Genomic DNA, 288,358 nt, shown 5'->3' on the forward strand with positions numbered 1-288,358 from the left:
ACTGTTTTCCTGACTTCCATGGACCACTCTAGCAAATTATTGAATCTGAGGAAGGGTTTGTGGGAACATCTGATTTTCAGCTTGTCAGTCAGAAGCATGGCGACAATTTGGACTGGGAATTAGCCTCTAAAATGGGGACAGTCTTGTGTGAATGAGTATTTAACTGGTGGGATACGATGCTAACTCCAGGTAGTAGTGTCATAATTGAGTTAAATTATAGGACATTCAGCTATCTTCTGAGAAGAGCTTGGTGAGGGAAAATTCTCCATGCATTTGGTGACCAGAAATGAAGTATTCTGTGAGTAGAATGTTGTAGCAGAGTGTAGAAAAGAGTCAAGAGGAGAAACGGTGAATTTTTTCTTTCGCAAATGAACCATGACTTGTAGTATTTGCCAATTTCCATGGTCTAAATACTTTCACCATGGTCAATTTCAAGGCACCAACAGTTTAACAACTGGCTTGTAAAATTCTTGAATATTTAGCAATTAGCTCTCTGCGGGCTGGTATGGTTGTCCCAGCCACTGGTCCTTGACCTGGAACTTTATCATAGGTGAAAACAAACAGTATGAATTCTGATCTAATGTTGGATATGGCTTGGTTAAGAGGTATTATTAGCCCACCTCTCTCGTATATATTTCTTGTACTTGGTTGGATTAAGAAATTCTTTCTTGATAGCACAATAACCTATGTGGTAATAACCCCATTTCATGGATGATAAAACTGAAATTCAAAAAGAAGTAATTTACCTGAGATCCTGTATAAGACTGTAATTTCCTCATAGGAAAATAGGCCTCCCCCAAAAGGCCAAGGGCACCAATGTCTGGGCATCAGGCTCTTAGAGTTAAATAGGAAAACTTGTAGGAAGACACTTTTGTATAGTAGCTCCATAGTTAAAAGGAAAAGAGTATGAGGTAGGTGTTTCTGCAAACATTTCATTTTTACAACAATTTTAGTATTTCTTAAAACACTGAGTACAAAGTGGTTTGCTCATTGTAAAGTGTTAGACTAATGGTGGTTAATAACCGTTAATACTGACAATAATCTCATAATCCTCAGTCACAGGTAATATTATCTCCAGGTTGGAAATAAAAATGCCAAGTGTCTGAGAGGTTCATTCAATTACAGTTGACCCTTGAAGAACATGGATTTGATTTGTGTTGGTCCACTTACATGTGTATCTTTTTAAATAAAAAGTATTATAGTACTACATCATCTGAGGTTGAATTTGGGGATGCAGAAGAGCAGACATGATGGAACACAACCCAATATTTGGAGGGCTGGCTATAACTTAAACATGGATTTTCCAGTGCAAGGAAGGTTGCCTCCTTCCCTCCCCCATTTTTCTAGGTCAACTATACTTTGGGCTCTATAGTCAATGATAGGTGTTCTGAAGGACAGGTCTGAAACCAGTGAATCCCAAAGCCCAGGATAGTCTATCATGTTGCTCCTTTGCACATGTCCTGTCTCCTCTGCTGGATTACAACCCCTCTGAGTGGGAGATCCTCCACAGTTGCAGATATCTTTGTATCTCACCTTGTCAAAATGGGTTTGATTTCCAGGAGGTTGTTTTTATCCTAACAAACTTAGGTAACAGGGCTAACTAATGCAGTCCACCAACTGATTATCATATCAATTCCTTAGCTCTGTATTGGGAGAAACCCAGACAAATCTTACATCAGAAAAGGCATTTGGAAATAGCAGCCAAGTAAGAGAATGTTGTTTACTTACTTAAGTCTCCCCATCTGTGTTACTGAAAAAACTAAGTTCCTATGAAAAGTGGAGTGGAAGCACCATTTTTATTAAGAGGGGGGTACAGCTGTCAACCCCCTGATTTGGGATGTCTGCTTTGGTTCTGTACTTCAAAGTTGTCAGTATCCCTCACATGGCTCATAGCCTCCATCCTGAACCACTTGCCCGACTTGCTCACATTTTATTTTCCTACCTGGGCACAGTGTCTTGATTTCCTGGCTTCCAATGCCACGGCTTATTTTATGGCTTATGGTCAACCTTTAAAAGCCTGCTGAGCAGAAGGAAGGCCAGAGTGTAGTGAGAGATGGGAAGGGCAGGAGGTGAGTCTGGAGAGATTCGGGGAGGGAGTGTGATATATACAGACTTGTATTTAAAAGATTTTTATAGTATGTACATCTGTTTTTGCAAATATAATTTTAATTTCTCAGAAATGGAACCAGTTCCTGTGCCTCAGATTGAGCAGCACAGAGAAGAATTTAAATATTTATTGAATGAAAATAGCGAGATAAGAGGAAAGAGCTAGTGTGGCTGTTGATACATCACTTCACATATCTGGAAATCAGTTTGATAATCTTCCAAAATAAAGATTGGACTGAAAACTCTCCCAAGCAGCAAAGTCTAAGGCAGGGGAATTTATGTTTTTCCTGTGAAGGTCGTTAAGGTCCTGTAAAAGCTTTGTGGGCCATGTGGTCTCCATGGTTACTGATCAACCCAGCCTTGGCGCACAACAGCAGGCCCAGAATGTGTGTGACTGTTCCAATAAAACTTTATTTACAAAAAAGAGGCAGCAGGCTGACCTTGGTACATGAGGGGGAGCATCTTGAATATTAGGCTTAGTTCCACCTAGATTTGATGCCCAGCTTGGACACCAATTGTTTGGCCTTAGGCAAGTTAATTAATCTTTCCTATCCTGAGGTTGTTCAGCCATAAAAATTAGGATGATACCACTTTTTAAGGATGATCGTGTGAAAATGAGATGACTGTGTATCAGGTACTCACCCCAGGGCCTGGCGTATGTGGCAACTGAAGCTTCTGTTATTACTTTAATTACTCTAGTATTTTTAGTTTAGGCTTTTTAGGGACATGAGCTGAGAGCTGCTAGGAGATATTTCTTCTGAGAAACGATAAACAATTTGAGCAGATTCCTTATTGGGATTTATGTCCTGTGGACAGATAAAAGAGAAGCTCTAGGGACGGTGTTTTAAGTGGTTTGGGAGAAATTTACTTGCTAAAATGCCGAGTCTGGGCCCTGCCCTTTGGCACTTTTTTCCCAGGTAGCCTGCACTACTGAGCACCCTTCCCTCTTGGGCCCTCCCTGTCCTCAGAGGTCCACTTAGTCCTCTCTATGCATCACGCTGGCCAGGGATTCTTACATAGGTAATCTCTGCAGAGGTCTCAATCTGGCTTTTTGGGCTATGGGGAACACAGACTTTGCTGAATGGGTGTAGGGCATGACTATAAGAATTCAGGTAGCATCATATGATTCAAGGCAAGGATAGAAAACTGAACTAGGTCTTTTGGGACCTGGGGAGTGATGAGAAACTGGTGGCCAAGTTGGGAAGCTGTTTCATAGGGGGGTTGTGACCCTGATGTTGAGGTGCCTGGGTGTGAAGAAGGGGGGGCTTCTGGAAGGAAGTGGTACTTAAAATATTTTTTAATAAGTATATGAGAGGTGGGAAAGTTGGAGGGGAACTTTCCAAGCAGAGGGGAAAGCATATACCACAGTTTGAAATACACTTGACCCTTAAATAATGCTACACTCTTGTGCAGTTGAGAATCCACATAAAACTGCAATCAGCTCTCTATAACTGCAGTTCTGTCTTTTCCCCCGAATTTTTCTTTTCTTTCTTTCTTTCTTTCTTTCTTTCTTTTTTCTTTTATGGCCACCCATGCAGCATATTGAAGTTCCCAGGCTAGGGGTTAAATCAGAGCTGCAGCTGCCATCCTATGCCATAGTCACAGCAACTCAGGATCTGAGCTGCATCTGCAACCTGCATTGCAGCCTGTGGGAATGCTGGATCCTTAAACCACTGAGCGAGGCTAGGGATCAAACCCAAGTCCTCATGGAAACAATGTCAGGTCCTTAACCTGCTGAACTACAACAGGAATTCCCATATCTGCAGTTCTGAATCCAGGGCTATCCTTGAATTCAATTAATCGCAGATCGAGCAGTACTGTAATATTTACTGCTAAAAAGACCCTGTGTGTAAGTGGACCTGCTGTAGTTCAAACCTATATCCTTTGAGGGTCAACTGTACTGTGATTTATTCAAAGCCTTACAAGTAATTTGTATGACAAGCAGAGGGTGAGGGGGAGAGGGTCAGCATCCTGGGGTGGGGAGGGAGGTGATCAGATAATGAAAGGCCTCGTGGACTAGCTCAGTGGTTTGAGTTTCATCTTTATTCGGAGGGCAGTGGGAGACCTCGAAGGTTGTAAGCTGGGAGTGGTGAGTCAGATACAAGTGAGGGATGTGAAGGGTAAGGCAGGTGACCCTGCCCTGGGCTGCAGGAAAGCATTTGTTGAGGGACTTCCACACCAAAGCAGCCCTGCTACTCTGCAGTCAAAAGCTCAGAGTGTAGAGTTTGTTTTCTTTTCCTTTCCTTTTTTTGCATTTTTTTTTTTTGGAAAAAACTGGAAGAAAATGTCATTTATACTCTGAAGTGTGTTTTGCCCAGGGCAGAATTGGATGTCAGGCCCAAACTGCTGTACAGTGACAGGTTGCTGTATGAAATGCATACTTGGTGTGAATAGGCAATTAACAGTCCCAACTGTTTTATCGAAAAAACAGAACTTCAGGACTGTACACCTTCAGGATGTGTTTTTCCATTTCCCAAGTTCCATTAATTGCTCCCTGCACTGTGCTCCCTTGGCTTTGTGTTCAGTTCTCTCTTACCACCCCCTGCTTCCGCTGCAGGTTTTGGAAATCTGTCTCCCTTGTCAGAATCCTAACCCCTCTGGTAGCAGGCATGGGGTCTCATGTAGCCTTGTGGCCTCCACTGAATGCTTTAGAGTTGCATGCGTGGTAGATGCTTAATTAAAGTTGTTGTTTCAGATCTGATTAAAAAAAATTCCTCCTTTATTTGGTAGGTGAGGAATTTAAGAAAGAGGAAGCAAGAGAGGGAGAGAGGAAGGAAGGTGACATATATCAGGGCTCCTCTGTGGGTCTCACTGTATTTCCACCTACATTGCTCACTGAATCCTCATGACAGGATATATCACTCTATTTTTACGGATAAGGAAAATAAGGTTTAGAGAGACCAAGGAACCAGCCCACATTTGTGAAGCAAATTATTGATCCAAATGAGTCTAGAAAGAACCTAGAGCATCCCACGGCCTCCTGGGCATGAGGCTGCAGTGAAGGTCCATGTTGTGTTGGGTCATTCAGCCTTGGGGTCCAGAAGCAATTCCTTCAGACTCTGGAGATTTGCTGGGACACAGCTGCTCTCCTCAGGTAGGCCACAGGGTACCTAGGTTGGATGGACTCAGTGCACATAATGTAAACGCTTTCACCAAAGGAGTGTGTTGGGGACATCGTGGATGAGTGAAACGTGGGGCGAGGGGAGGGGCAGCTGCCCTCAGAGACCTGTAGCTACAGGAGGGCCTGACCTCTGCAGCTGTGGCCTTCAGCAGAGAATCCAGACACTGTAGGCTAGCTGCCCAGGAGAAAGAGCTCTGAGAATAAATACCTCACCGTTTCCCCATTTTCCCATTGCCTGCTTGTGGCAGGACCCATCGCTGCACCCAAAACGGTCCTTGAAGTCAGTCTCCTGGTGCACAGAGCAGTATGAGGGGTAGAGAATGGGCCTGAAAGGGCAAAAGGAGGCTTGATAGCACCCTGGGGAAGTGAAGAACTTCTCTCCTGGGACCAGCGTGTGGAGAGGGTCAGGATGCCAGTGTCTTAAGTCCTGTCCTTCCACTTCCACTCTTGGGCCTCTATTGGGAAAGAGATCTTTGTTGTTGTTGATGTTGGACAGTATCTTCCACATTCCTGAATTTGTTTTGCCCTCCCCTTTCCCAAGGGCCATAATGACAGTACGTTGTCAAAAATAGGAAACAGATCTGGAATAGTTTTAGATAGGATGGTCTCCAACTTACAGCGATTCGTCTTAGGGTTTTTTTGAATTTACAGTGGTGCAACAGCAATATGTATTCAAGAGAAACCTTACTTAGGTTTTTGAATTTCGAATACCAAGCTAGATGACACTATCTTGTGATGCTGGGTCAGTCAGGGAGCCATAGGCCCTGGTCAGCCATGCAATCACTAGGGTAAACAACCACTACACTGACAAGCATTCTGTACCTGGACAATCATTATGTTTCTCATTTTCAGTACATTGTTCATTAAATTACCTGTTATATTCTATGCTTTATTATAAAATAGGCTCTGTCTTAGATGCTTTTGCCCAACTGTAGGCTAATATAAGTGTTTTGAGAATGTTTAATTTAGAGCTTGGGCTAAGCTATGATATTTAGTAGGTAGGTTAGTTGTGTTAAATGCATTTTTAACTTACAATATTTTTAGTTTATAATGGGCTTATCAGATATAACTCCATCAGGAAGAATTATAATTTTCTCCAGATATATGTCCAGGAGTGGAATTGCAGGATCATATGGTAGCTCTATTTTTAGTTTTTTAAGGAACTTCCTGTTATCCATAAGGGTTGCACCAATTTACATTTCCACAAACAGTGTGGGAGGGTTCCTTTTTCTCCACACTCTCTCTAGCATTTATTATTTATAGACCTTTTGATGATGGCCATTCTGACTGGAGTGAGATGCATTTTTGATTTGCATTTTTCTAATAGTTAGCAATCTTGAGTATTTTTTCATGTACCTATGTTCATGGTAGCACTGTTTACAATAGCCAAGACATGGAAGCAACTTAAATGTCCATCAAAGGAAGAGTGGATAAAGAAGATATGGTACATACATACAATGGAATGTTACCCAGCCATAGAAAAGAATGAAATAATGCCACTTGCAGCAACATGGATGCACCTAGAGATTACCATACAAATGAAGTGAGCCAGACAAAGACAAATATCATATAATAACACTTATATGTGGAATCTAAAAAAATGATACAAATGAACTTATTTACAAAACAGAAATAGATAGACATAGCAAACAAACTTATGGTTACCCAACAGGAGAGAGAGGCATATTGGGAGTTTTGGATTCACATATACACACTACCATATATAAAATAGATAACCAACAAGGGCCTACTGTATAGGACAGGGAACTACACTCGGTATTTTATAATAACCTATAAGGGAAAAGAATCTGAAAAAGAATGGATATATCTTTATGTATAGCTGAATCCCTGGGCTGTACATCTGAGAATAATACAACATTGTAAATCATGAATACTTCAATAAATAAGTAATTAAAAAGAAAAACGAACACACACACACAAGTTGAGGAAGATCTATAAAATACTTTATGTACTGGTATTCCTGGTAAGTGTATGTGTTCTTGCAGAGACATTTGTTCTCACTGGTGCCCCTCCCAGGGGCAGATATAGGGCTTGGTCAACCTGGTACTGAGTGAGATTTTCATCTCCTATCCAGGAGCCTCAGTTTTCTCCCAGGATCTTCCCCACTTGGACTAAAAACAGAAAAAGCTTCCCCAAAGCAGGGTGGGCCCTGACTAGGCTCATGTCACAGGATATTGAGATGCTGATGTTTCTTAAGCTACAAGTGGAGTGGGCTAGCATGTCCCTGCAGTGCCTTCCAGACTGAGTCGGGAGAATGGCACATGTTTATCAAAGCGTTTCCATGCCACTATTGGTCACACAGGAAGACGGTTTCTGCTTCCCTTACACTTAGAGTGGGGCCATGTGACAGGTGTCTGGTGAGTACAATGTGGGGAAAAATGAAGTATGACACTTCCAGACTGGCCGGACTGAATGAATGGAACCTGGAGTCACTCAGTGCTTGGAGGAGAGCTACCAAGGAACACTGACATTGGCATTGAACAGATAAGCATGAGAGACATAAGTTTTTATTATTATGCAAAGCTCCTTAGATTTGGGGGTTGACTTACGGCAACTAGCTTTAGTTAACCTCACCAATACGCCCTCCTTCTTTTAGTCATTGGTTAGACACATCTCTGTCTACTGATGATGTTCCAAATGTGTGCTTACTATGACCTGAAGTGGATATACTCAGAGGGAAAGTACTTGTGTTTGGAGAGATACTACCTCTCCTCTGGGGTTCCTTTCTTAGGAAAAAATGAAAATGGCATTTCTATAGGCAAAGTTTTTATATGCTAGGCATTTTCACACATTTAATTCACTTAACCCTCTCAAAATGATGAGAGTTGGATATTGCTTAATATTCATTACCCCTGTTTTGCATAAGAAGACACGGGTGGCTCAAAGAAATTAAATGCCTCCTATCATTGTGCCTCTGGGGAGCCATAACCCAGAGGGGGAGAAGTGACACTCAGGTAAAGCAACTTAAGGCTTTGAAAATGACTTATGAAAAAGAACAAGTTTTTGTGAGGAAAGGCATCATCTGCTAATGCAGAGGGGACCAGAGGAAGTGAGCCATGAGTCTTCAGAAAGCTCCACTAACCATGAGTGGAACATAATGTTGTTCTCGGTGAAAAAAAAAAAAAGCTTTTAAAAAGAATAGAATATGCTACTCTACAGTCTTAGATGAGAAAACCGAAGGTAGTAGAGGGGACGTGCCATACCCAGGATATCTGACCAGTAAGATGAAGTGCTGGGCTTTTAACCCATTCTCAAAGTGCTGGGCTTTTAACCCATTCTCTTTTTCTTCTACTTATAATTGATGTTTCCCTAGAAAGTGGCCAGTGTCTAATTAGAACTCCCGGAAACATTCCAGCTTAATTGTCTAAATAGCCCACCATGTAGCCACCCACATTTCAACATTAAGGGCACCAAGTTTGAGGACTGAGTCCATACCTCTGGTAGGTGGAGGACCTGGCACAAAAAGAGCTCCTGGTTCCTTTTTTTTTAATTTTTAATTTTTAAATTAACATATAGTTGATTTATAATGTTGTGCCAATTTCTGCTGTACAGCAAAGAGGAATCTATCCAAATCAAGATTTATCTTTACATTGCTTTTGCTAATATTTTTCATCACAGATTTAAGAATTCTCAATAACGTACTATGATCTTGATTTTTTTCAAAAAGAAAAATTGGAGTTTTTCCAAAAGATTTTATAAAATGTGCCCAAGAAGAGCCCAACTAGCCAAATGCCCTTTTGTTTGTTTGTTCGTTTTGTTTTGTTTTAATCTCAAACATGGGTTGAAATGTGGATTATTTTTATGGGGGGGGAGAGTAGAACTAGTTATTTCTTGAGGTTTCTAGTGCTCAGGGTCACCAGATTTCTCCTCTTTTCCATCAAATTCTGCTGTAATACTATACTTTGCTCTGTGTCATCAATTCTTCTCGGCTCTGGTTTTTCTGGGGAGACCTGGGTTATTTGCCACTTGAGTGAGGGCTAACTGTCTGAGTTCATGGAATTGGGCCAGTTCGCCTGCTTTCTCCTTGGCAGTGACCGGTTTCTTCTGAAAAGATTTATTATCCATGTTTCATCCTCTGCTTCAGCTTGGGTGTTTAACAGATTCTTCGTTATTTCCAACTTTTGGACACTTCAGGAAGGAGTCCGGGTTTTCTCTAATGCTGAGCTTCTGATTGTAATTGGTTTGGGTCTTTATCGCACAAACTTCTGAATAATTCTGTAGCAAGAGTTTTGAAGATGGCCTCAGTGGTTTAACCGTTGTTTTAATTCACTGGAAACAAAGCAATTGCTCTGTGTTCCAGTGGCTTCTGTCCGTCTCTCATTGGGAAAGGAACTTGGAAACAGCATGGCTGAGCTGCCACTCTCTGTTCAAACTGCTCTCCATGATGGATACATTGCTGGTGGGCGAATGAGCTCACTTCTCTTTGCCCAAGGGATGGTAACAAGCTAGGGCTGGGGGGTGGGGGAGATGTTGCTGACTGTCTGCAGTAGCGCCCTCCCCAAGCCCAAAGTAACTCTGAGTGCAGAGGGATTCTGAAACTTCAGAGATGGGGGGAAGATTATGACAGAATGTAATGTTCAGCAGTCTGAGGGACCTGGGTTTGAATCTGGCCCTGCCACTTATTAAGAGTAGGCTATAGGGGCAAGTTTGACCCTCTATTTGGCTCACTGTGCCTGGGGACAATACAAATTTTTATCATGGATAACTGTTGGAGGATTGGATAAGATGATGCTAGTAAAGTGCTTAACACGAGGCCTGCAGCATGGGAGGTATTTGATGGCTAGCAGAGATTATAGTAATGACTGGCAGAGATTGCTATGCATTATATTTTCCCACCAGCCAAGGGATGCCTCAAAGTTGGGTTTAAATAACCTGTAGTGCCCAAGTCAGAGGCTGAATATGTATTCTACACCTCTGTATAATTTGTACTTCTCTATCCAAGCAGGGGCCTCTCTCTCTAACCTTGCCTATCCTGAGATTTCGTAACTTTTTTTTTTCCCCAAATTGAACCGAAATTCACATAACAAAAAGTTAACCATTTTAAAGTGTACAGTTCAGTGGCATTTAGTGTCTTCACAATGTTGTACAACTACCACCTCTATCTAGTTCCACAGCCCCCGAAATACCTTGTATTTGTAAAGCAGTTCCTCCCTATTTCTCCCATCCTCCAGCCCCTACTAACCACCCGTCTGTGCTCTACAGATTTACTTAATCTGGACATTTCAAATAAAGGAACTCATACAATATGCAGCCTCTTGTGTCTAGTGTCTTTCACTTAGCATCATGTTTTTGAAGTTCATCCACATTGTAGTGTATATATATATATGTCAGTACTTTATTCATTTTTATTTTTATTTTTTTATTTATTTTTGGCCTTGCCTGCAGCATGTGGAAGTTCCCAGGCCAGGGATTGAACCCCAGCCATAGTAGTGACCATGCTGGATCTTTAACCACTAGGCCACCAAAGAACTCCATTCCTTTGTATCAATGAGTAATATTCAAATATTCCATTGTATGAATATACCACATTTTCTTTATTCATTTACGCATTCGTGGACAATTGAGCTCTACCCAATTGTTATCGTGAATGGCGCTGCTATGAACACACGTGTATATGTTTAAATTTCTATTTTCAATTCTTTGGGTGTATACTGGTTACTGACTTTAACTCATCTGTGCCATGTTTCTCACCAGTAGGTTTTCTGCAAGGCATGTAACAGAGAGGTCAGGCATGAGAGCTCTGGTGCCAGGCTCTCCCCTCTATTAGTTACTAGTTGAGCAATATTGGGCGACGGGCTTGACCTCTCTGTACCTCTGTTTTCCCCTGTGTAAAATGGAATCTATCACAACAATTTCTGCCTTATAGGGGGATTGTGATGATGTCAACGGGTTGATACACACAGTCTGTGCTTGATGAACATCTGCAATCAGTGTCATGCTCTCCTTTGAGTACTTCCTGGAATTTCCTTTCTTTTTTTCCTTTTCTTTATAGGGCCCCACCCATTTCTGCCTATGCAAATTCCAAGGCTAGGGGTCAAATTGGAGCCACGGCTGCTAGTCTATTCCACAGCCACAGCAACTCGGGATCAGAGACATGTCTATGACCTATACCACAGCTCATGGCAATGCTGGATCCTCGACCCACTGAAGGCCAGTGACTGCACCTGCATCCTCATGGATACTAGTCAGATTCGTTTCTGCTAAGCCACAATGGGAACTCCGTGGAATTCCCTTTTTAATCCTTGTTTGTTTTAGGGTCTCTCATCTGCTTCCTAGAGCAGCCGATAGCTGAAGTTTCTTCTTGGCTAGGGTGGCTGAACTACTGGGTTCTCCCTTTAACATAGGGAGTCTCAGGAACCCACGGGACCAGGGTCTCTGAAACAGAAAGAAGTTTTAGAGGAACTAGGCACTGACCTTATTCTTGCCTGACCAATAGAAATCTAAATCTGATGCTGCCCCCTCCCCTCCACAGATACCCAGATCTCCTGTCTGTTCTCCAGGGGAGGTGCCCTTGCTCAGACCAGCCTATTGACTCATATTTTCCCCCCTTCTTGTCATATTCTTGCTCAAGACTTGCAACAAATCCTTATACCTATTATAGCAGACATAGACTGCCCAACTACAACCTTATGAAGCAGGTAGCTCTTTCCTCATTTTATTTTTGTAAAGGAAGTTTCTCTTATGTTTTATAGATGAGGGATCTTAAAAGCATAAGATCGTTGCTAGTGAGTAAATGGTAGAGCTCAGATTTGAGCATGTTAGCCAGACTCCGGGGTACCTGCTCCTCTGGTTTGCACACTGCCACCACTCTGACCTAATCCCAAATCTAGCTGATATTTCCCTGGTCCATTTTCATTTGATCTGTATGAAGTCGGTGAAGTCTCATTAGGCCTTGAGCACCTGCCAGGCTTGTTCTAGCCCCAGATCTTAGCCCCAGCTGTTCTGCTTATCTGGAATACCATCTTGCCTCCCACTTATTCCAATTCTGCCACCTGGCAGGCCCAATTCAAATCCCTCTTCCTTCAGTAAAGCTCCCCACTGAGCTTTTCAGTCAAACCCTTGGTCTTCATTTTTGAATCTCCTACCATTCTTAAAGTCGCTACCCTCAGGGCCTCAGCTAGCCTAAGCATTGTCTTTGTGAGAGTTACATTCCCTCCAGGCTGATGAATTACAAAAAGATGACCTCACTCTCTCAGCTGGGCACTTTTTTTGCAGTGTGCAGACTCTACAACCACACTCAGCCAACTTGCCTGTCTTCAAAATAATTGCTTCAACAAAACAAAACAAAACAAAAAACCTTGCTTCAAAAATAAGTGTCTCCTGTGTAAAACATTCCTAAGTCACATAGATTGAAAGTGCTCCATGTGCATTTCTTTTCTCCCCCAACTAAATTTTAAGCCTCTTGAGGGCAGGGACTGAAACTGACATTATCAGTGGCCTAAAGCTGCCTAAACTGAGATTGGGACTTGAACCCACAGTTTTAAATTAGAATCACTCACTCGGTGTCTGGACTTACTGAGGTTCAGGTTCCTCATGCCTCAGTGCAGAAGGAATTCAGCAAGAGACAAAGTGATAGGCAAGAAATAGATTTATTAAGATAGGACCGTGAGAGAGATGCAAGCGGGCAGGCAGGAGGCTCTGCCCCCAGGATCCGGTGGGCTACAGTTTTATAATCCAAGGGGAGTGGGAGTTGGAAAAGAAAGCTTCCTCCTCTTTCTTGGGACTTGATGTGTAACTCCTCCTTAGTATGGAGTTGGAAAGGAAAGCTTCCTCCTCTTTCTTGGGACTTGATGTGTAACTCCTCCTTAGTATCCGGTAAGGTGTGTATTCAAATCAGCAGAAGGGTCATCCTCGAACTCCTGTACTTGGTCTGAATCTGAATGCAGGCCTCACCCCATCCCCCACCCAACAACCTGAGGCAATTCTCCTACCTCCACTAGTCAAGCAAGGCTGCCTTGTTCTGATGGCTTTCTTGAGCAGTTTTTAACTTACAACAATCTCCCAATGTCCCCTAAGCTTCCCTCTTTATCTATGGTCCTTTATTGGGACTTCTATGACTACTTGTGCCTACTCCATCCCTATCAGGACCACATCTGATCTTTCAGTTTTCCCCACAATGCTGGGCCCAGAGCCAGCTGTGTAGTTGGGGTTAAGACCTTAGTGTCTAGTGACTTAGAGCAAGTGTTGTTAGCCCTTGGCTCTGAAGGGACCCAGCACAACTCCTGTACATAAGATCTGACTGACATCTGTAGGTAGCCTCAGGGACTCTGTCACGTTCCAGCCACATCGAACACTTGACCCCTAGGAATGCAGCCAGCCTGTTCCTTCAGGCTGCCTTCTCTCTGGACTGCTGACTCCTTCCCTATTCACCCAACCACACTTTGAGTTTTGTCAGCTCAAATGTCATTTCCTCAAGCTCTGTTGGAATCAAGTTCTTCCACCTACAATTCCCTAGGTGGTCTTTCCCTTCTAACCCATCATTCCTGACTCCCAAAAAAATGTTGAAGACGAATCACACATTTTCATATCTATTTGCATCAGGGAGCTGTATCCCTCAAAATATTGTGGCCTAGTCTCCCCTTCTGCACTAGGTTCTCTGAAGACAGGGTGGGCGCTTGGCACACAGTAGGCCCTCACTCAATGGCTGTTGGATCAGTATCCACCAGGGCCTCTCACAACACATGTTTCCCAGTGCTGAATCTTTATCCAGTGCACCAGAAGCATTTGCATATTTTCCTACCTGACACTCATGTGACACTTTCCCCAACCCTTTTCTCACTTTTTCTCTGGTTTGGTTTTCTCAACTTTAGGGATATGAGCAAAGAAATAATTACATCTATTTTACTTATGAAGCACCTTAATCCAGGAGGCACTCATTATTCTTGGAATTCCTACAGAATGTGAGCCCTGAGATCAAGAGACCAATTTAGGTGTGGGAGTTAAGGGTTTAGCTACAAGGGTAAACCTTCAAACCATAAGGTGGCAGCTGGCAGGTGTGGTTCTGAATATAGCTGGTGTGTCCTTGGGGCCCATTCAATTCAAAGGAAGTTCAAGTCCTCATTGCTACAGGGATATGTCTGAGACCAGATCCTCAATGACTTCCTGAGTCCAGTTTTGTCTGCCTGAACTGTGATTACTCCATTACAATTTCAATTTGTCATCACTATAAAATAAAGCTAAGAACTACTTGGCAGAACTGTTATCAGCACCAAATAAAATAAAAAAGATATGAAAAGAACCCATAACTGGACCTGGTATATATTGGGTACAAAGAAGGAGCTTACCAAATGTGAACTAAAAAGAATCAAATACTGCCCTCCCTCCCATAGGAAAATTCTCTATATCAACAAACTTTTTTGTGTACCTGCTATCTGTAAGACTTTTATAATATGATGTCTTTCCCTTTTGATTTCTGTGCATATGAGGAGGAGCTACAGAGATGAATGAAGAAATAGTCTCTGTGTTCAGGCAATTTTCAATTGGCATCTACAGGGGAACGTAAAGAACAGAATGAATTTCTATGAATATTACATGCATCTGTTTTAATATTTATTTAGACCCAAATGAAGTACATGTTAATTGGATATAAAATCAATATGCTGTTTGAGCACAGAGCAAGGAAGAAATGATTTTCTTTGGGAAGACTGGGGGAGCCTGGGATGGCATTTGAGCTGTGTTTCTTTAAAAGTGTTTTGTGTTTTCACAGGTGAGGAAAGAGCACTCCAAGCTGAGGCTGGGAGGCTGAGACATGAGCAAGCAGACCTCTGCTGAGAATCACTCAGGGGTGGCTTTGCCTGCTTTGCCAAGGGATTTCAACCTTTAACCTGAAAACAACCAGGGATCATTGAAAGTTTGTCTTGCATTTGGAGGTTTTGGTTTACTGATTCCAGTGATGGGATGGGAATGGGTTGGAAATGTCTGGGTCAGGACATGACTCTCAGTCTCCTCCTCCCCGCCATGGCCTATGGCCCAGGGGTCAGATACTTTTTGAGGAGCAGCTCAGGAAATATTCCTGGCTTCTGCTTCCCAGTCTCCATTTCAGGTACACTCGCATTGTGTCTGGAATCTGTTTCTCCTCCAATAAATTTGGAGCGATGCCCTTTGGATAATCTGCTTCGCTTTGCATTTTGGTGTCTCTGCTGGCAAATATCTCAGGTCACCCCCGACCCCCTCACTAGTCCAGCCTAAACCTCTACTCAGGGTGGACTCAAAATTCCCCTTACCTGAGAGCAAAGTTTAGGTATCCTTTTGCTCTTGGCTCAGGGTGTTGGAGGCGGGAGGCCCCTTTGAATGTATAGCACTGTAGTCTGCCTGATGTGATGCGGGTGGGCTGGGGCTTCTCCCAGGGCTGCCGATCTGGAAGAGACAGTATGACGGTAGAGCCGACAGGGCTGTAATTTGCCTATGACTTTTAATTACGGACCCAGCTTATCTCTTCAAACGTCTGGTCTCCTGACTCACAGCTTATTTTCATTTGTTCAGAATAGTCTAAAGTCTTGGAAATGTCTGAGTAATCAGGAAGGATGACCTGGGGTGAGGTTTGGAAAGTTGGCATCAAGCCGTTATTTAAAGTACTACTGCTTCTTTTATTTTAGTAAAAAAGAGAAATTTGTTGTTCAAACTCTGGACTTGTTGATTGAAGATTTGGGAAAGGAAAAGGGGTTGGGGAATGTTCAGAGACCATCTAAAAATTTATTATGCACAGCGGTGGGGATGTGATTGTGAAAAGGGAAGACTTGCTGGGTAATCCTGGCCCCTGGGTGCCCACGGAACCACCTTACAGGAGAGCCCTCCTCTGAGACAGTCCTTCAGACAAGAATGTGTTTCCCAACTTTGCTGCACATGGGAATCGTCTGGGGATTTGTACAAATCCCTACCTCCAGATAGTCTGACTTCAGTGGTGGTCAGGACAGCCTGGGCACTACTGGAGATTCTAACATGTAGTCAAGATCGGGAGGAGCTGGATTTACAGTGGTTCTCACGTGTGAGCATTTGTCGGAATCACCTGGATAGTTGTTCAAACACAGATGGCTGGGTCCCACCCTAGAGTGTCAGTAGGTCTGCATTGTCATCTAAGTATTTGTGTTTCAAACCAGTTTCCCAGTGATGGTCAGGGCCACACTTTGAGAACCACTGGCTTAGAAGAGCTGAGTCTGACTTTACCACTTAATGTCTGTGTGAACCTGAGCATGTCCCCAATCTTTAAGAAGTACAGTTTTTGCATTTATAACATAACAGTGGCGATCACCTTTACAGGTTGCTGTGTGGGTGAAATGAGATGATATTTGTAAGTTCCTTAGTACAGAGCTTGGCCCACAGGCAATGTGTAGTCCATGGTGTATTTTATTAATACGTTTCCTTGGCTGGGGTTGTGGCAGATCTTTCCTTCTGTTCAATTGTGCTAATTGGTGAATAATGTTAAAGTAAGTTTCTACTCCTGGAGATACTCCTTTTAGGCTTCCTGGAACAGGAAAACTGGGATATTTTTGTGAACGACAAGTGCTCTGGGGACCAAAAGGCTGAGTGAGGACTCCTGGGAAAGGTTGGCATGTGTTAACTGATGGTCCTCTGTCAGACCCTTCAGCCTGGTATGGGTGGTCGAGGGCTGGGGCCATGCTCCTGCCCAAACTCCAAGTGATTCTCATTCCAGACACACGTGGTGCAGTGAGTTGAGGTGGTTCTGACATCACCATGGAAACCCAGCTGCCACTGAGAGGATTGGGAAAAAGGCCCTAAATGGTCTTGGAAACCATGGAGAATGTGTGTCCTTGAGAGGGGAGCTGTGGATCGCCACACTATGCCTTCTCTTTTTTTCACACAATTTGCCTACACCTCTCTTCTGTGTGTATTTACCTCCCTCCCCTATTTTGCTCAGGAGGAAACTGAGGCTCAACATATAGTTTCCTGCAATGTCTAGTTATCCTTTCCAGGGGGAGCAAATGTCCATGTGAGCCTGAGACTCAAATGGGCAAAACCGGCTGGCCTGCACACCCCGCATAGCACAGCAGCACTGTGGCCTGTCCATCCATGGCTCCACCATGGACCCAAAATATCAGAGAGTATTTTTGTTCCTTGATGACTTCAGCAGGCCACCTGTCAGAACTTTGGTGCTTTTAAAGTTACTTCAGGGAGTTCTTGCTGTGGCACAGTGGGTTAAGTACCTGTCTGTAGCAGCTTGGGTTGCTGAAGAGGTTTGGGTTCAATTCCCGGCTTGGTGCAGTGGGTTAAAAGATCCAGGGTCACAGCTGCGGCTGGATTCTATCCCTGGCCTGGATTCCTTTTTCTACTTTGGGAAACTATTGTGGGGACAAAGAACACTTAGGATGGGCCTGGTTGGTGGCTAGTTCATGCCATTTCAAATTCTGTTTTGACCAGAGAGAAATTCTGTCTATGCTCAGGGACCCCCGGAGGTGAGAACCTAGAGTTTTCCTTTGTTCTCCCTGGACTGAGAACTGAATAAGAGATAGAGTGAGGGGAAAATAGAGAGGTTTTGTATCCAAGTCACATATAGATAAAAACCCTGTTCTAGGGAGGGCAGTTCATGAGCCCAAAGTTGCAGAGGATGCTGGTAACAGAACGAAGCCTAGAAACCCAGGCCCTTGTCTTTTCTCACTGGTGTTCTTTCCTCTTTGCCCTGATACACTTTAGGTGTTCACTTACGTGCTGTCAGCTGGGTGTCTATTGCTTTCGTCTGGTATTAATTCGATGCCCCTTTTGTGATAGATACCAGCCTCTCCCTGTAGAGGAAGGGGTAGTCTAGTCCAAAAACCTCCAATAAGTAGGCCACACATGTGCAGTATAGGCACTATTTACAGAGTAAATCTTGCAGGTATTGTGCTAGCTGCTTTATTTTATTTATTTTATTTATTTTTTTGTCTTTTTGCCTTTCCTAGGGCCATGACCTTGGCATATGGAGGTTCCCAGGCTAGGGGTCCAATCGGAGCTACGGCCACCAGCCTACGCCACAGCCACAGCAATGCAGGATCTGAGCTGCGTCTGTGACCTACACCACAGCCCACGGCAAGGCCGGATCCTTAACCCACTGAGCAAGGCCAGGGATCGAACCCACAACCTCATGGTTCCTAGTCGGATTCGTTAACCACTGCGCCACGACGGGAACTCCTGTGCTAGCTGCTTTAAATAGCTATATAGTATTTAAGTCTCGCAGTTCATGGAGGCAGTTATTAGTATCCTCAGTATACAGATCAGAGATGTAAAGAAACTTGCCTGGGATTATACAGCAAGAAAGTGGTAGAGTGACGATGTAAAGCCAGGCCTTGTTGACATACTGTTTTGCTGCCTGTCCTTGGAGCCTAAAGAAGAGTCTGACTCAGCAAGGAAGAAGCGAGCCATATAAAAAAAGACTGCCACCAAATCTTTGCAGACAGATTTGGTTTTCTGGAAAAATATGATTGCTCATATGCCATCATGGCTAAGACCATCATCTAACTAAAATTGGTGCAAAAAGTGAAAAAAAATCCAATTAAGTGTATTATTTTAAATATGAAATATCTGGCTCTTTGATTTTTTTTCATCATCAATATACCTAGCCACTTGGCTGAAGTTTTCAGCATACTTGTGAATGTTTCCATTTGCACAGACCCTGAATGCCTGTACTTTCCCGCTTTCTGGAGGCTGTGACAGAAAGGAGAGATGAAAGTTATTTTTAATTTGGCCACTGAATGAACATCCAAGTCCTCCCTTCCAGCAGCTAAGCCTATATGTTTTCTCAACAGGGTATTAATTACCTGACTCTGGGAATGACCAGACAGGCTGTTCTGGCGGCTCTGGCTGCCCTGCTGGCCGTAATGCAATTGCTTGTGGACACAGCAGGACTCAGAGGCCTCAGCAGGGGAGCATCCTCCTCTTCAATAAACTCAGACGAGGGTACTGGGTAACTTGTTAAACACATTTATTGATTTCTTGACAGTAACCAAACACAGTGAGTGACCATTATAAACAAGAAAAGAAAGGCATTCATTTATACTTTGTGAGATCCAGCTGCACCTGGAGAGAAAAGACACCCCTTTCCCAGGAATTTACAAGGCAAAGTGCATTCCTTCAAGGGAACATCATGGTGGGGGCAGGGGTGGCGTGGGTAGTGGCAGTTTTGAAACGCAAGAAATCTGTCGCCTGCTATCTCAGGCTGAAGCTCACCTTGTATGAATGATCAAGCCATGGAGTGGAATTAAAATTAAGCTTGCTTAGCAAATGCATTCCCAATTACCACAAACTCAGTAAAAACTGGCTGCAAATGAACAAAACATGTAGATCAAGGAACAAGTGAAAGCAAAGAATGTAGTTGCATGGAGCCAGGGCTTAGCCTATAAGGAAGGAGAACAGACCAAAGCCAGAAAAATGAAATTAACTCGTTAAACACATTTATTGAGCTGTTAACAATAATCAAACACAATGTATGACCTTTGGAAAACAAGAAACAGCAAATGGATCAATCTGATCTTGGCAAATCCTACTACAGATATGTGACAAAGAAGGGCAATGATTCCTTTTTTTAATAGTCTGTGGTGATATATATATACAATGTGTATCTCTTTGATGTCTGTCCTTGTTTTCTTTTTAAATTGTTGAGTAAACAGAAGAATCATGATCTAGAAATTAGTGTCCTTGTCCAACTTTGTTCAGCTTCACTCGTCACCAGCACCCTCAAAGGATCTTAGGACACTATCCGAGATTACTTGATGCAAAGAACAGAGTCCTCTTGGTGCTGTCAGAACTGTGTTTTCACCTCGCTCTCTTTTGGAAGAATTTTGTATGTACAAAGGCTGAACAGTCTCAGTGGGTGGATTTATTTGTTCAGGAAGAGAGTATCAAAATTGTAATCAGGCTAACTGGTTATTGTCTTTTAAGACTTCTTATGAATGAGCCTTTTGTTTCTGAAACTTGATTTCCCATCTTGAAGGCTGCGTGAGTGTAGACGTGTTGGCATGTGTGTGTATGTATGTGTGAGTGCTTGTAGTGTGTGTTTGTGAGTGTGTGTAAGAGATGTGTTCCTCTGCCAAGGTTTTTCAGACATTTTTCATGAAGAAAGGGCCAATCCAAAGAGTGAATGAGGCTTGAGGGAGGGAAGGAGAGAGAAGAAAGAAGGGGGACAGTTTAGGTTACGTCAATTCACAGTTGTAGCATTTCACTGAGGTGGGATTCTTCTTGGCTTAGTTCCCTACTTGAGGAGCCATTCATTTACTGGAAAGAGAGAGAAAGAAAAAACAAAACAAAACACACAAACAACACAGAACAAAGCAAAACTGGATTAATTCACACACAATTTGGGGGGCTTACGCCAAAGGGGAAGGAACAGTTTTGAAAGTACATGCTTACTTCCGCGTATCCCAACTAGTCCCTCCACTTTCTTATGAACCTCTAGGCCTGAGCTATCCAGTATGGCTGTAACTAGCTACAGATGGCTGCTATAAGTCTCACTCAAGTAAAACTAAATAAAATTAAAAAGTTAGTGGCATCGTCATACTTGCCACACTTCAGATGTTCAATAAGCCGCATATTGGACAATGCAGATATAGAACATTCCCATCATCTCAGAAAGTTGTCACGGATGGCATTGCTTTAGACCAGGGGTGGGCAATTGACAGCCTGCAGGCCAAATCTAGCTGTGATCTGCTCTTGCAAATGGAGTTTTTTTGGAATACCGCCACACCCATTTATTCACATATTGCCTCTGGCTGCTTTCACACTACAACAGCAGAGTGTGGCAGAGACTGCATGGCTCACAAAGTCTAAAATATAAACCATCTGGCCCTTTGCAGAAAAAGTTTGCTGACCCTATTCTTTGGCTGCAAATTCTGCCTGGACAGGGTCATATCTGTCTTTATCACCACAGTATTCCCATCATCTAGCTAAGTGGCCAGCACGTAGTAGGTGAACAATACAGAGATGTTGGATAAAGAGAAGTCTCAATGAATAAATGAGCTGAATATTTATTTGTCTGGTAGTTCTGGCTGGAAGGGAACAGAAAATTATAGTTTTGGCACTCTGGGTGTGTTTGAGAGAGAAAAATAATGTGGTGGAAGTAGGCGAGATAAAGTGGGGGGTAGTGGTGGCAGCTGCCTGGTAACATCCATAGTCTGCATATTTAGGCAGCACATTATTGCTACAAAGGGCTTTCCCATCCAGGCTCTCATTTGCTTCTCACAACAAGTCATGAAGTAGACAATATAGGGACTATCATGAAAGCAGCCAGGTCCAGAAAGGTGGATGATTTGGCTGGGTTTGCATGGCTTGTTAATGTCAGAACCAGGCTTGGAACCTGGGTGTCCCGACTCCTGGCGGGGGGCATCCCCACAACACTATCCTGCCTCCACCTTCCTTTCCGTGTTGAGGGTTTACTACAACAATCAACAGACACTTAGCATGTAGGAGGAAAGAGAGAGGGATGGGCATGAACCAAAGGGTTATGGGAGGTGGGAGGCATCTTGAGTTCCCCTTTAGTAGGAATTATAGTCACTTCTAGGGAGGTAGCACTGGAAAAAAGATGCATTCATGCACAGACATCATTGGGTCCCGATGCCCTGGAATCCAGAGATATTTGCTCACCTTTAGGGTGAGCTATTGTATATATAACTAAAAGGTCTAATGCTTCTAGCTGTCCTGAATTAACACATAACCTTGGGAAAATCAACCTCTCTGGGCTCCTCTGTAAAATGGCAATAAAAAGCCTGTCTTGCCTGAGCCAGAAGAGATTTAAAGATTCAATCTCTATCTCTGTCTGTGAAATACAAGCTTTTTCAATAGAAAAGCACCAAGCAAATGGAAGATGGTAGTTTTATAATCATAATTCCTATAATGGGTGTTAATGCTAGGCCTTTTCGAGCAGGTATAAGCAGGAAGAACTGGATTCTGGCCTGTGTCCACTGTCCTCAGAGCCACTGAACCCACCTCTATACTGAAGCTTCTGGGCCCGGTTATTTGGACAGTCCTTCCCTTGAAAACTGAAGTTGATGTTGGTGCGGATGCAGCGGTTGTTGAGAGGCTGGACGGGCCTGAAGTTGTCACTCATGCTCAGAAAGATCTGAGATGGTTGATTCTGGCTGAGCAGGCGTAAGGAATGCATCTGAGGAGAGAGAAACAGATGTGAGATCCACCTGTCCTCTTAAATGTTCTAGGGAAAAGGTAAGACCATGCAGACCATGGCCGACCCAGGCAATGCCAGCTGTGTAGGGAAGGGCCCTGAGCCCTTCAAAGACTTGATCCATGGGTTCACTTGTACCCACCGACATGGGGGGACCCTTGGTTCTAACTCACCGGCTCCTGTGCACTGCTGGACAAATCAGGGATTCTCTCTGTCCTCACGCATGCTGTCTATTGAAGATGTCCTCTCTGTCTGTGGAAGGTGTTCTCTCTTCTATCCCTTACACCCTCAGTTCAATAATTCAGGGGATTATTCCCCCACATGGGTATTACCCAAACTATAGTGATTGGCCCAGGGTTCAGAGATAAACTAAGTAGGATTAATTAGGTTCCTTTTCCGCCAATATGGACTAAGAGCTGGACTAAAATATTTGCAGCCCTGTTCCCCCCAAGACTTTAAAGCTAAGGAAGGCTTTCTAGTAGGAAAGGAAAACGAAGCCTGTGTGCAGGAGGGAGCAGGAGAGAGCAGAAAGAAAGGGCTTCTGGGGATCTGATTTCAGTGAATGCCTGACATCATGTTCTGATCTTAAATTCTATAAGATGCCTGGTATCTCTTGAATAAATCCTTTCTCTAAGTTTAAGTTATCTGGAGGGGGTTGCTTGTCACGAAAAGAGCCCCAATCAATACAGATAGAATCAGGCACTTCGAATTGTTCAAATTGTTGTCGGGTGGTGAGTACATATCCAGTAAAAGAGATTGGATTTGCTTCCTTTGCTTATCTTTCCTCTGAGTTTTTATAGACCCTCACAACAATACAATGACAGAGTTAGAATAGACTCGGGTAATTTAGCTCCCTCTTTATATAGAGGAGAATTCACTTCACAGAAGTGGGGTGACAGGCCTAGGAGCACATAATGAGCCATTAGCAAAGCTGGCCTCAGAGGCCAGATCTCCTGGTTCCTCTCCAGTTCTGAGAATACTAGCCAGCCCACCAAGGAATACTGTCAGATACTCTAAAAAATCCCACATTCAAATGTTTGTAAAATGCTACATATCATACTTCCTCCTCTTGGAGACTGACATATATATTATCATTCTAAAGTCCTGAGGATTCTCCCAGAAATGAAATGTACTTAACTCTTTATTTTTAAATTTAATTTTTTTTTTTGCCTTTTTTAGGGCTGTACCCATGGCATATGGAGGTTCTAAGGCTAGGGGTCAAATCAGAGCTACAGCTGCTGGCCTACATCACAGCCATAGCAACGCAGGATCCACACTACAACTCACAGCAATGCTGGATCCTTAACCCACCTGAGCGAGGCCAGGGATCAAACCTGCAACCTCATGGTTACTACTTGGATTCATTTCCATTGCACCACAACGGGAATTCCATATTTAACTCTTTTTAAATACAGCTTCTCCAAACATATTTGACCATTTTGCTCATTTGCCTTTTTTTTTTTTTCTTTTTACGGCCGCAACTGTGGGATATGGAAGTTCCTAGGCTAGGGGTTGAAGGAGACACATCCGGGCAGCTCATGGCAACATCAGATCCTTAACCCACTGAGTGAAGCTAGAGATCAAACCCACATCCTCACATACACCATGTTGTGTTCTTAACCCTCTGAGGCACAATGGGAACTCCTCATTTGCTTTTTGAACACTAGAGTTGTAGAGCACACTTTGGGAAATAACTTTCCTTTCTCAGGATGCATCTATAGTTAGTTCAGTGTTTCTAGATACTCATCCTTTAAACATAGGTGTGATGAGCTGAATTGCATACCTGTCAAATTCAAAAGTTAAAGTACCTAGTACCTAAGAATGTGACCTTATTTGGAAATAGGGTCATTACTGATGTAATTAGCTAAGATGTGGTTATTGGGGTGGGCCCTAATCTAATATGACTGATTGGGGTAGGCCCTAATCCCATATTACTGGTGTCCTTATTAAAAGGGAGACTTGGACAAAGAGACAGAGACATTGGGAGAATGCCATGTAACAATGAAGGTAGAGTGAGGTGATGCTTCTACAAGTCACGAACACCAAAGATAGCCAGAAAACTGCCAGAAACCGGGGAGAGGCACAGAACAGATTCTTCTTCACTCCTTCAAAGCAACTAACCCTGCAGACACCTTGATCTTTGACTTGAAACTCCAGAACTGTGAGACAATATGTTTTTGTTGTTTAAACCACCCAAGCTAATACAACAGGCAAGCCACAAAACCAGGCAGTCTTCACCTCATCTTGCCCATTAGCTGAAAGACCACAGAGAAGCTTACCTGCATCCTGGTTATATAGACAGGTTTGTTCATTATTATCCAGCTTGCTGTCTCATAGCAGGGTGGGATAGTCATAGACCCATCATAAGTAATGAAACTAGAGGTCTCTGGATATAGTTCCTCTATATTAAGTCCCTGTAGTAAATATGCATCATCTAGAGAAAAAAAAATAAGAAAGACTTAAGAATTAGGATTGTGAGGAAATGCTGGTGTTGTGGATAATTTTTTCCTTTTCAGATTCTAGAAGACTAACTATCAGGATGGGATGCAGTAACAAACAACCCCCAAATATCAAACATTTTAAACAAAAATGTTTATTTCTTGCTCATATACATGTGCAACCTAGGTCAGCTGAGAGCTTTCTCCATGTCGTTGTTGTACATTTTCTGGGACCCAGGCTCTGAGGGTGACTGCTGTCTAGACTCTGGTGAGTCACAGTGACAGGAGGAAAAGCAAGAGTGGTGGAACATATTTTGGCTTTTGAAGCTCCCATCCCAGAAGTGGCATGTGTCACTTCTGCTTACATTTTGTGGGCCAAAGAAGTCACATGGCCAAGGATGACATTAGAGATTCAAGGAAGCACATTCCTCCCATAGGATGGAGTAGTGAATATGGATGAACAGAAATGGGCCCCACCACAAAGACACCAGGGAGACCCAACTCTTTGGTTATGGTCCCTGAGAACGGGACCCATAGCCTTACAGTTATAATGAAATGCACCATTAAAGGCTTTATTTATTACCTTTGGAATGGATAAGCAATGAGATCCTGCTGTATAGCACTGGGAGCTATGTATAGTCACTTATGAAGGAGCATGATAAGGTGAGAGAAAAGAATGTATACATGCATGTGTCACCTTGCTATACAATAGAAAATTGACAGAACACTATAAACCAGCTATAATGGAAAAAATAAAAATCATTATAAAATAAAAAAATAAAACTCTAGGACCTGTTAAAATATTGCCTGGTCACTGTTATTATTTATTAACACTGCATAAGTAAAAGAACAATGAAAAAATACTTTTAGACAGAAAAGTAAGTCAGGCCAAATCCTACATGAGATTCAACAATTAAGGTCAACAACTGACTTCATTTTTGTGGATCCCCTCTCTGTCAGGCCCATGCAGATAGCCTTTTGTCTTACACCCATTTGAGGTATTCATGCTCATGTATCTTTTATTATTAAATATACTTTTTCAATTATGAAAGTGACTTAAGTACATATCAGACTATATGGAAAAATGACAGAAAAGAAGAATAATAACTCTGATCACGTAAAACAATTTTCATTAACATTTTGGTGTATTTCGTGCCGATTTTTAAATTCAATGCATTGGTGCTATTTTTATAAATTTAAGGAGTACTTGAGAATTCATATATCAATAAGTTTCAATGAACATCTCTCCTCCTCTCCTCATGACCCACCCCACTTCTTTCTGCACACTCTTACTCTCTTTTCCTGGATTCTACTTTTTTTTTGTCCTTTGTCTTTTTAGGGCATCACCCATGGCATATGGATGTTCCCAGGCTAGGGGTAGAATCAGAGTTGTAGCTGCTGGCCACGCCGCAGCCACAGCCACAGCAATGCAAGATCCGATCCATGTCTTGTACATACACCACAGCTCAGGGCAATGCCAGATCATTAACCCACTGAGCAAGGCCAGGGATCAAACTCACGTCCTCATGGATACTAGCCAGGTTTGTTAACCACTGAGCCATGACTAGAACTCCTCTCCTGGCTTCTAAATCACCTTAGTCAGAATTTCTATTTTTCTGGCCATTCCTTCAAAGGTTCTGTTGCTGGATCCCAATTTTCTACCTGATTTTCTCAGTGTTGACATTTCCTGAGTATCATTCCAAGGCTCCTTTTTCCCCCCTCAGGCTATATACTCTCATAATAAATCACCTACATTTGTGGCTTCTATTGCCCTCTTGTACCCCAGTGATCCCTGATCTGTGTCTTTGGGGGTCTTGCACCTGCCAGCTTGCCATGAGTGTCCACCACTGTTGCTGACCCAGGGGGCCTGGACAACAAATGACAGGGACCAAAGTCTGGCTGGCAAGGGGAATGAGACCAGCTCCTTTGGTCTCTCTAGGTTCACATATGTCGTCTCATCCATGTGTTCAACTGCCAGTGGGAAAGGACTGACTCTTTGATGGTTGTTATAGTCTCTCAAATTCAGTATTGTGCACATATAATGGTTAAAAAAGGATTTTCATGTACAGCTGGAACTTCACAGCGTCCTAATGAGATTGGCCAGGCATATAATAATAGTGTCTTCATTGACAAGAAACTGCAGATCAGAGAGGTGGAGTAACCTGCCCAAGATCATAGTGCTAGATGGTAACTACAGAGTGGGAACTGGAACCCATCTCTCCTGATTTCCATGTCAGAGTCATTCATTCATTCAACAAATATCCACTAAGCACCTTTCTGCGCTGAGCTCAGTGTTAGGCTCTGAGCGTGGACCAGTGAACAAGAATAGATGCCTGCCTTCATTCTAGTTGAAGAGACAGACAACAAATGGCAAAATTAATATGTGTAGACCCTAATAGCAGGTGGTAATAAGTGCCCCCTGGCCCCAGCCCCTGCCTACCTACTGATGCTGAGCATTGCTAATCCATTTTCCCTGGCAGAGGCCCTTTACCACCCCCATCTTGTCCTCCAGAAATTGTTAACGCAAGTTTCTCTGCTAAGAAAGAACCATCTCTGCCAGGAAAATTCCCATCGTGGTGCAGTGGTTAACGAATCTGACTAGGAACCATGAGGTTGCGGGTTCAATCCCTGGCCTTGCTCAGTGGGTTAAGGATCCGGCCTTGCCTTGAGCTGTGGTGTAGGCTGCAGACATGGCTCGGATCCCACATTGCTGTGGCTCTGGCGAAGGCCAGCAGCTACAGCTCTGATTAGACCCCTAGCCGGGGAATCTCCATATGCCGCGAGAGCGGCTCTAGAAAAGGTAAAAAGACAATAAATAAATAAATAAATAAATAAATAAATAAATAAATAAATAAATAAATAAATTTCAGTGCTCCTTTGCTTGTACAGAATTAAGAATAAGTCAACTGGTTGAAATGATGTAAATAAGACCACTATTTGCCTGCTATATCCTCTCCTGGCCTCTGCTTACTCATCTCCAGGGCTCTGCCCACAAGAGAGGCTAGTCAAGCTGGATTTGGAGACCAACCTTAAGAGAAAGATCTTTCTTCCTCTTTCCATTCAAATGTTTCTACCTTTCTATCAAAACACCAGGGAATCAGGAGAAGCTCAAGAGAGTCATAGTGATTGGAATATGGCTGGGCTGGGTCTGTACTCTGCCTTGTGCAGTTGGATGTCTCTAGGACAAAGCTGTGGTGCCCAGAGTACACACTTGTGTGATGGTTCTCAGGAATTAGATCAGGTGCCAACACAGGAAGCTTATGTTCGTCATTTGGCTCTAACCATTTCTTAAACCCCTAGTATGTGTCACACACTCAGCTAGGGTACAGGTGAGCAGCACGTAATTAAGTGAATACAGTAAGAAGCCACAGAGACAGTGATGTATATCTGCACTGGGTATACTGAGAGGTTGTCAGTTCTGCCTGGGGGTGGGACTGCAGAGGATTAATGTAGGAGCTGACCTGAACTGCATCTTGAATGACAGGAGGTAATCAGTGTGTGGCTGGTAGGGGGTGGCTGTCAAGGGCACTGTAGACAGTCATGCTGGAGAAAGCTGAAGACACAGAGAGCAGTGCACACTTGGGATGGCTAACATGTGAGCAAGATGCATGGGGAGGGGTGTTGTTAGAAATAAGGTGGCGGGGGTGGGAGTGGGGGTCAGGACAGGCCACAAGGTTCTTCTCTCAGTTTGGTGAGAGGGCTTCATCCTGTAGGCAATGAAGAACTGCTGAAGGGTTTTAAATGGAGGAGTAGCATGATCAGATTTGCACTTAATGATGCTTCCTCTGATGGTGACTTGGCCTGAAGATTAACATATTGAATGAGAAGAGGAAGCATTTGGCACATCTTTATTAAAGGTCAATGTGATTAGTTTAACCAAGCTTGCACTAGGAGCATATTGGGTACTCTAGCATGCTGCTATTATCGTATTTTATTTTATTAGGGGTGGTGGGGAGGAGGGAAAAAGTAGAATGAGGGACATCCCAGGCATGACTGGAGTAAAGAAATAGAACGATTATGTTTTTCTGAAACTATAACCAGCCTCTGCATTGCATCCACATTTGAGGGGAGAGAGAGAGAGAGAGAGAGAGAGAGAGAGAGAGAGAGAGAGAGAAAAGAGTGTGTGTGTGTGTGTGTGTGTGTGTGTGTGTGTGTGTGTGTTGGGGGGGAGGAGACAGGCCAGGAGCAAGAGGTTATATTCATGGTTTAACCCACATAGCAGGGTAGCAACGTCCTTCCAAAACACCATTGCGCTAATATCCCAGACCCCACTTCTGTGGCCCTGCCAGGAGATTTCTCTTCACCTGTATTGCCTGTGAGATGTACAGTGGTTCTTAGGGAACATGGCAGCTTCTACCTTCCCTCAGTCCTCCTTCACCAGTTTGTTCTTTCCATGAATCTGCTAATATGCATACTTCCCCTTTGCCCTTTTTATTTCCTTGCACTGTAGAACCTGGAAAGACCCAGTGTGAAGGGAGTGCACTTTGACCTCATACAGGAGTTTGAGTGCTGGTTTTGCTGTTCACCATCTCTGTGACCTTCGATAAACAAGTAACAATCCGAGCCTCAGTGTCTACATCTATAGTATGCAGATGGTGGAGCAGGCATGGACTGAAGGGTATATCTCCCCCAAATTCATATGTTGAAATCCTAACCTCCTCAATGTGAGTATTTTATGAGGTGAGACTTTTGGGAGGTGATTAGGTCATGGGGGTGGAGCCCTCATGAGTGGGATTAGTGCCTTTTTAAAAAAATCCCAGTTTGCTCTCTCACCCTCTTTTTGCCGTGTGAGAATTCTTATTGAATTCTACAACCCAGAAGGTTTTCACCAGAACCCAACAATACTATCACCATGATCTGGGATGGTTATCCATCCAGAGCTATGAGAAGTTAATTCTGTTGTTTATAAGCCACCCAGTCTATGCTTCTTTATTATAACAGGCCAAACTGACTAAGAGTACTTGCCTCACAGAGTTGTTTGAGGAACAAATGAGATCATACTTTTCAACTACTTGGCATAGGGCCTTGCCCGTGGTTAGTATTTGCTGATGCTGGTGTTCTTGGTCAGCTTCCCCAGGATAAACACTGCTTGGCCACAAGGAGGCCTCCCGGCTCTCCCCTATTGGGTTGGTGTCTTCCTTTTACACTAAATTTACTGAATTAGCTTGCTGGTAATAACTTACCTATTTGAATGCCCCACTAAACTGTGAGGTCCTTTGGAAGAAGGACTTCCACCTTTTATCTTTGATTTCCTAAGCCTCAGCATGGGGTCCACCACATAGTGGGTGCTCATTAAACATTGGTTGCATGAGTAAATGACATGTTTTTATGCCCAACAGCTTTATCTGCTGGTGGTTCAGGGAAGAAAATAAGGGAGGAGGAGGCAACATCATCTGTCAGGTGATGAGGAAACGTCTCAGAGACTCCACTCCATACCATTTTCTTAAATACATGCTGCCCACCACTACCCCCAATATGTCATATCCAGAGATCTCAGGGTGAGACTGAGACTGTTGCCTATCTCCAAATTGTTTCCATGCCAAACATGCCTGTACCCTTATATTTACATTGCTGAAAACATGTAACACTTGTCCTCATGACTCACCACTCTGCCTCAAAGGCCACCATTATATCACTGTTCTATCTTTTGAAGGATTGAAATTTGAGAACCACAAGCAACCTTTTTATACCTTCTTTACTCCCCATGGAGACTTGCTTGGTATATTTAGCAGGAAAGAGGCAGTGTAATCCAAAAAATGTTTTCAGCCCTGGTGTCAAGACACACTGGGGTGTCTTCCATGGATGACCATGTCAGGATATAATTATTACCCACAGACTATCTTGTCCATGTAGCAGCCAGCAGAAAACCAATGGTTTGTGCAAGTCAACATTATCCTCTGGGCATTGTAGACAGAAAGGAGCCCAAGAACTAATGTTCTGGAGGGTGGATTCTGCTCTCCAAACTCTCAAGTCTCTCTTCATTAGTAAAGATGCCAGAGCTCTAGAGATCAGTTGTTTATAAACAGAGAGATAAAAATTTGGGGTGAAGCTTAGAGGCCAGTGGGGTGATCATGATGCCTCTACTTGCTTTAATGATATTTATTGAAAAGGAGTGATGGCATGAAATAAATTTTCATGGATAGTTATATAGAGAGATTATCTATCTATCAGCTATCAGCTATCTATCTATCTATTTATCTATCATCTATTGTCATCATCATTTAGAGGTCAAAGCCCTGGACTTCACACAGGAGTCTTAATTTAAGTCTAAATTTGAATTGTGGCTTTGCTAGTAACTTACAATTTTTCATAGATAAGTGTCTTACTTGTGGAACCAGAACATTCTGGATAATTGATAAAGTCATCTTCAGATTAAAAAATAATCTATAAACCCTCAAATATCCTTCAGAAGAAACCAGCTTACATAGACAAATTTATCTTTAGTAGGTCAAATTTTTGGCATGACAGGGTTGTAATTTTTTTAGGTGTGGACTATATCTTTACACTACAGGAAGACCCCTTTGATAATGAATAGGTATAGAATGTTTATACACAGTTTATAGCCCCATTTTATTCTTCCAAATGACTGGAGAAGTTAATAGCTGTGCTTATGATTTTATGACATGCTCTTGCAGACTCTATGATTTATCTTATATGGAGTTCTTAGTTACACACTGTCAAGCTGACTTTTTCTTTCTTTCCTTCTTCTTTTTTAATTTTTTAATTTAATTTAATTTTTTTTTAGAGAAACACACTGTGATGAAATGCCTAGGATCACATAGTGGGGGAATCTTTCTCTTAGTCTGAGCTTCAGTAGCATCCTCGGGTAAATACATTGTGTTTGCTTATATAATGCTGATGAGATTTAACACCACCTGGGTTCCTGCTTATGAAGTTCCCATTCAAAGGGAATGATGCCAGTGAGAAAAAGACACGGCAGTTCCAGAGATCAATACTGGACTTGTTTCTGGTCAATATGAAACTCTTTGGCAATTTTCTTATATGGAATGACATTTCCTCTTGTAATCTGAGGCTAATTCAACTGAAATGAAAAAGGCAATTACTAAAGAATAAAGTAATATGATTTTTCATTTTACACAAACAAAAAATGAAAAAGAGGGCCTCTGAGAATCGGGTTCATGGAGGTAAGCTGCTCCTTTTCCTTGCTCACTCTTGTTACTCCTTCTACTGCAACATGGGAAGTGGTGTGCTGCATTTGGCACTCTGTGAAAACATTTCCAAAGCCATTCATTCGAAATGAAAGTACAAGTTCAATTAAGCATAGAGAAAGGCACCAAGAACAATATGCTTAAACTCCCCGGTGATATTTCATCACATTTAACACTGTGTTCCTCTGAGAAGCGGGCACACAGAACACTTCCCAAGGAACTGAGACATATAAGGCAGTTAAAGTTGCTGTCCTTGCCTACACATTCTTCTTTAGCCAGGGTTGCACTGGGGGGTTTAAGCAAAGTTATAAACAGGCAAGACTGAAAAAAGATGTTTTAAAGGGTTCACACTGTTATAAAACACCATGTTTAAAAGTTCTCCTCTAAACCTTATTTCCTTACTAGAATATATTAAGAAAATAATCAGACCCTTTTAAATTTGGAATTTATATGTCAGGTTCTTATTGGACTGAAGCTCACCATTTTATTTACTATCTAATGTAATGAACAAAACGTGAAATCAAAAAAGAATGAAGCTGCTAAAATACTCCACTGTCCCAGGACTCTGGAAGAAGGTGTTTACTTAACATGTAATGTCCTAATAATGACTCGCTCTTACCCATCTAAGAAGGCTCTTTGCTTTCTGTTAGTCACTGGTTTACCACTTGAAAATATCTTAAAATCTCTTTGAAAAAATAATGCCATCTCCATGAAATCAGGTGAATATGCAAATGATAAGAAAGTTACCTTTTATATAATTGGGGCTCTGTGTCTGCTTATTAATTAACACAAGCAAAATGGAAGGATATTGGCATTGTTCCAACACACTACATTAAAAAATTAAAATACTTCAAGTAAATTACTAGTATCTCCTCAAGAAAACCCATTCAGAAAATCCATTTTTCAATGTCACGATTTCAGTCTTGACCCTTAATCTGTTGAAGGGAAATTTAACTTTAATAAAATGGATTTTCTCTAGAAAAATTCCTAAATTCAGCTTGCAATTAATTCAGGCTAGTCTTTTTCATTGTTGGTCTGGGTTAGTGAGAGTGTTTTATAAGATTTTCCCAGTCATATGAAATGCAAGCTTTCAAGGAAAGTAGAACCTCACTAGGCTATTACTACCCACTTCCTGGGTTCACACAGAGGAACTGTGCTCCATTAGCATAAAAAAGCTCTGTTTCTTTTGTGTCCTGTGTTGTACTGTGTTCACCTCGAAGATAACATTTATTTAGTTATTATAGTGATCTGCCTTTACCCACACACTTTAGGATAGTTTAGGAGCACATATTTATTATGTCCTTAGTTTATGCCAGTCATTGTCCATGCAAGTGACTGATTGCCTTGTTTAATCCTCTTCCCAATCCTCTCAATATAAGTATTAATATCTTCATTTTTATTTATGAGGAAATTATCTCAGAGAGGTTAAGAAACTTGCTTGAAGTCACACAGCAAAGAAGTGGCAGAAGTCCAGGCTTTAGTTTTATCTCTTTTCACTAGAATACATTGCGTCCCGTAAGTATAGTGGCTTTTACCAGCATGCTGCTTCCAAAATTCTCAGTCCTTTTGGCAAGATTCGTCCTCTTTCCTACTTTCATGGATTCCCTGGCACTGATTTTTCTCAACTGGCTCACTAGAATGAATTTGCATCATTCCTTTTATTCTCCCTAGTCATCTAATGTACGTTCAAATCAAGCAAATGTATTGCATGCCCACTGGCTGCCATTTTGTGGTGATTTCACCCTGTGCTTCCATGCTTACTCCTGCCTCCTTGCACCTCCTCAGCTGGTTGATGAGACGGACACGGAAGAGACTCTTCTAGGATATGATTTAAAAATATCTTTAGAAATAATTTACAACCCTAAGTCATGGGGATCTGAGCTGCTCTTTCGAAAGTGAGATTATGTCCGCCTCTCTTCTCTATTTATTCTCAGTCCCATGATTTCACCCTGGTTTAAATGCCATCTGGATCCCAATGTCTTCCACATTTATAACTGTAGTTCGCTCTCCTGAAATCAGACTCATATATCCAACTGCCTACTCCACACCTCTTCTTTGATGCCCATCTCAAGCTTAGCATATTTGAAACTTCTGATTCCCTTCCCACTCATGAATATGCTTCATCCATAATCTTCCCCATCTGTTGATGGAAAAATATTCCTTCCAGTTGCTCAGGCTAAAAGCCTTACAGTTACCCTTCATTCCTCTTTCTCATATCACACACCTGATCTATCAAGAAAGCTCTTGGCTCTTCCTTCGAAATATATCCACTCATTTCTCATCACTTCCTACACATTGGCCTGGTCATGATCAACATTGCTTCATCATTTGGATTGCTGCAGTCATCTCCCAGCTTTATCCATGCCACTCTATAGTTCATCCAAGCAAACAGTGATTCTTTTGTTAGCAGATCATGTATTTTTCTGCTCAGAGTCTTAGATTGACTTCTCATTACAGTGGCCCCCAAGGGAAAAACTGATGGGAAAATTGACCCCATCTAGGAGTTCCCCTAGTGGCTCAGTGGAAATGAATCTGACTAGGATCCATGAGGACACAGATTTGATCCCTGGCCTTGCTCAGTGGGTTAAGGATCTGACATTGCTGTAAACTGTGGTATAGGTCACAGACATGGCTCAGATCTGGTGTTGCTGTGGCTGTGGTGTAGGCCAGTGGCTGTAGCTCTGATTAGACCCTAGCCTGGAAACCTTCATATGCCATGGGTGCAGCCCTAAAAAGCAAAAAAAAAAAAAAAAAAAATTGACCCCATCTAGAACCGGTCTCTATGCATTCTCTGGCTCCTATGTGTGCCCAAGAACATCAGTGCCATTGTGTCCCTTCGAATGACACTGATTTCCACTGGTAGATCCAGGCCAAAGGACAGACGGGAGTTGCAAGGGCCTTAGGATTGTATAAACTTGAACTTTCATAGTGCCCACTAGTTTTGTGGTTAGTATGTCCAAAGTGGAAAAAATGCAAAAAGCAAAGAGATGGGTCTTCAAACTGAACTAAAGTTAAGAGAAGAATATGCTGACGAGTTTCATGTAGTGTGAAAGTATTAACAGTACAACTAGTTTTAAGACCTCAGAGCTCAGCTTTCCTTGCTCCTTAGGAAAGAATAGGAAAGTAAGAGCATAAAACATTCTCTGGGAGGACCTATACTGCAATCCTTGCTCTTCCACTGTGTATGAATAAATTACTATTCAGGAAATGTTCACTTCCTCCCAGCCCCAACTCCATGGGAAGATTTTGATATTGAGTATGGCCATGTGACTTTCTTTGGTCAGTGGAAAGTGGATAGAAGTGACAGTTTGTTACAAGCCTAGAACTTAAGCAACATCACACATCTCTGCCGCTGCCATGAAAAGTGTCTGATCCCAGAAAAATGAGAGCCATATGGAGTCAAACTGACCTGAAGACCTATAGGCCACTCCAACCAACCCATATGTGAAATAGTGAGAAATCAATGCCTATCATTGATTATGTGTCTTTACTATGTACAAGTTGTTGACAAATGTAGCCCCTTACCAGATGTATGTTCTTGACAAATGGCTTCACTTCTTAGGACCTTGGTTTCTTTATCTGTATCCTGGGATAACACTTGTACCTATCTTGAGGATGGAGACTTTGTGAGCACCAGGTAGCATAAAGTTGGAGTGGAAAGTGCTTGGTTCATATAACTTCTATATTCCTGATGCTGATCACCCTGCAGAGTGGGTACCACATCTGAGTAAGTGTGGCAAACTGAAGCTCTGCTGGGGTGTAGCTCTGGGCAGTAGCACAAGAATGGGCTGGATGGGAGAGAAGGTGGGGTGGAGGTCAGGTGTCCCTGGGCAGTGTGGCTGGGTAGCAGTTGAGGGGAATCCATTTCTTTCTTTCCCTCTTAGAGGTGAGAGAGCAGAGTACAATAATAGGTACCCCTGAGCAGGTGATTTTGTCTCTGTCTCCATCAGAATTCATGGGCCAATGCCAGCATAACCTGTTACCTCCTGCAGAGCCTCTGGAGAGATTTCCAGGTTCATGTTTCCCACCCACTGGCTGTGTCTTCCTGAGTGTCTCCCTTTTCAGAAACTCCCCAGCTTGCCCCCTGGCCAACCTTTCACAGGCTGGCTGCCTAAGGGAGTTTGGCTGGAGGGAAGAGTGCTGGCACTTTCCTGCTGAGAAAATCAATCCCTTTCAGCCACAGTGTCCCAGCCATCGCATGTCTAGGCCATTCCCATGTGTAGGGGCCAATCATTATCCCTGCAGTGTTACTTCCTTCAGGTGTGTGATAGAGGTGCTCCTGGGAATTCCTTCTGTATTCCCCAACAGTGTGAGAGCACAAAATGCCTATGATTAGGGGCCTCAAGCAGTTACCTTTCCTCATGAGGGGTCCCTTTATCTTGCTTTAGATCCCCTTGGCCCTGACAGATAGATGAGGGGACAGGGGAAGTGGGTGCCCCTTGTTCTCTCCTGTTCCTGCTTCTGGGAGTATCTCTAGAGGCCCGAAGGCATTTCTTTTAACAGGTCTTCTGACTAAACTCCTCACCCTGTTTTCAAGACCCTTTAAGATCTGACTCCAAACCTTCTTCCCTACCACTCCCTCTGCCCCTCTCATGGCTACCACAGGGGACCATTCATTCCTCCATTAAGTCAGGCCATCACCAGTGTTTACTGGGTATGCTGGGGGGCATGGAGATGAAGAGATGATGAAAGCCAAGTTCTTGCCTTTGAACTCTTCATAGTCCTATTAATGCTCTCCTTGCTTTTGTATGCACTGCTTCTGTACCTGGGATGTCCTCTCTCTCTCTCCCTCCCTCCCTTCTCCCTCTTTTTGCCTGCCTGCCTGACTTCCTTCCTTCCTTCTCTCCCCTCCTCCTTCCCCTCCCTCCCCTCCCTTCTTCCCTTCCTTTCCTCACCAAATGTTTATTCATCTATTCAGTGCTTATTTGAATGGCAATTGATATGTACAATCTTGTCATGATTTTAAGATTTCCTATGCTGCCTAACAATTATGTTCATATTTTTAATACATTGTTAAAAATTAACACAGATCTTTATGATACACTTTTGTATGTCTGTCTCCCCACCTAGAGTGAGGGCCTCATGGAGGGGAAACGTGTTCTATTGATCTATTCTCTGACATGCAGGAGCCTCTCAGTAAATATGCGCAGTGTGAGTGAGCGAACAAATGAATAAGAGTCTTTGGTTTTAACACTGCTGTCCATTTCAGCTACGGCCAAAGTCTGTCCTCGGTTCCCATGGACATGATGGGGGTGAATCAACAGGGACACCTCATCGAAGTAGATGAAGCTCCCTTTAGCCACAAACTGCTGTTCATCATTGGTCCCAACAAGGTTCTCCAGTCCCTATTTGCACTAGAATTGATACCTCCTCCTAAGAAATGCCACTTTCCCATAGCACAAACCCACATGGATGCTTTCAGCTTTGGCAGCAGTCACATCCCTTAGTATTAATCAGACCAGATCTGGGGTGCAGTGGGGAGGAAAGTCCCACTAATGACTGACTCTGCAGCTTGCAATCTGTTAGACTGCGTGCTGGGGCTTAATGTGTGATTTCATGGCTTTTCATGGTCTCTAAGTGGCAAATTCAAGATTATTTGAAAACATTTAATTTTATGCTCTTTTAATCAAAAAAGTTAAAAGACTAATCATCTTTTATGGGCAGCTATGAAAAATATTTGCACACAAGACAGAAATGCTCTTTGCTGAGCAATCTAAGTTTGAACTTAGGACTCCACAGGGGTATTGATAAGGAAGGTGGAGTGGTTTTGAAGGTAACTTAATTCTTCTAGGTGATTCTTTAGGCCCATCCATCACCTCCAGTACTCCCACCCCAACCTCTTCATAGGGGAGTGGCTTCATATGGGCACACTGTGTGGGGAGGGCTGGTGACTGGCCCGTTTGTGTATTCTAGGAGCCTCACTTGGTATCTGCCATGAGGCAGGTGTGCAGGGAATGTTTGCTAAATGAATGAATAAATGACTGAGGGAAGGGGTCTCCATACTGTCTCTTTAGTTGTTTGAGGTGAGATCTGTAGGAATTCACATTGTCTTTCCACATCACCAATGGAGGCAGAAGCAGCAGTGTTCTCCACCCCATTTGGGGATGTGGGCTGTTGGAATGTTTGTATGTCACTTTTTACCTTTGTGAAAATCAGATTCAGAATCCTAGACTTAGTACCTCAGTCAAAGTCCAACTTCTCTGCTTTACAAATAAGGAAACAGAGTCAAAGTGTGGAAACTTGATTAAGGATAAAATCAGGACTTGAATTCCACATTCCTATTCACTCCTAATTAGTTAATTTTTTTTTCTGCACTGTTTTATTTCATCCTTTGGTGTGTGCTATTGCCCATAACTTTCCCCAAATTCTGCAGCCTCTGGGATAGCTGTAGAAGACTGTAGCACCCTTTCCCATCTTCTCCCTTCAACTTTTTACTGTTATCTCTCTTCTGCTTAAGGTTTCTGGGGATAAAACACTCTCGAAACTCAAGGAAACTGGACAGAGTTCTCTAGGTCAGTGGATCACACATGGAAATGAAGAAAAATGCCACCCTGCCTCTCCTGGAAGGGAGTCCTAGCAGCACAGAGAGGTAGATGTGGTCCAGCTGAGGGCCTCTGGGTGTGTTGAAGTTGGATCCAAACCACCTGGAATGCTTTTGCAATCATATAATTGACAAAGCCCTAAATGTGCCCAGCTGACATGGCAGCATTTGTCAGCTAGTAGAGTCCCCCAGCTCATTACCAATCCACGGGTTAATGATGACCATCATAATAATAACCATTATTGCTTCGGACATGCGTGGATGAAAAAGGCACTCTGGGGACTTCTGCTTGAAATGAGCTGCGTCTTAGCCAATCCTGACTCTCCAGAGTGACGTTCTATAGAATTAAAGGATCATGAAGCTGAAAGGGGCCCTCAGAGACCGTCAGTTCTGGCTTTCTGCCTTCAGACAGGACTAATCTTTATAGAGTAGCTGTTGTATAGGAAATTGAATGAAACTTACTTTTATATGTTATTCTTGTGATAGTATCTCTGTTCAGCATTCGATTAAGAAATGGGTTGGATGAGTCAGAAACCTAGGGGAGAAAAAAATATTAATAACGGGGCAGTACTATCCCAGGATAAACATCACCCCCATGCATTTACTTACTCATTCATATTTATTGAGTGACTACCATGCTCCAAACATTACGATGGCTGGAAATTCAGAGATCAAATATCTAGAATCTACTTTCCAGAAATGCCGGTCGAGAGAAAGAAGACAGATAAGTAAACAAATGGTTATAATTTAGTGTGATGAGTGCTATGATAGAGTTATAGATGAGATGGTATTGGAGGAAGACCACCCACTTGTGGAATCTGAGGCACTAAGGCCTGAGCTGAGTCTTGAAGGATGAGTGGAAGTTAACAAAGTGCTTTGATGACAGAGTGTGGAAAAGGAGGACAGGTGAGGAAAAACGTGACATACTGAGGATTGTGCATATAGGGGCATGGGAGAACGAGTCATGCTCAGGGAAGTATTTCAGAGTAGGCGAAGGGAAGAGGTAGGCTAGAATTAGGTCATGTCAGGCTTTGAATGTCATGTAGGGCATGCATACTTTATTCTGTAGGAATGGGGAACCAACAGAAGGTTTTCAGCAGCGAGCAGGGGATGGCATATTAGGAAGGGGATAATTGTCTCAGTAGAGTATGAAAGAAAACGAGTACCCAGAACAGTGGTATCAGGAGTTTAAAAAGATCTCTAAGAAATAATATAGAATCTTATATCACTGCTGATTATTACACGGATCAATTATATCATAAGTCATGTCATTCAGTCAATCAATCATCTGCCCATCCATCCATCCATCCACTCACCCATCCATCCAATAAATATTTACTGAGCGCCTATTATCGGTGACACATTTTACTAGATGTTCAGGAATCGCTTCCATGCCTTTAGGTGGCCAAATTCCATCTTTGGGAGAATGAGCCAAGCTTCAAGGGACTTAAGCCAGGGAACCACCATTTGGAGACTGTGATGTGCCCCGTATAACTATGTATACTGTTTTCTAACAACCTCCTTTTTACCCAGGCTTTTCCAAGGTACTATTGTTCATTCTAGTTGTTTTTCTCCTACCTCGCTCAGCTCTGCTCTGTAATTTACACCTCAGCTGCTAATCGGATGTTGTGACACATCAACATTTTAAATCTGATTTATTCTGAGAGCTGGAAAAATTGCAGCAGATGATTATTATTATTAGATAAGCAACAGGTAATTTTTAGTTTGAAGAGAGCACAGACTGTTTATTTTCCCTCCATCTGTCTTTCCTTTCCCACACAGTTTCCTGGGTGTGTTGTTGTGGTAAGACACACACCAAGGGGAGCTTGGCAAGTGACAATGCTCAATGGAGGTGAAATCCCACCCCCAAAATGGAGAAAAGTTTCAAATAAAACTCTGCTGCTCCCTGGAAGCTTTGGTGTCAAATCCGATTTCTACTTCGTCATCCTCTTCAGCTATTTAGAAGACAGCCTGAAGCTGCCTGTTTGTGCTGATGCCCCCCTCCTGAAAGGAGAGACAAAAATACATTGTCACATCAGCTAAGGAATTTGCCATGTCTCTTAATCTGGTTCCTTGGGTTCCTGGTACCTGGTGATTCTGGGCAGAGCTAACATTGGGACTGGACCCTTTTATGCTGATTAAAAATAATTGAAAAAATTTCCAAAGTGCACGCAGATGATTTGTGGGCTCTAGCGTGTTGGCTGCGTGGGTGAGAGGATAAAATATGTACTTGGTATAAGTGAGCTTAAGTGGGAAGTTAATGGTGTGTGATTGAGCAGCAATTACAGCCAAATCTCAGTTCCCTGTGGTCATAGGAAGGGTGGGGGATTAGGGGGCGACAGAGATAAGTAAAACCCACAGATAAACAAAGCTCATATTTTAACAAATAACTCCAGCCCTTTTACGGCTCAGCCTTTGGGCAGGTTGACAGCTTTCAGGCTCAGCTGACCTAGATATGGGGATATCTACCCTGAAGGGATCGGGGGAGGGGAGGCAGAAAGATGAGAAGGAGGGAGGAATACCAGAGGCTGTGTGCCTTAGAGACCAAGGGCTTTGTTCACGTCATTTCTGGCACCAGTACCAGCACAACACTTGCCTGTGTCTCATGCTCAGTCGGTGTTTTGGGATGAGTGAATGACAAGTCACAGCTTGGAAACTCACTGTGGAGCATCTGGGAGTTGATTATTTCGGACAAAGATAGAAACACTGTGGCTCATTTCAAGATCTAGCCAGAAAGCTTCAGTTTGTTCAGGGAAAGGACAGCAGCATCCCTAGGGGCCTAACTGGTGTGAGAAAATGCAGGAGCTAGTCACCATTTCCCTGGCCTCAGGGTCTGGGACATAAGTTCCTCTGGACAATCCACAGGGAGGAAGCCAGGACCTGTGTCGGTAATCTTGGTGGAGTGAGGGTTTCTGTAGGAGCTTGCGGTTGAGGAGTCTGACTTCCTAGTGAATCAGTCACCCTGTCAGCTGTAATGTGGCATGATGACATTCACGGAATTAGGAGCTTGGAGTAAAGTGAGGCAAAGTCAGTGGCTGAGCTGTTGGGCAGCCCTCACAGGTCTTCAGAGGTATTCACAGAGGGCCTGGCATCAGGAAAGCTGTAGAAGGTGTGAGCCCCTGGACACACATGGCACAACACTGTCAAATTTCTGCAGGCTTCACACTAATGTGTGTGGTCCAGGTTGAATGCCTCAGTTGGTTACCCATCTTATGATTGAGGCTGGTTGAGGGATATAGATTTTTGCTCCATATTTGTGGGCCGCACAGGGATGTGGAAGAAAAGTCTTTCAATGTTGTTTTCTCTCTTCTTCCTCATTAGTATTAAAGTCAAGCAAGACCTGGGCTCCTTTTCTGGATGGGCTCTTATGAACACCATGAACCTGGATGGAATGTCAGAGATTCTCGGAACCATTTTTCTCATCTGCAAGATAGGGACACCAATGCCTACCCCATCAGAGTCCCTATTTATTTTATTACTATTATTGTTTATTATTAGGGTTACATATAAACTATATAGTGTGAAATGTATGTAAAGTACATATCTCAGTGCCTGGCATTCAGGATCTACTGTTTATTACAACAGGGTCTGTGATGACGCCAAGAGGTGTAGAGAGGGACTGGCAAGATCTGACTCCAACTGGACCAATTTTCTTTGGGAAGTCATATCAGGTTTTAAGAAGGCATGGTAGGAAGTTCCTATTGTGGTTCAGCAGTAACGAGCCCAACTAGTATCCATGAGGATGCGGGTTCAAGCTCCGGCCTCACTCAGTGGGTTATGGACCCGGTGTTGCTGTGAGCTGTGGTGTAGATCGCAGGTGTGGCTCAAATTGCGCGTTGCTGTGGCTGTGGCTGGCAGCTACAGCTCCTATTCGACCCCTAGCCAGGGAACTTCCACATGCCACAAGGGTGGCCCTAGAAAACCAAAAACCAAAAATCAAAAAACCCAAATAAAAAAACAAAAAAGGCATGATAGCCTAAAAATATGCTTCCCCCATCAAAAGCCCCTCCCTATGCTTGCCAAGGACAAGCTAGAGGAGGTGGGGTTGGTGGTTGATGACTAATATGTCACTAATGCCCATGTCCGACATCCAGCTCTTCTGGGACTGCAAAAAGGACGAACCTGACCCAGCAAGAGAGAGGAGGTCAGGAGGCGGCGTGACCAGGCAGGGCTAAGTGACTGCTGCAGAGGGTGATGCTTTTAAAAGGGAGAGGGAAGCAGTGCCTGGAGTTGTCCTTGCGCCCATTCATCTGTGTGAGGATGATGCCATCATGGAAGCTCTGTTAAAACTCCCTAGTGTCAAATGCTGAATTTCTGTTGATCCTCACTGGATTCCAAGATCTGATTGGAGCGCATCCTCTAGTGGACTGGCTAAAACTTCCCAAGGGGCTTGAACAGTGACTGACAACTTTTGGAACTTCCATACACAAAAAGAACAAACAAACAAAAAAACTGCCCCTGTTTTTTGTTTTTTTTTCCTATTGGAAAGACAATTTTTTTTCCCTTAAATTTGCATACTTGTTTCACTCAACATCTGTCAAAATGTTAAAAGTAATTGTTTTTTTTTTAACAAATTACAATTTGCTTGGTTGGAGATTTTCTGTTGATGATGACTGTGAGGAGAGGTGGAGGCTCCCTAGAATGTCATAAAGTCAGCACTGGTGACCTTTGTTTAATTATCCACAGGGATGCTTATGAGGGAGGAGGACACAGAGGGAAAGATGATTCTCAGAGCAATTGTGGGAAGCTGGAGGGAGCTGTTTAGTGCAGTGCCTGGAGGGAAGGGGCATCTCACATTTTCCTCTTATTTCTTTTTCCAAGGTCAACTAATGGACAGGGCTTTCATCCTGTGGGGTGTCAGCGAGAAGCCCCCTCACTTTCTATTGCTTCCTTCTGACTCTTCTGTGTGAATGGGACCTAAAGCCTACCTCAGGATTCAGCACCATTTTTTTTTCTTTTTCTCTAGGAAGAAGCTACCTGAATCCTCAGGCAGTGGAGCTCCGAAATGAAACTCATTGTTTTTGTATTTCGCTGAAAGGGACTTCATTTTCATAAATCTCATGGATATAAAAGTTATCCCTCTGCAGCTTTTCTTGGGCATAGACATTACCCCTTTTGTTATTTCTAAGATCCAACAGGGCCGTAAACTGATATTCTCTGATTGGGGTGGGGATGGCAAGGAGAGAAGAATGAAGAAATGCAATATACTTACTTTAATAAATATAGAAACTACCACCAATCCATTCGGGCTCTTTGCAGCTTCTGTGACATTTGTATATAACTCATGGTTATAGTGGATGAGCTGCACCTGGCAGGAGGGAAAAAACAATAATAAGAACAACAATCATGCATTAAAAGTCATGAGGTATAGCATCTCCACCCTACATAAGGGTGAACTGTAAAATATATTGCAGACCAATTGGAAAGACAATCTTATAATTGAAGAGATTTCAGCGATATAGTGTGTCATGTATAAAGTGTATGCACACACACACATATTTGCAAACGTTTTCTGGTAACAGTCATGCCTTTAATAAGCTTAGTGCCCATCTGGCACTGGCTGCATCCCAGGACATTTCCTCTAAAGTGTGTGTAAAGTGAATTTCCCTTATTAGGAGCAGAACTGCCCCACAGGGGTGGACATGCTTTCCGGGCTTCACCAACAGCTGCCATTGGCAGCGAGTAAATCATCTTCATGGCCACAGGCAAGGAGGGAATTGCTAGGTCTTGAGTCAGTCCAGTGACTCTGAGAGGAGACTGGCCAATCTTCAAAATGCCATGCTCCTTAGGGAGAGGGAGCTGATGGTTTAGGCTCCCTCTAAGCCATCTCCAGTCATCTGATTGTGTAGGAGTTAACTTGTCCTCGCTGAATGAAGATTAGCAATCTGCTTGTTGAGCCCTTATACATTCATTTCAAGCTATGGTTTTTAAATAGATTTTTTTTTAACAGTATGGAAGTATAATTTTTGTAACAAACTAAAAGACAGAGAAATTTAAAAGACGTTCCCCCTCCTCATTTTTTCTAATCCCAGCCCAAGCAATATGATAATTAACAGTTTAGTATATATACTTCCAATATCTTACTGCTTATAAATCTCTCACACACACAGACACACATAGGGTTTACAAAATAGTAAATGGATAAATTCCTAGAAATTCACCAAGACAGAATCAAGAAGAAATAGAAACCTGAACAGACAAGTACAAATAAGGTGATTGAAGTAGTAATCAAAAACCTCCCTACGAAGAAACTCCTGGACCAGATGGCTTTGTAGGCGAATTTCACCAATCATTCAAAGAAGAATTCATACCAATCCTTCTTAAACTCCTCTCAAAAGAGAAGAGGGAAGACTTCCAAACTCATTTTATGAGGCCAGCATCATCCTGATACCAAAGCCAGACAAAGACACTGAAAAGAAAGAGAACTAAAGGCCAGTATCCCTAATGAACATAGATACAAAAATCTTTAATAAAACACTAGCAAACCAAATTCAACAGCATGTTAAAAGGAATACATGCTGTGGCCAAGTAAGATTTATTCTGGGATGTAGGGATTGTTTAACACATGCAAATCAGTAGCCACATTAACATAATAAAAGATAAAAAACCACATAACCATCTCAAGAAATCCAGAAGAAGCATCTGACAAAATTTACCCTCCATTTATGATAAAAAATCTCAACAAAACAGAAGGAATTTACCTCAGTACAATAAAGGCCACAGCTAACATCATAATTAATGGGGAAACACTGAAAACTTCTCCTCTAGGACCCAGCACAATGCAAGGATGCCCACTTTAGCCTCTTCTATTCAAAATAGCCTAGGCAAAACAAGTAGACAAAAAAGGAAAAAAAGGCCTTCAAATCAGAAAGAAATAAAATTGTCTCTATTTGCAGATGAAATGATCATATATGTAGAACACACTAAAGACTCAACAAAACTTTTGGCATTTATAAATGAATCCAGTAATGTTTCAGGATAAAATTCAGTATAAAAAAGCAGTGACATTTCCATATACTAAAAATGGACTATTCAAAAAGGAAATTAATAATCCCATTTACCATAGCAATGAAAATAATAAAATACTTAGGAATAAGTTCAACCAAAGAAGTGAATGACTTGTGCCCTGAAAACTATAAAACATTGATGAAAAAAATTAAAGAAGATAAATGGAAAGATATCCCCATGTTTGTGGGTTGGAAGAATTAATACTGTTTAAAATGTCCATACTACTGTAAGTGATCTACAAATTCAATGCAATCCCTATCACAATTCCAATGTCATCCTTTTCAGAAATAGAAAAAAAATCCTGAAATTCATATGGAACCACAAATGACCCCGAATAGTCAAAGCAATCTTGAGCAGAAGAATGAAGCTGGAAGAATTACATTTCCTGTCTCCAAAATGTATTTCAAAGCTATAGTAATTAAAACAGTATAAATACATATGTATAGATCACTGGAACAGAACAGAGGGCCCTGAAATAAATCCACACTTTTATGGTCAACTGATCTTGACAAGGGTGACAAAAACACATACTGGGGAAAGGATAGTCTTTTTAATAAATGATGTTGGGAAAACTGGATATCTCATGCAAAAGAAAGAAATTGGATCCTTAGTTCATACCGTATACAAAAATCAACCTCAAAATAGATTAAAGACTTATATGTTAGACCTGAAACTATAAAACTGCTAGAGGAAAACACAAGAAAGAATTTTTTCTGACTTTAGTCTTGACAATGATTTTTTTGGTTATGAAAACAGAAAGCAGAGGCAATAAAAGCAAATATTAGACAAGTGGGATTGTATCAAACTAGAATGCTTCTGCACAGCAAAGGAAACAATTAAGACGATAAAAAGGGAAGAAAATATTTACAAATCATGTATCCAATAAGGGCTAATATCCAAAATATATAAGGTATACATCCAACTCAATAGCTAAAAACCAAATTACCTGATTTAAAAATGGGCAAATAATTTGAAATGACATTTCTCAAAGCATAAAAATGGCCAATAGGTACACTAAGAGGTGTTCAGCATGAATGAGTTCTGGTGCTCATTGGGGGAATACAAATCAAAACCACAAGGAGATATATCTCACACTTATTAGAATGGCTATTATAAAAAGACAAGAGATAACAAATATTGGTGAGGATGTGGACAAAAGGGAAGGCTTGTACACCATTGGTGGGAATGTATACTGGTATAGCCACTATGGAAAACAGGTTCCTCAAAAAACTAAACTACAATATAATCCAATAATTCCATTCCATGTATACATCCAAAAGATGTGAAATATGGGTCTTTTTTTTCCTTTTTTGTCTTTTTAGGGTTTCACCTGTGGCATATTGAAGTTTCCGGGCTAGGGGTTGAATCAGAGCTACAGCTGCCAGCCTACACCTCAGCTCATGGCATATACAAGTTCCTAGGCTAGGCATTGAATTAGAGCTATACCTGCTGGCTGCGCCAAAGCCAAGCTGCCAGATTCACATGCCAGATCCAAGCATGTCTGCGATCTACACCACAGCTCACAGCAAGCCAGGTCCTTAACCAACTGAGCAAGGCCAGGGATCAAACCCATGTCCTCGTGGATACTAGTCAGGTTGGTTACCACTAGCCACAATGGGAACTCTTGAAACATGGGTCATGCAGAGATATGCATTCTCTCATGTTCACTGCAACTTTACTCACAATAGCTAAGATGTGGAAACAACCTAAATGTCCATTGATAGATGAATGGATAAAGAAGATGTCGCACTCTCCCAACACACTGAGGTATTACTCAGCTGTAAAAATGACTGAAATCCTGTCATTTATGACAACTTTGATGAACCAGATGAATCAGAAGGACCTCTGCTAAGTGAAATAAGCCAGACACGGAAACTCAAATACTGTATGATCTCACACATGTAGAATCTAAAAGAGTCAAACTTATAGAAGAAGATAATAGAATGGTGGTTGTTGAGCGTTAAGGGGAGGGAGAGATGAGCTGATAAATGTATAAAGTTTCAGTTATGAAGATGAATGAGTTCTGATGCTCTAATGGTGATGCTACTTAACAATACTCTCTTGTATACTTGAGATTTGCTAAAAGTGTAGGTCCTAAATTAAATCTATCATACACACAGACACAACAGTAACTATGTAGGGGTGATGGGTGTATTATTTAGTTTGTGATAATTTTTTCTCAATGTACACATAGATCAAAACATCATCATATACCTTAAATATACACAATTTTTATATGACAAAGATATCTCAAAAAATTGTTAAAAATAAAAAAAATGAAAAATAAAAACAATGGACATAGAATTATTTTTAAGTGTAATTTTGCACCTGAGATTTTTTAATTTAAAAAGTTTGTGCTATCTTTCTAAGTCAATGTGTAGAGACCTACTTAAATCTTTCTAATAGCTATAGAATTCTCCATTGCATAAAGGCCCTATAAGATATTTAACCATCCTCTCACTGGTTTTCAGGTTGTTTCCATTTTTCTGTCTCTTGTAAACAATGTCACTGCAAGCCCAGCATATATCTTACTATAATGGCATTAGCATTTTCCACAGGCTGATTTGAGAATCTAATAAGATAGTGCATGTAAAAGTGATTTATGACTCTGCAAGTATAAAGAGTATTTATTATAACCAACATCCTGAATTGAATTTAAAAAGGAGGTAAAGTGTTAGAAGCTGAGAAAGTCAATGATCAAAAAAGGATACTTTTCCTTGATCTTTGTTTTCAAAATGTCTTTTTAGACATTTTGGAATTCCCATTGTGGTTCAGCAGTAATGTACCAGACTAGTATCCATTAGGATGCGGGTTTGATACTTGGCCTTGCTTGGTGGGTTAAGGATTCACCACTGCGTGAGCTGAGGTGTAGGCTGTCAGCTATAGCTCTGATTTGACCCCTAGTCTGGAAACTTCCATATGCCACAGGCATGGCCCTAAAAAGACCAAAAAAAAAAAAAAAAAGAAGAGAGAGAGAGAAAGAAAAACATTTCTAACACAGTGAATTGCAGCTTTCACCTGCATCTGGGTCACCTGGGTATTTTATTTTATTTTATTTTTTTGTCTTTTGTCTTTTTAGGGCCGCACCCACAGCATATGGATGTTCCCAGACTAGGGGTTGAATCAGAGCTGTAGCTGCTGGCCTCCACCACAGCTCATGGCAATGCCAGATCCTTAACCCACTGACTGAGGCCAGGGATCAAACCCACATCCTCATGGATGCTAGTTGGGTTCGTTAACCACTGAGCCATGGTGGGAATGCCTCACCTGGGTGATTTTAAAACCCACCCATGCCTGATCCCCAAATTCTGATTTGATTAACTTCAGGTGGGACCAAGGCACTGGTATCAGTTAAAACTCTCCAGTTAGAGGGCAGATGGAATAGAGAATGAATACAACATAATTAATGAGCATCAATATCCCATCAGATTCCACTCGGATGGATGGTACCTTGATTCTGAGAATATCCTGTACATATCAATTCAGTAAAGCTTCTCCTGTAGGGAGCACATATTATTGCTGCTCTTGAAATATCTTATTTGTTTATTGCTTCTTCACTTCTTGTGAGTTTTGCCAATGGTGGCAGATGGTTGTTCAGCAGCTACTCTGCCATCAAAAAGGCAACCATAGGCAAGGACTAGTGAATTTGCTCTGCCTGAGTAGGACTCAGGCCAGGCAGGCTTACGGGCTTGTGCTCATTGATCTTCTCCCTCCCTCCTGCCCACACAGCCAGGACTTTCTGTAGGTGGAGAACCAGGAGCTATGGGGGTACCTGCCACACCTCCTTTCAGTGTTGAGTAAGCTTCTTAATGAGAATAAAAACACATCTTGCCATCTGCTAAGATCTTCCCACCGGTGACTTAGAAAACCAGCTGGGGATGTGCCAGTGCTTCAAGGCATGCCTTGAAATTTCACCGTGTTCTGAGAAGTAGGGCTTGAAGAGCAGGGAAGTAGAAGGGAATCCTGTGGAGTGATACTTCTCTCCAACTTATAAGAAAAAGGCAGGATGATGTCTCTTGGGTGCCTCATAGGATGGGATTCCATAGGGGCCCGGGGCTGTAAGAAAGGGGCTGGCAAGTATAGGGGTGAGGCTGTGCTTAAGTTGGCTAGGATTCTGAGATCAGGTTGAATCACTTGAAATAGACTTTTTGATCTACAAAAATGATGATTTTATGGAGTTAACACAAAGTTAAAACAAAACTATTTTAAATACAGCATTTTCCCCCACTCCCCACACTGATGAGATATTAAAAAAATGACATAGTACTTTGCTACTCAGTGTGTAGTGCAGGGACCAGCAACAGCCAGAGGATCTGGGAACTTGTTAGAAAAATGCAGAATCTTGAGCCCTGCTCTAGACCTCCTGAATCAAGACCTGCATTTTAACAAATTCCCAGTGATTTATTTATTTACTTTTACAATAATGCACAGTCCATATTTAATTTTCACCAAAATTTCATTTCTCATTGTTTTAAAACCCCATTGTTTTAAATTTACATTATTAGTAGTTGAGAAGTACCATTTTGGCAGGAAGATGTCTCTTGGGTGCCCAATAGGATGGGATTCCATAGGGGCCTGGGGCTGTAAGAAAGGGGCTGGCAAGTTAGTAGGGCCCTACTTTGTCTGGCTCTTCACCCCTCCTCTGTTTCACTTTGGTTGAGTGTAGGGGCACATGCATTATGTACGTTGGGAGATAGGCTGAGTCCAGATCATAGGAGATCTGGAATGGGAGCCATGGAAGGGTTTTGAACAGGAGATAAGATAATCAGAATGGACTGTAAGAGGGAGAGAAGAGGGAGGCTATAATTTCAGGTGGTGGTTGTTAAAGCAGAGAATGTTCCATAGGATGAGCCTGTGTGTATGGTGAGGGGGCACCAAGAAAACCCCCAGCTCTCAGACCTGTCAGGACCACCAGAAGACCCTAGGAGACAGCTTGGCAATGGCCGTTACTACCCTTTAGAACACAATTTTGGCATCAGAGGGAAGAGGGGAATTCATGCATCAACAGCAGGGCTTAACTGTGAAAAAGCACCGCTTCCCTTTCACCTGCCTCCCAGGTCCTTGTCAGTGCAATTATATTTCCTGCAGCTGTTGATTTTGTTCTCCCCCAGGCAGGCATAATGGGGCCAATCCAAACACACTGACCACCCACAGTATGGGTGAGGCTGGGGGAAGGGGGTCTGTCACTTGTCTTGCTATTAATATGGGATTGGGGGCGTTCCTGTCATGGCTCAGCAGAAACAAATCTGACTAGCATCCATGAGGATGCAGGTTCGATCCCTGGCCTTGCTCAGTGGGTTAAGGAACCAGCGTTGCTGTGAGCTGCAGTGTAGGTCACAGATGCAGCTTGGATATGGTGTTGCTGTGGGTGTGGTGTAGGACAGTAGCTGCATTTCCAATTGGACTCCTAGCCTGGGAACCTCCATATGCCACAGGTGTGGCCCTAAAAAGCAAAAAAAAAAAAAAAAAAAGGTACTGGGGAGCATCTACATGCAAATCCTGCTAGGAAGAGAGTATAACATTGGGTGGGTTCGGAAAGTGATGCCCATGGCTTACCTCTTGCCATTTATGGGTAATGTTTTCAAATCCAAACCCTATAAATTCAGAATTTTGAATAATTTGATGGTCATTAGGCTGTAGTTTGAGCCCCAACTGTGCGGATTACTCAGAAGTGTCTGACATGAGGTGGGAGATCAAAGAGGAAATGTCTGACCTTCTGAGCAAGTGCACAAGGCAACTAGCACTGCAGGGACAATGATGAAATTGCTTACAAGAGCAGGCTCTTTGGGGGCTAATGATGGCATACTAATTAAACACCAAGTTTAGCTATTCATTAAAGAGATACCCCAAGGGCTTCTGCTAGCTTAGTCGAAATTTCCAAGTGAAAGAGCTAAACATGGATTACTGGAAATTCTTTTATAGTTTTGACTTTTTAATATTTAGACATGTCTTCCTAGAGAAGCTTTCTGGAATGCAAGACTGAGAAATGGCTGTCTTAGAGGAAGAAATAAGATACTGGACTGTTCACAACCCTCAGATGGGCAGACATCATGATCCAGAGAATTCTCTATATCTGAGTTGTCCGAGATCTAATGTGATTCTTCACTGGGTGTCATTAGCTTGAACCTTGTGTCCTCATCCTAGAATATGTTGCTTTACCTCAATCCTTTTCAAAGACATGGCATTTAAAAAATTTTTTTTTCATTGTTATTTCCCCCAACACCCTTTTTTTTTCCCACTGTAGCACATGGGGGCCCAGTTACACATACATGTATACGTAATTTTTTCTCCCACTGTCGTGCTGCATTTTGAGTATCTAGATATAGTTTTCAGTGCTACACAGCAGGATCCCATTCATTGTAAATCCATTCCATGAGCAGTAGTTTGCATCCATTGACCCCAAGCTCGCAATCCCCCCCACTCTCCCCAGGCAACCACAAGTCTATTCTCCAAGTCCATGATTTTCTTTTCTGTGGAAAGTTTCATTTGTGCTATATTAGATACCAGATATGAGAGACATCATATGGTATTTGTCTTTCTCTTTCTGACTTATTTCATTCAATATGAGAGTCTCTAGTTCCATCCATGTTGCTGCAAATGGCATTATTTTGTTCTTTTTCATGGCTGAGTAGTAGTCTATTGTGTATATATACACCACATCTTCCTAATCCAATCATCTGTCAACAGACATTTGGGTTGTTTCCATGTCTTGGCTATTGTGAATAGAGCTGCAATAAACGTGAGGGTGCATGTGTCTTTTTTAAGGAAAATTTGTCCAGATATATGCCCAAGAGTGGGATTGCTGGGTCATATGGTAGTTCTATGTATAGATTTCTAAGGTACCTCCATACTGTTCTCCATAGTGGCTGTACCAGCTTACATTCCCACCAACAGTGCAGGAGAGTTCCCTTTTCTCCACAAGCCCTCCAGCACTTGTTATTTGTGGACTGGAATTTATTTAAAATATCTTTAAGCCAACTAGGTACTGAGGCCAGTTGGAGTGAGACAGATGAAGTCTTTGTTCTCCTAGACATAATTTCAGATGGTGGTAAGAAATTTGAAGGAAAAAAAACAAGGTTTTGACTTGCAAAGTGAATGACAGAATGGAAAAATTGGGAGTGGGGAAAAATGTCAAGTTGTATAGCTGGTGAAGGTCTTTTTATAGAGGTGACACTGGAACTGAGTTCTGATGATGAAGAGGAGCCAGGCATGGAGATATTGGAGGGAGATGCATTTCTGGCAGAGAGTTGCAGCCAAGAGCCTGAGTTAGGGATAGATAGGTGAGTGTGGTTGGGAAGGGTGAAGGTGGCTAAAGAGGGGACTAGCTCATGTAGGGCTCTGTAGGGCATGATGAGGAGCTTTGATTTTATTTAAGTGCAACAGATAGACATTGGTTTTAAGAAAGAAATCAACTGACCTCTTATGCATTGTTTTGTTTGTTTTTTCCAATGTGCATTTTCAAAAGACCCTCTGGTCACTGTTTTAGGGGAAAGTGGAGACAGAGGAGGCTTTGCCCAGGACTACAGAGTTCACATTCACACACTATGAAAATTTGAAACTGTTCTCTTCACATCTGTGTTTGCTTTTGAATAAACATCTCAAGGGCAGGGATATCTCTGGCGCCTATTATTGGACTTGGCTTTGAGGAGATGTTGGCAAGTGTGGTTGAATGACTCCAAATTCTGCATCTCATAGAGTCTTAGTCTTGGAAGGGGACTTAGAGAAAACCCAGGCCAGCCCACTTTTAAAAATGAAGAAACTAAGATCAAAGAAGGGCTCTGTCTTTCCAAGATTATGTGGTCATCTGTACATCCATTTGGTCACCAAGTGTTTATTTAGCAACAACTAAGTGAGATAGAGTGATAGGAGGAGAAGTGGAACAGGGAGGCAGGACCAGACCATGGAGAGACTGGAAGGCCAAACTAAGGGGTCAGAATTACATTTTAAGGGTGAGGGGAAATTATGTTTATGTCCTAGAATTCTCTTAGAATCAAAGGCAATTTTTCTCTCCCCATAACTGAAGTGAGGAGTCTGGCAAACACTGGCATCTGATGACAAGAAATGAAGTTTTCTAGCTAACTGATAAATACTTATTTTTACTAAATGAGCAGACCTGCTGCAAACAGGCTTCCAGGTTGACAGCAAGCTGTCCTTGTCATTGATTAGTCTGGGGGCAGCCTCTGGTGGAAAGGTCTCAAGCTGAGTTTTCACTTTGCAGCAGTAAGCTGACTCACCATTGCATGCCAGGTCATGGTTCACTCATCCCTCATGCCTCAGCAGAGCTACCAGCTGTGTTTTCAGATCCTGATGGTCTTTCTCAGGGTGATACTCCATTAGCAGAAGCCTCTTAGCGAACTCAGGAGAGAGGAGCCTTGTAACAAAGGACCACACACAGCATGGAGTGATAACACCACCGCTATGATTACCCTGCTCAAATACCTCAGTGACTTGTTGTCATTCTTAAGACAAAGACCTAAATCTGAGCACAGGCCTTGTGTGGCTCCTGACTTTTCAAACCATGTCTCCTTGCTTGATGTGCTCTGGCCACAGCGACCTTCTTTCAGTCTCCCTTACACACCACGCTTCCTCCTTCCCTAGCGCCTGTGCACACACTATCCTTCTGCTGAGAACACACTTCCCCTCCCTCCCCTGCCTGATTCCTATTTATGAACAACTTATTTCTCAACTCAAGAATCCTCTCTTGAGAGATGTCCCCATAACCCACTCCCATGGCACCCTCTGCTTTTCTTCTTTGAAATATGTATCACAGTTTCATTTAAACATTTATTGTGAGATTGATTGACACCTATCACTTTCCCTAGAACTTAAGCTTCATCCAAGCAAGGATGATCTTTGTGATGTCCCCAATACCCAGGACAGTAACTGGCACATATGAGTAGTAATAAGGTAGAAATAATTGTTAAATGAATAAATAAAGCCATGCAGGCTGGCAGTAATGCAACAAAATGTGATGTCCCATGCAACAGGGAGAGCAAGGCACTTGGCTGAGTTGGTAAAGAGACCGCCTGGAATCCCAAATGGTTTCTCTAATGGGGACCAAGAAACCAAATTTCACATTGGGCTACATGGTTTGCAAAGCCTCACTTTGCCACTGGGTACACTTGGGCAAGACAGGCCTCTCGTCTAAAAAACAGGGATAATGCTGATGGTCAACAGGCAAATGAAACGATGCTCAACGTTTCACAATTTTCAGAAAATCATCAGGGAGGAGTTCACATCATGGCTCAGCAGAAAAGAATCTGACTCATATTTATGAGGATACAGGTTCGATCCCTGGCATCTCTCAGTGGGTTAAGGATCTGGCATTGCTGTGGCTGTGGCGTAGGCTTGTGGCTACAGCTCCAATTCAAGCCCTAGCCTGGGAACCTCCACATGCCACGGGTGTGGCCCTAGAAAAAGACAGAAAGACAAAAAAACCAAAAAAGAAAAAAGAAAAAACCCCGGGAAATGAAAATCAAAACCACAATGAGATATCACCTCACATCTGTCAGAATGGCTATTACCAAAAAGAAGAAAATAACAAGTGTTGGTGAGGATGTGGAGAGAAGGGAACCCTTCTACAGTTGCCGGTAGGCGTGTAAATTGGTGCAGTCACTGTGGAAAACAGTAGGAAGTTTTCTCAAAAACCTAAAAATAGAACTACCATGTGACCCGGGAATTCTGCCCCTGGGTATACCCTCCCCAAATCAAAAACACCAATTCAAAAAGCTATATGCAGAGTTCCCGTCGTGGTGCAGTGGTTAACGAATCCGACTAGGAACCATGAGGTCGGTTCGGATCCCGCGTTGCTGTGGCTCTGGCGTAGGCCGGTGGCTACAGCTCCGATTCAACCCCTAGCCTGGGAACCTCCATATGCCGCGGGAGCGGCCCAAGAAATAGCAACAACAACAACAACAAGACAAAAGCCAAAAAAAAAAAAAAGCTATATGCCCCCCAATATTCACAGCAGAATTATTTATAATTGCTAAGGTGTGAAAGTAACCTAGTTTCCATCAAAAGATGAATGGGTAAAGAAGATGTAGCACAATGGAACATTACTCAGACATAGAAAAAGAATAAAATTGTGTCATTTGCAACAACATGGATGGACTTGGAGGGCATTATGTTAAGTGAAAGAGGCACGGATGAGGTGAGAGTTTTTAAAGAGAAATGCGTCTCCAGTGGCTTATACTATGATTCAAAAGGTGGGAGACTTTCTCCGTAAAGAGTCAGTTAGTAAATATGGTGATGTTAACTGTGGAGTCTCTATCACCACTATTCAATTCCGCTTATATATGAAAGCAGTCACAGACAAAATATAAAAGAATGAGCATGGCTGGGTTCCAATAAACCTTTCTTTACAAATACAGGCAGCAGGCTAGAATTTGCTAACCTTGCTAGTTTAAATTTGAAAGATGAATAAAAAATCTTAAGGGCATGCATATTTCAGGAAGAGATAAAAAGAAAATATACATTGAGAGAATCTAAGTATTAACCTCTCCATTCCCTTTAAATGATAATAATTATCATTTCATATTCCTATAGCTCTTTAAACCTTTCAAGCCATATTCAACTCAACTGAGTTAAATTCTAGTCAGTGTAAAAGTCCCAAGCATCCATCCTATGCCTAGGAGTCCAGATGTAAATGCTACATAATCCATATTCTTGAGGAGCTCACCCATATTATCCTATTTGTTCCTAAAATAGGCAAAGGATCTAACAAAGGCACAGAGAGCTTAAGCAACTCTTTCAATGTCGCACAGTCAAACAGTGACCCTAGTCCATTTTACACATTAGAGTGTACAACATTCTCTTTCCACAAGAAAGGAAAGGTTTTGTATTTGAGGGGAGATCACATTTTAGCAGCTGCTGCTGGAACAACAATTATAAGCTAGAACTTATTTATAGAAAGTCATTAACAAGTTTGTCTTTCCATATAAGAACACGCAGTCTGCGGGGAAGAACACAGTCTGAGATTTACCAACCGCCATATTCTCATCCTAAGGTTTGGCAGTTATCACTGGTCTGTCTGGTGACTAATGGTTTCCTGCATTTTTAAGACACGGAATGCAATTATGGCTAAAAATAAAAAGAAGTGCCCATAGTTTCATGGCTTGAAATCTTTTCTTAGTGTGGCCCTGCTATCACAGTGACCTATAAAACCATAGTGAAAAATGGTATCTTCCCCCGGAGAAGATAGCAGGACTTGGATTTTGAAGCTTGGTGTTCTTCACAGAGTTGTACAGTTCACAGAGGTGTGGAGTGATATGTTTGGGTGCAGGATGATGCTGGCAAAGGCAATGCTTAGGGCCTCATCAGATACCTCTTCTGTCCAAAGTGAATCAATTTTACATATACATAACCTCGGGCTAGGGGCTTAGTGCCTCTGTGCCTTAGTTTCTTCTTCTGTAATATGCAGATACATCTAAGGATTGTCATGAGCAGGAAATAAGATAATCTACTATTCAGCCTTTCAGGAATTAAGCAAGGTGTAATCAAACAAGCAAATAAATGAGGTGACACATACAGAGTACCCCAGTATAAAAGGCAGCTATCATATGCTCCTTCTTTTTCTTTCCGTGATGCAAAAATTGGACATACTTTCCTTCTTATTGGTTTTTGAACTTGAAATTTCTCCTCACAAAATGAACTATACATCAATAATCTTCTAGAGAGTTCTCACACCCTTATCACACCCTTCTCAAGAATCATTGCGTTAGGATATTTCCCTGAAATATTCTGAAATAACTGTTTTTTTTTTCTCTCTCCTACAATCCATTTTCTGAAGCATCCGTATCCCTTCCACTTCTCTTGTAAGAAGCACTGAAAACCAGAGCAGGGTGCACCTCCTGTAATGAGGACCAGAAGAGACCTACAAGGAGTGGTTGCCTCCTGCCAGAATTTGAAGGTGAGGTTTGCAGGTACTTTCTGAATCTCAGCTGATTTTATTTTAATTTTTTGATTTATTGGAATATAGTTTCATTTACTTATTTTTTTTCCATTATAGCTGGTTTACAGTGTTCTGTCAATTTTCTATTGTACAGCAAGGTGACCCAGTCACACATACACATATACATTCCTTTTTCTCACATTATCATGCTCCATCACAAGTGACAAGTTTCAGTAGACTTTCAATGTTGTGTTAGTTTCAAGTGTACAGCAAAGTGAATTGGTTTTACATATACATATGTCCATTCTTTTTCAGATTTTTTTCCAATATATTACAGAATGTTGAGTAGATTTCCCTGTGCTATACATTAGGTCCTTATTACATGTGTCTTTTATATATAGTAGGGTATATATGTTAACCTCAAACTCCTAATTTACCCCTCCCCCTATTTCCCCTTTTGGTAACTATAATTTTGATTTTGAAATCTGTGAGTCTATTTCTGTTCTGTGAATAAGTTCTTTTGCATCGTTTTTATTAGATTCCACATATCGGTGATATCATCTGATATTTGTCTTTCTCTGTCTGATTTACTTAACTTAGTATGATAATCTCTAGGTCCATCCACGTTGCTGCAAATGGCATTATTTCATTCTCCTTTATGGCTAAGTAGTATTTCACTGTGTATGTATATCACATTTTCTTTATCCATTCCTCTGTGGAGAGACATTTAGTTTGCTTCCATGTCCTGGCTATTGTAAAGGGATGCAATGAACATTGGGTACATGTATCTTTTTGAATTATGGTTTTCTCTGGATATAGCCCAGGAATGGGATTGCTGGATCATATAATAGTTCTATTTTTATTTTCTGAGGAACATCCACACTCTTATCCAGAATGGCTGATTTTATTTATTTTTTTGTCTTTTTAGGGCTACACCCACAGCATATGGAGGTTACAAGGCTAGGGATTGAATCAGAGCTGTAGCTGCTGGCCTACACCACAGCCACAGCAACACAGGCTCTGAGCCATGTCTGTGACCCACACCACAGCTCACGACAACGCCGGATCCTTAACCCACTGAGTGAGGCCAGAGATCGAACCTGCATCCTCTACTGGCTGATGTTAATAAAGGCCCTGCCTCACTGCCTCCTGCACCCCAAACTTCATCGATCCCATCCTTCACTGCAGTCACCCACTTCCTACCTATATTCCTATTACCTTAAATGTGTCCCAGCAAAGGGCATGAGTGAAGATCATTTATTGACTCTGGAATCAGTCATCCTAGGTTCAAGTTCTGGGTTATTTAGTCTTTTTGAGCCTTAATTTCTTCATATGCAAAAATGTGATTATAACATAACCACTTAAGGAGCTGTTGGGATGATAAAATAAGTCAAAATATGTTAATAAGATAAAGCACATAAATGAGATAAAGCAGGCTTCAGACGCAGTGTCTGGCCCAAAGCAAGCACTTGTTAGATGGCAGTTGTGATTACTTCCATTAGAAATGTTTGTCCACTGCGGCTCAAATAAGGGAAATTTTATTTGAGAGCGACCCAAGATCATAAAGTGATTTGATAAGTTCCATAGATAATGGCAGAACCAGGCCATTAACACTTCTAGACCATTTTTCCGTATGTCTCTTATTCAATTTTGCATCTTTATCTTACTGTCATCTGTCAGGAAGATTCTGCTAGTCTTTTCTTTCTGTAGTTAATATTATGAAAATAGTAGATGTTCTGAACACATTATCTCAAATTATCTGTGCCCTGCCTCTTTTGGCCTCGTGATCATCCCTGCTGAAGAGCTTGTCCCCTGGGTGAAAACCACTGTTCTAGTGTGTTCAGGTCATTTTTGTTAAATTGAATAATTCCAGAGTCTACATAAATAGTATCAATGAAGGCTCACTTTGTTCTAAATTATTGTGGAGATATAATGTTATACAATTCCTTTGGTTATGGTAAAAATAATTTTCCTACTTCTGCTACCCACAAAAACTTCTATGTGAAAGAGAGCCTCAACATGAATTTATAAGTGTGCTCCACACACTTTAAGGGGACGAGGAACCAATGTCACTTACAGTCATATATGTAAGAAGCCTAAATGAATATTAGCTAATGGAAAACAATGATATGTTAAAATTTATTTTATATATTATTATATTTCTATTATTCATTGTTATCAAGTAGGGCTCATACTAGGAATCAAGAGTAAGTCAATACTGGAAAAAATCTTCTAATGTAATTTAATTGAATGCAGTTAAAAAAAAAGAACTATGAGCATCTCAATAGGGACTGCTTATATTTAAGTCACAGCTATACCAAGTTAATATTCACTTTAGTGGAATTATTTCTCAAGTCATATTAAGAACTCTTCTGGATTAGCTGAAGTTATAGCTAGTTCTTGCATCTCTTAGACACAATAAAAAGTGCTCATAACTTACTTCTGTGCTATTAAAATGACCAGATTTGAACTGTACTTCAGCAAAAAGGATCCTATGGAGAACAGCATGGAGGTTCCTTAAAAACTAAAAGTAGAGATACATATGATCTGCAAATCTATTCCTGGGCATCGATCCATAGAAAACCATAATCAGAAAAAATACATGCACCCCAATGTTCATAGCAGTACTATTTACAATAGTCAAGACATGGAAGCAACCTAAATGTCCATTGACAGAGGAATAGATAATGATGATGTGTATGTATGTATGTATATATATAAAATGGAATATTACTCATCCATAAAAAGAATTAAATAATGCCATTTATAGCAACATAGATGGACCTAGAGATTATCATACTAAGTAAACCAAAGACAAATATCATATGATATCACTTATATGTGGAATAAAATATATATATATATATACAAATGAACTTATTTCCAAAACAGAAAGAGACTCAAAGACATAGAAAACAAATTTATGGTTACCAAAGAAGATAGGGGGTGGAGGGAGGGATAAATCAGGAGGTTGGGATTAACATATACGCACTACTCTATATATAAAATAGATAACCAACAAGGACCTATTGTACAGCACAAGGAACTATGCTCTATAAGGGAAATATTTATGAAAAAGAATATATACTTAACTGAATCACTGTGTTGTAGCCTGTAACTAACACAATATTGTAAATAAATTATATTGCAATTTAAAAACTATGATCACATTCTCAAAAGGAAAAAAAAAAAAGGGTCCAATGCTTCTACCTGATGCCCAGGGTGTCTTTACCTGAGTCTGATCTCTGGGAACCAGCAAGGAAGGCAGCTTCCAAATGATTATGTGATTTGGGCCAAAGCATGGAGGTGGAGAAAGACTCGGGGAGCCTCCTTCATCATTGCTAGGGCCTGGCACCCACAGCATAACATGAAACCTAGGGCACAATGTGAATGATATTTCAAGCGGCCATGATATAAGGTTTTTATCCTCTTATAGTTATTTGTAAATATTTATGGCCTCACAAATTGAGATAAGCTAAACTCAAGAGGAATGTGATTGTCAAATGTCCTTTACTATGCATGCTGGGGACATGCATACTTGACTGAGAAAGCTTCTTACCTGCACTTTAATTGGTCCTGGAATTAACCAAGTACAAATCACAGAGAAACAGAGTAGAAGCTATGGTGCTGGATTGAATGAGGGTTTAAAATCTCAAGTTCTAGTACCAAGAGTCAAAACCTTGTTCCTTACTTGTGTTGTGAACTCAGGTAATCACCTGACGTCATTCTGTCTCAGTTTCCTGACCTTTAATATGCGGTCAGCCACTTGTACCTTCAAGGCTTTGGGGAAGAAGAATTTGAAAAGAATGGATATACTTTGGTTGCATTTTTAGCATGTAGCCCAATGTTTGGCATAATCTAAGTACTTAAATACTTCACCGAACATATGCTTTGTCCATTGTAATGCAACATATGTATAATGAAATTATATATATTAATAAATAAATACATATACACTTCCTCCCCCCCAAAAAAACTGATGTACTCAATATTCAATTTTTTTAAGACGTCAATAAACAACTCCTACAGGTATCTCAATGGGAGTATAGGGGTGGGAGTGGGAGGCTACTTGGATGACCCCTTTAGAAGAAAAAGAAAACAATTCATCTGAAGAATAGGGAGAGACTCCTCTGGAGGCAAAAACAGAAGTTAAATTAGGCAAATCACAGGAGCAGAACCTGTCAGTCCATGGTATCAGACAAGAACAGAACAATCACCGGACCAAAAGTCACTGCTCTCATTTTTCTTAGTTTCTAACTCTTTAAGCAAGTAACTCTATCAAGACTTTTATAACATGTTGTTCAGTCACATATATTTTCTGAAGAGGTCTTGAATACCCATCATGGAGGAAGAAAAGATTAAATCCTCACAAACCACTTGCTGAAGCCCATGTATTCAGTTGGTGTTAAATCAGAAGAATCGCTGTCAATGAGTACTCTCCCTAACTGTCATATTAATGGAAATAGAAATGTAATGTCTATTAGATAAGAGAGGAGGGTTTCCTTTCCTCTTGGAAATCAAGCTGAAGAGCAATTTGGATAACATGATCATAAAAAGGGGCTTGATTTTGTACACATTAATTTCATAAACTATTATACTTAATAACTTATAACTTAATAACATACTTTCCAAGCCATTAGATATATGTAAACAGCATCAACAATGGATTGACTCTGGGGATGAGGAGCAGAGAGAGCCCCCAGCCAGCAGTCAAGGGGATTGGGTGTTTTAGGACGATTCTGCCACTCAATAGTTGGGGGAGCCCCTGTTTCCTTTTAGACCTCCATTCTTTATCTGGAAAACATGGACATTTCAAAGATAGGGTTTTCTAACTTTTCTAAAAAAACAAATGCACATTGGCAGGTATAGGCTGTTGCCTCCCGAGTTTCCATCAAAGTCAACTAAATGACATTGAATTGAAACCAAATATTTAAATGAAAATTTCAATAGATAGCATATTTAAGCCGAGGGTTATAAATAGGGGGACTACAGAGGCCAGGCAGTTTGCGCAGATAAGAGAAGGGGACTAAGTAGGACTGTGATCAAAGAACATTTGTGTGCAGGTCAGGAACAATATCTGGGCCACCTGACTGCCAGTTTGTGACATCTGGTTTCTCCATTTGATAGTGTTTAGATCACATCAAATCAAACCCAAACAAAAGAAAATAACCCAAACTTTCATTCATGTATTCTTTCAACAAATATTAATTTGTGTGCACTATGCTGGGCATGAGATGATAAAAAGAGGGGGCATTTCAGAGACAGAAGGAAGCACATGTGTAAAGTCCCTGTGGCATAATGCAGGCATGAGGTAGAGGCTGGAGCCTAGAAGGTAAATGGGATGAAGATTAAGATGACCTAGGAGGAAAAGGTAGACCAGACCATGTCTAGTCTTGGAGACCCTGGTAAGAATTTTGCTTTTATCCTAAAAACAATGGAAAGTCATCAAATATTTTAAGATGAAAGAGAGTATGTGTATAGAAGGTTGGGAATGGTGATAGCAACAGACTTGCTTTTGGCACAGATCACTCAACCAAAGACTATAGAGGGAAGCCTGTAACTATAGACTTCACATTTTCTCATTATGGTGTCTGACTCTTCTAGGACTCACACTGCCTATTGCCTGCTAACTTTTACTTATTCTTGCCCTTCTAAAATCTGCCCAGGTTCTCAGTGAGCCATGCATTCCAAATCCTGGAATCAGATCACATAATTTAAATAACATATCTCATGTCGTGATGCTTTACAGGTTAAATGTAATTCAAATATCTGCCTAAATATTTTAACCATAAAAGGCACTGTAAATTCTTTAGCGATTTCTTTTTCTTAAAAATAAAAAAGAGAGAATAAGAAAACATCATATCAATCCAGATTACTGGAAATGGAAGCTTCTCAAACAGGTTTTGAAAAACCAATAAAAAAATATTCAGGACGATTATGAAAGATGAGTAATAAGTACAAAACAACCTTTGGCTTATACAGAAAAGTGTTAGCTTATTCCCAAAATTAAGATACAGGTCATCCAATTATTAGCAAATAACTTGCAAAATTACCAAGAAAGCCCGAATACTTATGTGGAAAAGTACAAAAACAATAATTCAGGACCTAATTTTGTTGTTGTTGTTGTTATTTTTGTCTTTTTGTCTTTTTAGAGCTGCACCCGCGGCATATTCCTAGGCTAGGGGTCGAATCGAAGCTGTAGCTGCCAGCCTACGCCACAGCCACAGCAACACGGGATCCGAGCCGCGTCTGGGACCTACATGACAAGTCACAGCAATGCCGGATCCTTAACCCACCAAGCAAGGTCAGGGATTGAACCTACGACCTCATGGTTCCTAGTTGGATTTGTTTCCACTGTGCCACAACAGGAACTCCCTCAGGACCTAATTTGAACAACCCAGCGATGGCTACAGAGGAGAAGGGATCTGCTTGGGGGATATGCATATACCACATAGGAAAGAGGGAGCCACAAAAATGTACGCTTTGAAGAAAGAGGGGTTGTGATGAATGCTGATGAATGGACTTAGTGCCACCTTAATATTGTCTTGGAATCTAGCCCTCCCTCTGCTATCCAGGCAGTGTTTTATAATCAGGGAACTGTAGGCAGTTGGGTCTGGAGAAGTCTTTTTTTCCCCCTCCTTTTAGGGCTGTACCCACAGCATATGGAAGTTCCTAGGCTAAGGGTCCAATCAGAGCTGTGGCTGCTGGCCACAGCCACAGCAATGTGGGATCCGAGCCACATCTGTGACCTACACCACAGCTCACCACAATGCTGTATCCTTAACCCACTGAGTGAGGCCAGGGATTGAATCTGCCTCCTCATGGATACTTGGGTTCATTAACCACTGAGCCACGATGGGAACTCCTGGAGAAGTCTTTATTGTATGTGACTGTCCCATGCATTGCAGCATCTTTAGAACTTCTGTTCCCCTTAGCTAATTGCTTGTAATAACCCTTCCCCTTATTGTGGTGACAATCCTAAAAGCCTCTCATACATTTTTAAACAACCTCTTCTGTACAGACTGATGTAGGGTGGGTTAGGGGTATGGATGAGTGGCACCACCCAGACTGAGAATTATGGCTGGGAAAATCAGTTTCCCTGTCAAATTTGAGGTAACAGTGAGGTTCTCATGATACATATCTGCGCTGCACATCTTTATGAATGTTGCAGCATCTTGGGGGTTCAAGCAAAAAAGACCTTGGGTTGCAATACTCTTTCTGCTGTACCACATATGGTCTGATTGTCATTCAATACCAGTTCTTTGCAGGATGCAGCTAGTTTATTTCTCTCTCAGTGGACTTTGTTTTATAGAAAAGTCCTTTGATCCTGTTACCGAGGGTAGGTCTGGGCTGATAGTGGGGAAAAGTTGACTTGCCCTCACTGTAAAACAGGGGAGCCCAGATGGTGCCCTTGTCCCAGGCTCCCAAAATATATCCTGGAAGACAGAGACAGCATTTTGCTGACAGCGTTTGGGAATAGGCATGTGGGCAGTCTATATTAAGACTTTAATATCCACTCCAAGCATATCTGTGTTCGTGTGGGAGCACTGGGGCTTTACAAGGAAATGGCTGGGCCTAATCTTTCTGAGGCAGACTGCATTTTCATTCTTTCCCACCTATCCACCAGAAGCCAGCCCAACCATATTGTGTTTATGATATTTGGTTAAGCCCAATATTATGACTCCGTCTGAGAGTCATTTGCCAAGGTAAAGGTTCTTTCCAATAGAACTTGGTCAGCCAGAGGGGAAGTTCTTTGTCGTTTGTACATCCAGAGTCTGGGGTATTCCTAAGAGTGTACGGGGATAGTGTAGTTCACATCAACAGAGAGGTAGCACCCACTCTGCCAGAGGCATTGCTGGGGGTTGGGGGGCAATTCCAGGAGAGAGACCTAGTCTTAGACTTAAGCAGTTCCCAGTCCAGGGAGGGAGAAAGCCAGCTACTACGAGGAGAGCTTTGTAATTTATACCATGTCTTCACATCCATTTCCTCCAATGGATACACACAGTAGCTTTGATGTGAATTAGGCCAGGAAGCCTTTAAACCCAACATGGAACAGAAGAAATTATGCCCCAGAGTCACTCAGCTGGCAATGGGTAGATCCTAAGCCTGAATCCAGGTCTCTTGCTTTCTGAACACAGTCTGTTTCCCATTTCTAGGCTTTTATTCAAGCTGCTACTTTTGTGTGGTGGACTTTCCTACTTTTATCCACCCATCCTATCTTGCTTGGTCTTCAATTAAAAAAATAATAAAGGAACCATCATATACTGAGAGTTCCCATAAGTGAGCAAAGCCCTGAATATCCTACAGTCATGCTCTCATTCAATTCTTGTAACAGATGTATGAGCAGGAATTGTTCCCATTTAACAGATGTGGAAACTGAGGTCAGAGAGGAGGCGCAACTTGCCTGAAACCCCCCACTAGTAAAAGGTGGAGCCACAAATCAAATCTAGTCTGTGGTCTCAGGCACAGCTTCTGCTTCCCCAGGATTAGGTTGATTGTCCCACCTGCTTAGAGCCTACCCGGTCATTCTAGTCCACATTCCTTTTGCTTCCCTAAACCTCTGGGACACCAACTTGTGTGAACCTGGGGAATTCCCCTTCCCTTGCTTGGCTCTGGCTGAGAGACTGAATAATTTCTGAACCCTATTTCAGCTCTGCCTTTCTCTGGCCATATCTGGACTCTCCATGCAATTACCAAGTTTCTATGTGTTTATCTCATATCCACAATGAGTAAGGACCACTCTTGTGAACTTCGTAGAGCCAGGATTGTATTAGTTAGGTCACACTCATTATCTCATGAAATCCTCATAGAAACCTCACACATGTGAAAACTTACCATACCTCCAGTTAGCAGATAAGGAAACCGAAGCATAAAGGTACTAAGTGATGGGTCGAAGTCACACAGTTATTAATGGATAGAACAAGATGCCAAGGATCACGTGTTAATCGCCAAGCTTTGTGGCCCCCAAACAGATGGAAATGCTTTGGGACTTGTGATGGTCACTCAGACTTGAGGGACCATATAAGAAATGACTCCTTATGGAACAAAGGCCTCTTATACTGGAGTGTTACTTAGCATCAGTTGTGGAGGAAAAGGCCCAGAGGTCCATTCTCTCTCTTGTGTGTTCCTTCCTCATCCTTTAGCCTCTAATCCGGCTGCAGGATCCTGTCTCTTAGGTGGGAGGGAGCTGGCTCCCTGGTATGTTGATCAGCTGTGAGTCTCTGGCTCCATCTCTCCCATTTAGGAGGTGCTTCAGACACACTGCTAACACTTCCCCTGCAAGTTCTGATGGGGTGCCAGCCTCTTGGTTTTCACAACTGTTAATGCTATTTATTTCTTCCCACCTCCAGGCCTCCCTGCCCTTGGTTGGCCCTCAGGGCCTCCACAGCCCCATCCTCTCCAGTTTTCTCTCACCCTCTTCTCTACAATTCCCCACCAGCCACTTAGGGGGGGATCCTTGATGATCCTTGTACTGCCTCATGGTTACACACAGCTTGGCTTCTGTGCGTGCTGTTGGTTTCCACCTGGAATGTCCATTTTTTTTAAGCCATCATTTATGCCTAACAAAAGCCCCTCCTAACTGCCATCTTTTCCATGCTGGCTTTCTGGATTTCCTTGACTGAATTTGTTATCTTTCTCCTTCTCCTCTTTTTTCACAGTGCTAAAAAGTAGATTTTACTCTGCTTTAAATGATAACTCTTGTATGCTTGTAGCAATTCCCCCATAGACTCTAAGTAGTGGAAAGAATGAGGAATCTGACCCTAGCCCTGGAACTCTGTGACTTAAACTCTTTGAACTAGAGTTTCTTCATCTTTAAGGTAGGGATGATACTATTTAATTTTTCAGGTGTTCAAGTTATTAGCCAAAGATTACATCTATTAACTCATGTAAAATACCGAGCACATGACAGACATATACTAGGCACTCAAAAATCTTAATTTACCCTCTACCCCACTTTCTTCATTACCTTTCCCCCCCGATACTCACATAAATACAGACTCCCCCATGGATATGGTTCTTGCCTAGTGTACATGGGATAACAGCATGTCTGAGCTGAGCCATAAGGTTCATTAGCAGTCCATTGTTTTAGTCATTGTTTTGCATATGAGTAATTAATACCTGGTTTGGGGTCGATTGCCCTCAAATACCCCAAGTTAGTGCAGGAATATAACTAATATTTATTGGTTTCCTACTATATGCTGGGCATTGTACTTGGTGGTTCACAAGCATTATCTTATTTGTCTTCCCAGGGAATACCCTATGAGGTCAGGTAATAACATTTTCATTGCCCCCATTTTGCAGAGGAGTAGGGAAACTAAGGCTTAAAGAAATTAAGTGGCTTATCCAAAGTCTCACTTAGCCAATCACTGAAGAGCTAGAATTTGAATCTTAGAGTCTAATTCCAGAGCCCAGCTCATAACCAGAAACCAAAATGAAAGTGGATCTCAGATATCCTTCATTCTTTCCAAAATCCTCTAAAGTTCCTCAGGAAAGTTTGCAGGAATTCAGACAAAAGCTTAAGTTCCTATTCCTCTACCAGAGTCATTTTCCCAGCTCTGCCATGAGACTTGGATTAAAGAGAAATAAATTACACTTGCCCTGCCATATCCTCTTCGATAGCTAAAATAAGTTCCCCCAATGGCTGGCTGCTTTCTGGGGAATTCTAGTAAGCTTTGCAAGAGAGGAAGCCTGGAAGGAGAATTCCAGCAATGTAGGGTATTCTGAGCCATGCCCTTGGGCCTGCCCAAGAGACCCAATTCTTAACTCTATTTTGGCTTGACACAAACACACACCTCTCTTGCTGGTCATTCTATGTTGAACAGACTTGGGGCCTCAAGACCTATTTAATGGGATGGTTCCCAAAAAGGGCCATCCTTTACCTTCTAGGTCTGCTCATGTTGTTGGTAGAGTAGGAATGAGCAAACACAGTCTGCCAGTCCCTGCCCTGGAGCCTCTTATGCTCATTCTCATTCTTTGGTATATGGAAAGCAGGATACCAAAAACCCCAGATGGCAGAGATACAAGGCTGACCCAAGGCAATCCCACACAACTGTCCCACTTGGCTGTGGCAGATCATTGCATCTGGAAAGGAAGACTTTTGAGCACTCAGGGAATTCTATGCTCTAAGTCTTAGTTTATACTAAACCACGAGTATCATGATCCTACCACGAGATCTCTCCCGGTCTGCCCTTCTTATATCCCCTTTAACAAGATCACCGTGAACTCAGCACTGCACCAATGAACTGGAGATGCTTAGGAAGACTCTTGTCTTCTTTGTTCCTGGGAGTCCATTAATCACTAAGTCCTGTGGATTTCAGGAATATTTTTACTAGTTCTTGCAACTGTCCTTGTCCTCTTTTTTTTCCCAGTGCCACTACTTCCGTTTGGAGCCTTGCCTAATCTTACCCAGGTTATTTCATAACTTCCTAAAGTAGCCTTTTGCTTCTAATCTTAGTGTCCCTCCAATCAAGTCTCTGCACAGTTGGTGTTGTGAGGACTCTAAAAATTTTATTCCCCTGCTTAGGAAACACTTCTGAGGCACCTCACTCTCCTTAAGGAAATGTCTAAGCTCTTTTGCATGACCTGAAAGGTCTGTTGCAACCTCCAGCTTCACCTTTCACTCTCCCTTAAAACCACGTCTGCCAGTCATGCTAAACTACTATAGCCTCCTGGACAGACCCAACTGTACATCTGGGACTTTGAAGATGACTTTTCTTCCACCCAATATGTTTTTCACCACTATGACCAGGCTTCCCCCTCCATGTGAGAATGCTCATATATGCCTCTGTGCCTGCTTCATTCCTATTACATACCTCTACTAATGCCTTTATTGTTCCAAGTTACAACTGTTGTTCACAGGAGCATGTCCCCAGAATGAAAGCTGCCAGAAGGCAGGGATTTGGCTTATAGAAATGATTTCCCCAGGATCTAGCACAGCCCCTGTTGCATCACAGGCAATGAATACATTTTGTTGATATAGACGATTTTCCTGAATTGATCAAGCCGATTCCTGTCCCAGAGTACGACCACCACAGAGAAGAAAAATCATCCTCTTACTTAGGAGAGATGTCTTAACATATCTTAAAACTGTAAAATCTTTGAACAAATACTTTATTCTTCTTTTGCAGTGGCTTTTTTTTTTTAATTGTGTGACTCTGGTCTGGATAAGTTGCCTGAATTTTATTCATTTTCCAAACTCTGATCATCATCTTGGAGGGCATAATGATTAAAGGGGTGGGATGAGACAACAAATAATAACAGTAGCTTTTTTTTTTTTTTGTTCCCAGAGATATATGTAGAACAGCCTCTAAAGAAGTCTTAATATTGGAAAGATGCTATTATCTGCATTTTATTAATTAATCCATACATTTACCTGTCATTCCTGTTTTTCTATGGCCTTCCTCACAGCAGTGGTACACACTTCTGCTGTTGGTAAATTGGCACAATAAATCTGGTGGGTCCACCTCTATTTCCAGCAGTTAACATTTTATCACACGCTATGGTCTCAGGATTGAAGTCAGTTAAAAAGATTAATACCATTTAATACTACCCAGAAGGAAGATGCCAGAAATCTGTTTAAGGTCTTGTTATTCATGCCTTCATTTCCTTTGTGCGTGTATTGTGATAAGCATAACCATCCCTTTTAGGCCGCTGCTAATAACTACTTAAAATGATTAAGGTAACTAGTTATTTCCTGTAAGAAAATTGCTCTGCTGTCATTAACATGGAATTAACATAGCTCCTGTTTCATCTTCGGCACACAGCCTTTTGCCTGCTAGTTGCCTTAAATAAACAGAGAACCATCTCAAGGAGGCTGCTCCTTCATAAAGATGAGCTCTGAAGAGGCAAGGTGGTAAGAATATACTTTTCAGAGAACCCTCCAACAAAGGCAGCTGCTGGGAGGGAATACCTGGCTTACTTCCCCCTTGTAAGCACATCTCCCCTGTTCCATGAACTGCCATGGAGTTTGCAGAGTGTAATTGACATAATTAGCATAGTTGCCTTTATTCCTGTGTGGCCTGAGCAGTGTGAATGGGATCCCAAGTCCCTGGGCCAGTAGCTCTAAAATTTTCTCTCACCTGAGCGCATGCCTGACAATCCCCTATGATACACACGCTAATGGGAATACCCTGCTTTTGAAAAAGACCCACAGATATCTCGTAGAGACAGAAAGCACTGTCAGCAATGGCTGGTTATTAGAGTTTCAGCACAATTATGATTGGTCAGTGCTACTTGAAGTGGAGTCTATGAGCATATGTGTACCAGTTTTTGTTTGAGTACCTGTTTTCAATTCTTTTGGATGTATACCTAGGAATAGAATTACTGGGTCATGTGATAATTTTGTTTAATCTTTTGAGGAACTGCCAAACTGTTTTCCTGCATTTCAAAACTGAGCATTACCTGTTCCAGGAACTGAGTTAAGAGTTCTCGTGAATGCTCTTGCACAGCAAACATCTCAAGACAGGAGAGGACCAGAAGGCTAAGGTAGGGCAGGCAGATCTCTAGGGTCTTTTTTCATCATCCTTTTCACGTTCTCCCTCTGAACTGTCTGTTTAAAGGATATGTCCAGCATGGGCATCACCTAGGTGCTTGTTAGAAATGCAGAATTGGAAGCCCCACCCAGACTGACTCCTTCAGTGTCTCTGGGAATGAGGCCCAGGGATCTGCTTTCAAGAAGCAGTTCAGGTGATTCTGATGATTTCTCAAATGTGAGAAACTCTGAGATAGATTTTAGGGCATCTGTGCAACCATCTTCTTTCCTCTCACATCAGAAAACACATCAACAGGAAAGTGAGCGAGAGAGATACTGCTTCAAGGATCGCTTTGAGTTTGGACTACTTTATATAACATAAGTTGCTTGCAACACTCCTTACTGGGAGCAAATTGTGTGCACCTTGCTTCACTTCCAGACCATTCTGGCAGTTATGCATGGAGAGTCACCTCCGCCCCACGTCATGTCAGTAGCTCCCAACTGGTCCCTGAAGAATGATCTAGGGCCTTCTTTTCAGATTTATTTTTCATTGAAATATAATTGACACACAATATCCTATTACTTTCAGATGTTCCTCATAGTGATTCAAATTAATATACATTAGGAAATGATCATTAGGATAAGTCTAATTACCATCTGTCATCATACACAATTATTACAACATTATTGACTATATTTCCTATGCTCTACATTTTATCCCAATGACTTATTTTATATCTGGAAGTCTGTACTTCTTAATCTTCTTTACCTCTTTCTCCCACCCTCTCTCTTAACTTATCCCCACTCTGGTGAGCACCAATTTGTTTCCTTTATCTATGAGTCTGTTTCTGTTTTGTTTACTTTTTTTTATTTTTAGATTTCATATATAACTAAAAACAAACAGTATTTGTCTTTCTCTGTGCGATTTATTTTACTTAACATAATACCTTCTAGGTCACCTATGTTGTTGTGAATGGCAAGGTTTCATTCATTTTTATAACTAATATTCCATATATATATACACCACATTTCTATATCTGTTCATTCATTGATGGACACTTAGGTTCCTTCCATATCTTGTCTGTTGTAAATAATGCCACACTAAACATGGTGGTGAAGACATCTATTTGAATTACTGTTTTTATTTCCTTCAGATAAATACCCAGAAGTGGAATTGCTGGTTTGTGTGGTTATTATATTTGAATATCTTCTTAGTAATTCCCAAAACTGTGCATTTCCTCCATACCCAGGCCAAACTGCAAGTATGATGATTGGTCTACAATGGAGTCCATTACTTTGGACTAGTCCTCTATGACTCCCTGATGGCCAAGGGCAGCCTTGACATATGATATTTGATGGTTGTATTGAGCTTTTCTGCTGGCCAAGGAATAGCAATGTGGTAGTACTGTTATCTTGCATTTATGAAAGAAGATGGCTATCTGGTCACAAAAGTTCATATGGGATATGATTCCATTTATGTGAGATATCAAGAAAAATCCACATATAGAAAGCAGATTGGTGATAGCCAGGGGTTTCTGGGATGGAGATGGGGAGTGACTATTAAATAAGCATAGGGTTTTCTTGAGGGGTGATCAAAGTGTTTTGGAACTAAATAAAGGTAGTGTTTGTGCAACATTATCAATGTACTAAGAGACACAGAATTACTCACTTTACAATGATTATTTTAATGTTACTAAAATTGAAAAAATAAATTTAAAATATATATGCATATATATTTAAAGAACAAAAAGAAAGGAAATGTTGAACCTGAATGATTAATTTAGTTATTCCTGAAAAACAAACCATTTATTTATTTACTTAATTTATTTTGCTTTTTTAGGGCCAGACCCATGGCATATGGAAGTTCCCAGGCTTGGGGTCGTATCAGAGTTACAGCCGTCAGTCTACACCACAGCAAAAGCGACATAGAATTCTCAACCCACTAACCAAGGCCAGGGATTGAACCGGCATCCTCATGGATACTAGATGGATTTGTTTCTGCTGCACCACAATGGGAACTCCGAAAACACAACCATTTAAAAAGATCTATTGCTTCTGGCTATAACTAAAAATCCCTTGGTCCACGTGGGAAACTCTGTAAAGGATGAGTGGCTCTCCAGCATGGGTTCATGGTCACAAATTTGGCCTTGCTGGTCCAGGGATTTCATGTAGAAATCAGGAACTCTGAAAGTTGTTAACAACTCAACTGCTTCTAAAACAGGTGAGCATCTAAGACAGGGCCAGAGGAATAGTTTAATGCAGCCAAGAGAAAAATGTGAAGGGAAAGCATGCAGGCAAGCCCTCCTGAGAGACAGATCAGGAGCGTAAAATTGGCAGTTCTTCTCCATTACACAATTTGGGATGATCTGAAGTCTCCTCCAGGTTTCTGCCTCTCTCTTTATCTTAATTAGCAAAGCAAAGCCTTAGTCTCCTTTCCTAATGGATTATCCAGAAAATAGGAAACTAAGCTTTTGGGAGATACTGATAATAAAAGAGTGAAGGGAAAGAGAGAAAAGGATGGCTTGCAGACTGAGGTAGGTATTGCTGGTGAATCAAGCTTTTGCAATCCAGTAATTCATTTATTAATTCATTTACTGTCAAAAATAATTATATTCTTTTTTTTCCTGTATATTGTAAGCAGTCAAAGATAAATATAGACATTTTCTGCCTTCAAAGAATTTACCATCTTTTGAGGGGAGTGCAGGAATGTGGACACAAACAGTTATTAAACAAACCAGAGCGGTGCTTGTCAGACTGTATTATATACATAAATAACTTGGGGAAATTTCTTTAAAATGCAGATTCTGATTCATTATATCTGGGGCAGGGCCTGAGATTCTGAATTTCTCAAAGTACAGAAGTTTAAATCCATGCTGCTGGTCTGAGGAACCAACTTGGCATGGTTAGGAGCTAGAATGTGATAAACACAAAAAGAAAATGATGATATAAAGTAGATTTCAGCAAATGATGGCCTGTGGGACACATATGGCCTGATGCCGGTTTTTGCTGGCCTAAAAACTAAGGATGGTTATACTTTAAAAAAATTTGTTTACTTATTTATTTTTGCTTTTTAGGGCCATACCTGTGGCATATGGAAATTTCCAGGCTTGGGGTTGAATGCATGCTACAGCTGCCAGCCTATACCACAGCCATAGCAACATAGGATCTGAGCCACATCTGTGACCTATACCACAGCTCATGGCAATGCCAGATCCTTAACCCACTGAGAAAGGCCAGGGATCAAACACTTGTCCTCATAGATACTAGTCAGGTTCCTTATCTCTGAGCCACAATGGCAACCCCAATATACATTTTTAAATGGTTGGAAAAAAAAAGAAGCATGCCATATCATGACAGATGAAAAATACATAAAATTCAAATTTTAATGTCATAAGTAGGTGGAACACAGACATATATCTATTCCTTTACATATTGGCCACAATGCTTTCTTTCTACAAAAAAGGGAAATGTTCAAAGGCAATGTTGAACAGTTGCAACTGAAATTATTTATGGCCTGAAAAACCTAAAATATTTACTCTTTGACCCTTTACAGGAAGACTTTGTTTACCCCTGGTATAAAATTTTAAGGGATTTCAGGGGAGGAGAGACCACTTCCTGCTGGATTAATCATGAAAGACTTCAAGGAGGAAGCACATTTGAGTGTCTTGACTAGTGGGTAGGATCCGAACAGCAGTATTTAGGGAAGAAGGAAATCCAGTAGGTACAAAGCCTTGGGAATGAGAAAAGCAGGAGATGTGATTGCAATTCTCAGTGTCAAACGCATGAACAAACCAGACCACTGTCCAGACGGCCAGCGAGGAAGCATCCTTCAAGCTTCCCTTTGAGTGAGAAAAAGAAATGTGAGAGGAGGCAAGATGGCGGAAGAGTAGGGGGACCTGCTTGCTCTCTCCCACAAATACAACAACAACAAAAAAACACATGTACAACTCCCACAGAACAGCAACCAATTTCTGGCAGAAGAACCTAAACTCCAATAACGGCAAGAATTTCGTGGCATTACTAGGTAAAACAAGAGAAAAGAGAGTGAGAAAGGGGAATCTGAGCTGGACGGACACTCCTGAAAGGGAACTGTGGAAGAACTAGGATTGAGGAAACCACAATCAGAGAGCAGTCACTCAAATAAGCCAGCATACAGATTTAATCATCAACATGTTTCAAACAAAAGAAAATTAAAAAGAAAGAAAAAAGAGTCATCAAAATCACAAAATGTGGGCAAGGGATATTAGGAAATAAATAGACCCTTTTTTTGATTGTTTGTTTCTCTTCTTAATTTTAATATAGTAATGAAGTGTTTGAACCTACAGGATCATCAGGCTAAAACACACAATTATAGGAAGGGGTTAGCATACTTAAAAAACAGGGCAACCACAAGCCAAAACCAAACATTGCATTCGCAAAAAATGAACAACAACAAAAAAAAACCACTCAAACAGATAATAACCGGAGACCATCCAACCAAAAAAAGAAAGGAAGAATGGAGAACCATAGAATTAACTGGAACACGAGATTTAAAATGGCAATAAATAACCATCTATCAATTATCACCTTAAATGTCAATGGACTGAATGCTCCAATCAAAAGACACAGAGTGGCTGAGTGGATAAAAAGGCAAAAACATTCAATATGCTGCCGACAAGAAACGCACCTTAGGACAAAAGATACATATAGATTGAAAGTGAAAGGGTGGGGAAAAATATTTCACTCCAATAGACAGGACAGAAAAGCAGGAGTCGCAATGCTCATATCAGACAAAATAGACTTTAAAACAAAAGACATAAAGAAAGACAAAGAAGGACACTATTTAATGATTAAGGGATCCATTCAAGGAGAGGATGTTACTATCATCAACATATGTGCCCCAAATACAGGAGGACCCAGATACATACAACAAATATTAACAGACATAAAGGGAGATATTGATGAGAATACAATCATAGTAGGAGACCTTAATACCCCCCTCACATCAATGGACAGATCCTCTAGACAGAAAACCAATAAAGCAACAGAGATCCTAAAGGAAACAATAGAAAAGTTAGACTTAATTGACATCTTCAGGACACTACATCCAAAAAAAGCAGAATACACTTTCTTCTCAAATGCACATGGAACATTCTCAAGAATCGACCACATATGGGACACAAAGCTAACCTCAACAAATTTAGGAGAATAGAAATTATCTCAAGTATCTTCTCTGACCACAATGCCATGAAATTAGAAATCAACCATGGGAAAAGGAAAGAGAAAAAACCTACTGCATGGAGACTAAACAACATGCTACTAAAAAACCAATGGGTCAATGAGGAACTCAAGAAGGAAATTAAAAACTACCTTGAAACAAATGATAATGAAGACACAACCACTCAAAATCTATGGGATGCTGCGAAAGCAGTGTTCAGAGGGAAATTTATAGCGATACAGGCCTTTCTCAAAAAAGAAGAAAGATCCCAAATTGACAACTTAACCCTCCACCTAAACGAACTAGAAAAAGAAGAACAAAAAAGACCTAAAGTCAGCAGAAGGAAGGAAATTATAAAGATCAAAGAAGAAATCAATAAAATAGAGACTCAAAAAACAATAGAGAAAATTAATAAAACTAAGAGCTGGTTCTTTGAAAAGGTAAACAAAAGTGACAAACCCCTGGCCAGACTCACTAAAAAATGGAGAGAAAGAACTCAAGTAACCAAAATTATAAATGAAAAGGGAGAAATCACAACGGATAGAGCAGAAATACAAAAAAACCATAAGAGAATACTATGAACAACTATATGCCAACAAATTTGACAATCTGGAAGAAATGGACACTTTTCTAGACTCTTACAACCTGCCAAAACTGAATCAAGAAGAAACAGACCAACCAAACAGACCGATCACTAGAAATGAAATTGAAGATGTCATAAAAAACACTCCCTACAAATAAAAGCCCAGGACCAGATGGCTTCACAGGTGAATTCTATCAAACATATAAAGAGGAACTGGTGCCCATCTTCCTTAAACTCTTTCAAAAGGTTAAAGAAGAAGGAATACTCCCAAAGACATTCTATGATGCCACCATCACCCTCATTCCAAAACCAGACAAAGATAACACCAAAAAAGAAAACTATCGCCCAATATCATTGATGAATATAGATGCAAAAATTCTCAACAAAATCTTAGCCAACCAAATCCAGCAACATATCAAAAAAATCATACACCATGACCAGGTAGGGTTCATCACAAGTTCACAAGGATGGTTCAACATACGGAAATCAATCAATGTCATACACCACATTAACAAAAGAAAAGTCAAAAATCATTTGATCCTCTCAATAGACGCAGAAAAAGCATTTGACAAAGTCCAACATCCATGCATGATCAAGACCCTCACCAAAGTGGGTATAGAGGGAACATTCCTGAACATAATCAAAGCCATTTATGATAAACCCACAGCAAATATAATACTCAATGGGGAAAAACTGAAAGCCTTCTCACTCCAATCTGGAACAAGACAGGGATGCCCACGCTCACCACTGCTCTTCAACATAGTTTTGGAAGTCCTAGCCACAGCAATTAGACAAAAAAAAAAAAAAAAAGGCATCCATATAGGAAGAGAAGAGATAAAACTGTCACTGTATGCAGACAACATGATACTATACATAGAAAACACTAAGGACTCAACCCAAAAACTACTTGAACTGATTCATAAATTCAGCAAAGTAGCAGGATAAAAGATTAACATTCAGAAGTCAGTGGCATTTCTGTATACCAGCAATGAAATATTAGAAAAGGAATGCAAAAATACAATACCTTTTAAAATTGCACCTCACAAAATCAAGAACCTCAGAATACACCTGACCTAGGAGGTAAAGGACTTATATGCTGAGAACTATAAAACTTTAATCAAAGAAATCAAAGAAGATGTAAAGAAATGGAAAGATATTCCATGTTTCTGGATTGGAAAAATCAATATTGTAAAAATGGCCATACTACCCAAAGCAATCTACAGATTCAATGCAATCCCTATCAAATTACCCATGGCATTTTTCACAGAAGTAGAACAATCCAAAAATTTATATGGAACAACAAAAGACCCAGAATCGCCAAAGCAATCCTGAGGAACAAAAACCAAGCAGGAGGCATAACTTTCCCAGACTTCAAAAAATATTACAAAGCCACAGTCATCAAAACGGTGTGGTACTGGTATCAAAACAGACAGACAGACCAATGGAACAGAATAGAGAACCCGGAAATAAACCCTGACACCTATGGTCAATTAATCTTTGACAAGGGAGGCAAGAACATAAAATGGGAAAAAGACAGTCTTTTCAGCAAGCATTGCTGGGAAACCTGGACAGCTGCCTGCAAAGCAATGAAACTAGAATGCACCCTCACACCATGCACAAAAATAAACTCCAAATGGCTGAAAGACTTAAATATAAGACCGGACACCATCAAACTCCTAGAAGAAAACATAGGCAAAACATTCTCTGACATCAACCTCATGAATATGTTCTCAGGTCAGTCTCCCAAAGCAATAGAAATAAGAGCAAAAATAAACCCATGGGACCTAATCAAACTGACAAGCTTTTGCGCAGCCAAGGAAACCCAAAAGAAAACAAAAAGACAACTTACAGAATGGGAGAAAATAGTTTCAAATGATGCAACGGACAAGGGCTTAATCTCTAGAATACATAAGCAACTTATACAACTCAACAGCAAAAAAGCCAATCAACCAATGGAAAAATGGGCAAAAGATATGAACAGACATTTGTCCAAGGAAGAGATACAGATGGCCAGCAAACACATGAGAAAATGCTCAACATCACTGATTATACGAGAAATGCAAATCAAAACAACCATGAGATACCACCTCACACCAGTCAGAATGGCCATCATTCATAAATCCACAAATAACAAGTGCTGGAGGGGGTGTGGAGAAAAGGGAACCGTCCTGAACTGTTGGTGGGAATGTAAACTGGTACAGCCACTATGGAGAACAGTTTGGAGATACCTTAGAAATCTATTCATAGAACTTCCATATGACCCCGCAATCCCACTCTTGGGCAGATATCTGGACAAAACTCTCCTTGAAAGAGACACATGCACCTGCATGTTCATTGCAGCACTATTCGCAATAGCCAGGACACGGAAACAACCCAAATGTCCATCAACAGAGGACTGGATTCAGAAGATGTGGTATATATACACAATGGAATACTACTCAGCCATAAAAAAGAATGACATAATGCCATTTGCAGCCACATGGATGGAACTAGAGACTCTCATACTGAGTGAAATGAGTCAGAAAGACAAAGACAAATACCATATATCACTTATAACTGGAATCTAATATCCAGCACAAATGAACATCTCCTCAGAAAAGAAAATCATGGACTTGGAAAATAGACTTGTGGCTGCCTGATGGAAGAGGGAGGGAGTGGGAGGGATCAGGAGCTTGGGGTTATCAGACACAATTTAGAATAGATTTACAAGGAGATCCTGCTGAGTAGCATTGACAACTATGTCTAGATACTCATGTTGCAACAGAACAAAGGGTGGGGAGAAAAAAATGTATACATGTAAGGAAAACTTGATCCCCTTGCTGTACAGTGGGAAAAAAATAAATTAAAAAAAAAAAAGAAAAAGAAATGTCTGACACAATGAAACCCCACTCCCAACTCTGGGAAGGTGAAACCAGTTGGGCAAGTGTGTAATAAACCACATGTGTGTCTGTGCAAAACAGTGAAGCTCACATTGGTGTGAGAACTCGGGACTGGCAGTTCTCAAAGTTGGCTATTGACACTGCCCCCAAGGGAGTGTTTAGACATGTGTCAGGGTGTTTTTAGTTGTCAATAATAATTGGGGAACATCTATTGACATTTACTGCCAGGGGCCGGGGGTGCTAAAAGGACTGTACTTCAGGGCGATGTCAAATGGTTTCTTTGAAATGCCAATAATACCTCCATTAACAAATTCAGTCTGGGACTCTGCTGTGGTGCAGAATGCCTATGGGCTGAGGAATAAAAAAGACTGGATGCAGGGAATACCACCCACTTGGATACTGATGCTAAGCCAACAGGCCAAAAGGCTTTTATATTTTCTCTCAGATTCCAAGGAGAGCCAGAATGCCAGGTAATATACAAATTAAAAGGGGGCATTTATAGTTCCTGCGAAAGGTAAGATTTGGAAGAGATAAAGGTGTATCACTACCATTTACCCACAACCACTCTTTCAACTTCAGTGTGTACACTGACTAGATTGTTGCCTTTGAAATCAGAACGATCTGGGTATGATTTCAGCTTTGTCTTTTCCTAGCTGGGTGGAGCTTAGCATGTTATTTAAATGTTCTTAACTTTAGTTTCCTGACCTGTAAAATGGTTATGGTGAAGGACTGTTGTAAAGATTGATTGAGTCATCTGTAGGGCAGGTTTAGCGCAATATTGAGGCCCATCATGGTGATTGGGAAATATGTTTCCCTCTCTCTTGGCTTTTATGACCACAAATGGATTTTGCTGCCAACAGTGTTGCTCTTATAGGCTGGTTGGCACAATTAAAGAGGAGCCAATTTTAACCAAGCATTGAAATGATTGGTATAAGGCAGGGTTTCTTTACCTCAGTACCACTGATATTTGTGTTGGATAATTCTTTGTTGCAGGGCTCTCCTGTACATTGGAGGGTGTTTAGCGGCATCCCTAGCTGCTAAATGCTAGTAGCATTCCCCAGTCATGACAAACAAAACTGTCTCTAGACCTTGCTAAATGTCCCCTGGGGGACTGATATTGTAAATGGGTGAGAACCGCTGGATTAGATGAGTGGAAAATTAAATTATATCTGTTTCAGATGAAAGGGGAAATGTGGATTGCTTTTTTTTTTTTTTTTTGTCTATGCAAAATTTCTGACCGCAGATCTCAAAATTCTATGGCCTGTAAATACCACAACATACTGCATTTTCGCTCATTGCCAGGTCCTGGGGACAAATAGAAACAAGACACAGCTGCTCTTCTCTAGGTGAGGAAAACCTGCTTTGCAGAGTACCATCTGGGAAAAAAAGTTCTTGAAACTCTACAAGCAGCCATTCATTTTGTAGGTAGGGCCTGTCCTTGGGTCTCGGTAAAAACATTTGGTTGGGCAGTTGAACTGATAAGATGGGAGACTGGGTGGATTTATACTGGTGCTTATTCTGAAACCTGGGCCCAGGCCCAGGCTGAACCTTTTGCCACTGTGAGGCTGGATTTATCTCAGAGGATATGGTTTGGTTGACAAGACTGATTACATGGGGTGTATTGTTTATACTGGTGTAATGTACTCAGAGCTCAATGCAGAAGGTAGGTTTTATAAATCAGCAGATAAGTAAAATAAATGCATTGGCCTAGATAGTCCTGCTCCTTGGAAAAGGGTGAAAAGGAATGGTGAAATATATTTATTCAAGGGAATTATATAAATTTAGTGGATTATCCCTTAAATGATCATTTATTACCACTACCCAAAGGCTTAATCCTTCATTCCCACCCACCCAAGACCGTGTTCTCTAGGGAGAAAATTCTAGAACTTTGGCACTAGAAACAGGAGCTTGTCTTAACACCAATAGTCAGAAGTAAAAAAAAAAAAAAGTGGAAAAACAGAACACCTCCTTGATGAAGGCAGAGAAAAGAAATCCAACATTTAGAAAGGGCTGCTCTGTGCCAAGTGATACATATATATTTAATTCACATATATATTTAATATATATATTTAATTCACACAAAATACATATATTTAATTCACACAAAAATCCTATGGGTCAATTATTTCCAAGCTTGTCTGCTTATAAGAATCATTGAGAATGATTATTACAAATCCAGATTTGATTATTACCCTCAGACCTTCTGAATCTGACTTTCTGGGGATAAAAGAGAATCTGCATTTTTCACCATCACTTCAGGGGGTTCTAATGACCAAGGATTTCTAGTGATCAGGTTAGTTTGGAAAACACTGCAGTAAAAAAAAAATCATTTATCCTGGTTATAGATGTGGAAACTGGAATTTGCCTGACCCCTAATTCTAAACCCTTTTCATAGCTTAATGCTGTTTCCTTAGAAATGACAGGTTCAATTAAGACTCAAAGCGGATGACCTTAAAAATGAGTTTCTGTTTTACATATCAGCTCTTTGGAGTTTGAGAGCCACTGGGGTGGAGAGGGCAGAACCTGTGACTGCAGTCAAGGACTTAAGTTCCAGCCCCTGCAGTTTATTAGCTCTGTGACCTTGGGGGAGTTACTAAAGTTCTCTTGGTCACAGTTTTTTCATCTGTAAAATGGTGATAAAACTGCTTTGATAAAATGATATGACTATTAATGATAAAATGATATGCTATGACTGCCTCCAGATTCATTGTGTGGATAGAATGAGATGATGGATGTGAAAGAGCTTTGCAAGTGGCAGAGCCATCTGTGAGGTCTTCGCATTAAAGTTCTGATTAGATCGATGCTCAATTATGCACGTAACCAGTTCCTATTTTGTGCAAAGCTTTTGTAAAAGTCTGAACTTTCCTTCTCACCTTTGGATCACTTCCCCTTGTGTGGTCTGTATGAAAAAAAAAAAAAAAGAATTCATTATTATTGACAGATTAAATAAGCATGAATGGCACTCCTCACTGAAAGCTGTCTCTCCCAGAAGACACCAGGGTGGGGAGAGGGGAGGAGGGGGATGGAGTGGGAGTTTGCAGTTAGTAGATGCAAACTATTACATTTAGAATGGATAAGCAACAAGGTCCTGATATATAGCACAAGGGACTATAACTGGTCTCCTGGTTTAGACCACGATGGAAAATAATATAAAAACATCTATTTATGTGTATGACTGAGTCACTTTGCTCTACAGCAGAAATTGGCATAACACTGTAAATCAACTATAATAAAAAAGAAAGAAAGAAAGAAACCCCAGGGTAGACTACCCTCCAAAGGCATCTGTGCCTGGTTCTGAAACTCCTGACATGTGACAGCAAATGCCTGGCTAACTGAATATGAACCAGGCCAAGGACAACTGAGTGTTGCCTGTGGCTTCTAGTGCCTGAGGCTGTTAGTGCCCCTTCAGACACCTTAACTTTTGTCCCCTCCCCTGCATTGTTGCAGGAAGAACAATGGTCTCCTAGAGGGACATGTCCATGTCTGATCTCCAGACACTGATCCCTGTGAACATGCATCGAAAAAGGGACTTTGCAGATGTGATTAAGTTAAGGATCTTGAGATGGGGGGATTATCCTGGATTATCCTGGTGAGCTCAATTTAATCACAAGGGTCCTTGTACGTGAAAGAGGGAGGAGAGTAGAGAAGGGGGTGTGATGCTGGGGACACAGACTGCAGTGATCCAGGGTGAGAAAGACTCAACAGACTCCTGCTGGCTTTGCTGATGGTTTCTCCCCTAGAGCCACCAGAGGGAACACAGCCCTACCAATGCCTGAATTTTAGCCCAGTGGACTTCTGACCTCCAGAATGGCAGATAATAAATGTGTGCTGTTTAAAGCCACTGAGTTAGTGCAGCTATATGAAATGAATGCATGCCCTCTTTCATTGTTTTTCAGGGGAGGGCTGCTGCCAGGTTAGTGAAGGCTGGTCCTGAGCGTTGTAGGGCACCCAGCCTCCCTTCCAAGTCATTATGACCTCCCAAAACATACCCATGCCTTCAGATGCCCCACGGCAGGATTGGCATTCCTTGGGCTGAGAACCATAACTTAAATAGCTGAATCATCTGGGGAGGAACGGTGCATGTGCGAGCAAGCTTCAGAAAAGCAGAATTTAAAAAATACATTTAAATCTCAGCAATCCTCATCAGCATCACTGGTTCAGCACTCTGCTGGAAACTCTCCTTCATGGCTACATGCGCCCTGCACGTCAGGGTCCACCACCTGGCTGAGAGGTGTTTGTGAAGAAAATAAATGAGTTATTTGATTAATTATTTCTCAGGCCTCCATGAAGGATGGATTGTGCCTTAAAATATTAAAAAGTGGAAGCCGAAAATAATGAAATACTGTCTCATTTAAAGGGTTAGAAAAAAAGATGTCTAGGCACTTGGGGTGGGGGATATGGGGGTGGGGGATACGGGGGATGGGGGATGGGGGATGGGGGGTGTTGAGGTCCTATTTCTGAGCACTACTTTGGTCCTGAACTCCTGATTGCGAAGTCAGACAGATAACACACACTTGAACTTTTTTTAGGTCCCACCTGCAGGTCAAAGGCCAATCACAGGGAGTGTAGGAGTGACATGTTGTTTACCAGCTTTGGCACATGAAAACTCAAATGCCAGAAATGTAAATATATGTTTGATTTCCAGAAATATTCCTTATAATTAGGTGAGAGATGGTTGGAAAATGCTCCCAGCTTGATAATAGCCATAGGCATGCTGGTGTGAGTGGTTTATTAAATTATTGAATTTTCTGGAGGCTATGGATGTCAGGGAGGAGGGAGTGAAGAGTCTGAGTGGGAGTCTGAAAATCATTGGAGACACTCAGGGTTGGTGAAGAACAGGAGGGGAGCCCTGGATGAGGGGAGGGGGAGAGGGAGCCCTGGGGTGTCACTGTTTTCCAGGCAAAGAAAGCAAACCAACCTGGGTCCAATGTGTTTCTTCCTGCCTCTGCAAATCTGCCAGGTACAGCCCCTCTGTGTTATTGATGCTAATGACCTACGTAATGGCCCTGCAAGAAGGATTTTAAATCTGCAAATGACAGCTTTTGCAGGCACCACAAATCACCAAGCCTTGTAATCAAACACAGAGGGGCCCAGATCATTGAAGGACTTGGGATAATGGGTGATAAAATGCAGTTTAATGTGGACAAATGTGGAATAATATGTCTTGGAACAAACAATCAGAAGGAGGAACAGCTGCTCAATGAATGGTTTGGATTACACTGACCAGGAAATAGAAATGGCCCTGAGCAGCAGCCAAAGAGACGACAGAGGGAAAGGCTGGAGAGGCCAGTTTCCATGGCTGGAAAAGAAACCTAGAGAAGTCAGAGGGAGGAGAACGACCAGGTTAACGCCAGCCTTACAGGCACCTGATGCTTCACAAAGACAAATGAAAATGGGCTTCCATCCATCCTATGAGTTAGGTCCTGGCTGTAGCTTCCCAGATTCCTTTCCAGCTCCTCTGGTCAACCTCCAAACATTGAGGTGCCTCATGATTTGGGGGTAACTCAGGGCTTGGACCTTGGCTTTCTTTTCTCCTATCTCACTGGGTCTCCAGAGAATCCCAGTCAGTTCTTTGGCTTTAAGTATTCGACAAGATATATGCACCTCTATGTTGATAGAAACACTATTCATAATGGACAAGACATGGAAACAACATAAATGTCCATTGATAGATGAATGGATTAAGAAGATGTGGTACATATATACAGTGGAGTACCACCCAGTCATAAAAAGCACAAAATAATGCCATTTGTAGCAACATGGATGGATCTAGAGAGTCTCATACTAAGTGAAGTAAGTCAAAAAGAAAAAGACAAATATTATGTGATATCACTTATACGTGGAATCTAAAATATGACACAAACAAACTCATTGGTGAATGAAACAGAAACAGACTCACAGAGAGAACAGACTTGCATGGAGTCGGAGTCGAGGATTAGCCGATGCAAACTCTTATATATTTACATGTATAACTGAATTGCTTAGTTATACACCAGGAACTAACACAACATTGTAAAGTAACTACACTTCAATAAAATACATTTTTAAAAGAAAGATAATAATTCACAACAATATTGAGTCTAGAAGCTCTAGACTTCTTTATTCAATTCCTGACCTCTCCACTTGGATGTATAGTGGGTGTCTCAAAGTTAACATGACCAAACACACTGAATTATTACACAAGAAAAAAATTGTAACAAACTGTCTCTCTCTCTTTTTTTCTTGCTCCCCCTTTTTATATTTTTATTTTTTTATTTTTTATTTATTTATTTTTTTAATATTTTTTTAAATTTTCCCACTGTACAGCAAGGGGGTCAGGTTATCCTTACATGTATACATTACAATTACATTTTTTCCCCCACCCTTTGTTCTGTTGCAACATGAGTATTTAGACAAAGTTCTCAATGCTATTCAGCAGGATCTCCTTGTAAATCTATTCTAAGTTGTGTCTGATAACCCCAAGCTCCTGATCCCTCCCACTCCCTCCCTCTTCCATCAGGCAGCCACAAGTCTCTTCTCCAAGTCCATGATTTTCTTTTCTGAGGAGATGTTCATTTGTGCTGGATATTAGATTCCAGTTATAAGTGATATCATATGGTATTTGTCTTTGTCTTTCTGGCTCATTTCACTCAGGATGAGATTCTCTAGTTCCATCCATGTGGCTGCAAATGGCATGATGTCATTCTTTTTTATGGCTGAGTAGTATTCCATTGTGTATATATACCACATCTTCTGAATCCAATCATCTGTCGATGGACATTTAGGTAGTTTCCATGTCCTGGCTATTGTGAATAGTGCTGCAGTGAACATGTGGGTGCATGTGTCTCTTTTAACATACGTATCACCTCTACCCTGTTAGCACCCAAAGTTAATTCTTCAATTGACCTTTCTCTAGAACTCTAGGTCAGGGGATCTCAAAGTTTCCTATAAGCAAAAATCACCTTCTCCGAAAATCCTCATATTTTCAAGAATCCCAATATCCAGACCACTCCCTAGACCAACTAGTCAGAATCTTTGGGGGTGTGGGACCAAGGCATCTGCTTTAACTCTATAGGTGATTCCAACCTGCAGCCAAGTTTATGAACCGCTGCTCTAGACTTCTTTACTTAATTGCCCACTTCTCCTTTTGGATGTATAGTGGGTGTCTCAAAGTTAACATGGCCAAACACACTAAATTATTTACCCCCTCCATGCCTAGTCCTCTCCTATCTCCATCCACTGATTCAAAGCTCCAAATCTAAATTTTATTCTAGTTTTTTATCTTTCTCTTTGTGCCTACAATAAGCCACAAGCAAATTCTTCACCATTAACTAACTTGAACACAACAACATACTCCTACCATCTAGTCTACCTGGACCATTGTATGCCTGCTTATTCTTGGTTTCTCTCTAATTTATTCTCACTTCGGTATCCAAAGTGATTGTAAGGTTAAAACCAGGCTATGTTATACTCTGCTAAAAAGACTCTGATAGCTTCCATTCCATGCAGAATAAATTCCAAGCTAATTATCCTGACTCCTGTAGCCTTCCATGACCTGACCTCTTATATCCTATCTCTATAACTTATTTTGCATCCTTCTCTTTTTACCCAGCAGGCCTAGCTGCTTTGATCTCAAGCACATCAAGCTCATTTCCATCTTTGGAATCTTGCACTAACAGTTTCGTCTACATAGAATGTACTTTTTTTGATCTTCACATGGCCCACTGGGTCTCATGGTTTGTAATGGCTGAGCTCTATGGCCTACATGAGTCATTTTCAGATACTTGTCCAGGGTCTATTCTATTTTTATTGGGAGGATTAAATGTGTAAAAAGTTCTACCTGTCTGGACCTCCCATTCCCCTCTGAGCTTCTATTCTATGATATCTTCTCATCGCACACACCTCTTCAGCTGCTTTTACCCCCTGGCTCTTCCTCAAATTCATCAGGTAAGTGCCCACCTCAGGGACTTTGCACCAGCTCTTCCTTTCTCTTAAACATGTCTCCTTCAGATATCTGATGGCTCACCCCTTCAAGTCTTGGCTTGCATGTTTCCTCCTCCATGAGGTCTGTCTTGACTACCCTTGGGGGAGGCTCTGCACACTCCTCCAAGCCACTCCTGAGACCACTTGCTTTGCTCCTTCTCCTTTCCATAGAAAATTCCATAGCCTCTTCTTACATGCAAAGTAATGCATGTATCTATTATCTATCTCTTACTGCTAGAATGTAAGCCACACGAGGGCCAGGATCTTTGTGTTTTACACACTGATGTGTCCCTGGCAACTAGAAGAGAGCCTGGCACATAGTAGCAACACCACAAATATCTCCTGAATGAATTAATGAGTAAATAAATTAATGAATGATACATGAATGAAATCATTCAGTGACTCTAATAAAGTTAGGTATTATTGTTGTAACCTGCATACATCCCAGTCTTCTTCATCCTAGGATTATGAACACTTTTACTACTTACATCCCTGCACACCTGCAGGACCTCACTCCCTCTCCTCTGCACTCCCATGTCATCCTCAGGGGAGCCATGTGACCAGCCTGCTTCTGTTCTACAGCTCCAGACTTGCAATGGTATCAGATACTTGAAGTTAGGTGGAGCCAGAGGGATGCTGTTTCCCTGCCTCCCTCCAGACCCAGCAGGCCCTGCTGCTGCTTTCTCATTGCTATTAGTCCAGCAGATGCTGTTACTGCTGCTCTGTCATTGGCTCTGATTATTATTTCTGTGTTATTACCAGAATTGGAGAAAATATTCCCCTCTGTTGCCAAGGCTCACCTGGACCTTGAAGTAAAATAGCTTGTGCTCCAAGCCTTTCAAGGTTGCAGGACAAAATGGTCACTTTAAGTTGTTATTTAGGACTTAGGATGAGCACCTGACAAAGAGACACTAACCTCTCCTCCATTGCATTGCCCTTCCTCTGGTCTTTGCTCCAAGCTTCCTTTGAACCAAACTTCTCTCTTCAGAGACACACACAGCCCCCAGGCCTCCCAACTCATGTAAATCCCTGTCTGCCAGCAGGTGTCCTCTGACCTCACACCCAATGTTCATTTAGCTTCAGCCAAGATATCGCTTCCGAACATCAAGACCAAAACTAGTCATTGTTAAAAATAAAATTAAAATTAAAATAGCATTACAGAAGAACACAGAGCCTTAAGTTACTACATGATGGTATACTTCTGTTTCCTCCGAAGGTCTGGTTCTGCATGAAAATGCTAGTTTCACATCCCAGCAGATGGCCCATGGTAACAGGGCATGGCTCATCTTTTTACAATGAATTCTATTAAATGAAAAATAATCCCTGGCAGATGTATACACCAGTTTCATCTCCACGTGGGAATCAATCTCTCCATGAAGACATTGTTTTCGTGGTATTTATAGACTGATGGTTGCGGGGTGAACAGGGGTGACTATTATCAGAATTAATTATAATCACTTGCATTTATCTGGTGCTTAATGCTTCCACAGCTGTTCCTTCATTTGATTCTTGCAACATCCTATGAGGTAGACATTTGAGTTGAGGGCAATGAAACCCAGGAAAGCAAGCAAGGTACTTCCCTTCCTTCTTTGCCAGGTCTCAGAGACAGATTGCATCAAGGCTCTGGCTGGAAGCCTGACCTTTGGGTGGAGGGCCTGCAGGCTGGTTGATGCTGAGGAGAGAACCAGACAGGGAAGACCAGCTCTTCCCCCTAACCAGCAGAGTGTCCTTGAGGAAACTGGCAGTCTTAGCACAGGGAGTGCTCTTAGCTAGACTGACATGGTGACCTCCTAACAGGTCCCCTGCTTCTGTCCTTGCCTTGCTTCCATCTGTTCTCAATGTAGCAGTCAAACAGCATTTTCAATACTATTTTAGACAAAGTCACTGCAACACCAAAACCATTCCATAACTCCCTACCCCACTTCGAGTGAAAATAAAACAGCTGAGAGTGGCTGAAAGGCCTCCCCGTAGTCTGACCTTAGTGTCACCCCTGCTTGCTCACACTCCTGCCACATTGACCTCCTTTGGTGTTCCTCCTTGGGGGCACACTCAACCTTAAGGCCTCCACAGCACCTGCTTCCTCTGCCTGTCACACTTGTCTCTCAACTCTGCTTGGCTTACAACATGCCTCCAGGCTTTGCTCACATCTAACCTTCTCCATGATGCCTGCCCCAATTTCTAAAGACCCCCCCTTGCCTGCCCATTGCCTTCTTCCTTTCTTATCCTTCTCGCCCTGCTCTATGTACCCTTTTCTCTATACCACTTCTAATATACTACCTGTATTAGTTTCCTCAGGCTCTATGTACCCTTTTCTCTATACCACTTCTAATATACTACCTGTATTAGTTTCCTCAGGCTGCCCTAACAAATTACCATAAACTGGTAGCTTAAAATAACAACAATTCATTGCAGCAATATTTTGGGGGATCCATCTCACAAAGCAAAGGAAATAAAACAAAAATAAACAAATGGGACCTAATTAAACTTTAAAGCTTTTGCACAGCAAAGTAAACCATCAACAAAATAAGAAGACAACCTATTGAGTGGGAGAAAATATTTGGAAATGATATGACTGATTAAAGGATTAATATCCAACATATATAAACAGGTCATACAACTCAACATCAAAAAGCAAACAACTGGATTAAAAATGGTCAGCAGAACTAAATAGACATTCTTCCAAAGAGAAAATGCACATGACCAACAGGCACATGAAAAGATGCTCAACATCACTAAACAGGGAATGCAAATCAAAACCACAATGAGGGAGTTCCCGTCGTGGCACAGTGGTTAACGAATCCGACTAGGAACCATGAGGTTGCGGGTTCGGTCCCTGCCCTTGCTCAGTGGGTTAACGATCCGGTGTTGCCGTGAGCTGTGGTGTAGGTTGCAGACGCGGCTCGGATCCCGCGTTGCTGTGGCTCTGGCGTAGGCCTGTGGCTACAGCTCCGATTCAACCCCTAGGCTGGGAACCTCCATATGCCGCAGGAGCAGCCCAAGAAGTAGCAACAACAGCAACAAAAAGACAAAAACAAAAACAAAAACAAAAACAAAAAACAAAAAAAAAAACCCCACAATGATACAGGAGTTCTCATTGTGGCTCAATGGGTTAAATACCTGACAATGTTTCTGTGAGGATGTGGGTTTGATCCCTGGCTTCTCTCAGTGGGTTAAAGTTCTGGCATTGCTGCAAGCTGCAGTGTAGGTCATAGATGTGGCTTGGATCCAAGTGTTGCTGTGGCTGTGGGGTGGGCCCCAGCTGCAGCTCCAATTTGATCCCTGGCTCAGGAACTTCCATATGTTGCAGGTGTGACCATAAAAAGAAGAAAATAAAAACGCAATAGTATATGGCCTCACATTGTTCAGAATGGCTATCATCAAAAAAACAGAAATAACAAATGTTGGTGAGGCTGTGGAGATGAGAGAATCTTCATACACTGTTGGTGAGAATGTAAATTTGTGCAACCACTGTGGAAACCAGTATGGAAGTTTTTTAAAAGCTAAAAATATGGCCCAGCAATTCTAGTCCAGGGTACATGTCAAAAAAAAAAAAAAAAAAGCACTAATGTAAAAAGACACATGCACCCCAATGTTCATATCAGCATAATTTACAATTTCCAATATATGGAAGCAATCTAAGTGTTAATCAACAGATGAATTGATAAAGAATATGTGGTACATACACACATACACACACACAATTGGAACACTACGCAGCCATAAAAAATCGCCATTTGCAACAACATGGATGGATGTCAAGGGCATTTATGCTAAGTGAAATAAATCAGATAGAGTAAGATAAATGCTATATGATATCACCTATATGTGGCATATAAAAAAATACAACAATCTAGAAGCAGATTCACAGATATAGAAAACAAACAAGTAGTTTCCAGTGGGAAGAGGGAAGGGGGAGGGGTAATATAGGGGTAGGGAGTTCAGAGGTACAAACTATTAGGTATGAAATAAGCAACCAGGATATATCATGCAAAATGGGCGATGTAGTCAGTATTTTATAATAACTATAAATGGAGTAAATTTTTAAAAATTGTGACACTATCGTACACCTGTAACATATAATATTGTACAGCAACTATACTTCAATTAAAAACAAACAAACAATTATTCCTTCACAGTTCTGGAGGCTGGAAGTCCAAAATCAAGGTATTGGCTAAGCCTTCTGGTGGCTTTGAGGGAGAATCTGTCTCATGCCCCTGTCCTAGCTTCTGGAGGCTGCCAGCAATCTTTGGCATTCCTTGGCTTATTCCATAACTCCAGTTTCTGCCTCTGTCTTCACATGGCTGTCTTCTGTCTGTGTTTCCCCCTTCTCATAAGGTCACTAGTCATTGGATTAAGGCCCACCCTAATGATATCATCTGAACTTAACAGATTCCATTTGCAAATAAGGACATATGCACAGGTACTAGGGGTTAGGACTTGATCATAATTTTTTGGAAGGTGCGATTCAACCTATAATAATTTAATTTCTACTATGTTTCTTGTTTATTATCTTTTTCCCTAAGCTCTGTGAAGTCGGGACCTTTGTTGTATGCATAGTTGAATCCCAAGATACTCAACAAATGTCAGCTTCCTTACCGCAAGTTCTTCATCTTTTAAATATTATTTACATCCACAAATGAAAATTTCATAATAGCTAATTCTCAGTTACCCACCCATATTTTGAAATTAGCAAAGGAAAGTAATTTCACAGTAATTTCTAATGTATTGCCAGAAGAATCCTACTTTCACAAATTGGACATTCTATCAAAGTTTCTAGCTGATATTCAGATTTCACTTGCACAGAGACTGCCATAGCCTGCAGCAGGCTTGTGATGAGAGAGAGGGTTTAAATGTGTTGTCTCCATTTGAAGCCCCTTCTTTCTACAGAGCTTGCAGTCACCGTGCTTACCTCCAACCACCTGTCCTGCTGTGGTCTTGCCCTCTGCCTAGTTCCTTGCTTAGATGTCCTTCTTAAGGACCTGCCAACCAGTCTGGAAGATCAGATTCCTGTCATCTAAGAGCCAGAAAGTACTCTGGAAATCATTCACTCATTCACTCACATCATAATATATTTCATGAGCACCTACTATGTGCCAGCCATTATGATTTCCCCTTTCTAGCCCTTAAAAATCTCACAGCACCCTGCAAAGTGGGCATTACATTCCTTTCATTCCAGATAAGGACACAGAACAGAGAAGGATTAAGGGACTTGCTGTAATGACTCATCCAGAGTTGTATATCCAAGTTCAATCCAGGATGCTCAGGGTCTAAGCCCTGTGAGTGACACTGCCGAAACCCAGCTCCTCATCATTCAGTTTGAAGAGGAGAAAAGCAGATCTCACTCTGCCTCTTAGATCACTCTTACCATGTTCTTGGTGGTACACTAAATAGCCTATAGAGTGCTTGTGACTGTTCTTATTCCCAGGTTAATAAATAAATTTACCAGTTTGGAATTCTCTACTTTACAAGGCACCCTTTCCTCTATGGACTCATTTCATTTCCATGCTGACTGAGCAGGTGCCATGCTCCAGTGGCTTCCACTTGTGCCTCTAGACTCCCTCTCCACACTTCTCCACAGTGCCTGGGGAGACAACTTGTGCACTGCACTAACTTGTGTCTCCCATTCCCTCTGGCTTTCCTGGGCTTCTGTCACTGACATCACTGGAAGGACATCAGAGGGAGGAGATCAGGGAGATCAGGTTCTCATGCCCCTAGTTCCCACCCTGTGAAGTCATCTTGGGCTGGCTCTGTCCCAAAGATCATTGCCTCTCCCAATGCTGCCAGTCTTACCAGAATTTCTCTCCTTCCATCTTCTGGTAACTTACCTCTCCCTCTGTCCCTTTGTGCCTTGGAGAAGTAAAAATAGAGTGTTCTATTCCTGGGTTAGTTATTATTCCAGGAGGCTCCCTCACTCTAATGACTTCATGAATGGTTTTTTGTAATAGACTTTCTTAAAATTATCCAAATTTGACAGTGCCATATATATTTTATTGGGAATTTGTTTTATACAATTTACTGTATCCATTTGGTAAAGGAGAAGACAGAGACTTAGGAAGTTTAAATGTCTTTCTGTAGATCATATGTGGAGAAAGTGTCTGACTAGGGGCTGGAATGAGATCTCCAATTTGTTTATTTATTTATTTATTTATTTATTTATTTATTTATTTATTGTCTTTTTAGGGCTGCACCCATGGCATATGGAGGTTCCCAGGCCAGGGGTGGAACTGGAGCTGTAGCCACTGGCCTACAACATGGCCATAGTAATGTTGGATCCAAGCTGTGTCTGCGACCTATACCACAGCTCTCGGCAACTCCAGATCTTTAACCCATTGAGTGAGGCCAGGGATCAAACCTGCATCCTCATGGATGCTAGTCAGATTCGTTTCCGCTGAGCCATGGTGGGAACTCACAGGTCTCCAGTTTATTGCTTTAAGGGCAAGAGCAGTGTCCAATTGGCCTGAGATAAGCCTCTGGTAGGATGCCCCGAATATAGAATGTGATTAATAAATGTTAGTTTTTCTCTTTCTGACTTACTTCACTCAGTATGAGAGTCTCTAGTTCCATCCATGTTGCTGCAAATGGCATTATTTGCTGCTTTTTATGGCTGCGTAGCATTCCACTGTGTATATATACCACATCTTTCTAATCCAATCATCTGTCGATGGACATTTGGGTTGCTTCCATGTCTTGACTATTGTGAATAGTGCTGCAATGAAGATGTGGGTGTATGTGTCTTTTTTAAGGAAAGTTTTGTTCGGATATACGCCCAAGAGTGAGATTGCTGGGTCATATGGTAGTTCTATGTATAGTTTTCCAAGGTATCTCCATACTGTTCTCCATAGTGGCTATACCAGCTTACATTCCTACCAAGAGTATAGCAGGGTTCCCTTTTCTCTACACCCCCTCCAGCATTTGTTATTTGTGGATTTATTAATGATGACCAAATACCATATGATATAATTTATATCTGGACTCTAATATATAGCACAAATTAACCTATCCTCAGAAAAGAAAATCATGGACTTGGAGAGTAGACTTGTGGTTGCCAAGGGGGAGAGGGAGGGAGTGGGATGTATGGGGAGCTTGGGGTTAATAGATGCAGACTGTTGCCTTTGGAATGCATTAGTAATGAGATCCTGCTGTGTGGCACTGGGATCTATGTCTAGTCACTTATGATGGAGCATGATAATGTGAGAAAAAAGAATGTAGACATGTATGTGTAACTGTGTCACCGTGTTGTACAGTAGAAAATTGACAGAACACTGTAAACCAGCTATAATGGAAAAAAATCATTATAAAAAATTTAGATCCCTTTTTTGTTGTTAAAAAAAATAAATGTTGGTTGATGGCAAATAAGTTTTCTTTGTTTACTAGTTATAGTGATTATATTCTAAACAACTAAATGTAGGAAGTCAGCTCATTTGGAATATCATTATCTTGGGAAGAAAACTGGGCTGTCCCTAGTAGATCTGAGTCGGAATATTAGCCCGTGGTGGGCAAGCCCCTTAGATACTACAGTATCACTCTCCTCATCTATAAAATGGAGACTAGGCTTTATTCTCAATTATGGCTGCAAGGATTAAATGAAAGGATATTTTGGCAATAGCCCTGAGCCATTTTCCAAGCAACCACATGCTTATTGTCATTTGAGATAATAATTTTTCAGCATTTCCTTTGCAGTCCTCCCATGTGTGACAATGTGTGGTCTATAATACGTGATCCTCTCTGAGCTAATGTTCATCCTTATTTTCATCATTGTGTGCAAAGATGTTGGCTATCTTATTTCTTTTTTTTTGTATTTTGTTGAATTCTGAATATAATATGTACTAAAGACACTTTATGTCAAATGACAAATTTAAAAATGGATCAGATCAAAATATCATAATCAATTCACAGGTAATTACCGATACTTAACAGAAGGAATATAAGCTGTTTTAAAAGTGGATTTGGGTTGTGTGGTTTTTTTTTTTTTCTGAGGCTCTCTCCTTTGCTTATATCTTTAAGTGATCAGTTGACTAGGTAATGGGTACTTGAGGCAAAAAAGGGGCAGGATACAAATTTCAGAGTTTAAGGAACTATATCACACCTGTAAAGAGAAAAAGTGGGATGCAGGGTGTAGGTTGAACAGGAGTAGTGGGGTGTCAAAGTATGAGTTCCTGAGTTAATACCTAGGAAACTGGGCTTTCTGCCATAAAAAAGACACAAATCTTTGTGGTCACCTAATTAAAATTCTTTTTTTTTGTCTTTTGTCTTTCTTTTTGTTGTTGTTGTTATTGTTGTTGTTGTTGCTGTTTCTTGGGCCGCTCCCGCGGCATATGGAGGTTCCCAGGCTAGGGGTTGAATCGGAGCTGTAGCCACCGGCCTACACCAGAGCCACAGCGACGTGGGATCCAAGCCGCGTCTGCAACCTACACCACAGCTCACGGCAACGCTGGATCATCAACCCACTGAGCAAGGGCAGGGACCGAACCCGCAACCTCATGGTTCCTAGTCGGATTCGTTAACCACTGCGCCACGACGGGAACTCCTAAAATTCTTAAAATTCAATTTGGACAGTTAGGAAGCTCAGCTCCTTTCCAGGAGGAATAAGGAATCAGTGCAATGACCTAACTGGTCCTGGGCTGCTTGCCATCTCCAATAACTGGAGTGGGTTTATCAGCTTCTCTTGGGGACCCAGGCTTCCTGATCACAGTCTTGAGTAAAGGAGAGTGTCCTGAGGGGTCACACTGGTGTCATGGCCCAACAGTGGTTGCCATGACTAGAGGACATGCTTTTTGAGAAGGAAAACTGATGTTTCTTTCAACTGTTGCTATGAAAGTTTTTGGAGTAAAGAAGAAAGGACATCCTCTCAAAACCATCCATGCATCCTTCTAATCCTTTCACACGTCCATCCATCCATCCATCTCTCTATTCATCCGTACAACATATACTGAGCACTTATTCCTACCAAATATGGGGGACACAACACTAAATATAACACAATTGATACTTTGAAAGCACTCAGTCTTCATGCAAATACATGTAAACTAAAACAATGAAGTGTAAGCTCAAGGCTCCAAGTAAGAAGCCCTGAATCTGAGTGTTTATTCTATAATTTAAATGGCCATGTGGTCTTGGGCAACTCACTTTTCTCTAGGACAATACTGTCATCCATAAAAGAGTACAGCTAGACTAGAACACTCTCTGATGTCTCTTTCAGGTCAGACATGGTAAAATTCTATGTCCAGACAAATTCAGTTTAAAATAAGCTTATCACATAAGTGCAGATACTGTAATGATGTAGTAAGTGGTCTCCTCTGTCTACCTGGGCTCCATAATCTATCTATCTCCTATAATGTAGGCAGAGTGGTCCTTTCTAAAGAAAATCTATCTTGTTTCTCTTTTCATTTGTCCTCTAAGGGTAGATTCCTATTCCTTTTAGGCTAAAGATGAACATTCTTAAAGAGGTCTTTGTGGCCTTGTTTAACTCTTCACCTCATTTTACCTCAAACCTGGAATAGTCTTCTTTGCATTTTAAACTTTGTTCCTCTTGTTACAAGGCCTCTGTCTGGAACACTTCTCTTTCCCTCATCCTCTGCCCAGGGAGAATCACTCATCTTCCAGAGAGCAGCCTACTTGCCATTTCTTCAGGGATACTTTCTCTCACCTCCCAGGCAAGGCCTGGCTCCTTTGTTATATATGCACACAGAGCTGTGTTTCTTCTCTAGAGCACAAATCTTACCCATGACCTAAGCCTTAACAATGGGGTCTTTTTGTTTAATGTTTGACTCCCCTACCAGTCTCCCAGACTCAGGAGAGTCGGAACAGTGGTTGGGAGTGAGTCTGGAAGTCAGACAGGGGTGACTGGAGTCATGGCTCTGGCACTGGGCAAGTCACTTTGCTCTAAACCTCAACTTTCTCATCTATAAAGATAATAGTATGCTTATCATTGGGTTGTTGGGAGAGGAAAATGGAATTACAAAGCCTTAGAGCTTAATGCAGGGCCCAGCATGTATTCAGTGCTCTCTACACAGGAACTGTTATCAATGTGCTCAATTCTTCCTTTGTTGTGTTTCTATGCAGGTCCATCTGGCCTCCATTTGATTCCCAAGGGGACCCATTTGCCAGATGTGGGTGCCTGTGGAAACTGTTCCCCTTCATAGTCCCAATCCTTGAATCCTCTCCTCTCTCCACAGCACACGAAGTCCATCAGATACCAGAGTTGGCTCTCCTTTTGAAAATTTACCCAGAATCCAACTGCTTTTCTACCCTTCTGCAGCTAACACTCTGGTCTAAGCTGCCAGCAGCTCTCACCCAGATGATTGCAATGGCCTCCTAACTGGTCTCCCTGGCTCTGCCTTTATCCCCTAGTCTTTTCCTGGCACAGCAGTCAGAACAAGACTGTTAAAATCTAAATCGGATTATGATACTCCTCTGCTGGAAAACCTCTGATGGCTCCCATCATACTTAGAATGAAACCCAAATCCTGCTCTTCAAAACAGTCATGATTGGCCCTAGGCAACTTTTCTGATCCTATCCATTCCCCTAATACATAGGCTCCTGCTACAGTGGCCTTCATATCACGTGCTGGAAAGCCTCTCCACCTGGAAACTTGCAACCTGGCCTCCCCATCTCCTTTAGGTCTTTGTTCTCAGATCACATTCTCAGTTAGGGCTTACCTAACACCTTATTTAATGTTGCCATCCCTACTCCACATTGGACGCTTTTCCTATACTCCATTTTCCATTTTATTTTCCCCACAGCATTTGACATTATTTGATGTACTATATATTTTACATATTTGCCTATTGCCAGTCTTTTCCATTATGATTTCTATAATGAAGGTGCTTTTGTTCTTTGTTATTGTTGTTGTTGTTCCATGTGTAGCCTCAGTGTATAGGTTATTACAGAAACAACATGCTATATGCTTAATAAATATTTGTTGCATGAATGTATGAATAATTGAATTGTCAACTCAGTTCTCAGGGTATGGTTGCCTTCTATGCCTACTCAGAAACCGTCCTGGATTATATGGTTCCCTGAACCTCTTCTTAACAGGTAGACTCCACCACAATTAAATTTCTGAATTCCATGAATTGCAGTCAGTCCTCAATCTTAGATGTCTCTGATAGCCAGGTCAAACTTCAAGCACTGTGATACATTTTTGGAGAGTGAAGAATGAGTTATATTTTTGATGTAGAAATATTCTAATGCTTTCCTCCTAAAGGCGAATTATTTCTCTTAGGTCACTAGAAATATCTCTTGGTTTCCTAAACTACAGACATACTTACTGATGTGCATAAGTAGCCAAGGTGGTAAGAAACAGTCTGAAGTTTACCATGATGCCTAGCCTTGAGAAAGAAGGTGGATCATATACATATTTGTTTCTCATGTTCCAATCCTTAAACAGAAAAATGGAATCCCTTTTAGAAGACTGGCTGGCCAAATTTGGGGCTGTACCTTCTTTCAATTTTGGAGAATAGTAGCTTAACTTTTAAAGGAAAATTAGAATCAGCTCTGAGGAAGAAAGTGGTCAATGGTGGTGGTGCCCAGGAGAACATATCAGGCTTGTTCATGTTGGAACACATGCTAGTCAAAAATGAGTACTGGAAGGTTTGTGACAAAGACACCTGCTGAGTAACACACTTACAGATACATGTACAACAGGACATCAACCTAGGAAAGATTTGAGAGTGGAGATGAGCAGAAGATGCCACTAAAATCAGATTCTGCTGAGGACCAGCATATTATCCGAATGGGAACCTAAATGGGAGGGGGAGGGGAAGAGAACTCTGACACCTCCTTCTGGTGTGGCAGTGGACTGGGAAGGGCACAGGTGCAGAATGGTTGAGTATTGGCTTGCTGGTCTGATGGCCACATGTGGACATATGGAAGGAGAAGACATTAAAAACCTGTAATTTCACAGAACTTCCAGTACTGACATACAACCAATGATATATTGTGATTATATAATTTTTTTGTCATTGTTCATCAAAATTTTCTGCATCCTCATGTTAAGAGGTTCATAAAACTGAAAATGATGGCTGAAAATGATGGTACCCAGGGGTACCGAATGGGGGCTCCTATTAGGAAACATATGCTATCAAAAATGGTAACTTGGGGAATTCCCATTGTGGCTCAGTGGGTTAAGGACCTGATATTGTCTCCGTGAGAAGGTGGGGGGTTTGATCCCTGGCCTCTCTCAGTGGCTTAAGGATCTGGTATTTCCACAAGCTATGGTGTAGTTTGCAAATGCAGCTTGGATCCGGTGTTTCTGTGGCTATGGCACAGGTCCCAGATGCAGCTCCAATTCGACCCATGGCCTAGAAACTTCCATATGCTACAGGAGCAGCCATAGAAAGAAACAAAAATAGTAACTTGGATTCTAAGGAGAGAAGTCCATTCATTCACTCACTCATCTACTAATTTATTTGCTCATTAATTTACTTATTCACTAACCCAGCAGATATGTTGTAAGCATCTATGATGTATTAGGCATATATTCTGATGGTATTTAAGTCAAGGAGATGAACAAGATCCCTGCTATCTTGGAGTTTGAATGATAGTGAAGAAAGACTATAACTAATAAACAACAAAAATAGAAGGGATAAGCCTAGACAATGATGAATATTATAAAGGTGATAAAGTCAGTGAGTGGTGCAGAGTTCTGGAAGTTAGTGTTCTGGCTACTTTAGATGGGATGCTTAGGGAATGCTTCTTTTCAAAAGGATGTTGGAGCTGAGACCTAAATTATAGGGAGGGACCAGTCACATGCAGCTCAAAGGTGATGGTTCACAGGGAGCTTCTAAAAAATAATGATGGACCCCATCATCAGAGGTTCTTATTTAATTGATCTAGAGTTGAAGGACAAGGTCATTCTAATGTGTAGTCAGGGTTGCAAACCATGTATCTAGATTAGAAGAAAAAAGTAGTAAAGTAGTTTGTGCAAAGATCCTGAGGTAGGAAAAAGTTTGCAGGGTTCCTAAAGCAGAAAGATGGTGGGTGTGGCTGGAAGGAAGTGGCTAAATTAAAGGGAAATAAGGGACAGAAGGGAAAAAGGAAGCAGGCCAAGGTGAGCTGCTTAGCTTGCCACAGCTCTAGAACTGCACCCCTACAGTACATAGGAAAAAGGGGCTCCTGGCTACATGTAGAGGAGAATATTGTCTTGAAGGCAGACAGGGAGGCAGAGTGAATGATAGGGAGAAAACCCCACATGTCTCTCTTCTTCAGCTACATGTTTTCCAGGGGTGATCAATCTATGAAAAGTTTCCAAATTCTTTTAAAACTGCCAGTTTCTCAGCAAGTAGCACAGAGGGTACTTTCCAGAAAGAGAAGTTCAATAATTAAAATGAGTCAGCACTGAAGAACTGGAAGGCGGTTTGATCTAGTTTAGCAGCCGACATTTTCTTAGCAGAGAAATGCAATATCCATAATACATTATTTTGTGCCAAACAGAAGCCAACTAGAACAGAATTGTCTCAGGGGAGACCAAGGGAAGTTTGCCAGAAAATCTTTTTGAAGGCAACAGGAAACCTGGTCTTCAAAAGCTGAAGTTGAGAAGCGGTCTTGGGGCTACATCTCAGGTGGCTGCAGGTTGGAGGTGCTCCCCAGAGCTGTTCTGACACACCTCTCCCCTTTGCTTCCCTGGTAGAATCCTAAAGGGCAGAGAAACACAATTCCTGGGCTGTCTGAACACTTGGAGTTTAGAAGTCTGTCTTCCTTCCTCACCATCAACAGAGAGACCCCCTCACTGGTGAGCAGCTCTTATCCTAGGGGTCAGGTTTGCATTTGCCTTGGGTGTTAACTATAGGAAGTGAGAGATTGGGGTAATTTTTTTGTTTATTTTTCTGAGAAAAGAAGAGTTGTTAAAAGAGAAATTCACTTTCTCTGGTTGGCAAGTGTCCCTGCAAAACATTCCCCCACTGAGTTTCCATGAAGAGTGGAATCTGCCAAACCTGAAAGTGGCTTGGCTTGAAGTCTCAGTCCCAGTGAGAGGTTGCAAGAGTTTCCTCCCTGTGCCTGCTGCATAGTCTCTCTTCCTGGGGCTGGCTCTCCAACTTCAAAGGAAGCAGAAATTGGCTCCATTCTGTCTTCCCAAGTTTATGCAATCATGGGCCGAACTAAATTTGTGTTAGATTATGCCAAAGACTAAACAACATTTTGCTTTCTTTTTTATTTTTTGCTTCACTGACAATAGTCCAAGAGAGGAAGCCTTCAATTAGAGTAGCATAAAATACTGATTAGAATCAATCAACACCTCTAGAAGTTTAAACACTTAAGTTAATTAAATGGTTCAGTAAACTTGAAGCTAAACTTGCAAACAGAAATTGCAATGTATAAAAAGATGCTTAGATTTTTAAAAAACATAATTATCCAACAAGCTCAATATCAACCTTACCAAAGTTTCTGTGGAAATGATCAGGCAATGCATCCATTTTCAGTGCAGCTCACACTACATTAAAACCATCGTTCAAAAGCCAAAACTTGTGACTCCTATCAGCAGATGTGCTATTCTTACAAAGAACTGGTTTAGAAATAGACTTTTGGGAAACTGGCAATGACCATATGGCTTTTAAATAGTCCTGAATACTATGAGACCACTGTTTCCTTAACCTCAATACAAATAAAACCATGCAAATAGATCTTAGTGACTTTGCTAATTTTAGGAGAAAGCCCAATCTAAATGCATGGAAAAAAACATATATGGATTATTTTCAAAGACCTATACTTTTTAACTTTTCTGCTACAAAACAAAGTCAAACTAGCTGTCTTTGCTTAAGTTTCCTTAGACAAAGCCTGAGATGGGGAGTCTAGTTCATGTGATTTATTGGGGAAGTGTTCCCTGGACCAGGGGAAGGAGGAAAGCAGGACAGCAGGAGCAAATATCTAAGCAAGGATGTTGACTCAGCTGGAGATTGTCTCAGTCTGAGCCTTAGGGAAGTGCTGGAATGTGAATTACATAACAGAATTAGTCCCACTGAGACAAGGAAGTCAGCTTATTCTGCCCCTGCCCTATATTCTGCTCAGGGTGGGTGGGAGTGTTGGGGCATGTCCTCCTGGGCAATAGCAGGAGGCAATGCCTCAGGAACAGGGGTAGCTGTCAGGTGTGATCAGACAGTCACAGCCACTGGGGGATGGGCACAGCAGCTACCAGATGGGATCTGGGCAGGGGGTCAACTCTGCTGGACCAAGAAACTTCTGCGTCAGAGAGATTATATTGGCTGGTCTTAGGTATGAGCAGGGCTGAAAGTTACCTTTGATGACAAGTTCATTATAAAGTATGAGCTACTCTAGGTTCTAGACATTGTCTGGTTCACCTCTGAACATATGAGCCAGCCAACAATGTGTGTTAAATTAATGGTGAACAGATCACTTAGAGCGTCAACTGAGATGGAGCGGTTTCCATACCCCTTCCAAACATTTCACAAGTATCTACAGGGGAATAAAACAACAAAATTACAATATACAATATATTGAAGTTCACTCTCATCAGAAGACTTGGGTTGGAGCTCTAGTGTAGCTTCTCATTTAGGCATGTGGCTTTGGACCTCTTTAAAACAGGAAAAATACAATTTCACAGGGCTTTTGTGAGAATTAAGAGAAATGGCACATGGAAATGCTTAGTAATTTGGCTTTTTCTCATAAAAAGCTTTTCTTTGACAGAGGCTAGAGTGAAGGAGTAGAGCCACTCAAAGCTAAAGGATTAGAATGCTTTAATAATAACAATTTATTGTGCAAAGATAAAGCAATAATGGAACTGTGCTATAAATCAGTAGGGACCATGGATTAATAATATTAATCTATAAAACACACTTTCAGGAATGAAGCTACTACATAAGGCTAAGTAGACCTAGGGCAAGTATCTCATTGTTCTATTTCCCCACACACTTTGCAGTTCAGCCCATGAACTCTTTATAACTGGAGAAAGTGTGATTTGCAAGCTAAACATGACCTATGTGTTGACCAACTGTAGGGTCTTTATGCATAACACTTTCTACTCTCTCTCAGACTATCTGATATGACTTCTTTCTTGGGGTTGCCAAAAACACTCATTTATCACCTCCCAGAAAAGCAAATGAAAAGTGAGTGGCTTGTCAAGTTAGGACATAGGCACTCTGTGCCTTGGTGTTCCAGCTGTCCATCTTGGCCTTGACAGAATCTCCTTCTCTGCCCCCGATGGACAGTTGTTCATGGGTACAGAACAGAAGGCCATTACAGAGACCCAGCCAAACACTAAATCAAAAATCAAAGATGTTGGATTTTTAATTATTTGGAAACAAAAAAACTTCAGTAGTCCAACAGGGTGAATTTTATAGAATGTTTTCCTGTTTTAGTGTTCCTGAAGAATTTGGAGCTGTTCCTCACAATTCCCTCTCACACTCATTCAGTGCTCTGAACATTTTTCTTCTTTAGTCATTGGCTAAAGGACAGGACTAATGGCTGGACTTCCAGTATGTTCAGAAGAACAAATAAAAATTCCCTTCCTCCCTCTGGATCTCTCTGGAAGGTGGGTTGGGATCCTCACTATCATGGCTATTTTGCAATGTTAGACCTTCTCAGGGTGCTAGATGAGGCCACACTCAGGTGGTTGGGCAGACTCTTTGTGGTTTTGAACGTAGGGGGTAAGAAAAGGTGATGTCTACATTCATTAAGATAAAGCACTTAAATGGTGATGGGAAAAGCTTAGTTTAGATGTAAGCAAGAGTGTGCAGAGATGGAGAGAGAAAAGGGGTCTAGAGACAGAAGACATCTGCAGAAAGTAGATTTTCACCTGTAACCATGTGAAACAGTTTCAGTTTGCAGCCTGAGAAGAGAGTGGGCAAGTAGGAGTGAGAAATCATGGATCCCTTTCTTCTTTGTGCTCCTGGCTAACTAGGTGCTCATTATTCAGAGAATGAAAAGCAGCATAGCCTATCAGCACAAGAGCCCTTCTCTCAAATTCTCACTATTTTATAAGAGTTCTAGCTTCTCTGCAATCATAGTCCTTGTAACTTCACATCAGCACATTGTAAGTTTATTGCGGAGAAAAGAATGAAGTAATAGGGAGGGTGGGTGAAACAATTTTGGGGGGCAGTTCCTAAGTAACTTAGAATTTTGTGTTTATTTTCCTGAACCAATAAATACTATACAAAACGATGTAACAATGACTATTATTTTCTTTCTCCTACTCCTCACCTGACGATTCCCTGGGCCATCTCACTCACAGGCTCTCCTTCCAGATTTGATTCAGCAGGTGAGATTGAGTGACACCTGGAGAGCTCCGTAAATCATTTTTAGAGAAATTTGGTTGAAGTGAAGAGAGTCCTGGGCCTGGAGGTGATTATATTAAGGAAATAGATTAGTGTATTTTGGGGGAGAAGAAACATACCTGGGGTAAGAAATCGCCCCCAAAAGGGATGTCTAAAATATTCATAGCTCCTTCTTTTGCCTCAAAAAAGTGACATTTATGGAGAAAAAGAAAAAAAAAATGCCACAATGTCCATCCCTTGGGTCCTTTCCCTCTCCCCTCCTCCTCCCCTTCAGCTCCTCCAGGATTGAACCATGAATGTCTCTTTAGGTGAGGTTAGTACCTTGGTTTAAGTAATGCCTCCCCACTTACTAAATGTAGAAAATTGGGAATCATATTTTGTCACTCTTAGCTACAAATATTATTTGTAGAGGAGTTATTGAAGTATATGCCTATATCCCCCACTGAATTGTAGGCCTCAGTATGTGTTGAATTTAGTATAAAATTCTTTCTCTTATACACCCTTCGACCTTAAGTCTTTGTGCTAAAAAATTGGTTTTGGATTTGACAGAAAGCCCTAGTTCTCCAGGTTCATGGTGAGCCCAGCACTTGCTCATCAAGCATGTGGTCTTTCAAGCTTTGACTCTGCAGGCATGAGGCATGCGAAATATTTTTTTTCCAGCCACCCTCATGGCACATGGAAGTTCCTGCTTCACAGATGGAATTCAAGCCACAGCTGAAACCTATAGCATAGCTGTGGCAACACCAGTTTTTAACCCACTGTGCCAGGCCAGGGATTGAACTGGTGCCTCTACAGAGACAAGCCAGATCATTAACCCACTGCATCACAGTGGGAACGCCAGGCATAAGTAGGATGTGGACATCTTAAGTAGGATATGGACATGGAGAAATGAATTAGTGTTGTTAGTAATCTAAGAAATCTAAGCTGCCATTTTTGGAAACTTACTTCCATGAAGACAACCTCTGAACCTCCTTTGATAGCACAGCATTGTAAACTGGAAGGGGTGAGCTTTTCTCAAAAAGGTCACATCTTTGCTTCTGACCTCACACCAGTCCCTTTTTTTTTTCCATCTGAGAGCTCACTGGGTCACACTACACATAATCACGTGTGTAAAACCGCATTTTGTAGAAGAGGGATTTGATGAATCATAAAATCTCACACAGCACTGGAGAAAGTCCAGGATAAATGGATTTGAATAAAATAAATGCCACCCAAACCCCTGCATAAATGATGCATGACATCGCCTGCTAATTGAGGCATGAAGCCATGAAATTTTAAACTCCCAGATGGTTCCCCCTCTGTCTTTTCAGTTTGTCCTCCCCAAACTTATGCAATATCTACATCACTCACTACTGAACTTAGATGACACTTGAACTCAGACTATTTCTGAAAACTAGCCTGGGACATTGATTTAAAGGCAAGGTCTAAGTTGTATTCTTCCGTGTAACCCCAGATCCTAAAATAGAATTGTGACAGAGTAGGTCTCAGTAATTGTTTCTTGCATGTTTCTCAATGGCAAGCAGAGCCTGCCTCTGTTTGAGAGAGGTTAAGATCCATCAGCATACATCTTTGCTTCATGATGTAAGGGGTTATGTATGTGCAGATGGAGATGAATCTGGATTTTCCAGCCTTTTAAGGAGATGGGTGTTGAGATCAGATAAACTGGAGTTTGGTTCTCAGCTTTGGAATATAATAGGCATGTGATCTCTGAGCCCTGATTTTCCACTATGGAAATGAATACAGTAGTAGTAATAATAATTATAATAATTAACCTCCACACATTCAAAGACAGAGTTAATAATAAGGAACCCAGGGCGACCAGAACACAAGACACCACGAAAATGCTTGTCCTTGATCAAGTGGCCCCAATTCCTTCAGTGATTTGGCTGGATTCGACTAGTCCAATTTTTTGGTCCAATACCAAGACCCATTCCAATCTTGTGAGTATGTGACATTTTACCTCTAGCAAGCATCTTTCCAAAGGACAGGTGTGGGTGTCCTTTACTCTAGGTCTATTTTGTATGATTGGAAAGTTTAATTGAAGAAATGAGGAAGAGAGACACATCTTCAGAGTTAGAGTTCCTATAGGCAACTCTGCTAAATCTTTGGCTGTAGGATGGTGTCAGGGCTTTCTCTCTCTCTCCCCACTTACTGAAATTAACAGTGTTCTGTGGTCTTTCATGCATTTTCCTATTTGACTCTCACAATAGGCCTGGGAGGAAGTTTGGACTAGATATTACCAGTATTTTCCAAATGAGAAAATGGAATCTCAGAAATATATATTTATAATAAAAGAATCAAAGCATAATAAACCTAGAGGTTGTCTTGAAGATCATGTGGCACAACCCCTTCATTTTATGATCAGGAAAAGAAGCCTGGACCAGGAAGTGATTTGTCCAGTGCTACATGGTCATTGGTAGATTGAAACTCATCTGTTTGGATCCTGACTTTTATACTTTTCTCATTTGGTTATATCAGTGATGTCTCTTTCTTTATAACAAAGGGCTTATTCCCACCTAAAACCCCCTAATACCATTGTCTTTGTGAAGTCAGTTCTTCTGCTGAGACAAAAAGTTTAGTTGATTGAAAAACATAATTAGACTAACAATAGTACTTCAGCTTTATCAATGAGCCTTTCAAGAGGGTGCTCTGTTCCTACTTATAAATTGGGGACAGATGGGAAAGTTGCCCATCAGATAGGCTGGTGGAAGAAGAATGCCAGGATGAGTCAAACCTGGGCATGTATTTATTCAGTCTAAGCCAGAACATGTCATTGGTGGTAGAGCTTGGATTATGACAAGGAGGATCTGGGTTGTAGCTGAGAAATTAGTGCCAAATATCAAGTCCAAAGAATGAAGATAGGGATAAAATTGGAGGATGAGCCATGAAGCGGATACCAGGAAGTTCAAGAGCAGGATGGATTCAGCATGAAGAACAATGTTCAGAACCAAGGATGTGAATGACCACTAAGAGCTTTTGGTGCCTGAGATGTGGTGTGGGGACAAGCAGGCTGCCTGGAAGTACCATGCAGGACTGACTGGACATGTCTACTGAGTGATTCTGTGGGTATCATATGTAGGAAAGACATCATTTTCGGGAAGTAACTAGTCAAAATTTCAAAGAATTACATTTTTTTAGGTCTCTGGGGAAGTTTTTGAAACTCAGTCAGTTCATCTCCCTTTGATGTGAGAAAAGCAGAATCATATTGAAATCTTTTTTTAACCTACTTGCCATTCATAAGGGGTGCTTGCTGACCCTTTTATCTTTGCTGAAATCAAAATCCTTTATGTCTGATGAGTGTGCTGGTATGATGCTATTTGGGCTTCTGTGTAAGGCTGTTTTTCCCCTCTGTCCCCTTCCCCCATCTGTCTTCACATTTCTGAGTACAGATAAAAAGCTTGGTACTCATTAGCTGAGCAGCACTGCAGCCAGCCGGCCATTGCCCTGGGCACCTGCCTGAGAAGCCGACAGCCCCAACATCCTCTGCCCTGAATCCCAGCCCCAAACAGTGCTGCAGGGCTGTGTGGGCCTAGGGCACAGAAGCAGCAGACTTGCAGGACTGGCAAATAGGAACCAGGTGGCCTGGGAGTTTGGAATTTTGAGGGGGCAGGAAAGGGACAAGGTTTTGATGGATAGAATTCAAAAATGTGAGAGATCTTCTAAACAGTCACTTGAAAGGAGAGAAAGAGCTTCTGGTAACACACTGTACACCACATCGTCCTTGCAGGGCAACAGACACACTCACTCTTATGTATTCTGTAACGGTACAACATGAAAGAACATTGTTGTAATCAAGGACATCCCAAGGTTAGGAGATGTGTTCATATTATCTGAGACTGCCCCCTTATTTTCTACTTAAGGAGCTTGCTTTCTCTATACATGTTTAGAAGGGTATAGTTAGGAGATGCATTGTTAAATACCATGAAGATTCAGAATGAATTTTTCTCAGTAAACACTGGCCATTGCCAACAAAAGTATATGAGAAGTTAGCATCCCCATTTTTTTTGGATGATGCAAAAGAGACCCAACAGTCTAAATAAAATGCCATCCCCTACTTCTGCATATGCCTAGTGAAATTTCATTTACCCTGAACTTGGGAAACCAAAAACAGTGTGATTTGTTGGGATGGAGGGTTGTGAGTAACATTTTCCTTTATTTTCCTTTTTTCTCAGGATATTATGGTGATGTTTGTGTAATGAAGAAAAACAATTACCTGCTCTCTTGAGGAATGAAGGTGTAGAATTGAAAATAAGAGAGAATATTTCCTTCCCTATTTTTTTTTTTGGCCATGCCCACAGCATTTGGAAGATCCTGGGCCAGGAATCAAACCTGCACCACAGCAGTGACCCAAGTCACAGCAGTGACAACACCAGATCCGTAATTCACTGTGCCACAAGGGAACTCCTCCTTTCCTAACTTGAGAATAAAAGTAAGGTGACCCAGATGATCCAGTGAAAATTCCTTGTCCTTCATGAAATTCCTTCCTTAAACATCTCTGTGCCTCCCCATGGCTCAGGACATTGCCGTGAACCTACTGGTTGCTCAGTAAATACTGTTGAAGATGAAGGGCATGGGAATAGCTAGCAATAATAGCAGAAGTTGCCACTGTGGAGTGTCCACCAGGGGGCAACATTGGCAGGAGCAGCTTTATTGTCATGTCTCTAGTCCTTAATGACAAGTCAGCAAGGAAGGAATTCTATCCAATTTTGCCAATGGCCAGGCTAGACTTAAAGAGATGAAATCTCTGTCTAAGGCCACAAAGTTAGTAAATGGCAGGATTGGAACTTGATTCCAGGTTTCCTGGACTCCAAAGGCCCTGCTTCATGTAGAGATTTTGGTAGCTTCTGTGTGGGGCAGGACACAAGTTATGGTGACTGGCCAGTACGCTATTCCCTATTTGCACCTGGTCAGGCCAAATAATCACGAGTATGCCAGAACCCCTTTGAAACCGGCTTTTGAATAACTCACATCAGAAGGGACCAGTAAATCAGCCTACTTTCTTGGGTTTCTTATTCTCTAGCTTGAACTTTAATAGAATGCACTTTCAGGGGAGTTCCCACTGTGGCACAGTGGAAACGAATCCAGTTAGGTACCATGAGGTTTCAGGTTCGATCCCTGGCCTCACTCAGTGGGTTAAGGATCTGGCATTGCCGTGACCTGTGGCATAGGTCACAGATGCGGCTCAGATCCCGTGTTGCTGTGGCTGTGGTGTAGGCCAACAGTACAGCTCCAATTTGAGCTGTAGCCTGGGAACCTCCATATGCTGCAGGTGCGGCCCCAAAAAGACAAAAAAAAAATGCACTTTCACCTTTCTAGTTTCACTGTCAAGTTTTCATCTGCATGAGCCATGCAGATGGTTTACTGCCTCCTAGCACGTCAAAAGCTGAGGGAGTGCTTTCTTCATGACCCTCTCCATTGCAAGGTCAGAAGTGAGCCCCCCTTGGTGTCCTCACACGTCTGCAGCAAGTGGGAGGAGGCAAATGAGAGGTACCCTCGCTGGCTGGTAGGTGAAGGATAATCTTTTGTTTTTCTCTCCTTCCCCAGCATCAAAGAAGGAATATTTGCTCATTGAGAGGGATCTTCTCTTCTCTTCACGTTCTCCGTGTCTTCTCTTTATTCATATGGCTGCCTGTCCTTCAGGTTTGAGCAGAAGGCAGAGGCTGACGGTCAGCCATATCTGGTTCAGACTTGTTCCCACAGTCTTTGTTTATGTATTCATTCATTCATTCATATCTACACAGTGCCTACCCTCCGTTGACATTGTATCTTGTTGGAGATAGAAAGATAAGAAAGACAGGGACCTTAGACAATCTTGAGGGTGAAAAGACCCTCTAGATGTAAAAACCTTTGATGTGTGGAGTTCCTGCCATTGTGTAGTGTGTTAGGAATCTGACTGCGTTTGCTTGGGTCACTGCGGAGGTGTGGGTTGGATCCCCAGCCCAGCTCAGTGGGTTAAAGGATCCGGCATTGGACTGGGAATGATGACCTGTGGTATAGGTCGCAGCTGCGGCTTGGATTTTATCCCTGGCCTGGGAACGTCCATATGCCATGGGTGGGGCCATTAAAAGAAAAAAAATTGTGACATGCAAAAATGACATGCTTACGTATCCTGTGAAATTCCCATGGATTAAGCCTGTCTGGAAGTGGAAGTGCTGATGTTGGTAGGGCAGGGACACAGAGAGGTCTTCCGAGATGAGGTGGACAGCTAAACTGAATCTTGGAGGAGAAGTGGGATTTTACAGGGACAATAAGAACAAGAGAGCTGAGTGTCCTAGACAGAGGAACTGCCTATGTGAGGGCCTGGAGGTGCCGAGGGACATGTTTTTGGAGAAGTGACTGAAAAGCTATTCTTTTGCTCTCTGTTTATGTAACTGTGATGCATCCATTAAAGCCCCACTATAAGTCTCACTTTATGTAAGAAGATGACTTTAGATCACCCTAGAAAACTATCTGCCTCCTTTTAAAATAATTCTATAGAATTATTTGTCTACACTTATTCATCTAATGCCTTGTATTGTTACTCAATTTTCCAATATATGTCTATATTTTTTCCTGAAAGCATGGAGGATATCCTATATGTATTCTGCTGCCCTAAATGACGAGCATAGCACAGAGTACTTAAAAATATTTAATAAGAACGTTGAATGAGCTGGGAAGGACTTTCAGGATTTTCCACAGATCTGCCTTCCTTTGACAGATGAGAAGCCCAGAAGAATGAAATGAATTACCTACATTTATGAAGCCATTCTGAGTTAGTGGTCTGTCTGTTATGTCATCTGCTTCCCTAGTTACTGAATAGCTGGATGAATTGATGGATGGATAGACATCATGGTGCGTGTCAACTGCACCCTTGTTTCAATGTTGCCCACTCTTCAGATGTTTTCTAAATCCCTGCACCCTTCTTCCTGATGTCCCTACACTAGCATGGGGGAGGGGGGCTTGCACTGCCAGAAGCGGAAACTCTTCTTTAATGGACTATCTTCCCCCAGAGGTGTCCAGGGACATCTTTTGTAAAACAGCTAGCATTTAAGGATTGAAAGAGGAGGGAAGAGGACATAATCTCCCTCTTTCACTTATAGGTCTACAAATGTTTTCAGAGTAATAATCAGCTGTGGAGTAGGAGGGGTATACCATACATTCTTAATAAATCCTGATTAATAAGAAGTCACCAAGACGGTGATTTAAAAAAAAAAATCCTAAATGAAGTTTCCTTGTCTTAGAGCCTTTGAGTCGGAGAATACCTATGAACAGAGTTGGCTGCAGGTCTGTGATGCCCAGCAATGGCTTGATTACCTAGAGTGGCCTGTAGTGATTCTGGACTAAGCTGTCACATTAGCACCTTTGCCCCAGGAGATAGGGAGACTTTCCCTCATTTTAAACATCAAATTGAAATACTAATGATATTCCTTTCTATATTTTTATTTTAAGTGATTTTTATTAATGGTAAATAGATTATTTATTTATTTTTATTAGAGTATAGTTAATTTACAGTGTTATGTCAACTTCTGCTATACAGAGTTCCTTATATTTATAAAGAACTAGCTGCAAAACACTTTACACTTGGCAAAACACTGTAATTTCTTCATTTATTTTTTTACTATCGATTCGACTGAGTGTCTATCCTATTTATTTATTGAATATTTATTAAGCTCCTGTTACCATCCTAAACATTAACATCCTAAACTGCCAAGGCAGTGAAAAAGAAGACACTGTCCCTGAAATTGTAGAAATTCCTTAACTTTTTTTATTTAGAAATAATTTTATATTTTCAGAACTAAAGATAGTTCTTGGAGATTGCACATACCTTTCATCTGTCTTCCCTTAATGTTAAATGACTAGCACTTTTCTTTTTCTTTTCTTTTTCTTTTTTAAGGGCTGCGTCCGCAGCATATGGAGATTCCCAGGCTAAGCGATGAATTGGAGGCCACAGTAACATGGGATCCAAGCCTTGTCTGTGACCTACACCGCAGCTCATGGCAACGCCAGATCCTTAACCCACTGAGCAAGGCCAGGGATTGAACCTGTATCCTCATAGATGGTAGTCAGATTCATTTCCACTGAGACGCAATGGACTAGTACTTTTATTAAAATTAAGACTTTAACATTGGCATAACACTACTAATAAAATTAAAGGCTGTATTCAGATTCTACCATGTTTTCTGCTACTGAGTTTTTTTCTGTTCCAGGACCAGTGCAGGATCCCATATTAATTTAGCTTTCAGCTCTCCTCAGTCCTCTCTAATCTGTCATAGTTCTTAGTCTTTCCTTGTTTTTGTGGTGTTTTGTACAACATTGCTCAGTGTGGATTTGTCTGATGTTCTTTCATGATTATAATGGGATTGTGGGTTTTGTGTGTGTATCAGTCACAAAGATAAATTCCCCTCGTGGTCCTTGTCACATCTCAGGGGTACCTGACACCTACATGACTTCCCTGCTGATGTTACTTCGATAACTTGGTCTGAATTTCTCCTCTCTTAAGTGGCTGTTTTCCCCTTTCCATTCTCCATTCTTTGGAAGCAAGTCACTAAGTCCTGCCTATACCTAAGAGAAGGAGCATTTTGGTAGAGTTTGCTTTTTAATGAAGAATGATAGAAAAGTAAATGGATAAATAAGAACTATTAGGAATTGAGTTCCCTGGTGGCCTGGCAATTAAGAATCTGACACTGTCACTGCTAGGGGATGAGTTCGCATTCCTGGGCGTGGGAATTTCACATGCCGCAGGCACAGCAGGGGCAAGGGGAGCGATCAACAGGACTCATAAATGATCTGAGAATTAAAATGAGGTGATGTGACTGTGAGTGACTGGGCAACTGCCATTGAGATCTGAATAACAAGGAGTCAGATGTGAAGAGGCCGGGGAAGGGCCTTCTAGGGAGAGGGAATAGCTTCCAAGGCAGGAACAAGTCTGGCATCATCATATATGTCCTATCCTTCCACTGACTCTCACCATCCAGAGGGAAAGTCCAAGTCCTCCTACCAGTCCGTCCACAAAAACCCTCCACTCCTGCCCTCCCCATGCCTGACTCTCTGACCTCATGCCCCTTCTATTCTGTCCCACTGACTACCTTGATGTTCCTCAAAGGCACAAAGCATGCTCCATATCCAGGCTTTGACACTAACTATTCCCTCTGGGGAAATTCTCTTCTCCCCACCTACCCTCATGGCCAGCACCCTCACTTCCTTTAAGGCTTGGCTCAAATGTCATCTTTTCAGTGATGCCTACCTTGACCTTCTCATCAGAAATAGCAGCATGCCCTCACTGCTGGTGCCTCCAAGCTGCCTCACTGGCTCTTTTTCTGTACCTTTAACTTGCAACACACACACACACACACACACATACACAACCCAGTGAGTGAGTAGGTGTCCCTGTCGTATGGGACAACAGGACCAGGCTTGCAGAAAGTTCCTTGCATACAATAGTATGCACTTTCTTTAGCTAATTGCACTGTGTGACAAGCCAATAGACAACTGTGACTGTTTAATTTCCACCTCCTTATCGCTGCTCTTTTCGACAGTTATCATTGCTAGGTTTACAAGCAATCTACTCTCTTTTCTTGCTTATACACTGCCTATGGTTCAGGCAATAGTGAATTTTGTTGTTATGTCCTCATGTGGTGCTGACTGAAGGGGCATCTGCATCATGTCCCCCAGAAGTCTATGCATGAAAAAGGTATTTTGAGGAGAAAATGACATTTTGAGTGGAAGTTCCCAGAAATTCTAAAGGAGATATTATCCAGGATTTCTAAAGCTTCCTTTACAGGCACCTTTTGGCCCCTCTTGCCCACTCAATAAATACCCAAACCTGCAGCCATCACTGGAAGCTTTCTAGTAGGATAGACAAAGCTGGACTGTTAGCAGCTATGCCGTGATGATAGAGAGAGGATGACAGGAAAGACCAGGAAAGCAGACTTAGAACTGGCATGTGCTGTACTGCACCATTTCCTTTCTGCAAAACCTCACAAATCTGTTTTCTCTAATGATGCAGATATTGAGGTAACATTTATTTTCAGAAAATACAAAAGGCAAGTCAACTCACATGATCAGATAAGGGGAAATAAGTCTTGAAGAGACATCTTTCCCAAATGGCCAATGAATCAGGATGGAAGAGAAATCAGTAAGGCATAAGTTAGTACTATTATTATTATCATTTTATAGATAAGGAGACTAAGGCAGATATTAATAAATAACCCCCCCCCCAAGGCTAGTAGTAGCAGTGGAGCCAAGAGTCAAGTTCCAGCAATCTGGATGTGCTCATAACCCCATGTCAGTGGCTTTTATGCAGAGAGCTTTCCTCTGTATTCCCACTGTGAGCTGTGCCTTTTCCAAGCAGAGAACTCACAAATAAGGACTGAAAATGTCTCCTTACTAGGATGGAAGCACCCTGAGGACATGGATTGTGCATTATTCATAGCTGAACATAGAATCTGGCAAAATAATTCACACAGCAGAAACTCAAATATGCGCCTATGAGGAATAAATATAATTCATTACACAGAGTTTTTGGATTATTCATTAATTTGGATTAGTCATTCTTCTGTTTCCTTGATGAAGTTATTAGACACACTGGTCAGAATTTGTCAAGCCTTATAATGCAAGAATATACGCTCCTGAGTCAGATTCTCTCTCTGAATTTGTCAGCCATTATTTCCTGGTATAAATGTTTTATAAATCTTCCCTTAAAATCAACAGGGATTTAAGCAAGGTTAAAGGGATTAATGTGTATTTGCAGTGAAGCGAATCATACTACAGCTAAATGAGTAATTGGTTTTGCAAATTTAACCCTGATCCCTAGCTCTTATGCAAGCATACTTTCTTTTTCTTTTTGAAAGAGAAATTAAATACATACCAATATGAAAAAAATGCATCTTCAGTATAAAGGTCCACTACAACTGAACTTATCTTTTCATAAAATACTGGATCACTATGGTGCACACCTGAAACTAATACAATGTTGCAAATAAAAATACTTCAATAACTTTTTTTAAAACTACAACTAAGATTATATGTAAAGAGCAATATTTTACATTATACTAAGCCAAAATGAAAATAGGATTAAAAATAAATTCACTGATTCACTCACACCAAAAAAAGAGCACCAAAATTGCATAAGATAACCTGCAATGCTGATCAAATAACCTCTGCCCAACGAAGCTGTGTTTCTAAATGGTTGGCATTTTTCAGAACAATAGTAATGAGAAAACTCCCAATGAGGATATCCTGGACTTTGATATGCAAACAATTTTTGGAAAGCAAGGCAAGGGACAGAATAAGTTCTTGGGTTGTTGCAGTGTCTTAGAAGGGATAGATACTAGATAACAGGCTAGTCATCTGTGCCCCTGACTGAAGTGGGCAGCAGGGAACGAGGAGGTTTGCCCATACAGTATGGCTCATGCCAAAGGCTTAATACTGAGAAAGTGAAAATGGTGCCTAGACAATAAGCAATTTTGAACAATATAAATAATTCTTTCTCTTTCTGCTCTGAGTTCTGACAACTGACAGTGAGACAAGAAGTAAGAAAATGTCGCAAGGCCCATTGATTATGTCAGTATTGTTTCTTTGTGGGGAGTGTCTTATTTCAACTATTTTGTTCCAATTTAGCCACATGTCCAACCCCAATTCTGCATTTTTAAAATTCAACACTGCTCATGAGGCCAAGACAGGAGAAGAAAACAGATGGAGGGGAAAGGGGCTGAAAACAAACATTCTTGAGGTCCACTCTATGCCAGACACAACACTAAGGTTCTTTACATTGCACTTTCTTGTTTACAAAAAACAATAAACCTCTCAGGTTGACATTGTTACCATTTTTTCTCATTTAGGAAGAGCTTACACAACTTGTTAATGGGCACACAATAAGAGGCAGAGCTTCAAATGTGTGTTTGCTTGGCACTGAACTCTAGGCAACTTATTTGAGCCTACCCTGTGGTTCCTGCATTGACAGGAAGGAGAGGGAGAACAATGTTAGAGCCAGGAAGTCAAGTGACATGGTTGTGATGCGCTTCTGCTGTCCCTGTGATCCACGTTGTTGTGACTCTCAATCACAAGATGCAAAATTCATTGAGTGAACATTCTGGTTATTCTTTCCGTTGATAAATGATATTCTCAATTGTCTGGGATGCTTGCTCCTATGTTTACCACTTTTATTATATTCTTTCAAGATCCTGCTTGTGCCAGAAAGCCTTCTCCAACCTCCAGATTTTAGTCAAATGTATCCATAGCACATTACATGTGGATTTTGTTGGGCTAAACAGGAAAAAACCATGTTCACCACCATAGTAGACATTTTGGGAGATGTCTACCTACATACAGTGCCTGCTGTATTCATATAACTGCTCTTCCCATCACAGGGATAGGTTGCCCAAGACTTGTTATCTACATGACCTCACCACTCCCCCCATAGTTGATCGGGTCAGAAAGAACTTCAGGTCTAGGTTGGGAAAAATCAACTCTCTTCTTTGGAGAATTTGGAATTGGGATAAAGAACCAGGCAGCCAGGCAGTCCAGAATAGTCTTGATCTAAAGGGACATAAAATTAAGAGTTTGGGGAGGGGGGCTACTTATGCCTTCCATGTGCATAGAGAATTGGAAAAAGGACAGCTTATGGAGAGAATAAAAATAAAGCAGCCATGCAGAGATAAGAAACGGAGTAGTTGCTGGGGCCATGGTCCTGTATCACTCCTCGATTCCAATCTCTTTGCTGAGTCGGTGGGCCTTGGGTCCTATGACATATCCCAGAAACCTTCTAGTAAATCCCCCTCATACTTTAACCTAGCATGAGTGAGTTTCTGTTATTTGCACCCCCAGGCATCACATCTAAGATGCCCTTGGGAATTTCAACTCTGTGTGGACAGTGGCCAGGTTTGTTCATCTGTGCAGCCTTCGACTGGAACAGTTCTTTTCTTGGCTCCATGAGTTTTTGTTGAATTATACCCTCTGAATACATCTTTTTTTAAAATCTAAGTGATAGAAATAGCCCTACCTGATCATCCCCCAGATTGTCATATGCTCCAGGAAATTAAATGGATTGAAACTAAGGGAGAGTTGATTCCATTGAAAAGCAAGCCTTGCTTTGCTGTCACACTACCTCATTTCTAGTTGGAGGAAGCAGGTTCAGTGAAAGCTGAAAAGTACTCCAAGGAGAGAGAACAGCAAGAGAGAGTGACAAGCAATACAGAGTATGAAAGGGGCTTGTTTTGTTCTATGTGCTTTGGAACCAACTTATTCTTTAATTAAGGGGAAAAATCACCCTCCAGCTAGTAAAGAAACCCCTAAGAAAATTAAAACAAGGTAAATCAAGCTAAATGAATACTGCAGAAGCAGCAGTGGAGCTTGGTGGGATGAAGTGTTTGGATGTCCCTGAGGTTTTAAAAGGAAAGCCTGAAACTACTTTCTGGAGCATAAACACTCTCCCTTTTATTTGATGGCAAAGGAGGCTAAATGCTGACACCAATAGGGATTTACAGAGGAGTTTAAGGTGACAGAATCTTCTTGCTGTTCTGGTTCTCTAAAGACCAGAACGGAAACAAAGCCTAAGTGGATGATGATAACAATTCCTGGGGTTTCTTCCCAGGCGTGCTCAGTGTAGAGACATCACTTAAATTGTAATTAAAATATACAAAGCTGATGGTTCAAGAGGAACTCCCAGTTTCTAGCAAAATATCTTATTAAACCCAGGAACATTTAAGCTGGGAGCAGCTGAATGACTGGTGTGTGTGTGTGTGTGTGTGTGCGCATGTGTGTGTGTGTGTGTCATGTGTGCATCTGTGCTAGTAGCCTGGAGGTGGCAGGAACACAAGTAGGAAGTTCAATATTTCACGCTTCATAACAACTGAAGATGACATATCCAAGTGAGCAGAACAATCTGAGCTTTAATTTTGGTGTCATATCAGATGACAATTTCCCAAGATTCACCTTAAAGAATGTGGATGATGGCTATTTATAAAGTGTATACTTAATCTTTGGGAGAACCTCTCAAATAAAACATAAAGATTTTATTATAGATCAATGTTTACGACTCTCCAGACTTCACAGTGACCCCCTCAATCAATGTTTATATGTGATGATAAAATTATTCAGTAAGATTTTCCTTCCACGGACCTCTTGGTGCTAGAAGGGCCCTGACTGAGCACCTCTAATCCTTTCATTTTCTGGATGAAAGAAAGGAGATTCAGAGAGATTAAGTGGCTTGCCTAGCTAAGGTCATCTGGACAGAGGGTGACCATGTGATCGATGCACAGTGCAAACTGGAGCACTTTTGAGAGTAAAAGGAGGTGCTATTATGATGACACTGGGACCAACTAGTCAACTTGACCGTCCAGCCAAACCAGGGTTTGTGATCATCCTGTCTAAAGATACCTGAAGGCTTTGCCTCAGAGTCACAGAGAATGCAAAAATGTGCTACCTGCTGGTACAGAATATGTTATTATCTGGATGGGAGAGGTGCTCTGAGGAGGCCAGGATGGGGCATTGTACTTTCTTGTATGTGCTCGATCTGATTAATTTTCCCCACAGTTCTAAGCTGGTGTCAGTGGAGGCTTGACTGGCCTGTATAGGGGCTGTGTGAGTATTAGAAAAAGGTGCAAATCTGGGGAGGACAAACACCCTAGCCCGGGGGTAGTGCCTTTTGTAAAGATATAGGAAGTTATAACACTCTAGTATATGTTAATATTTCAAGGACTATCAACGATGACAAGAAAATGGCTATCAGAAAGGGCCTAAGACCATCTTCTTAGAGTAAGGGTTTTTGGAGCCAACTCACAATGGCTGGTGGAATTTTTAGGAATTTTGCCTCCCACACAGATGCCACTCTGGATTCTTGTTGTATGTGGATGGAAGATGGAATGCAGACAGTGAAAGACAGAGTGCAAAGAAGCCCATCATTGCTGATAAAAGCTACCATTTTTGAGTGCTCAAAGTGCTAGATACATTCTGACCACTTTATGCATCTTGATCCTCTTAACCCTCAAAACAGCCTTATACAGTGGAACTGTTTTGAATCCTGATTGTGATGATGGTCATACAGATATACGCATGCGCTAACTTCAGAGAATTTTACGTCAAAAAAAATCAACCTTACCGCATGATAATTTAAAAGGTAAAGTTACTAAAAAGATCTACACTATTGTATCAGTCCACTAATTAAAATTTGATAAAAGGCAAACTATAGTGATAACAGATCAGTGGTTGCCAGGAGGTAGGGTTGGGGAGGATTGATTACTGAGGGACATGAGGGAAATTTTTGGAGGTGCTGGAAATGTTCTGGATCACGGTTGTGGTGGTGGCTACATGACTATATGTTCATGAAAATGCCTCAAGTTATACAGTTAAAATTACTGAATTTTATTGTATGTAAATTGCACATCAGTAAGGCTGGGGGAAAACCGCTCTATAGCATGAGCACCACTGTTAGTCTCATCTCATTAACGAGGAAATTGAGATACAAGGAGGTTGAATAACTTGTCCAAAAACACAGCTGTCACAGTGACAGAGCCAGGATTCAAATATGGGGGTGAACAACTGCAGTAGTCTTAACCTCTGCAATTTACTGCTGCTCACACAGCAGGTCACAGATCCTCCCTTAGGACAGGGAAACACATCAGCCCTAGAGAGGCAGGTTCAACAGGGAGGAAAGGTCTTCCATTGAGGACCTAATGGGAATAGCAGCTGTCCTAGGGCAGCCATTTGGGTCCACCAACAACTTCAGTCTTCCCTGAAGAAGAGAATTATTTGCTTTGAAAAAAATGGTATAGGGACACTGAGTCCTTTTTTTTTTCCTTTTTCATTTTTTACGCTGTATGGGTGGCATATGGAAGTTCCCAGGCTAGGGGTTGAATTGGAGCTGCAGCTGCTGGCCTACGCCACAGCCATGGCAACATTGGATCCAAGCTGCATCGGCTACCTGTGGCACAGCTTGTAGCAACGCCCAGATCCTTAACCCACTCCGTGAGACCAGGGATTGAACCCACATCCTCACAGAGACAACATCAAGTCCTTAATATACTGAGCCCCAACAGGAACTCTATTTTGTGGGGGAGGGGAGAGGACACTGAGTCCTGATGCAGGAATCTAATAGTCCCCAGGCTTCCCCTCTTCTGGCTGGCAACGTGATTTAAAACCTCCTAGCTAAGCTCATTTTGCCCAATAGCTCCTTCAGGATTCATTTTCAAGGCTCAATCCAGAAATTTCCAGCACTACAAATAGATCCAAAGCAAGAAAGTATATTCACCCTAGCTACTTCTGAGACTAAGGGCTATGGTTTCTCATGCTTTGAAGAAGGAAACAGATGTATTTATACACAAACAAATTCAGAGACATACAATATCTCGCTTATTACATTTCAAAGATGTGAAAAACAAATGTAACTGTGCATCTATATGAAACTTCCCAGTTGCTGTCCATCTGAGAGGGGAAAGTGAATGAAGCTATGGTTCTCAGAAGGCACACAAATTCTATGTCATATTTTACACAGCAATTGTGTCACTTGGAGAAATAGGTTCCTGTCTCATTGTAGTCAGAAAAATGCAGGCTATTCTTAAGGCTGATGCTGATCTGGAAGGGGCCAAAAGATTATTTATAGTAACAGACAGGGCACTTGTGATTTGAGATTTACCCATAATCAAGCAGTATGTAGAGGCAGAAACCAGAGAGGTGACCTGACTTGTCTAAGGTCATTCAGTGCATAGGTGAAGTAAGAGACCTGAGTTCAAATCCTAGCTCTTCCCCATACCAATCATACAACTGCAAGCAGGATCTTGGACACTTCCAACTTTGCTTTTGTTTGCTGAAATAGTGCTAATCAATCCTAGCTCACAGGTCTCAGATAAGGATTGGATGCAATAAGGCACTGAGCACAATGCCTGGAACACAGTACATGCTCGATAAATGAGAACTATTAGTGGTAATAACATTAGCATTGTATCTTTAAATGTTTTGTCTGCAAGAATTTGAGACTAGATGGGCTCTAGGTTTAGGCTGCCTAATAACTGACTTGTATAACACTTTTTTTTTCTTTCCTTTTTTGGCTGCTCCTTTGACATATGGAGTTCCAAGGACAGGGGTAAGATCTGAGCCACAGCTGCAGTTTATACTGCAGCTGTGGCAACATGAGATCCTTTAACCCACTGTGCCTGGAAGGATACACAAACATGTGTCCTGATGCTACAGAGATGCCACCAATCCTTTTGCACCACAATGGGAACTCCTTTGTACAGCACTTTTAAAAGCCCTATCTCGGGAGTGTTTTTTCTGCCACTGCACAATCACTCCGTAGTGTGTATAGAACTGGCATGATTAGCCAAAAGCACAGCTTAAAAGATTAAGGAAGGCTAAGTGACTCTATCCTTACTGAGATCACACAGCTAGTAAATGACAGAACGGGGTCTTGAAGCCAGATCTTCTAAGGCAAAATGTGGCCTTCTGTCCAGTGGCCTTAGTGTCTTTCTCCAGGCCAATGTCCTTTCCCCATGGTATGTTTGTCTCTGCTTCCCTGCAGCCCTCTTCCAGGCCAAGGCAACTACTGCTCTTGGAGACAGCTTCTAACAAGCTGATCCAATGAATAATCATGAGAGCAATCCTAGTGTTGCCCTTTTACTGCTGAGATGGGGATAGATTTATAGAGGCTGACTCTGGCTGGTATTTGGGAACAGATAATTACCTTCACTTACTATATCCTAGGCTTCTTTGGCTAAATATTAACTGCCCAGAATTCTGCCCTTTCCAACCAATTCTGAGCATGAGCATGCCACAGGCAACAGTGGCATAATTCATTTGAGGTGACCATAAATCTAAGGCTTCCACCAGAAATGATGCAAAGAATTAATGGAACATGAAATCAAGTAAATGGAATTGAGTACAGTAATTAGTTCATATTTTAATCCTCAAGTCTGTTTATTATTCATCAACTGGTGAGCAATTAAGTTGGCACCATTGAGATGATTAGCTTTGTTTCAGCAAAAGTTTATCGATATGTCAGAGCAAATGAATCCAAGGGGTTTTAAATAGCTTTATTTTGAATTGTATAGCAGAACATCCACGGAGCAGCTAGACATCTAATGATTTAATTTTGCAATATTATTATCTAGATTACTTATATTTAATATTATTGAGCTGTTCTGGATGGTTATTGGGAAGAGCGTGTGGGAGGAGGGATTCAAACTGTAGAAAAGTATGGCTTATATCCTTGGGTTCTTATTGCAATAATATGATTGCTTTTTCATATTGAGACCAAATGAAGAATCTTTAAGGCATTTCAATTTCTATTTTGGTCTCCCAAAATTTAATTTCCACTTTTCTTACAATTAGGCACTGTAATAGTTCTCACACTGGTGATACTTTTATTGGACACTCATCTTTGCTCATGTTTGTAATATAATCTGCCAATGGCTTTGCCTTTTTGAGCCTGGTTTTAGAAATACTTTTGTGATGGGGCTCTGCTCACTAAGTTAGAAAATGTGAATATCAGGCTACCTTTGCTCTACTGGGCAACTAAACAGATGACCTAAAAGGGTCTTTTGAATCTTGAATTTGATATAGTTAAAAATTCTATTTGGAAAATTTTAAATCCCAAAGTAAGTGTCACAAAACTTGGATTCTGGTCCTAATTCTGCTGCTGAATCTTGGTGACTTTGGACAGGCCTCTTGCTCTCTCTGGCATCTGATTTTCCCTTTGTACATAAATGAGTTGGAAGAGATGACCTCAACAGGGCCTCTAATATTGACACTTTAGATGGAGGTTTTGCACAGATTTCTTCCCAGCAGGTCTGTATTTTACAGTGGAGATATGATCTTTGGTGGAAATTCTGCAAATTTTAATGAATGCTGACAGTTGTCAAATTAACAGCAGAGTCATTTTTACTTTGCATCTTCTTTTCCAGTTAATTCCTGTAGCTTGTGAAGTGGATAAAAAATGTACTGCTAGTTCATGGAAGTGTTAGAAGCAGTACTCATCCTCTAGCTGCAGTGTCATCAGTTACTAAATCAAGGAAGATCCTATTCAATACTTGTAGAGCCATAACAGTGATATCTCCATGATGACAAGTTCCAGACTGAACCCTGAAAAAGTCTTAGTTAATGCCTGTCTTTGATATTGTCGTTGTAATATAACACCTCCCTCTCTGCTTTCGATGGAAGACCAAGCAGGGAGATGAAAATCAAGTGAAAGAAGATGATGGCTGTCATAATGCCATCCTGGCAGGACCAGATCGGTTATGATACAGGTTAGAATCAATGGGATAACGTGTTGATCTCAGCAAGCTGACTTCAAATGCAGTGTCTTCTCTCTTAGGCAGCCCCATAGTGTCCACCTAAAATGGGCCATCCAGGACGCTGTTGACTTGACTGTGCTGTCCTTTCCCAGAAGTAATTACAAAAATGTCCAAAGGGAAAACTCCCTATCCTTAGATCAGCATCATCATCTGCTTGCTCTTATCATCATAATCTGCCCTACCACCATCTGGGCTTCTGACATCTGTTTGCTTTGCTTCTTAAAGGCCAGTTTGCCCACTCTGGATGGGACTGGCTCCTGGAATCCAGTGCTTGGCTTCTAACATTGGCAAAGACAAGCTCCCTGGTCTGATCCTGGGAGTAATTCCAGGGCTGAAATGATGAATCTAAATGATTTTGTTCTAGCACACCGGTTATCAGTTTCAGTGATACACTGAAAATTCACTTACTTTATATTTGTAAATAATTTAACATAAAATGCCTAGAACTTCTGCTAATATTGACATTAACCTCATTAGGTTTGCCATTATGACAGCAGAATTTAGGTCATGATATACTGGGCATAATTTAGATGCTTTGAAATCTAGTCTTTTAAATGATGTTCATTTAATATCTCATTCAATTTACCAAGTACCCATCATACATATGGGGAGATATTAAAAAGCACAACCTACTTTGTAGCTGTAGGGAGTTAACAGTCTGTTGGGAAGGCAGGATTTTCCACTGGATTTTAGACTCCTTAAATGGAGGGCCTGTGGCCTACAGGTCTTTGAATTTCCCCACTGGACTAGGGCCTAGAGCAGGTGGGGCTTAGGGATAAACTTGGCCAATGGTAAGCAAAGTTATAAATCAGAAGATATGAACTAAGTCCAACCTCAGTCACTTATTATCAGAGTGGTCTTGAGCCTTAGTTCCCCCAGGCATGAAGGAGATAATACTAAGGGTAACCTCATTGAGCTAGTATTTAGTGGTTAAATTAGAGAATTTATATCAATGTGCTTTGGAATTCATTCAAAGTAAAAGCCAAAGGCCACTCAGAGTCCATGCAAAGAGGATATGGTGTATGGTCTGCTGTACCTGTTGGCCTCACTCTTTCCCCTCTAACTTCTCACACCTGATCACTCTTGTGTATGCTCATGCCCTTCCTAGTCTTTCTAGAACACTCAAGCTCCTTCCCACTTCAAAGCCATAGAACTGACTGCTGACTCTGCCTGGAATGTCCTTCCTCTAGACATCTCCATGGCAACCTCACAAATGTCACGCTCTCAAGGAGGCCTACACTGCCCACCTTACTTACACTTATAACTCACTAACTCCATTCCTTATCCTCTGAACCCCCTTACTCTGCTCATCTATGTCTTTTCCCACAGCATTTATCATATTCTAACTTATCTTATAAATTTACTCATTTATTGTTCATTATTTATTATTTGTCTACCCCCACTAGACTTAATTACCTTAGAGGCAAGATTTTTTTTTAACCTATTTTATTCACTTAGCACACAGTAAACTCTCAGTCAATATTTGCTAACTAAATGAATGAACGAAAGTAAATCACGAAGTGTATAAAGAGCGACTGAGTGTTAACAGTGAGATTCTGCAGCCACTTATGGGTGTAACCCAATAAGTTCTGGATTACTGCACAGTTAATTGATTCAAGTCTGTGTCTTGTCCCTCCAATGGATATAAAATTCCTCCTTCAATCCTCATTCCGGGTAGGGTTAGGTTAGTACCTTATGAATACATTTTGAATTTCTCAAAGCTTACCTCTTTCTCAGAGAAAGCCCCAAACATGTTTTAATGGTTACTGTGAACTAAATTTTTTTTTCCAGTTTCAAATGGAATTTGATGCTTTGGACAGCCTTTGTTAAAATACTTCAATTTAAATGAGGCCATATATTTCCTGTATAGCCAATGAATGCACACACCTAAAATTCCAGGGAAAAAGCTTCAAAGTTTCAGTTTCTAAGATACCAATAGCAGATTGAGTGATTGATTCAGTGATTGAATGATTAATTCCACAAACATCAATTAAGCACCCACTACATTTTAGGCACTGTGCTAGGTGCATGGTGAATAAAGATGACTGGCAAAAAAAATCTCTATCTTTGAGGGAATTACCAGGGTTATTTATCCCTTTACAGGCCACATATGGTCTCTGTTGCATATTCTTCTTCCTCTTCCCCTTCAAAAATGTAAACCATCCTTAGCTCCTCAGCTGAATTTGGCCCACAGACTACAGTTTGCGGACACTTGTAATTGATGAATATATAGGATCCTCTGGCAGTCAAAAAGAGGCAGCAACACTTTACTGTCTGGGAGGAGGGAAGGGGGCTTAGAAAGCAAAATCAGGTAGGCTATGCTGAATGCAAGAAGAAGGAGATGGAGGGAATATTCAGGGGAGACTCAAGCAGTTCTTCTGTGTGTATTACTCATGTATCTGTTATTTTTAAACATCTCAATTCTCATTTCTCCCCAAATCTCCAATTTTATCAACAGAGCGTCTCTACCAGGAAGTCCCAGCCTCCCACAAAGTGCTAATTAGATTTCCGGAGCACTTCCCCTCAGAGCCATTCAATGACTAAGGGGGCCCCGATTCTCAGTTATGTGCTCCTCAGCACTTTCATACCCTAGCACACTTCAGGACAATTTGGTGTTACTTGCTTATTCCTACAAACTTGTATTGCTTTGGTGGAACCAGTCTCTCAAGGATGCAATTAATTGATTCTTTTAAGAGGACAAGGCCTGCATTTTCTGTTGTTTAGTCTCAGTTGTTTGCTCTGAGATAATTGTTTTCCCTATTCTGATTCAGAGCCACTAAAAAATACATGTATTTTACATGGGACTTTTATTCCCCCTTTTAATTAAACAAATATTATCTACACAGCAACAGCTATGGACTCTTTACTCCCTTAAGTGTGTTTGAACAGAATCAAAGATTCAAGAGGCTGAGACTTGAAATGGTGTTTTCCTACCCCAGCTTCATACGGAGCAGCAACTGTGTCAAGCCACACAGCTATTCATCCATCCTCTCCTTAATACAATCGGGAGAGGCTATTTCATAGTTCCCTTTCCAGAGAAATCCTCAAATGTACCCCATATTACATTGCATTATAAATGTATGTAAGCCTCAGTAGACTGCATGCTTACCTGGGCAGGAACTGGGCTGCGGAGCTCTGCACACAGAAGCACAATAGCCCTGTGAAGAGTGGATGAATTGAACAGGAAGATTTGGCCACAAGTATCCCATGAAGTGGCTGGTGAAATTCTCAGTGTACTCCCTTATCCCTTTGAAAAAAGAACTTAAGGAAGGTTTTTTGTTTTTGTTTTTGTTTTGCTTTTTGCTTTTTAGGGTCACACGTGTGGCATATGGAAATTCCCAGGCTAGATATGGAATTGTAGCTGCAGCTGCCAGGCCTATACCATAGCCACAGTAATGCAGGGTCCAAGCTGCATCTGTGACCTACACTGCTGCTCACGGCAACGCCAGATCCTTAACCCACTGAGGGAGGCCAGAGATCAAACCCACATCCTCAAGGATACTAGTATGGTTCATGACTCACTGAGCCACAACTGAAACTCCCTTAAGGAAGGTTTTTAAAATGAATATTTCCAATTTCCCCCAAATAAGAAAGATTCTTTTTATTTAGAATCACTAATGCAACTTAAGCTACAGGCATGATTCTCTTCAAATATTATCTTTTGCTTGGTTAATGTATTTTTTCTTTTCATAAATACCCTCCTTTATACTGGACATTAATCTAACCACTTAGACGTGATTAGCAAGCTAAAGGTCTTACTTATTAAAAACAGTTAATTTTCTCATCTTAAAAAAAATGAGACATTTGAATCTCTGAATGTGCTCATTTATCACCAACCCCCAACAAGGCATCCAGGAGTTCTTGTGTAGGACATGAATAATTTTTATAAAAACACAGTTGCTGACTGTGTCATACATCCATACAGCTTTATAAAACAAAGAAAATGATTACCATCAATTACAATAACCTCACTAGACAAGACTGCAATTAATCTACAGCTCTTCGGATAACGACTGCTGCACTGTGCCAAGGAAAATGCCTGGCATTAATTGACTTATCACGATCAGCAATGATAGATGGGGCAGATGGCAATGTGATTATTCATTGTCAACAAAATAAACACTGCTTTGTTGCAGAAGTGTCTACTTGGGTTCTCTCAGAGGACAGCTGAAAATAGAGACTAAAGGTGGCTCTGAAAATAGTTCAAAATAAAAATAAAGTGTTAATCTACAAGAGACATATTTACTTTAACTGGGGCGGGGCTAGCCCTCGGTAGAATCCTGTCAGAAAACATTTTCTATAAGGGAATAAATTGGATTGGGTAGAATTTCAGCTTTAGAAGGTGCATTAAACCTACAGCTCACTTGGTCATTAGGATGAGTCACTTTTATGAAGTCCTTGAATTCCATTCCATGCTTAATAATTCCAGTGATGGGAGTTCATTATTTTCAGAGGTAGATTCATTCCATAGATGGATAGCTCTCATTGTTAGAACATTCATTTACCCGAATACCATCTTTCTAGAACTTCCAACCATTGACCCTAGGTTTTCCTCTCATCCTACACAAAAGATGTCAAATACTTTTTGTTCACTAAAGCCTTTTAAATATGAGCATAGTTAGTTTTATTGCACTTTATTGCACTGTGCAGATATTGTGGTTTTTATAAATGGAAAGTTTGCAACAACTCTGCATTGAGCATGTCTATTAGTGCTATTTTTCTAATAGCATTTTCTCTCTTGTGTCTGCCATATTTTGGTAATTCTCACAATATTTTAAACTTTTTCATTACCATTATATTTGTTACGGTGATCTGTGATCAGTTATTTGATCTTACTACTATGGTTCACTGAAGGCTCAAATCCTAGCATTTTTTAGTGATAAAATATTTTTTAATTAAGGTATGCACTTTTTTTTAAAGACATACTGCTGTAGCACACTTTTAGAATACAGTATAGTGTAAACATAACTTTTATATGTACTGAGAAAGCAAATAATTGTGTGACTTGCTATAATGCAATATTCATTTTATTGCAGCGCTGGAACCAAACTTGCATTATCCTTGAGGTATGTATACCTGCATCTCAAAAGCCAACACCTTTTCAACTCTTTCCATGTGATGTGTTTTGGTGCTTTTAACATTCTGTTTTTTTGCATTTAAATCTGCACTAATTTATAGACTAGTCATACCCAGGGGCTCGGAAAGAAATGTTTATCTGATGTGGTCTACTCAGGGCAAGATTTGCTGAGACTGATGCTCAGTCTTGCCTTGGAGCAGCAGGTATGTGTGTGGCTACTTTGCTTATGAAGCTGTTCTCCAAATCCCATTCTCAACAACACCCCAGCTTTGCCATTCCCAGGGAGCAGTTACCTCAAGTGACCCCTTTAAGACTTTGGTGTAGTATGACTTTGTTGATTAGGTCCTCCTTGTTTATAAAACTGGGATAATTCAGGCAGAACCTGAGATGAAATTGGCACAGTGATCTCCTGGAGAAATGTTTACAAATGCATATTCTTGGATCCCTCCTCTGGAGACCAATTCACCTGCTTTGGGAGGATTCAAATGTAAATATTTTCACAATGTTTCCCAGTTAATTTTGATTTGAAACTCTGTTTAACTGCTTTCTTCACTGAGAACACTTAGTAATGTAGTACTGAGGGGGTACTTCACAAACCTCATCATCATGCTCTCCTGAGACCTTTAAAAATGGAGATTATGTGGAGCATCTGATATCTGTGGTCTGGGGTAGATCTAGGAAAATTAATACATGGAGATCAAATTGTTATATATTTCCTTTAAGGATTTTGGAAGCCCTCATTTACTCCAAAATTTTAATTTATGTACAAGATACAAAGCACACTTACTCATACTGAAGAAACAAGCAATTTAAAGAAATTCTACAATATAAAGATTTTGGCCTAGTAGCTATCTATATTTTTTCACTCATCTAATTAATAAACACATTCATTAATTCATTTTTATTCTGAGACAATATTATGATAGGCACTGGAATTTAATAGTTCAGTGAGGGAGAAAAACAAAGACATAACAGCAAATAAATAAGTCAGTCAACAAAGGAAATAATTACAAATCCTAAAATAACTTTGAAAAACAAAGAGTTTATCTAATTTTGAATAGTCCCTAATTCACATTGGCAGTCCTCAGTCATTCTCAATTCATGAGTTGTTGCCCAGCTTTCATCTGTTCCCTGCTATACTTTAGGGTCTGCAACTCTTCAGAAATTTCCTATTACATTTCCATGTCCCTTTGGCAGATATCCCTACTCATTCATAACATTCTTTCCTGCAGATACAGGAAGGCGTTCATAGTCCTGCTCAACTCTGTCCTCCACGCAGCCATTACTAATAGATCACAGATGAAATCCATGGGCAGCTTCCCCAATGCACAGAGTCTTTGCTGTCCCTCATTCCCTGCTTTATTTTTGTTGTTTATCAACTATTGAGTACCTCTAGTGTTCCTTTTAGCTTTAATACCATTTAATTTTCTTTTTTTAAAAATAGGAACAAAGTTCATTATTATAAGCACAACACATGTGGGAGATCATGCGGAGAAGTAGTTTAGAAGCAAAACAACACACTCAGAGAGGAGTATAGATGCCCCTGATAAAGGGGAATGTTAATCCCATGTAATTTGCAAAATAACCTGGAGAGTTGTCTAAACTCAGGCTTAGAAGGTCAAGCAACCATTCTGAGGTTACACAATTAGTGTGTATTGAAGTGTTAGAGAACCATTGACTGAAACTGCCCACCTTGTCCAGTCACAATAGTAGCCCCTTGCATGAGTTGTCTCACAATAGGAGGCCCTAATAAGGAGCAAGGTATTGCCCCAAAGACTAACCAGGAAGAGTTTGGGGGGGCCAATAGGAGGGAGAAGAAAACCTTGGCACTGGGATCCGTCTTGGCTGAGAGATGTATATGCCACTAAGAAGGACCTTAAGCCAGACTAAGTATGAACTGAGCAAGAGTATTGTCCAGAGACAATGTGAAAGCTGACACAACTTCCATAAAACCTGAGGCCGTGAGCCATGTGGCAGAGCAGTTCTTCTGATTCTCTCACTCTGCTCTCTGACCAGGAGCCCCTTCCCAATAAATCTTTAGCTTTATCAGAACATGTGTCTCCTTGGACAATAAATTTCCAAAAGTTAGACAAGAACCCACTCTTGGGCCCTGAAAGGGATCCCCTTTTCTTCAACAAAAGCAGGAGGTACAAATGCAGGTTCTGCATTGCCTTTCTTCTCAGCCTAGTTTAAAGGGTACCTCCTCTTGGAAGCTTATCCTGAACACTTCAAGTAAAAATTGTCTCTTCTTCCTTTGAGTTGGCCAGGGCCTTTGCACACTTTGTACAACCCAATTACAGCATGGCACTATATTTTAATGAGCTGATTAGCATTCCTTGAATTCCCCTATGGTAGGAGGGTTTTTTTGTTTGTTTGTTTTTTGTTTTTTTGCCTCTGTATTCCTGGTAACTAGCAGAGTACTTAGGTAGGTTCTCAGTTGACACATTTTGAACAATCATTAATATCTGGATACTGGACTCATTAAGCTTGTGGATCTGTTTCTCAGTATATGGCCTTACTATATTAAAAATAATTCTAGTTTTAAACATGACCTTGATTAAAAATTAAAAAGATCAAATCAATAATGAAATATTTTTGAAGTCTTCTTGACATCAGTAATTGAGGATTTTTAAACAGAAACCAGTTATAAGCTATTTAGCATATAAGAACACCTGACCCCTAGTTGAGAAATACCCTCAAGTATGAGGGAGGTAAAACAGATCAAATTAACTACACCCTGCTTGTCAAGTGTCATAACACAGATGATAACCATTTAACTGCTCTTGTCCTACATTTGAGGCTGTGGTTTGGCTCACTGCTGTGGCCTGAGTTCTGTCTGGGTTGATGGATTGATGGTGGCACACAGTGACATCACCATAAATAGTGGCATATGATGACCTTTCCACTCTGCAGAAACTCAGTTGGACTATTTAGTTGACTGACATTTATTGCACAATAAGTTATAGTTTTGCGTGAATAAGCCCTATTCTACCGGACGAGAGAATTATGGAATCTATGTGATCATATGCAACCTGTAGGAGGTTGATTGCCTAGATAGGTGGAAATGAAGATGTACATTTAAGGTGAGGGTTTAAGGTTGAAATAATACTCTGGTGATATCTTAGGGCACCAGTCACGTGAGAGCTGCACCAATGTCTCAGAAGGAAATAACAAGCTTCATCGTGGTCTTCCCTGGAAAACACTGGAAGCTTATTATAAAATTCCATGTCAATTTGCACAGAAAAGAGGCACAGTCTTTCTTATTTCATAGATCCAAGAGCAATCTTTCCATCTGTCATCCCACCTTGGATATAAATAGACATCAAATCTTATTAATTGGCACTTACCCATAATACCTTAATAACTACACATACCTCCCCAGAGAAGGCTTGTCCATTGAGGAGGTGCTCCGACCCTTGGCTATCCTCACTCCCAAAGTGTAGCCGGATCTCCTCCAGCCGGTGGCTATATGTCATGGGCCCTCCTGATATATTGACCAAGTGCTCTTTGTCCAGGCGCAGGGACACATGTCTTCCAGTGTTGTACATGGTCCCGCTGACCTGCAAGGCAATGGAAAACATGTCAAACAAGGCTTTTCTTCCATTTCTCACAATTTTTCACTCAATTCAGCATGGCGCTTAAACCAATGCATTTTGCTTCCTTTTGATAGCAAGATACTAGGCTAATTCCACCTGCAGAGTAGGGAAGGAAGACTCCCCAGAAGGCATTTCTGCCTTAGCTGGCCTCTATCATACTTTCTGTGAGGTATAAGCCACATTATCATTTAAGAATCTGAGGTAGAAACTCAAAGGATATCTCATCACCTGTGACTAATATTTTGGACAATGTACCTTAAAAAATAACTTGTCCTCTTACCATAAATATTTGCAATGTAAAGATGCTGCAAAAGTTAAAATCTCAGGTCTAAGAAATTGGAGAAAGCAATTAGTAGGGATAAGATGCTACAAAGGCCAAAAGAGATATAAGGAGGCTAAAACAGGTGAATAGGAGCAAACCTTAGTAGGAGGCTTAGGTTTGAAGTCTCAAGCATCCAGTCTTCTGGTTTAGGTCTTGGTTTAGGTCCTTATCTGACACATATAGCCAGACATTACACAGTGAGAGCTCTTATTCCTCCTTGCAGCTCATGACCTCAATGATAAGCTAAAGCCATTCATAAAAGCTTTTCATTTCACAGGTTCCCAGACTTAATCCTCACTCCCTATTCCATCTTGTTTCAGCCCCTGCAAGGTGATAACCTTACTGCTTGGGGTTTTCTTCTTTTCACATTGAACTTGACTATGAATTTAGCACCTCTCAATGCTTGATTCTAGAACACCGATTCCTACCTGTGACTCTAGTTCCTTAGTCTCCTGGGTTGACTTAGTTCTAGAGCAGATTAAAAGACTAAGGGATTCTCTGGAAGGGTTTGATTAGAATGTTTCTGAGCTAGTGGTTGCTGAACTACTTGGACTTTAGACTTGCTTACTCTGACTCCTTTGATCCCAGCCCTAGGGATTGGAGGACGAAAGAAGATAGTCCATGTTAATGGAAATCAAAAGAAAGCTGGAGTAGCAATACTCAAATCATATAAAATAGACTTTAAAACAAAGACAGCTGTAGAGACAAAGAAGGACATTACATAATGATCAAAGGATCAATCCAAGAAGACAGATATAACAATTGTAAATCTATATGCACCAACATGAGAGCACTTTAATATATAAGACATTTGCTAACAGTCATAAAAGGAGAAACTGACATTAATACAATAATATTGGGGGACTTTAACACACCACTTACAGTGAGAGATAGATCATTCAGACAGAAAATTGACAAGAAAACACAGGCCTCGTATGATGCAGTAGACCAGATGGACTTAATGGATATTTATAAAATATTCCATCTGAAAGCAGAAGAATACACATTCTTCTTAAGTGCACACAAAATATTCTCTAGGATAGACCACACTCTGGTTATAAATCAAGACTCAGGAAATTTAAGAAAATTTAAATCATATGAAGCATGTTGTCTGACCTAAATGATATGACTAGAAAGCAACAAGAAAAAAAAAAAAACCTGTCAAAAACACAAACATGTGGAGACTAAACAATATGCTACTAAACAATCAGTGGATCACTGAAGAAATCAAAAAGGAAATAAAAAAAATCTAGAGGTAAATGACAATGAAGACGCAATGATCTAAAACTTATGGTATGCAGCAAGGCAGTTCTAAGAGGGATATTTATAGCAATACGAGCCTACCTCAGGAAACCCCCCAAAAATCTTAAGTAAACAACCTAACATTACACATAAGCAACTAGAGAAAAGAAGAAGAAAGAAGAAGAAGAAGGAGAAGGAGAAGAGGAACAACAAAAAATCCAAAGTGAGTAGAAGGAAAGAAATCATAAAGATAAGTGCAAAAATAAAGGAAATAGAATCAAAACAATAGAAAAGATCAATGAAACAAAAAGTCTGTTCTTTGCAAAGATCAACAAAATGGATAAACCCTTAGAGAGATCAGTAAAAAGGGGGGGGGGAGAGCTCAAATCAATAAATTTAGAAATGAAAAAGGAGAACTTACAACAGACATCACAGAAATACAAAGGATCATGAGACTACTATAAGCAACTAAATGCCAATAAAATGGACAACCCAGAAAAAACGGACCAGTTCTTACAAAGGTAGAGTTTTCCAAGACTGAACCAGGAAGAAATAGAAGAGATGAATGCACCAATCACTGAAGTTGAAACTGTGATTTTAAAACTTCCAGCAACAAAAACTTCTAGGACTAGATGGTTTCACAGGTGAATTATAGGAAAGAGAGGAGTTAATACCTACTCTTTTGAAGCTTTTCCAAAAAATTGCAGAGGAAGGAACACTAGTGATCTCACTCTATGAGGTCACCATAACCCTGATACCAAAACCAGACAAAGATACCACCACCAAAAAAAAAGAAAAAGAAAAAGATAAAGAAAGAAAATTACAGGCCAATATCAGTGATGAACATAGATTCAAAAACCCTCAACAAAATACTAGCAAACTGAATCCAGCAATACATTAAAAGGATAATACACTATGATCAATTGGGATTTATTCCAGGGATGCAAGGGTTTTTTTAATAGTCACAAATCAATAAATATAGTACACCACATTAACAAATTGAAGAATAAAACCCATATAATCATATAACTAGATTCAGATAAAGTTTTTGACAAAATTCAATACTCATTTCTGATAAAAACTCTCCAGAAACTGGAAATAGAGGGAACATATCTCAATATAATAAAGGCCATATATGGCAAATCCACAGCTAACAACATTCTCAGTGGTGAAAACCTGAAAGAATTCCCAGTAAGAGTGGGAATAAACAAAGATGTGCACTCTCACCACTTTCATTAACATAGTTTTGGAAGTTCTAGCCATGACATATCAGAGGGAAAAAAAAGAAATAAAAGGAATCCAAATTGGAAAGGTAAAGGTGAAAAATACCACTATTTGAAGATGACATGATGTAATACATAGAAAATCCTAAAGATAATACCAGAAAATGGTTAGAGTTCATCAATTAATTTGGAACTATCAGCAGAATCTCTGGACAGTCTTTGTTGAGTACTTGAACTAGGAAGTTACATGGGGCTCAGACAGCCTACCTGCTAATGCAGCTGGAGAACAATACCAGGGCTAGAGAAGAGAGAAGCAGATATGCCAACAGTGATGGAGGAAATCAAGAAGAAAGAGAAAGAGAACTGGAGAGAATTACTACTTCACATTCATAAACACTTTGCACCTCTTTGATTCAGTTCCTTCATGAGACCTGTGCTGTACTTTCTCTGATACTTTAAATCTTAAAAGGAATTAATTTTTTTTCTCAAGGTATCTATTCCTTACAACCCAGTGATCTCTGTCAAAGATTCTATTCCTGTTTCTTTAGCATCAAATAAATGTGTAGTCTTCATTTATTACCCCAATTCATGATTTTCTTTATAGTAAAATGGCTAGACATGAGTTTGTGTTTGACAAAGCATTCATCTTGAAGTAAAATTTATATTTTCTATTTATTAAGATAATATATAGGCATTACATATGGTTAGGAAGATATAGAACAACTCAAGGAAATAAAAATCAGCCACAGTTCCACAATTAATCAATAATTACCACTAATATTTTGATATATATATATATAATATATATATATATACCCTTCACATTCATCAATACTTTAATGAGATAGTTGTCAATTCGATTAGTATATGTCTTGGTATATTCCTCCTTGGATTTATTCCATACGGGATATTATGTGCTTCCTGGACTTGGGTGTCTGTTTTCCTTTCCCATGTTAGGGAAGCTTTTGTCTTTTATCACATCAAGTATTTTCCCAGGCCCTTCTGCTTCTGAGACCCCTAAATGCAAATATTGGTGCATTTAATTTTGTCCCAGAGGTCTGTTAGACAGTCCTTCTTTCTTTTTTTCTTTTTTTACTCAATGAATTTATTACATTTATAGTTGAACAATGATCATCAAACAATCCAATTTTATAGGATTTCCATCCCACACCTCCAGTGCATCCTCTACCCCCCAAACTGTCTCCTTTGGAACCCATAAATTTTTCAAAGTCTGTGAGTCATTATCTGTCCTGCAAAATTTCATTGTGTCCTTTTTTCAGATTGCACATGTCAGTGATAGCATTTGATGTTGGCATCTCATTGTATGACTAACTTCACTTAGCATGATAATTTCTAGGTCCATCCATGTTGTTGAAAATGCAGGTATTTCATTCCTTTTAATGGCTGAGCAATATTCCATTGTCTATACGTACCAACTCTTCTTGATCCACTCCTCTGTCAATGGACATTCAGGTTGTTTCCATATCTTGGCTATTGCAAATGGTGCTGCAATGAACATTTGAGTACATGTGTCTTTGCAAGTCATGGTTTTCTCTGGATAGATGCCCAGGAGTGGGATTGCTGGATCAAATGGTAGTTCTATGATTAGTTTTCTGAGGAATCTCCATACTGTTTTCCACAGTGGTTCAACAAATACAATTCCACCAACAGTGTCATAGGGTTCCTTTTTTTCCACACCCTCTCCAGCACTTATTGTTTGTAGACTTTTTGATGATGGCCATTATGACTGATGTAAGGGGGTACCTCATAGTGGTTTTGATTTGCATCTCTCTAATAATGAGTGATGTTGAACATCTTTTCATGTGTTTTTTGGCCATCTGTATGTCTTCTTTGGAGAATTATCTGTTTAGATCTTCTGCCCATTTTTTTATGGGGTTTTTTTTTTTTCGGTACTGAGTAGTAGGAGGTGTTTGTACATTTTGGAGATGAATCCCTTGTCAGTTGATTCATTTGCAAATATTTTCTCCCATTCTGTGGGTTGTCTTTTCGTTTTGTTTAGGGTTTCCTTGGCTGTGCAGAAACTTTTAAGTCTGATGCAGTCCCATTTGTTTTATTTTTGTTTTTACTGACATTACACTAAGAGGTGGATCTGAGAAGATGTTGTGTCATTTATGTCAGAGAGTGTTTGGCCTATGTTTTCCTCTAAGAGTTTTATAGTATCTTGTCTTATATCTAGGTCTCTAATCCATTTTGAGTTTATTTTTGTGTATGATGTTAGGGAGTGTTCTAATTTCATTCTTTTACATGTGGCCATCCAGTTTTCCCAGCACCACTTATTGAACAGGCTGTCTTTTCTCCATTGTTAATTCTTGCCTCCTTTGTCATAGATTAGTTGGATGTAGGTTACGTGGGTTTAATTCCGGATTTTCTATCCTGTTCCACTGATCTATATATCTGTCTTTGTGCCAGTACCACACAGTTTTGATGATTGTTGATTTGTAGTATAGCTTGAAGTCTGGGAGCTTGATTCCTCCAGCTCCATTTTTTATTTTTCAGGATATATTTGCTATTCTGGGTCTTTTGTGGCTCCAAACAAACTTTAAAATATTTTGTTCAAGATCTGTGGAAAATGTCCTTGGTAATTTGATAGGGATTGCATTGACTCTGTAGATTGCCTTGGGTAGTATAGTCCTTTTGATAATATTGACTCTTCCAATCCAAGAACATGGTATATCTTTCCATCTCTTTGTGTCATCTTTGATTTGTTTAATCAGTGTCTTATAGTCTTCGAGTACACATCTTTTGTCTCTTTAGGTAGGTTTACTCTTAGGTATTTTATTCCTTTGGATGCAATGGTAAGTAGGATTGTTTCCCTAATTTCTCTTTCTGATCTTTAATTGTTAATGTATAGAAATGCCATCAATTTCTGTGTATTAATTTTGTATCCTGTGACTTTGCAAAATTCATGGATGAGCTCTAACAGTTTTCTGGCAGAGTATTTATGATTCTCTAGGTATAGTATCATGTCATCTTGAAATAGTGATAGTTTTACTTCTTCCTTTCCAATTTGGATTCCTTTTATTTCTTTTACTTCTCCAACTGCCGTGGCTAGGATTTCCCAAACTATGTTGAATAGTAGTGGCAAGAGTGGACATCTTTGTCTTGTTCTTGATCTCAGTGGGAATTCTTTCAGCTTTTCACCATTGAGAATGATGTTAGCTGTGGGTTTGTCATAGTTGGCCTTGATTATGTTGAGGTAGGTTCCCTCTATGCCCACTTTCTGAAGGGTTTTTATAAGAAATGGGTGTTGGATTTTGTCAAAGGCTTTTTCTGTGTCTATTGAGAGGATCATATGATTTTTATTCTTCAGTTTGTTAATGTGGTGTATCACACTGATTGACTTGCAGATATTGAAGAACTCTTGCATCCCTGGGATAAATCCCACTTGATCATGAAGTACAATCCCTTTAATGTTGGATGTGGTTTGCTTCTATTTTGTTGAGGATTTTTGGGTCTATGTTCATCAGTGAAATTGGCCTGAAATTTTCTTTTTGTTGAGGTATCTTTGTCTGGTTTTGTTATCAGGGTGATGGTGGCCTCAGAGAATGAGTTTGGGAGTATCACTTCCTCTGCAATGTTTTGGAATAGTTTCAGAAGGATGGGTGTTATCTCTTGTCTAAATATTTGATAGATTTCGCCTGTGAAGCCATCTGGTCCTGGACTTTTGTTTGTTGGAAGTTTTTAAATCATGATTTCAATTTCAGTACTTGTGATTGGTCTGTTCATCTTTGCTATTTCATCTTGGTTTAGTCTTGGAAGATTGTAGTCTTCTAAGAATTGGTCCATTTCTTCTAGGTTTTGTTTTATTGGCATACAGTTGCATATAGTAGTCTCTTATGATCCTTTGTATTTCTGTGATGTCCGTTGTTACTTCTCCTTTTTCATTTCTAATTTTATTGATTTGAGTCCTCTCTCTTTTTTTCTTGATAAGTCTGGCTAAGGGTTTACCAGTTTGATTGATTTTTTTCAAAGAACCAGCTTTTTGTTTCATTGATCTTTTCTATGGTTTTCTTCATTTCTATTTCATTGATTTCTGCTCTGATCCTCATGATTTCTTTCCTTCTACTAACTTTAGGTCTTGTCTGTTCTTCTCTCTCGAGCTGCTTTAGATGTAAAGTTAGCTTGTTAATTTGAGCTTTTTCTTGTTTCCTGAGGTGGGCTTGTGTTGCTATAAACTTTCCTCATAGAATGGCTTTTGCTGCATCCCATAGGTTTTGGAGTGTCGTATCTTTGTTGTCATTTGCTTCTAGGTATTTTTAAACTTCCTCTTTGATTTCTTCAGTGATACATTTGTTGTTTAGTAGCATGTTGTTTAGTCTCCACGTGTTCGTTTTTTTGGCAGTTTTATTCTTGTTATTGATTTCTAGTCATATAGCATTGTGGTCGGAAAAGATCCTTGATAGGATTTCAATTTTCTTAAAGTTACCAAGGTTTGCTTTGTAGCCCAGGATGTGATCCATCTTAGAGAATGTTCCATGTGCACTTGAGAAGAATGTGTATTCTGCTGCTTTTGGATGGAATGTCCTATAAATCTCTCTTAAGTCCATCTGGTCTAATGCTTCACTCAGGGCCTGTGTTTCCTTATTGATTTTCTGTCTGGATGATCTGTCCATTGCTGTAAGTGGGGTGTTAAAGTCCCCCACTATTATTGTGTTATGGTTGATTTGTCCTTTTAAGGTCGTTAGCAGTTGCCTTATATATTGTGATCAACCTATGTTGGGTGTGTAGTTATTTAAAATTGGTATATCTTCTTCTTGGATTGATCCTTTGATCATTGGGTAGTGACCTTCCTTGTCCCTTAAAATATTCTTCATTTTATAGTCTATTTTCTCTGATATGAGTATTGCTACTCCAGCTTTCTTTTGAGTCTTGTTTGCATTGAATATTTTCTTCCATCCTCTCACTTTCCATTTGTATGTGTCCCTAGAAGTGAAATGGGTCTCTTGAAGACAGCATATAGATGGGTCTTGTTTTTGTATCCATTCAGCCTATCTATGTCTTTTAGTTGGGGTGTTTAGTCCATTAACTTTTAAGGTAATTATTGATATGTAAGTCCTTATTGCCATTTTATTAATTGCTTTGAAATTGTTTTTGTTGCTCTTTTTTCTTCCCTTCTTCTCTTGTTCTCTCCTCTTGTGGTTTGATGACTATCTGTAGTGTTGTATTTGAGTTGATTTTTCTTATTTGTTTGTGTATCAGTTGTAGATTTTTGGTTTGCAGTTATTCTGAAGTTTTGATATGAGTCTGTATATATACGAGATTGTTTTAAGCTGTTGGTCTCTTAATCACAAATGCATCTCCAGTGTCCTGCATTTGTACCCTCCTCTTCTCATGATTTCTGATTTTGGTGGCATAATTGTGCATGGATGATTTTGTATTTTTACTGTATATATACCTTTACTGGTGAGCCTTTTCATTTGTGGAATTTTTGTTTCCTGTTGCTGTCTTTTCTTTTCTGCCTAGAGAAGTTCCTTTAGTATATGCTGTAAAGCTGGTTTAGTGTTGCTGAATTCTCTGTAATGCTTTTTATTTCTCCTTCAAATCTGAATGAGAGCCTTTCTGTGTAATATAATCTTGGTTGGAGTTTTTTGCTTTCATCCCATTAAGTATATCCTACCACTCCCTTCCAGCCTGCAAAGTTTCTGCTGAAAAATCTGCCAATAACCTTATCGGGTTTCCTTTGTATATTATTTGTTTATTTTCCCCAGCTGCTTTCAATATTTTCTGTTTGGCTTTAATTTTGGTCCATTTGATTAACATGTGTCTTGGGGTATTCCTCCTTGGGTTTACTTTATATGGTACTCGTTGTGCTTCCTGGAATTTAGTGAGTGGTTCCTTTCCCATGTCAGGGAAGTTTTCAGCTATTATCTTTGAATATTTTTTCTGTCTCCTTCTCTCTCTCTTCTTCTATAATATGGATGTTGGTGCGTTTAACTTTTTTCCAGAGTTCTCTGAGACTCTCTTCATTTCTTTTCAATCTTTTTTCTCTTTTCTGTTCTGCATCCGTGATTTCCACAGACTGGCCTCATTTCTTTTCATTTTTTCCTTTATTCTGGTCCATGGCAATGATTTCTGCCACCCTGTCTTCCAGCTCACTTACTCACTTTTCTGCCTCTTTTATTTTGCTATTGGTTCCTTCCAATGTATTTTTCATTTCAGTTATTGTATTGTTAATTTCTGTTTGTTCTTTAAATCTTCTAGTGCTTTGTTAAACATTTATTGTAGCTTCTTGATCTGTGCCTCCACTATTTTTCTGAGATCTTAGGCCATCTTTACTATCAGTATTCTGAATTCTTATTTCAGGTAGATTGCCTATCTCCACTTCACTTAGCTGTTCTTCTGGGATTTTAATCTTGTTCCTTCATCTGGGACATATTTCTCTGCCATCTCACTTTGTCTAAATTTCTGTGTTTGTGATCTCTGTACCTCAGGCTGCAGGAATGTAGATCCTCTTGTTTCTGATGTCTGCCCCCTGGTAAGGTTGGTCTACGAGCTTGTGCATGCTTCCTGGTGCCTGTCCACTGTTGTGGAGCTGGGCCTTATCCCTCTGGTGGGCAGGGCCATGTCAAGATGGCTGTATATAGAGGTGGCTAAGGGGTCAGGAAGACTTTAGGCAGCCTATCTGATGATGACCAGGACTGTGTTCCTGCCCTGTTGATTGTTTGGCCCGAAGCACCCCCAAACTAGAGCCTACAGGCTCCTGGGTAGGGCTATGTCCTTGGCGTCAAAATGGCAGCCCCTAAGAGAGAGCTCATGCCAATGATGACTCCCTGGTTCAGCTGCCCCAAGTGTCTGCATCCCCACAGTGAGCCACAGACACTTCCCTCCTATCCAGGAGACCCTCCAAGACCAGCAGTTATGTCTGGCCCAGGCTCCTATGAAGTCATTGCTTTTGCCCTGTGTCCCAGTTCACACAAGACCTTGTGTGTGCCTTTCAAGTGTGGAGTTTCTGTTTTCCCAAATTCTGTGGAGCTCCTGCAATCAAGCCTCACTGGCCTCCAAAGCCAAATGCTTTGGGGGCTCCTCCTCCCAATGCCAGACCCCCCCCCCAGGACCAGTGTGGGACTCAGAACTCTCACTCTTACTGGAGAACTTCTGTGATGTAATTATCTTCCAGTTTGTGGGTCACCAGGGGGTGGGTATGGGATTTGATTGTATAGCAAATTCACCCCTCCTACTGTTTTATTGTGGTTCTTCTTTGGATGTAGAATTTTTTTGTGTGTATGGTTGCTCAGCATTTAGTTGTGATTTTGGTGTTTTCATGAGAGGGGATGATGATATTTATATGATAATATGATTTGATTTATATATATGATTTTATATAGAGAAATGCATTACTATATATAATTTTATATATTTGTTTAAATCTATATATTTAATATATGCAACATACATTAGTAATATCTAATATATTTAATGTATATTATTACATGATTTATATATTAATATATAAATGTATAAATATATATTAATATATAAATATACATTAATATATAAATATACATTAATATATAATATGTAATAAATATATATTAGTTTTAGTCACACAAATATTTCCAGGTTATTAACTGTTCTCCTTTGAAATGGTTTCATGATATTCCACTGTAAAAATATATTATTTATATATTATTTCATTATTGTCAAAAAATATTGCAATGAAATACAGAGAACAAACTAGTGGATACCACTAGGGGGAGGGACAATATACAGGTAGTGGGAAAAAAGTGTTATTACAAGATTGTATGAAATCATTTGTGTGAAACTTTTGAAAATCATAAAACATTATAGAATTTAAAGAATCTTTCATTCAATAAAAATACTTCAATGAGTGTACTTTACTGAGTATACTTTTCATTGAAAGTACTTCAATGAAATACTTTCATTCAATTCAAATACTCCAAATATTCTTATGGATAAATATTTTTACTAGTCCAGAGATATTTTATTAGACAAATTCTTGGTTAAATGGTATACACATTTGTAATGGTTACTCTATCATGTACACTGTTATGTGCTTACTATCTGTTACCAAATCCATCTGCTGTGGAGAGTAGCTCCCACAGAGCTGGGCTGGGTCTTAGATTATCTCCAACGACCTTAAGAACAATGAGATTCAACATCTCCATGGACACCTACAGCATACAAGGCTACATAACAGGAGCTGCTTCAAATTCTTATAGGATATGTGCTCTGTTCCAATGGGCCAGAATAGTGGGCTTCTGTGTTCTAAAAATCCTCTCAGTTTTCCTAAGAAAATTGTTGCCCATTGAAGTCAAGGAAGGACCATGTCCTATGCATGTCTATATTTTACCAGTACTTAGGAAACATGCTGATACACAATAGATAGAATGATTAGAGACTCTTGAGTCAAGTTTCCCAATCTGCTTCCTGGTGATCTTGGGTAGTTCAGTTAATTTCTTGAAGCCTCAATTTCCTTAACAGTAAAATAAATATAAGAAAATTTCCCACATGAACATGAGGGGTAAAAACTATAAAGCATATAGAAAATAAATACAAAAATTATAGAAGCAGTAAAGGTAAATGGATTCTACTTACATGAGGTGTATTAGTCAAAATCATGGAAATAGAAAGTAGAATGGTAGTTGCCAGGGGTTGGGAGGCAGAGACGAATGGGAGTTCTTGTTTAATGGACATACAGTTATAGTTTTGCAAGATGAAAAGAATTGTGGGAATAGATGGTGGTTGTACAATAATATGAATATCCTTAATACTGCTGAAATGTGCAAGTAAAAATGGTTAAGATGTGCATTTTACACACATAAAAATTGAGAAAAATTTATCTGATGAATTTGTTGTGGTAATTGATATATACATGCTCAAACATTTTCATTCTCCTCCTTCCTTAACTTTGGAAAATATATGGGTGCCTAGCTGATGTTGAGGGACCTGTGTTTATCTTACCCACTTCCCAAGGTTGGGTGTACCTGGGATGAATACCCAACTCAATGCCTGGTTGAATATAGTGTTGCTTTCTAAAAGTCACAAAGACGAATTCTTACTGACTTTTGCATTATGATGATTTACTTGCCTCTCATTTTGGATTTTAAAGCTCCAGATGTGGGAAGCTTCCAAAATCATCTTGAAGGTTACGAAGCAAACATAAAATCAGGGTAATCAGGAATAAGCCAGCATGTCTTCTAATTCTTCTACTCCATTCTTTGACTCCTTCATCTTACATGGCTCCATCTCCATCCATCCACCCACTCATTTGACTTCATGCTAAGAGCTGGGGATAGTGTGGTGAGTAAAACCAGGCATGGTCCCTGCCCTCATGGAGCTCACAATCACCATTATGTAGAGACTAGAGTGAGGGAAGGAGGTTTTGGGGAATCCACCTGAAATTCCACATTTGCTTTTGTGTTTTTACAGTAAGAGCCAATATCCCTATTCCCTCACCCTTCCTCCAGACACTGAAATAACATTAATTTGTATTAATCCAGAAAAGCTATGTAGCCAGGGTACGGTTTGTTGCACTTTAATTTAAAAATAAATGCTTGACAACATTATGTATGATATCTAATGGTACATCTGCACTGTAGTAATTAACATTGCAGCAGCACCATTTTACCTGTAATGCTAATTACAGTGTTTCCAATGAACTGCTTTGGAGCACAGCATGTTGGAAGAAGTTCTATTATGTAGACCAGGAAACAGAGCTGAATAGAGAAGTTGAAGCTGCAGGGGATACCTGGTTTGCTTCTGGCTGCCACGCAGTTCTCCTTTTTGTTTGATTTTAATTTACTACAAAATGAGATGAGCGATGCAATGCCCATTTTGTGAGAGAAGTAAGTATGGTTGATGAATGCTCAGTGACTTGTCTGGAATCATGTAGCTGGCAGTGGTGGCAAACCCAGGTCTTCTGATTCCAAGTCTAATTATCTTGATGTGAGTAAATGCAAGTATCTCAGATGGAAAATATGTTGGGGATTTTCATTTCTTCTCCAGCCTGGAGATGCAGGGCTTTGACAGTTCCACAGGTAGCAGTACTCTTTGTCAGGAAAATGGAGAGCTGGAAAGGACACTAAGCTGTAGGCTGTTGAAGTTCACCCCAGGAAAAGGCCTGGAGAAAACTAAGGGTCAGGGAAGTCCCTTGGTTTCCTCACTTTCAGACATTTACACTGGTTTGAGACTAGGTAGAACATTGAGGGAAGAGGTAACAGATGCTCCAGACAGATATGCCTGTCAAGACTGTATGTCAATCAATATCATCTTGATAACTTGAAAAGGTCTAAAAGCAATATGTACTTTGCTTTTGCAAAGCAAAAAAAAAATTCCCTCAGTTTTATTTATTTTGTAAAATTGGCTGTTCTTGAATAACAGATACTGTGCTTTGTGGCAGCTTGAGATTAGCCAGTGCCTCTTATTAATGGACCCATCTCCTCTTTCATTCTGCTGACACTGCTGCATTAGAGGGAAATAAATTCAGTCAGTGTGCTTTTACGGTAAGGAGAATTTTCATTCTTTGAAAATGAGCAACAATCCTGTTTATAACAGTCAGCATCTTGATGTAAATCCTTAATTGGTGTCAGATATGATGCTAAGTACTGAACCTGAACTTAATTAATCTTCACAGTTTCTCCCTCACCAAACCCAGCATCAAACCCAGTTTGGTACTTAGACCCACGCCATTTGCTTCCTCTTGGATGGGGATATATGGGGCCAACCCTGTATGGAGTAGAGTCCTCCCACTGGAATACTTGTCCTCCTCAGCCTCTGTGGTGCTTTCCCATCTCGAGGCAAACATCCCATCAGCGAGGGAGCCAGACTCTCATGTCTCTGACCCAGCATGTCTCTATCTCTAGAGCCTGTATGTACTTCTAACTACTTGGAATTATTAGATTGCACAACTGATGACCTAACAACGTTTTCTTCAACATTTCCTTCAAATATGTGTTGATAGTATAGGTACCTTCCATGGTTTAGCGTTCAGAGTGTTCAGGGTTCTCCAGAGAAGCAGAATCGATATAATCAGTATATACACGTAGAAAGAGATTTAATTTATGGAATTGGGTCATGTGATTATGGAGGCTGGCAAGTCCAATGTATGTAGGAGTGCTAGTAGGCTGGAGATTCAGGAAAGAGCTGATGTTGTGTTCAGGTCCTAAGGTCAACTACTGCAGAATTGCTTTTTGCTCCAGGGAGGCCAGTCTTTTTGTTCTACACAGGATTTCAACAGTTGGATAAGGCCCACCCACATTATGAAGAGAAATTAACTTTATTCAATGTCCACAGATTTAAATGCTCATCTCATACAAAAATACCCTCACAGAAACATCCAGAACAATGTTTGGCCAAATATCCAGGCACTGTAGCCCAGCAAATTTAGTACATAAAATAAACCATCATACTTACCTTCAAATCCCATTTGCTTTTTTCACTATATTTTGTTCAATCAGCTTTCAATCAGTTATGCTGAAACCATACATAGCAGGTTGGTATATGTAATATATATTATATATTTTCTATGTCACATAATTTAAAAAGTCAGCTATATTAAACCTGTTCTCCAAACATCAGTCATTTGAAAGGAGAGCCAGTTTGTAATAATGTATGTTTGAGTTATTGAACATTTATAAAGAAACAACTTAATGGTTTTTTGTCAAAAACTATATGCACAACAAGGTAGATTTATCCTTGAGTTTGCAGGGGACCTCAGGGATGATTCTGATGTAAGTCCCTCATGTTGCCAAACTTCCTATTACCAGATTGGAAAAAAAGAGGAAGTGTATCTTTTTTTAAAAAGACTCAAAATAAAAATAAACATATTGACAATCTTTTGGTTTAATGGTAATAGCCTTTGTAAAGTTGATGTTTATTGTGGACAGCTAAGCTCGAGTAAAACTTACCTTCAAATATTCAATAAGTAGTGACTTGTTTGGTGTGATGCAAAGCCTATATGAGGTTTCTACTGTATTCTCTCTCAAGGCAGTCTGACTGAAATCTCCTGTAACTACTCAGAAGTAACTCTGCACAGCTTCCATGGAAATGCAACTCTGCAAATGGAGTATCACACAGGAAAAAGAGTTTAGCTGTGTGAAAGAGAGAGCTGGCCATCTGACATGTACCAGGGCCACTTGCATTCTCAATACAGTTGGGAAAGGCTGGCTGGAGGGCATCCACAAACTCTGAGGACCAGCTATGTGTCAGAAGCCACATCACTTCCTAGATCAGAAAACTAGGTGCAGAGAGGCTAAAGACTACTCAAGGTTATAAGAAGATAGAGGAAGGGCACTAGCACTCAAAAAAAGACTTCATGACCCAAAACTCATGGTCTTCCTGCTGTCTCAGAGAACAACTTTAAATCTACCATAAAGAAGCTGCACTCTATTTCTCAGTGACCTTGTAATCTTTAGAATTTTAAAAATCGTCTTTTATTTTTCAACATGGAGATTGCAGAGGACCTGCTCACTCATAGCAGAGGATTGCTGGCACTCTTGCCTCTAGGATACAGTCTTCTTGAGCAAATTGCTTTTCCGTAATTTGAATGAACACATTGGGCTGATGGCTCTAACTCTAACATCCACAACAGCAGTGGTGATTGTGGTGTGTGCCAGACCCTGCACTTGTGTTTTCGTTTAATTTCTGCACTGCTCATGTTAGGAAGGCATTGTCATTCATGTTCCACAGAAGAAGAGATAGAGGCTCACAGGGGTTACATGACTCTACCGAAAGCTCCAAAGTTAGAAATTGGCAGAGCTAGAATCTAGCTCTGGTCTGTTTGATACCAAATTCTACAGCTCTTAAAGAGAAGAGGTCAGAAATGGGCAGAAAGAGTGTTCAGGAAATCGTTTAGCTTATAAGTAGCTTCTGGGATTAGGGATAAACTGTTAAAGCCCAAATATGTGCCGAATTGGGTTTAATTTGCTTAGCCAGAACAGGCCTGAACCAACCCTTGGGGATTTCTAGACCCTGGGCAGCAGAAGAATCCCAGTCCATACTTGGTGGCAATTTAGAAATGGGTCATACCTGACTATCCTTGTGTTGGCTTGGCAGCTGGGTGACTGAGCTCATGTTGGCTCAATGCCTATAGGAATTAGTTAAGAGGTTTCAACAATCATGTCATATAAATTAGGTGTCCTTTCTTTACAACTGAGGTTTCCTATCATTTGTCTCTGACTGCTCTACTGAGGTGTGTAATAGGTCTTCTCTGAATGTAATCAGTGCGTCTAAGAGATTTAAGGACATCATGTAGTCAGGATTCCTGCAGAGTAGCTCAAGACATAGCTCAAAGGGCTGATTTGTAAAGGCTGAATGCAAGAAGCCAGTGGACTGCTTGCTCATATAGGCACTCTGGAGGTAACACTGCAAGAATAAACAATGTGGCAGAAGCAATTGTAGTCAAGTTATTGGTCTCACTGCAGTGTGGCATATACATAGAATGGCAAAATTGGGTAGTGTAGATTTTAAAGTTAAAAGGACATCAGAGATAATCAACCCCAATTGTTTACTCAATAATCCAGGAAACTGGGACACAGAAATGTTGACAGACTTAACTGAAAATTGTACAAGTTAGTAGCAGACCCAAGACCAGAAATCAACCCAGTTAACTATTTCTTGCTCTGTGCAGCACATCTCCCCTCCTATCATTCTTTCGTTTATCCTTTAAATTATTTTACACAGATGGTACACAAGCACACTAATGCAGAGTTAGAAATGCTGGAGAACTAAGGATGTGGATACACAAATACCATAGCCCATAAAAAATAGAAAAAATTCAGCTTGACATCTGGACACACCATTTGACATATCATTTATCTGAATATGGAGCTCCTCTTGGTGCTTGCCCAGATGTTTTATGCTGTATAGATTTTAGTGTACTGAGTAGAAATGGAGGGGACTAGATGTTGAGAGGAGAGATGGCGGTAAAGGATATGGAGTATTAGGAGCAGGCATTTTTGCAATGTAACTTTGAAAGAAAGGGAAGATAAATATTTGGAGCTTATGGGTTGGAGCAGTTATAAAGGAAGTGACTGAGCTATGGGTAAAAAAGAAAATGAAACTGGACCTGAATGACCTGCTTTGAGTTGCCATAGTGGAGTTGCATAGGAGGGTTAAAGAAGTACTTCCAACATCTCACCCACCACTCTTAACCCTGTAAGTAGGATAGAGGTTTCTTCCTTAAGAATGCAAAGTTTGGGAGAGAGGACAAGATGGCGGAGGAGTAGGGGGACACGCTCGCCCTCTCCCACAAACACAACAAAAAAAAGCACATCTACAGAATAAATAACTCGCGCAGAACAGCAACCAATCGCTGGCAGAAGAACCTAAACTCCAATAATGGCAAGAAGTTCGTGACATTATGGGGCAGAACGGGAGAAAAGAGGAAAGTGAGAGAAGGTGAATCCGAGCGGGCCGGGCGCTCCCGAAAGGGAACTGCGGAGGAGAAAGGGATCCCACACCCTGGAAAGTCACCTACACGGGGGAAAGATCAAACGAACCAGAGGAATCTCCAGATGCAGAGAAGAGTGTAGCAGTAAGTTGGAGTACGGAAAAGCCGATCAAGAACCGAACGGACCATCTGAACTATGGGCACAGTCACCAAAAATTGAGATGCCTGGGTGGGGGCTGGGCACCGAGTCCTCGGCTCCAGAGGTTAGTCCCCGGGAAAGGGCCGGGGGACGCCTGGGTGGGGGCTGGGCACTGAGACCTCGCCTCCGAAGGTTAGTCCCCGAGAAAGGGCCTGGGGACACCTGGGTGGGGGCTGGGCACCGAGACCTTGGCTCCAGAGGTTGGTCCCCGAGAAAGGGCCGGGGGACGCCTGGGTGGGGGCTGGGCACCGAGACCTAGGCTCCAGAGGATAGTCCCTGGGCTGGGGGGGCGGGGCGGAGCTGAAACTGCTTGGGAGGTCTAGAAACCATTTGATGGGGGGGCAGAGACTGCCTGGGAGACTAGAAAACAAAGCTGTTGCAGAGGAAGGGAGCAATACTCTAGGGGCGGGGAAGTGGAAAGCCGCATCAGAGGGAACCTGGGAAAAGAGCCTGGTCTGCGCCCGTGCTGGGGAGGGGAGAGAAGAAGGGGTGGGTCCCCATAGAATACCCCCCACACCACAGCAAGCTTACAGGCTGGTTAGCTAGCTGAAAGCTGTGCTTCCCAGTGCATCCCCTCCCCCCACCCCCACCACCCCCTACGCTCTCACCGAACCTGGGGCTACCTGCCATCCAGGAGGGCTGGCCTCAACAATTGCCTGAAGCCTACCACCGCAGGGCTGTCCCTGCACAGGCCTGCTTGCCCTTTGGAGGGGCTACACCTCCGCAGAGTAGCACAAAACACCACCAGCCCCCGAGAAAAGACCTGCAGCCCAGAAAAGCTAGAACAAGCCTAGCCAGGCAGTGAATAGATCTGCCTAATTCCCGGACGGTTTCTCTGAGTCGGGCTGCCCCAGGGAGGAGCCTCTTCGGTTTCCAATGGCTCTGCTACCCGCCCTAGCCCCCAGGGGGTGCCCTAGTGGATCAGCTGCATAGGACTGCCAGCTCCAGGCAGGACCCCCTGCAGCCCAGAAAAGCTGCAACAATCCTGGCTGAGCCAGGAAAAGATCTCAGACGGTCTTTCTGAGTTGGGCTGCCCCCGGGAGGAGCCTCTTTGGTTTCCAGTGGCCCTGCTACCCGCCCAAGCCCCTAGGGGGTGCCCCACTGCCGTGGAATAGCTACTCAGCACCACCAGCCCCCTAGAGGAGCCCCTGCATCCCAGAAAAGCTGCAACAAGCTTGGCCAGACTGTGAAAAGATCTGCCTACATTCTCAGGCCATCCTTCTGAGTTGGGCTGCCCTAGGGAAGAGCCTCTTAGGTTCTCAGTGACCCAGATAGCTGCTCCAGCCCCCAGGGGGTGCTGCACTCCTGAGGAACAGCTGCCCAACACCGCCAACCCCCTGCAAGAACCCCACAGCCTAAAAACACCAGAGCAAGCTCTGCATGACCAAGTGAAATCTGCTACCATCGTGGTGTGGACCTCCCAGTCCTGTCTGCCCTCAGGAAGCCCTCCTTTGCTTCAAAGAAACACTGTTAGCCCCATCAACACTCCAGAAAAGCCACACTGCCTCAAAAAAGATTGACCAACAATGCCAGCCCTCAGGAAATATCCCATGGCAGTGACAAGGCAAACACTGCCCGATAATGGAGAGTACAACTCCCTCAGGAGAAAGAAAACAACAAGCAAGATGAAGAAGCTGAGAAACCACCCCCAGTCAAACCAACAGGAGAACTCACCTAAAACAGTCAACAATGAAACAGATCTCTGCAGTCTGACAGACCTGGAGTTCAAAAGAGAAATAGTGAAAATACTGAAGGAATTAAGAGAAGATATGAACAGCAATGCAGATACCCTCAGAAAGGAACCAGAAAATATAAGGAGGAGCCAAGAAAAACTAGACCATTCATTTGCAGAGATGCAAACTGAACTAAGGGCAGTAAAAACCAGAATGAATAATGTAGAAGAATGAATCAGTGATATGGAAGATAGAATAATGGAAATCACTCAATCCGGTCAACAGACAGAACACCAAATCAAAAAACTGGAAAGCAATATAAGAGACCTATGGGATAATATAAAGCGGGCCAATCTACACATAATAGGAATTCCAGAAGGAGTAGAAAAAGATAAGGGGATGGAAAATATATTTGAAGAAATTATCGCTGGAAACTTCCCAAATCTAAAGGATACTGGGTTCAAGATACAAGAAGCACAGAGGGCCCCAAACAAACTGAACCCAAACAGACCCACAGCAAGACACATCATAATAAAAATGGCAAAAGTTAGTGATAAAGAGAGGATCCTAAAGGCAGCAAGAGAAAAGCAGAATGTTACCTACAAGGGAACCCCCATAAGAATATCAGCTGACTTTCTACAGAAACACTACAGGCCAGGAGGGAATGGCAAGAGATATTTAAAGTGCTAAAAGGAAAAAATATGCAACCTAGAATACTCTATCCAGCAAGAATATCATTTAAAATAGAAGGGGAAATAAAATTTTTTCCAACAAACAAAAACTTAAAGAATACTGCAACACAAAACCCAGGTTAAAGGAAATATTGAAAGGGCTTCTCTAAACCAAAAAGAAAGGAAGGAAAGGGAAGAAAAAAGAAAAAAAAAAAAGAAGAAGAGGAAGAACTAGGACTGAGGAAACCGCAATCAGAGAGCAGTCACTCAAATAAGCCAGCATAAAGATTTAATCATGAACAGGCCTCAAACAAAATAAAATTAAAAAGAAAAAAATAAAAAAGAGTCATCAAAACCATAAAATGTGGGCAAGGGATGTTAGGAAGTAAATAACCCTTTTTGTTTGTTTGTATGTTTCTCTTCTTAATTTTAATATAGTAATGAAGTGTTTGAACTTACAGGACAAACACACAATTATGGGAGGGGGTTAGCATACTTAAAAAACAGGGCAACCACAAGCCAAAACCAAATATTGCATTTTCAAAAAATGAAAAAAAAAATACACTCAAGCAGATAATAACAGGAGACCATCCAACCAAAAAAAAAAAAAAAGAAAGGAAGAATGGAGAACCATAGAATCAACTGGAACATGAGGTTCAAATGGCAATAAATAACCATCTATCAATTATTACCTTAAATGTCAATGGACTGAATGCTCCAATCAAAAGACACAGAGTGGCTGAGTGGATAAAAAGGCAAAAACATTCAATATGCTGCCGACAAGAAACGCACCTTAGGACAAAAGATACATATAGATTGAAAGTGAAAGGGTGGGGAAAAATATTTCACTCCAATAGACAGGACAGAAAAGCAGGAGTCGCAATGCTCATATCAGACAAAATAGACTTTAAAACAAAAGACATAAAGAAAGACAAAGAAGGACACTATTTAATGATTAAGGGATCCATTCAAGGAGAGGATGTTACTATCGTCAACATATGTGCCCCAAATACAGGAGCACCCAGATACATACAACAAATATTAACAGACATAAAGGGAGATATTGATGAGAATACAATCATACTAGGAGACCTTAATACCCCCCTCACATCAATGGACAGATCCTCTAGACAGAAAACCAATAAAGCAACAGAGATCCTAAAGGAAACAATAGAAAAGTTAGACTTAATTGACATCTTCAGGACACTACATCCAAAAAAAGCAGAATACACTTTCTTCTCAAATGCACATGGAACATTCTCAAGAATCGACCACATATGGGACACAAAGCTAATCTCAACAAATTTAGGAGCATAGAAATTATCTCAAGTATCTTCTCTGACCACAAGGCCATGAAATTAGAAATCAACTATGGGAAAAGGAAAGAGAAAAAACCTACTGCATGGAGACTAAGCAACATGCTACTAAAAAACCAATGGGTCAATGAGGAACTCAAGAAGGAAATTAAAAACTACCTTGAAACAAATGATAATGAAGACACAACCACTCAAAATCTATGGGATGCTGCGAAAGCAGTGTTCAGAGGGAAATTTATAGCAATACAGGCCTTTCTCAAAAAAGAAGAAAGATCCCAAATGGACAACTTAACCCTCCACCTAAACGAACTAGAAAAAGAAGAACAAAAAAGACGTAAAGTCAGCAGAAGGAAGGAAATTATAAAGATCAAAGAAGAAATCAATAAAATAGAGACTCAAAAAACAATAGAGAAAATTAATAAAACCAAGAGCTGGTTCTTTGAAAAGGTGAACAAAAGTGACCAACCCCTGGCCAGACTCACTAAAAAATGGAGAGAAAGAACCCAAGTAACCAAAATTAGAAATGAAAAAGGAGAAATCACAACAGATACTGCAGAAATACAAAAAAACCATAAGAGAATACTATGAACAACTATATGCCAACAAATTTGACAATCTGGAAGAAATGGACACTTTTCTAGAATCTTACAGCCTGCCAAAACTAAGTCAAGTAGAAACAGACCAACCGAACAGACCGATCACTAGAAATGAAATTGAAGATGTCATAAAAACACTCCCTACAAATAAAAGCCCAGGACCAGATGGCTTCACAGGTGAATTTTATCAAACATATAAAGAGGAATTGGTGCCCATCCTCCTTAAACTCTTTCAAAATGTTGAAGAAGAAGGAATACTCCCAAAGACATTCTATGATGCCACCATCACCCTCATTCCAAAACCAGACAAAGATACCACCAAAAAAGAAAACTATCGCCCAATATCATTGATGAATATAGATGCAAAAATTCTCAACAAAATCTTAGCCAACTGAATCCAACAACATATCAAAAAAATTATACACCATGACCAGGTAGGGTTCATCCCAGGTTCACAAGGATGGTTCAACATATGCAAATCAATCAGCATCATACACCACATTAACCAAAAAAAAGTCAAAAATCATTTGATCCTCTCAATAGACGCAGAAAAAGCATTTGACAAAGTCCAACATCCATTCATGATCAAGACCCTCACCAAAGTGGGTATAGAGGGAACATTCCTGAATATAATCAAAGCCATTTGTGATAAACCCACAGCAAATATAATCCTCAATGGGGAAAAACTGAAAGCCTTCTCACTCCAATATGGAACAAGACAGGGATGCCCACACTCACCACTGCTCTTCAACATAGTTTTGGAAGTCCTAGCCACAGCAATTAGACAAACAAAAGAAATAAAAGGCATCCATATAGGAAGAGAAGAGATAAAATTGTCACTGTATGCAGATGACATGATACTATACAGAGAAAACCCTAAGGACTCAACCCCAAAACTACTTGAACTGATTAATAAATTCAGCAAAGTAGCAGGATATAAGATTAACATTCAGAAGTCAGTTATATTTCTGTATACCAGCAATGAACTATTAGAAAAGGAATACAAAAATATGATACCTTTTAAAATTGCACCTCACAAAATCAAATACCTCGGAATACACCTGACCAAGGAGGTCAAGGACCTATATGCCGAGAACTATAAAACTTTAATCAAAGAAATCAAAGAAGATGTAAAGAAATGGAAAGATATTCCATGTTCCTGGATTGGGAAAATCAATATTGTAAAAATGGCCATACTACCCAATGCAATCTACAGACTCAATGCAATCCCTATCAAATTACCCATGACATTTTTCACAGAACTAGAACAAACAATCCAAAAATTTATATGGAACCACAAAAGACCCAGAATCGCCAATGCAATCTTGAGAAACAAAAACCAAGCAGGAGGCATAACTCTCCCAGATTTCAAGAAATACTACAAAGCCACAGTCATCAAAACAGTGTGGTACTGGTATCAAAACAGACAGACAGACCAATGGAACAGAATAGAGAATCTGGAAATAAACCCTGACACATATGGTCAATTAATCTTTGACAAGGGAGGCAAGAACATCAAATGGGAAAAAGAAAGTCTATTCAGCAAGCATTGCTGGCAAACCTGGACAGCTGCCTGCAAAGCAATGAAACTAGAACGCACCCTCACACCATGCACAAAAATAAACTCCAAATGGCTGAAAGACTTAAATATACGACAGGACACCATCCAACTCCTAGAAGAAAACATAGGCAAAACACTCTCTGACATCAACAGCATGAATATGTTCTCAGGTCAGTCTCCCAATGCAATCGAAATTAGAGCAAAAATAACCACATGGGACCTCATCAAACTGACAAGCTTTTGCGCAGCCAAGGAAACCCAAAAGAAAACAAAAAGACAACTTACAGAATGGGAGAAAATAGTTTCAAATGATGCAACCGACAAGGGCTTAATCTCTAGACTATATAAACAACTTATACAACCCAACAGCAAAAAAAGCAATCAAGCAATGGAAAAATGGGCAAAAGACCTGAATAGACATTTCTCCAAAGAAGATATACAGATGGCCAGCAAACACATGAAAAAATGCTCAACATCGCTGATTATAAGAGAAATGCAAATCAAAACTAACATGAGATATCACCTCACACCATTCAGAATGGCCATCATTAATAAATCCACAAATAACAAGTGCTGGAGGGGGTGTGGAGAAAAGGGAACCCTCCTACACTGTTGGTGGGAATGTAAACTGGTACAGCCACTATGGAGAACAGTTTGGAGATACCTTAGAAACCTATACATAGAACTTCCATATGACCCAGCAATCCCACTCTTGGGCATTATCCGGACAAAACTCTGCTTAAAAGAGACACGTGCACCTGCATGTTCATTGCAGCACTATTCACAATAGCCAGGACATGGAAACAACACAAATGTCCATCGACAGAGGATTGGATTCGGAAGATGTGGTATATATACACAATGGAATACTACTCAGCCATAAAAAGAATGACATAATGCCATTTGCAGCCACATGGATGGAACTAGAGACTCTCATACTGAGTGAAATGAGTCAGAAAGACAAAGACAGATACCATATGATATCACTTATAACTGGAATCTAATATCCAGCACAAATGAACATCTCCTCAGAAAAGAAAATCATGGACTTGGAGAAGGACTTGTGGCTGCCTGATGGGAGGGGGAGGGAATGGGAGGGATCGGGAGCTTGGGGTTATCAGACACAACTTAGAATAGATTTACAAGGAGATCCTGCTGAATAGCATTGAGAACTATGTCTAGATACTCATGTTGCAACAGAAGAAAGGGTGGGGGAAAAAATGTAATTGTAACGTATACATGTAAGGATAACCCTACCCCCTTGCTGTTCAGTTGGAAAATAAAAAAAAAAGAATGCAAAGTTTACTAATATTTCTCTATCTCATCCATCTGAGTCACTCTGCTTTTCCTATGTGAAGAGACTAGGATTTTGGAGTCAATATTGAAAAAAAAACCCAGAAATGATCAAATGTGCTGATTATTATTACATTAATTCTATTATTATTATTATTAAGATAAAATTGAACCTATGTATGGTAATATTGACTCTTCAAATAACAGATGGTATCTTTCAACTCAAACTTTTCAGGAATGCTATTTAGTACCACTGCAGCAAATTACCTCGAGCGTGATTGGTGGTAGTGATAATAACAAGAGGAATTGAGAGCAGGTGTGAAAGATGCTGCCTACACCCTCAGGGTGTAGCTATGTAAAGAGAGTGTTCTTTATCCTTCAGTTCTCTCCAGGGGACCATGTGCAGTTGATTGACATTAGGCTGGACATATTCTTGCTTCATGTAGTTGTTGGCACTGACGCCCTTTGCTTACGCCCCAGGTTTGCTCAGTCTGAGTAGGGAGGGGACACCAGTAAGAGGTGTCTGGAGTGAGTTTTTCCACTATTGCCCTGCTGTAGAGTTTTCCAGTGTGAGTCCTATGTAGTACTTGCTTATTGAGCCGCTGTTACCAACCAATGATTTTATTAATGTAATGTCATTTTAATAATTTAATATTGAGTAAAATTTAGATTTAGTACTTTGTCTTATGTGTCTCCTTAGGTGCTCTATGAACATTTTAAATACACAAAATCTGCAAGGTAGGTATGATTTTCCCATTTTTCAGATGAGCTAACTGACACATAGGGGGTCATGCAACTTGCCAGGTGTCACCTGGCTAGTGGTTTAGTGAGTCAGAGTTTGGATGCCGACTGTGTGATTTCAGAGTTGGTCTCTTTCTGCTTCACTGTGCTTCTCTTAACCCTTGACAAGCAGGCCTCATCTGTTTCACCATGGTTCAGTTTTGGTTTCAGGATTAGTTTTCCAATTCCTTATCTGGACTAGAACTCTGCTTTAAATCTTAGCCTTCTAGCCTTTGAGTGCCTGCAGAGTCCTTGCCAGCCCTCTCATTGGTTGTCTGTATCCAACTTTTTGGACTCTTTATTGAGTGACTAATTGGATAGAGTAACCAGAATCAATGTGTATCAGCTGACTGACCCCAGTACTGCCCCCATGGAAATATCTGCTCATCTGCTCCTTTTGTGGGTTGGGAAACCACCTCAGATATCTGTGCCAGCCCAAATCAAGCTTAGGTTGAGTACACTCCTATAAATTTAAATATATCTATTTTTTTTGGAAAATACTGTAGGCATGTTTATTTGTATTTACCTTTCCTGTATCTTTTTGTATCCCCAGTAGCTGAACGATGCTTAAATGATTCCTACTTATTGCAAAGAAGTGGACAGGATGCTATTCTGAGCACCATATCTGGGTGTGGCCCCAATTCTACCCCAAGACTGACTCCATAGGTCTGAGGTGGGACTCAGAAAATTGTCATCTTCTTCCAGGCTGTCCTTAATGTTCATTTTAACCAATTCAATGCCAGTGTGTGTGTGGGGGGGCACAGTAATACAGAGTAATTTTTTTATCCTTTTCCCATCCTCCAGGCCTTAAGGAGTTGCTTTGATAATTATAAAGGTGATAGTATAAAAGCTCTTTCTAAATATATAGAGTGAGCTATACAGAAACTCATCTTCAGGCCACTGTTTATCCTTAAACTGAAAAATTCAAGGTTAGGCCACCTTAATTAACACGCTAAAATTTGTCTTAGGAAAGTTATTTCTAGCTTAATGTCATTTAATTCAATCCTTGATTCATAAGGTTTTAGGCAGGTAACTATCTCCAGTTATTTGATTTCCAAAGAGGAAAATGCCTTATAGGGAGATGCAGTGCCACCCGGGCACTCGCAGAGCATAGACCACCTTCTTAACACTCACCCATGTGGCTGTCCCTGGTCCTACTGATCGTGTTAGAATCCTTGATGTCAGTTTTTCAAAGAAATTAGATATAGCCAATGTTTAGAGGATAATTCGAGAATAAGTCCCTTTGCTCCTTCCTCACATCATTGTATGCAAGTTAATTATTTAATGTTTATCTCCCACAGTGTTCTTGCCCCTATAGACGCTTGTTTATCACAAGCTGCTACCCTCTAGGACATACTCGAATGCTCATAGTGGTCAGCAGGTAACTTAAGTGAGATAGGCAAGGTGTGAGACACCAGGGAGGGGTGGAGACCATGGGGATGCTGGGGAGTGTCATTTCCTGGGCAATCCTGGAAGGGTGTAGAGGACACAAGGTGATGCTTGCCTCTGGGGAAGAAACCAAGAAAAATCAGAAAAAGGAGGGGCAGGGGGCACAAAACTCACTTTTCATCTCTGTCCTTTGGTATATTTTGAATTTTAAAAGTAAAAAACATGATTTCTTAAAGTGAAATAATATACTCCATGGATAATCACCTCTGACACTAAATCTTGGCTGTGGTACACTGGTTATGATGTGGGCCCAGGAGCTAGTCTAGAGCAGCTGTCCACAGAAATAGAAAGTGAGTTACATTTGCAATTTAAAATTTTTTAGTGATTACCTTTAAAAAAAAAGACAGTAAAATTACCATTAAGAACATATTTCATTTTTCTATATACCTGAAACTAACACAATATTGTAAGTCAACTTAATGAAACTTAAAAAAAAAACTTTAAAAAAGACCATATGTCATTTAACCCAATATATCCAAAATTTTACTTCAGCATGCAACCTGTGCAAAAATTAATAATGAGATGTTTTAATTACTTTTTCATAATAAGTTTTTGAAATTCAGTGGATATTTTACACTCAAAACACATTCCAATTCAAACTTGCCACATTTCAAGTACTCAATAGCCACATGTGCCGAGTGGTTACCATATTGGACAATGTAGCCTACTCAGTTTTCTTTTCCAATCAGTTCTCCCTCTTACTCCTGTTATTGCAGGAGCAGGCCAGCTTGACAGCTGCTGGAGATGCTAGACTCTGAGGAGCACTAAACACCCAGGAATAAATTAGGAATACAGTGTTAGTCACTTGTGTCTGTTTCTCACCCAAATACACAGCTCCCTATCTGTCCAGGTTTTTCTTTTCTCCTTTCTTCTCCTCTCTTCTTCCTTTTTTTGTGATTTGTATAGCAAATTTTATGGGGCAGCCATGCATGAGAGCAGACAAATGACAGTTGCCTGGATTGGTGTTTAGAATCTACTGACCTTGAAACCCAGTAATGCATGGCCTAGTGCTATTTACTAAGAATGCATAATGTCCCATTATCTAAATTATAAACCTCTTAATATTCCTAAGTTGGTTGAATCTGAAAATTATGCAGTAAGCTGAGAAGATCAATGACATAAAAGTGGGAAACTTTTTGTTCACAGGTGTATTTGTTGAGAGATCATGGAAGAATTCCCAAGTGCTGCCATCCCCCTGCTTCGTCTCCTCCCTGGATTAGACAGCTTCTGTTCCCAACATGAAGGTCATTTATTCTACATTGATCAAAGCTTGTTAACTTGTCAGTTAACAACTGTGCATTTGAGGCTTTACATTATTGCCCAGTTTTGATATTCTTTGCATTTATCAGTGGCTCTGCAAGTATAAAGAATATTCCCTATGCCATGGAAGGAAGACTCAAAGCCTTTGGCTGATGATTAAATATAACCCACAACTGAAATTCAAACAGGACTCCATCCCCGATGCACTTATTCTAGTGGATTCATCACCACAGCTATTTACTGCTGAAGTCCCTAACAAGGGAGAGATGACTGTGAAAAAAGACCCTGATTTCTAGAAACAGCATGCATCCTTTCTAGAAGCAAGCAACCAAGTAAATTGCATTTTCTGACTAGAGGTCACATTTACATCTACAACTACAACTACATCAGCATCACAACCATCCATTGAACCCTGTTGTCTGATGCTCTGCATGCATTTGATCCTGCCCACTGCCACAGGAAGCAGATATTTTTATTACTTCCATTTCAATGAAGAAACTGAGGCTCAGTAAGGGCAAATAGGTCACTGTGCTGTGGGTGTCAGAGATGGTATGTGTGAAAGCGCCCATGTGGACCACATACTTAACAGTTATGGGTGTGAGGAGGGAGGGATGCCTTCTGTTTAGAAGTGCCAGCAATGTTTCCCCGAGGGCCTGGCATCCGAAATGGGCCTTATAGATGGGTAGGATGTGGATGTCCAGAGATACGTAGACTCAGGGATGGAAAAATACAAGATGTGCAAAGGGGAGGGGAGGGAAGGGGAGTGACTGAGATAGGAGCAACAAAGGGTGAGGGTGACACAGGATATCTGTGAACAGGGTGTGACAGCCTCCCTTCTCGTGCTTACATGGGTCATCTCCTTCATTTTTTAACAAAAGCTGTGAGGTTCTCTGCATCGCAAATAAGGAAAACCAGGTTCTGAGAGGTTCATGGGTTTGTTTAGGTTGCAAAGCCAGCAAGCAAGGGAGGGAATATTTGAGAGTATGCCTATACCACTCCTTTCACATGATGTGAAATTATGTTAGGAAAGCATGCTTTTCTTAAAAAATGATTTCCTGCTGGGATGTTCTTCCCTACATACTTGTTCTTCTGATTTACCACATTTCTATATCTGAGAAACCCCACTCCCCTCCTCTGTAATGCCTATCACCACTGCCACCAGCCTCATCACCCTTGTTGACCTTCCTCTCCCTCTTCCCGAGTCTTTGACTAATAGGAATAAAATCTAGAAATCAGCAACCAATAAAAGCCCTAAAGAAATGGTTAAGTAGCTGACAGCACCAGCTAGAATCTCACCTTAGGGATGAGAAGATAAATACTATAATAACCAATATCTCAGAAATACATGGCCCAGTTTTACACAACTGATATTCTATTTCATGGCTCCAAAGTGACAGTTATATCAGCCAATTTGGGTCCTTAATATTGGAAAATGCCTACTGAAGGAAGCCAGTGAGGTGTGTGTGTGCAGTGGGAGTAGAGATTCTTTGTGGCGGATCCTAAAATTGTCTTTCTGGGTATCCAGAATAGGGAAGCAAATGGCACTCTTCAGGCTCATCCATGACAAAAAGTACTGAATGGCTCAAAAGTTATTTGTACAATTGATGCAGCTGAAAACAGGAGAGTGTATTCACCAGATAAATTGGAGCAAATTAAAGGTAATGTGGTGCTCCTATTTCCTATAAGCAGAAGGCAATCTTAAGCCCAGAGAACCCAAAAGAAACCATCCAGTTCTTTCCCACATGCTCTCCCTGTCCTGCTTCCACTGAAAACCCCTGCAGATTTCTATCCAGTGAAGTGATCTCATGGCACCTGTTATGCAACACCCACCTCTTTTATAGTCACAGCAAAACCTGAAATACAGCCAAACCCATTTTTACTAGTTTCTTCCAATTGTTTACCTACACACACACTCCACAGAGGAACTCACCTCTTCTTTTTCTGACGTACAATCATTCACCAATTACAAAAAAAAAAAAATACCACTTTCTAAAAGCCTCTATAATCTGTCCCCTTCTCTCTGTCCCTCATCTTGTCCTGTCCCTTTTTTATGCTGTCCTCTTCTTTCCACCTCCAGCCCACTGCCTAATTTAAGCCTTTATTTTACTGTATTTCCTCAAATCTCAGATGCCATTGATTTGTAAAATGCACCATGATTTTATGTCCCAGCATGAAAAGAAAAAATTCTGCAAATGAAATAACACACCACCATTCTAAAGGATATCTCAAGGAGATGTAAAAATATGCAAAGAAAATGTACATCTTTAGAATGGATGATAAACAATATCTCAACTAAACTTAAAATTTCTCCTAATTGTTCATGCCTATCATCTTGTAGTGGCACAGTAGGCCCTACCATCATGCCCTGAGCTTTATCTCTTTTACCTCTGCTTGGAGAACCCCTTTTCATCTTTCCAGATCACTTCCTCAAAGTCTTTTGAGACTCCACTGGCTCGGTGATGATACTGTCCTGGTGTTCCCATGGCATACTGAGCTTTATAAACAACATACACATTGCTTTATAGTTATCTTCCTGTGTATTTTTCCCCTCCAAGGGGAATTTGAGAATAGGCTGCATGTCTTAGTCAGCTCAGTATCCCTGGTCCTTGGCACAGGGCAGGCCCTGAGTTGGATACTGCTGACTGAAGATGAGGATTGCATGATGCTTGTAGCTTCTGGGAACAGCCACTAGAGGGAACTGTGGAACCATTTCTTTGTCCAGACCAATGTTCTCCAGGAATCTAGGTTGCAGAGGTTGAAGGAAGCTGGCCTCCTGTGGGCAAACTGGCTGAGAGCCTAGAAGGCTATATAGTTCCAAGGGCGCCCCACCATTCTGCAGAATCTACTTTGAGGATGCTTCTTGCATCTCTGTATCCCTTGTCAGCCCGCCCACTAGTGGCTGCCTCAGCACTTTTCTTTAATAAGAGCCAAACGCTCTTCCCAGCTTTCCATGGAGAGAGAAAGAAATGCCTCCTTAACATCCCCATTCTCGTTTCTAATAAAGGCAGGCTTGCCGAGAAGGGCCTGCAGTATAATTGCTCCACTTTGAAGAACAACAGGTAGCAGCATCAATATTTGATTTTTAAAAGGTTGTGTGAACAGTTTTAAATATTAAAGATAAAGGCAAAGACTCAGATCGCCTTTTCATCTTAGCAGTTGAAGCATTTTAAACAAAAAATGGTGCTAATAAGCAGAATAAGACTGTACCCATCACATAGTATCAAGTTGCAATAAAGCAAAATCATTTTGAGGTGGGAGGGGGGAGGAAAGGGTGGGAAGCAGTATTTGCACCAGGGAAGCTTTCTGTTCATTATCTGTGTAATGGGAGATATATAACACAACTCTGCCAGAGCAACTTCTTCCAGCTCATTGTGCTCTGTTTAGCTCCCTCGATGAGTGGTCTGGGACAGGATCTGAGGAAACCTCATAAATTAACTATCCAACTTCCTGGCTAATGAGCCCAATATGTCAATTTCCAGTGATCAAAATGATGCAATTCAATAAAGCACAGTTCATTTTGTAAGGAAATATACTTTTAATAGGGAGAACTGCCGGGTCACGGTCCTCCTGAGATAATTATGGGCCATAGGAATTAGAGGCGTGGAGCTGTACTTACTGTCTGGAGATACCCCATGGGGTTTGTGTGGCAGATAGTGTCTTTCAGGGACAATAAATTCCTTCATTACATTTCCATTACTGCATTAATGCTGTGATCTCCAATTTACTTGTAACAAGAAGGCTGGTTATTCCTGAAACTTTGCATTTAATGTAATGAGTGCTTGCAAATCAGGCAGCTCTCTCTCTCTCTTTCTCTCTCTCTCTCTCTCTCTGTGTGTGTGTGTGTGTGTGTGTGTGCTGGGTTCAGACAATCCAGCAGGAAAGTCAGGAAACTGAGAGGGCTCTGGGATAGGGTTTGGAGGACTGAAATGTCTCAGGACAGACAGACAAATGGATACCTAGGAAAGTCTCAGAACCCTGAAATCACACATGAAAAAAGAATCTGAGAAAGTCAGTATCAAGTGTGAAATCCAGACTAAAGAGGCAGGGGATCCTTTAGGTAAGGTAAACAGCACCCAATAAAAAAACCCAAAAAACAAACAAAACAAAACAAAACAAAAAGTTCTGGGCAACAAAAGGGACCTAGGCTTAGAAGCAAGAAAAGTGCTGGGAACTAACTCTAATTTGGGGTTGCCCAAGCAGTGTGAAGAACCAGTCACTTCATGGTGATGGGGGCAAGGGCAATCCAGCCCAGTGGATGTCTCTTTAAGGAGCTCCACGTTGAGGTGGCTCCTTTAAGGGCAAGGACTCCTTAGTCAGGCTTGCTAGAATTCGCTTGGTTCTATAAGCGGCATCTAAGAGTGAAAATGTACCTAGCTGATTTTAAATATAGATGTAGATGGAATGAATTTCACAAGTCTCCATGCAGGAGTGGATGATCCTCTAAGATGCTACCCAATCACGCTGGGAAGCTCTGCTTTAGAGGGGAAAAGTAGGTAGGGATTGAGAGTTTCATTAGGATTCTTCAACTTGATTTCAGTGCAGTGAACAGGAAATTGAGGAGAGAGAATGGCTCTTAGAATGAGTCATGGTCAAGTTCTGACTCATCTCCTCTTAGCTGGGTGGTCTTGGGCAGGTTGCTCAGCTTCTCTGAGCTGTACTTTCCTTAACTGACATTTAATTTACTTGACTATCTATTTCAAAGGAGATGAGAAGGTAAATAAATATGTCAGTTTGTTTATTTTTGCTTATTTATTTCTCCAACAACAGAGATAAGAAAAAAATAAGTTACAAACAGCATCAGGATTCTTTCCCTTGAAGTAATTCTTATCTACAAAGGAACTTATCTAGGAAAACAAGGTTGCTGTTTTTTTCAGGTAACTTGGAAATAACTTATGAAAAAGGATTTTTACATGAGTCAGAGAATTGAAATAATAATAATACATTAATTGGGGGTATTTACTTAAGGTAAGAAAGGAACTGTGCCAAATTCAACCTCATGCAAACTCTTAGCAGAAGTCCCTGATGGGCAACTCTGGCAATGCCTGTCAGCTTTCTCTGTCCTTTAATGAGACTTTCCTGGTTGTCCAGAAATTGTGAGAGATGCTTTAACAAGGATTTCCCACTATTAAAAAAAATCTTTTCTTTGGCTTTTGACACTTAACTTGTCTTGGCCTTTGACTAAATTTAACTAATGTGCACTGAACATTTACTATCTGCAAAGTTCCTTTATATGTTCTGTCATTTAATGACCACAATAATTACATGAGGAGGGTTTAATTGTGCCTGTTTTTAGAGATGAGAAAACTGAGGTCCAGGTAGGTTAAGAACTTAACCACAGGGACAGCTAATAACAGGAGAAGGAGCTCCATATTCATGTCTTTGGATGTATTCCATGTCTCGGTTTGTATTTCATGTATCATCCTCAGTGATTTCTGGATTTGATCCTCTTAAATTTTTTAAATAAACTTTACATTTAGGAATAATTTTAGGCTTACAGAAAAGTTGCAAAGATAGTACAGAGAGTTCCTATATACCCCCACTCACATTTTTCTAATGTTAACATCTTATATAACCATTGTATATTTGTCACAACTAAGAAATTAGCATTGGTACATCACTATTAACTAAACTAAAGACTTCATTTGGATTTCATCAGATTTTCCACTTGTATCATTTTTCTGTTCCAGGATCCAGTCTAGGATACCACACTGTATTTAGTGATTGTCAGTGTTAACCTGATTTTTGTTTCAATTTCATTTGGGAGAGGCTTGGCATAGGGATATAGTTGAAAGGCTAATATTTTTGAATGCTGTACCCACTTGTAAAGATACCTTAGTTTTTTTATTTGTTTTTGAGTTTGCATTTGATAGAAGCAATCCTTAAAATTCATTGCAAATGACAGTTTCATTTGGGCTCAGAATCTTGGCTATGAAGGTTTAGGATTGAGATTCAGCTTTCAAAAGCAACTCTCCATCATTGTCTTCTTTCAAGGACAGGAAATTTCAAATCACCTTTGGGCTTTAGTATTCACTGCACCAAACATTCCTGAAGTTTCCACGATTGCCAATAAATAAGACATTCCATCATCTTTAAAGCGTCAAATCTTCTGATAAATTGAATTTCATAAAATATTGCTCTATTGATCTTAGTGCTTAGCTTTCTATTGAAAATTGCTGGCTGGGACATTTCTGCAAGGAGGATGTCGTGTACTTACACAGGTAGGGACATTTATGAGGTCAGGGTCCCTGACTCTAAATTTCAGTGTCTGGCATTACATCAAATCCAATCTGATCATAGCAACCTTCTCTTCATTGCCACTGCCTTAATTTTATAGAAAAATTTCATTAACACTTATAAGAGAATGCAGAGAGGAGCCCTGTGAATCTACACTGTAGCTAGTACTTGGCCCATAATGGGTGTGTAATCATGCTTCCTTTCCTCCTAGAACAAAAGAAAATCAAACTTGTCTCAGAAGTCAATTTTGAGAGTTCATCACATCTAAAGAAACAAAAGGCCATTGAGGAAAACTGATGACAGGGCAAGACTGAACAGTAAAAAGTCAAAGCAGAGTGTTTCTCCCCACATCAACTTTCCCAGGGCTGCTCTCAGTTATGTGTGCATTCTTTTTAAAATTTTTTAAAAAACATTTTTATCCTTTTATAATGACAACATGTCTTGAATGCCATCTGTTCTTGCCATTTGTTAAGGCAACTCAATGAGAAAATAATATTTGGATGATTAATATTTAGCCTGTTCATAGTCTCGTAATTTTTTTTATTATTTCTTTATTTGGCTGTACCTGTGGCATGCAGAAGTTCCTAGGCCAGGATTCAAACCTGAGCCACAGCAGTGACAACATCGAGTCCTTAACCACCAGGCCACCAGGGAACTCCTATACATAGTCTTTTCAATGGATGGATGGCTTTCTTTGAGATAATATCTCAGAATCCATGATAGGCTAATGGGATGGGAAAGCTGAAGGCAGGGCTTTGCCACCATTGAGCAAATTGGGTCCTTCATTCGACATTTCTTAAGCAGCCACAAAGCAGTGTGCTACAACTGGCAATATGAAGATGAAAGAGAGAGTCCCTGTAGGCTGGTGAGAACTGAGCAGTAAATCTATAATTATATACAATATGTAAGTTCCATAACAGAGGTTTACGAAGGATGCTATTGGAATACACATGTTCCTTGACTTATGATTGGGTTACGTCCCAATAAACCCATCATAATTTTAAAATATGATTAAGTTGAAATGCATTTAATACACCTAAACTACAGAACAGCTTAGCCCAGTCTACCTTAAACTCGCTCAGGACACTTCCCTTAGCCTACAGTGGGACAAAATCACCTAATGCAAAGCTGATTTTATAATAAAATGTTGAATATATTTTGTTTCTTTTTTTTTTTTTGTCTTTTTGCTATTTCTTTGGGCCGCTCCCACGGCATATGGAGGTTCCCAGGCTAGGGGTCGAATCGGAGCTGTAGCCCCCGGCCTATGCCAGAGCCACAGCAACGCGGGATCCGAGCCACGTCTGCAACCTACACCACAGCTCACGGCAACGCAGGATCGTTAACCCACTGAGCAAGTGCAGGGACCGAACCCGCAACCTCATGGTTCCTAGTCGGATTCGTTAACCACTGCGCCACGACGGGAACTCCGAATATATTTTGTAATTTAGTGAATAGTGTGTTGAAAGTGAGGAACAGAATGGTTGTCTGGATACAGAACGTTTGTCAGTGTACTAGTTGTTTACTCTGGTGATTATGTGGCTGACCAGGAGCTGTAGGTCCCTGGCCCGCCCAAAATCACAAGAGTGTATTGTCCTGCATATATATCACACTAGCCTGCAAAAGGTCAAAATTTAGAATTCCAAGTATGGTTGCTATTGAATGCATACTGATTTGGCACCATCATAAAACTGAAAAATTGTAAGTTTAACCATCTTAAGTTGGGGACCATCTATATATAAAAGAGGGCCTGTGTGTGTGCAAAAATGTCCTGAAGGAGAGAAAACCTGATCTGAATCTAGCAGAATTGCTACATGTAAAAGAGGGTTGGGTGCAGGCTTAAATGCATCCTGAGGATCAAGGAAACACATTTAGAATTTCCCCTGTTTTAACTGGACCAGAGAGTAAAAGCATTCAACTTGTATCTAATAAGTTAAACACGATTTCCTGGGCACTCACCAGTGCATCCTAATATTGTTGACTAGGAAAAATAACTGAATAGACATTTCTCCAAGGAAGATAGAAAGATGGCCAACAAGCACATGAAACAAAGCTCAATATCACTGATTATTAGAGAAATGCAAATCAAAACTACCATGAGATACCACCTCACACCAGTCAAAATGGCTCATCATTAATAGTCCACAAATAACAAATGCTGGAGGGGGTGTGGAGAAAAGGGAACCCTCCTACACTGTTGGTGGGAATGTAAGCTGGTACAACCATTATGGAGACCAGTATGGAGGTACCTTAGAAAACTATGCATAGAACTACTATATGACCCAGCAATCCCACTTTTGGGCATATATCCAGACAAAACTTTCCTTGAAAGAGACACGTGCACCCGCATGTTCATTGCAGCACTATCCACAATAGCCAAGACATGGAAACAACCCAAATGTCCATTAGGAAGATGTGATATATATACACAATGAAATGCTACTCAGCTATAAAAAAGAACAAAATAATGCTATTTGTAGAAACATGTATGGAACTAGAGACTCTCATACTGAGTGAAGTAAGTCAGAAAGAGAAATACCATATGATATCACTTATATCTGGAATCTAATATATGGCACAAATGAACCTTACCAAAGAAAAGAAAATCATGGACTTGGAGAATAGACTTGTGGTTGCCTGGGGAAGGGGGAAGGAGTGGGATGGATTGGGAGCTTGGGGTTAATAGATGCAGACTATTGCCTTTGGAATGGATTAGCAATGAGATCCTGCTGTGTAGCACTGGGAACTCTGTCTAGTCATTTATGATGGAGCATGATAATGTGAAAAAAAAAGAATGTATACATGTATGTGTAACTGGGTCACCATGCTGTATAGTAGGAAAAAATGATGTATTGGGAAAATAAAAAAAAAGAAAAATAACTGATTGCTCATCCCCAGAGGAGATGAAGTAGGGGTACAAGAGAAGACAAGGGTGATCCATTTGTGGAAGCCACATTTTTCCCTCAGGCAATAATCAAATAGTAATGTGAACAGAGAGTAAAATGAGAGGGTCCTTGTGTGCTTTAAGAGGAGATCTGTTTGATGTTGGTCTGATTTCATGAGTTGCTACTTGCAATTTTTTTTAAGGCCAATTACTGAAGGATCTGGTAGGAGGGCTAGACAGAGGATCTTGGAGACTTCCTCCCAAATAAAATCTTGAAGGTGTGACATCCATGTTCTCTCAATCAGTGATGAGCAGCCAGTTACCAAGTGTGGCTATTACATCTCAAGTTCTTTCCATATATTATGAAAGAACCAAGAATCCTAAAACAACCAAAGCAAATAAGATGCAAAGGCCTCTGAGAGCTTGAAGGATCACAAAATCATATGAACGTAATACTAACGCTTATGCTAATCTAACACAAAATACTATTACAAACATTAATACCAACACTTGCTAAACTGTATTGAATGCTTCCTATGTTTTAGACCCTGCACTGAGCACAGAATCCTACTGACTCAGCACATCATACTCATCCTATGAGCTAGTATTAATTTATATTTACTTTATAGATATGAAAACTGGGGCTCAGAAAGGATAATTGACCTGTCCAAGATCACACAGCTAAAAGGCAATGAAACAAAGTCACCAACCCAGGCTTGTCCAGCTGCAAAGCCTTATAATATCACTTCCTTATAATATCACTTCCAAGAAGTAATTCGAGGGCTCAGTGGCATGTATGTAATGGCTGTGGGGAATCTGGGGACTCTCTGACTCTTCATGAAACTCATCATACCCTTGGAATCCTTTGAAGTTCCCACTTTCCCCCTTTTGTCATGGGTAGCCATCTCACCATGTCTCAGCCTTGCCCCTTTACTCTTCCTACATTCAAGAAAGTGAGAATCAGCTGGCCCTGGCTCTTTGCTGGTTCATTCAGTGAGCACTGACTGAGCATGTGCCATGTGCCAATGTTTTCTGAGGTCCTGGGATAGTGGAGTGGACAAGGAGGAGAGGAAATCATTGGTTTAAGACTTGGCCAATACTGCGCTGGCTAGAATCACTATGGCTCCTTATGTACAGAGGACTTTCACATGCCCCTTCTCCTAGGGTTCCCAGACAGAAAGCTCTGATGGGAGAGCAGGCAGCCCAGCTCACAAATGAAGACCAAGCCTCTTAGAGAGCTGAAGTGACTGGTCTATTGTCATGCTGCTTGCAGAATCAGGGTTTGATGCCATCCAAGTGATACCATATGGAGGGCTCAGCACTGCTCCTATGTTCTGTCACTCCTTTTACTTCTTTTCCTCTTTCTCATTCTCATACACTATTTAACTTTGTCTGTGTTTTGTCTTTCTTCATCTGTAAAATGGGGAGAACAATAGTGGCTATTGGTTTGTTGTGAGGATTAAGTAAAGTAATACATGTAAAAATACTCAGAATACTGATATACTAATTATGTAATAATCATTAAGTACTGGCACTTGTTACTACTGATTGTTAGTTACTAGTATTACTATTACTGCTAACACTAGTATGCTGCTTTGAGTCCCACACAACAAATAAAAAATTATAAATAAATCTGAAAATACATGCAAATGAGCATAAGCACTTGATTATAGAATGGAAGTGTTGAGTGTTATGGGGTAAAAAAGCAATATAAAATAAAGTTTCCTAATTTCATAGTTTTTGATACACAGTTCTAACAGTTTATATTGCAGTAATTCAGGCCACAAGGGGGGCTAAAATGTAGACTAAAACTTTGACAAATTCACAAATGGGAAAGGTGGAGAGGCAGATACATATCCAGGTGAGCAGGTTAAAATAAGGCAAGGGCTATAACTGCCCTTGGGGTTAGGAAGGAGGAGGAGAGGGGGAAAGAGAGAAGAGAAGAAATTTCTTTTTACTGAGCCCGCTAACACACACATGCAGTTTAATTCTAATAGCTGTCATGTGAGATAGGTGGTATTATCCCCACTTTGAAAATGAGAGCAGAGGGACTCAAAAAGTTAAACAACTTGTCATAGAATGGAATGGAATGGAATTTTAACACAGTGATTTTACGCCAAAGCCCATATTTTTTCTATCTCACCAACAATAACATCATTAATCTGGGGAGGGTTGTGGGAGAACAGCTTGTGACTTCTCCCTCCTCTGAGTTCTTAGATCATGTGGTATCTTTAATTTACACACACACTTATGCACAGCACTCATACACAACACCATTGTGTTATTTGCACACCTGAGTGATCTCTGCAATTAGGCTGTAAGCCCATTGAAGGCATGTTTGGAGCTTAGCATATGGTCTTGTGCATGGTAAGTGTTTATTGAATAACCTAGTGGAGGAGAGAGATTGTTATGTGCAAGACTTGAGAGGAGGCAATGGTTGCTTTTGACCAAAGTAAAGCCAAGCTAGCACCTCTGAGAATGTCCTCAGTTTGTAGAACCCTTTGGAAGCCACATTTAAGCTTCAAGTTGCCACCCTTGGGCATAGGTGATTTCACTAAGTCTGGATCACTTACTGAGGCTGGGCGGTTTGGATTCTTTTCTAATAACTAGAGACTATGACCAGGAGATTTAGTCTGGGTTGGTCTCTTAGAAAAAGGGGATATAAACTCTGGAACGGTAGGCTGGTCATTTTCTGCCTGAGAAGTGGAGAGAAGAATGAAGCAGATATTCAGAAAGATAACATAGCCTGGTGGAGAAGTCACTAGATTTCTGCAGAGTGATGCACAAAAAGGGATATTGTTGGGACCATGGAACTAGATCATTAGAGTCCATATCCTGGTTCTGTCTCCTATAGTCAGTGTGACTGTGGGAACATAGTGTAACCTTCCTATGCCCATTTCCCCCTTTATAAAATGAGAATAGTAGTACCTCCCTTAGGATCCCATGTCACCTGCTTTAGCACAGTGTTGAACACATGATACTCCCTCTTTGAATTGCAGCTATTGTTTTAAGGTTGTACATCCATTTTATTCTGCTGGGTTTTTCATCTGTATGTTTCTGGCATCTTGGATACCTTTTCTTACTCATTTACAAACTCTCAGAGGCAGGCTTGCTACTTGCACCACAAAGCAAATCAAAGTCCTCTCAGATGCCAGTGGAGAGACCAGTCTCTCAGCAGCTTTGGCCTGAGCATACTGATCAGCTATGAGCCAGAAATACACACGTGTCTTTTCAGAGGTGATACCCCAGGCCCCAGCACATTTCAAAGCACAGGCCTTTCTCTTCTATGGAGAAGGGATTCTGCTTGTTTTTCTCTCTGATTCTTGGGGCTTCTTATTAGTTTGGTGCAGGGCTGGGGATATTAGTGTCCTCTTGTTGTCAAGAACATTCTCCAAAGTCATGAATAATCATGTTGTCATGCCTGTGTGACTTAAAATATAAAAGGTGCAATTTGTGCAAGTTTTAAAGTTACTTTTTCAAAAGAGTTCAACTAGTGAAGCTGTCAGACTGTCAGAATGTAAGCACAAGAGCAGATCCTTAGCTGTTGCTTATGAATTTTCAAAGGACTTTAGCACATTTTTAATTGGATTTCTTCCTCCTAGCCTTCAAATCAATGTTGTTTGGCTATTACTTCCATTAAGTGGGGGTGACAGTATAATGCTGGGTTGGTGGGAGGGGTGGGTGGAAAGCTTGCTTCACTTGAGGTTACCTTCTAGGTCCAAGGCTATTTATTGGCCAGTGTCTTGGTTTCTCAGAGAACGAATAATCTTATTTATTTAATTTTTTAAAGAAAGGTGAAGAAAGGAGAGGGATGCCATCTAGCCAAGATGTGCATAAAGTTTCTTAATAACAGCTTCTATTTTCATAGCTCTTCTCAGAGTACTTAAACACACCAAGACTCCCCCCAACAAGGGTATTTATTCTCCTTCTCTTACGTATGTGTAAGCAGATTCTAAGTCTTGGGGGGACCCTTGTTTCCTATGTCTCTCAATTCATGAGGAGGGACTCTTCCTAGAAAAACGCTTTTGGTCCCTTATCACCATCTCACTCCTCCCCAAGAAAGAGGGCTGACTTTGGTGGGTTTGAGAGAAAGAAGTGGGCCTGGGAAGCTCGGTACCTTGTTCTTCGCTCAGAACAGCCCACCCACAGAAGGGGTGCACTGGTTGGTTCTCTTGGTCATGCTGAGACTTCTGTGGTAAAGACTTGTCCCTGGTGAGGTCACATCTGTGGGCAATGGGGTGGGTGATGTTCTTAAATGCACTTTGCAGCACACCTTAGCCATGTCCTGTAACATAGTTTTCATCATTAATAAGGCTGATATTTTAGTTTCCAACTATCTGACTCCTGGGATTATCTATTAATTTAAACCATGTGGGATGGAGGGTGCAGTCTAGAAAGTGTTATTTTTTAGTCCCTGTTAACACAGATAAGGAGAATCAAATCCAAGATTAAATAAGTCAATAATGATGATTTTTTAAAATTTATCCCCCACATACTTATTGGGTGTCTACTAAGTGTTTGGGCATAGGTTCTAAAATGAGTTCTCATCAAGCATATTTTAATGTTGAAAGGCATTCAACAATTAAATCTTCAATTGTAAAAGGACTAGGCAAAGAAGTACGTAATGCTTGGAGAATATATGACAGTGGTCCTGACACAGTCTGGAAATTGAAGGTTGTCTTCTCTGAGCCCTGGGACATAAACTGCACCCTGAGAGATATGCAGGTGGAGACTGCCCAAAGCATTTCTGCAAAGAAGGCTAAAAATAATCCTAGCACAAGGTACCTGGGAACCTGAAAGGAAGCAGGTGTGGCTGAAACAGAAGAATGGAACTGGGGCACATGGCAAGATGGAGCTGGCAAGGTAGGCCAACTGCGCAGGGTCTTGTGGGTCGGATTAAGCATATTCTAGATTGTTTTCTATGATCAACAGGAAGGCATTGAAAGTTTTTAAATGAGGAGTAAATACATTGAGATTTGGATTTCATCAATGTCCCCTATAGCTGCTGTGTAAAGAACAGTTTAGAGCAGAGCAAGAACAGAAGCCAGGAGCCCAGTTAGGAGGCCCCTAGAATAGTCTACATATGATACTAGAAAGAGAGACTCTTTCTTTGCAATGGAGATGGTTTAGATATCTTAGTTTGGGTTGCTCCCAAAGCAAACGCTGAGATCCCAGCACAGTATTTGTTTGGTAAGTGTTTCTTTGGAAACACAAACACTTGTGCAGGAAAGGGATATGAGACAGGGAAGGGAAGATGCTCAATAAAGGTGAGTAACCAGGGTAATATTGGTACCTGGTACTCGATCTTGCCAGGACATACGTCCTGTCTCTTAGAAATATAATGAGAGCCACATGTGTAATATAAAAGTTTTATAGTTATTGCATTAAAAAAAGCAAAGAAAACAGATAAAATTAGCTGTAAGAATATATATTGTTTAGCTTAAGGTAGCTCAAGGATTATCATCTAACATATGGTCAAAACAAAAATTATTAATGATATATTTTACATAACTTTTTAATACTAAATCTTCACAATCCAGTGTATATTTTATGCTTATACATCTCAGTTTGAACAGACACCAAATTATCTTTGGAAATACTTGACCTGTGTTTAGAGTTCAAAAAACTTACGACTGAAAAATTAGTTTCATACTCCTAAATTGAACAAAACATACTTAAAAGTTCCTAGTAACTGAAATAAGTGTCAGTATTTACCTGAGTCCCTGGGACCCATTAACTCTGTGTCCCGGCCCTTGACACAAACCCAGTATGAGACTCTGCAGACTCCACTGATATCAGAGGAGGACAGTGGCACAGCTTGCAAGTCCTTCAGACCCAGTATTTTTTGGAAGTCAGGCATGGCTGGCTGGCTTGTGGGCTTATAGGCAGGTTCAAGGGTATGAATCATTGCCTGGGACCTTTCAGACAGCTTTTTAAGGACAGGGCCACTCTAGGTGATACAGATGATGACGATTTCACACTTTGTGAGAAGGTTTTTTTCCATCAGTTTAGATGAGACTGCAGAAAACACACCCTGACCACAAACTAAAAGCCCTGATAGCTGTAAAATCACATCTAGCACCTTTACGCAGAGGAAATAATCCAGTGCTCAATCATTTGTGCCACTTGAAGTTGTAAAGAGGTGACATTTTCCCAAGGCCTTGTGCCAGGAATGGGAGCCCAAAGGTGAGCTGTTTCTGCTTCCACTTGGGAGGGAGAGTCAATAAACAGACAATCAGGGTAGAAGGTGCTAGAAGGTGCAGGGAATCACAGAAATGAGGGGTCTAGTTCCAGCCATGCAGAGATGAAAATATGGGAAAGTTTTCCTGGAGAAACTGACCCCTGATGAAACTATTGACGGAATAGAAGCTGTGGAGCCTCATGTTCTTGGGTGAAAGAGTTGAAGGAGGGTCCCTGAGAGTCACAGAACCCCCATTTCCTGTCTTTTAGAAACTGCTGTTATATATCAGTTGGTTGAACTGGGTGCATTTTGACCCACAGCAACATCAAGAGAGAGAGAGTTTGTGGCAGGAAGCGCAGGACTTGGAGTTGCAGGAAAACTGAAAGCCAGTACATGGTCAGAGCCAGGATGGGGCAACAGTGAGGGGTCTGGGGCAGGTAGGTCACAGGCACTGTTTTCCTATTTCCAAAAATTGGGGAAAGATGAGTGGGCAGTAGTGGCTGCAGTGAGTGCCCCACTGAAGGTTTGACATTTCAGAGCACCTGACTGTCTAGCAACCCCCTCTGTCCTCACCCTCCCAGATGGCATTCTGGCCTGCAGATGAACACTGAATTTTTTTTTATTTCATCTTTTCCTCCTTCCAGAAAGATTCATTTCAAATTCTGTGTCCATGAGCTGCATTAATATTGATTAAGAAACAGGTGCTCTCAGATTCAATTAGCAAAACTGCAATTATTCACAGAGGGTTACTCTGGAAAATTGGGGGGGAAATGCAGGTGTGCAAATGAGACCTACCTGAAGGCACTGCAGAAGGGCTTGAAAAATGCCTCCCGTCCAGCAAGTGCTTTTCTTTTGGGGGAGTGACCAATGTAGCTGAGCCAGTAGAATTTCAGTCTTGGACTCACACTCCTAAGTCAGGATTCCTGAACTTGTCTGTTGAATTACTGCTTGTGAATTTATAGATTCCTTAGCCCCACCCCTCCTGGTGATTCAAGTCCAAGGAGTTCAGGCAAGGGGCTTAAAAATATGTAGCTTAAAAAGTAACTAATGTGTCTCTTGTCATGAGACAAATTTGGGGAGTGTGCTCTAAGTAAAGGCTAGAGCTGATCACGACTGAAATGCCATCTGTGGGGACGGATGGTGGTGGGACATGGAATGACATTTACTTTTCCTTTCTGGTTTGGCTTTGCCACATGCAATTTCAGAGGTTGCACCTCTCTGTGGATGCTAAGTGCATAGTGGTTTAACCCAATGTAATGTAAATAAGAAGAAGGCATCATGGCTTGCCAATTTATTCTCTTTTTTTTAATAAATAAGAGAAAATAAATAGCTTTGGGAATGTAATCATAGACACTCAAACTGGAGAGAGGAGAGTTTGTGACTTAGATGTCTCCCTGGCTCATAGAATTTTTAGAGTAAGAAGGACATTAGGGAGAATAGAGTCCAACCCTTTTATAGCGCAGGTGAAGGCACCTGCTCAAGGCCATTCAGGCAATGAAACAAGAGATCCAAAGGCAGGAGGAGAGCCACCATGTTTCCTGAATCTTGGCTTCTGGCTGCCAGTACTGCCTTCTAGCACAACTTCTGCCTCTGAGATCCTCACATTATATGGCTACAATATGCTAAGGAGCAGAGAAGCCAGGAAGAACTTAAATCTGTTTCAATAAATATTAAATGAGAACACAGTATGTTGAAAGAATTGGGTGGCATGGTGAGATATAAAGATGCATAAAGTAAGGCTGCTATCTTTAGGTCACACAGACTTATAAATGAACAACTGAAATATAATGGGATGGAGGCAAAATAGAAGCAAACAGAGAACAACGGTAACTCCAGAGAGGAAGCAGCTAACTTCTTAAGAAATCAGAAAGTCTCAGAGGGTTTTGAGTCAAAAGTCAAAGCTCATCATCCTGATAAAATAAAGAGCACACCTGGCAGAAAAAATGGCACATGCAAGAGTTGGAGGAATGAAAACTCTAGAGCAGGTGTCAGTAAACATTTCTTGTAAAAGCAAGTAGGTAAAGATTTTAGGCTTTATGGGTCATATGTTATTCTGTTGCAACTGTTCCACTCTGTCATAGAAGGAAAGCAGTCACAGACAATGCAGAAGCAAACAGGCACAGATATGCTCTAATAAAATTAGGCGATGAGCCAGATTTGGCCAGTGGAATATAGTTTGCTGATCCTGACTCTAAAGTATATATCAAAGCCAGTTCAAAATGGTTGGAACACGGAGCTGGAGGAGGAAGAAACAGGCGAAAAATATGACAAAAATAAGTCTGTCAGCTTGGTAAAGATCAGATTAAAAAGGGACTTATATGGTAAAGACATGCTCACATGAGTCACTTATTTTCTCTGAGCCTCAGCCTCCTCATCTGTGAAATGGGAATAAAGGTAACTAGCCAAGAAGGACTGTTGTGGATATTATCTGAGAAAATCTAGCACAATTCATGGCATTTAATAAGTGCTCTTGCTTCACAAATAATATACATTTAGAGATGGGAATGTGGAGTTTCCATTGGCTCAAAATAGACTCAACAAAGCAGAATGCCTTGTTTCCACCAGCAGGTTAACAAGGAAAGACATTGTTTGGCCATAAATCCAGAAGGGATATCTTCAATGGGATATCTCACTGGAGGCTCCAGTCAAATGGCCTCTCATTATCTGACCTTATTTACATTAAGGCCAATAGAAAGCCACTAATATCCTTCTAACATATTTGATTTTTGCTTTATTTCTTCTGCTGGATGTGAGCTCCTTGAAAATGGACCATTTGTCTCTGTCTCTGCATCTATAGCCCCTGCCACTCAGTAGAATTCAATTAATCTTTGACAGAGATGACCTGGTATCTGTCATTCCATATGCAAGCGGTATCTTTTTTCTCTTCTCTCAAGTCCCACATTTATTCTTAAGCCATGTAGACCTTTGATCTTAGAGTGATCTTATAGTGATATGTAACATTTTTCTCTTCTTACTATATGCCAGGCATCATCCTCAACAATTTATGCACATCATTTCCATATCTTATATAATATGAGGTAGATATTATATAACAATATAGCTATATAACAGTAAGGTAGGTATTGTTATAATCCTATTTTGCAGATGAGGAAACTGGGGCTTAGAATATGTACTGCAAATTTTACAGCTACTTAGTAGCAGGGCTTGGATTTGAACCAAGCCTATCTTATTGCTAAGCCTGAGATCGTGCCCTGGAATGACACAAAGTGTTTCTGACCTGTCTTCTGATGTTCCAGGTTATTCTGTGTTAAGCCAGTCTCTTTTCTCAGCCAGACTGTGCTTCTAAATATTTTTTTTCTCTCAATGTTCAATCTAAGGTAGAAAAGCTGACATTTATTAAATGCCTAGAGACTTAACTTGAAAAGTCCTTTGTCCCATGGTCACTTGAATCGTTCTGAAAAATGCATTACTAGCTCGTTCTTGGCCTTTGAGAATTACCACTCCTTTGACATATGGCAAGAGTGGAAAATATTTTTCTCTGTTTATATGCTAAGCAGCATTATAACAGCTGCCTGAAAATATAGGCCTGCCATCCATCACACTAGCACCTGGATGTGGTAATCACAGATGACAAGCCAGCTCAGAAGTGCATTCTTTCTGTGGAGCAGGACTGATACTAAGCATCTTCTTGGAAAAAACACTTTCTCAGTTAAATTAAACAAGGCCCACTGCAGCTGGAATTATCTTCTTAATAATGGTAGTTGGTATCAAGCATTGGTCCACTCTTTCCTTATAACAAAAGGCTGTACTTTCTTTATCTTTCCATTCTCCACAGAAACAAAATGCACAATGGACTTGGCACAGTTTTCTGATTATCCAAAATCCAAGCCCCCTAAGAGGGAATCTCTGTCTTCTCCAGTGTGTAAGGTATTGGCAGGAAAACAATTCTCAGTCCCTGTCTCCCACTCCAGAAGTCTGGGCCTCCAGTCCTTGTTCCTTGTACAGCCAAGAAGTAGGACACTGCATTTCACAATAGCAGATGGAGACTTGCTGGAGGTCAGCTTGTCCTAACGGTGGTGGAACAGTGACAGTAGCAGTGAGGTCTTAGAGTCCTTGATGGCCTCCTGAGCTGAGGTGGTTTTTCCAATGCTTGGCATCCCTTGTTCCAAGTCAGCTCCTCTAGCACCCCATTAATATCCTTCCAACAAATCTCCTTTTTCCTTAAGCAGATTTATTTCTATTGCTTGTAACCAAGAATCCTGGGTGATACAGTTCAGAACACACAATTTTATTGAGTCTCCTAGTCAATGGTTGTATCTAATATTAAACCCTTTTTCCTAGGGCTGCTTCATTGGCTGATGGGAAACTTATTTCTTTCCTTCTTTCTCATATTTCAGGGATTCTGATGAGCAGGAACTTAATTGGAAACACGTACTTATTAAAGTAGCCCATTAGGGAAGTATGAAAGCTAGTGTTTTTTCCTTGCTTATCACTGTATCTCCAAAATGTAGAACAGTAGATTGGACACATTTGGTACTCAATCAATACATATTTGATTGTTTAATGAATTAATCAGTCCCTATTAACAACTAGATAAAAACCCAGATCTTTTCACACTGAGTTTTGTTGTTGTTGTTGTTACTGTATGATTCCATTTATACGAAGTTTTGGGACACGCAAGACTAATTTAAAGCAGGGGTGAATCCTCACCCTCCCCTGAGGAACACTTGGCAATATCTGGAGACATCTTTGTTGTCACAACTGATGGTCAGGGTGGTGGTTTACAACTGGCATCTAGAGGATAGAGCCCAGGGATGCTGCTGAATTCTCTTTAGTACATGCAACGCCTCTGCAACAAAGAATTATCTGGTCTCAAATGTAATTATGTCAGAGTGAAAAACCTCTGACCTACGACAATAAGAAAGAAAAATGGTTACCTCTTGGGGAATGTTGAATGGAAAGAAGACAAAGGAACTTTCCAGCATGATGGAAATATTCTATACCTGTGTTGTCTCAAATAATAGCCACCAAGCCCATCACCAGGCACATTTAGTCTTCATAAAAAATACACAAAAGTATATTATTATCTACATTATACAGGTAGAGAAAATTACACTCAAGAGTTCTCGTGTGGCTCAGCAGGTAAAGGATGGGGTGCTGTCAGTGTTGTGGCAAAGGTTTGATCCCTGGCTCGGGAACTTTTGCATGCCATGGGTGCAGCCAAAAAAAAAAAAAAAGAAAGAAAATGCACTCAGCGGGGTTAACTCACTTCCCCTGGGTCTCATAGATGATTAAACAGTGAAGCTGAAATTAACGGTAAGTTACTGAACTCCATCCAAGTCATGCTGTTCCACTCTTCATCCTCAGGCAGATGAGGATGAGAGAAAAATGAAGAGGACTTGAAAAGGAAGAAAATAGAAAGTGACAAAGTGAAGAAAAGACCTGGTGGGTTTCAGAATGAGTCCCCCTCCAGGGATAATTGAGAATTTCCTTTGTTATTCTTTCCTGCCTGTAAAAAGAGAGAGAGGGCAGCTTGTGGTGGGTGCTGATGTTGCCAATGGGGTTCGCCCCTTCTCAGGGGGAGCCAGCATGTGAGGAGGTGACAGCACAGCAGTTCTCTGAGATGTGAACAAGGCTGGGGAGCTGGCCTGTATCAGAGAGCCTGGGTTCCTCCAGAGGCTGTTGACTGGAGAGCAGGGGAAGGTTCTACAGGACAGGCTTCCCTGGGAGGCTGGTTGCAAGAGGCAATGGCACAAGGATAGACTAGTTTGCCAGGCTTGAAGCACTGTGTCAACAATACTAGGAGTAACTTCTCTTCCACTGTCCATGGCCTTGCTCGGTGGGTTGAGTATCATTATTCCCATTTTTTAGGCAAGGGAGCCAACCAGACAGCCTCCACTGAGGGCCAGATGCCAAGTGCAGACTCTGGAATAACTTTTCTGAGGAGTTGGCCAGACCCCCAGGGCCTGGAAAACCCATGGTGGTGTATAGATTCTGGGGTGGAGGGTATTGCTACCTTCTCAGCCAAGAAGGAACACCCCAGTCCGGCCTCCCTCCCAAAGCCTGAGACCCCAAGCAGAAGGACTCTGCAGTACCCTGGTCCTAGAAGGTGTAAGAGGAATACAGGAGGCAGTTACATCTGGTTCTGGAAAGTAAGGAGGTTTTCACTTAAATATGTCGGTTTAAAAGGGTCTCGTCAAAGCCTACTATGGAGAATTTCCAGAGAACTCCATTTTTCCTCCTCATAGAAGCTTTGCTCTGACTACTCTAATGAGGCTTAATAAAAAAAATGAATAGACTCAGATTCAATTATCTGTGTGATTCTGGGCAAGTTACTTTACCTCCCTGAGCCTCAGTTTCCTCCTCCAAAAAACTGTGATAAAAAACCTACCTAGAGAGAATATATAACTGAAGAACAACTAAATAAATCTAGGTTTCTCCCTTTTTTCCCCTTCCTCTGAAATTCAATGGCACTTAAAGTATTTGGCATATAATTTAGTTCTCAGTTTTCTAGTAAAAGACATTTACCATATGGTAATGCTTTAATGCTGTATTTATTTGTAATTCACTTCTTGCTCTCAGATTACAGCCCACAGCTTAAAGGAACAGGTTCAGTGCATTTGCCAAGAGCTTCTTCAGACAAAGCTGCCATATAGCTTCCTCTCTTATTCTGCCCTTTAGTGAAACACTCCAGTACACATTGCATGGCTTATGGCTCCCAGAGCTTGCAACCCTCTGCCTCTGAGTGGGTACACATGATAGCTTCTGTGCTGGGAAACCAGCTGCTCTGCCCACTCTCACCACTGGCCACCTTGTCTTCCACCTGGCTAACATTATTTGGGGAAAGCTTCCCTTTCTCCCAGTGTGTAATGGTTCCTTAATCTTGTTTCACATGCTGGGCACTCATATAACAAGAGGTCTTTACACCCCACCCTGAGTCTCATTCATCATTTTCCACTTTAAAATGCCTAGAATAGTAGGTGCACCTCACCATCTCACCTCTGAATCCCTGCAAATGTCTTTGGTTCTTAGCCTTAGGTGATACTGGGGAGATGGCTTGCTGAAGGATAAAGATTGGCAGTCCCTCTAGACATAACTCTTCTGGGAATGAGGCATATATCTCAACCTCGCTATCACTTTCTAGGCCCTTTGGTGAGGCTACAGGTTATGCCAGTAGCAACCAGCCCCATCCTTGACCCATTTTGTAGAGCCTGGTCAGCGGCTTACTACTTAGCTGCTTCCTTTTCTTCTGGCTGTGGGAGAAGCTGTTGTTCATCACGTGCTTGTACAGACCAGTGGTGATGGCCAGGGATCATTGCTCAATGTGCTGCTCCACTGGAGCTCTGGTGTCTGACTTTCCTTGCCTGGCTGGGCCCCTGATGGCTCTGCCACATTGTCAGTAATAAAGGGGAGCTCGGCAACCTGCAGCTGGGCCTAACTCCTGGCTGCAATAGGATGGTGTTCCTATTGTAACAACTGTGCTCTGAGTTGCACATAATAAATATCTACCTTAAGTGACAGGAACCTGGGCTTGTACTTCTTGTCCTTGGCAAACCTATAATGATTCACCCTCGTTTCCTGACATTTTCCTAGCTCACATGAGCATTCTCTCCCCTCTGCTGCTTCTCTGCCTTGAACACAATTCTCTTCCTGAATTTACCAAAAATGGATTGCAATTTATTCACTTGCAAGTGTGCCTTCCCTATTTGAGAAAATCTTGAGGCCATGGACTCTGTCTGTTTGCACTCTGGAAACATAATGGACTTATGTTGCCTTAAATGCATTGGCTTAAATGTGTATCCAGATAAATTTGATCTCACATTCATTCTGTTACCATGATAAGGTTAGAATAGGAGGATCAAATTTTTTTTTTTTTTTGGCTTTTTTAGGGCTGCACTCGTGGCATGTGGAGGTTCCCAGGTTAGGGGTCAAATTGGAGCTGTAGCTGCTGGCCTTTACCACAGCCACAGCAATGCCAGATTGGAGCCGTGTCTGCAACCTACACCACAGCTCAGGGCAATGCTAGATCCTTAACCCACTGAGTGAGGCCAGGTATCAAAAATGCATCCTCATGGACCCTAGTCAGATTCATTTCCACTGCGCCACGATGAGAACTCCGTGGAGGATTAATTTTAAAGGTTCTACTGCCTTTGTATCTTGATCATATTAATATTTGTTAACAATGCACTAAATGCCTCTGGGAATAATAACCATATGTATACTATTTTCTAGCACATCACCAATTTCATACATATTATCTCCACTTTTGGGTAAAGGAACATTATCCAACTTGCACTGAAGCAACATTATTTGTCCAGAGGACAAGCTTCAGAGTGAAACAAACTGGGGTTTAAGTCCAGGCTCTCTCAGCTATGCAACATATGTCTAAGGGCAAGTTATTTGACTTCTTACAGCTTTAGTTTCTATATCTAGAAAATGGAAACCAAGATGCATGCTTCAATGATCCTTAGGAAAAATAAGTGAGATAGTGAGATTATGTAAGTACTCAGAATATAGTTTCTGTCTGTACTCTGTAATAGTAGGAGTATAGTCTTCATATAGCTAGCAAACAGCAGAGGTAGACTAAGCCCTATGTACTCCCTTCCTGAGTACATTGTACCAAAATATTGCTAAATAGAAGACTCTACAACCAAATTTTTTTTAATTAAAGTATCATTGATTTATGGTGTTGTGTCCATTTCTGCTGTACAGCATAGGGACCCAGTCATACATACACATATATCTATCTATCTACCTACCTATCTATCATCCATGTATCCATTCTTTATCTCATACTATCTTCCATCATGTTCTATCCCAAAAGATTGGATATAGCTCCCTGTGCTATACAGTAGGATCTCATTGCTTATCCATTCTAAATGTAATATTTTGCATCTATCAACCCCAAACTCCCAGTCCATTTGACTCCTTCCTCCTCATCCTTGGTAACCACAAGTCTGTTCTCTATGTCTATGAGTCTATTTTTGTTTTGTAAATAGGTTCATTTGTGCCATATTTTAGATTCCACAAATAAGTGATATCATATGTATTTATCTTTCCCTTTCTTACTTCACTTAGTGTGAGAACCTCTAGTTACATCCATGTTGTTACGAATGGCATTATTTTGTTCTTTTTTATGGCTGAGTAGTATTCCATTATATATATATATATATATATATATATATATATATATATATATATATATACACACATACCATATTGGCTGAGTAGTATTCCTATATATATATATATATACCATATTGACAGATGAATGGATTAAGATGTGGTACATATATGCAAGAGTCTGACATTTTGTATTTCTGTTTGAGGCAATTCATGTGATCAAACAACAATATATAATAAATTCTCATATTTACATATTCATATACAGAATACACTTAATATCTCATCTATATATTTATTTGATGGAAAGGTACAATGCCTGGCATACAGTAGGTGTTCAACTAATACTTGTTAAATACAGTGCCCTTTGAATTCTTAGCTTCTTGTCTTGCTAGACTTTCTAACTCACTACACCAGGAGGATACTGACGTGACTTTTTGGGTTGCCTAATACAATCCCACTCTCTCTGGCTCAAATTAGGGGAACTGTCTGTAATCAGAACCTAAGGAAATTCCTCCATGGCCCATAAGGAGATGGAGGCCCATGTCTGAGAATTATCAGTATCATGGTGTCACCAACTCAGAAGACCAGACACAAATGAGTTCTTCATGGTGCTATGGTGGAATTAACTCTCTGGGTTAACTATTTAAGTGAATAATCTCTCTTCTCCACGGTTTAGTCTTTCCAACGGGAGCATTAATTCACATGCTCTGTGATGTTATAGAACTTTGTTTGAACCTCTATTTTAGCACCTATTTAATCCTACTTTGCATGGAAATTACTTGTGTATATTTCTCTTTTCTACTAGATAGTAAATTCTTGAAAATAAACAATTATCTCTAAACAGATAAACATCATGCATGGTGTGCAGGAGAGAGAAATTGAGAGATAAATAATTTTTACCTACATCGTATGTACCTACATTGTACCTACTCCTATTTTAAGTATTACACCTGGTCCTTGATAGATATTATGGTTATCACCTGAGAGACAGATATTAATTCTCCAATTTTACCAAAGAGGAAATAGAAACAGGGAGGTTAAGCAACTTGCTCCAAGTAATGAGGACCTCAAACAATAGAGCTAGAAGTAGAGTCCAATTCCGTTTGGTTTCAAAGCCTATTTTTCCACTTTAGCAGCTCCCTCCTAATGCTTCTCATATAATAGAGGCTTAGTAATTGTTGAACCATGACCTGATATACCCAAAAACAGAGAGTATGCAATCATAGCTAAACATAATCAAATCCCTTTTAACAGCTTAAAGTACTTGAGCAATGGAAGATGGGTGGCAGCATATGTTTGTCAGAATAACTACCTATGAGAAGCCAATTCATTTAAATAGGAAGCAACGACTGAATTAATGAATGAAGCTTAGTGTGGAAGCTCAGCTTCTATTCTGGATGTGTGCAAAGCCATCATCATAGCATTCTGTTAATTATGTTTAAATCAAAAGCAAATTGACTGGTAGCTATTAATTATGTTTTTATGCATCTGGAAAGGAAAAAATAGGAAAATGAGCACCAGGATGAATAGATCCAATGGAGAGGCTGGACTGTCGTATGCAGATATAAGCCATAAATCATGTGTAAGTGAATTTTAGGGATGACCAATGCCTTGCACAAGTGCTACTTTTACAGCTACAACAGTATCTTATGTTTAGGCAGCTATTTGTAGCTTAAACATAATCTAAAAGCCCTCATGGATTTTAACTCTCAAACAACACTGTAATGGTATGTTATCAGCCCTATTTTACAAGTGAATAAGCAGAGGTTCAGGCACCTTGCCCACAATGGCCCATAGTTAATGGGAAAGCAACAAAGAGAATGCAGATCTTCAAGGACTGCTTTTCTTCCAAGATTTTTGTTGTTCCTAATGAGGTTCTTGAAGAGAACTGATTATCTAATCACTTTATTCCTATCTTCTGCTGTTCTATCTTCTGTCCTTTCTCCATGGCCCATACTACTGAGGACCCAGAATGCCTTACACCTGAATCCACCCAAGTTGAAGGAACAAGAAATGATGCTTCATGGTTTAGAATAAACTTGGGAGAGAGGGAGGTAGAGAGAATTCTGGGCCATAAACTTCTTATAGAGTCTAGAATTCCTGACAAATTCCTGTGGATCAGTGCCCATTTAGGGGAAAAATTCAGAGGAACAAAATCCAAGATGCCTCTTATGGAAATTATGCGGTTGTGGTTTTATGCGATGAAAGTGGATCTAAGATAACTTTATTGCACCCATTGGTTAGCCACATGATGAGAGTTTACGACAGTCCAGAAGTCACTGCTGATTAAAAAATAAGGAAAAATTATTGATTGCAATAAAACTGAACAATGGACCTTAATTGAAATATACTTTTTATAATCTCTAAATTGATGCAGATTTATCAAAATATTCCCTGGGAGGCCAGATGCCCTGCAGAAAGCAGGTTTTGTCCTGTATTGAAATTATTGGCTAAGACAGAAAGATAAAACAAATTGTTTTTGACTAGCAGTTGGGATTAGATATTACAACATACAGTATATATTACAGTATATTTACTGTAGCTTAGTAGTAAACTTGTCTCTTGTACAATGGACAGTGTAAACTCCAAATAGCTGCTGATTGGTAAATCAGTACAGAGACCCACATGGTATCCGTGGAGGAAAGACAATTTCTTTTTTCTGTGCATCTTTTAGACAGATGTTTGGTGTTCCTTGCGCTTTCTTTCTTTACCACCTCATTTCTAACCTTTCTTTGTCAATTTTTCATTCAGGGTAGGGTTATCATTTAACTACCTGCTGTGCCTCTATCTGCCTTAGAATGCCTCAGCATGCCCAGTTCTAGACATCCAATGCAATCTGATGGGGATTTGCTTTTCAGAGTCCTTTTCTTTTTGTACACAATACATCAAACAAGCAAATGATGACTGTGAGACCAACCTCTGCAAAGTCAGAAGATGCCAGGCAGATATTTGGAAGAAAGTTGAATTGAACTAGGCAGTGCATATATTTGTAAATTAAAACAACTGCTTTTATGTACTGGGTCCTGCAAGGCCCAAGGAAATAAGTTAATTATACCAGTCACCTTGAATTTTTTGAGTATCACAAGAGGGAAATGTTTCTGGTTTAGTTTGTTTTTAGTTTGTTTCTGGTTCCATTGTTAACCAAAAGGAGTGTGTAAAAAGGGCATTATTCTGCCTGGGCCTCTACATGTATAGACATGGTAGAGAGCCGGAAGACATGCTAGATGGATCTTCCCCATTCTCCAGTAGAAAACTGAGGTCGGAAAAGTTATATGCTTGGCTAAAGTTCATGTAGTGAATTGGTGGCAGAGGTAGAAGTGGAGACTAGTTCATTTTAACCCTGGGTTGGCAGGTGTCATCCTATTACACTGTATTAATTTTAATTTCTATATATTGGGCTTTAAGGCAACCTCTCTTACTTAGGCAGTGTTCTTTTTTATATATAATTTAAGTTCAACTGTATGATATTTAAAAATTAATACCAACAAATAAAACCAAGTATCATGTAATATATGTGCTTAATATAATATACGATGTCATAAATTTCCTAATTCTTTCAAATAAATAAATATTAAAATCAATACCAATAATACATTTGGAGAGCTTCCAGGTTGGTGAACACATCCCCAGGAGGGTGGCCTCCCGCAGCTCCACAAGGACAGAAGCTCCGGCACTCTATGTACCTCTTCATCTGACTATTTATCCGTATCTTCTACTATATCCTTTAGTATATATAAAACTGGAAGCCATAAATAAATACATAAATAAATAAATTTCCTCATTCTTTCAACCAATATTGATTTAGGACCTTTGTGCAAATTCTGGAATAGCAATAGTCAGTTTCAATACAATAAATTTATAATATAAATATTATAAGAAATTTATAATAATGGAGTGAAAAAGTAGAGAAAAAAAGCAGGGAAAGAAAAAAGTAGAGATTGCAACCCAGGAAATGCATTGATCACAGCAAAATCAAGAATATTTCCACAAATATAAAGCAAGACACTTGAGATTTAAAAAAATATATCTAAAATAACATTCACTTTAAGAAGGGTTTATAGTGAAATCTCAGTGTACTAGAAGAGAATTATTCAGGATTTTGTTAATCAGAACTGGGTTGATAGGTCTGCTTTGGGAGAAAGAAAAGCCACAGAGAATATAGGACATATCAGGCAGGATGACATCTAGAGAGGGCTTGGATTCAGATCCAGAGTTTTCAGAAGCCTTAACCTGTCTGCTGCTCAATTTCATTGCTGGTAATATACCAATGCAGGACTTAATTCTGTAGGTGGGATGATAGCACAAGCGCAGGATACCTGGACCTGAGCTGGCACATGGCATCAGCTCAGTAAGTCTTCATGCTCCTCCTTCTCAAAGTGAACTTCTAGAGGACTTTCTTGGGTTTGATCCATATTCAGAGCTGTGTCTGGCATCATCTTCCTCATAAGATGAAGTGAGAACCAACTTTCCAAAACATGTGACAAATCCCCGGGGGAGCCACAGTCATCTAATAAAAATCCCATTCTCACTGAGCTTTCCACTTAGCAAAAGAGAATATGAAATTACACATTTTGGACTTTTTGCCAATGAAAAGGAAATAAAACAACTTTTAGCCATTAAAGTCAATAAGAAGATTCAGCTAACACAGCTGCTATAAGAATTGTGGATGATCGAGGTTTTGTTTTATATTAACCTAATCAAGGTGCCTTTGGATGTAGGTCTGTTTCTTGGCATCAGCTTCCTCCAGGAGGTAAAGGACCTGAGTGTCCTTGCTAAAAATAGTTGCTCCTGGACTGGACCAGTGCTGACAGAGCTCAGGGATGATCCTGAGAAGGCACAAAATGTCCTCTGCAAGGCTTTAACCCACACTCATGGTGGTCATAGGGCAGCGTTGTGCTGGGCATATATAAGGAAGAACTGGTGAGCGTGTATGCTAATGGTCTTGAATATGTCCAGTACCCTCTACTTTTCAATGGATTCAGAGGGGAGGCGAGGGTGGGAGAGAATCCAAAGCACAAGAAAATCATGGGATAAAAATGTTGTAGAAAGAATCCAATCTGAAAAGGCTACATTAATTAAAAATATATGATTTTGTATATATATATAATTATAAATATATGACACTCTGAAAAAGGCAAAATTATGGAGATAGTAATAAGATCTTGGTTGCCAGGGTGGAGTGGAGAGGAGAGAGATGAATAGGCAGAGAATAGAGGCTTTTTAGGGCAGCAAAAATATTTTAGGATATTACAATTATAGATACATGTCATTATACACTTGTCCAAATTCATAGAATGTACAACACCAAGAATAAACCCTAATTAATGTAAATTATGGACTTTGAGTTATAACGATGTGTCAATATAGGTTCATTAATTATAACAAATATACCACTCTGGTTGGGGATGTTTATAAAGCCATGTATATATAGAGACAGAAAGTAAACGGGAAATTCTGTACCTTCCTCTCCATTCTTCTGTGAACTTATCATTTTTTTAATAGTTATTTCCCCAATACATCTTTTTTTCTACTGTACAGCATGGTGACCCAGTTACATATACATGTATACATTCTATTTTCACACATTATCATGGTCCCTCATAAGTGACTAGACATGGTTCCCAGTGCTACCCAGCAGGATCTCATTGCTAATCCATTCCAAAGGCAATGGTTTGTATCTATTCACCCCAAGCTCCCCAAACACCCCACTCCCTCCCCCTCCCCCTTAGCAACCACATTTTTGTGAACTTATAACAATAAAACCTTTTCTTTTTTTTGGTGAGGTCCTAGAAGTCAGGGCAGTTAATCTAGATATTTTATTTTATAGAATGAGAAAATGCAGTCAGGAAGGGGACAGAGATTTCTAGTAATGGTAGCGGATTTCTAGTAATGGCATCAGAACCCAAGGATGCTATTTTTCATCTATTATCTTCTTGCCATCTCTGGCAATCTGGTTCTTGACCTTTCATTTGTGGTCATTTGTGGGCCACTAACATGGAGTTGGATGTTACTGAAAAAGGACTTCTCACAGACTTCTTGTTCCAGTTCTCTTCTTTTTCAAAGGAGGATATTGAATCCCAGAAAGAAAATAGGCCTTTCTCAGGATCTCATGGAATTAGTGAGAGAGGCTGCCCAGAACTTACCCCTCTTATGATGGGCCCAATGCATTTTTACTTTAGTATGAAGAGTCTATGGATAGACAGTCTTCAAAGAGGACCAACATACTTCTGTCACTCCCAGGAACTGAAAGTTCAAGGGCCATGTCTAAGGACCTGCTAGGTTGGGGTAAAGGAGCTAGAAAGGATATTAAGTCAGCAGACTAGACAAGGAGACATACTATCCTCTGTTTTAAATTTTTTGGATAAATAGAGTAAAATTCATGAAGCCTGGGCTACTCTAGCTTGAGATTAAAGCTAAATTCATAATAGTCAAAAAACCTGTGTTGCTCTAGGCTTTTGCTCTACCTGTAGGTGTGTTGCTTGGAGCACTTCGAATCAGGGAAGCCCTCTCCTAATTACAGCCCAGCATCTGTCACTCTGTCCCCTTCCTCTCCAACTCCCCAAGGTTCTGTTCATTGCCAAGTCCTCTAACATCCATGCCAACAGCACCACTGCTTACCCTAAAGCCATCAAGCCCTGGGAAGGTCACTGCAAAGCCAACTCCCACAGCTGTAGAAACATTGGCACTTTTTTCTATAAAACATAGAATAGGTGTCTTTAAAGATGAGAGTGGTGACCTTACTAACAATTATTCAGTCATTATCCTTACTTTAAAGACATCTTTTTTATTCTTTTCCCCCAAAGCATCCCAGGTACACTAAAGTTTCTACCCACAGATCATCTGCCAGCTGTGTCTGCCAGAATGGCTGCCCACCAGGTGGAAATGAACCCAGAGAGCCTCTGCACAGCTCCAGTTACCAGGGAGGCAGGCAGGCCTGTCACAGAGAGTGTCAGCTGTTGGTGGCTGACATAGCCAGTTTGGTCGTGGAATAGCTGCTGAGGGCAGACGGCATGAAAATGGACATGCATTTGTCTACACTGTGTGAATGATGACATTTTTGTGGAGCTCCCAGGCTCAAACTGCAAACTCCACCCTATCCTAATTCATAATTACATACCCACATCCCACTCCCCCACTCACAGATGCACACACACACTTACTCCCTCCTGGAGTGGTGGTTTTGGAAGTGACCCAAGGATAATTTCATCCAGTGATTTCTACAACTGACCATGCCTAATAACCACACTGCCTGGGGAGATTTCAGAAATCAGATTCCTTTGCCCCACCTTCTGACCTAGTGAATCAGAATACCTAGAGGTAAAACAAATAAAATTTGTATTTGAACAAGGTTTCCAAAAGATTTGGATTAGCATCCACAGATTAGCATTTGGGAGCCATTGATGGTAGTCAAATACCCTCCTTCTACCATTGTAGTCAAATACTCTCCTTCTACCCTTCTTCAATAATTTTTATTGAAGAGGATGAGGTGGACTTGGGACTTGACTTGCCTTAGCATATGGCTAAGCCCTGACAGAGATGGGTCTGGAGGTAAATCACTGACTTATGTTTTACTCCCTCTTAACATATATGCTGCCCTGTCCTTTATTAATAGCCAAACATGTCTTCCTATTTTTCTCATATTCACAGCACAATATATGCACACTTGGCTAGGCAACAACAATTACTGCTCAAAAAATAAACTAACCTGACCTCCCTTTGGAAGTTCATATTTCTATAACATGAATCCTTTACGCCAGGGAATGAAAGGCTTTAGAGGGACTCTGATGCTTTAGAGATTAGCCTCTGAAAATGTATGAATACTGCTGTATACATGCCTCTATGCTTGCTTTTTAGAAGAAGGTTTATAGCTTTTATCAGGTGCTCAAAGGTATCTATCTATACACCTAAAGTGGCTAAAATCTCTGGTTTAGGATATCCATGATAAGAGTTGTTTACCTACCGTTTTAAAAGAGATGGCTTAGAACTTATAAAAAGAAAAAGAGAAAAAAGTCTACTTGAGAGAGCCAGAATAACATACTGATTTTTGGCACAACTAGCTGTGCTAAGCATTGTGAAAGTGTTTGATAAAGTGTCAACATAGAAGACATGATCATAAAAGCTAATGCAGCTTGAGAAAAAAATTTAAGTTGGCCTAAAGTTGCACTGTCACTAATGTTAAGCAAAAGTATGGCCAAACCAAAAGTATGGCAAGAGAAGCCAGAGAAGGCTTAAGACACAGTCTTGAAAAGATAATAAACCTTTCATCAAGGAAGAACTTGGGTGGAATATGAAGCAGTAACTTTTAATTCAGGTTACACTAGTACACTAATTTGGGTAACCAAGATTCATAATTAAATTTTTATGCCAACTCTGCACATCACCAAACATTTTTAACGGCCCCAGGAAGAATGCAATGTAGGTACAGGATGCATTTCCCTGAACATCAAGGGAGCCAGTCAACTATACAAGGTGGAGAAATTGGTGGGAATAGCTAGGAAGATTTGTCACTTAAGCTCCCAAAGCCTCTTCTGCAAAATGGGCAGTGATGGCTACTTGATCAAAGGAGTGTCCAAATATTTTTCACAGCACAGATTGAACCACATTATTGCTCTCTGGAATTTTTTTTTTTTTTTTGCCTTGACTCATTCAGTACGGTGCCCCGAGTATAGGAACTATGTCTCTCATTGTTCTATTCTCAATACTTAAGATACCCGTCTTGTACTAGTTATCTGGTCCTATAATAGTGCTACAAAACAATCACAAACTCTTAGTGGCAAATAACATTAAACATTTATTTAGCTCATGAGTCTTAGGGTTCGGATGATCTGAGATGAATTTGTTCATGTGTCTGTGGTTAGCTGCAAGTCAATTAGACAGCTTCGTCAAATTTTATGGTTTCACTCACATGTATTGGGGTTTCTTGGCTATTGGCTGATCTAGGATAGTTTTGGTTGGGAGGATGGGGCAATTCAGTCCTTCACCACATAGTTCATCCTTCAGTGGGCTAGCTTGGGTATGATGTCCTAACATCTTATTGGACAAAGCAAGACATATGGCTAAGTTCTGAGTCCAAATAAGAGGGTACTACCAAATTGGTCCTACCAAGCACCAAATTAGTTGGCAAAGGGTCTGGATACAGAAAAGAGTGAAGAATTGGGGCCATTAATATAATCAGTCTCCCATTTCCTTAGAATATGGTAAAATATTTGTTTTGTTTGTTTTGCTTTTTAGGGCCACATCCATAGCATACGGATGCTCCTAGGCCAGGGGACCAATCGGAGCTACAGCTGCTGGCTTACACCACAGCCACAGCAAAGTGTGATCCTTAACCTGCTGAGCGAGGTCAGGGACCAAACCCACAATCTCTTCGTTCCTAGTCAGATTCATTTCTGCCATGCCACGATGGGAACTCCTATGGTAAAATCTTAATAAATGTTTATCACAAAAAGTGAATTGAATATCCTCCCAAGAAGATATACAAATGGCAAATGCTTAACATTATTGATCATTAGGAAAATGCAAATGAAAGCCACAATGAGGTTTTACTTCAACTTATTGCAGTGGTTAGCACCAAAAAGTCAGATAATTACAAGTGTTGACAAGGATAGTGGAAAAGTGGAACCCTCATATGTTGTTTGTAGGAATGTAAACTGATGTAGTCACTTTGGTGGTTTGGTAGGTCCTCAAAAAGTTAAATACAGAGTTACCACTTGACCTAGCAATTCCACTTCTAGATATATACCCAAGAGAAATAAAAACATATTCCCACACAAAACCTTGTTCACCAATGTTCATAGCATCATTATTCATAAGAGCCAAAATGTGGAAACAATCCAAATATCCATCAATTGATGAATGGATAAATAAAAAATAGTATATCCACACAATAGAATAACTTGTCCATAAAAATAATCAGTATACATGCTACAACATGTATAAACCTTGAAAACTTCATGTTAAATGAAAGAAGCCAAACACAAAAGTGATTTCATTTATATGAATGTCCAGAATAGGCAAGTCTAGGGCTAGGAAGCATAATTATTTCTGCTTTCTAGAGCTGCCTGGGTTGGATAAAGTGGAAATGGGTTTCGTTATGGGACAATAAAAATATTCTAAAATTGTGGTGATGTAGCAAAACTCTGTGAATATACAATGTTTTCATTGATTGTATATCTTAATTGGGTGAATTGTGTGGTATCTCAATAAAGCTTCTATCAGAATAAATAAATAACTACAATGAAGTTACCAGCATAGTACTTGGCCATGTTAACAATACTTCATGAAATCTATGATGCAGTAGATTGTAAGATGCACCATTATTTTATATACCACCAATAAAAAATACTGCCAAGTAAACTACGACAGATGATCAATTATAATGTGTATTCATATTTTGGAGATGTTAAATTGTAGAAAAATATGTGTCTTAGAATGAATGAAATAAGGTATTCATTGAATAAATGTATGTAACATCTGAAATTAAATCTAGTCAACAAAAACATTTCTTTCTTCCAGAATCAAATTTTATGCTTACACACCTTTCCTAGATTAATGATTTTTGAGTATCCATTCTTGACTCCCAGTCACCATTTCATTATAGCAAATGTGACCAGATAAAGTATCTACCCCATTGGTCCAGTTTGCCTGCTGCTCCCACTGTAGCCCTGTCTTAGGAGTGGCTGGACTGCCTAAATATCTATCTCTCTGTAGGGAGGGACACCTGGTCAGGGAATAAGCCTGCCCTTCCCTCAGGGACTAGAGGTCATTTCTGCCTCCAAAGCCCTTCTGGCATCTTTTCTCTCCCCCATGATGGGATGTGACAGGGATGAACAAGAAGAGTGCTTTGTTGTGGTGAGAGACAACTGGTCCACAATGACAGCTTTCACTGAATAGAGGGTGCAAAACCACACACATGTTCACTTTTGTTTGGGTGATGAGAAGTCAGAGTTGTTGACTGACAGACAATAGAATGAATAAAAGCACTACCCATCCATCTTTTGGTTGTCAGTAAATCTGCAGTCCCCCTAGGGAACTGGGAAGAATTCTTTTCTCCCTCTTAAAATTTACCAGTCTCATTTAGGACAGAATAGCTCCATCATGGGCAGACTCTCCTGCACTTTCTTAACAGCATAAATATTCTAATTTTCATGAAAGAGAGAAAAAAAACCCAAGCTCTTCAGTTCTATCTTCCTTACATACAAACTTGTGTGAACTACAGAATATTCTTGCAGGAAAAAGCAATTAAGAAGCAATCTTTCTCAGAAACAAAATCTAGAAAGGGCAGTGAGAAGAATTGTGGATTTCATGTCTACTTTATGATAGTTCTCATGGGGCTGGCATTTTTTTCTGAAGGATTCAAGATTTAGGGTACAACTTCACAAAAATTACAGTGAGATAAGAAGGCATTCTAGTGTAAGATAATCCATGTTTTATGAAAGGTATCTTACCCAGTGACACCAGGAAGCTTTGATCATGGTGTTTGAGATATATAATTCTTATAATAGTACTTGCACTTGAAATGTGTGAGACTGTCATCCTGAAGTCTTAATTTCAGCCTTACTGGAGATAGTGCTCAGAGAACAAACCCAAAAGACCGCAGTCAATGAAACTTTGGGGAAGGATTTCAAAATGTCGTTCAAAGGGTCTGAATGCCTAATAGTTGGGCATCACAACTCAGAGATGGCAAATAGCTTCATTTTTCATCAAGATTCTAAATGATGGGAAGCGGCTGTTTGGCATGACATGTTGAGAAGGATTCAAAGCTTCTTTAGAATCTCAGTTGGAAAAAGTGCACCATTATTGATCACGCCTACCTAAGCTTTTAGCAAGGGATCAGGGTAGGGCTGGTCATATGATAGGGCTAGTAGGTCTGCTGTTATGCTTCTCATTTATTTCTCTCAGGGAGACTGCATCCCAGAAGGGAAGGATTTGAAATCAGTCACACCTGATCTCAATCTTGGATTTGGTTTTTGTCATATGTTAGTGGGGCAAATTAATCTCCCTGAACCTTCATTTTTTCATTTGCAAATGAAAGTAAACAATTGTGATCTCATATATTTCTCATTTAATGCCATGCACTATTCAAAAGGGCTTTGCATATTTTAACTCATATGGTCCTCACAAGAGCCTAGAGAAATCAATCACTTGTATTGTAGAAAAAAGATGCTTTCCACTTGGAAAAACTCTTCTTCCTCTGTCCAGTGCCTTTGAACTCAGCCCAATATACTCTGCAGGCTCTGCTTGGAGGGAGGGATGTACCTAAAATCTAAAAAACCAAAAGTGCTTCCTACATGAGCCAAAGGGCACTTGAGGATTGTCTACAGTGAGAGGGGGTTGCTGAGTCTGGATTTAGTCTGAGCGGCAGAAGTCTATGGGCCCATAGGGTGTCCCCACTTCCAATTAATGCGCAGATGACTCTGGAAGCTGTGGTGAGGAAGGACCCAGCCACCTTCATTCCACGCCCATTAGGACATGATATCTAACAGTCTATGCACAGTACTGCAACTGTTGCCTGCTTTCAAGTAACCAAGTTATGTCTGTTTCCACATTCTGCTGAATCTTCTCATATTTAAGTGCTCTATCACTTCACCAATAACAGTGAAATAGCTATCTTATTGACATTAAGTGCAGAGTAGCAGACAGTAAGACTTACAGCCTAACACTTCAGGACTTTGCTAGTTGTGCCCAGATACCCTTCTGGCTAAAGGATTAATATGCTACTCCTGGCTTAATTGGCAATGAGCCTGTCACGGTTCAAGCCCTTACTCACAAGTACGTTTTACCCTTACATTCCCTGACGTCTCTTGAAATTGTAGCAGAAAAATGAATAGTGCTCAAATCTCTGGACTGGTAGTAAATTAAGACAGTTTAGCTAGTTCAAGAGAGTGAGTTTGAGGTTTGGCTCTGAGAAGCTAATGAAGTTGGAGAAATCTGTCCATGGTTTCCTGAAGCTGAAGTAGCCCGCCCCTCCATCCTCCTGGGACTGAGCCTCCCCTCCCTGAGCCTTCACTGTTTCAAACCACAGCTTTCTCTACTGCTTCTTCCTTCCCTGATTTCCTATATCCCAGGCCTTGGCTAGGGCCCTCATTTCCTCTTTACTCTCTCTTTCCCTCAAATCCTGGTTTCCATATCTCCCTCCCAGCCTTATGATCCAGTCTAACAATGAAAAATTTCTGCATATTTCGTATCATGGAAAAATTTTGGTTTGTTTCTACTTTTTCTTCTCCCTTTCTTTTCTCCCTCTTTCTTCTGTCTCTTTCTTACTTTCATGGTGTTGGGGTGAAAATGGTGTGGAGGAATAAGAAAAACACATTTTATTAAAAAAAAAAGCAGAAATCTACACAATGCTTATTTTTAAGCACCAGTTTTAGTCAATTTAGGAACATAGGCTATTCTACAACTTGGTTTGGTAATTAAATGGTAACTGTTACATTAAATTTTAAAGTATAATTTCTTCAGACAATAATTACCACTGAACTAATTAAATTTACTTTTCAATGTTTTTAACTTGTACCACAAATGGAGCTGTATCTTACTAAGCTAAAGGATTCTAGCATCTTTCCTTTTGTCAGTGAATAAAAAGTAGGCAAAACAATGACCATAAAAGAGATTTTCTTCCACATTGTATTTTATATGAAACATTTAGTAATTAAGTATATAGACCTAGGAGCTAGACTGTATGGTTCAGAGCTTGACTTGGACACTGACTGGCTGTGTGATCTCAACCAAGTTACTAAACCTTTCTGTATCTTGGCTTCTTCATATTAATCAGTACTGATTTCACAGAGTTGTCATGAGGAATAAATAAATTCTTATAAAAGTTTTAAAATGTTACCTGGCATACACTAAATGCTAAGTCAGTATTATCTATAATGAATTTTAAACAATTCTTACACTTTCTAAACTTATCTCCTCCAATGCAAAGCCTATTCAAAAATATAAACTTCTAGAAAGAGATCTGGAGGAAAAAAGGGAACAAGAACATCAACTGCCACACAGGATCAGCCAATCATTCTTAATGTGTGACTTACCACTGTCCAGATATCAGCTTCCAATGGTATTTTCTAGTCCCTGTCATAGATTCTGACAACTGAAGTTTTGCAAGTGACTAGAGTTGCTGGTTCATTTCTTTTTTTAAATTTATTATTGGTGTATAGTTGATTTAATGTTGTATTAGTTTCGGGTGTTCAGCAAAGTGAATCAGCCATACATATAAATGTATCCATTTTTCTTTTCCCATTGAGGTTATTTTTTTTTAAATTTCATTATAGTTGATTTACATTGTTCTGTCAATTTCTGCTGTACAGCAAAGTCATCTAATTATGCATATATATACATTCTTTTTCTAATATTATCTTCCATAATGTTTCATCACAAGAGATTGGATATAGTTCCCTGTGCTATTATACAGCAGGATCTCATTGCTTGTCCATTCTAAATGCAGTAGTTTGTACCTACTAACCCCAAACTCCCAGTCCATCCCATTCCTTCCTCCACCCTCTTGGCAACTACAAGCCTTTCTGACTGGTGTGAGGTGGTATCTGATAGTTTTGATTTACATTTCTCTAATAATTAGTGATATTGAGCATTGTTACATGTGCCTGTTGGCTATCCACATGTCTTCTTTGGAGAAATGTCTATTCAGGTCTTCTGCCCATTTTCATTTGGGTAATTTTATTTTATTTTATTTTGCAGTTGAGGTGTATGAGTTGTTTCTATATTTTGGAGATTAAACCCTCGTTGGTTGCGTCATTTTCAAGTATTTTCTCTCTTTCCATATGCTGTCCTTTTAATTTTTTTTAATGGTTTCCTCTGATGTGTAAAGCTTGTAAGTTTGATTAGGTCTCATTGGTTTGTTTTTGTTTTTGTTTTTTATTTTTACTGCTTTGGGAGATGACCTAAGAAAAAATTTGAACAGTTGATGTCAGAGAATATTTTGCCTATGTTCTATTCAAGGAGTTTGATGGTGTCTTGTCCTATGTTTAAGTCTTTAAGGCATTTTGAGTTTATTTTTGTGCATGGTGTAAGGGTGTGTTCTAGTTTCACTGATTTACATGATTCTGTCCAGTTTTGCCACCACCACTGACTGAAAAGACTTTTTCCCATTTTATATTCTTGACTCCTTTTTCAAAGACTAATAGACTATATGTGTCTGGGTTTACCTCTGGGTTCTCTATTCTGTTTCATTATTCTGTATGTCTGTGTTTTTTAACAGTAATGTCTTGATTAATGTAGCTTTGTAATTTTGTCTGAAGTCTGGGAGAGTTATGCCTCCTGCTTGGTTTTTGTTCCTCAGGATTGCTTTGGGAATTCTGGGTCATTTATGGTTCCATATAAATTTTTGGATTGTTTGTTCTGGTTTTGTGAAAAAAGTCATGGGTAATTTGTTAAGGGATTGCATTGAATCTGTAGATTACCTTGGATATTATGGCTATTTTAACAATGTTAATTCTTGCAATCCATGAGCATGGAATATCTTTCCATTTATTTTAATCTGCCTTAATTTCCTTGATTAATGTTTGATAGTTCTCAGTATACAAGTCTTTCTCTTTCTTGGTCAGGTTTATTCCTAGTTATTTAATTTTTGGGGGTGAGATAAGGTATTATATTTTTATATTCCTTTTCTTATATTTCATTGTTAGTATACAGAAATACAACTGATTTCTGAATGTTAATCTTGTACCCTGCTACTTTGCTGAATTCATTGATCAGTTTGAATAATTTTTGTGGGGAGTCCTTGGGGATTCCTATATATCGTATCATGTCACCTGCATATACTGACAATTTTACCTCCTCTCTTCCAATTTGGACACCTTTTTTTATTTTTTCTGATTGCTGTGGCTAGTTCTTTCAATACTATGTTGAATAAAAGTGGCGAGAGTGGGCAACCTTGTCTTGTTCCAGATTTTAGCAGGAAGGCTTTTGGCTTTTCTCCATTGAGAATTATATTGGCTGTGGGTTTATCATAAATGCCTTTTATCATGTTAAGGTATGTTCCCTCTATATCCACTTTGGTAAGAGTTTTTATCATGAATGGATGTTGAATTTTTGTCAATTTTTTTTGCATCTATTGAGATGATCATGTTGTTTTTGACTTTTATTAATGAGGTGTATGACATTGATTGATTCGCATATGTTGAACCATCCTTTTGAAGTTGGGACGAATCCAATACATTGACCTATAATTTTCTTTTTTGGTGGTATCTTTGCCTGGTTTTGTTATTAGGATGATGGTGGCTTCATAGAGTGTCTTTGGGAGTGTCTTCTTTTATAAGCTTTTGGAGAAGCTTAAGAAGAATGGGTATAAGTTCTTCTTTGTATATTTGGTAGAATTCACCTGCAAAGCTATCTGATCTTGGACTTGTGTATGCAGGGAGTATTTTTATTACATATTCAATTTCATTTCTAGTGAGTGGTCTGTTCAGTTGTTCTATTTCTTGATTCAGTTTTGGTGGGCTGTATGTCTCTAGAAAGTTGTCCATTTCTTCTAGATTGTCAACTTTGTTGGCATATAATTGTTCATAGTACTGTCTCTCTCTTTCTCTTTTTTTTTATTTTTTCGTATTTCTGCAGTATCTGTTGAGATTTCTCCTTTTTCATTTTTTAATTTTGTTTGAGTTCTTTCTCTTTTCTTCTTGGTTAGTCTGGCCAGAGCTTTGTCCATTTTGTTTACCCTTTCAAAGAACCAGATGTTTGAATAAAAATAAAAGATTTTTTCTGTTGTTTTTTGAATCTCTATTTGATTGATTCTTCTCTGATCTTTATGATGTCCTTCCTTCTACTAACTTTAGGTTTTGTTTGTTCTTCTTTTTCTTTTTTTGTCTTTTTTTTTTTAGGACCACACCCACTCCAAATGGAGGTTCCCAGGCTGGGGTCTAATCAGAGCTGTAGCTGCCAGCCTGTGCCACAGCCACAGAAATGCCAGGTCCGAGCTGCATCTGCAACCTACACCACAGCTCAGGGCAACACCGGATCCTTAACCTATTGAGAGAGGCCAGGGATCAAACCCACAACCTCATGGTTCCTAGCCTGATTCATTTCCACTGTGCCACAATGGAAACTCATTGTTCTTCTTTTTCTAATTCTTTTGGGTGGTATGTTAAGTTGTTGATTTGAGACTTTTCTTCTTTTTTGAGGAAGTCTCAATTACTATGGACTTCCCTCTAAGAACCACTTTTGAGGTAGATTTTGAATGCTCGTGTTTTCATTATCATTTGTCTCAAGGTATTAATTTTCTTTTTGATTTCCTCATTGACTCATGGGTTTTTTAGTAGCATGTTGTTTAGTCTCCATGTAGTCTCTTTTTTCTTACCACAATCTTCATCTTGCTCTCTCATATAGGTTATTACAAATTATTAAGTAGGTTCCTGTTCTGTACAGTAGGTTTTGCTAATCATCTATTTTATACAGTAGTATGTATGTGCCATTTCCACCTTCTCAATTCTTCCCTCTTCCCAATTTTTTTTCACCTATAATCACCATAAAAAATGATTGGTTTTAAAATCTGTAAGTTTGTTTTTTAAATAAGTTCTTTTGTATCATTTTTATTAGATTCCACATATAAATGATATCATCTGACAATCATCTTTCTCTTTCTGGCTTACTTCACCTAGTATGATAATCTCTAGGTCTGTCTATGTTGCTCTAAGGCATTATTTCATTCTTTTTTATGGATGAATAATATTCCATTGTATATAAGTATCACATCATTATATATCCTCTTTTGATGGACATTTTGCTTGCTTTCATGTCTTGTAAATAGAGCTGCAATGAACATTGGAGTGTATGTTTCTATTCAAATAGGAGTTTTCTCTGGTTATATGGCCCAAAGTGGGATTGCTGGATCATAGGTAGTTCTATATTTAGTTCTTAAAGGAACTTCCATACTGTCCTCCATAGTGGTTGTACCATTTACATTCCAACCAACAGTGTAGAGGGTTTCCTTTTCTCCACACTCTCTCCAGCATATATTTAATTTTTTGGTAGATTTTTTGATAGTGGCCATTTTAACTGGTGTGAAGTGGATACCTCATAGTTTTGACATGCGTTTCTCTAATAATTAGTGATGTTGAGCATCTTTCATGTGATTTTTGACCATTTGCATGTCTTCTTTGGAGAAATGTCTGTTTAGAACTTCTGCCCATTTTTTTTGTTTTATCTTTGTTTGTTTTTTGATATAAAGTTCCATGAGATGTTTGTATATTTTGGAGATTAATCCCTTGTCAGTTTCTTCAATTGCAAATATTTTCTCTCACTCTGTGGGCTGTCTTTTAGTTTTATTTATGGTCTCCTTTGCTGTGGACACTTAAAAGTTAAACTAAAAAACTTAAAAGTGTTTAAGTTTAATTAGGTCTCATTGGTTTATTTTTGTTTTATTGTCATTATTCTAGGAAGTGAATCAAAGAAGATATTGCTGCAATTTATGTCAAATAGTGTTCTCCCTATATTTTCCTCTAGGAATTTTAGAGTTTTATAGACACCAGTAAACTGAAAGTGAAGGTATGGAGGTAGGTCTTACATGTAAATGGAGATCAAAATGAAGTGGGTGTAGCAAAATTCATATCAGATGAAATCGACACTAAAATAAAGAAGATCACAAGAGACAAATAAGGACACTTCATAATGATCAAAGGATCAATCCAGGAAGAAGATATAACAATTATAAATATATATTCATCCAACATAGGAGCACCACAATATATATGGCAACTTCTAACAGCCATAAAAAGAGAAATAATACAATAATAGTGGGGGATTTTAACCCCCCACTTACAGCAATGGACAGATCATCTAGACAGAAAATCAACAAGGAAACACAGGCCTTAAATGACACTCTAGACCATATAACTTAATTGATATTTATAGAACACTCCATTCCAAAGCAGCAAAATATACATGGGACATTCTCCAGGATAGATTACATCTTGGGCCATAGATAAAGTCTTGGTAAATTAAAAAAAAAAATTGAAATCATGTCAAGCATTTTTCTAACCATAGCACTATGAGACCAGAAATCAAATACAAGAAAAAATTACCAAAAAATTCACAAATTTATGGAAGCTAAACAATATGCTACTAAACAATCAATGGACCACTGAAGAAATCAAAGAGGAAATCAATAGATACTTAGAGAAAATTTACAGTGAATATACAAATCCAAAAATACAATCCCAAACCTATGGAACACAGCAAAATCAGTTCTGAGAGGGAAGTTTATAGCAATTCAATTTCACCTCAGAAAACAAGTCACAAATAAACAATCTAACCTTACACCTAAAGCTGGTTCATTTCTTAATTTAGATCAGATAAGGATCTTCGTGAGGACAGCTATAGAAGTCATGAGAAGACAGAAGCATTAACATCTAAAATGCTTATGGTACTTCCACAATAGACCAGTTTCTTTCATAAGCCTTCAAAATATGAAGGAATATGAAGTTGGCAGGAGGTGGAGGCAAAGGTTGACCAAAGGCCTCAGCCACCCTGCTATAGGAGGAGACTTAGGCAGAGCCACATATTGCTGGCTACATTCTTAGGCACTGAGAGGTACTTTTCCAGCATTAGGTGTAAGTAAGCTGCTTTCTCGGCAGTCCACATACCACAATCCAATTAATAAAATGTTAGCATAATCTAATTAACATATGAAGACTCCCTGGCCCCAGGACGAGTTCAAGTCCTTTTTGACTGGCAGACTTGAACTTCTTCAACTTATTCACTCTCATAAATATCATGGCATTATTGCACCTGAATGGATTTGGTGTATAATTTACTCCTCTTTGAAGAGGGTATGATTTGACTCCCTACAAAAAACTGGTTGGATATCACATATCCATAAAACTTAGATAAACAACACATAAAAACTCAGTTTCTTAACAATGGGTCAGAGTTTCTTGTGCTCATATTTTTTTTGAGGAGAAAATGAGGTTTTTAGTCATAGTTAATCTTCTATTGACAGATGTTATACTTGTTATTTGTAAAAAACCTTTCAAGAATAGTACAAAATCTTTGCAGTTTCACTGACCTCTTCTTGGCCTTTAATTTGATCTGGTATGAATTTAAGCTGCAGATTCTTAGACCGACATAGACTAAATCTGCAATGCAATTCCATTAGGAGAGCTCTTTTGAGAAATCAGATAATTATGTTCAGTAACAAAGGGCTATACTGGGAAACCTCTTCCTCTTAACTTACATATTTATGATGTTAAATAGCTTTGCAATCACCTGCATGCAGATTCCTCAGGCATATTAATTAGAAGGACTGTCTTCTATGATGTCACAGACTAGGAGTTGATGAAACCGACCAATGGTTTTGCTAAATAACTTCGCACAGATGTTTGCTTGATTATCAACTGTACTAAAAGTTAAAATCATTACTGGCCACAGACATCTTCCAAACATAATTGGATTTTTTTCATTAACCCTGTTCAATAGATTGGTTTGTTGTGAGGTGTCCTTCTTGGATTCCTATAAATTTTCAGCCCAAGTGGTCTGCAGTAACATGAATGAGCACAAAAGAATTATTTTAAGGCAGGAAATTGGGCTAAGGAGTACAAAATGGGAATCACATATGCAGGAAAGAAAGGCAACTACCCCCTTGCTAAGCTCTGGGCAAGTTTTATCCTATCATGCTTGCCCCATGCTCTTTACCCAAGCTCTCTCCAGTCGTAGACTCCCATTTCCATCTCATGGGTCCTTGCCTTTGAAACCTGCCCCTGAATCCTGTTTATAGTCAACTTGAACCTGAGGTTGGACATTGTGCTTTCTTCTTACTGAAATAAGCCTCTGTTCCTATCTGTACTCTCAGTCCTCATCAAGAATTGGCCTTAATTCCATCTTCATTCTTCTAACTTAGATGGAGTACAAAATAGAAAAAATAAATTTGCTTTCCCAGAAGAATATTACCTGCAACAATGCAAAATGAAGTTACACATATCTAATTGAAAATGGAGGAGAGCAGAGCCTGAAAACTTCCTAGCCCATTTTTACTAATTAAATATGTATGCACACTCATTTATGTTTTATATTTCCTTATTAGTCATCTGTCTGATGCTCTATCTTGGTAAATGCAAAACACTCATGGGGCTTGCATGGATTTGCAGATGAGAGCACTCTCTTTAGCCTTTTTTTTTTTTTTGCCATAGTTTTTTTTTTTCTGGTTTATTGAGATATAATTGACATATAATATTGTATAAGTTTAAGGTGTGCAGCATAAGGATTTTATATATGTTTATATTGCAAAATGATCACAAGAGTAAGGTTAATTAACACATCCATCGCTTCACATAGTTAAGTTTTTTGTGTATGGTGGGAACTTTTAAAATATAGTACTTAACACATTTCAACCTACAATATGGTATTATTAACTATAGTCACCACACTGTACATTACATTCCCAAAATATTTTCATCTCTCTGCTGCAACTTAGCAGCTTTGACCACCTTCATCCATTTTCCCCACTGCTCACCTCCTGCCCCTGATAACCTCCAATCAACTCTCTGAATTTGTTTTTATAGATTCCACATATGAGATCATATAGTATTTGTCTTTCTTTCTTGACTGATTTCACTTAGCATAATGTCCTCAACTTTCATGCATTTTGTCCCAAATGGCAGAATTTCTATTTTTTTTATAGCTGAATAATATTCTACCGTAGCCATGTCACACATTTACTTTAACCGTTTATCTGTTGGTGGACACTTAGGTGATTTCCATGTCTTGGCCATTGTAAATGATGCTGCAATGAACATAGAAGTGTAGGTATCTTTTGAGATAGTGACATAAGGTCTTAAAATGCTCAAATGTAAAGTCTCCTACTCTGAGCCTGTAGAGTTAGGAAGGGGAGAGAATACTTTCCCTGAACTCTACATTCCCATATTTCTGGGCTCCTTTCCTGAACACCTCTATTTCCTGGGTCTGGGGTCTTTCCACATTACTTTGCAGGTTTATGTGACCATCTCACTAGACGTGGTCTCAGTGATTCTTTTCAGCACTGACTAAATGACTCTCACAGATGTACAGTTCGTTCTATGTTTGCAATTCTGGGCAACTCTTTGCAAACATGCCGTTTTCACATGCCATGTTTTTTTGTGTTTCTGTGCTTCAGCAAGGGCTTTCCCTCTAACTTCCACTTTTCTGTTCATTTGCCCAATAAACATACATTAAGAAGCTATTATGTGGATGTAAATGCAGGAGATTCAAAGGTTACAGTAAAAGACTCTCCCTCAGGGAGCTTTTACTATGTGTGATCAAGACAATAACCATGTAAACAACTGAGTAAATAATTACAGTGTTTTGGAAGCAATGAACAAGGTGACAAGATAGAGCAGTGGTTCTCAGTTGTAGCTGTACATCAGAATCACCTGGAGAGCTTTAAAAATTTACTGGTGCTTCGGCCTCATCCCCAGAATTTCTGGGAGTGGGGTCCAAATACCAGTATTGTTGAAAATCTCCCCAGGTAATGTTTTCTTTCTTTTTTTAGGGCCGCACTTGCAGCATATGGAAGTTTCTGGGCTAGGGGTCAAATGGAGCTGCAGCTGCCAGCTTACACAATAGCCATATAAATGCAGGATCCGAGCTGCATCTGTGACCTACATCATACCTCATGGCAAAGCTGAATACTTAACCCACTGAGTGAGGCCAGGGATCAAACCCTCATCCCCATGGATACTAGTCAGATTTGTTACCGCTGATCCACAACAAGAACTCTTCCCAGGTAATTTTTTAAAAAAACAGTATTATTGAAGTATAATTTATGCCACCCATTGCAAATACATTGATCGTCTTTAGTGCAACTATACCAACTGTTCAGTTTTAGATCATTTCCATCACCTAAAAAGATCCCTCCTGCCAATTTGTAGTAACTTTCCATTCTCAACCCCAGCGTTAAACAACCTCTGATTTGCTTTTTACAGATTTGGCATTTCTGAACATTTCATTTGCCAGATGGTTTTAATGTGCATGCTGAACTAAGTCTGAGTGCATGGGGGGAGGGAGGGGCAAAGCTAGATTGGAGGGATGAAAATAAGCCTTTTGGACAAGGAATGTGGAGAATAGCACTTGTGGCAGAGGGAACAGTGAAGGCAAAGGCTTGAGGAGGAAAAGGGCGTGGCATGGTCCAGGAGCAGAAAAGAAGCAGAAAAGAAGCAGAAAAGCATAATGAGTGAGGGTGAGAGAAAAGCAGGAGGCAGGATCTGGAATGTTCCAGGCTTTGAGGCATGGTGAGGAGCTTGGGCTTTCCTTTGAGAGCAAGAGGAGATCACTGAGGGTTTTATATAGGCATGTGACAAGCTGTATTTCTCTTTTCAAAGATTCCTAGCAGCTTAGTAGAGCCAGGATCAGAGGGGCCAAAGAGAGAAGCAGAGACAGGAGGCTACATCTATGTGACTGACTTCTACTCATCTTTAAGGCTTGATTAAATGCAACCTACTTTGTGTGGCTTTCTCAGTGTTCCAACTTTTGTTTCCGTAGAGCTACATTCCCACTTCCATTAAAAACCAATTATAAGGGATTGTTAATAATCTGTTTACTTGTCTGTCTTCCCTATAGGTTATGTGTGCCTTTGGTGAATCGTTTAGGGGGAATAATCTCACCAAATAAGTAAATTAATGGAAAATGTAACAAACAACAATGAGAAAGCAAAAAGAATTATGTGTTATTTATCCTTTTATTACTAGCACCTGGCACTATGCCTGGTGCAGTAACAGGTGTTCAGGAAATAAATATTTGTTGAATTGAATGATGAATCTCCTCAAGGGCTGACACTGTGCCTCATGTTTTGAACCCTCTCAGCAAATAGCATGATTTAGTGCACAAGATAGGCAGTGTATAATTTCATTTGCATAAATGAATCTACCTTGGGAATTGATTCCATCAGCAAGTGGAATATAACATGAGGTAATAATGAAAGTTAATATTTGTATAACATTGTTTAGTTTTCAAAGCACTTTCGTTCATTCAGAAATAGTTACTAAGTACCTACTATGTACCAGGAACAGTGTTGGCTGTGAGTGGATGGTACAAGGTTTAAGTTTAAAGGTCCCTGCATGGGGCTGTGATCTTGTTGGAGGAAGCTGAGGATCGCATATCACACAACAAGTTTGAAAGATGTTAAGTCAAACTTCATTATCCCCATTTTACAGATGAGGAAAACCAAGGCAGATTGAGGTGCATGTCTAAGACATGGGCTGAAACTCAAATCTGTGTTTTCTGCCTCCAAATCCCTTTGCTAAATAGTGGCTCTTAGAAAAAATTGCTATACCTATGACATTTGGCATATCCCTGTGGAAAGTAATGATTATGTCTGTGATGCAGATGATATTGGACTCTTTTGAAACATGGCATTTGTTGGAAGGGACCTTTGAGAGCATATGGTGCAACTGCTTTATTTTACAGCAAAGGAAACTGAGACCCAGAGGAATGAAATCACTTTCCCTCATGTTATACAGATATTTAGTCAGAAAGCTGAACTCTCAGAGTGAAAAGTCATCCTTCATTTTATTGTTGAGGAAAATTGAGTCCAGATACATAAAGTTATTTGTATAAAATTGTATAACTAGGAAATGGCAGGGCTCCAAAAAAATCCAGATCCCTTAGCTCTTGGTCCACTGCTCTTACCACTAACTTATAAAACACTTAAGTGCTTATACTTATGGTTCACCAAAAACATACAAAACTGTCCATAGTGCCTTTAATTATAATGGCCAAAAAGTAGAAATAACAAAAATATCCATTATGGTAGAATGGATATACTCACATAATGGAATAATATACAACAATGAAAAAGAATGAGATATCATTACACAAAACAATGCCAAAAAACCTTAACAGGAAAAGGATCAATAAAAGAAGTCAGAACAACAACAACAAAAAAGAGTCATACAGTATGATTTAACTTATGTAAAGTTTAAGGATCAGCAAAATAGTAATAAAGGTCAAATTAAAATAGGGAGCTGCTGGCTGAGATGGGGCAAGAGGGAGTCTTCCAGGATGCTGGCTATGTTCTGTGTCTTGATATGAATGGAAGTAACACAGGTGTAAACATGTATTAAAAATTGCTCATATGATCTTCTTAGGACCAGTGCATGTTTCTGAATTCAAGTTACATGTCAAGAGATTTGATGAATAATACCTTAAAAAAGGTAATTGTTGTCTCCTGTTCCTCTCACAACAAACCTGAGAAGTAAGACCAGTCTTGGGCCTATTAGGCTCAGGTAATTTGGTGACAAACTTTACATGCCACCTGGGTATAACTCTAACTAAAAAGCTGTTAGCTCAAGACTTCAATCAAAAGGGAGAAGATTTTTAAGCTTCTTATAGACAGTTAATGTGTAAACTACAATCATCAAGATTTTGCATTGTAATAAATGCTTATCTAATGGGTTTATAAAAAATTTTTTAATTTTTAAATGACTTTTATTTTTTCTATTATAGCTCATTGACAGTGTTTTGTCAATTTCTGCTGTACAGAAAAGTGAGCCAGTCACATATATGTATATATATATTCTTTTTCTCATTTCATCGTGTCCCATCACAAGTGACTAGATATATTTCCCTGTGCTACACAGCAGGAGCTCATGGTCTATCCATTCCCAATGCCATAGTTTGCATTTATTAACTCCAAACTCCCAGTCCATTCCCACACCCTTCCCCTCCCCCTCGGCAGCCATAAGTCTATTCTCCAAGTTCAGGTTCAGTTTCTTTTCTGTGGAAAGTTTCATTTTGCCATATATTAGATTCTGGATACAAGTGATATCACATGGTATTTGTCTTTCTCTTTCTGACTTACTTCATTTAGTATGAGAGTCTCTAGTTCCATCTATCTTGCTGCAAATGGCATTATTTTGTGTTTTTTTATGGCTGAGTAGTATTCCATTGTGTATATGTACCATATCTTCTTAATTCATAGATCTGTTGATGGACATTTAGGTTGTTTCCATGTCTTGGCTATTGTGAATAGTGGTGCAATGAACACAGGGGTGCATGTATCTTTTTCAATGAAAGTTTTGTCCAGAGATATGCCCAAGAGTGGGATTGCTGGGTCATATGGTAGTTCTACATTTAGTTTTCTGAGGTAACTTCATACTGTTTTCCATAGTGGTTGTACCAGTTTACATTCCTACCAACAGTGTAGGAGGGATCCTTTTTCAGCACACCCTCTCCAGTATTTGTTATTTATTGACTTGTTAATTACAGCCCCTCTAGTTGGTATGAGGTGGTACCTCATAGTAGTTTGGATTTGCATTTCTCTAATAATTGGTGATGTTGAGCACTTTTTCATGTGGTTGTTTTCCATCTGTGTATCTTCTTTGGAGAAAAATCTATTCAGGTCTTTTGCCCATTTTTCAATTGGGTGTTGCTTTTTTTGATATTGAGTTGTATAAACTGATTGTATATTTTAGAGATTAGGCCCTTGTCCGTTGCATAGTTTGAAACTATTTTCTCCCATTCCACAAGTGGTCTTTTTTTACAGTTTCCTTTGTTGTGCAAAAGCTTGTCAGTTTGATTAGGTCTCATTGGCTTATTTTTGCTTTTATTTCTGATGCTCTAATGGGTTTTAATTAGGTAATTTGCTCAACTTGATTGCTATTTCCCAGTTAATGTCTGAAATCTTCTTTTTTCTGACTTTTCAATCTATACCCTTGGAGGCAATAGAATTTGGGTCTAAGGGATTTTTTGTTTTTGTTTTTAATGATTTTTATTTTTTCCATTATAGTTGATTTACAGTGTTCTGTCAATTTCTACTGTACAGCAAAGTGACCCACATTATCTCCATCTTTTTCTCATATTATCCTCCATCATCTTCAATTACAAGTGGCTAGATATAGTTCCTGTGCTATATAGCAGGACCTCATTGCTTATGCACTCCAAATACAATAGGATTTTTTTTTTAAGTACTCCATGCAGTTCGCTTTACAGCAAAGAGTTCTGGAGACAATTCAGATTTACATCCATATCTCTGTTTCTTGAATTCATGGTTTTGTTTTGTTTTTGAGGAAGCAGATCCCTAAAAACACTGCAGCATTACTTACAACAGAAACTATAGGTAGTAAATAAATGTTCAATGATGGGAAATGCCTATATAAACTATGTTAGATGGACTATAACATAGACACTAATACTTCAGTGATAGCATGGAAGTGCTTATTGTATGTTAAGACGAAAAAAACAGAATTGTATACACAGTATGTCGCTTAGTATTGTATATATTAAGCAAAAGTATACATGTTTAAAATGTATTTTATATTTTATATATTCTGAAATGTCAAGAGTGATTATGTTTAGATAGAAGATCTAGAGTATTCTGTCCTTTCTACTCTTCTATATACTTCCAAATTTTCTTTAAAATTTTATGTACTACATCTATGATTTTTACACTAACATCTTGGAAGAATAAGCAAATTAAATTTCAATATCTTTGAGGCATACTTTCTAAATGTTCTTTTTTTCAGAGCTATCGAGTACTCATATTACTAATAACATTATATTTTTAAACCAGAAAATTGAGGTTTATTAAACCCTAACTTTGTGTAAGAGCCTTTTCACAGCACTATGTGGGATAAAATGAAAATATAATAGTGTAAATAAAAGGAACAAAAGCAACATGGGGGAAAGAGAGGCTAATAAAAAAGAATTAAATAATTCCATTTGCAGCAACATGGATGCAACTAGAGATTCTCATGCTAAGTGAATTAAGTCAGAAAGAGAAAGACAAATACCATATGATATCATTTATGTGGGGAATCTAATATATGGCACAAATGAACCTATCTATGGAAAAGAAACAGATGTAGAGACAAGAATTGTGGTTGCCAAGGGGAGGGGGGAAGGAGAGGGATGGGCTGGGAGTTTGGGATTAGTTGATACCAGCTATTACATTTAGAATGGATAAAGAACAAGTTCCTACTGTATAGCACAGGGAAACATCCGATCTCCTGGGACAGACCATGATGGACAAGAATATAAAAATAATGTATATCTCTAATAATTAGTGATGTTAAATATTTTTTCATGTTGAGCATTTTTCATGTGCCTGTTGACCATATGATATCACTCATTATATTGGGAATCTAATATATTGCACAAATAAACCTATCTACAGGAAAAAAAAATTCATGGAAATGGAGAACAGACTTTTGGTTTCCAGGAGTGGGATGGACTGGAAGTTTGGGGTTAGTAGATGCAAACTATGCATTTGGAGTGGATAAGCAATGAGTTCCTGCTGTTTAGCACAGGGAACTATATCTAGTCACTTGTGATGGAACATGATGGAGGATACATAATGTGAGAAAAAGAATATATACGCATGTGCGTGTGACTGGATCACTTTGCTGTACAGTAGAAATTTACAGAACATTGTAAATCAACTACAATTCAGTAATTTTTTAAAAGAGGCTAATGTAAGAATGAAAATAGTTTACTTTGACCTGTTTCCTGTTAGATTCTTGAAATCAGTTATCTCAAAAACATTTCTTGAACGTGGTTTTGATCATTCCCATCCATTTATTTATAAGCAAATATTTATAAACACCTAATGTGTTCCAGGCCCTGTGTTTAATGCTGGGGTTACAAAGATAAATAAGATTAGTCCTTATGGTTCTACATAAATGGTACGGAAAGAAAAAAGTATAGCCCTTTACCATACGGGAGCGCAACCAATGAAGAGATGTAAAAAGCATTCGGCGAAGTTAAATGAGGTGTCCAAAGTCCCACAGAAAGACAGCGATGGGCTGGGATTTAAGCTGCTCCTTTGCAGCATGATGGTGTTGAGGACAATCCTGTGGTGCAGGTTATGGATGCTGCAGGACTGCCAAACTCTTCAGTAGCTGGTGAAGCCTTCAGCAAAGAGATCACCTCACCAGGCTTCACTGTGGGTGAGACCTGGGTCCTTGGCGATGGTGGGCAAGATATCCAAGCAGCCAGGAGGTAAGAGTGATCCCATAGTCTTATAGTCTTATAAGGGAAATGGGTCCCCAGTTGGATAATGAGGCTAGAATATGGGATAAGCTATTTGGTTACTCAGATTTCAGCCTCAGATTGTGACCTCTGCAGTAAAGCCCCAATCTGAAGTAGCAGCCAGTCATTTCCATCGAACCCAACTGTAAATCTATCCAGAACATATGTCAGTATTGGTAATATGTTTCTTATTTTGTAGCTTTAAAAAAAATTATTGCTGGGAGTTCCCTTTGTGGTACAATGGAAACAAATCCAACTAGTATCCATGAGGATGCGGGTTCGATCCCTGGCCTCACTCAGTGGGCCAGGGATTCAGCATTGCCGTGAGCTGTGGTGTAGGTTGCAGATGCAGCTAGGATCCTATCTTGCTGTGGCTGTGGTATAGGCTGGCAGCTGCAGCTCCAATTCAAACCCTAGTCTAGGAACTTCCATATGCCGAAGGTATGGCCCTAAAGAGCAAAAAAAAAAAAAAAAATTGCTTATTTCTGTCCATGAGAATACAGACCATGTCTGTTTTACTCTTAGCTGAATTCTTACAGCCTAGATCAAAGACAGGAAAAGAAAACATTTACAAAATATTTGTTGAATTGATTGACTTTATGGGAAAACCAAGGAGGGTTCCTGGATAGGAATAGGGGTGGATGTCAGGGAAGGCTTTCTGTGGGAGGTGGAAATTGAGATGGATGAGTAGTTTGTCTGCAGAGTCTAAGTAGGAGTGGGAGGGCTGAGGGAAGCAGGAGAAGACATTGCTGAACATGGGGAAAGTACAGGCAAGACACGGTGGAGAAAAATGATGTGAAAGGAGCTGGAAAGATGATGCTCAAAGTGAGGCAGGCACCAGATTCCAGCAGGACTTGGAAGCTTCCATTTTATAGGAGGCCAAAGGATATCAGTTGGAGGGTTATAAAGGGTGGGACATGGTTGGTTCTGTGTTTTAGAAAGCTTGGCAGTATAGAAAGATGCATTTGCGTGACATAAGACTGGGGTGAAGATCTCAGCTGGGAAAGGGAAAAGCAAATCCTGACCCTCAGGGCTATCCTGGAACTGTTAGCTAGGCCTCGGCGTTCCCCTCATGAACAAACATCCCTCCACAGACCCTAGCAGACAGGGTCGCTCTGTGATTGTGATGGGTCAAGTCAAAAACAAGACCATTCCATGATCCTGTCTGAACACAGACAAAAACCACAAACTGCCCCAACTGTCTTAGAAACACCCCATTTCCTGACAACACACAGTTCAGAGCTATGTCCTGCTTCCTTGAACCCTCCTCTAAAGCACCTAACATATGTTTTCATCCTATGAGACATCCTTCCCAGCACCTCTTACTGAGATGCCTCATGATGGTCCATACTATCCATTCCTGAGAAGGAGGAATAAGCTAGATTTGTTCAAGTGCAGATGTGTTCCTGGTAACTTTGTCTGGAAGGCAATGGCATGTCTAAAAGGCTGCAACAGTTAGGGTGCTAGAGTCTACCTGTACCAGCTCCTGAATGCCTATTGTTCAATTTTTAGCAATTTCGTAGCTAGTTGTCAAAGATATTATTATTAATAATTAAATTGTAAAAACTTTCAGTTAAATAAATTTAATTACATTGAAAAAATAGCCAGGTATCCTCAAAACTCATTACTTCCTAATTCTTTTATTACATTTTACTCTCATCTATGCTCTGGAGATTATTAGCATCTATTTTATCTGTACAGTAGAAATAGCATAAAATTATATGCTACTCTACTTCTCTACTTCCTGTTTAATGATATCACATTGTTAGCTTAGATTTGCCATAGTGGAAGTATTTACACCATCGAAATTGATAAACACTATACAAAGCAAGGCTTCTCTCCTTCTCCGGCTAAAGTAAGCCAGAACCCCACTGTTAGCCTAATCCAAAAATGGTGAGAGCTTACACTGAGACACTCAGAGAAGGGCAGAGGAGCCATGAGTGGATTAAAGAATTATATATGCGACAAGAGAGCTGACAGAGAAAGGAATTAATTATCTGATTTTTTTTCTCCTACCCTGTGGTATGAAAAGGATAATGCTTCAGGTATCCTTTGCCTAAGGAGTGCTATCTTTAGGTACCAAGATATACTTTCCCTTTTTCTCTTTACACTATCCTGGTTCCTGTCTACTCCCAGGCTGATTTCTGACCTTTGATTTGAAAGGTGGGAAAAAGCTCAGGAATGTTCTGCTGAACTCTGAGCTGTCAGGTTGAGGGGATCCTGCTTAGCCATCTCCCAAGGAGCTCATCATAGCTTAAGAGAAAAAGCGCAACTGATGTCTTAAATTATTTACTTCAGGGATGGCTTAGAAATAAAGCTGCCTAAAATTCATTTACTGTCAAAAAATTTCAATTGGCAGTGAAATTTCACTTAGCTTAAATCAGATAGTAAGGACAGCACAGAGCAGAGAGAAAAGATTAAAAAGAGAGCCATATATAACAGATTAAAAATTGTACCATTGGGAGAGAAACAAAAGCACTGTGCTCTGAAGGAGAGGGCTTCCTCCAATAATGGTATCGGCATAGTAACAGTCCAGGTAATTAATGGTTATAAAATACTTCAAAAGCATAAAGCACTGCAGCAATGCTGAGACATAACTCTTCCACTACATAACGTGGAGCTTCATTACCCATGCTCACAGTGGGATTCTCAAAATTGGAGGTGTTAGCATAGCACTCTTATAGTTGATCCACTGGCTTCATCAGGCACTAGCTTCTTCCATACCCAGATTGCTCACCTGGGCAGTGGTGAAGGCTAGAGGTGCAAGGAAGTCTAGACTTATGCTTACATGTGAACTGGGAGGGATCGGTATGAGTACCACCTCCTGCAGGGAGCATTTCTAGATAGAGAACTAGACTCTTCTCAGAACCCAAGCAACTCTCTACCCCTTGGATTACCTTTGGGTCAATATTGTTTTGCATAGTCATTTTCATGTTTCACTTGGACTTCTGGAATTATGCCCTTTGTTTCTGTTGTATCCTCTGCAAAGGATCTGCCCATCACAGTGTTGTAGTCTTAGAGGATTCTCTAAAAAACCTGTGTGTAATTGCATGCTGAGAGTGAAAGCCTTCTCCTCCAATTGACCTCTATTCCCACACCAGTCCTGCTACACCAATCCTAATACCCCATGCTTATTCCAATTCTTCTAAGCCCTCTGGAAGGCAGGTGTTATATAAAACTCCTTCTTTGTAGACTGGAGAAAAAAGGCTCAAAAACATCAAGTGGCTTGTAGAAGAGCTCAAGCCACGTTACAACTCAGTCTAGAGCCCTTTCCTCATTATTTCAAACTTCTGGGTGGCTTATGCCACTATTTGGTTTCCTACTGCCTTGTTTTCAACTACCATCAAAATAATAACCATCCTGACAATAAAAGTAGCTGACATTGCAGAGAGTTCTTTCCCCAGCTCAGAGTGCTTCTGTTTGTTATCTTAATCTGCACCGTGACTCCATTTCTAGCTGCACAGCCTTGGGAAAGACCTTAACTCTTGGGGCCTCTGTTACTTCAATTATCACATTCATCAACTCAACATCTAAGTGAGGCAGGGAAGATTTTATTAGTAGTAAATTATTAATAAGTATGCATTAATAATGACCTCTTAAACTTTTACAACACTTCAGAGTTTACAAAGCAATTTCTCAAATATTCTCATTTCTTCTCCCAACAGCTCTTTTAGGTCAGTGAGGCAGGCAGTTCTGCCCCATTGTGAGGGTGAAGAAACTGAGGTCTAGAGAGACAACAGCAGCATTTTATAGAGAGTATTTTGGGATATTAGTCCTTGGAGATTCTCTGTTAAGAAAGAGATGAGTGGGAAATATAGCATGCCATGTGCCCTTCTTAGAAAGTTCAAAGTACAAGGCACATTAAAGGCTCTGGTAAGTACTGCAGTAAGGAAACTGGATTGATTTTACTTAGTTGCTAAAATGTTTTTAAGAAAAAAAATACGCCCCCCACCCCGGAAAACCTATTGATATTTTGTGAAACTACGTTTCTGTGCAGCTCACAATCTATGAAATTGACCTTAACAATTATTTGGACTAAACTATTTAATCAAGGTAGTATGACTGGGAAAGCTCATTTTCTAACCTGCATTAGTACCATATGATATCACTTATATCTGGAATCTAATATATGGCACAAATGAACCTTTCCACAGAAAAGAAAATCATGGACTTGGAAAATAGACTTGTGGTTGCCAATGGGGAGGGGAAGGAGGAGGGAGTGGGATGGATTGGGAGCTTGGGGTTAATAGATGCAAACTATTGCTCTTGGAATGTATTAGCAATGAGATCCTGCTGAGTAGCACGGAGAACCATGTTTAGTCACTTATGATGAAGCATGATAATGGGAGAAGAAAAATGTATACATGTATGTATAACTGGGTCACCATGCTTTACAGTAGAAAAAAATTGTATTGGGGAAATAACAATAACAAATTTTAAAAATGAAATTAAAAAATGCAGTTGATGTCATTAGCAGAAACATATTTCAGCCCTCTGTTCATAATAAATTTAACTTCCTGTATTAGTCAGTTGCCTGTCTGTTTTGGCTTGATAGGGTCTGGCAACCTCTCCAGTCCCTACTGACTTTCACTTTTTGCCAATGAAATGCTGAGTTGCTGGTACCAAGAAAACTTCACATCATAGTGTAGCTGGTCCAGACTTAAAACATCCAGCTAAAAGTACAGGAGTAAGGACCTGAAGGAAAGTATATTGAGGCTTCTGTGTCCTAGTTGTTCAGGTTTAAAAGGATCATGTATTGTAAACATGACTTCTGGGTTCTCATTGTTTCTTCTCTCTAAGCAGTTCTGAACATTTCAGAGACATGTGCAAGATACCAAAGACTGAGGATTAGGTAAGGGGACTAAAACAGTGGTTCTCAACCAGAAGCAATCTACCCCCAGTGCCTCCTGCCAGGGGATATTCAGAGGTATTTGGAGACATTTTTGGCTATAGTCACTAGTGGTGCTATGGCATCTCTTGGGTAAAGGCCAGAGATGCTGCTAAACAGTCCCCGACAAGTAATTCACAATGTCAGTAGGGCTGAGGAAGAGAAATCCTGGACTCCAGGTAGTGAGATGATCTGAGCATATGCTACATTAATGGGGCAGTGTAGAGCAGTGGAAAGAGGTCTGACCACTCGCAGAAGGCGGGGATTCAAATCCTAGCTCTGTCAGTGAGAGAGAGCTTTCTAGGGTTCACTGCCCAGTAGTTCTCTCCTTCCTGGTATTCAAGTAAAGTTCATACAGCACGCCCCTCTCTTTCCCTTACCACAGAGAAGTAAAGCCTGTGACTTAGTACCAGGTGGTGGACAGAGGTGGGGCATGGCTCCTAAGCCATCCATACAAACCTTCCACCTGCTCCCTTCCACCTGCTCCCTTCCATCACCTGCTGGCAGAGAATTCAGTGGAGGATTTAAAGCCTGATTTAGATATCGGATCAGGGATTCTAAGACTTACGTCCTTCAATGCACAAGAAGTCTGAGGATGCTGGAATTTGGGAGAGGAAACACTACTTCTCTACTTTCACTAACCTTTAATTGAAAGTTAGAATCTTTCAATTATGAGTGCAAAGTCCCAACCAATGTCATGTTGGCAGTACTCGTAACTTTTTTCCAATAGAAATCAGAGGTATTTTCATATCACATTGTAAGTTATTGCATTAATATCTCAAAATATCATTTTTGCTTATCACTACTTTGTAATTACAGCAGTTATTAGAGTGGCTGCTGGATCTGTTTAGTAATGCACTAAATAAAGATGCCACACATATTACTACATTACAATTTGTTCTTTTAATTTTAATATTTTGATAACTATTTCAAAATTGATTTTCTATGTATTACATATACATTTTTATGTTACTTCTTTACAAACATTATTCAGAGGAGGGTCCACTGGCTGTGCCAGCCAGACAAGTTTATGGGACAGAAAGGTTCAGAGCCCCTGCCCTGTGAATGACAGCTTGGATCAGGGTCTTCCTTCCCACCACTGCCTCACCCCAGCCCTGGAGGCCCCTGCCAACCCACATTGGGCCAAACTATGAGCAAGGGAGAAAACTTCTTGGGGTTGGACCACTGAGATTTGAGGGCTGTTTGTCACAGCCATTAGCCTATTCAGATCCACAGTGATGACCTCTGTTGAGCCTTTCAGCTGCTCTAAGCCTGGATTCCAAACTTCTGGGAAATAATCATGTCTATTCACAGAGTGTCTGGGAAGAGTAAAGGGGAGAATACGTGTGCCATGTACCACAGATGAAGGGGTTATTATGAACTACTAAGTGAGGTTGCTTTTCCCTAAGCTAGGTGTCAGCAATGACCCATCCTTTTTTGTAAATCACCATTTATTGAAATATAGCTTGTTTATGTATTGTCTGAGGACGCTTTCTTGGCAGAGGTGAGTATTTGAGGCAGAGACCGTCAGGCCTGAAAACTCAAAATATTTGCTATCTGGATCTTTAAGGAAAAGTTTGCCAACCTCTGCCCTGGACCTTGCTTTTCCCATTTAGGTGGTAATGGGAGGGAAGTTGCAGCCTATGTGTAGGGATGGAAAACCTGGAGAGATGCTATCCTATTCAAAGCCAACTGGGAGGTTGGCACTGGGACACCAAGGGCATTGACACCTAAGGGCACTGACTGGATTCCCTTCCGGAACTGGCAGCCCCTTTGGTATTTGCTTGAACTGGTTCAATATGCTGATGCTCACTTTGGGTTTTTTCCTTTGATCAGGTGGGCAAATGTCCTGTATATGGAGGAATGTATCATGCAGAATACCAAGGGTAGTTTTTTCCATACATTTAACAGTGGTATAACTCAAGTAGCAATGAAGATATGATCACAACCAGTTTACAGTTAAGGAAACTTACCCCTAAGAGGTTATGGGTGTTTGGAGGGAACTACTATACAATGAACAAGTGCTTTCAAAGATCATACCCCTTAAAACCCTACTATGAGGAAATAGGTATTGGGTGGTGGAGCATGGGGAATCAAAGGATTTACCCAAATGGTAGAGCTGGGATTTTAACCCAGCTTGGTTCCATGCCCATCACAGAGTATATGCCCAGTACTGCTTTCTGCCATCATTTTCACTGCCAGCAGCATTGTTATCAAAGAACTTTCATGTGATGTATGTGGGTAGTGAGTGCAATTGTGACATGGTCTTGGCCATATGCCAGTCCAGAATAGTCTTTCAAATGATACATGGTGAACTCTTGTTTGTCCTCTGCTGTTGAATTGCTATGCAATCTTAAGTCCCTTAACCTCTCTGAGCCTCAGTCTATTTAACTACAAAAACAGAATTTTTATCCTACTTCATTGAGTAATCCACAACTCGTTGAAAGAAGGAAATTAAATGAGTAGATTTTTCTTTTTTAGTCTTGGCCCTGGAAAAAAAAGTATTTTTCTTTGAAAGCCTCACAAAAATGACAGCTGCCAAATTTAGCATCTTGCTCTTTTTCCTTAAAAAAATATATCTTATTTCATTCCATTACTTCAGCACATTATAGAATGTTATAATGCCAGAGCTAGAAGGGAGTTTTAGAGCTCTTTCTAAGCCAACCCTTCTTCGAGCATTTGAGGAAACATGGGTCCCAGGAGGCGAAATGATTTGCTTTGGGTCTCCCAGGAATTATAGGCTGAGACTGGAACTCCAGTCCTTGATTGCTGGGGACTGTGTTGTCCATATTACTGCATTGCCTCTTGAAGGAGGGACCTGCTCATAGTGCCTGATTTTGTGACGACTGTTCAAGCTTTTAAGTCAAAATCGATGTGTCCCTTTCCTTTGGGGGTAGGTGTGCAATGCTTGGTCTGCCACCTTTGGCTTGGAGAAGGTCTGTGTTTGTCACTGACAGATGGGACCTTGGGTTCACTGCTTACCTCTTCAGTTTCTACCTCTTCTTTCCTTGCTTGTAAAAGAGGTTTAATAATGCACTTTGTGACTTAATGATATTTCAGCTTTACAATGATGCAACAGCTAGATGAACTTAGGAGAAACCCTACTTGGAAATTTGAGTTTTGATCTTTTCCAGGCTAGTGATAGGTGGGACGACACTCTCTCATGGTGAGACAGGGAACCACAGCCCCAGTCAGCCACGCAATCACTAGGATAAACAACCAGTACACTGTCAATCATTCTGTACCCAGACAACAATTATGTTTCTCATTTTCAGTACAGTATTCAATAGGTTACATGGATAGTCAATACCTTTCTATAAAATAGGCTCTGTCTTAGATGATTTCTTCCAATGGTAAGCCAAATGGCATTCTAGAAAATTACTGGAAATTTAGGTCTTTTACTTAGTATCACTAAATAGAAGTTTAAGTTTATTTCATGTTCTGATGTCAGCATGTATGAATACTGAGGTAATCACTTATAAACCACTTAAACTTCTTAAGGTAAATCTCCAGTGGGTGTTTTCCCTCCAGCCAAGTGTTGTCCCTTGACATTTGATTTAATTTGCACACAGGGTCCCGACAGAGGCAACCTCCTTCTGGCCACTGGTGGCTTTCTTGCATCCAGTGCCTCTGTAAACCCTTACTGACTATGAAATGTCTTTAAGCATTAAGCTCTGATAAGATTGATGCCCAGAAACCAGGCCTCTTAGCCAGGGACAGAAGTCACAGGCTCACTGGTTTGCACACAGCCAAGCTCTCAGTGGAGCACTCTGGGGGAGGAAGCTGTTTTGAGTTAGTCTCATGAAGGAATTTTTGATGAGCTATTGGAATTGAAATGTAGCTACCTCTGAAGTCATTTAGCAGACTTGCAACCTGAATATAAAGTAACTTTCCAGCAGTTTCCCAAGGCTTCAAAGTGCCATGTTCATATTTCCTTCAGGAAGAAGTGGTACGGGTGTGGTCTTCCTCCTGGAAGAAGGAGCCTGGAGACTGGAAGGGCTCCTGGTGCTACTTTGTACTTTCTTTATTTTAGATCAAGAGGTCTGTTCAATGGAGTTCTGTCCTCTCTCTTCCTTTTGCATTTAGATCCAACCTTCAGAGCTCTGCTCAAATACTATACCTTGTCAGAAGGGTGCACTTATCTTCACATTCCCTCTTTCTTTTTGTGTCTTTGTTTGGCAATTTGACCTATGCTGAGTTCTCATACACATCTCCTCCTCATTTAATCATTATAGGTATTGCCATCCATGGCGGTCACTGACATTATTCTTGTTTTATAGATGAGGCTCAGAGAGGTTAATTGACTTTTCCCAGAGTCCACCAGCTAGTAAGTGGCACAGCCAAAACTTGAACCCCAAAAGTCTAACTCAGGACCTGAACCTGACACACCCATGTAACACTGTTTTTAACTTTGAACACTTAGAATGTCCACAGTCTGCATCCATGCCACCCTCTCTTTGATATGCCCTTGTCTTATGTATGCGTAATGGACCTCCCCACCTGGCACAGAGTAGGCACTCAATAAATATTGGTTTCATGAGTCCATGGGTTATAAACTTTTTGAAGATAAAGAGCTTGTTTTATACATCTAGGGGTTCCAACTGCCAACTTGAGTCCCCTGCATAATATTGACCTCCAATTTTGAAGTTACTCCATTCTTGAATACCAGAAAGTTTCTTTCTCATATCTAGATGAAATCTCTGACATAGCAATCTAAACTCATTCTTTTAGTCTGAGCCATATTTGAAAATTTCCACCTATACCCAAAGATACTTAATACTAACCCACCTTGGCAGGAGAGAAAAGCCTGGAGTTTAGAGTAAGAGGATCTACATTTGAGTTCCATTCTGTCACCTATTAGCTGTGACCATTAGCAATTGGCTCAATATTCTTGAACCTCAATTTTTTTTCATCTATAAAACGTGAGTGGTAGCACTTGCCCATGCAGACTACCTCACATAGCTGATATGAGGGTTAAGTTAGGTAATATACATTGCATCGACTTGCACATCATCTGTTATTCTTACTGACCACCAGCTGGTGGCAGAAGTGTTTCTTTTGGTAGAGTAAATGAGTTGTGGTTCATTTGGGAGAGCAAAATCAGCATAAATCTTAGCAATAGCTTCCCCAAGTCAAACTAAATAGAGGGGCTGTAGTTGAGCGATTCCTTTTAAAAGTCTTCATTTCTTTAAGTATTTCTTGGGTACTTAATGCATGCACACAGTAGATGCTAAATGCTAGATAGTGGATATGCAAAGCCATGTAAGACAGAGCTCCTCCCCCTCATGGGTCTCACCACCGGGCTATGAAGTTGATGAAGAGAAGGAGATCCTATGTATCATGACTATCTGCTGTACCTTAGAATCACCCTTACCTTCTTCATTTCTCTTACATCCCACCATCCATTTCCCAGAAAATAATGCCAGCTCCACCCTCAAAATATATAATGAATCTAACTACTTCTGATTACCTTGTTCTCCTCCAGAACTTGTAAAAGTTGGAAAATGTCACTCTTCTGTTCATAACTCTTTAGAGGATTCTAATCTCACCCAGAGTAAAATCTGATGTTCCAACAATGTAGAAAGCCATGTACAATCCAGCACTGTCTATTCTCCACTCACCAGGACCCCTCTCCTCCTAGCTCAGTACACAGTCAGCCCCTTGCTTTGCCCTAACTCCTCCAAGCATATGCCCACCTTAGAGTTTTTGCAGATATTTTGACCCTAATTCTCTTTGCAGATAGATGTTAATGGGGCTTGCTTCTCCACTTTCTTCAAGACTCTGATCACATATTCGTTTCCACTGTGCCACAATGGGAGCTCCTCCAGACACCTATAATTGTTAATTCTTCCCTTCAGGCTTTAATCAAATGTTCTTTCTTATTACATCCTTCCATGCACTCTACATTCTAGCAAGGCTCGTGTTAGGGTGAGGCAAGTGAGGCAGTCATCTCTGCAAAAAATTTAACAGGGCACCAAAATATCCAGTAATTGAAACAATGTTTCAATGCACTAATTTAAAAAAAAAAATAAAAATTCTTAATTCTGAAAAACCCATCATAGACAAAACTTGAAAATTATAAAGGAACAGTATTTTGGAAGTTTCCTTTGCTTTAGGCTCCAATGTGTTTCAGCTCAGCACTGATCCATCTTTATTTAAAATATTGATATTACTCTGATTCCTGCCCTGCCCTTTAATCACAGTTACATGTCCAATTTTTTATTTTGCAAGCAATTCTTCCCTTCAGGCTTTAATCAAATGTTCTTTAGGATATTTGCCTCTTGAACCGTTGGCACTTTTGTATGTCCCACCTATCTCTCTAAACCACCGTAGATTGGTTACATTCTACCATGTGACATCTCTCATGCACGGTTGTATTTTGACTCCACTAATTCTGATTTCTTTACTTTGCGAACCAGTGGTCACTGGGAAAGTGGTGTTGGCTTCACTCACCAGCTACAAGTTCAGTTTGTCAGGACCACTACTTGTGCTGCCATGTTGTTTAATTACTGTATTATTTCATTGCAGTTCCTTCATAATTTTGTGAAAATTAGTGCAAAACAGAAAAATGAAAGAGCTGAATCTAGTGAGAGATGTAAGTCTTATAATCTAATCTAATTGAAACAAACATTGGAAATCAGTAGGCATGCCTTGAGCTTCAATCAGAGGCTTGCAGTGATCGCCTGTTAACTAGGTGTCCACATGTGGAAGAAAAGAACAGGATTAAAGAATGAATAAAAATGTTAAAAATATATTATCAAAGATTGTGTGTCAAAAGGTGAGGTTTAATCAGATTTGATTTTTTTTTCATTTTTCTGAGAATAAGCTTAAATATAACTATAATTGTTAATCTAGAATATACTCTGTACCAAGCATTTTACATGTAATCCTCCTAACAATTCTAGGAAGTAAATGTTAATATTATTTATTTTATCTGTTTTATTTATTATAGATGATGGTACTAAAGCTCAGAGAAGCTTATTAATTTGCCTAAGGCCACACAGCTCATGAGTGTCAGGGCTAGGATTTGAACCCAGGTAGTCTGACTCTAGAATCCCAGCCTAAAGGACACCAAACTTCTTAATTGATAAGCAGATCTACTGGAGTTCATGTGTTTTACTGTTGCATATATTTATTTTTGTTCTTAGTTCAATAAGCATTACATATAGAAGCAGTGCCCTGCCCATGGTCTTCTCCCATTTTTGCTGGTTCTAATCCTAGCCTTTTCCAAGGTTCAGAAAAAAGTTACCTTTCCATGTTGCCTACGCTGACTAGCAAGAAATAGTCTATCCTTCCCATAATAACTCACAGAAATTTATTTCTCAATGTCTCAAAGTCCTTTACTTTTCTTTTTCTCAACACACATGTGACCTCTCAATCTGTAGGATTAAGTAGATTTCATCTTTGTCTTCCCCACATTGTGCAAAACAACATAGTAATTAGTACTTGGCAGCAGAAGGAATGGAAAAAATGAGACCTGCCTGATAGAATGGCCTCTAGTTCCTGGAAGGTTAGAGGATTCTGTAGATTTTCCATGATCTTTCTACACAGTAGATAGAAACTAGAGAGTACTATGTAAATATGGAAGAAGTGAAGGGTTCTAACTACTGAAAAGTCTACTGGTAAGTGACTAATAACATCCTTTCAAGGGGATGACCCTTCTGGGACACTGTCAGCAATGTGTGGCATGTACATGGTGAAATTAACATGAAATTGGTTCCAGGAAAATCCACCTTCAAGTCCCAACCAGGTGTTTGATGCTCATATGTGGGGAAGGCGGCTTCGTCATCTGTAAAATATGAATAATTACTCCTGTTATTTGCATCTCATGAAGTTGTTGTGATAGCAAATGAAAGATGTGAAAAGGCTTTATAAGCTATGAAGCAATGAGAAGTCTAGGAGGTTATCACATTTTCCCTGGGTGGACTTAATCATTCTAGCTCATATTCTCACATCTTCCAAAGCTGGATTCTTGTGCTGGATTTATTCCTAGATCCATCTTCCACCCTTTCCCACTTCTCTCTGCTCTGAGAGGCTGACTGTTACTGCTATTACCGGCTTCCCTTGCTCTCTAGCTTCTACTTGGATTTGGCCAATGAGGGACCCTGGCAGGAGACTGAGGCTGGCAAGAGCCAGGGTATTTATTCCATTGTCTATCTCTCACCTCCATGGTCTCATTAGAGCTGGCTGTGCCCCTCAACTGTCCTCCTTAAGGCAACTCTCTCTACCTGGCCCTCTCCTTCATTTGTCCTTTCAGGTCTAAGGGCAGCTACAGATAATCCTGGGTACTGAATTATCCCTGTAGTTTCTCTACATCCCCCACATACCTAAGTAAATAGCCCGGCTATCAAACTCTCCTCAAGTTATCTTGATTTGTGTTATAGTTTCCTATTGGGACCCTCACTAATTTACCTGTTCAAGGTCTTATCTTCTTCATGGGGCTCTCTTAGCAAACCCCAATCCAGAAGACAGCTAATCCACTATGCTCTAAACTCAAAGACCTCTTCGTTTACATCAACTTTTACCAAAGTGAATATATGTGAATATATGTGATCTAATGGATAATAGTAAATGTTATTTAAAATTTTTTTTCATGTTCTGATCCCTGTGGGGCTCACAGGCTGAACAAACTGCATCACCATCCACTCTTTTTTTAATCTGCAAGACTTTTCAGAGCACTTAATTTGCTATCATGCATGTTATATATCACTAGGAGAGAAAACACACACAAGCTATATAACTTTAATATAATATTAAAATATATTACTATTTCAGAGATATTAAAATGTGAAAAACATTCTTAGAACAGATGGAATATGGAAGTATGCGCACCTTTCAAATTTTATTCTTTGAGGAACAGTTTTTAGGAAGAAAAATCTCATCAGAGTAGAGTACAAAGGGTTATCTTTTGGCAAAACCTGGTCCATGCTTTTTACCAACCAACAACATATATAACACCTGTATATTTCTTTTATTATTGACTTGTTTAGTTATAAATTGATTGTTAGTCTCCTGATTGGCAGCTAATCACTATTAATCCCATCTCAAGAATAGAGCCATATCCTATGAACGACTGAGTATGTTCTGTGGCAGAGGCTGGCTCACTGTTGACCAAGCCCAGTTCTATTTCCTCCTGTGCAGAAAACTAAATTTCTCAGGCTTCCACACAGTCAAGCGTGGCCTTGCGATTTCTTTCTAATAGAATGTGGTCAGAAATGATGTGTGCTGCTCTCAAGTTTGGCTGTTAAAACTCTCCCCTACGTGCTCTCTTCTCCCATCTGCTGGGGGGATGTCAACACCCAGGGCAGATTTGGAGACCATGTGTTGAAGAGGCAGACATATCATCAGCCTATACTTCTTAGCACAGGAGTTTCCTCTATGCCCAACCTCCCATTAATGTTGTTTGGACTTTGAGTAAACAAGAAGTACCTTTCTATTGTGCAGTATCACTGAGACTATGGACTTTATCTCCTTTATACTGTTGCTGGTGTTGCATAAACTGAAACAACCCCCTTGTGACTAGGAGGTAGTTGGCGCTGGAGTATGGCCTAAGGTTAGAAATTGTACATAACCTTGGCCTGTATAAACTTAGAACATCCCTTCACACCCAGCCTTCTCTTCTCTGATGTCTGTCTTATGTTCCAGTGCTGGCTGCTTCCTTGCCTACTCTTCCATCTCCTTTGGGTGTAACTTTACTAAAACACTTGCAAAGTTGCATTTCATTTCATGTTTATCTCCTTCATTTACCACAAGTTCCATGAGATCAGGGGCCTTAATCCATTAATCCACATGGGGCTGGCATTGGGTACATCTCCAAAATATATTTTATTGAATTAATGTTTTACTAGGATTTTGTATAGTCAAATAAGGCATTTTGGGACCCTACGAGTGTCTTCACATAAAGTCCATCATTTAAACAAATGTATAATTAAACTGATTCCAAGAAGAATCAGAATTTTGAGAAAAAAAAATCAAAAACAAAAGAATTTTTAATCTATAGAATTTCTATATGGGCTGTTTCATAACTAAATGTATTTTGTTCATTTTACTGTTAGAATAATAATCCAGGAGTTCCTGTCATGGCTCAGTGGTTAACAAACCCGACTAGTATCCATGAGGATGTGGGTTCCATCCCTGGCCTTGCTCAGTGGGTTAAGGAACTGGCATTGCTGTGAGGTGTAGGTCACAGACATGGCTCAGATCCCACGTTGCTGTGGCTCCGGTGTAGGCCAGTGACTATAGCTCTGATTTGACCACAAGCCTGGGAACCTCCATATGCCACAGGTGTGGTCTTAAAAAGACAAAAAGAAAGAAAGAAAGAAAAATTTGTTGGTCATGGCTTAAAGCTGAGGTTCTGGAAACCATCCCGTTGGGTGATTTTGAGTTGGCTTAATCTTTTTTATTTTTTCTCATTTGTAATATGTGAATAATAATAATAATACATAGTTGTCATGCAGTGTTAATGAATGTAAAGTGTGGAAAATAGTGCACAGCAATCAGTAAGAACTCACAAAATGTTCACTATTTTTTATTATTTCATAGTCTGGGATTTAATTAAGTTGTCTAGTTCTCACCTGGGTCAGCAAACTATGTTCCATTAGACAGGTCCAGCTCACTCACTGCTGGTATTTGGATAGCTTTATAAGATAAGAACAATTGCTTTATATATATATATTTTTTTTGTTTGTTTGTTTGTTTGTTTGTTTTGCTTTTTAGGGCCGCACCTGCAGCATATGGAGGTTCCCAGGCTAGGGGTCGAATCAGAGCTGTAGTCTCTGGCCTACACCACAGCCACAGCAATGTGGGATCCAAGCTGCGTCTGTGACCTACACCACAGCTCATAGCAAGGCCAGATCATTAACCCACTGAGCGAGGCCAGGGATCGAACCTGCATCCTCATAGATACTAGTTAGATTTGTTAACTGCTGAGCCACGATGGGAACTCCAGAGTTGTTGTATTTTTTAAGGTAAAAACAAGAACATAGAAATATGCATTGCCCCATATGTTTACAGCAAAGCCTAAAATATTTACTCTCTGGCCCTTTATAGAATATTTACTATTTGTATTAGTAAAAATTACTAAATATTTACTCTCTGGCCCTTTATAGGAAAAATTGCCAATCCTTGCTTTGGAGTAACAGCTATTTACTTGTGGAAAAGACAGTGTTATCTCTTCTTGAAAGGTTGTATGATTGAGTGAAAAGCTCTATGAATATTGGATTCACACTCCTGACCTTAGATATATAAGCTTGGGTAAATGATACAACTTTTCTGATACACAACTTTGTCACAATAATATACAAAATATAATTTTATCCTTGTAAACAGGAGTGGTTGGATGGTTATGTCTAAGTCAGGGGTCTGTTTTAAGAATTAAACATGAGAATGTGTGTCTACATGCCTAGTCCAGGGCCTCACACAGACTAGGAGTTCAGCGACTACTCTTTCTCTTCCCACTCATAGCAGCACTCTTCTATTGGGCTAGGAATCCAAAAACTATTTTTAATCAACAAAACTGCAGATTTACAGCACAGTACAAGGCCTGTGCAAATACCAGCCACCGGTGGGGCTATTAGAGACCCATGATGTTGCAGGACTCAGGAAGGCAATAGGAGTCCCAATCTCATGACCCAATAAGCCTCTTTTGAGAACTCATCTCCAGCTTTTTTTGGTGCTTCCTCATTTTCTTGACACAGTTTGTCCTACTTAAGGGTCTAAGTGATTTTTACAGGGATGAATATGTAGGCAGCAGAAATTTGTGTGTTATTCAAAGACTGCCCCCCATGAATGTGCTCTGAATCCTCCAAATAGCCCACTGCACCCTCCTTGCAGTTGCTTCCTTTAATTTTTAAAGCATCTGAAATCTTTACCAAGTTAATAGCTTCAGTGACTATAAGCATTCATTATATATGCAGATTTCAGAAGACTCAGCTCCTGCTCCCATGAAACTCAAGCACTGTATGCTTGGAGATGACTGTTAGGGGTTGGGCTGAGACAGGAAAGGAGGCACTAAGGCCATATTTAATGGGAGTTCAAAGGGTTCCTCCTGTGATATCTTAAAAAGACAGATCCACACACATAAGGGCAGCAGCAAGAAGCTACATGCAAATAATTAGGAAAAGGAGTCACGAGGGACAAATATGCGATTGCAAACCAATGCAATCCCAGAAAAACTGCAAAGGGAAAGGAGAAGAGGAAGCAGCATTTGCTTAGATGCCTACTATGTGCCAGGCATCATGCTAGGTATTTTCATTACCAGGTTAGCATTTCAACTCTTATAGTGAGACAGTGAGGCAGTTTTAATCATCACTACAACTTTACAAACCAGGAAACACTGATTTAGACAAAAATGGCTTGTTCAAGCTCTAGAATCTGCTCCTTCAGCAGGATTGAATTTCAGAGTTGATTAATTTACATAGGCATCCTGGGATCAAACAGGTTTGATTTCTCTGTGTTTTCCTTGATTTCTCTGAGCCTCTGATGGGAGGTGACAGTTAAGTCCTTTGGGTATCCAGGATTCTCCCTTGGGCATTAGTAGGAAGAGCATATTCTAAAAGGAAAGAGGGCTGACCATTCTTATGGGTGGGTCTCAGTAATGCCACCACATGAGAGGCCAGGACAGACCACTGCACCCTGTCCTTCCCCTGAAGGCACAAATTAAGAGTTTGCTTTTCAGTAGCCTTGATGTGCTTTTAAGCATTTACCTTAAGGATTGTTTCTTTCTTTCTCTTTATTTATTTTGTCCTCCCAACTTCCAGCCAGCTGATCAAAATTCTAGTTAAGGGGAAAGACTTTTCAAATTGGGCCATTCAGAATTAAGCAAAAAACACCAAACTATCTAAAGGTCTAGCACTTTTGATTAACCTTTCATTAATACTTCACTAATTTTCAGTGCTACCTTTAAAACATAGCTGTGTTCAAACCCCAAATATTATTTTATCATTTTGAAAAACAGGACTGTCTGCTAGAGAATTAAAAAAGAATGCTATGTAGTCACCTCTTCTGGAAGTTGGCCTTGTAAAATCTGCATTGATAAAGAGTAGTCCTGATACATACACACACACACACACACACACCCCTATATATATGTATATATATGTGTGTATATAAAACACATATATACATATGTGTGCATATATGACATTTACACACACACATATATGTACATGTGTATGCATGTGTGTATATATGTATATATGTGTGTGTATATATATGTATATATGTTTGTATATATGTATGTATGTGTATATATACACATATGTATATATGTGTGTGTGTATATATATAACTATTTTGATCTAATAAGAATCAGTCGGGAGAAAGTTGGGAAAAATAATGTTTTGTCATGTTGACATTAATTTATCTTTGTTATTTATCCTATTAATTTTATATTTTTATTGGTATGCTACATTGCTGAAAATGTGGTTTATAATTTAACTTCCATTGCCAGGTACAGAGATGCCACTGGAGGCACCATAAAGATGAAAGAACAGCCATGGTAAGACCATGGAAAAGGATACAAAAATGATTTATGTAATTTTCTTTTCCTATTTGCAGTTCATTAAATCAATGTCTTCTCACAGTGACCAAGTGAAAATTAAAGCACTTCAAAGAAGAGCTTCGGGTTCAGCATCATTAGAGGAAGAGAAATGGGTGCCTTGATGAACCTGACTGTGGAAATCTATAGAGCACAACTTAATCAGCCTCTACATTGATCTTGGATGCTCAGAGGCAGGTTTAAGATTGAACAAGTCTTTTTAATGCATATTCTTTCCATTTGAAAAGGAGCATCTGATACATAAGAATGATTTTGATATTATCTTAGACTTAGTTTCACAAAGTAAAATTGCACATAGCACTTTCCAGTTTTTCATGGAAAAACAAGAAGAGAATGGATACTCCTCATGAAGCTGCCTCCTTCCCTGGATTCTCTGTCCATGCTTCTCTCAATTTTATACATATAATGGCGATTACTGGAAAAAGGGAAATTTCTTCCCATCCAAATGATCATAATAAGGTTAGGCCACCAATGTTTCCCTTCCTTTTAAACTGCAGGTTCAGAGAGACTAGCAGAATATGTGAGCCTAGGTCGGCAAGAGGATTCTTTTCTCCAGCAGTACCTCATTTACCATCCTCAGGCAGAGGGCCACCTGCTATATGAGGCAGGTAGCAAATGCACTAAGACTTTGGTTTCTGACAAGCTTGGACTTGAATCCTTGCCTCCCCTAGCGAGAAGAAGCCTACTATGAGTCCTTGAGAAAGTTACTTAAATTAGCTGAGCTCCAGTTAGTTTCTTATTTGCTAAAATGGGCTGATGAAACTCATCTTTCATATGGTTATGAAGGAACTAATGGCCATCGTTCATTGGGACCGCAGGTAATGGCAACTGTCTCAGTGTCATGCAAAAGCAGACTTTATCGAGGAAATTTACAAGCAGGGGTCAGCAAGACTAGTCTCCTATTCTCTTTTCTTTGTGGAGAGCTGTCCAGGGGCCAAGGTAGTTGGATGCAGTATGAGACTATGCTCTTGGAGTGGGACCTACTACTCTGCTACTCTATCCTTTTATAGGAAGAGTGTTAAAGGATTCTCAAAAGATTGGCAAAAACAATTGACTTGCATCCTAGTTGTCCAAGAGGGTTGTAGATAAACATCGTGCAGCTGGACCTCAACTCCTCAGGGAGTTGTTTATTCCTGGCGTGATATCAGTTTCAATGTGGGAAGTCTTAAACCTTTCCCACTGGAAGAAATAACAGTCAACAACCAACGTGTGATGGAGATGTGGAGGATCTTTGAGGAGAAGGTGCAAGGTTTGGATCAGAGCTGAGCCTTGGACTATATGTTTGAGAAGAGAGGGTGCTTTCCCTTGATCTATATATTGTGCAAGTAAAGATTTACTTTGAGCCTTCTCAGACCTGGAATCATAGTCTGATGACAATAAGGCTGTACTTCTTAAATATCCTAGCTATGTGTGGTCTGTTATTCCTAATATGCTCTTAGGCTTCCTTCTTTGGCCTCACCATAGCCAGCACAGGCACTAAGAGCAAATGAGCATAAAGTAAGATGTAATTAGATTTTTTAAGAATGTATTTTTGATGTCTTTTAATTCAGTAGAAGAATTTTATTTTTCATCCTACCTTCTAGGTGCCAGGGAATTTAGCAATGGACAACAATAACTCTGAACAGTTATTGATATTTATTGCCTGTAGATAATACACTAGTCACTTTATATGTTTTACAACAAAATATCTAACATATAACACCTGCTTTTGAGTTAGGTGGGGAGTCAGCCTTAACCAACTGAATGAGCAATGCCAGCACTAATTACCATGAATGCATAATAAACAAATATTATTGGAACACAAGGAAGGGTATAAGAAAGGTATGAGAAGGGACATTTGAGCTAGAATGGAGAGTAAGAGTTAGCCAGATAGGGATGGAAGGAAGAGAAGACCAAATTTATGATGGTGGTATTGGTGGTGGTGATCAAAACCCAAGGAAGAAGAGGGCCAACAAGAGGATGAGTAGAATGGGAAAAAATTAAATAAAATTTGAGAGATACAAACTCCCAGCAACCAGCAACACATCTATCCGTACTGGTTTTCAGCTCATATTCTCCAGTCATTAACTTGGTAGGGATGGTAAGAAGCAAACGTAAACAGGACTACTACAACCTTTGTTGACTTCTTCAAGAAGCAAGGCTTCCTTTCTGTAGGCTGAAGGTTTTCTCTCTACCTCTCATCTGCTATTCTTCCTGGCCAATGTAAACATACTGCGAAGGGAAAATGCCATTACTTTTCCTGGGATCTGTTTTCCTAAGCCTGTAACTACTTTGTAAGTCCAGTGAGACGGTCTATGTAAAAGTACTATGAAAAAAAGGCGCCAGCAGCCAGCATACAAAGTCAGGGCATTAAAGAAGTCAGGGTCCTACTTTGCAGTCAGAGATGCCAGGGTGGAGGCAGCCGTGACCAGGTAGACTAAGAAGAGAGATGAGGTAGCAAAAGCACAGCGCATATGGCACATGGATAACCCAAGTCTTCTCCATACTAGTCTGCAGGGAGCCTCCCTTAGTATCTTGCCCACATCCATCCCCACTAGGTAGTAAAACAGAGCTGTGGAAAATACATAAGTTCATTCATTCACGTGCAGTGTAACATTTGTGGAGGGCCTGTGCCAAGTCCTGTGGGCACAGTGGTCAAGGATCTCCCAGTGTATGAGAGAAATGGCCATGTAAAAAAATAATTGTATATTACCTGTGGTGGCACGGAGAAGTGAGATTTTTGTTTGTCTGGGGAGGGGACTGAGTGCAAAGAATCCTCCACCAAAGTGAAGATATGTGAGCATAAAACAGAAGGAGGAGCTTGTGTCGTTTGTTCTTATTGTTTATGCTTAGTTCCATTCACTGGAAGGTCTTACCCAGGGAGTAAAATGAAAATGAAGGGGAATGAGGGGACAAGGAAGTGAAATATTGAGTGAACATTTATAATACCATAAGTAATGGCACATATATCCTGGTTAGATATATGGCATATATATCCTGGTTATACACACACACACACACACACACACACACACACACACACATCTTGGGGAGAGAGTCAGTGAAAGGATTCAGATTATTAGCACTGTGTAAGATCCAAGACTTCAGGAAAATTCTCCTAAGAAGCAGCATGGAAAGAAAAGGAGTAGCAGGCCTTTGTACAGCTTTCCTTTGTAAACTGAGTTTTGGGAAACCATGAATCTCCTCTTTTAGCACTATTATCGCAACTGATACAGAAGTAGGGTCCTCCTCTACCAATTATAATAGGGTTAAGGGAGGATGAGGACTCACCTTTCATATAGTCCAGACTTTTATGGAGGCTGTAAAATTTTATTTAATTCTTACGGCAACCTATAATGTTGAGTATGGTAAGCCAAGTGCATTTCATCAATGTCTAGAAATTGTGACTTGTTTTAAAATTCTTTTTCTAAGGTCATGCAACTGATAAAAGTCTGGTCTCTTTAATTTTATTTTTAAAAATACTTCTATTTTCTATTATGGTTCATTTACAATGTTCTGTCAATTTCTGCTGTACAGGAAAGTGACCCAGTCATAAATACATATACATTCTTTTGCTCACATTATCCTCCATCATGTTCCATCACAAATGACTAGATATGGTTCCCTGTGCTATACAGCAGGATCTCATTGCTTCTCTACTCCAAATGCAATAGTTTGCATCTACTAACCCCAAACTCCCAGTCCATCCCACCCCTCCCCCTACCCGTTAGCAACCCCAAGTCTGTTCTCCAAGTCCATGAGTTCATTTCATTTCTATAGATATGTTCACTTGTGCCATGTATTAGATTCCAGGTATAAGTGATATCATATTGTATTTCTCTTTCTCTTTTTTTTTGTCTTTTTTAGGGCCGTACCTGCAGCATATGGAGGTTCCCAGGTTAGGGGTGGAATCAGAACTGTAGCTGCTGACCTATGCCATAGCCACAGCAATGCGGGATCTGTCGCATATGTGACCTATACCACAGCTCACAGCAACACTGATCCTTAACCCACTGAACAAGGGCAGGGATCAAACATGCGTCTTCAGGGATAGTAGTCAGATTTGTCCCCACTGAGCCATGAAGGGAAATCCTTGTCTTTCTTTTTCTGACTTACTTCACTTAGTATGAGAGTCTCTAATTCCATCCATCCATGTTGCTGCAAATGGCATTATTTTGTTCTTTTTTGTGTCTGAGTAGAATTCCACTGAGTATATATGATACATTTTTTTTTTTTTGCTTTTTAGGGCTGCACCTGTGGCATATGGAGGTTCCCAGGCTAGGGGTCTAATCAGAGCTACAGCTGCTGGCCTACACTACAGCTGAAGCAACACAAAGTCCAAGCTGCGTCTGTGACCCACACCACAGCTTATGGCTATGCTGGATCCTTAACCCACTGAGTGAGGCCAGGGATGGAAACTACAACCTCATGGTTCCTTGTCAGATTTGTTTCTGCTGCAACGTGATGGGAACTCCCATATAACACATCCTCTTAACCTTTCATCTGTCAGTGGACATTTAGGTTGTTTCCATGTCTTGGCTATTGTGAATAGTGCTGCAATGAACATATGGCACAAGTGTCTTTTTCAATAAAAATTTTGTCCAGGTATATGCCCAGGAGTGGGATTGCTGGATCATATGGTAGTCTTATATTTAGTTTTCTGAGGTACCTCTGTACCTTTTTCTATAGTGGTTGTACCTGTTTACATTCCCACGAACAGCGAAAGAGGGTACCGTTTTCTCCACACCCTCTCAGATATTTGTTAATGATGGCCATTCTGACAAGTATGAGGTGGTATCTCACTATAGTTTTGATTTGCATTTCTCTAATAATAGTGATGTTGAACACTTTTTCATGTGCCTGTTGGTCTTCTGTCTATCTTTGGAGAAATGTCTATGTTCGGGTCTTTTGACCATCTTCCAATTGGATTTTTTTTTTTTTTCTGTTGAGTTGTATGAGTTTGTATATTTTAGAGATTAAGTCCTTGTCAGTTGCATTGCTCGAAACTTGAAACTATTTTCCCCCATTCTATAGGCTGTCTTTTTTGTTTTGTTTTGTTTCCTTGCTGTGCAAAAGCTTGTAAATTTGATTAGGTCCCATGCGTTATTTTGTTTTTATATCTGTTGCCTTGGGAGATTGACCTAAGAAAACATTTGAATGGTTGATGTCAGAAAATATTTTGCCTAATTTCTCTTCTAGCAGTTTGATGGTGTCTTGTCTTAGGTTTAAATCTTTAAGCCATTTGAGTTTATTTTTGTCCATGGTTGTGAGGGTGTGTTCTAGTTTCATTGATTTACATGCAGCTGAACAGTTTTCCCAGCACCACTTCCTAAAAAGACTGTCTTTTCCCCATTTTACATCATTGCTTCCTTTGTCAAAGATTAATTGACCATAAGTGTCTGGGTTTATTTCTGGGTCGTCTCTTCTCTTCCATTGGTCTGTATGTCTGTTTTGGTACCAGTAACACACTATCTTGATTACTGTAGCTTTGTGATATTGTCTGAAGTCTGGGAGAGTTATGCCTCCTGCTTCCCCCCTGCCCCTGCTCAGGATTGCTTTGACAATTCTGGGTCTTTTATGGTTCCATATAATTTTTTGGATTGTTTGTTCTAGCTCTATGAAAAATGTCATGGGTAATTTGATAGGGATTGCATTGAATCTGTAGATTGCTTTGGGTAGTATGGCCATTTTAACAATATTAATTCTTCTAATCCAGGAGCATGGAATATCTTTCCATTTCTTAGGATCCTTTTTAATTTCCTTGATTAATGTTTTATAGTTCTTAGCATATAAATCCTTTATATACTTAGTCAAGTTTATTCTTAGGTTTTTAATTTTTTGGGGTTCAATTTTAAAAGTTATTTTTATATTCCTTTTCTAATATTTCATTGTTAATATACAGAAATTCAACCAATTTCTGAATGTTAATCTTGTATCCTGCTACTTTGCTGAATTCATTGATCAGGTTAAATAGTTTTTGTGCAGTCCTTGGGATTTTCTCTATATATAAATATTTAAATAGATTTAAATAAAGACAGGTGTGCAAGTGTCTTGCAAATGCATTTTATCTTCTCATTATATAATTACCTTGTTTAAAACTTTTGTGAAGTAGATGGTGTAAGTATTATGACCCTCATCTTACATTCAACCTTTAATTCATTTACTTTATTAATATTTATTAACAGATTTTAAAAAATCTAAGCCCTAGAGAGAAAGTTGATATACCTCCAAGTCAACACAAGAAGGTAACAATACACTGGAATCAGGAATTCTGGATCTGGGTTCTGAATCTGGGGTATTTCTCAGTAAACATAATTGTCTGAGTCTTGATTCTAGTCTCTATCTTTAGATTTATATTCAATGTGTCTTAGCTAATTTATTCTATTTTAGGAAAGATCCTGTTGGACACAGTACCTTGTAAATCAACTCCTATTTGCCTCCAACCCTCCATGGAAATACGGTCCTTAGAACTGCTGTAGCTTCAGAAATCCTGAGAAATACATGCAATGGCTTGTGTGCTAACTCAATTATGGGGGATGGGACTATTTAATTGCTGTGAGGAATTGAATGCAGTTATTACTCAGAGTGAAAGAGATTTGTTTCTTATTTTTTCTGAAGACTAAGAATTTTATTTTTTAGAATTACTTGATGCATTATCAAAACTTCCATAGTAATTCAATGAAACAGTCAGAATAAGTGCCCCTCCCCCTCCCCATTACCTAACAAAAATTTCTACATACACATCCTGTACTTCTCAGAGAGTATGTGGTTGGAAATACGCAATTCTTCTCAAGGGAGTCTCTAGATTAATGCTCTGGCACCTTCTGTGACCCTACTCCTGACTCTCTCTCCCCAAAGATTGGATCACTCCTTCCCATCTACCATCATTGTCCCCCTTATAGATTTCTATGAATAGTAAAGTTATTTGTTTTCATTGATTGTTTTTTTCTCCTATGAAATCATGTGCCTACTAGAGGCAGGGATCTTATGTTATTAACATTTGTAGCCTTGATGCCTACCAGAGTACCTGACACAAGAGCAGTCACTGAAAAATGTTAAAGGGAGACACAAGTACAAGAAATCAGGGATTCACAGTCTTTAAATATATCCTATACTTTCCAACTATATACAGGATGATGCCATTAAAAAAGCTCTATCTTTTAGAAGAGGTAAGTAAATATGTGAATGACAAAAAAATCTTTGATTTGTTCATTAAATATTTGGTAAATTTCTACTCTGGTCTAGGTACTAGTTACTGACTAGGTATAAAAAGAAATGACAGGGGTTCTGGAGGGGTTTATAGGCTGAACTATAATCAAGTAACTAAAATTAAACTAGGAGCTAAAATGCAATGGAAGACTTAAACAGAAAGAATATCAGAAAACTTCAAAAGAGATACAAATCTGAGCTCTGGCACAGGAATTCGCATGAAAATTAGTTCTGGGAATTAGCAACACACAGCCAGTCAATAAGAAATGGGGATCCTACCATTTAGATGGAGTATTCCTCACTGTCAGATATTGTGGTAACTTCCTTGTACAGTATAACTTATTCCTTACACTTACCCTAGAAAATAAGCACTGGATTTATTTTATAGATAAAAACTTGGGATCACACAGATAGAGTAAATAGACTAAGTAGATAAAGAAACCAACTTTGGAGTCCGGCAGAACTGAAATTTTGAATACTGGATGTAAAACTTAACTGTGTGGTCTTGGAAAAATCATATTAAGCCTCAGGGTTTTCATCTGGAATAGGTGCAAATGACAGTACCCACCTCACTGATGAGGCAGGTAAGATACGTATTAGCACAGTACCCAATACAGAACCCATGACATGCTGACTATTTTCTTTAAGTCTGTAAACTAATGGTTTTTTATATCTAGCCCTCTTTATTTCAAAGCCCATGCTTTTTCATGCTTTCTGGATTTCTGGGCAAACTGGATACACATTCATTAGATACCTGATATGGGTCAAAAGGCAGAACACAGCTTTTCTAATCACATTACTAGGACATTCTTTCAACTTGAACTTTGAACCTAATCCCTCCCAATCACTGACTGGATTTAGAGGTCAAGTTGGGATGAAAATGCCCTAATAAAAATTCCCTGTGACTAAAATGATACAGAGCAGGTAAATTATAGATAAGGGCAGGGAGTAACTATAGCTCTGCCTTATGTTTTTGACTTTGGAAAGTAAGTCTAAGCCTGAGGACGAGAAGGATGATTTTTAGTTTTGAATATATTAAGTCTGAGATTTCCAAGGATTATACAAGTACAGAGGAAAGTACAAATGGGAAAGACATCACAAGGAACTGACTATGTGAGGGAGAAGGCTAGGAGGTTTTGAGTATTGTTGCAGAACACAAGAACCACAGTCCAAAAATGTGTGCTATTACTCCAGATATCTTAAATGAAACAGATCAACATTGAAACCAAAGCATCAGTAGAGGCATATCTTGTGAGAATAAACTCACAGTTTATCAGTTAAGAAACAGAAAGCAAAACAGAGGTGAGTCCACTTTACAAGACCAACGTGGTTGCTCAGAAGTAGAGGTGAATTAACATTCTAAGCGATAGCAGTAAAGATAGACAGTAATGGCCTTCATTTCCATCAGCCGGATAGTCAGGCTCCTGCTTTCCTGGATGGAACAGATTCTTGTATGACACTGAATCCCTTTTCCCTCCCTCAAAATGACATGCTCTCTTAGTTCCTTCCGATTCTTTGCTTGTAGCACTGAAAAGTCAAGACTTCACTCTCCTACCCCAACATTGAGTCTTCAGTCCATGTGTCACTTATATTTGCTATCATTTGTGACTTTATATGTGTGTATATACTGATGGTAGGATTTCATAGACCCCTTTTCTGGTTTCATGGCCTCCACTCCACTGTTAATACCACTAACTCTCACAGCATATTCTCCCCTAAACCAATGTGCACAGAATGCAGCATCTTTGCTGGTAAATATTTTTATTTAGTGGTGCCTCCGTTCTATTCCTGATATACATCTGACTCTTCTGTAGGGGAATTTCTAATGTGAATGAAAGAGGACGAACTCACAAAGAAGTCCAAGTAAATAGGATAAATAGCAGGCTGTATGCGTAAGTTTTCATGAGAAATTGGATGAGAGAATAGTTCATTCTATTCTGAAGCCTGGGCACCTTGGCTAGTCTTTAAAATGTCCATGTAAATTGGACGAAAGCTCCCTCCAAGCAAAGGACACAGCATGGGTTGATTTATTACTTCAGCTGCTATGTGAAAATACATTGGCAGAAAACCTGCATCAGACCAGTTTAAATTTAAAGAGATTTATTATCTCACAGTGCAAGGCATCTATAGGTAAAGAAGGCTCCAGGTAGGGTACATCAGAGCTCGGACACTACACCCTTTGTTTCCTTTGTGGGTTTTGCTTCATCAGCAGTTCCAGGCATCATATTCAGGCATGCCAATGACTAGAGGAAGAGATAAGACTGTATCCTCCTTATGTCTTTTTTTAAGAGCAAAGGAGCATTTCCCATGAGTGCCTTCCATGAGTTTCTCATCTCACTAACCCGAAATGGTCATGTGACTGCCATTAAGCCAGTCACTTATAAGGAGTATGAGATTACCATGTCAGTCGTAGACTATTTGGGTTTTACCTCCCCAAACAGTCATGTTTCCTGAGACAGGCTATCTGAACAAAATCTGAACTCTGCCAATGAAGAGGAAGAGAAGGACAGATTTGAAGTGGGCAGCTGACAGAGTCTGTTCTCAATCCATTCTTTGCATATAATACTTTTATTTTAAAGGATAAAAAACAGAAGTAAAAATAAAAAGTGCTATTAGAATAGGACCAAGGTCAAGAGGATAGATTGATTCTGGACAAGGGATTCTGGTTTTGGACAGCTTGACACAATTATAAGGAAAATCCGGAGATTTGAAGAGCTGGCTGCTATAACCAGCAGCTGCAGGAATATCAAAATATCCATTAGACACAACTGTGATTGAGCACTGCAACATCAGATAGCTCTGTGCTTACTCCTGGAATGTGTGCAATGTTAGAGTTGACACTTACTATGCACTGTGTGTAACTTTAAAGGGCTAGCAGTTACTATATTTACCTGTTAGCAATAAGGCATCATTGGCATGAAACTCTTTCTCATATATGTACTTACACAGAGAAATGTATAGAACTAATCACTTGTTTTTCATGCATATTAAACAATTTTTGCTTTTAGTAAAAGTGAAATCAATAAGCAATTAAACTTTAATCATTCAATCTGAGAAGAACACCAGTACATGAAAAAATATAACCTGACTCCTTATCTTCAGCAGGCTTTCAGTTTTGACAAATAAGCCTATGAAGGAGAAGCAAAAAAATTGTTTCTCTTGCAGAAAAATGAGCAGAGTGGGGGGAGCAAATGGGTTATTTCCGGAGGTTGAGCAAGAGGGATGCTTATACACAGCCTTGTTAAGTTACCTGCAAATGATAAGTACTGTGACTGCATTCATTGCTGAAAATCCATTGTGTATGCACTAGAGCTGGGATAGATGGAGATACTAAAGTGTGCAGCCAAATTCAACCAGAGATAAGCTAGAGAGAAGGTATAAAAACAGCTGCAGAAGAAATTAACCATGGAGAAATCTGCAACAGCTAAGGCATTCTGTTCCTTAAAGCAATGTGCTAGGAGCTAGATGCAAGGGAATGTGCTAGGTTGCAAGGGAAGTCCAAGCACCTAGCACATTCCAAGTGAGTTGATAGATACTGGAGGGGGTTGCGGCAGGAGACAGCCATTCTCTTAAGGGGAGACAGACAACTTATGATGGCTGGACCCCTAATATTTGTCCCAGAAAACTTTTCTAATAGACAGCCCTCTAAACACATAGTCTTTGAATAAATCATTGCATTTGTAAGACAAGACAGACTCTCATTTATTTTGTCGCTTTAATTGTCTTTGAACACTGGTTCAAGACTTCATCTAGAAGGGACTTTCAAAAAACAAATTTCAAATCTCTGCTTTAGAGAAAGTTAAACTAGAATTATGCAATGCTGGTTGACTTTTAATCTCCCACATGACAGCTCTCTTAGAGCTCAGGCATCATACCATCTTCTGGTTTTCTGAAATGATGTGGGCCCTTCTTCAGTAAAGAAGTTCCTGATGCAATTCAGTCATACTAACAGTCTCTGGTTGTACCCACCATCCTTTTCCTACAACAGTATATCAAATTAATTCTCTCTAATATTATTTATTTTTATAGTATTGCTTTGAAGACGAAAATATCTTAATGATACATTTGGTGGACTGGGGGTGGAGTTGTAGAAAAATGTCAGGGAGTCCTTGTTATTGAGTTTTCATGATTGGAGTCTCCACTTGTACAGTTTCAGAGAGAAGTATAGTCACAATTGCATGGACATATTCATTACTGAATTGGCCACTTATAAAATCACTCCCATTCAAAATCATTTCCCACTTAAAAGTAGAGCCTTAGCCAATCTCATCATTGGCTCAGTGTCAGTCTCATTGTCACTGACTCATGTGTAGTCTTATAAATATACTTTTTAAATTGACTATAAAGTAAATTTAAAAATCTTCCCTTAAATGGAAGATTTCATGAAGTTAAAAAAAGTTCTATTGAAGAATGGCTTGAATCACATGTAGAATTAATGATGAATGATGATATGAAAGAAACATAAGTAGGCATTATCTGAAGAAGAAATCCGAAAGGATAATAGCCTAGGCATTATAGAAAAGAATGTCATGAATAAGAGAAGAATTAGGGAATATAATGATAAAATCCTTGAATTTTGCCAAAATAACCTTCTTTTATGATTATGCCAAGAAAGTCAAACTAAAGTGAAGGATATGCTATGATAGCCCATATGATTTTAGTGGAAAAATTAAACCAGATGGGGAAACAAAACAAGATCATTCTTTATTTTAAGAATTAGTGGAGTTCCCATCATGGCTCATTGGTTAACGAATCCGACTAGGAACCATGAGGTTGCGGGTTTGATCCCTGGCCTTGCTCAGTGGGTTAAGGATCCGGCATTGCCGTGAGCTGTGGTGTAGGTTGCAGACACGGCTCGAATCCTGCGTTGCTGTGGCTGTGGTGTAGGCTGGTGGCTACAGCTCTGATTGGACCCCTAGCCTGAGAGCCTCCATATGCCATGGGAGCAGCCCAAGAAATGGCAAAAAGACAAAAAAAAAAAAAAAAAGAATTCGTGCAGCTATATTTAAGACCGTATTTTTTTCAAATTTAAAATAAATACCTCTATTTTAATAATTTTTCATTATAAAAGCCAAAAGGATTTTTTCATTCATTTTTAAAACAAAATCTGATCCTCATTTTAAGAAAATTCATTTGGAATGGCCTTTTTCAGGTATCTATTATTGTTGAATAAGATGGAACTTTGGTAAATAGTCTCTTTTCACTGGGCCATATTACTCCACATGAGACTGGAAAAGCCCAGTATGAAGGACATCTGCTATGGAAGCATGACTTTGTCCTTGTGGTAGAATATGTCTGCCAATTTTGCCTACCTCTTTCTTTGAAAGGCAGAATCTAATTTCTCCCTTCTTGAGTATCAGCATATTCATGACTTTCTTCTAACAAATAGAATAAAACAGAAGTGATGGTGAGTGTTCTGGCTTGAATATATACCCTTCCATACAAAATAAAAATCATATCCACCCAGAACCTCAAAATGTAACCATATTTGGACACGGAGCCTTTGTAGATATAATTAGTTAAAATGGGGTCATAGATTACCATCCATACTCATCCACTGTCTAGTGTCTTTGTAAGAAAACAAACATACAGAGAGAAGATAGCCATGTTAAGATGGAGGCAGAGACTAGAATCATGCCTCTCAAAGCCAAGAAATGCCCAGGGTTGCTGGCAGCTTCCATAAGCTAGGAAGAGGCATGGAAGGACCATTCCCCTAGATTTTTCAAAGACGGCATAGCCCTGCTGACATCTTGGTTCTGGATTCCATCTTGGTTCTGGATTCCAGAGGTGTGAGAAAATAAGTTTCTATAGTCTTAAGCCACCCAGTTTGTGGCACTTGGCTATAGCAGTTCTAGGAGACCAGTACAGGATGACCCTGGAGTTGGCACCATGAATGGAACTGAAGCATCTGCTGTATTCACTCACTTTAGGGCAAGTTAGCTGCCATGTCAAGAAGACACTCAAGAGCCTATGGAGAGGCCCTTGTGGTCAGAAACTGAGGCCTACTGCCAGTGGTCATGCCCTAGTCAAGCCTTCACATGACTACAGCCTGTACAGACATTCCGACTGCACCTCCCTGAGACGTTCTCATCCAGAATCGCAACTAAGCAGCTTCCAAATTTCTGACCCACAGAAAATGTCTGAAAATAAGTACTCGTTATATGTATATATATATATATATATATATTTGCTTTTTAGGGCCACACCTGTGGCATATGAAGGTTCCCAGGCTAGGGGTCAAATCGGAGCTACAGCCGCTGGCCTACACCACAGCCACAACAACATGGGATCCCAGCAGCATCTATGACCTACACCACAGCTCATGGCAACACCAGATCCTCAGCCCACTGAGTGAGGCCAGGGATCGAACACACATCCTTATGGATCCTAGTCAGGTTTGCTACCTGCTGAGCCATGATGGGAAATCCCAGTCTTGGTATAATTATTTTTATGTAATAACCAATAACAAATACTTATTTTCTCTCAGATCTAATATCTCTACCTCTGAAGTTCCTGAAGATGTAACTACAATCAAAATGCATTTAGAATTGAGCAGAGATTTCTTCTCCCAAGGCTATTATAATTTTCCATAACTTCATTTCACTGCTTATTCACCTCTTATTTCTTATATTAAAAAGTGGGCTTCTTTCTGCAACAGAACTCTCTCGTGCTCTCATAAAGCTCTATCATCTCTGAGTTGGAAAGATTCTAAATAAAGAGTGGTTGCCACTTTCATAAATGAGATTTGCTTTTATTACCTCAGGTATTTCAAAGAGCATTTGAAGTGTCTCATAGTCCCCATGGAAAATACCCCTAAATGCATATTCCAATACTGGTATTCTATTCAGTAAGCTTTAGAGAGGTTCAAGTGATATACGCAAGTGGTCTTTGGATTACTGGGCTCCATGATTCCTCAGAAAGTTCAGTGAAGGCAGCTTTACCAGTGAGTTTTACAAAGGGGGAAGAGGATCCCCAAGAACACAAGGATGTGACACAGGTGCACAGGGCCAGGCATTGACCATTATCTAATAGAATAGAGTCATACAGTACCTGCTGTGTACCAGGCACAGGAGCTTAGATCCTGAGCAGATAAGGAAAAATAAGGGTGGACCGATGTCCATCAGGGAGATGATCCATAAAAAGATCATCACAGGCAGTATGGTGAGGGGAATAACAGGAATATATACGAAGTTCAATAGGAAGCAAAAAGAGAATGGGGTGAGCGTTCCAAATGTTTTTTATTCCAGAATATATTTGCCTGCAGGTTTGCTCACCGTTGGAACTTGGATGTTGACTGTCTGTAAGGTGATAAGTATACTCATCTGCTGTTGGAGTTGGAGAAGAAGGAGGAAGAGGATGAGGATGAAGAATAGGAGAAAAGAAATACATCCACTTACACTGCAGGCTCAGCGCTATAGGCTAGTGACCCTTGGGTGGATAAACACACTCTGATGATCGTTTCAGTGTGGAAATGCTGTGCCGGGGACTGCTTATTGTCAGGAGTGCCAAGGAATCTCACATAGCAAGTACGTATTGTGTTCTCAGTGCTTTATAACTATTAGCTTATTAAATCCTCCCGATAACTTGAAAAGGTAGGTACAATTACTATCCTCCTTTTACAAACAAAGAAACTGAGACAACGTTAAGGGACAGAGCTGGATTCAAACCTGGGCAATCTGTATCCAGACAGTGTCCCTCTGTATTAACCACTATTACAGCTGATTTGGAATTTTGAAAATACAGCACACAGAATTTCAAGCATTTCAAGCAAATCATACAGGTCTAACCGGTGAGCTTGCTGTTACAACATAAGGCTGATTTGTGTCTGTGTTTGGTAGATAGGTATATGAGGGAGAGGCAGACGTAGCTGTTTTGTGTTTTGCGACTATTCCCTAAAATGGTTAGGAAGCCAATGCTGACTCAGATTAATGCATCACCACATATTTTAAGTATAAATAATTTTTAATGTAATATCTTGGAATGCAATTAATTAGGTGTTCTTATAATTGCCTAGTAGGGTAGGCAGATCAGTTGGATGTGGAAGAGTAAGGACTATTTAGTGTTATGTAATAAACCTGGGACCAATCTAAGAGACTCTGGGTGCCAGCTAGAGAATCTCTGCAGCTCAACATAGATTTACTTTAAATGGAAGCTGCTGAGAAAAAGAGATTCTGAGTCTCATATAAGCTGTGCTGCATCATTCCTTCCCTCCTTAATCCATGGCTTCATATAATTTTGTAAGTAGATAAAATTCTTAACCCATCCAAGAATAATATAATCAGATGACTAATACCGCAATCTTTTCTCTCTTGGGGAATTCTCTCCAGATTGCAAATGCAGCAGTCTCCTAAGCATACCCTGCCTTTCTGTTATTTTAAAATTTATCTCTTTGCAGGAATAGCATTAGCTTTCAACAAACTGAGGCTCGTGAATGGACTTCTGGATGTTTAGAGCTGTACAGAATGGCAAAATCTTTTCTCATCTCTCTTGCAGTGCACTTTTGCATAGATTCTCCCAAATTTTTTTCAATGTTATGCCACTGAGGATATGATGATAATGTATTTTCATTCCATTCCAAGAGACACTGTTTATTTAGTATGATGAAATCTCTGAGGTTGGTATATAGTTTCCAATTGCTAGCACCTTCCGATTGCTGTCATCTTGGGGGCAGCAGTGACATGGTACATAAAATCATGCTGCTTCATATAATGTCTAGAAACTTGGGATTCAATGGAATAAAATGTTTGTGAAGCACTCTAGGGTAAGCACATGAAGATGTTTCTCGCTATAGGCAGCAAAACCGGAGACTCCTATAGCCCCAGATTCTGGTTAGGGCTCTTTGGTCACTGAGAAACTCAATATCTTAATCATAACTGATTCATTTATGACACTATAGGAGGGCAGTATTGTCTTTCCAATGACAGTATTGTCATCCTGTCTGTAAAAGAGATCTTCAGCACCATCATGTTGAGAAGCTTTTGTGGGACTTCTGTGAGATCATGTACATGAAACACTATTCCTATAGTGCTATCAAAGGATACTTGTTACTTATGTTGGTTTTATAGGGCCAGGGCTAGTGGGAGGAAAGCAAGGCATCCACCTCAGAGGCAAAACTTAAGGGAAGCCCAAATCTCAGTGATCAAGGTAAAAAGTACTTTCATTCAATATTCTTTAAAATCAAAACTAATGAAAAAATCCAGCACTTAAAAACAAAAAGAATTTTAAGCAAAAACAGGGTCTTGCTCTTCACTTGAGAGAAGTACCTTGCCTTCTGCTCTGCTGGGTCCTGTTTTATTATTTAAAACATTGCATGAAAATTTATATTTCTTGATTTATAAGTTTTTTTTTTCTTTTTTTTGTGTCCCCTTAAATTTTGAACCTGAGGCTACTGCCTCACTTTCTTTGTCCTAGTCCCAACTCTGGTTACATTTCTGATGTTGGACTGATTATTTCTTATTGAACCTAAATTGGTTTGATGTTGATTCTCTTTTCATTCATGCCCTCATTTGGTAAGCCTCTGATTTTTGCCAGCTGCTGTGCCAGGCACTAGGAATGCACAGTGGTGAGACAAAGCACTGGCTTGTGGACATTGGTGCATGAAGATTTGTGCTATATACTTTTAGGGGTGTTGTAAATGCGTCTATTCATTCATTCATTCCCATAATGAATGACGTAAGCACCTTCCCTGTATTTGTTAGACACACAGGAGATACCAGCTACAGCAGGGAACTCAGGAAATGAATAATCAGTTCTGTGTGGGTCAGTACCTCCTTGTAAAAACACTCATTTACAGTTATCTACCAGGAGGACGCAGTGAGAAACCCTTTTGGATTTTGAAAATTTCTGTGGCTACTTCAAATGCAGCGCAGAGGCTGCCACATAAGACATAATACATAAATGTTTGTGAAATGACTGTTCAAATTAATTAATGCTCTAAGTGAGATGGAGATGATAAGTTACACTCTGCCCACCTAAAATCCCTTTGTTTGCCTTATATACTGGTGAGCTTGGAGAGCTCTTTCTTAGAGAGAAACAGACTTCACAGTTAATAGATCTGAATTTGGAACTTGGCTCCACCACTTATTAGCTGTGTGATCTTCATCAATTTAACCTAAATCTTTCTGAAACTACTTCCCCTAATAAGGTTAATACCACCCAACTCTCAAGTCTTCAGTGAGATTACAGATATGCAAAGTGTTTCAAATCAGGCTCATTCCTATGAGATACTCAGTAGATATGCATTTCTTTCCTTTCTATTTTGTTTCAGAATTTGATGGAAGTGCAGGTCAAAAAGTCTGAGTCAACCTCAGGCAAAGAAAATCATTTGGGAAAAGGGCAGGGAGATTTCATGGCAGCTATAATGCCAAGAGCTCTGACCACACAATGAACAGAACCAGTCTAGTTCTTTGCATCAATACCCCATAAAAAGGTTGGATATGGGATGTGAATAATTCAAGTCTATTTCCACAAGACATTCACAAATGGATTGACTTCTCCAGGAAAGATGCCAAACCAGGGTTTTTAGTACTAGCTTCCTGAAGAAATTTGGGCCTAAGGAAATGCTTCAAGGACAGGAGAAACACAGGCACTGTAAGCAGCAAAGTCCTGAGTGTTAGAGCAAAGATGCAAATCAGCGCTGTGTCCGAAAACAAAAGTTAAACCATAAAATGTCACTCCACCTGCAATTTAAGAGAGATCTATGAGAAATAAACTTTATAAAACTGCTCACATATATCAGCATATTACAGGTACCTGGCAAAACATTTCTATGAAAATATGCAGCATGTCATATACATAAATCTGTCCTGAGTTTTATGGATCCATATATAAAGTCATAATATATATAAAGTAGAGGAACATGAAGAACCAGTTCATTGCTTTAACCCACGCTGGTCCAATGGACTTGGAATAACCTATCAAACTTGTGTAGGATCAAACAAGTACAATCACTATCTCAGAAGGATCCAAGTGGCAAAGGCAACCTGATCATATTCATTTCATAGTGAAGCAGGTAGGTAGGGAACAGATTAAGATTTTGTGACCACTTTCAATGGGCCAGTTCTCTGCAAAGCACATTACATCCACAATTATCTCACTTCAGCTTCTCCACAACTTTATGAGGCAGATACTACTCCTCCCTTTTCACAGATGACAGAACTGACACCCAGAGAGGTTGAACTCCATATGCAAGGATGCATAGGCAGCTGATACTGCACTGGAATGGAAGCCTCATGAAAGGAAGCATCTTGGATATCATGGTTTTCCCAGGTCTTAAAGAGAGGTGACTAACACATGGTAAGTGCTATATAAACATTTGTTGAGTTAGTGAATAAATATGGCAATCCTATGTTCAGCTGACTCCATCTCTCGTGTTCCTCCCATAGGGTCTTGGCAGTGCTGGGAAGTGAGTTTATAGTGATCTCTTGGAAAATTGCATTTAAGGAGCAAACCACCTCTCCTCCTCAGTGTCTGGCCAGACCATTCCTCTAAACTAGCCTGTACTGAATGTCCCTTCCTGTACTCTGAACATAGCTCATGAGGAGCAAAGTGGAGGCAACATGGAATCTAGAAAGAAATTATGCTCAGAGGCATCAGACCCAGGTCCAAGCATTGCCACTTATCAGAGTTATGAACTTGAAGATGCCACCTAAGCTCTCCAAACCTTAATCTTCTTGACTCTGAAATGAGTATACTAATACCCATCTTATTATCCTTATATAGTTCAATAGGCTGCAGACTGCACAATTCCATAGCTTGTAAACTGCAGTGTGCACAGTGCCCTCTGGAGTTGTACAACACAGCAGCCCTGCTCCTTGATGGAGGAGGAAGTGGTGCAGAGGAGAAAGAAATGGAGCTAGGCAAACCTGGCTCAAATAAGCCCTACCACTCTTGGGCTGTGCAGACTTCCCTCAGTTTTCTCACCTGTTTAAGGAAGAAATGAATTAATACAAGTAAAACACTTAGAAGACACGTAATTAGTGCTGAAAGGATGGTTATTATTTTTTATTATGTTATTTTTACCATTTTTATTCTGTATTAAACCTATTTTAGGGTAAGTTTTCCTGACTAGACTGGAAACTTATAGAAGGTAAGTATTCCATTTAATCCATCTGTCATTATTCTCCCAGTGCTAGGCCAAAAGTGGGTCCTTGATAAATATTTGTTGCACTAATCTGAATCAGCCATTGACAAATAGTAAAATTGAGTCCTTTTTACCATGTCTCATCATAAATTTTCCTCTTCTGCCTCACACACTGGGAAAATTGAGCCAAATACCTCCTAATTCATCTTAGTTTAAAAAGATTTAGAGTTCACTAAATCTACTTTCCCTAACCGTGGTTCTAACTCAAAAACTTTTATTTTGAGAGAAATTGAAAGAACTATCTGGCTGCCAGCCAGAAATCCACACTTCACAAAGGAATTTTTGTAATGTGCTCTTCTTTGGGTCATACAATTATGTAGAAGAAATATATAGGCAAGGACCCAGTATAATGAAATCTTTAAACATTCCAGGCCAGAGTTAGAGTCAGGAAGATGCAGCATGGGGCTTGTCCCTGTTTGTAGACAGTGTGGGGATGGGCAGGCTCTCAGCCCTGCCTACAGCCAGGTGCCATTCCAGTAGATTCCAATCTTGCTGAGTTAGAGGGGAGGAGATCAGGTGTGACTATGGTCTGCACACCATAGTGATGAGTGGAGGTGACTGATTGCTAGAGAAATTCAGACCAACAGAACTCTATTGATTTGATGAATTACAGTTGACCCTTGAACAACTCAGGGGTTAGTGGTGTCAACCGTCTGTGCAGTCAAAAATCTATGGATAGCTTACTGTCATCCCTCCATATTTGTGAATCCTTGCTATCTGAGTTTCTACACTATCAGCAATTCCACATCTATGGATAGTACTTACTATTGGAAAAAATCCCACATGTAAGTGGACCTGTGCAATCCAAATCCATGTTATTCAAGGGTTAGTTGTATTTTGGAATGTGGGTGACATTTTTTTAAAGTAGTGAAATATATGTCAATTGTAATATTATAGTACTGGGCACTTGCTTATATGTAATTTAGTTTAGTTATCACACGACTGAGGTAGTGATAATTAACCTCAAGATTACAGACCCAGAGAGGTTAAGTAACTTGCTCAAAGTCACACAGCTGGAAATCAAATACTGATTTGAACCTAAATACCATGTGCATTTCTTTTGTTAATGTGGTCTATGATGTTGATTGATTTGCATATGTTGAACCTGGGATGAATCCCACCTGGTCGTGGTGTATGATCTTTCTGATATGTTGTTGGATTTGGTTAGCTAAAATTTTGTTGAGAATTTTTGCATCTATATTCATCAAAGATATTGGCTGATATTTTTCTTTTTTGGTGGTATCTTTGTCTGGTTTTGGAATTAGGGTGCTGGTGGCATCATAGAATGTCTTTGAGATTGTTCCCTCTTCTCCAACCTTTTGGAAAAGATTAAGGAGGATGGGTATATGTTCCTCTTTGAATGTTTGGTAGAATTCGCCTGTGAAGCCATTTGGTCCTGGACTTTTACTTGCAGGGAGACACCATCAAACTCCTGGAAGAGCATATAGAGAAAACATTCTCCGACATCAACCTTACAAATGTTTTCTCAGGTCAGTCTCTCAAAGCAATAAAAATAAAGGCAAAAATGAAGCAATGGGATCTAATCAAACGGACAAGCTTTTGCACAGCAAAGGAAACCAAAAAGAAAACAAAAAGACAACTTACAGAATGGGAGAAAATAATTTCAAATGACATAACTGACAAGGGCTTAATCTCCAGAATATATAAGCAACTTATACAACTTAACTGCAAAAAAGCCAACCCAATGGAAAAATGGGCAAAAGACCTGAATAGACAATTCTCCAAGGAGGATATACAGATGGCCAACAAGCACACGAAAAAATGCTCAATATCCCTGATTATTAGAGAAATGCAAATCAAAACTACCATGAGATACCACCTCACACCAGTCAGAATGGCCATCATTAATAAGTCCACAAATAACAAATGCTGGAAGAGGTGTGGAGAAAAGGGAACTCTCCTGCACCGTTGGTGGGAATGTCAGCTGGTACAACCATGATGGAGAACAATATGGAGGTACGTTAGAAGTCCATACATAGAACTACCATATGACCCAGCAATCCCACTCTTGGGCATATATCTGGACACAACTTTCCTTAAAAAAGACATATGTACTCTCATGTTCATTGCAGCACAATTCACAATAGCAAAGGCATGGAAACAATCCAAATGTCTGTAGACAGATGATTGCATTAGGAAGATGTGGTATATATACACAATGGAATACTACTCAGCTATAAAAAAGAACAAAATAATGCCTTTTGCAGCAACATGGATGGAACTGGAGACTCTCATACTGAGTGAAGTAAGTCAAAGTGAAAGACAAAAACCATATGATATCACTGATATCTGGAAACTAATAAACAGCACAAATGAATCTTTCAACAGAAAAGAATCATGGATTTGGAGAATAGACTTGTGGTTGCCTAGGGAGAGACGGAAGGAGTGGGACGGATTGGGAGCTTGGGGTTAATGGATGCAAACTCTTGCTTTTGGGGTGGATTAACAATGAGATCCCGCTGTTAAGCACTGAGAATTATGTCTAGTCACTTATGATGGAGCATGATAATGGGAGAAAAAAGAGTGTATACATGTATATGTAACTGGGTCGCTATGCTGTATAGTAGGGAAAAAAATTGAATTGGGGAAATAACAATAATAATAATAAAAATACCATGTGCAAAGGTAAGCATTTGGGCTCTGGAGTCAATAAGTTCTAGATTTAAATTCTAGGTCTGCCTCTTAAGAGCTGTGCTGTATTCTGGAATCTGCTAAAACTTTCTAAGTTCCAGGTCCACCACATGTAAAATGAGTTGTATTCATTTTACAGAACTATACTGAAGGTTATATGAAATAAGCCATCTAATTCATTTAGCACAATGTTTGCTGCAAAGTAGGAGTTCCATCAAATTTATATATGTATTGCTACTTTTTGAATCTACCACTAGTCCTTGATATTCTTTATACAATTCAGATATTCCCCATTTCCTTCATTAAGAGAACAATGGCTTTATTAATTTTTAATTCAGAAAGTCTAATCTGCCTCACCTGTTTTATTTAAATGAGAAAGTATTCTATTTAGAAATATGGGGGCTTTATCATTTGTCTTTGCAAAAATTGAAAGGATTTTAAGTGGCTATTCAATAGAGCTTGAGTCTACTTTTGTGCAAGATATTAGCCTGAATAATAATATCTTAGTTGTTTAATAAAATAGAATATTTAAAAGGTCCTGATGATATTTGACTGCAGGATAAAACTCATAGAAACAGCTGGATAAAGCACAGGGCGATGAAATACTGCTGCAATCTAATGGTGAAGGAAGACAAGGTGTTGCTGCCTAGACCTGGGCAGTGGGTACCTGGGTCAGTGTTTCAAGTTCTTTATACAGCTCATCTCATTCAATCTTCATAACTGCCTATAGGAAGGTGCTGTTTTCATCCCCATTTTATAGGTGAGGATACTGAGGCACATTAAGATTGAGTAACTTGCGCAGGGTCAATTGAGGGTCTGTGTTCTTACACTTCCCATCCTGCCACCTATTTGACTCTGTGGGAGACTGAGAGCAAAACTCAATAGGAGAAGAGGAAAGAACTTCATCTTTGTATTAAAACTGCCTTGGGTGTGGATATGTATGGCTCTTCATCCTACAGCTTTGTGGCTTTGACAAAATAACTTTACCTTAGTTTCCTCTTCTATGAAATGGGGGATAATGTCAGCTTGCAGTTATTATGAGGAGGGTATGAATTAATTAGTGTGATTACTAAGCCCACAGTGCCTGGTACACCCTGGGCATTCTATATATGTTAGCTTTTATTATTATATGGGAAAGGACTTTATAACACTTGAACTATCATATACTTTTAAATTTTTATTATAGTTAATTTACAATGTTCTCTCAATTTTGGCTGTATAGCAAAGTGGCCCAGTCATTCATATATATATATATATATATATATATATATATATATATATATATACACACACACATACACACATTCTTTTTCTCACATTATCCTCCGTCATGTTCTATCACAAGTGATTAGATATAGTTCCCTGCGCTATACAGCAGGATCTTATCCAATCCAAAAACAATTGTTTGCATCTACTAACCCCAAACTTCCAATCTATCTCACTTGGCAACCACAAGTCTGTTCTCAATGTCCATGAGTTTGTTTCTTTTCTGTACAGAGGTTAATTTGTGCCATATATTAGATTCCAAATATAAGTGATACCATATGGTATTTGTCTTTCTCTTTCTGACTTATTTCACTTAATATGAGAGTCCCTAGTTCCATCCATATTGCTGCAAATGGCATTATTATTTTTTTGACTAATATTCCATTGTGCATATGTACCACATCTTCTTAATCCATTCATCTGTCATTGGGTTTCCATGTCCCGGCTATTGTAAATAGTGCTGCAATGAACAAGGGGTGCATGTTTCTTTTTAATGAAAGTTTTGTCTCAATAGATTCCCAGGAGTGGGAGTGCTGGATCATATGTAGGTCTATATTTCATTTTCTGAGGTACCTCCTTACTGTTTTCCATAGTGATTGTGCCAATTTACATTCCCACAAACAGTATATAAGGGTTCCCTTTTCTCCACACCCCCTCCAGCATTTGGTACTTATTGGAGTAAGTAATTATAGACATTCTGACCCATGTGAGGTGGTACCTCATTGTAGTTTTGATTTGCATTTCTCTAATAATTAGTGATGTTGAGCATTTTTTCATGTGCCTATTGGCCATCTAAAATATCACATACTTTTAACTCCATAATGGCAAGATTATAATATGCATCATCATTTAACAAAAGGTATTGACAATTAAATTATCACACACCATTGACTATAAGACACGCCTTTATTTCAGTGATGTTAAAATGCTCAGTGTAGTATGTCTATGTACAAACAACCTAAAATGAATATAAAATTCCCTGCTTCCTGCTCATCCGCACAGCAAGGAAGGGAACTGATGCAAACAGAGTGCCAGTTCTATGAGTGCAGGTCCAGACCACAAGGGCAGTGATGAGCCAGCCACAGCTCATTGGCTGGCTCTACTAGTAGGGGCGCATGAAGGCAGTTAGACCTGGCTAGTCTCTCCATTATTGGAGCCACAGAGTTCACTGATGGCAAGGTCTGGCTCTACTTCAAAGTGAAGGGAGGTAATTACCAAACGGGTGATTAGTTCCTTAAGTGGACCCTTAAAATAACAAAATTTGAACTATGCGAGTCATCCATGAATGGGAAGAGGCCACAGAGTGTAGGAAAGAGCAGCAAACTTAAAGCTGAATACTCTTGCCCTGGCTTAGAATTTCCTCCCTAATTTCCCATGGGACTTGAGCTAGTTTTTTTCACCTTTGGACCTCAATTAGCTGGCTACCAATGAGGGACTGAAGAAGGAAACAGTGAGGTTTTTGCAGCTCTAAACAAGTATGTGTCTGCAAATATGAGAGTTAAACTGAAGATGATATTGGGAAATTAGACTTCCCAATGCTTCAAGCATTTCAGACCTGTCCCCTGGACAACCCTGGTCTTTCGCTACCTGAGCTTTTTACTTGAAAAGAAACTAACATGCTGGACTCAAGTGTCTTTCTAAAGCAGATTCAATCCCAAGGTATTTGAGATCCTTTCTTTCATCCATGAAGTAGCAGTAGCAGAGATGCTGCATTCCAAATGCTTGTATTAGTTTGTTTCCCATTCTGGTTATTTAAGGGGTCATCCACAAGAAAACAGATGAGAGAAACATTTCAGCAAAACAACAAGAATGACAACTTCCAAATCCCTGAGTGCTGACCATGAGACCACAAACTGTCCAGAAACACCTAATATAAAAGGACTGATAGTTGTAGACTAAGTGGCTACCAAGGAGCATGGAACAATGACAAGATACAAGTCAAGAACAAATAAACTAGTGGACAATTCAGAACAGACATAGGAGCTGCATAAACACCAAACTGGTATTCAAATTAATATCCCTTTACTTGTTCCACATTTGGGAGGAATGCACACCTATGCATACCTATGCACTATGCCACTATTCTTTTTTTTTTTTTGGTCTTTTTGCTATTTTTTTGGGCCGCTCCCGCGGCATATGGAGGTTCACAGGCTAGGGGTCTAATTGGAGCTGCAGCCACCAGCCACAGCCACAGCCACAGCCACAGCCACAGCCACAGCAATGCGGGATCCGAGCCGTGTCTGCAACCTACACCACAGCTCATGGCAACGCCGGATCGTTAACCCACTGAGCAAGGGCAGGGACCGAACCCGCAACCTCATGGTTCCTAGTCGGATTCGTTAACCACTGCGCCACGACGGGAACTCCTATGCTACTATTCTTGTGCCCAGTGCTTTCTCACATTCTCATGGGACAGAAAGCACCAAGACCCTGTGTAAAGTGCCAGGGTAGAGGTACAACAAAAGGTTACTTGGAGAAATGGGGAACCCTGACTTCAGCTCGAGGGCTTGTGGAAAGATCTATGGAGGAGGGTAGATGGAGTGGAACAGGTCAATTACAGTTAAATAGGAGGAACTGACATTCTGGGTAACTGGGGCAGCAGAAGCAAATCCCTGATTCAGGAAAATAATACAGAGGACTCGGTTATGGATTTCATGTGTGCATATGTGTTTTAAAAGAGAGAGACAAAGAGAAAGGAGAGAGAGAGGCATAGACACAGAGAGAAAATGTATCTATATGCAGTGCAAAGCAATGCATTGGTTTTGGGAGGGAAATAACATGACAATTAATTAAAAGATTAAAACTATGGAATCAAAACTATTGCTTTTCTCCAAAAAAACATATACTCCATCATAATAACAATAAGCAGTATTTTCTGAGCATCTACCATTTTACACATGGTGATTTCATTTACTCCTCACCACAACCTGCTTAAATGTGTATTATTATGCTTGTTTTACAGATGAGGCTACTGTGGTTTTGAGAAGGGACAAAATCTGCCTATCATGAGGGAGCAAGGGCTAAAGAAAACACTACCAGATTCTACCTGCAGTATTCACCTTTCACCATGTGCTACTGATTTATCAGACCAAAAAAATGACCCTGTATTTGAACAAAGAGCCTTGGATGAGAAGCACTATCATGAGCACAGGTCTTACATTCACTTTTAAGAATCCCAAGCACCATACCAAGGCACTATATGGTAAATTGGTCCAGGTAAGTTTCCTTGCCTTATCTACCTGCTATGATGTGGCTGGGTCACCCAGGACTTTATTTTTCTTCTAGTTTGGGGAAAACACAACACTCTCATGTCCTGTTCCCATAGCCATTCCCATATAAAAGGGCTGAAAATAGAGCCATCTGTCTTTTTGATCTGAATGTTATTAAAGACAGTGGGCAGCACAGGCACACTATTCTGTTTTCACAATTTTATGATTTCTTTTTTGATCTTTTTTTTCATTTTTTTCATAGAGTGTTGTTGATTTACAATGTTTCTTCAATTTCTGCTGTACAGCAAAGGGACACAATTACACACAGTTTCCTGTGCTGTGCAGTAGGGCCCTGTAGCCCATCCATTCCAAATTTATCATAATTTTATGATTTCTAGTCTAGTCTGCAGGAGTAAGTGTAATAACAGTCTTTCTGATTCTGTAATAGTATCTAACCTTAGAAAACACTAATTTTTAGCACAGGGTAAAAATTGGATGAGAAACTCTTTAGTTCCCATCACTCAGTCCCATTTTCTGGAATTCAGGGGAAAGGGCTCAGTAACCTCATATTGTCCTTTTCTGAATATTCAAAACTGTGACCTGAAACTATACCTATATTATTATGTAAATCATAAAAGGGAGGAGGAAAGAACTGACTCTTCAGAGATCTTTCTGGGAACCTCCATCAGAAATGCAAATCAAATACATTTCTGGGTTCTATGATGGCCGCCTGGAATTTCAGTTGTAGTTTTCTTTGGAGGGAGATTAAAAATAAAGAAAACACCTACTCCACTTTAGTGAGCAAGAGTGAAAGGATAAAGGGATTAAAAGCAGAAGGGAAACATGCAGATAAGAGCTTCATTTTACACTGAGATGTCGTGGTACGATTTACCTGGTGCGCCTATCTTGTTTTGCTCTATGCAAATCATTTCCACTGAGAGATTATGGAAAATATGCCTGTGCAGAGGCAAGGAGTCCCTACAGCTCATCCCGTCTACCAATTTTCAGATTTACAGCTACAAAACACTCAACTGCTATGTAATTGTTCTGGTTACAGCTGAAAATGTTAGTCATTTGATTATACAAAGTCCATAAGGGGTATATAAAAGTTGTTTACAAAGGTAAAGCCATAGTTCTGAAAGCTGGTTTGAGAACTGCTACTACCTTGCCATATTTTAATTTGAACCTGTAGTAACACTTACCTTTTTAATAATTACTAGCACAAAGTTATTAAAACACTTGGCTTACCTAGGTCCCCATTTCTGCTGGAATGCTGTAAATGTTATGGCCAGCACATTAGTGCAAGCCGATAAAGAGAAATGTCATATTGAAATAATTTCTGTGGCTTGTAAGGGTAAGGTGAGGACAGACCTCAGATCTAAGCCATGTGATACAGTGATTGAAAGAATGAATGCTTGAGTCAGAGCAAGCTTGAATCCTAGAGCTGTCTTTTAATTCCTGTATGAACGAGTCCCTTAGTCTCTCAGTATCTGAGTTCCTCTTTGCAAAATGGGAACAATGATACCTGCCAGACAGGATGTGGTGGGAAATGAGACATGTAAAGCACATAGTAACTACTCAATAAAAGTTAGGTATCAATATTGTTGTTGAACTAAAATTATTATCTCTTCTGCATCAGATATCGGTTCTAGACTCCATGGCAGATTGAACTTTTATAACCATGTCCCTCTGTTTACTTACTTTTTTAATGGCCATACCCATGGTTTATGGAGGTTCCCAGGCTAGGGACTGAATCTGAGCCACAGCTGCGACCTATGCCACAGTTGCTGCAACACAACATCCTTTAACCCACTGTGGATTGAACCCTCACCTCCGTAGCAACCCGAGCCACTACAGTCATATTCTTATCCCGCTGTACCACAGCAGGAACTCTTATAATCACTTACTTAAAAACAAAACTTTATTGTGGTATCTTTGACACATTAAAACTGCATATATTTAAGGTGTCCAATGTCATGTTTTGACATATGTATGTATTGTGAAAAGATCACCATAATCCAGCTAAATAATTTACCTATCATTTCTACATAGTAATCATTTTGTGTGTGTATGTGTGTGTCAGGTGAGAAGGTTCAATTTAAAGTTTTAGAAAATGTTTTATCTTAGAAAATGTTTTTTTCTGACATCTTAGAAACATTTTTGTTTTTTTTGCTTTTATACAGTATAATACTGTTAACTGTGGTCAACACACTGCACTTTAGTTCTCAGACCTCATCCATCTGCATTACTGAAACTTTCTACCTTTTGACCAGTATCTCCTCATTTCCCCCTCCTCTCTCACTGCTGTGGCCCCAGGAAGCAACCATTCTACTCTCTGCTTTCATCAGTTTGACTTGGATTCCACCTATAAGTGAGAGAAAGCAGTTTTTGTCTTTTTGTGTCAGGTTTATATCACTTGGAATAATGTCCTCCAAGATCATTCTTGTTATTGCAAATGAGAGAATTTCCTTCTTCTTTAAGGTTGAATAATATTTCAGTGCGTGTGTGATATTTTCTTTATATATTCATCCATCAACACTTAAGTGGTTTCCATGTCTTGGCTACTGTCAATAATGCTGCAATGAATATGGTAGTGCAGATATTTCTTTAAGATCCTGTTTTCATTTCCTTGGGCTATATACTCAGAAGTAGGATAGCTGAATCAAATAAATGGTAGTTCTGTTTTTAATATTTTGAGGAACTTCCATATTATTTTCCTTAATCCCTGTAATTACTTTTTCTTAAGAACTCAGAGTTAATGATGATGAATTCCATCTTTCTCTCCTTTCATCAAAGTATTCCAGCTTATGGCAAGATTACATTCCTACCTGACTTTGTCTGTGAATGAAGGCAGGGCCTGGCATGCAATTGTCAGCATCCTATGTTAATGTTATTACCTCTAAGTCATCATGTTTGTTATCCTTTTCCCTCATACTGGAGTTATTTGGCCTACAAGAGTGTCTGGGATTATACTCTTGGCTGAGTCTGGAAACAACCTTGGAGAACCCACCAAACCAGAGAGGCACATGATTCCTCATGCTGCCTTTCACAGAGGCCACTGAGAGGCTGAAAGTATTAGTCAGGAGAGATGGGTTCAAGTCCTGACTCTATTCCCTACTGATGTACTCTTGGGCAAATATCATCTCAACCTTAATGTCTCTGAGTTTTCTCATGCAAAAGATGGAAATAGTATTACGTATTTCACAGAGTTTGAGAACTAAAGGACATAACACAAAAGAGCATTACAAACTGTAAAGAACCACATGGACATTACTTATTTACTTTTTATAGCAGAGCCATCTTATTACTATCTGATTAGTTGCCTATATTGAGAATTCTGAAGGTTTCTGTGGCTGAAGAGTGTCATGATACACATAAATATAAATGTTGTGTTTCTTGTCAAAAGTCAGAGCAGTGGGGTTGGATGAGGAAATGGCTTTTTTTTTTTTCTAGGGCCACACCCATAGCATATGGAGGTTCCCAGGCTAGGGGATTTAATCTGAGCTGTAGCTGCCGGCCTATACCAGAGCCACAGCAATGTGGGATCCCAGCCGTGTCTGTGACCTATACCACAGCTCACGGCAGAGCTGGATCCTTAACCCACTGAGCGAGGCCAGGGATCGAACCTGCAACCTCATGGTTCCTAGTCACATTCATTAACCACTGAGCCACAACGGGAACTCTGGGGAAAATGTACAATGACAAGATGTAAGGGATGCTATGCTGAACTACGCCAAGCTACATGGCTACAGAAAGTGAATTGTGCCAGGGAGAGAGCAAGGTTCACTAACTTCTGCTTTATTAGAATTTAACTTTACATTTTTTCTTCCTTATACAGACTTATTTCACTTCATTCTTATACTCTTTCCAAATCCCGTTCCTGGAAACTCTTTCTCTTCTGGTCTCTTGAGACACTTTGGACTTAGCACTCATCCAACATTAATTTTTAAATGCTATATGCTTTTACAGGACCAAGCACTGACCCTATGAAATTAGTCTTTCCTATCTTGATCCATCCAATTATGGAGAGGTCTGAGCATAGCCAGATTTGCAGTTCTCTTTGCCTTATCTATCACAGAGGCCTTATTTGCAGTATTCTCTTGTTTTCTTTCCCTGTCGAATTTAGTGGCTGGAAGTGTTACTACAAGTAACAATTAGGAGAGTGGGCCAAGTATACAATATACATGTTGGTGGCCTAGAGGACATGGGCCTGCTATTTCATGCTGCAGATTTGCAAGGATTACTATCAGAGGCAAAGAATGGACTGATGCAGGGTTGTTGGCTACTATCTACTCTTACCGCTCTAAGAAATAGTCGGGAGAACTAATTAAAGAACTAACACTTTCCCCAGCATCAGCAGTCCCAAATAGTTCCTAGTAACTCTGAACTTAGAAGACCAGCAGTGAGTGGATTTTCTTGCCTCTTAGTCTTTTATACATGCAGAAGAAATACACTACAGACTTTTAATGATATATATGACAATGATGGTATAGCAGCTATTGATTTCTCACTTCCATTATTAAACTCTCATTGGGAAGTATTCAGAATATAAATACCAGTCTGGGGTTAATAAATGCAAACTATGGTATTCGGAGTTGATAAGCAATGAGATCCTGCTGTACAGCACAGGGAACTATATCTAGTCACTCAGGCTGGAACATGATGGAGAAATGTGAGAAAAAGAATGTATATATATATATATGGGTAACTGGGTCACTTTGCTGTACAGTAGAAACCGACAGAACACTGTAAATCAACAATAATGGAAAAATTAAAAAATCATTTAAAAAAAGAATATAAATAGCAGCAACAGCCAACCTAATAAGTTGAAATTGGAGGGGAAAAAAAAGAGACTAAGAGGGGTATAAAGAAATATTGCACTAAGTACTTGACTTATTCCTCTTCCCTACTTCCTACTACTTGTGAGCTATATTGTGCTGATCTCTTATTAAATCGGGATTAGACACTGCACTCCTTAATATTTCAACATAAAACATATCCTATGCCAGGTATGTGTGTGCAAATATTTTTATAAGCAGGACAAGTGACTGTGATATTTCCTGAAAAGTTATATAGAAAGCAACACTGTGAACTAGGAGATTCAGGAAAACAAAATCAGAAGCTGTATCCCTTTCCTGTTTTTTGCCATTTAAAATTATCAAGAATAAAAAAAGGGATGGCTGACATTCCTTTTGGTCCAGAGAAGAGAGAGCTTGAAGGGACTGAAGGGGACTTTAGACTTAAGTCTCTTTATCTTCAGGCCTCTGAAGTAGATTAGGAGTAAAACATGTTTTTTAGTGACACAAGGTAGGAGAAAAAGAACAATCTTGCTTAAAATAAACAGGAATTTTATAAAAGTGAACAATATCCAAAGATTTACTGCTTGGGGAAACAGTGAGTTCCCTATCAGCGGCAGGAGTTTGCTGGGCTGAAGTAGAGCAGCAAAGGAAGTGATTAGTAAAGCTCCTTTCAAACCCAATGCCAATTAATCTTCTGACTTTAGTCTAAGTTTATTAAATTCATGAGTTAAAATTGCAAAAGTTAAAAAATAATGAGGATGTGCTAGAGAGGGAAAAAATGTTGGACAAATGCAAAACAGAAAGTTAGAATGGCATTAGGAAAAATTATACCTGTGGAAAAACCTCCCCTTTTCTCTCTATTATATTTTAAACTCCCTGAATTGGAAAAATGAAAAATAGGTCACAATTTGTTTGTTTGTTTTTGGAGATGATTTGGGTCAACTTTCTATATACCAACTTTGCATTCTGTTGTTTCAAAGACAACTCTTGGCATAGCAGAGAGTACACAATTAAAAATTCATGGGAAAAAAAAGCTATTATCAATGTAGAATAAGCCTTTGAAAATTAGCCAATTAATCTGGATTCACTTTGTTGCTTCATTTCAAGGGACTTGATTTACATAAAAGAAGTCTAATGTGAACAATGAACACATACACAGAAAAGAAGACTTGAATAAAAGATTATTTGTGTATATTACTAGACACTTCAAAGGCTTATACTGTTAGAGGAACCATTACAATCTACATCTGAAAAAAAACCCAGAACCATGACATTCTTTTTTTTTTTTTTGTCTTTTTTGCCATCTCTTGGGCCGTTCCTGTGGCATATGGAGGTTCCCAGCTAGGGGTTGAATTGGAGCCATAGCCGCTGGCCTAGGCCACAGCCACAGCAACACGGGATCCGAGCCGTGTCTGTGACCTACACCACAGCTCACAGCAATGCCGGATCCTTAACCCACTGAACAAGGTCAGGGATCGAACCCACAACTTCATGGTTCCTAGTCGGATTTGTTAACCACTGAGCCACAACAGGAACTCCAACATTCTTAAAATAAGATGTAATGGACTCCACAAGGCTAGAAAGGGTTTAAAACAGAACTGCAGGACTTTTTCTATGGTCCACCTTATACAGTAACTATGCTCTTGCTGTTGATGCTCTTTCTTCAGTTCTCTCACAGAGACAGGATCAATGAGTGGAAGACACACAGAGGTAAATTTAAACTCCTTGGAGACATTTTCCAATTACCTGATTTACTGTATAAAGCGTCACCTACCTGGAAAGGAAGTCAAAATGGAGTTGGAGGACTACCTAAATCTAGAATCAGATGGGGAGATCCCTTCTTGTTGAGATTCATAGGATTCTTTGGCAACTAGTTTAGTGATCAAGGCAATGTTACAATAGATACTTATTGCTTTATTCATTCAAATAAAGGACCTTTTTAGACAGAATCAGCATTCAACAGGATTCCTTTTTTCTTTTTTTGCCTCAACCCTAGCACCTTTTCCCACTTCCAAGTGTGCTGTTACACCCTAGAGGAAACAGGATGCCATGCACTTATCATATTTTTTTTTTCAGAGGCTAAGGAGCTCTTTCTAAAGGAAATACAGTGCAATAATTAAGAATAAGATTTCTGAGTTCAGAAACCGCCTTAGTTGGCTTAGGCTGTCATAATAAAACGCCACAGGCTGGGTGGTTTAAACACTAGAAATTTATTTCCTCATAGTTTTGGAGGCTGGAAGTCCAAGATCTGGGTAACCATCATGGTCAGGTTCTGAGGAGGACTCTTCCTATGTGCATGTGGATATTCCTCAGTACACGTGCAAGGAAAAGAAAGCTCTCTTGTTTCTCCTAATAAGGTCACTAATCCCATCTTGAGGGCTCCACCACCACATACATCTAACCCTAACTATTTCCCAAAGGTCCCATCTCCAAATACCATTATATTGGGGGTTGGGACTTCAACATAGGAAATTTGGGGGGAGCACAAACATTCAATTCTTAACAGGAACCAAAGTGTGGAGCAAACGTATACCAATTTACTAGATGTGTAAGTTTGGCCAAATTGTATACTAAGTCTCAGATATTTCACTGAAAGACAGAAACCCCCAAAAAACTTCTGACAAGGTTATTGGGATTAAATGAGTCAATGAACAAAAATCATTTTCACATAAAATTGTCTAAGAGGTTTTAGTTGCTACTTCTGTTGCTGTTATTAATAGTACTATTATCATTAATTCAGATGATTTAGGATGATTCTGAAAGTTGTTTTGTGTGCTTTTCGGGGTTGTGCCTTTGCTAATTGCTATTTGTGCTTGAATTCAACGCGTTTCACTTTGTCCAGAAGGCTGCCTCTGGTTATCCCCAATGAGTTGGAAGACACCTACCTTGCTCCCTATGACTAAGCCTATATTTATGAGCAAAGGGCTTTCTTACTGCCCTGTGAATATGATTTTTCTTTTCGTCACTCTAGCTAGACTCTGGGCTATTTGAGGGACCACCTGGAGTTAAGCCAAACTTCCAAGCTGAAGGCACAGTCTTTCACCAGATTGCCCTCACTTCTTCAAGTATCAGTCACAAGTTCAGGGTTCCCTGGGCCACCTTCACTTCTAATTAGCTGGCTAGAAATTCAAGGGTCCTTATGGACTCCCTCAGGCTTGATAATTCACTAGAACAATTCAAGATTTCAGGAAAGTGCTACACTTATGATTAGAATACTAATCAGAACCAAACAAAAAAGAGACTCATAGGGTAAAGCCTAGGAGGGTTCCATATGAGAAGCTTCCATCACCTTCAGGGATGCATTGCCTCATGGCACATCAGTTTTAGTCAACACACAAAGTAGAACCAACTAAGGAAGCTCATCTCAGCTTGGGTGTCCAGAGTTTTTATTCAGGATTCATTATGCCTCCCTGGTTGAATCATTGGCTGCATGGTTGAACTCAGTTTCCAGGCATCCTTCCCTCAACAGGTAGAAAGGTGATATGAGGTGGTTCAAAGCCCAAACCCTCTAGTCACTTGGTTAGTTTTCTGGCATAGCCAGCTCCCATCTTGAGTTAACTTGTTAACAAAAACTATCAGGTTAGTGGTCCAAATGGCCCACTATGAATAACAAAGACCAGCCCTATCACTTAGGAAATTCCAAGGGTTTAGTGGTTATCCTCCAGAAGCCAGGGTCAAATTTCAGCCTAATTCTTTATGGCACAGGGATAGAGATTATACACCCTCAGGGCTTAGTAACTATATAGTAGGTGGTCAGTATATGCTTGCTGAATAAATGATAATATATTTATTTTTTAATGAATAGTATAAGTCAAAACAAGACCACCGTCTTAACTACATGGAAAGAAAATATTGTGCAATTATTTTTATTTTGGGGTAGATTTATTTCTGGCATCTGAAAACTTCACACCCCTTATTCTATTCTCTCCTCTGCTTTCTCCTATTTTAACTGAGTTCTTCCAATTAGCATCATTCCTCACTACCATGAAACTGACTTAAGTTCCTCCTTAAAATTCTGCCTTTGCCTTTCACACCTTATCAGTGGGACTTTACAGTACTGATTGCTGAGGAAGTGAGACAGAAAACACTGCAAGAAAATCAAATTCCTCACTCAGTAGCAGAGATACCTTGATGCTTGAGAGCATTTCGATCATGGTATTCATTCCTTTCCATGTTATATTAATGTCACTTCAATTGCCACTCCATTACTTATTATTAGTTAAATCAATAAGCAACCTGCAGGCTTGCCACTTACTGCCTGTCAAGCTGAGGCATGCGGGTGGAGTTGTTAACACAAACTGATATTTCAAGTGCCAAGGGGCACAATGGCTCCTGAGAGAGGTCTGAGGTGCAGTTTTGTTCAACAAACAATTATTGAGTGCCTAGTATGCGTCAGGTATTGTGGTAAGGGTTGGTGACACGAGCAATAAGAAGACACAGTTTCTTGCCTTGAGGAACCTGGTCTAGGGGACCAGAGAGGTGGAGAATGGGTAGAATGTATTTTCCCCCTTAGGGTTTTTCTACCCAATAAGAATTCTTCAAGGTCCCTATGTCACCTTCTGAGATATGACTGAGATATTTAAGATCCCAATTATTCCACTGTATCCTGGCACTTCTCTCTCCTCCTTGAGTTTTTTTTTTTTCCCTTGGGCATTCGTCAATAAATAATTTACTTATTTGTTTGTTTGCTTATCTCCTCCCACTAGCATGTAAGCTCCACGAAGGTGAGGATTTTTGCATATTTTTACTAAAGACTGCATCTTCAATTCCTAAATCTATGCCTAGAATGTATTAGGTGTCAAAAAACAATTTATTGAATGAATGAATGACTACACTAAGCAGGGGCTTTTTTCCCAACTAGCTAAGCCTCCTCTATGCTAATGAAAAAATTTAAAAGATGTATTTATGAGAAGAGCATCCCTCTAGAGTGGGTTGGAAATGTTCTCTAGGCTGCTGGGCATGAGAAGCTCCAGAGAGGATGAAAAGAGAGCTCATATGCATTCAGATCCAGATACTTTAGTGTGTACTTTGTATGCATCGACTCATTTAACTCTGTGAGATAAGATTAATTCTCCTCATTCATTAATGAGGAAATGGAAGGTGGTTATAAGCTTTCCTATGGTTCCACACCGTATTGGTGCCAGAGCTGAGCTTTAAACACAAGCTTGTATCATAGCCTACAATGTAAAATAATCTGAAAAAGAATATATACGTATATATGTGAAACTGAATCACTTTGCTATACACCTGAAAATAACATAGCATTTTAAATCAACTAAATTTCAATTTAAAAAATGCCATCTTAAAAAACAAATACAAGCCTGTACACTTAATGTTCCATTTTCTTCCCATCTATGACATTAGGCTGTCTGTACACTGAGAATCATTTGAGTGACACTCAGGATACCCCCTGGACTTTATGATTACCAGCTTCTCCTTTAGAGGCAACAGTAGGATACTTTTTGACTCATTTATTTCTCAGCCCCTAAAAAGAAATACCTTCAGGATGACCAGCCAAATAGCCATAGAAGCATTGCCAGGATATCTTCCTACATAGTTACATGAATTATGGTGTTTACTTTTTAAAGCTTAGTAGAAATGTAGCCCTATTTAATGTGTTTTTTTAATCACATAAAGAAACACTAAAAATACTGTAATGCAATTTAGACAACTATAATAGGAAAATTACAGGGGAAAGTTAAAAAGATGATAAGAAGCATTAGACCACTTGATTGAAAAGTGAAAAATTCAAAAATACCTGGAATGCACTCAATTGATGAATCCCTAGCATGAGAAATGACACAATGGTTTGTTTCTGTTTGGTTGGCAATAAGAGTGACATACCTCCATGGCTCCACCTTACTCTTAGAAAAAGGACCTCTAAAATTGAGACTACTTATGTAAAATTGTCACTCTATACAGATGACATGATACTATATACAGAAAACTCTAAGGACTCCACACAAAAATTACTCAAACTGATCAATGAATTCAGCAAAGTAGGAGGATACCAGATTAAAATTCAGAAATCATTTGCATGTCAATATACAAACAATGAAAGAGAAAAGGAATAGAAAAATACAATACATTTTGAATTGGACCCTAAAAAATTAAATACCTAGGAATAAACCTGGCTAAGGAGGTGAAGAGTTATATGCTGAGAAATATAAAACATTAATCAAGGAAATTAAAGAGGATTCAAATAAATGGAAAGATATCCCATGCTCCTCAACTGATGGAATTAATATTGTTAAAATGGCCATACTACCCAAAGCAATCTACAGATTCAATGCAATCCCTGTCAAATTACCCATGATATTTTCCACAGAACTGGAACATTCCAAAAATTTATATGGAAAATAAAAGACCCAGAATTGCCAAAGCAATCCTGAGGAACAAAAACCAAGCAGGAGGCATAACTCTCCCAGACTTCAGGCAGTATTACAAAGCCACAGTAATCAAGACAGTGTAGTACTAGTACCAAAACAGACATACAACCAATGGAACAGAATAGGGAACCCAGAAATAAACCCAGACACCTATGGTCAATTAATCTTTGACAAAGGAGTCAAGAATATAAAATTGGAAAAAGACAGTCTTTTCAGGAAGTGATGCTGGTAAGACTGGACAGCTTCATGTGTGAATCAAGGAAACTAGAACACAGCCTCGCACCAGGCACAAAAATAAACTCAAAACAGCTTAAAGATTTAAATATAAGACAGGACACCATCAAACTCCTAGAAAAGAAATTAGGCAAAATATTCTCTGACATCAACCATTCAAATGTTTTCTTAGGTTAATTTCCCAAGGCAACAGAAATAAAAACAAAAATAAATCAATGGGACCTAATCAAACTGACAAGCTTTTGCACAGCAAAAGAAACAAACAAACAAACAAAAAGACAAACTATGCAATGGAAGAAAATAGTTTCAAACAATGCAACTGACAAGGCCTTTAATCTCTAAAATATACAAATGACTTATACAACTCCACAGAAAAAACACAACAATTCAATTGAAAAATGGACAGAAGACCTGAATAGACATTTCTCCAAAGATAAGCTGATAGCCAACAAACATATGAAAAAATGCTCAACATCACCAATTATTAGAGAAATGCAAATCAAAACAACAACAAGGTACCACCTCAAATGGCCATCATTAACAAGTCAATAACAAATGCTGGAGAGGGTGTGGAGAAAAGGGTACCTCCCTTCACTGTTGGTGGGAATGTAACCTGGAACAACCACTATAGAAAACAGTATGGAGGTACCCCAGGAAACTAAATATAGAACTACAATATGATCCAGCAGTCCCACTCCTGGGCTTATATCCAGATAAAACTTTCACTGAAAAAATACACACACCCCTATGTTGATTGAAGCACTGTTCACAATAGCTAAGACATGGAAACAACCTAAATGTACATTGATAGATTATTGGATTAGGAAGATGTGGTATATATACACAATGGAATTCTACTCATCCATAAAAAAGAACAAAACAATGCCATTTGCAGCAACATGGATGGAATTAGACTCTCATACTAAGTGCAATAAGTCAGAAAGAGAAAGACAAATACCATGTGATATCACATATAACATGGAATCTAATATATGGCACAAAGGAACCTATGTACAGAAAAAAACAAACTCATGGACATGGAGAACAGACTTGTGGTTGCCAAGGGGTAGGGGGAGGAAGTGGGATGGACTGGGAGTTTGGGGTTAGTAAATGCAAACTATTGCATTTGGAGTGGATAAGCAATGAGATCCTGCTGTGAGGTATATTAGGGAACTATGTCTAATCACTTGTGATGGAACTTGAATGTGAGAAAAATAATGTGTGTATGTATATATATCACTGGGTCACTTTGCTGTACAAAAGAAATTGACAGAACATTGTAAATCAACTATAGTAAAAAATTTAAAAAATAAAATTGAGGCTATTGACCAATTTTAGTAAGAAATGAGGCTACATATCAATAGAATATAGGTAACTAGACATGTATAATGCTGAACATTGATGTAGAATTGATTAGCAAGAGTAACTGCAGTAACTAAGACATTCTCTGTTCCTGGTAACGATGGCAGATTGAAAGAAAAAGTTATGATTTGCAAGGAAATGAGATTCCCAATATTAAGACTGGGTCCAAAAGTACCCAAATTGAATATAAAATAACCTAACTGTTGAATGAGACTATAGAGTGTAATGGTTAAGAGCATGGGCATTAAAGGAGACAACTCTGATTTCAAAGATCAGTTTTAACATGTATTCATTTGTCGACATGCAGCAACTTCCTTAATCCCTCTGTCTCACTCTCTTCTGCAATAAAATGTGAATACTAATAGAGATTACTTCTCTAGGTGATTGTGAGAATTAAAAGAGACAATGCAAGTAAAGCAAATCTATGCCTCTAATACCACAGGTACTCAAAAGACAAATAAAGAACTCCTTATATTGTTCTACTAGTTCACCAGAAACCCCAGTTATGGAAGACAACCATCCCTTGGTCCACTGCAGCTAAGTCAGCCTATGGATGAGGGGCAATTTCATAACTGATTAGATTCAGATTTAGAGATAACTGGCAATCTGGGGTCCCCCAAGGCAGAATCTCAAGGTCTGCTTTGTAAACCCCAGCTGCAAGTAGCAGGGAAAATCTTCCCAGTATGGGAAATATAAATCAAGTGCCAAAGGTGCCTAGTTATTTCCAATAAATTCTAAAACCCTCAAATGTTGCATAAATGTGAATCTAAATAGCTTGATGATCATCCACAGTTTCTACATTATTCAGTCTTTTAAAAACAAATAAATCGGCATTTTCCTTAAACAACTCTATCAAGATTCAAATAAAACAGGTGTAAGATGCAAAAAAAGTTATGGAAAGATATTCAACTTTGGATTTCTGTTGTATCTGGGAAAGCATTCATCTTATCTGTTGCTCTCTGCCTCTCTCTTCTTTAGTAAACTAATCCTGCACAGATGGTGAATCATGGTAATCTCTGATACCAGATGCAGAGAGGAATTTTTAATGAAATGGGAATTTAAAGGTTTTTATATAAAGCACTAAAACCTCTTCTACTTTTTATTATAATGCTCAAATTATTTTTACTGCTATGGGTTATAAATGCATGATTGCAATACTGCTTCTGGAAAAAACTGACCTAATATTAAAAAGGTGCTTATGGCCTAAAGCAGCTATCTCCTGCCCCACCCAGTATGAAGGTGCAAAGTCCCCAATAAAAGGCACTTAGTGGCTAAGATTACAAGATTTAGCACTGAACTGACCTTATAGCATTCCATGAACCCTACATAATGCTTCTCTGGATTTTGTTGATATACCTCCTGATCTTCTGGCGTCCCTTTTAATAATTTCAACAGAGCTGTGGCCTTGATTTAACTGCTTCTCTAATCTATAACTAAAAGATTTGTTTCCTCTTTTTTTTTTCCCTAGCCAGAACTGTGCAGCCTGATTACCTGGTATTTTGATATCTCTTGCCTGACCTTAAGACCCTCCCTTACAAAAAACACTGATGAACAGCTCTATTGAACATGGCTGGGTGGTTAAGTAATCACCTACCCTCCTCAGTTCTTACTCAAGAGGCTTGATGTTGGACATTTATGATCATTCACAAAGAAATCTTATAGAAAAGAATTCCAAGTTAGCTCTGAAGCCTGTCTTTTCATAAAAAGTTTTCTAAAAAGTTATATATATACACACATACATGAAACACGTTGCTGTATACAAAATTGAAAATCAAAATAATGTTTAGTATGTTATGCTAATCACTATTTAATAGGAGCACATTACTTAAAAACAATTATATACCTCTAAAGACCTTCAAAATACAATGACACAGAATGATGATGCTTATAATTTAGCAGTTTTTAAATCTAAAACACAAAGGGAAAAAAGTCAGAAAGAAACTAATAGAAAGGAAAACTACGTGAGTTCCCCTTCTTGTGCAGCAGAAACAAATCTGACTAGTATCCATGAGGATGCGGGTTTGATTTCTGGCCTCACTCAGTGGTTTCAGGATCTGGTGTTTGCCCTGAGCTGTGATGTAGGTCACAGATGTGGCTCGGATCTGGCATTGCTATGGCTGTGGCACAGGCTAGCAGCTGTAGCTCCTATTTGACCCCTAGCCTGGGAACTTCCATATGTCACAAGTGCAGCCCTTCCCCCCAAAAAAGGGAAAACTACTGTTTGCTAATTAAGGCTAGGCATGAAAGAATAATACAGTCTTAAGGTTAAGAAGTTTATCTCTATTGAAGTTAAATTGTAAAAATTTCAGTCTTGCACTTCGAATTCTCATGTGTACCCCTTTGATGACCACAAACCATTTCAAATACACATGGAGAATCTTTGAAGGCAAAGAGAGGTAGTCCAAGGGAAACCATTGTCATGGAAAGACTGCTTCAAGAACAGGAAGCCTGGGTAGTTGCCTTCATGGATCAGCGGTTAATGAACCCAACTAGTATCCATGAGGATGCAGGTTCGATCCCTGGCCTCACTCAGTGGGTTAAGGATCTGGCATTGCTGTGGCTGTGGCATAGGCCAGCAGCTACAGCTCCAATTTGACCCATAGCCTGGGAACCTTCACATGCTGCAGATGTGGCCCTAAAATAGCAATAAAAAAAAATCAGGAAACTTGGAATCAGGTCGTATCATGTAGTCATTCTGCCATGATCTCACTTCGTGATCCAGGCTGTTACCAGACCTTTATGGGCCTAAGTTTCCTGATGTGAAAATTTTTTGTGTGGCACTCAGGTCTGATAAACATGAGATCAACAAAGCTAACCTGGACTTAAACAGAAGACTCTCTTCCAGATCCTTGGTATTATTTCATATGATGATTATGTACTCGAAACCTTGGACAGAACTATTTTGACTGGGGATGTGGGAAGGAAAGGAGCTTATATGAAAAATTGGATGTGGGAGATGAGAACGAGCCTGGATGCCAAATACTTGGGAAGGCTGGTCTCAACTACCCCAGTTGGAGTTTCTCACTGCACTCCTTGGGCTCTCACTTTAGAGATCTATTAGAACCTGTGTTAACATCCCTGACAAGATCATAAACTTCTTAAAGCAGAGCTCTTTGAGGTTTAGTGCACAGCTGAACCCTTTATCTGGGGAGTCCCATATCTAGAAGTGTGTAATTACCCACTGGTGCCCTGGTGTTAAAAAGGCTTTTAAAAAACAGGGGCCATGTCTTATCAAGTGTCTGGCACCTACTAGACTGCCAAGAAAGCATGCTAAAAGAATATATGTGCTGAATGAATTAATGTTTATCAGATACTGCAGCCCAGCACAAAAACTGATCTTAACAGGACAAGTTACTCTGGGCATCAGGTAAACTTCCAAAGACTGTCACTACATCAAAGACTTTTTAAAGGAAGCCAAGTAAGATCATCATGAGGTGACATCATACTGAGAAGGACAGAAGGTTACACTCCTACAAATATATATTCTTTGTCCTAGGGCACAAGATCATTCCTTTTAACCCGATACAAACTAGGGCACTTAGAAGGATGTAAACCTTGAGGCTTAGGACTGGTTTCTCCAAAACTGAGAGGGAAGAAGAGGTCAAATGTTATCCAAAATGAAGCCACAGATCTTCCTGCCCATATCATTCTTTAATTAGTATTTATTAAAACCAACCCACTGCTGCATGATCTTTTAAGATTTAAGAATCTGACCTACAATCACTATGCTCTGTCTTAACACTCTCTCTATAATGAGTCTGAAATTCAAAAGAAAAATACATGAAATTGAAGTTAAAGATACATTTCTGGCAGTGGCTGAATATATTTATACAATAAGCAGTCCCTTCAAGGAGATTGGCCTGATAATCCAGAAATCGCCACTAGCTTTTCTTGGGCCATGGTTTATAGGGCATGCTATGCTATTTTGCCCATCATGAAAGGGCTGCCAGTCCACAAATCATCCGAGGGCAGGATCACACTCTGAAGTGACTTGAATAAATCATTTGCGTTAAGTTAATGTGCACTTCCTATGGCTGTTTTGTCATTAAAACTGTGGGTCAAATCAAATAAGTCCATCAAGGCGCTATAAAATATGTATGCAAAAAGAATGGATGTGATGTTGTTGAGAATAATAAAACAGTCCATAAAAGCTAGGAAATAAATCAGTTGTTCTTTCAGGCATGGAATACCAAACACCACATACGTCCATATGTATTATATATGCTGTAAGCACACATATATTATATATGAGCACTTTTTGACTTGCTCAGAGTAACACAAAGTGATGAACGTGTTTGCATCAGAGAAGCATTTACTATCAAGGAGGCACTGGCACATTGACTGAAATAATGCTTTAGCCCCTGATCAATGGCTTTCCCAAGGACAATCTCTCTGGTGAATGCTTCTCATGGAGAGCATATGTATTCCTAGAAAGATGATTCATAAACAGGAAATACAGGGAGACTACATTATGTCATGAGTGAAGGTTCTTAGGTAGGCAGCTTGAAGATGTTCTAAATGGATTCCTTGATTTCCTCTAAAACCATGTTTTTAACCTCAGATCAAAGGGGCAAACTGTTTCCCCAACCTTTGGGCTAACAAATGACTTGGAGGTAAGGCTACTTCCCCCTTCCCTCTCACTGTCTTGCCTTCCTCTCCCTTCCTTCCATCCTTCCTCCTTTCCTTCCTCCTCTTCTTAATTTTTCCCCTCTAACTCCTCCCCACAATTTTTTTTTTTGGAAAGTGCACTCTAGTATCAGTTGCTCCTCTAAAGACTGCATTAGCAATGCCAGCATTCTTAGTAAGCATTTTTAAGAGACAGCTCCTTTACTGCATAAGCGGGTTGGCAGATATGAATGAGCTACCACCCCGACCCTCAACATCTACTGTCATAAAATAATGTGTAAGCAGTTAATGATGTCAATAGGAATGAAATGTGTAATTTAAAAGAGAATATAAGCAAAGGAAAGAATGACTAATTCCAACTGTAATGACTTTGGGAAAGTATTTTGAACACGATGGCATTTGAACTTTGACTGAAGAATATGATTTGTATCAGCGGGGGAGCAGGAAAAACATTTCCAGCTAGGAAATCACATGTTAAAGACCTAGAGAAGAGAAAGATACTCAGTCTTCTCTATGGAGCACCATGGCATTGCTGGTGCTCACATGAGTCTCTGAAATGGAAATATGTCTTTCTCCTTCTGGCAAAAAGGATAGGAGCTGTTACACAGAGTGATTTGGAACCTTAGTCACAGCATTTTTTCAGTTTCATCACTCACCTACATATAGGAAGGGATCTTCCCCAACAAAGTGCTTAGAATACCCCCAAATTTTTTATTCTCCCTCCTTTCTAGTGCTTGCTGTTAACCTAGGGGCCTAAGGGCAGGGGAATTCAAGAATAGTACCCCAAATCATTATTCCCTCAGACATTATCAAGCTCACCCTTCTGGGATCATGATATATTTACTGCTTTGTTTGTTTGTTTGTTTGTTTTTCCCCTCAGAGAACTCTTTGTCTCCCTGCTTTCTTTTATCAGCACATCTCCAGCATTTAGATATCTTAATACATGTCAGAAATTCAAATGTAGAAAAGATTTAGGACTTCTTGCAAGGGTATCCTGAGTCCTGAACAATCATATTTGTGGTGCTATCTGGATATGGCTCATTCTGGCTTTGCAGGAGTCAACTGTTATATTTCCAAGAATTTTGTGAGCTGATTGGTACCATACTGGTACCTTGAAATTGACCACAGTGGGAGTATTTATACCATGGAAGTGGGCAAAAGCCATAAGATCATGGCTATTATTTTCAGAGAGCCAATTGTTAGATTTTTACCAGTACCATACTGAATATTTGGCTCCTAAGGGTCCCCAAATATTCCACAACAGCTAGCTAAAAGCACGCAATGGCTTTCAGAGGATTATCACCTTATTCCATAAACCAATGGTTGGTTTCCTGGGATGTGTTGGGAGATGGATATTAACAATGGTGCTGGTCAAAAACCCACAGTCAAGACTGTAGTGTGCTGCAGGGGAAAGAGAAAAAGCATTGCAATTCAGCATCTAAGAATGCTAGTTCTATTCTTTATTGACCATGTGATTAATGGCCATTTATTCCTCATCTACAAAATGGGGATCCTAATAATTATGTAACAGAGTAAATATTAAATAAAGATTAAATAAGATGATATTCAAAGGCACTTAGAATAATGTATAGAACAAAGAAAGTACCCAATAAATAACTTTGGTGACAGACTAATGTAGTTCCAAATGCTGGTACTACTACTTTCTAGCTAGTATAATCTTGTTAAAGTTATCTAACTTCCCTGGTCTTCTGTTTCTTAAAGAGTAGCATTAAATCCTGCACTGGTCTTCTCGCCATTGCAGAGGCGAGAAAGCTAGAAACTATATTATCTTGCAGCTAGTATTCAGAAGTGAATTATGTCCTATCAATAAGATGTAACTGGTGTAGGATTAGATGCAAGACAGATGCAAGGCAGAGACCAGTTTTTTGTTTCTTGGTTTGTGTTGTTGTTAAATATGGTTGTGGAGATGCTAGACTTTTTCTGCAGCATAATTCTAGTGTTTTGTGGTGGCGGTGGGGGTTTTGAGGGGTAATTGTGCTGGCTGGAGTGGACCTCTGATTCAACTCCTCTATGGAAGCAGGAGCAGCTCTCCTGGTTTCCACAATGCTGTTCTCAGAGTCATTACTGGAAGCTCAGCCTACAGTCCTCCTTCAGCTCTCCCAGTGATGTTTCAAGCTGTTAAATAACATTAAGTTACCAAAGAGGTATTTATGTCCTACAATTGAACCTTGTCTGATAAATAGAATTTGGGGAGACCATTATAGGCACATAGGACATGAGTCTAAAACATCTAGTATTGTGTCTGTCATTACACAGGCTTTTAATAAATGTGAGTTCTCTGTCTTTTCATATTCGTCAACTCTCCTTCCTCCGTGGAAAAAAAATCCATATCACCATGGCTTGTAATCAGCATAATTTGTTTCAAGATCTTTTCTGTGGATAGTGTAGAAGAAATGTATATTCATTCCCTGGAAAGCTATACCATTGCACTAAGTCTGTTTTTATACATGTAAATCCTTGAAGGATGCTAAACAATATTATAAGACTGTGGCTTTCATGGACATAACTGTACAATAGTTGCTGATCTTGAGAGGTAAGACTATTCTTTTGGAAACTGACAAAATATGGCATTACTTAGAAAATCTTTCCATGAATCCAAGAGTCAGTTTTGTGTTAATTTATGACCAGTCCTAGTGGAGATACTGTCCAACCTCAATATTTATTTGTTAATTCCATTTTTAAAATTGCCATCTGAGCACTACTCTGGGAGTAATTATTTTAAAAAATCCAATACTCACTTTTCCTTCTCTCTTCTTTTATTCAAGTCCTTTTCAAGTCCTTTCCTAAGCAATAATAATTGTTTCAGTAATTAAAATATCAGGAGGTAAGCAGAGCTGATTAGAATAGCCTCTGATCACATGCACACAAAAAGTCAAATGAGAGAGATCTAGATGCTTAAACATGACCTCATTATTAACATGGTGTCTTTTATTAACCTTGTTCCAAATGTAAAATATGCTAAAACATCAATATTCAGCTCTTCCTTGTTTTGTTTATGGCACTTAGGCAAATGCTCATTATTAGAGCTAAAAGTTGTAAGAGTATTACAAAACAAAGGCTTGAAATAATAAAATGTAGATGTGAGTTGAAATAACATTATCACAAGAAACTCATTGTCTGCTTCTATCAATCCTACAGTCTATCTACTATACCTAAGAATGTTGCATCTTGAAATGGATCTCCCCTTGTTGATATACACATACCCTTGAGGATACTGTATGGATGGGGTGAAGGGTAGTCAGAGTGAGGAAGGTGGCTTTAATCTGTGTCTGGATTTTAGTCAGAGATATGGTCTTATTATAAGATTATACAAGTTACCATGAATAAACTTAACACTCATGATGCAACTGAACAACAAACACCTTTGATCCTAAAAGCCTTTTTTTTTTTTTTTTTTGTCTTTTGTCTTTTGTCTTTTGTTGTTGTTGCTATTTCTTGGGCCGCTCCCGCGGCATATGGAGGTTCCGAGGCTAGGGGTCGAATCGGAGCTATAGCCACCGGCCTACGCCAGAGCCACAGCAACGCGGGATCCGAGCCTCGTCTGCAACCTACACCACAGCTAACGGCAACGCCTGATCGTTAACCCACTGAGCAAGGGCAGGGACCGAACCCGCAACCTCATGGTTCCTAGTCGTATTCGTTTAACCACTGGGCCACGACGGGAACTCCCCCTAAAAGTCTTTTAACCTCTGCTCACAGCTCACTGTCCTTCCCTGTGAGGACGGCTTTCTATAATGGGGAAGAGTGCTATACAATCTAGTTTCCTTATGCTGCCACCTCAAGCTCTGTGTCACAGGCAAGTCTCTCAGGCTTTCTTCCTTTGTGTCTTTTACTTAAAATATTTTTTCTGTTAAAAAATGATTTACATAAAATAAAACTCCATTTTTCTTGGGGGGGGGGTGTATAGTTACACATGTTTTAGCACACATGTGGATTTGTATAACCACCATTAAAATCAGGATACATACCAATTCCATCATGCCTAACACTTCTCTCATGTAGCCCCTTTTTACTCAGACTGTCTCCACTCTCTGCTAATTTTTACCCCATGGGGACTATTGTTTTCCATCCTTATAGTCTTACCTTTTCTAGTTCATATAAATGAAATGTAGTAAGTAACTTTCTGACACTGGTTCCCTTCACTTAGTATAATATATTTGAGACTCATCTCTGTTGTTCCATGTATCAGCAGTTCATTCCTTTTCATTGCTGAGTAGTATTCCATTGCATGGGTGTAGCACATTTATCTATTGAAGAACATTAGGTTGTTTTCAGTTATTATGGTGCTCTTATGAATACTCACATAGCTTTTTTTTTTTTCCTTTTTAGGGCTACACCCATGACATATGGAAGTTCCCAGGCTAGGAGTCAAATCAGAGTTGCAGCTGCCAGCCTATGCCACAGCCACAGCAACACCAGATCCAAGCTGCATCTGCAACCTTTGCTGCACCTTGCAGTAATGCTGGATTTTTAACCCACTGAGTGAGGCCAGGGATGGAACCTCCATCCTCATGGATACCAGTCAGATTCCTAACCTACCGAGCCACAATGGGAACTCCTCATGCTTTTATGTGAACATAAGTTTTCATTTTTCTAGTGCAGAATTTTTCAACCACTATTAATTACTTTTAAGTAGGATAATTATTTGATGTTGGAGACCATCCTGTCCATTGCACATATTTAGCAGCACATATTAGATGTCAGTAGTGTCCGCTGACCCAGGGTGACCACTGAAATCAAAAGTATCTCCTTATGTTGTCAAATGTCTGCTGCAGGGCAAAATTACCCCCAGTAGAGAAATAATGCTCTAGGGCAAAAACTGTGTAAAAAAGGATTGCTGGTCCATATAGTAAGTATATGTTTAACTTTAAAAGAAACTAAGTTATTTTTTAAGGTGTTTGCACCATTTTGCCTTCCTAACAGTAATGCATAAGAGTTCTAATTTTTCCACATCTTTGTTAGAACTTGGTACTAGCAGGCTTCTAAAAGTTTAGCTATTCTAATTAATAATTGGAGTTTCCCTTTATTTTAAAATAAGAGATTAAAAATACAATAATGTAGCAGCTATTAGGGCAGTTCACAAATATTTCCAGTTTTGCCACTTGAAAAAAAAAATTGCTTCTGCTCCCATTAAATTGCATTTGACTACGTGAAAAGCACTGATGAAAAAGTGTAAATGAAATGAGTCACTTCAGGATGGCCACAGAGAAGAGCTGATGTATTCTTCTGTCTTTCCTTCTCTCAACTTTAGCAACCACTTACATTCTAAATAGTGGGGACTTCATGAGCCACTTCACTTTGAATGAGAGTGACATGGAAGAGAGTCTCCTGCCAAATCTCAAATGGACATGAGGTACGAGCAAGAAATAAACCTTTGCCATATTAAGCCACTGCGATTTTGGGGTTGTTTACTACCTCATTATACCCAGCCTAGCTGGACTAAAATGAATTCCTATGTGCTTATTATAAGAATGTATGAGATAAATGTAGTTAATGCATTTAAGCATAGTTCTTTGCTCAAAATAATTGCTCAGCAAATGATATTATCATAGCTATTCACTCTTTCCTGACCATCCTACTTCATGGTGATCCTTCCGTTTATAAATGCACACCTTTTATTCTTTTTTTTTAACACATTAACAGAACTACTTAAGCTCCTTCAAGGTATCCTAAAAACAGGTTTGTCTCAAAGATTCAGACTGAAGCAAGATCACATTTCATTGGCCCCCTGTCCTTCAGGTATGCTGGTATACCACCCAGGGTTCAAGGATACAGTACTCTGTAATGCTGTAAATACATTTTTTGCATGACAATAATAATATCAAGTCATTTTAAAACCTGTCTCCTACAAGTCATTGTACGTTTTGAAGGTCTCTAACTAGTCAGCTAAACTCTGCATTTTCTGTCTACCACGTCCCAAGAATATAGAGAGGTAAAGATTAGGTATAAAAATACAGTGGTTCCCAAAGTCGATGGTGCATAAAAATTACTTGCAAAAATTTGAAAAGGATTTACAGATTTTATATCTTCAAAATGGAAGTTTCTATATACTAGTGAAAGTCACTATAAGCACATTTAAAAGACAAATAATAAAATAGAAAAAAAAATTTGCAACACCTAAAGCAAAAAAAAACGGATGATATTCATAATATATAAAAAGCTCATAAAAATTAGTATGAAAAAGCTTACATAATAGAAAAAAAGAGCAAGAGATAAGAAAGACAATTCACATAAAAATATAAAAGGCAAATAAACATATGAAAAGATGATGAACCTCAACTGCAATCAGGAAAATGCAAATTTAGTCAATGAGATAGCATTTTTTACATATCAGATTGGCAAAAAGGTTAAAGACTGATAATATCCGGAGCCGACAAAGCTAAGGGGGAAAAGGAACATCTTACACTATTGGGACAGGGAGATAGCTTGGAGAAGAACAATTTGGCAGAATCCATCAAAACTATGTTTGTGGGTTTTCGGCACTGTAGTTCCACTTCTAGAAACATATCTTATTGGGATGCTTCCTCAAGTGAAAAAAAACGTGTGCAAAATGTTAGAAGCAACATTGTAATAGTAAAGAAGCAGAAGCATTCTAAAGGCTCATAAATAGGGGCATGATTGAATCCTGTGGAATATTTTCACAGTGGCGGAAAAGAATGAATAGACATATATGGCCAGATTTTAAAATAGATACCTATCATTTATTGTTGGATTAAAAAAAACAGAATGAAAGAAAGTTGCAAAATAATAGAAAACACAGTAGTATCTATGTTATGTATGTGAATGTATATGTATACATATAAAAAGATATTTTGGAATTCCCATTGTGGCTCAGTGGAAATAAACCTGACTACTATCTATGAGGCTGCAAGTTTGATCCCTGGCCTCGATCAGTGGGTTAAGGATCCAGTGTTTTTGTGAGTTGTGGTTAAGCTTGCAGATGTTGCTTGGATCTGGCATTACTGTGGCTGTGGCTGTGGCTAGTAGCTGCACCTCTGATTCAACCCCTAGTGTGGGAACTTCCATATGCTGTGGGGGGGGGGGCCTTTAAAAAAAACTTTCCTTAAAAAATACACATGCACCCGCATGTTCATTGCAGCTCTAGTCACAATAGCCAAGACATGGAAACAACCCAAATGTCCATTAACAGACGACTGGATTAGGAAGATGTGGTATATATACACAATGGAATACTACTCAGACATAAAAAAGAACAAAATAATGCCATTTGCAGCAACATGGATGGAACTAGAGACTCTCATACTGAGTGAAGGAAATCAGAAAGAGAAAGACAAATACCATATGATATCACTCATATCTGGTATCTAACATAGAGCACAAATGAACCTTTCCATAGAAAAGAAAATCATGGACTTGGAGAATAGACTCATGGTTGCCTGGGGAGGGGGAGAGAGGGGTAGGGGGTGGGAGTGGGAGGGATTGGGAACTTGGGGTTAATGGATGCAAACTATTTCTTTTGGAATGGACTAACAATGAGATCCTGCTGTGTAGTACTGAGAACTGTCTAGATACTTACAATGGAGCCTGACAATGGGAGAAAAAATTATGTATACATGTATGTGTAACTGGGTCCCCATGCTGTATAGTGGGAAAAACAAAACAAAACAAAACAAAGTGTGTTGGGGGAAATAACAATTAAAACAATTTTAAAAATAGCTATAATATTTATTTCATAGTGGTTTGAACAAATTATACTTTAGTTTTATTTTTATTTTTGGAAAAGCAATGAACTTGTCTATTGTATACATGCAAACCAACTGAAAATAATAGCAAAGTTTCTTTCACTGACTTGGATCATTTCTATCTTCTTACATGCATGCTGCTATTCCTTTCAAATAAAAAACAATCTCTTCTTTTTCTTTTTCTTTTCTTTCTTTTTTTTTCTTTTGTCTTTTGCCTTTTCTAGGGCTGCACCTGTGGCATATGGAGGTTCCTAGGCTAGGGGTCTAATCAGAGCTATAGTCACTGGCCTACACCACAGCCACAGCAATGCAAGATCCGAGCCACATCTGCAACCTCTAAAACAATCTCTTCTTGATCACTCATCTCTTGAGTTCTGACCCTATTTCTCTGCTGCTCTTTACAAGAAAAGTCCTCAAGAATCCTCTTTATCATTTTCAATTCTCCTTCCATTTTCTCATGAACATATGTTAATCATGTTTTCTTCCTTTCACTTGTTACTACAGATCCTGTCAACCTCACTAATGATCTTTGACCACCTCTGTATTGTTAACATACTTCAGTTTTAGTTTTCATCATACTTGACCTCCAAGTAGCTCCTTCCACCATAGAACACTTTATTCTCCTGGTTCCCAAGTTATCACACTCTTCCAGTTTTCCTCTCCATCACTGTAGCTTCAGCTGAGTCTCCTTTGCTGATTTTATCTCAACTCCTCTTCACCTTAATTGTGGGTGCCCCAGGACTTAGTCCATGAGCTTTATCTCTTTTGATTCAGTCATAGACATTAAGACTATCTATGTTAGATATAGCTCTTATTTTACTTTTAGCCTAGCACTCTCCTTAATTCTAGATTCATTTACCTACTTCCTATTCTATATCTCTGCTTAGATGTTCAATGGGTATGTCAAACCCAGCATACCCCAAGCTGAACTCATGGTATTCTCTTCCAAACATCACCTTTTTTTTTTAATGTAAAATGATGTTAACTCCATCCTTTTGGATTGTTCAAGCAGATATCTATCTTCAGGTCAACCTTGATCCATCGATTTCACTTACATTCAATATTTAACCCATCTTGTTGACTCTACTTTCAAATTACATCTAGGACCTGCATGCTTTTCACCAACTCTTCTGCTGCCACCTTGGGGCAAGACACAATATCCCTCCCCTGGATTGTTGCAGTAACCTTTTCACTGGCTTCCATGACTTGGCCTTTGAATCCTATTTAGTAATTCTTAACAGAGAGTGAGTTTTTAAAACCATAAAGTAGATTGTCACTTTACCTACAACACTACAGAAGACTCTCATCTTTCTCAGAGTAAAAGCAAAGTCCTTATAATGGCCTATTAGACTTTATATGAAATGGCTTCTGAAATCCTTCTGACAGCCTTGCCATTTACTTTCCTCAGCCTACTTGTGCCTCCTAGTTTCCTCTAGAACAGGTCACACAAGGCCTTGCCTCAAGACCTTTGCATTTGCTGTTCTCTTCCCCCTGCTTAGAATGTTTTTCCTGCAAATATCCAATGGCTTGCAAATTTAACCCACATAGGCCTTTGACTTTGTGTCCTAGTCTCAATAAAACTTTCTATTACTACGCTATTTAAAATAACACTTCTCTGGGAGTTCCCATTGTGGATCAGTGGTAACAAACCTGACTAGTATCCATGAGTATGCCAGTTTGATCCCTGGCCTCACTCAGTGGGTTAAGGATCCAGAGTTGCTGTCAGTTGTGGTATAGGTCACAGATGCAGTGGCTTAGATCCTGCATTGTTATGGCTATGGTGTAGGCTGACAATTCAACCCCTAGCCTGGGAACTTCCATATGCCATGGGTGTGGCCCTTTAAAAAAAGACAAAAAATAAAATAAATTAAATAAAATAAAAATACTTCTCCCATTTTCTATTCCCCTTTTCAGCATTTTCTTCTTCCTCACAATTATTACCATCTTTATTAGTTTCCTAATCTGTAACAGATTACTATGAACTGGCTGACTTAAAACGACAAAAATTTATTGTCTCACAGTTCTTGAGGCCAGGAGTTAAGACTTCAATGTGCCTTTTTTGGAGGCGAGAACAGCTCAACTCGTAGCAACATCTGATGCATGACATATTTTATCTGTCTTTCTCTTCATACAGGAATGCAAGATCTAAGAGAGCAGAACTTTTTCATTTAATTTCCCCCCCTCAGTGGTATCCTTTCAGGGACTAAAAGGGGGCCTGACTTGTTGAATGATTGAGATCTCCCCGCTAGCTCCCCATGATGAGGAGTATAAAGGTCCAACCACTGGACATGGCATTCACAATCTTGGACAATCTGCCACTCCCGTTTTCCCCAACTCTTAGCCCCTGTCACCTCCCTCACTGCCCTTTATTTGTACCAAAGTTACTTCCTAGCTTTGCCTCAAACACACACCTTTACAACTCCCCATATTTTCTCTTTTTTTCCCCTCTCCTAAATTACACTTCTCTCCTTCATGACATGTATTGCTCTGCTAAAATCTTATATATCTTTGTAGTATCACCTCCTTGATACCAGCTCAGAGCCTGTATGCTGCTGAGAGCTCTCTCCCAGATGTTCTAGTTTCCCCATTAGAAATATTATCATCTTATTGCATGGATATATTGGTTTGTTGTCATAACAATCCTGAACTTGCCATTAAACTGAGAGATGCTTCAGGAAGGGACAAATACCTCCTTATTTTTCCTCCTTTCCTTCACTTCACCTTCAAAATCCACCTTGTGCTAAAACTGTGATAGTCACATGCTAAATATCTGTTGACAGAATGAAGGGAGCAAAGTAGGCTTTCTGTCTTGGGCTTTGAGAGTAACAGCAGATAAAATTTTGGCCATTGGGCCCCAGAACATTTGCACTAGAGAGTTAGGCAATGAGTAGGGGGGAAAGGTGGAGTTTCTTTGGCTTTTTTTAAAGTTGTTACATGTCCTTCATGAAGTCACCAATCCTGGGCAATGATTAGCTTAGGAGTACTCAAAATGGACTGTTCAGGAGAAGAAGCAATGCCTCGTAGTTATGTTGTGAGTCACATGGGAAGTCCTGAACCCACTTCTAAATCCATCAATATGAGCTTTCATGATCAGCCCTATTATTAACCCTATTCTCAATAGAAAGGAGTAAAATAATAGAAAGTTTTTAGATTAAATTGGGAGAAAAAGAAAAAAGGAAAATACTGGAGAAAAAGAAAAGTAGCTTGGTGCAATTTGGCAGAATAAGTTACCTGTAAATAAAATATTTCGATTAAAACCTTCAAAGTGTATATCATGCCATCATAGACTGCTTCATATAACTAGACAATAGAATAAGGACTATTTTCTGTAGCTCAGAGTGAAATAATATGAAAGTAAATATTAGAGAGCTTTTAAAGCATCCTAAATTGTTTTTTCTTCCTTCAAATGTCAAAATACATGTCTCAATAGATATTTTTAAACTGCATTCCTTTTTCAAAATTCTCTCCTTAGTGTCTTAGAAAAGAAAGATATAACTTAGATGGAGCACAATCTGGATGAGGTGGAGTGGAGTTTAAATAAATTTCAATTTGACCATCTTCTATATCTTAGTAGATATTGATTATGTTTTCCACTTAGTTTTATGGAAATTGGAGAGAAAAATAATATCTATGTTTTTCTACTGCTCCCATTATTTACTGCTATTTAATAAATCATCTCAAAACTCAATGGCTCAAAGTAATGATTTATTATTATTACTCATGGTTCTGTAGACTGGCCTCAGCTGGAGGGCTCTCCCTTGGTCTCTTTCATCTGGTTGCAGTCTGGCACTAAAGTCATCTGAAGACTCTCTGGGCTGAGTGTGAAAATGGTTCACTCCCAAGATTGGAAGTTGACTTTATCAGTTGGCTGGGTGCTCAGCTGGGCCTATCAACCAGAACGCTTACACATGGCCTCTCCAGGTGGTTTCAGCTTCTTGGCACAGTAACTGGGTTCTGAGATGGAAATCCCAAAGAGTGAGCATTTCAAGAGACCCAAGGGAAGGTTGCAAGGATTATTCAGACCTAGCTTGAAAGTCATGCAATACCACTTCTACCACATTCTACTGTTCACATTGGGCCACTCGAGAATCAAGTGCACCGGCTCCTGTGTACAAAAGAGAATGACTCCTGGGAAGCACTGGAGGGGCCATCTTTGGAGACTAGCTGCCATACTTACTGACCTTCTAATTAAATTTCCCTGCTCAAGGTAGAATGTTTACCTTTACAAGATCAGTAAAAGGTTCACTTACTATTTAACCACAAAATCCAAATGGAAGTTTCGCCTGCATATATGAAAATAGGATTACCATCAAAGATAACAAAACATGTGACCAAGTATTACTTACTAAAGCTTATGTGAAAGCTCTTTTACTAGATGGGGAACC

At 40.0% G+C, this 288,358-nt stretch overlaps 1 protein-coding gene across 1 annotated transcript; it reads right to left on the bottom strand.

Moving 5' to 3' along the window:
• Positions 1-19,143: 19,143 nt before the first annotated feature.
• CA10 (carbonic anhydrase 10) lies at positions 19,144-148,490 on the bottom strand. The gene is made up of 7 exons (XM_047756797.1): positions 148,446-148,490; positions 132,429-132,614; positions 43,710-43,805; positions 38,960-39,032; positions 24,629-24,783; positions 22,157-22,331; positions 19,144-20,449 (listed from the first exon to the last, which is right to left on the bottom strand). Exons 1-7 carry the CDS (start codon positions 148,488-148,490, stop codon positions 20,427-20,429), a joined length of 753 nt encoding a protein of 250 aa, XP_047612753.1. The 3' UTR covers positions 19,144-20,426.
• Between the last annotated feature and the right edge of the window lie 139,868 nt (positions 148,491-288,358).

Source organism: Phacochoerus africanus, chromosome 14 (genome assembly GCF_016906955.1).
Source record: "Phacochoerus africanus isolate WHEZ1 chromosome 14, ROS_Pafr_v1, whole genome shotgun sequence".
Lineage (NCBI taxonomy): Eukaryota > Metazoa > Chordata > Mammalia > Artiodactyla > Suidae > Phacochoerus > Phacochoerus africanus.

Excerpts from the sequence above, each read along its gene's own strand:
- CA10 (XM_047756797.1), bottom strand. The coding sequence starts at position 148,490 with ATGAGCTCAGTCACCCAGCTGCCAAGCCAACACAAGGATAGTCAG. Across the intron at positions 132,615-148,445 it reads GCCAACACAAGGATAGTCAG|GTCAGCGGGACCATGTACAA; the intron begins GTATGACCCATT and ends ATTGCCTTGCAG. Across the intron at positions 39,033-43,709 it reads TAGTTTCTATATTTATTAAA|GTTTCTGACTCATCCAACCC; the intron begins GTAAGTATATTG and ends TTTCTCCCCTAG.